We start from the raw sequence: 288,358 nt of genomic DNA on the forward strand, positions 1-288,358 counted from the left end.
TTTGTCAGACGAAGATGCTTCCGTACATAGTTTTAGATATTGCTAACTTGTGCCATTAACATTTTCAACCCGTGTGTCGTATTTTCTCTTTTTAAAAATGACATTAGTATTCTCAAGCTAGCTATAAATATCAATTTTACCCCATGGGTAGGATTTTAATTGTTAAATGCCATAATAAAAGCACACTAATTTTGACACTTACAAATGGAAGTAAGAACCAAAAACAAGGAACATCCACAATATTCACTAAGACAAATTATCTTCTGTTTTGATATTTGCATGCTCCAACATGGACTGGCTGTGGCAATGTAATGCCTGTATAATGTTTTCAAATAATAAAAAAGATAATCCTTTATATAAGCCAAGACTGTTTTTGTTCTGAATTAAAATCAAGTGAACATTCTCCATCCCAAAGCCCACTTGATTCTGGGGACAGATGTTTATAATATATAAGGTCACAGTTTTTCTTTAGGTAGCCCATACCTTTGTCATATTAACCCAGAAGCAATGCACATTCATGTTGATGTTGGACACTTGATTGTTTTGTGTTATTTAATTCTTTCTGAACTTTCCTTACACTTAAAAAATCTTAACAACACCATTAATATTTTCCTGTACTTTGCTAGAATGTCTTGAGAGATTAAACATAGAGATACCCAGCCCATAATCAAGTAATATATTCACACTTTACCTTTTTGCCTGACCTTTGCAGGGACATTTTCTTTCAGTTTCTAATCCCATAAAATTATGGAAATTGAAACTGAAAAACAGCTGTCATAAAAAAAACACCAAACCTTGGGTTGTATCCAATGGTGGCAGGGTATTAATGAAAAGTCTTAAGAAAAGACATTCCCCTGTTTTTACAGCCATCTCAGTCTATTACAACCTTCCCCAGTGTCTCTCTGGAAGGCCCCCCAACCGTCACTGAACGCTTTGACAAATGTTCAGGGATGATGTGGGGGAAAAACAATGTCAGACATTGGATAGTTCAACACGAACAAGAACACTTCCCAGTGATTCAGTGTCTAGAAGGGAGAAGACAAAGGAAGAATCAATCTCTTCTTTTAGGAAATTCTTCGAGAAGGAAGCAAAAAAAGACAACATTCAGTTAGCTGAATTACATTTACAACCAATGTGTAAAAGTTTAGTCACCTGTACTTGTATTACTGCTCCTTTTCTTACGTATTGCAATTTATTAAAGAGCTGCTACTCTATTTTCTATCATGGAAGATTAAAAAAAATACACTGTCACCAGAGTCTAGTATGACTTGAAAGAGTCACATAATAGATGGATGGGCAGATGGATAGGATATTTAAAATACCAATGAAGTCACATCTAGATTTAGTCATGCATAGAGCAGACCCATTCAAAGCAGTGGAACTTACATTAATCACATAAATTAGGCAACGGGTGTTTGGTTTCATCCCTCCTGCCTTTCAATGGCGTATGAAACCATTGTTTTTGTCCAAGGTCAATACAGAGCTTGCAAAAATATCTCCTTCTCGAAGATGCAATGAGTGTTCCCAAAGTCTGGAAACAGTGTAGAAAAAAGTCTTGCATTATTATACTGTGCTAGTGCTACACCATCAAATTTAACTAACAACATTAGTTTGTAGCAGTTTATGATACAATGCCTCAGAGTTGTTCTACCATAGTTGATATCATAGTTGAAGATATGACATTTTGAACTATGAAAAGTCCCCTTAATTTTAGTAGCATTACTAATTTGTGGGGGTCTGACATTGAATAATTTGAACCTTGGAGTATATTTATACATTGCCATGGCTGCGTGCCATGGATTTATTTTAGTATATCCATTGCCATGGCTGGGTGGATTTATAACAGATGAAATATATTTTTCCTTTCACGTAGAGTTTTATAAATAAAGGTGTTTTATTGAACACTGCAAGTGGATTTGAAACTCTTGATACAGCATTGCAGAAGGACCACAGCTCTTCACTCCCTCCAATCACCAGTTTCCTGGACATGCTTCTAGCCCATTTTGTTTGTCCTACAGTAGGTAGTGCTAAGTTGGAGAAAATTTCTTACAGGAAACTCCCACTCAATCCCTTCTATTTAAAGCTCTTCAACCAGGCCTGCTGCTAATTCACCAACAGATGCACTAAGGGACATCCCCCTGTCCCTAGATACAGTAAGACCCAACAACAACTGCTTGTTATGAGTAGCCAATTTTATTATTTGTATGGAATCCAGTTCTACTTTAATGTCTTGCATAATGACTTAAACACAAGTTTAACAGTAACTTTTGAACTCATAGGACTGCAATTATCTGCTTCACCCATTCCAACAGATACCTTACAAGAACATTTTTCCTGCATGGTACACACCCAAACACATAGTACGTACACTCCGTAGCCTAACTTGTTTCTTAACAAGGATACTCAACTAAAGCTGCCTTGCAAAAATCGGTCTTACTTCTGACAACTTGCACTCCCTTGGACCTTCTCCTTGCTGCTTCACATGCATTCAATTCCTTGTTGGTTCTTTGGCTCTTCCCAATCCATCCAACTCTCAGCTATCAGATTTGAGTGGTCCTTGCCCTTAATCCTCTCTCTTGCTGAGCTGTTGCCATGTTGAGCTGGTTGAGCTGGTGCCATGTAAATAAGAAACTCGCCAGCCAACCCACCTTTTTTAAGCCCAGTTTTCAGGCAGCCGCACCAGTGAGAAGTCTTCTATGTTCTCCCTTTTTTCAGCATCCCTCATAACATTGACTGGTCCACCAAGTGACTGGTTGTTAAATCAAAAATTACCTGTGCAATTATAAATATATCTCTTGATCCCTTTTTTCTATTATCCAAAGAGGTTTTTTTCCAAAATCATCAAAACCACAAATCATAATTTTTTTCTCTTTAATGTAAAAAAAGCAAAGCAACATGAGAAGCTTACTGTGGGATTTAATGAGCTGGATCACTACAGGTTTCAATATGGAGTTACTACCCATACTAAAGAATGATCAGCAAAAAGAATTGACTTAAAAGAAGAAAAGAAGTTTTATTTCTTCAGGGAGAGTTTAACAAGGTTAAAACATATATCCAAAAAGTAAAATAGTGAGATACCACAAAGAATTGATATTAATATTTTAATGCCACATAATCCTTTTGCTTTTAAATATAACCACTACTAATATGTATATGAGCACATATGTATATGAGTACAACCATGGAATTCTAGAGAGAACAGCTGCCTGTACCCCTCTGTTGTCCTTCCTAGTGTGTCTGTGTGTGCCTACACAGGAATTCTTTTTGGTGCTCTCTGAGCTTTGTTATTTTCTTGCAGACATTTCATTACCCAAACCTGGTGACATCACCATGTGATCTTTTTATTTTTATTTTTTTGAGCTTGTTTAACAGATATCATTAGAAAGTTCTCCATGCAGAGATAGCAAGGGTAAGATGCCTTCTGCTAGGCAATTTATCCCTAACAGTTTCAGGGTTGTGAGTCTGTCTTTCTTTCTTTCTTTCTTTCTTTCTTTCTTTCTTTCTTTCTTTCTTTCTTTCTTTCTTTCTTTCTTTCTTTCTTTCTTTCTTTCTTTCTTTCTTTCTTTCTTTCTTTCTTTCTTCCTTCCTTCCTTCTTTATTTATTTATATTAAATTAATACACCACCTTCTTGCTGTCATGCCTACCTTAGGAAGCATGTAAGACTTCTAATTTGTAAAAAAAGGGTGCAAAGACATATGGTTTCATCCAAGACATGGTGACATCTCAGCTCTGACTGGGGCAACCAAGTTGGCTTTTGCATTGCTCTTTTAGCATGCCTTGTGTCTAACCCAACTTGAAAGGTCTATTGAGTTGACTTAATTTAATATCTATCCTGACACCCCCACCCAAAAGAGGGATGAGAGTTATTATGGACTGCCAGACTCACTTAGTGTTCCCAGACAGTTGACTGGCCACTCTCAACTTCCTCAGCTGGATAGTTTAGCCACACCGGGCCTTTTCAAGGACATATCAATATCCATAACCCGTCAGGTTATCCCATCTTGACCCAACCATACTCTCAGCTTAGAAAAGTCAAAGACAACCAAGTAATTAGGAGAATAATGAGGAGGATAAGAGAACAAGAGAACGCTTGAATCAGAAACAGGCAATAAACAAGGCTGACATCTATCTACCACAGGGGTCTTCAAACTTGGCCCTTTTATGTGGACTTCAACTCCCAGAATTCCTCAGCCAGGCAGCTGAGTCATAAAAGTCATAAAAGGGCCAAGTTTGAAGACCCCTGATCAACCAGGACTAAAAGCCATGGTAAGTGATTACACTTAAACCCTTGCTGGAGCTTGGCTTGGGAGCTCAGCTTGATATTCAATAACCACTTCGCTTAGAATTCAACTTTGGCAGCCACTCCATCTTGCAATGTGAGGCTGCAGAAGTAATTCCACAGAGAGGCAAGGGCTCCATGCCACTTGAACTCTGAGAGTTTAAAGAGGCAGAGTAAACCAAAAGCCTCGTTACTGGTTAGGTCAGTTCATTATAATTGGGAATGTAAGGTTAACCTTCTACTACAGCCAAGACACATGCAATAATAAAAAAAGGGTTTCATCACACATAAAAGAACCCCACACTAACTAGGAATCAAATGAATCAGTTCATAAAATCGCTACTTTCTTGAATGAAATTATTAAGACAAGGGGATCCCAAACACCTTCTAGGTGTTTGACTACCCACAGTCAATATTTGTTTTAATTAACTCATGTAACTTTTGGCATTAAATAGATTGTTAGAAGCTGAAATAGATCATGGATAACCTAATGGACTCAATATCTCTTTTATGTCTCAGAGGTTGCTGAAGTTTGTCTATATTAATTAAAAACAGGGAGAAGGAAAGACAACTTGCAAAACACAGTGACAACAATTCTGATTAATTGCCCTTTCCCAATGTTCAATATTCAATTAAATATATACAGAAAATCTTTCAAGGAAGAAAGATGTTTTCCTTCTACACCCAGAAGCATTTCCATTTTGTTCACATCAGAGTAATTGCACAGAGTAATTGTGCATAGTTTGAACCTCCTACTAGGAGGAATAGCACTATATACATGTGCACCAAGCCCAGCTACTGTCACAGTAGTAGAGTTATGAGAATGCCAGAAAAAAATGAAAGTTTACTTTGCCCTGCTTGATTCACTCTGAGGAAATAGCTTTGACCTTTGACTGTAATTCACACATAATAATTCTACTAAATATTGCAAAGAAACTGCAACATTTTTAATTGGGGCTTATTGTCAATGAAATAGAGAAGACTCAAGGTGGATTGATTTTGTATATGGTGACTGCAGCAAGACTATTATGTGCTCAACAAAGGAAGAAGAATGAAATTCCCACAGGGGAGGAATGGATGGATTGTGAAAATGTCAGAACTAGCCAAGGTGGAAAAGCTGTAGTAAACTCAGTATGACCAAAAAGATTTATCTTTTTTGATAGCTGTATAATTCCATAATATACCGTAGCTGTCTTCTTTTCTAAAAATACTTTTCTCCTTAGGAAAATATTTTATATATATTTTATACCGAGAAAGCATTTTATTTCTGTCAATTCTTTGCAGGAAGTTATAATTGCATTCATAGAAGTAACAAAAGATTATTTAATTGTTTAAGGAAATCGATTTGCATCAGAAATGGTCTCTGTTCCCTCTGGATTACATATCTGGCTAAGACTACATTGTGCTCCACTTTCTTAAAATTGAGCTTATTAGCACAGGCTCTTCAATAGAAATGAAAATACCAAGCAATGTAGGGGGGCTTTTTTGTTTTTAATTTGAGATTATTCAAGCACAGCACTTATCTTTTAAGAAGCTTGAGAATAGAATTAAGGGTTGTCCCATAGCCATTATAGTTTTAGTAGATATGATCAAATGAATAACAATAACATTCTAAATGAGAGTTATCACCCTGAAAACTCTTAAATATAATGCTGAATTTTAAATTTGATTTATTACAACTGATTAAACATAATTCCATTATGTAGTAGTTTATTTATCTTTATTTGAAAATAGAAATAATATTGCCACAGCAATTGATGGAAGTACATGTCAAGAAATCAATCCTTGATTGCTATTCAAATATAGCAACATTGATGAAATGTTAACTAAAAGCTGGCTTGTCTTGATTTTACAAATCTTCCAGCTTCATTGTGAAAGAGAAATTCATATTCTGGAAACTAGCTGTCCAATTACAACAGCATTACAATAACTGGAATTCATATTCAGGTAGCCCTTCCTTAGTAACCACAGCTAGGATCAGCAATTTTGTCACTAAGTGCCAGGGTTCCTAAGCAAAAAAAGCATGTGACCATGATGGTCACATCACTTACATCAGGGGTCCCCAACCCCCATCTGTGGACCGGCACCGGGCTGCAGCATGCCAGAAACCGGGCCATGCAAATAAGCAAAGCCTCATCTACAGGATGCAGACTTAACATGAAGTCATGCTCCCTCCGGTCTGCGAAATAACTTCTCTCCACGGAACCAGTTCCTGGTGCCCAAAAGGTTGGGGGTTGCTGACTTACATCACTTCACATTTGGTTGTAAGTGAATCACCATAGCTGTTAAGTGAAACATCATGCGACTTACAATTTTTCTTCCGCAGTCTTCAATAACTCTGCTTGTGGCAGGCCAGTTGGGAAGCACGCAAATGGCAGTCATGTTACCATGGCAGTGGTCATAAATGCAAGGAGTTGTCACAAAGCTGTTTTTTTTTACACCACTGTAATTTCAAACGGTTGCTAATCAAGGAGTCAGTCTGCAAGGACTACCTGGAGTGCCTTTCAAGATAAGATGTCAAGTTTATTTGGGCAGGAGCCTTGAGAAGAGAAACAAAATGGAATCTCCACGGTGGTGTTACCTTTGCTTTGCTTCTTGCTGTTCATACCCCTGAGCAGTGTTTTTCAACTTTGGCAAGTTTAAAATGTGTGGACTTCAACTCCCGGAAGCCCCAAGGTAGAGAGTGGCTGAGAGAGGAAGACATCTCAGGGCACAGAGGTTGTTCCTATAATTAGAGCTTGGTTCTACATAGCTGTTAGTGAGGGATCTTGTGAATGGAGAACGGGCCAGCTTTGGAGTTTTGCTTAATGAAACAAACACATGCATAGGAATCTAAAAACAGCGGACAAAGCAGCCTCTTGATCCCACTTAAAAAGATGCATCTGTTTTTCTGAATGAAAGAAAGGGGCTTCACAAACATGTTGCAAATTACCTGTTTGGGAGGTTTTGCACAGCCCTGATCATGCGCGCGCTGAAGAAGTGGTTCTGATTTTTCTAATACCAACTTGACAAGTTATACGTGTGAGAATGTGAATATTGATGCTTTCAGTTCTTTCTTTTTTTGGCAGAATCTGCTCGGTAAGGTGATCAACTAGAGAAAGATTCTGTTCAAGTATAGAAAAAAACTAAATATTATCTAATCCAACTAGAATTCACGCAAATGATACAAAGTCTGCATGGATTACTTGTTTTAAGCAAGATTTTTTAAAAATGGTTTTACTTCAATCTTCTTCCTAGGGTTGAGAGTAAGTTGCCCAAAGTCACCCAACTGGCTTTGTACCTAAGGCAGGACTAGTACTCAAGAGTTTCCTTGTTTCTAACCTGGTAACTTAAACCTCTGTATGAATGTGGCTCTTCTGTAACATACACAGGTAGTCCTTGACCACAATTGAGCCCAAAATTTCTGTTGCTAAGCAAAACATTTGTTAGGTGAATTTTGCCCCATTTTATGATCTTCCTTGCCACAGTTGTTAAGTGAATCACTGGAGTTGTTAAGTCAGTAACATGGTTGTTAAGCGAATCTGGCTTCCTCATTGACTTTGCTTGTCAGAAGGTTATAAAAGGTGATTTTGCATGTCCCCAGAGCACTGCAACGATCATAAATATGACTCACTTGTCAAGCGCTTTTGATCACGTGACCAGAGGGCAGCTGCAACACTTGTAAGAGTGAAAAAAGATCGCAGCTCACTTTTTTTCTAGTGCTATTTGTAACTTTGAACATCACTAAATGAATTGTTGTAAGTCAAGGACTACTCCAACCAATGCAGGATTTCTAGGAGAAAGCTTTGTTGAAACAGCACAACAATATCTTTGTGATATCTGGGAGATAAAAGTTGTAGCAAAATCATGTGCAAATGAAAAGATGTGGCATCGTTGCTTATACGGCAGAGTAGAAGTAGCAAAGTTTCATATTTATAGAACTTTCCTCACATTAGGAACAGGTTGAGAGAAGCTGTTGTGATCACAGTTGGTGGTAAATGGAATTCATAGCTGGAGTTCTGTTGTTTAAGCCGCTTTACAGAATTCATATCATATAAAGGCATGTCACTATTTGCCTTATTCTTATGTAAATGAAAATCCTTTCCCCCCCCTGAGAATCCATTACATAAGCCACCGTGATGGGCCATGTTGCAGATGTTGCTCAAAAAAAGTTTTCAATTCCTGCGTTTTCATCTGAAGGTAAAATCTGAAGGTGTTTCTCCCTTCTTTTAATCTCTATGAAGCTGTTCAAATACTAATTATCAATGATGTATCTAAGAGTTGTGCAGTAGTACCCTGGCTTGGAAAAGAAAACAAAATTAAATCTATTAAATCTGCAGAGGACATGCAATTATCTAACAGTTTAAGAAGATGAAAATAAAATTCAGAAAGGTTGTAGAAGGTTAATAAATTGGTCACCGCATAATGAAGCAGTTTGGAACAGAGATAAATATCAAGTTGTTAATTTAGCGAATCAAAGGCACAGGCAAATTCAGCAATGCAGAAGAAGCTGCAAGGAAGGGAAATACCATTTTTAGCCCAGCTCTAGGCTCTCACATCACAGGAAATAATTGGAATATTATTCCAGTGCATGTCTGTACTGTTTAGCTGCTCCGCTCAGAGCCTGAACATGGTGACTATGGCTCCTGCACCCAGTCGGCAGGCTTTAAGGATTCGGATCATTGGAACAAGTTCAAAGGAAGGAACCAACAGTGATCAGGGGAATTGTGGGAATTGTGCATGTACAGCCATGACAAGACAAGATTAAAGAGAGATGAAATCCGCACTTCAACTATCAAAAAATAAAATAAAATACAGAAAACTTTGGCCTCTTCTTTGTCATTCCAAAGGATTGGATTCAGCATCAGTAAAATGATAGCACATTTTAGAAATAAGAGAAATAGGAGCATATGTTGTGTAGAAACAGTAATGATGCCTTGAGGACTATTTCACATAATATTGATCTTTCATAAATTTCTTACATGCGGTGAAAATGAATGAACATAGTTGTTTCCACTGATGGTTAATATTTATTAATTAGTGTCCCAAAGGTGCTTTTTCAAAAGGCAACTGGACTTTGTTTTTCCTTGAAGACCTTTCGCTTCTCATCCAAGAAGCTTCTTCAGAATTTCAGCAAAATATTTTCAAGGAAAAACGAAGAAAGTCCAGCTGCCTTTTGAAAAGGTTCTTTGGAACAACCATGATCTGGATGACTGAGAATCTCCATAGACATTGGACTGTGATTTTTCTGTGACCACAACAGTGTCACCATGGAAGGGAGAGAACTTATAGATCAAAGTGTACCAGTTTTACTCTACCATACAGTATATATGTAACATGAACGCAAATATAACATTTTATATGAATTCACCATTATTTTTATACTTTCAAAGAACATTTATGACGGATTAAAAAGTGCTAATGGTGAAATGAATATGCAACCAGAGGATCTGTATTCTCAATTTAAGCAGAAAATGTAATCTTCAGCTTGTAGTGAAATTAAACAAGAATATCAGTAGCCGTGAGTTAATATGGCTCAGAAATTAAGTTATACTAAATAAATGAGGTGTGAATAGCACAGAACAGGTGTGAAGAATTAATACCTCTGTCAGACACATTTCTATAAAACATGCAGATTTGTGACTGGAGGCCTTTAGGACTGGAGTCATACTATGATGAAATCTAGCCTTCTCATATTTTAAATAGCAGCATGTTTTGTGGAATAAAGCAGAGAAAGGTACATTTTTAAAGTGAGGTGCAGATCAGAAATGTTCAAAACTTCATCCACTTGTCCCTGTTATTCAAACAGCCTCCCATGCATTATGTACAGTAGAGTATCTCAACCACTTTAAGATGTGTGGATTTCAACAGTTAACTGGGAAATTCTGGGAGTTGAAATCCACACTCTTAAAGTGGCCAGGGTTGAGAAACACTGACATAGAAGAATTTAAGAAGGAATATGCAGAAATGAGCTTTTCTTCTCTGTGTTCAGCAGTCCATTGAGGGAGAAGAAATAATTGGACTCTGACAATTATTTTGAAGTTAGGCTGTACCTCTCAGGCTAGTCTTTAAAACTTAAAAAAAAACCCCTCTCTTTTCGTTATTGATTTCAGTGGGAATATAATTTTGTATCCTCAGTCTTTCAGATAGTCAATTGCTTCTGTCCAATAATTATCTCCAACTATGAAGAACAGGCAGTCTTCCCGATCTACACAATTTAATTAGTAACATATTACGATTCTGTAACATATTACGATTCGTTCTAAATAAGTTTTTACATAAATACTGTAACATATCTCACATTCTCTTCTCACTTTTATACACCCATTCTCTAAAAATCCCTTCCAACAAATTTCACTGCAGTAATATCAATTAGTGTTTTTAGTGACATCTTCTGGATGAAATTATTGTTGAACAGGACCAGTGGAGGTTTGTTTAGTCTCCTCCAACTTTCTCTGGCCCTCATATAATAATCTGGATGTAAATGTACTGAGCTGCCTTGGAAAGTATGACAATGCTATTTGAATTAGCAAATTGGGTAAAATTTTAGTCAAAAATTCAATTTTGTATCTTGGTTAAGTGCAAATGGTCTGTTGCAATCTGGCCAGTAAAAGCCCAATTGGACCTCTGTACTGTATTGGATTTCTCCTCTTTTTGATTTTGTACTGGCTCTTGGTCAGTGCTGAATGCTACCTTTTCAGCATTATTCTGTATTTGCACCATATACAGAATGCTTCATCTACAATTCTACAGCATCCCACTATCCCTCATCAGTGTAGTTGCCTAAAGGTGAGCAACAGTGCTTTAGCCAAGGTTGAATAATAGTACCAACAACCTTGAATCTGTGGCTTTACAACTAGAAATTGAGTATATCTACCTTCCATGTTCTCATATAAAAACAGACCTTGATCAGTTCTACAGCTGAAAAGACTGATAAGTTACACCTTCAAGGCCCTGCCCTCCATTACTACCCGTCTTCTGAAGCTTTTACTTGCATCAAGACGACTTTTTTTTACTGTAATTTATTGTAGCTTTGCTTATACAGTAAACGCAAGTAGATACAATTTTTATTAGAACCAGAGCAATGGTGGATGAGATTGAAATTCTCAACTGCAGCAGCTTTTATCATTCTTAATCAGTGATTACTTGCTATCTTTTAAAAGCTAGAAAGCAGATTGCAAACCTGTATTTAATATCCTGTCTAGTTTCATCGTTGGAAGGTGAGGATTTCCCATTAACTTTGACAGTAAGTTTGGCATAGTACAAAAACAAAATTGCCATCAAAACTCCTTCTTGCTAAACTTTTAAATATGAGACACATGGGACATTGAAATATGGCATTCAAAACTATCTTTTTAAAGTTATGACTGAGAAGTAGAGATTGTTTATTCTATTCTCAAATATTACTCTTCCATTCTGAAAAAAAAGCTGAAAGCAAGAAATATTTTCATAATTGCATGGAAGGTGACAGGGTGTACTTTTCACTATGGTGCTAGATATTTGGAAACCATTCTTTCAAAATTCACGATTTTCACTTTTTCAATGGCTATTTTTTTTAAAAATGGAGAGTGTTACTGTTTCAGGGGATATGTTTCCTTCTATGGTCATGATTTATTTTATAATTTAACTTAATTTTTGATTTGTTACCATTAGTCATTCAGAAGTGTAATTTTTTTGAGCAATTTTAATAAAGAAGCAAATGGTATTTTTAAGATATGCAGAGGCTACAGCCAAAACTACTAAACTGTTTAAATTATTTAAATTTGGTCAATGAGACAGAGGGAATGCATGCAAAAAAAAACCTATCTTGGAAGTGTCAAAAGTAGAAGCATTTTAGAGTTCTGAGTAATAGATCTAATTTAACTATCAGTTTTTTTCTTTTACTGTTTCATTGTGGAGATTCTTGCTCTATTTGCCAATGATACCTTTGATTTATTTTTCATAGAAATTCAGCTCCATGAGAGATACTCTAAAAATCTAGTCCAAAGTAGCTAAAGGAAGTTACTAAAGTAAATCGGTATTGGACAGATATGCATACTATACTACTCTCTCCAGAAGCATTTTTCTCAGCCTCTAGAAACAGTGAAACTGAACTATGTATAAAACTCTTGTTGTAGGGCTATTTACACTTTTATATTTGTTTTTTAAATGTAATCTTAATTGCTGTGAGCTGTCAAGAGTATATTTGAAATGAGCAGTGTAGCACTGATGACACATGAGCATAACAACATTATGCCGTTACTGCCTATGCTGCTGCATTTTGGAACAGTTGTAGCTTTCTGATGGTCTCCAAGGGCAGCCCCACCTAGAGTTCACTGAATAGTCTAGTCAGAAGTTGACTATGGCACAATTAACCATCTGAAGGGCCTCCTGGTTGAGGAATGGTGCAACTGATGGGCTTGTCGTAGAGAAGCAGCTGCAAGTCCAGGAGGGCCCACAGGTGCCAATTTAAAGGGGAAGTGCAATCCTAGTCAAAACATTGAAAATGTCTCTAACTTGGGGGGAAGAAAGTAAAAGCCATAGCCAATGCGGATTGAGCCAAAGCCTGTTCCTTCTCATCCAGATCCAAGCAGCTTCCGGCCCAACACCAAGTGGAGACTACCACTGAGGAAGTGTGCAAATGACTACAATAGCCCTCACTTCACAGTCCATGAAGATACTATGGTCAACAGCATGAACAGCTGCTGAGAGATCAAGGAGTACTAGGATAGGATGCAGCATCCCCATAGTGGTTCCATTAAAAATTGTAGTTAAGTGTGACCCCAGCACTGTCTCCATACTATGCTTCAAAGCTGAGTGAGTGCAAGGGAACTTATGTTCTTAGCTTGTTATATCACAGCATTCTCTAATGAGGCAACCGCAACATGAATTCACAGAGGACCCAGTATTTCTTGCTGGATAACTTCTAGTGAGCAGCTCTATTAAATAATAATAATAATAATAATTGCAAAAGACCTGCCTGGATCTGCACATATACTATGCTGATACATTATGACATCCTAGGTACTTGAGAAAAACTCAATGAATATGAAGGGCAACACAGGTTAAAGAACTGGCAACTGACTTCACAGTTGTGAACAGATAAAAATAATTAAATTTGTATGCCACCTGACCGTATTTCATTTTAGATTTCATGTCCATTCATTGACAATATTCTTTTGTGCTATCAGCAAGCAAAGATGATATATAACATTTATCCCAGTGATACCATATTATTTAAAATTAGAAACAACAAAGAAAGTGTCCAGCTTTTGTTAACAAAATTTATTTTTGTTCTGCAGATACAAATTCAAACATCCAACAAACATATTGAGTGGAAAAATACTAGTATAATCAACAATGAAAATTTTATCATTTAATAAATAGAACTTTGGCATTCAAAATTCTAGCTGTAAATGCTACTTTAAAAAAAGTTACAAAAAGAGGGTAGGCAACAATGACAGGCCTAACAAGATGAGCCAGCCAGTGGCTCTTTAAAAATTAAAATTAAAAACAGCAACAATACTGAATGCATTTCGATTTAAGTCATGACAACTCTATATGTACACATGAGGTATTCTGAGTGGCTCAAAAACTGAACCAACATTGAAGAGCTACCAGCATTAGAAAACTGATCCAGTTTAAGTCTGCTGTGCTTTGAAGGAGAGCCCTCTTTTCCCTTGCCTAGCCACTGATTAACAATGCTATACCTAATATATACAAAAGGACACTCTGACTGAATTTCCTGCATATTCTCTACCATATACAGAATAGCTGGTAAAAACAGACCAGATTAAGTTTCAAAGGTGACCTACAACTTTTTAAAAATATTTCTATTTACGAAAAGTTTCTCACACATTTACAAGCTAAAAAGACTCAAAAATCAGAGGAAACAAAGTGCAAATTTTGATAACTTTCATAGCTATTAAAATGTTACTTTTAAGCCATGAACAAAAATAAAAGGCACAGAGTTACAAAGAGATGGAAATAATACTCCAAAGACTATTGGTTTATTGACTGATTCACCAAATTTTTAATATCCATTGTCTTTCTACAGAATAGTAATTTTGCCTTCAATTTTGTTTGAAATCCAAATCTAGAATATGTCAAATCTCTTTTATGTTTAGAGTTATTTTTAAATATACACAGATTTACAGAAGCATTACTAAATAATAAATTTGGGGGCTAGGTGAATTTAACCCCAGTTTAAGTTTTAGGCAGAGTAAAACTGATGCACACCGCATCTTGCATTTATCTTTTAGCTTTTTATTCTCATTCTGGAATCTAACAAATAATTTTTCACAATTTTCCTAAAAGAGGGTAGGGTGGGAATAAATAACTAAAAAACTAATTCAAATAGTAAGAAAAAAGTTAAAAATAATTTTGGTTCATTTATATTACTTTTTTAAAAAAATATCTATATCCAGGATGACTGATTATGGCAAACCTACTAAAAATGATCTGTGCTCATAACTTACATTCCAAAAACCTAAATATTTATTTAACAACTAAGTCTACCCTTATATAATGAGGAAGTATTACTGATTTGGGCATTACTATCAGAGCTAAGTCAATTTTCCAAATAGGATCACTGCCATGCTTTACAAAAAATAAAATCAAATTAAGTTTATACTACAGTACTAAATTTGAATACTGTACATACAAAGGGCATATAAATAACTGCATTGGCCATGTATGAAAGTCATTTTCTAAATTCCTTTTTGGGATACATTCTTAAATTATATTAGTTACTATAGAATGCCATCTACACTTCTGTAAAATTGCAACCTCAACATACGAAATGTGTAATTTTTGCCTTCATCTTTGCTGACAAACCTATCTACATTTTATTTATTAGTAATATTTTTTCAGCTCTTTGGATGATCTCCTGTATCTGCGGGGAAAGGTTGTCATGACTAAATCAACTTAGTAATACCATTATGAACCATTTTTTTTAAAAAGCTATTGTTAGTTAACCACTTTTTACAACATGTGTTGAATGAGGCCACACACATATTCAATGAAAAAAACTCATGCATTTCTTATGCAAAATTTAAACTACTAAATAGTCATTGTAAACTGGTAGTTCTTCAGATTCCAAGACTGCTACGTTATTATTAAAAAAATAATACTGTGCATTTATGGCTCATTTAATTTTGTCCTCCTACTTTTTTGTCTCTGGTTACCACCTTTGACTGTTTTCATTTCACTAAGACACATTAAACTAATTACCAGGACATAGAGCCTTTATTTGAGAAATAAATCTCTTTCTGTATTCTAACTAACCTACATACAAAGCAGTTGCAGATGCCTTCTCCCTGTTTATCTAGCATCTGAGGATAAATATAGGTTCCTCCTTGTTTAACACAGGAACAACCACTTAGCAGTCTCTGTGAAATTGCTTGAATAGATTTGTGATCCACAGCATACTATTTTTTTACTGGCCAGTTTGACAGGCCAAAATGTCAGAAACCACAACCTCTTTTTAGTTGTTCAATGAATGTGTAAGAAGAAAAGAGGGGTCGTACTAATAGCCCTAATTCCCAACACTCTGTGTTTGCTGGTAGTATAAAGAAGGCCAGACAGATGTACAGTCTCAGGCCTTCTCTAAAAGACTGGATATCCTTATCCACACACACCCATTAGGAATCTCCTCTATTCAATCAATGAATTGCAGTCACTGAGGGATGTTGACAACAGAAATGCAGCTGGAATGCATGCTACACCTTCATATTTTCACTGAATATGAGAGGAAGGATGGGGTAAACACTAAAGCAAGTCCCCCAAAGCGTTATGGAACACTGGCTTTATTTTCTAACAAATGGCCTAGTGAAGTTTTGTCTATGTATTCACAAGGATACATATATGCATGTTAAACTGAAATAATTATATTACTATTGTTAAACAAATTACCCATTTATTTTCATTGATGTCTTAATTACAAGTGTTTTTGAAACCTGGCAACTCGGTATGTGGACAGCATGCTGGCTGGACAATTCTAGGAGTTGAAGTCCTGATTAAAGTTGCCAGGTTTGAAAAATACTGCTCTACAGCATATTAGGAGGCATTTCTTGCGACACAATTCTTATTTCTAGAACAAAAATATCTTTTAAAAATAAGATTTGTAAAACAATTTGTCAAACCTTTTTTAAAAAAAAAGGTTCATAAACATGCATAGTGTGTGAATATGTTTGAAACAGTTAAACTACAGAAGCTAAATAACTGGGCAAGGATCAAAGTTATCAGGTATCTGGGATAATCTCTTGAAAATTAGCTCTTCCATGAGTGCTATATGATTGTCTATTCAAAGTAAAAGTGGTGATATGACTTCATGATGCCATAATGTAGACAAATATGTTGGTTGTTAAAGGTAAAAAGCTAAATAATCCAGCTAACTAGTTAATTAAAATCAGTTATTTGCAGCCCATGCAAAAATGAAATTTCTTGACAATTTGGTGTCAAAAATCTACTTCCACAAACTGCTTCAATCTTTACTGTGGAAGATTCTTAACAATAACATAATGCTGCAGTTCCAAATTATTTGTAAGATACAGAGTCCAGTAGAATATAAAATGCAAACATTTAGAATAAAAAATGACATTTGTGCTTCTTAATAGCACAGTATAGTAAGAAAGTCAGGCTTGCACTCATTGTTCATTGGTGAGAAAGTGAATCAGCTAATTAGTTCTTATCATTCACTCCTTTATCTGCATAGATATGAATTTAAAGTTACAATTATAAGTACTGCCCAATTTTATTTCTAGTAACACTTTTGGGATTATGACCATAATATTTTAAATTCAGGCCTCAATCAGCAGGATTAAGCATCTTTTATTCCCTTACTAGCTGCTTCTATTTAATATTTACAAATGTGCATTTAAAATGACTAAGCGTCAGTTAAGTTCAATATTAAAATAAATTTCCACAGAGAATATAGCCATCACAGAGTAGAAATAAACTCCTATTAAAACAAGTAGAATTTTAAAAAGGCCAATTTTTTAAACTGCATCATATACAAATAAAATATAAATTTGGTTCATACAAATGTGAAAATATCAATCTAAAATCAATGTCCAAAAATTGCTTAGGGAAAAATATTAATGTAAGAAATTGAAAATGGTAATCCATTTCTTGCTCTTTAAGTATCAACTTTTGACAAGACTGAAATTATTTAGCCTCATGGCATCTATGAGCATCATGCATTGTATTTAGCCTCCTTTTTTTCCAAAGGTGCTTTTTGTAACTTGTAGAATAGATTGTCAGAATAAAGTGGTATCAGCCTTGTCATGACAAACGGTGTACAAAGACTAACACAGCAAAATACATAAACCTGGATTAAACCTGTAATTCAGGCATTTTAACACTGCATCTATGAAGGTTGGCACTGCTCGGTTCATTCTAGTCCTCTTTTGGCAAGAAGAGAAACTGAAGCATATTTGTATGAATAGTCAAAAACCCTTGTTTTCACATAAGGTTTTTATGCCAGTTGTGATATAATTTTGGAGCAAATATATTAATTATTCATCAAGATCTCCTGTTTCAGATTGCCAGAAGAAATTGGGTTTCTTCCAAGGCTTTTTATTTTTCTGTGTGCTGGAATTACAACATTCAGACAACACTACTTTGCCAAATTTCAAACAAAGTGCAAATCCCTTCCTGAAATGTGAATGTTTTCCCCCCCTTGCATTACACAAGAATTGCAGAATAAAACTGGGGATGCAACCCTTAAAGAGCATATAATTTTAACCTAATGCGGCCCAAACTATCAGTACTCTCTTCATCCAAAAAAAAAAAAAAATCTTTGTTAGGACTCTATATCTTCATCCACAGTTCTAACACCTGATGTTCAAATAACCAAGCACATCCAACTGCCTGTGGATCTTCTATCCTAAAAGCTTGCTGAACCACTGTTATAGCGCCCTCTTCTGGTAATTCCATCTTTACTCCAGAAAACATTGTATTCTTTTTTATCAGCAAAAGGAAAGAAATAAAAACCATTTTCAAAAGAACAACATTATTCACAGCTTTGACCTATATTCAGTAGTTTTAAAGAAATCAGGTTTTTCCCCGCAGCACAAAATCTCTTCGATAGAGGATCGTATTACTGCATGAGCTGTGCACAAACGTATGAAACCTTTTCAGCTGGCACAGCATTTGCTTTTCAGTATTGTTTGTAACAGAAATGTGAGCAACTAAAACCAGAGCAGCATTTAATAACTTAGTTGCTAGTATGAGGCCAAGGTGTCATCACTGTGTAATGCAATTTTCTCCCATGTCCTGAGCATAGCAGTCTGAAATTATAGTCCTCAGTTCATCAATATCTTTCCGCAACTGACAAACCTCTGAGAGCTTCTTCGAGAGACTTTCTGTGCTATGGTGCTTCTCATCTTCAGAGGAACAGTTCATTGCTGTGAAAGAAGAACCAGGGCTAGAAGTTAAACAAGTCACTAGTTCAAAACATACAATTGTAAATGACCTAATGACCTAATTCTGCTGTGCTCTAGAAAAAAAAATGTGAACGTTTCACTTTCTTTTTCTTTGCATTTTTTTAAATTTGTGAACAAGCAAACATTTAAGTCAATAGCGGTCTACATCACATTGCGAAGAGGAGATAAAATTGTCCCATTACATGTAAGAAAATAGCCACAAAGAAAGAAGAAATTCTTATATATAACATGTAATAAAGTTCAATTAACAACTCTTTTTGACATCCAATTGTACCATTGACTCCAAGATAGATAATATTCTGTGTCCCCTCTTCCCCTTAACATCATAGTGAGCCGATCTGATTCCGCACAGTTCATTATTTTCTGAATTATTATTTGGTCGGGTGGGCTAACATCCCTCTTCCAATACTGGGCCCACACCAATCTTGCAGCAGTGGTTATACGTAACAACAGGTACCATGCAGTTCTATTTATATTTTGTGGTCTTATCCCCAATAAAAATACCTCAGGACACAATTGTATATGGTATCCCAACATCTCAATTAGCCATTTCTGAATTTTCTTCCAGAATTTCATAGCCTCTCGACAGGTCCACCATTGGTGGAAATATGTGCCTTCTTTGACCCCACATTTCAAACAAGTTGGGGTTGTTCCTGGAAACATTTTGGCGAGCCTGGCTGGCGGTAAATGCCAACGATATACCATTTTATATATATTTTCTTTATATGCTATTGACCGTGTTAACTTAATATTCTTAGTCCAAATTGAATGTTTCACTTTCTTGACAAAATGCGTGTTGTTATGATCACTTTAAAATTACCCATGGTACAGAGAAGAAAGTCAGCATCTTGGTCTTATATTTTATGCCTACTAAAAATAGAATGTGGATAGAAGAGAGGAGTTCTTAGGGAAGCAATTTTGGTCAAAGAATATTCTCTAGTAGAGGTTGTTTTTATTTTCTGCCAGAATTAGAAGTTAACTTGAGAAAAACTGACAATACCACCCAGTTCAGGCAGTCACCAGAACATATGAGATCCAAACCAGCATAAAGAAATGGGGTCCTAATGAAGTTTATTTTGGGGGAATTGGAGTGTTCTACTTATTCAACTGAAATTACTAAAACGTCTTGCTCCTCGGGCTTTTAAAGGAACTAAAATGACAGCATGATACTCTTGAGGTAAAAAATCTAGCAGTAGTGCCACAGGCTGCCTGTTTCAAAGAACCAATTTTCAGCATGACTTCATGCTGAAATGTATTATTTTAAAAAAAAAAACACAGATGCAGATGGAACTTACTACATGGCTGCTTGGAGACCACAAACATCATACAACTATGCTATAGAAAAGCTGCAGGGAGCCCAACATTGTAAGAAGATTAAATTTAATTCTCAAAATAACTGTACATTTCTGAATTACAGTTGTGAAAAATAAGGCTTTCACATATACTATATGCCTGTTTTTCCTATTGCAGGTTCATTAGTAGTTTATGTATTTATTGGTAGTTTACCTAAGTCAGAAATGTACATCAATCTGGAGCCTTCCATTCCTCTCTTAATAACATCCCCTAGATTTTCCTTTCCCAGCTCTACCCAGTGCCAAAAGGAGGCATTTCTGTCCACATTACTTACACTGGATTCCGAGCAGCAAGGACAGGTTAGGCTCTTTGCCCTGAGCTCTGTGAGTAAGAATACTGCAAAGTGCTTTCAAGTCGAACAGACAGTGAGACATCTCTATGAATAACTGATCTGCCACAGGTAACTTTTCGGCCACTGGTTGTCTGGACTGCTCCATCAGATGAATCTGTTCTCTTAAACTTTCGTTTTCTTCCATAAATCTTTGGTTCTTCATTAAAACAAGATGAAAAACGAGAGAACAGAAATTACTTTATTCGCTTGGTTTATTTTCAGAAAAATTCTAACGGAAGAGAAGGCATCTGAAAAAGAGTTTGCTTATATTTTATTTCAAAGAAACTCTGCATTCGGGGGCATGAACCAGATGTTTGGCATCTGATAAGAAAACTGTGGGGAAATGGAAGGCCAGAGTGGTGGACATCACATGTTAACATGCTATGATAGAACAAATACCCACATTGTTATACATTAGGCATAATGTCGGAAAGTAAACCGTAGTCGGTTGATGATCTAAGTAACATGTTTTTATTATCTCAGATAATCAATCAAACTACAGATAGACCTTTTCTAATGACAACTTGCTCAGAGATTGTTCAAAGTGACGACATGTTGAACAAGGAGATTTTTTGACCAGTCCTTGCAGTTGTGGCCATTGAAGTATTCCCATGGTCATGTCATCACAATCCAAGCACCTGACAACAGGCTTGTAATTACAACGGCTGCACCATCCTGCAGACCCACGATCACCAATTGTAACCTTCACTGCTGGCTTCCAACGAGCAAAGTCAATCGGGAAACTGGCAGGAGGTTGCAAATGCCAATCATGTGACGTCACATCTAACATTTCAGTTTCCCCTTAAGAATGGTATCTGGAACTGATGCAACTGAGGCTGTATATCAGTGCAGTCATGTGGCATCATACTTTACAACTGTTTGCTTAGTGATGAAGTTGGCAATCCCAATTACCATTGTTTATATGAACACTACCTGTACATCCTTCTCTTTCTGCACCAACTGGAGAAGAGAGGCTAAAAAAAAACCTGGGCTACATTTTAGGATCCTGAAAACAAAAGCCTCTTTGAGTATGTAAGCTTAGCAGGGTAGTACTTTAGATCCTAGTCTATAAATGAAAAAAAAAAAGTTCTGCTGCACAAAGTAAGTTTCAATACTTGGCATTTATTATAAGCAAGAGGAGCTCCTACACTATCAAATGATAACTGAACGATAACTGAAGCAAACAATTATTAATAAAACTGTCCAAATCTCTCTTCCGACTGAAAATGTGAGGACTGAAACCATGCAGTTTTTTGTCTGTTTATTTGAGATAGCAAATCAATCTGTCACCACTAGCTACTGGTCCATCAGAGACTTTCCCAATTATAGTAAGAGGTTCATTAATGTAGTTGGTTCCTGTCTAGTTCTGAGGTTTTCAAAAAAAGCACTTGAACTTAATTGCAAGTTGGGAAATTATTTCACAGTCCACTCACAATACATGAAAAGGGTAGACGGGTAAATCTGATTCAGAGGATAATCTCCGAAACTTACTTTAAGAAGTACCTTCTTTAACTCTTGTACACTCTTTTCCTTTTCTTCAAGTTCATTTTTCTGTTTCTGAATTGTCAGATTTCCTTCTAAAAGCTTTTCTTGCATAGACTGGGGGAAAATGGAAAAAATTACCTTTACGTATGTTGTTTAAATAAATCAACAATTCAAAATTTTCAGTATTGTATATTCCTTGTTGATTAGTATTTGATGATGAAAATACTCAAAACTCCAGTGAAAAAGCTGCTTATGACTCTCTTCCCTGCAACAACTCTACTGCAGGAATGGTGGCTACTTAGGTTCAGCCTCTGCTCAGCAATGAACTTTACCGTCAACAAGGAGGATAATCTCTTTCCTTAGATTCTCCTCCTTGAAGGAAAAATAAACAGAACTCAGCAACCACACCACCATGCATTCCAGAGTTTGTCTGCTAACTAAATATGTCATTTCTTATGGGTCTACTGATGTTTTCTTTTGCCCATCTAACAAACATCTAACAAACATCTAACAAAAACATTCAGAGAAAAAAACAGAGAAAGTAATATAAAAAGTCACTATTTGAATTTGCTATTGCCAAGTAATTATGAGTCAATCCAATGAAATGGTTGACCTGATGGGGAAGCCTTACAGTACTGGCCAAACTAGAAAATTGGCATCTCAGTGATTTTGATTTAATCCTTTGTCTAGCTTTCAATGCAAAAAAAAAGCAAAAATAAAAATATCCAATATTCCAATATACGACTGAACTGCCGGCTGTATGTTTTGCTAAAGTTCTTCTAAAGAGCAACTTTTTCAGAATCTTTTAAAAGCAAACTTGGGGCCGACTTCTCTTAATCTCAAGGCAGCCGATATTAAACGATGGACTGAACTACGCCCATAGCATCTGACATGCTGACCAGGGGAAAATAAATACTTTTTTTTTAGAATTTGAGGAAACAAGAATCAGTGTATCTGCAGCCATCTCAAGATTACCAGATCTCCTAATATGTGCATTTTAATCTATTACTTTCAGGTTATAAAGGACTGGAGGGAGAAGAGAGACATTCCTTGAACAACAGTTGGATGATTATACTATAAGAATAGATTCGGAAAGTATTTCTCCACTGGATCAGTGTATACTATGCTTGTCAGAGTTCCAGTGAATTAAAAAGCCCCTTCTTAGTCTGATCTTGACAGTAAGAGATTTAGAGGAATTCTGCATTAAGTTTGCCAAAGCATCCATCTCCCTTTATAGGGAAAGACAAAAAATGTTTAGAGAAGATATCTATCCTCTGGGGCTTCAAAGGCTGTTAGCTAACAAAACTGTCAATTCCAGTGAATTCATGTTCAGTCATCATTTGTCATTTGTCTGCTCTCTAGTTTTTGAGGGGGGAAACTACTGCTGCCTGACCACTGATTGCTTAGGATAGGAGAATATATCTGCAATAGACCAAAAGGAGCACTTTCTTGTGCTGAACTGTTTCACATATCAAAAAAAGTGCTGAATTCAAAGGAATGCAATGATATGTAACAGTTGATTTTCTTTAGATCACATCCTTATTTTGACGTGAAGGTAGACCTCATTCGAAGTACAGCTTTGTAATCCCCATCTGCACTTCAACTATATATAGGTTACACTTCAACATTCCAACATATAACCATCAACAAAGCTATAGGTAACAAGACATGGAGCCTACGAGAATAAGCATATAGCTTCTATAGCCCCTGGAATATTTATTTATTTATTTATTTAATTAGATTTGTATACCGCCCTTTCCCGAAGGACTCAGGGCGGTTTACAGGGTAATTAAAACAAGAAATACAAAAGTTAAAAACGATTAAAAAAATTACAACAGTCCCTGAAAAAGTAAAAGCCCCCAATTAAAATTAAAATTAAAATTAAAATTCTCAGCCTGGGCCAGAGAGCTCGAAGAGCCAGGTCTTCAGGTCCCGGCGGAATGAATGATGCCAAATAAAAGAAATTACAGAATTAAAGGTAACATATCTTCTATTCCTCCAGTCTTTATTTTGAATAAAGAACAATAAGTCAAAATATTATTAAAAAAATATTTTATTCAAAATAAATAAAGAGTAAAAAAAAAGCAGTGGATTTCCTTCGCTCTAATGTTGGAGTTAACAGAACTACAACTCCCTTTGGCCTCTGGCAAAATATCAAAATAATAAAAAAAAACACTGAAGATTCATCAATTACCTCCTCTTAAAAGCTATGGGAACATGTTGGTGTTGCTGTCTCATAACTCTTTCTTGTGATGGGAATAGTTACCTTTGCAATGCTGGTGTTTCCTTGGTTAGCAGCTTGACTGTTCAACTTGCTAACTTTACCTTCATGCTCAACAGCAATATTTTGTGCGAACAATTACTACTTCTCTCAGCAGAACCCTCATTTTCAAGGTGGAGAAGGTAACAATGCAAGAAGGTGACCATATGAGGTCAGAACCCGGCAGGTCACTGGCAAATTAATTTGGGGGCAGGGGAGAGAGCTCAATGCTTACTTCTGCATTGTAGAAAACAGCAAATGGATCAGAGCCATGCACAAACATTTATAGATATACAAAGTTGTTCACCACAAATAATAAATTCTGGAGTGAGTAACTGATTTTATTTATTTACCTATATAAGTTTGCCCAACTCAACACAGGTACTGGGAAGTGTACAGATTAAAAATTATAGATAATGCTTGAAAACAGGTGCTGACTTTCAAGATTCTGTTACCCCTTAGAACAATAAAGTTGCATAGCTAGAATCTTTTGGAATCTGGTACCTGTTTCAAACCTGGCTTACTTGAACCTTGTAAGCTTTTCCAGCCTTTTATTTATCATACCTTATCCTAAAGGTATGGGATTGCCTATTCCCACGACGGTAGGTTTTATAAATCGGTTTTAACTTTTAATTATGTACTAATTTATTACGGGCATTGTTGTTTAATTACTTTTTAATCTTTGTATCCTGTTTTTTATTATGTATTGCCCTGTTCACTGCCCTGAGTCCTTTGGGAGAAGGGCGGTATACAAATTAAATTATTAAATTATTATTAAATATTATTAAAGAAGCTCAAGGCAAGGTTAAGTTTCTCCCTCACACTTACTTCAGTCTCCAGATTGTATAACTGCTCGTCCATGCCCATCTTTAGGAGCTCTTGAATAGCTTCATTTCTAAGTTCTCTTATAGAAATTGAAATATACTGCTCAAAAAAATAAAGGGAACACTTAAACAACACAATGTACTGTATTTAATAGTAGGATGTCTTATCTTGTGTTCCCTTTATTTTTTTGAGCAGTATAGTTGAAACTGAAACAGACACTGCATCTCAGATGGCCAGACCTATTATCCCAGAGCTTCAGGACAAAAATCAGGTTTTCAGAGATTGTTTAAAGGCTTGCAGGTTAAGGGCAGTCCAATCCTCTGGTAGGATGCTATTCCAGGCACCATAACAGAGAAGGTATACTTCCTATGTCCAATCAAATGACGTTGCTTAATATATGGGACTCAAAGTGTGCCAACTGGATAGAATACATTGGGCAGTCGTTACAAGAGCCAGAATATCTCTCTGATAGATATCCCCTAAATCCATGAAGGCCTTTGTAAGTGATAACCAGCACCCTCAAGTTGCATAAGAAAACTCACTAGAAGCCATTTCGGCGCATGTAACAGAGTTGTTACATAGTCATACTCATAACGGCTCCTATTGTTATAGTCTGACCCAGTTTTAGCTTCTGAGTGGGTTTCAAAGGCAGTCCTGAATGAAGAGCATTGAATAATCAACATGAGTGACCTTGGGAAAGGACTCCCAGTCCTGGAAAGAGTGCAACTGGTGCAACAAATAGACCTATATAAAGGATGTTCTGATCACAGATGCCACCCACCTTTCCAGCAGGAATGCTGTGTAAAGGAGGATTCCCAAATTGTACTCCAGTTTTGTTAAGAGTAGCTTAACTTCATTCAAAGCCAAATATGAAGAATCATCAGCAGTGGAAGAATCTGTACCCATATCTAGTCAGTCTTGTCAGTTTAAGCCTGATCCTATGCATCCATACCTGACACCCTTCCAATCATTGGGACAAGACTTTAACCGCATCACTTGATTGATCAAAGGTCAAAATGTACACTGTGTGTCATCAACATACTGATGATACCTGATGCCATGTTGACGGATGACCTCAGCTAGCAATTCCATGTAGATGTTAAAACTGGAGAGGCGAGAACATAAAGGAGCTTTGGACTCCCCCCCCCCACCTGTCAGCAGTTAGAACTGGCCATGGAGAAACAAGATTTATTCATTTTATTTATCAACTGCAGATACACAGAATTGTAGATAAGAAGGTCCAGCTGTACTGTGAATGAAAGAGGGCTAAATTCCTTTCCACCTAGTATGTTGCCTTAATACAACTCTGCAACAGCCTTGTCAGAACAGAGCTGACCCCTTTCCCTGTATGTTTAGTGCGTTATTGATCATCTCTGAAAAATATGATTACTGGATTTGAGGGACAGATCCTCATCCGTTCAGACTGTACTTCTGACAAAAGGATAAAATTAGTTGCAAAATATAATGACTAAGAACTTACAACAGAATTCTACTGCCCTGCAACTAAAATTAATGATCAACAAACTCTGTTCCATACATTCTATTTTTAATAATAACCAGTATGAATTTTATATAAATATAATCTAATCTAGTAGTCTAATAGCTACACCTATAGCTATTTCATGTCAAAGATTTTTTCTGGCTTTGAAAGCATCAAATTTGGCATCCATCCTTGTATATGAATTGCTTATCATTCCCGCACAGCTGAACAACAAATAGCCTGGACTGCACAAGGATTGTCAAGTACAGCCAACATTTTTTCCCATCCCTGCATAGTGCCCAGCAACAAGGCAGAGTTTGAACTGGGGGAAATCTCAAGAGTCCAGCTTTCAACGCTCCTCAAAAAGAGAAAGGAAAATGAAATATCTGCCTCCTATAAAACATTACTTCCTTTCTTCTTCTTTTTTTTTGATAGTTGTTTTTAACAAGGTCCATCCTTCTTTGCTCTTGGTATATCTGCAGTTGGATATAAAATCTACTTCCTAATTTCTTCTAGTTCCTAATTTCTTTATTTATCCAAGTTATATGGCCACCCATCTCAAAAGAAGTGATTCTGGGAGGAGTACAAAAAAATAATAACCAGTATGAAAAATGCTCTAAACTCATTTATATTCAGCTGACCCTATTCTTCATAAATATTTATCCTCCTGTGAAGAATAGGTACTAGATTCATATGATTTTGCTATGAGAGAATTTCAGCACTATGTTGTGGATTCTTTAACTGCAGTTTCCAGTTAACTAAAGCTTATATCCTTGTTATCAAATTGAAATCCAGTCACAATTCTGTTAAAACATAATGTGGAACAAAAATTGAAAGAAATGGCAATAGAAGTATACAAGAAGTTTGATGAACTAAGAGCTATTAGCTTACGTAAGGCTAATTTTCTGCTTAATATTATGACATAGAGAACTAGAAATCATATTCAAACTGTATAAAATCTTAGTAAAATAATTTAAAATCTCAAAGTCTAGATATCACTATTATCATCATGTCAATCAATATTCAAGTTTTAATGCAGAAAAGCAATAACCCATGTCTTCAATTTGCATAAGTGTCATCAATTTCAACCACTTCAATACCATATTCATAAAGTCATGATGCTCCTACATGACAATTCTATGCACGTAACAGTTGATCAAAAAATTTCACTGGTACTAGATAAGTTGTGGTGGTTTTTCATTTTATATAATATATGACCACTGTTAATAAGCTAAGTAATCCAATTTTTTGACAGCAAGTAAACAATTTCTCACATTCAAAAATGATAAATTCTCACAAACCCCTTTTGCCAGAAAAAAAACACTTTATGATCAGAGTATTTTTCCTGCCTGTGAATATACCCAAAGTTTAAAGTATTTTTTTTTAAAAAAACTACTTTAGTTTTCTTTTCTTGTTTCTTTTTAAAGAACAAACTAACACATATTTTTGTAGAGAGCAAGCTAAAGGCATGAAAATGCAGAGAAAATTGTAGGGAAACTAATATGGAAATACCAGCAAAAATATACTGTTAAGGCATCAGTTATAAGTGTATTTGTTTTACTGTTGTGTGGGAGGTTTTTATTACTGAAAATGAACAGAGTAAAACTGGCAACTATCATCCTGCTCTCTTCCAGCAAAAACTCTACCCCCAGTATCATAAAGCATTCTAGGCAAGTCAGCTAGTCATAAATCAGCAGTCAGGTACACACCGTTAGTCAATAAATTTCAGCCTCACTTCACTGACACAACAGAAGTCCTGCTGAAGGGGGGAATAACTGGTCTGTAAGGATAAGGTTACCCTTTTCTAATGAAGCTGGCCAAGTTATAGCATTTATTCCTTTGTATGATTTATTTTTAGACTTGCAGTTCAGAAAGTTAAATGACTGAAGCAAAATAAATGATTATTTAAATATCACTAACTAACATAATGCTAGTTTATGAAGTGCATTCACAGCTTCCTTTTATGAGAATGCTTTCTTTTGATGCAGAAGGTAAACATGAAACCTGTGAAAATCACATTGCATTACCTGTATCTCTAAAGATATTTCAGCGATCCGATTTTGTTGATTGTCTATGACCTGTTGAGGAAAAGAAGGTAATAATATTCTTATTTGTGTTTCTGGTTTCCTGTATCTTTTTGAAGGACATATACTTCTAAAAGATATTGCAACATCACGTTTGGAATTAACAATGCAGAGAGATTGATGGAGTGCTTAGAAGTGTTAATGTTCTGAAGGGCATTTACAGGAGGCTGGAATGAAAGCAATACTAGTCTTTAAAGGGACACAGGGGAGTTCCAGTCAGTTTAATATATGCACCTGGAAAATTGGTAGAAATGATAACTAGAAAAGAACTAAAGAATGTTGCTGAATAAAATCGGCATGGATTTCACAAGGTATCCAACCGTCTGGAGCTTTTGAGAATACTAATAATCAGGTTGGTTACTTTGCTGACATTCCTGGCTTTGAAGATGTCTTTGACAAAATACATCAACAGCTTTTCAGTAAACTTTTCCAGAGGTCATGAGAAAGAAGGACCCATCCATCATGAATTGCTAACCAGTTAAAGCCAGAAAGCAAAGAGTAGGAATCCCATGGACAACTGTAAGCATGGAGGGAAAGCTGGATGAAGATGGTGCCTGGCTCAATCCCAATGAGTTATTCTTAAGTTCTTAGGAAAATATATCTATAAATGTTAAGATAGCAATGGTTGGAATAAAATATCTTCCATTCAATATTATATAAATACATAAATGCTAACAGCAGCAAGTTGGTAGCAACAGGCTTGCGTCGATTTGCCTCCACTCTCAATCTCTGTCTCCCTATCTGAGCACACAGTAATCCTGAGTAAAAGCATTTGCTGGTACTTCTTTTCTTGTGAACGGTAACAGAGAGGAAAAACTAATATGGGAGCAATATAGATCAAAACTGAATCCGCTTGATACCATATGACCATTTTAATGTACTGACCTTGTAAGCCTTCTCATTTTTCTCTCTGAGGCTTTCATTTTCATTCTGAAGTTGTTTTGCGTCCAACATAGGAAGGCGGACACCATCTTCCAGACATTTTTCTACTTTCTGTTGCAAGCTGTCGTTTACATTTCGGTCAGCAAAACAAACAAGCGGACAAGTCAGGGCAAGTTTCCATTCAAAGACAAGAAAAATGACATGGATCATTCACACAGCTTCTTCCCATATTGGTTAAATATTATGCCCTCCCCAAAAACAGACCTGTCCACGTAATAGCCCTAAGGCATACAAATGTTCCAGAGCAGGTAAGCAACTTACTTTTACTTACCATCATTTTTCATGGATGAAAATATTATCACGATGAAAATCGTGGTTTAAAATAGAAACAAGACTCTGCTTCAAATATGTATAAACTTTCAGGAGAACACAAAACCACCACGGTGGATTATACTCTCACAAACACAAGAGGTACCAAATGTAAGATGGAAACAATGCACTCAGAGATTTGGCTAACTATCCTTAAATATTTAACCTTTCATCATCTGAACAAGCTGTTTGTTTGTTGCTTCTACCTTTTAGGGTCATGAACTCAAGTGGCCCATACTTTAGGATATTCAAAATGACATACTAAGATAAATTTTTGTTACTATTCGTACTGGAGAATTACCAATTTTTCTTTTAATTTCTGTAACAGTTTTTTTCTCTCAAAAAACCTTATAAAACAAGGATTCCAATTGCCTTATTTTAAGTTCCATTTGCAATTGTTTCCAAATGACATCTAAATGATACCACATGAAACCTGGTAGTTTCAGCCTTTAAAGATGCCACATATTGTTAATTTTGTTACCGGAAGTTAAAATAGCTAATCTTTTGGATTTTGATAGTTTCTTTCAGGAAACTAAACTAATAAACATACAACTTTCCAAACTGACTTTTATCATCTGTAGAGATTAGGTACAGAAGGGAAATTAGAAGAAATTCTTGATGGTTTCATGGCATTTTTCAGACTCTTCCTAATATTTTTTTGCTAATTTTTAAGATGTTAGGCAGAGATAAATACTTTCATGCTGCCATGAGCCAAACTGTCCCTCCAATATCATCAGCACACTAGGTAAAAGAAGTGAGTGGAACATCATAGAGGAGAAACATGTCCCATGAAGACTTGCCCCAAACCCCTTCATTTTATAACAATTTTTTTCTAGGAAGCTTACCACTCTTAATTTCTTTTCTCTGTAGAGAAAATGATCCCATTTCACTGCAGTGGGAGGGAACATTTTTTTTCTTGTCCAGAGGGAAGCATGTTCTTTTTTTTTTTTTTTGCAGACAGTGAAGTTGAATTTTTATGTCTAAACAAAGAACTGCTTTGCTTTATTCAAAACAGGGAATAATCTTCCAGTCACGTGTACAGAGAAAAGCAGCCCTATTCCCTACAGAAGAAGCCTAGGAAGAGTTCTTCCTGGGTTTGATGCCTTTCATCTCTGGGTGAAAGTTTACCAATTTCTACAGGATAGATCTTTTCGATTGTTACCCCACTGTGTGTGAACGCTAAAGTTTTGCAACCTATACTAAGCTGGAAAATTAGCATCAGATAGCCACATATCCTGTCATTGATGGAGGACATATTATAAAATATTAAAAGGACAACAGGTTGGAGAAGCAGTTTTAAACCGGAAGCCAATCATGAATAATCATTTAACTAATGAATTAAATAATTCATTTAATAGAGCTTTTCCGCACCTTCCTCCCTAAAAGCACAATACATAAGCAATCAGAATAGAGCTGGAACGGACGTTGGAGGTCTTCTAATCCAGCCCCCTGCTCAAGGAGACCCTATATCATTTCAGACAAGTAACTGTCCAATCTTTTCTTAGAAACCTCGAGTGATGAAGCACCCACAGCGTCTGAAGGCAAGCTGTTCCACTGGTTAATTGTCCTCACTGTTAGGAAGTTTCTCCTTAACTCCAGGTCGCTTCTCTCCTTTATTAGTTTCTATCCGTTGTTTCTTGTCTTGCCTTCTGGTGCTTTGGAAAATAAATTGACTCCCTCCTCATTGTGACAGCGTCTCATATACTAGAATAGTGCTATCATGTCACCCCTAGTCCTTCTTTTCTCTAGACTGGCCATATCCAATTCCTGCAGCCATTTTTCATAGGCTTTTGTCTCCAGGCCCTTAATCATCTTAGTTGCTCTTCTTTGCACTTTTTAACGAAGTCTTAACATCTTTTTTGTAATGTGGTGACCAAAACTGGATGCAGTATTCCAGATGTGGCCTTACTAAAGCTTTGTAAAGCAGTACTAATAATTCACGTGATTTTGATTCTATGCCTCTGTTTATACAACCAAGGATTGTATTAGCTTTTTTGTCTGCTGCTGCACACTGCTGACATGTTTAAGTGATCGTCCACTAGGACTCCAAGGTCCCTCTCCCAGTTATTGTTTTTGAGCCAGGTCTCGCCTAATCTGTACTTATATTTTTGATTTTTCCTGCCCAGGTGTAAAACCTTGTTTTTCTCCACATTAAATATCATTTTGTTGGATAGGGACTATTGTTCAAGTCTGTCAAGAACGTTTTGGATTCTGAGCTTGTCTTCTGGGATGTTGGCTATTCCTGCCAGCTTAGTGTCATCTGCAAATTTGATGAGATCCCTTTCTATTCCCTCATCTAAGTCATTTATGAAGATACTGAATAGTACTGGGCCTAAGGCAGAACCTTGTGGTACCCCACTGCTTACTCAATGCATAAAGCACTAATATGTGGCTGCCCTGCCTTCTGTGTGATACAGAAAAGTTTATTTCTACCAACTCCACTAAAGAATTGAATCAGCAGACCACTAGATGGAAATACCTTTTATGTAGCAACACACCCAGAAGGTGACCAATTACGTTACCCGTACCTTTGGACTGCAATTATCAACTCTTTTTCTTTCTTCTTCTGGCACACAAGCTGCAATTCTTTTTCTTTACATTGTGTCTTAGATTCTTCCAATTCCTTTTCTAGGTTAACCATAGTAGCTTTCAGTTGCTTATTTTTTTCTTCAAGGCCCTGTAGCTGTAAAATAGGAAGTTTAAGGGCATCAGACAAAAATCAAAGAAGCTGTGAATTCTAGTCCTGCCTTAGACACGTCTTGGGTCATTTGGAGACCATAGCACTCTCTCAGGCCTAGAAAGAAGCCAAGAAGCCAAACCACTTCCCAAAAAAGATTGCCAAAAAATTCAGCAAGGACTTGGAAGGGGAGGGAGGGAGGGAGGGAGGGAGGGAGGGAGGGAGGGAGGAAGGAAGGAAGGAAGGAAGGAAGGAAGGTTGGTTTTCCCATAGACTTGCAAGAATGAAATCTGTTCTCTTGGCACAATTCAAAAAGACAAATGCAAAGTAAAAGAAAATAATTTGCAGAGGCTATCAAAGTAAAGGAGCATGGCCATGCACTGACTTTTAATATTGTCTAGAAATCATCATTTTTACAAATAATAAAGATCTCAAAGGATAATACAGAACTGGTGAAGCTTCATGGGTGAGAAATGAAATGTCTTAAAAGAAAAATCAAAAAGTCCAGTTTCCTTTTTAAAAAAAGCACTTTTAGGACAAGGAATAAGGCACACAACTTCCAGTATTGCTGATTCTTTCTGAAGTTTCTAAAATGCAACATAATTCTTTTTAATTTCTTCTTTTCTGAGCCATTTATAAATCCAAAAGATCCAACTAAAATTTTGTCTGGCAAAAGTAAAATGTTTCAGGTCTGCTGTTTTTTCTAATATAATAATCCTTAAGGCATTTTATCATATCTAATTGAAAAATGTTTCATTTTAAGGATAGGGGGAAATCTCATTTTCAACAATGTTTATAATGTAAATTTGTAATGTAAAAAACTAATTATTTTGTATTATCCTGACAGATTATCTTGGGCTTTTCTTGAAAATTAATTCTGTAATTATGAAAACCCCACACCTATTAATTTTCTTAAATCCAGGAGTACAAGATGTTAAAGATAATATATGTACTGCAACAACTAGATTATTATAAAATTGAAGATTAATATTGTTTTTCATAATTAGTTTTTCCTTAAACACAATCATGTGCGTGCACACATACTCATTCCCCCCCCCCCCACACACACACAAAGTGATGTATCTGTCAATTTAAAATCTTACAGGCTAAACAAAAATTTTAGACAAGCATTTTTTATTTGTGCATTACGATTTTCTCTTTCTTCCTTCTGGAGAAACTCTTACATAACTTCTGGAAAGCAGAACCGGGAGGCTGCAGGAGAGACTAGGAACTGATGCCCCAACAGTGGGCTATTGCACTGGTATAGGAATTGTCAGAATCCATTTATATCATATTCATAAATGGAATGTTTCAAACATTATTCCATGGATTCTGCCATCTCCCGAAGAGAAGAGAATAGATGTGTATTGAACCGGTATTAGGCATTTCAAAGGAAAGGAGAAGCCTTTTGAACTGGGGAAACAAAAGGGGGGGCTAGCATCTGGCTTTTGTCACGGAAGAGAGCAATAAACATGAAGGGTCCTAAATTCCTTTTTCCCACGAGATGGATGATACGAGAGAAAGGATGGGGGACTGACCAAATGGGGTTAAGGGGGGTTAAACCGGGAACTCTTTATAAGGGTTTACTTCGTGGGATAATATTAAGTCCTGTCTCGTTCCCTACAACCAAGCATGTCATAGTAAAGATTCTTTTTGGAATAGATTTGACTCCAAGAATTTTGTCTTCCTAAGACGTGGTTTGGGGTGGGTCCTGACAGGAACACTGTTGGATTTATGCCTGTATAGTCAATAATTCTGAACACAATTGATTGTTAAAGGGATATATGTTAAAAGTGTGGAAACTGTATAGAGTACATTGTGGGCAGGTAGGAAGCACTAAAATGTATCATTCAGCAAAACCTTCGAAGGAGCTGCTTTTAAAGCAAAACAACACATCAATTACCTCTTTACTTTGCCTCTCAATATCATCCAGTGTTGGCAAATCAGCTAGGTATTTTTCAAGTGTTTCAATTCGTCTCTGTTTCTCTTTATTTTGTTCCAATTCTTTCTGGCATTTCTTTTTTAGGCTACTTATGTACCTGTCTCGGGTTTTGAGCTAGAAAAAAGGTAAGGTTAGATGTAAAAGGCAAAGTAAGAAACCAATTAAAAAAAAGAATAGGTTGATTTATTCTTCAAGCTCAATCACCATTATTTTCAGTGTTATCTATTTATATATTACTAAAAATGTAACCTTGAATTAGTAAGTGCATCATAGGACAATAATTTTTGAACCAAGATACTTCAAATGGGCTAACTTACAGAATGTGTCCAAAAACTGGGGGTTAGGACTCCCATGGAATTGAAATTTGGCAAATCTATATACTGTAAAGCATTTTATGATATAAAAATAATCATAAAACAGTTTTAAGATATGGTACTTCAGGTCACAAAATATTTCATGGGCTCATGTTTGACTGTGCTATACAGTTCAACGTGGGCTATTTTCAAGGCAGATACATTTCTGAATCTATCTTAACTTTTCCCATTAAGGCAGTGTATTATAAGTTCTGTCATTGTAGAAGGCATTGAGGAATCTGATAAGGAAATATCACTGAAACGATAAACCCAATAGGGCAAGGGTTGCTTAGTATTTTAATAAAAATAATGTCAGTGAAAAGATAAACAGGATGTAATATAACGCTGATTTTTTTCCAAAGACTGCACACTTTTGCTTAGTGTAATATTTCCATAATTAAACATTTTTACAGGATTTACCTACATGTCTATCCAAGCTATGTCTTGTTTTATTAATGCCAGCACTCTAGAGACCAATTAAATTCTGCTTCCTGAGATTACCTGCCTCAACAGGAAAAAAAAGTCTTCAAAGTAGCATAATTTTTATTCCTGCTGGTACAGTATGTCTAAAATATTAAAAAAACCTGCATAAATAGCTTTGATGCTTAGTGGTTTTCTGAATGATGTATTCACTTCAAATAAATACAAAACATTTTTACAAACACAAAAGCTACTTATATTTAGTATCTATTACCACCTATTACATACCTTATTATTTAAGTTCACTAATCACATTAAAAATTACATACCACTTGTATTAGTTTTGATTATCATAAAACCTAGTAGAGATTACTAGTTAAAATGCATTAAAAGAACAAAGATAAACTAGAAACAGAATAACTGAATGTCATGCTAACAGGAGTGATCAGCAAGCTAGTGGAAAAAATATTATGGGTTTTATCAAAAGCTATTTTAAAATTTTATTTATTTATTCAATTTGTGTAACTGCTGACATCACTAATATGACTGTGACTCACAACAGCATCAAAAGTGAAAGAAAACTTTTTACTTGATATCCTTTAGTTGATTTATTTTTATCTATATTGAAAAACATCATATATATTGAAGTTTTGTGTTTTAACATTTTTATTGATAGCTCTGTATGTTTCAATGTTTATACTGATTTGTTTCAGGATATATTGATACAAAGCTATCAATAAAACATTAAAATACAAAACCGTTCAATGCTAAAGGCCATAGCCTGCACAATTTGATTCGTAAGATTGGACAATACTATTTTGCATATTTTTATCCATTTTCATAACTAGCAGAAGCTTAGCAAATGTTTTCTTCATTGTCACATTGTGCAGAGCTGTAGAGTTTTGCTGAAATATATGATTTTATGGTGAATTTTATAATTTCTCTTTAAGTATTTCTATCTCTGGTGGCTATAATCTGAAACAAAACAAAATCTGACGGTAACATTAATAAAGGACAGAAAAAACAATGGTGAAACTGATTTAACTATGCAAATTAGGGGAGGGGTCCCCAAACCCCCAAGGCTGCAAACCAGCACCAGTCTGCGCCGTGCCGGATATCGGACAGAACAAATGAGCAAAGCCCTCTCCGGTCCAAAGAAAAGTGTCTCTCCATGGAACATGTTCCTGGTGGCGAAAAGGTTGGGGGCCTCTGCACTAGGGTAATAACATGAAGTATATATACATTTTATCCTACAAGGGAATGAGTTGGATGTAGAGTAGTCATTTCAACTTAACTCTCACTTAAATCAATGAGACTTGTTGTCACAAGCAATTTGCCCAGCTGATTTCAACAAAACTAATATTCCATTATCTTTATCTGGAAATATAGGGCACTATAAAGCAATCTAGAAGAAACATTTTTCTCCATTATACAAAATGGGAAAATTACCCTAACGAATGATCTAAAAATCTAGTAAATAAATCTGCCGGCTACAATGCAGCATACATGACTAAGCAATGTATGTATGCTTGTATTATAGAGATCAAATGATTCAATAACATCAGTATGAGACTCACCTTCTCTTCCATTTTCTTTTTATCTTCATTGGATCTGTTTACTATTTCCTTCAAAAACTCACTGAGCTGTAGCTCCTTATTTTGTACTGATACAAGTTTAACTTGCTCCCTTTCACACTGGGTCAAAGATCTCTCTGCAATTTGAGCTGGCATTGATGCTTTCTCATACTGAGGCTGGTTTAGGAAAAGAAGAAGATTAGAAAAAGGATTCCTTGAAGAAACTGTTACTAACCACCTCACGCAGAGCTGAAGGAAAGCTCGTTCAAAAAGGTTCTCCTACTGGAATTTTTGACTCAAGTTAACTGCTGGCAAGATAGGGATGGTTGTGAGGTGCCAGCAGTTGACAGATGAGCCTTCTTTCTTCCTGAATGAGACCTTGGGGATACGCTGGGGTGGGGAGCAGGGATACTGTTTTCCTTGCAGCCCACAGCTTCCATTGTGCCTCTTTACCCAGCAAAGTGGCAGACAGTTCCGCGGGTCAGCCAAGGAGGAATGAAGGAATGATTTCTAACCCTCCCTGCCAGTTTTCCACAAGCAAAATCAATGAGAAAGCCAGCAGGAATTTGGAAGTTATTCCCGATTTTTCCCCCTGTCTGTCGTCTGTTTCTTTGTTTAGGTAAGGAAATATCTATCAAAGGATGACTCCACAAGTCATAGGTTTTCTAGTATACAAAAGCATATCAATGAGAAAAGTAAAGGAAAAGCACCTATATGATCAAAAGTCTGTATTCTAAAGTCACACTGTTACTCAAACCTCTAATGATACAATAATAAATAATATTAGTGATATGTATATAATGAAACTTTAGATGTTTAAATGTCAAAGCATTTAAATGTAATATGTGTCAATTTGAATCCCGTGTAAGGAAATAATAACGCATATACTGAACTGATTTCAAATGATATTCAAGTGCGTCAGTGCTCCTTTACACTACGCATCAAATTTCTTTCATACTTCAAACTGTGGAAAGTGGGATGTTTCATTATAATGTTAATATAAATTTGTCCTTAAGGATGTTGAATTATTCAGGATTTTCGCTAGACTAATAATAACAAGTACAGATCAAAAACCTCATCTTACCTGGAAGCTATTCATGTATGATTCTTCACAATTTACAATGTGCCCTAATCTTGCTTGTTGAGCTCGTAGTTCATTCTCTCTTATTTTCTGATACAGAAGGTTAATTTGCTGATTTTGCCTGGAAGTTATAAGAAAGGAAAAAGTCAAGTTACTGGCAGGATTTCCTGCTGGCTGTGGGCAAAAGCAGCTGAATGTCTTACTAGGGTTGACTTGTTACACTAAAAAAACCCAAGGATCAATGCTAATATTTTCATTAATTTTTAAGCAATTAGCTAGAACAACTTTAATTTTCATAATCTGAACCTTAAAAAGAGAATGTAAAAGATGGTGGCTATTCAAAAAGCATATCAAAACAAACTCTACAGGAATATCTTCAGTTCTGCACATAATCCTCTAAGTCTCTGGAGTTATCTGACAATAAAAGTCTCATGACTTGTGCATTTCATTGTTGATAATGTGGCTATAATCCTTTGGTACCTCGACAGCTGTTACTAGTAATCTACTATGTAACTCCATGTTGATAAGGCTTTACTAAAAAAAAATGCAGCATGCACTTCACACTATGATCCCAGAAATCTACCCAACATGTGACAACTGAAATAATATGACAACAGTGGTAGTCTAGAAATAATACTAGCATCTTTTAGATTCTTAAATTTAACTTGTTAAAGGTCCTCAAGTTTCTGCTATAAAGAAATCCAAATTCACATACCAAAATGAAATGATTTGCTCTCAAAGTCAATCATGGTTTTTTAAAAAAAAAAACAGGTATACTTTAGTTAAGCTGTTTAAAATCCTTAAAAAAAATAACTTGGATCCATTATTTCTTTCCAAGGTGCTTTTAATTTCTCCCTTGCTGAAAGCCCCTATTCATTTGAGCACATTTTGCAAAGTAAGTTGCAGTTATCACACAGTAAAATATCGATCATTTTGATATTTGATAAGTTGCACTTATCAGAGTAAAATATCAATCACAATCATTTGTTCTCAATGATAAAATAAGCTGCACCTACATGACAGACTCCTGTACATATTGAGTGCTGCTTAATTGTGATTCATTAATTAATTAGGCAGCTTACCTGTCTTCTTGCCCTGTGAACCGCCCTGAGTCCTCAGGGAGAAGGGCGGTATAGAAATATTATTAAATTAAATTAAATTAAAATTAATTCTTTCTTTAGTGGATAGAAACAGAAGCAATAACTCTCTGTAACTACCAAAGAGAAGCAGAGTGATCCAAACAATTAATATCTTTTCCACTAAACCTAATTAAGAAGAAATTAGCCTGGACAGCCGCAGAGGTGGTGATTGCACGATGTTCCAGGAGGATATGTCTGGGGAAATGGTATCCTAGAAACTGAAGATCCTTCCTTACAAGATATGCAGAATCATATAATCATAAGAGTTGGAATCAGGCATTTAAGCCATTGAGCCCACCTCCCATCTTGGGGCAAGAATTCAAATTAAAGCATCCATGACAGATGGTTATCCAGCTTCTGCTTTAACATATTTAGTGACCAAAGAGCCCGTAGTTAGACTGCCAAATAGCTCTGAGTATCAGGAAGCCTTTTCTAAGAATCAATAAGAACCTACTTTCCTGCAACTTCAATCTATTATTTCATGTCCTTGCTATGGAGCAATGGAGAACATGTCTTGATCTTCAGTCTGACATATTTCAAATATTTAAAGAATTCTATTGTATTCCCAGTCTGATGATTGAGAATGATTAAGCATTCTCCATTCCTTTAAACTCTCTTCTTTTTAGTCCTTGGTTATTCTAACTCCTCTTTCTCTGAATGTTCCAGGTTATTTGAATCCTCTTAATATGAAATACCAGTGCTGGACACAATACTGGAGATGAGGTCTACCAATCCACAGTTATAGTGAACCTATTACTTTCTGTGACTTCCTATCAAAATGATGTATACGATCCACCTTCTTTTAACCTCTCAGAGAAGAGATAGACAGATAATATGTTATGTCATACCCCCATGGACAGGTTTTACATGACTTCAATGTGGATTTTATTTATTTAAGAAAATTTATATGGCTGCCCAATTTACTCTCAGCTTACAAAGATAAAAAAACCAATATAAAAAATAATAAAAAAGCAATAACGCTCCCCACCCCTCTGGCGACAACTATCAAATAAGCCACTTCATGGTATATAAATGACGGTATATAAATCTAAATAAATAAATAAATAAATTAAATAAACTTCATGTGTTCCATTCCACTGTGGGGTCCCCAGGCCTGGTCTTGCAAAAAAGTGTCAAGGTGGGAGCCAATCTTAGCTCCACAAATATGATTTTCAGGGAAAGAGCCACCAGGAAGAAGGTTCTTCTTCTAGGTCCCACTAGATGGGCCTCCTTAGGAGGGGATCTGTAGAATTCCCTGCCTCCACACTCTGGTGGGTTGGGTAGAGTGACATGATCTGGATAGTTCCAAAAGCCATTGCACTGTATATAGTCATATAAAACGTGAAAATCTGTTAGTTCAACGGTAGAGGGTTTGAACCATATAAAAGAACATCTAGGTATCCATGTCTTAAAAGTCCCATTAAGGATGAAACTAGTCATGGGGTACCTCGTTAGTCAATATTCCTATGATATGAAAAGTATACCTCAGTTTATGAATTCTAAAACTACCTTGGCAACCCCGTCATATTACTGATTCATATTCAATTTGCAATGAAATAATATTGATAGGTTTTTCCCCCCTCATCCTAGAATGCCCCATCCAGAGTAATCCACTGTATTCTCCAACCAACGCATTTCATAACAGCTCTACTACCTTCCTAAAGGAGAGAAGATTGTTTCTTAATTCATGGATTTTATTATTATGCAAATCTATTTATCGCATTTCTATCCTGCCAATCAGGATACAAATTCTGGGCAATTTTGTTATGCAAAGAATAGAGTTTATCCATTAAAGATGTAGTTTTGTATGTTACAGATATATGTCTCCTAATATATATGCCATATGCCAACACACTGTTTTATTATCAAGGCAGCCGCAACTGAAAGGAAATTTATTAGGCCTGTATAAACAACTGTCAATTTGTCAGTGTTGATCTCTTACAAAATACTGAGCATATTTCTCGACTGAACTTTTCTGAGCTGGTCACTCTTTTCACATCTTTTGTTCAAATTTCCCTTTCTGAATAAAGCCAAACATCAATTTTTTAAGATTAGTGAACACCTTCTAATTTTGATAGCAACCTTGAATAAAAATCAGTAACATGCTGTTTCCACGTTACACAATTGGACTGATATAACACTGATGATATGCAAAGTTCTGTTTACAGCAACAGGCATTCCATAACAGGATTGTGCTTCATGAGGATGATTAGCCGTCCAAGTGGACACATATAGACAATATACTGACGGCTCTACAGCTGATATTGCATTCTATGATTCATTATAGGTTATTCTTCTTTATCACTTCCATTTTTTCCCTTTCACACAAAACTGTATCTTTTGTTTTGAAAATATTTTATTAATTTCAAGTTTTACAATCATAAGTAGTTAATAAACAACTCGGTGTCTGGGTTCCTTTATCATTCAGTGGTATATATTAACTTTCATTCAAAAAAATCCAATTCTACACCATCCAATATTTCCCCGGTCCTCTCTTCTTCTAATAATAATCATTTTTCCACACTATGCAAGTATAATTCTTAGTGCTACTAACACCTATACAATTAAACATACAATATAAACATCTTCATCATGTTTCTAATACTATACAGTGTCAATAATATCAGTTTATAATGTCTTCTCTAGCCAAAACATATCTCAAATGTATTTGCAATCAGAGTTCCCTTATTCAATCTGTATCCTGTTTTTTCTTTTTTTTTCAATTTTAATTTCCCATCAATATTCAAAATAACTTTATCAATTATCATTTTTCTCATAATTAATTACATTTGGGTAACTAAAAGCTTTCCTTATACCAACCTTCTTAGTATTTTTATATTTCCCATCTTATAAAAAATTATTATCCTAGCTACAAATCACATCCTTCTAATTTATAATGGTCCTTTTATTTCTAACAATTGTCTATTCTTTTAATCATATTCAAACTCCATTAGATGGTATAATATCTCATCTAATTAGTCAGGATCTCTTATTTCTTCAGTCTTACTCTAGCTTTCTTCCTTTGCCAAATAACTTTACAGGTCAGGTCCCCAAGTATTTCTTCCTCTGTTTCTGTATATATTATTTGGAATATAAAGACAATGTAATTAAAGTGTTTTTGTAAAAACGCTTAATCCATTTATAGTCGTTAAACAGCCTCCATTTTCTTTCTCCTTCAGTTTCTCGTTTAGTTTCTTGTTCCCCAGTTTTCAATTATGCTTCCTAGTCCTCAAATATGTTGTTCTCAAATATGTTCTGATGTCTTAAAAAGTGAAATGTCTTTCCCATTTCCGGTGTTATATCTGGTCTTCCAAATTTTTATTTATCTGTGCCTGTCTGTTGGTTTTTTCTTTTGAATCCTCTTATCTTTATGTCAGTTTCCTCTATTTTTTCTTCTGGTTTCTGAGTTGCTAGTTCATTCTTTGGTCATTTTCTGAACGTTTTTTGCTTGTAAGTTTAAGTTGGAGAGTTGCTCACTTATGTTATTTAAATTATTTTTAGTCTCCTCATAATTTAAAACAATTGTCTCTTGAATTGATTTCAACATGGAAACAATTTCTTTCCGAAGCCCATTTACATTTTCTTGTTGATTATCCATGTTTCTTCCAAAGAGAAATAGTCCAGAAGCAACTTTCCCACTGTTTCTTAATATTTCTTGATAATTCTTGAAACTAAGTCAGTCAATATTTGTAATCCAGGCTGGCCAATTTAGAATGGTTTCTTGTCTCCTTCATACAGATAAAACAGCCCAAAGATTTTTTCCCCTTTTCCCAGCTGCAATCTGCAAAAGTGAAAGTTTCCACAAATAACAAAGAGACTTATCTAAGTCCAGGCTTCGTGCCAAATTTTCTTTAAGTATAATAAATTGTAATGCCAAGGTTTACCACTAGATGTCGTAAACATCCATCTTCCAGCTTTTAAGTCCAAAGCTATTTCACTAACTTTCCAAATATCTTCAAAAAGAAATTCTTAAAAATACTTTTAGCTCCCAAATTTGTCAAAGCTATGTCTCTATATTAAATCCAAATTAATCTTGTAGTTTTCTCTAATTTCCCCCCAAAGAAAAGTTATTCACCGCTTCTCTTTTCCTGAGAGAATGGGGCAGAAATTCCCCTTCTCTCTATCATCTGGTGTATTCTTTGATTTGGGAATTCTTTTTTCCAGGAAGAGGTTTTAAAATGATAAAGAGAGGGTTGTTCTCACCCAGTTCCATCCGTGTTGTTCAGAGGTTGCTAGTTAGTGCTTATTTTGGGGTTGTCAGTGGCTTCTGGCTGGCCTCATAAATGTGGCCAGTCTTTCTTCTCCCAGTTTGAAGGGCTTCCTCGGATCAAACGGAAGGGCCACTGCCCCTCTGCAATCGACAAGGGTCCCCTTCTTCTTCGTTGCCTCTCTGGGATGACTTTAGACCGTTTTCAGGGTCCCCAGCAAAGCGAAATCAGACGTGAAAAACATCCCACACAAAACTGTGTCTTATTGGAGAGGTATAAATCTTCCCTTGAGAAGCCTGGAAAATATGCTGATGTTTATTTTCTTTGTACAAGTCCTCCAACTGTTTTATTGGAACACAGAGGCCACTTTGTTCTCCGCCCTTTCTTCTTGTTAATATAAATGCTGATTAAATTTTTACCTAATTTCTTCCTATTGAGTTTAATAAAACCTGAAATTGGCTATTTCAAAATCCAGTTCCAAGATTCTTCTTTCTTTTCTCCTCTACATATATTTTAAACATACTGCATATAATTGGCAGGCGGTGGCACATAAACAGGTGCTAAGAGGCAATAGGTATTCAGTTATACACTTAATCTTCACATGTATAATATTTATTTATAAATGCTGACTGAAACTGTGTGGCTTCTATCACTCGTCCAATGAATATAACTTAAATATGGACAAACCTGAAATATTGGAGGGGGGTGTTTCTTCTTGTTTTATGTACAGCTTTCAAATTCAGAATAATATGTGTTCAATAAGATAAAACATGGTATTTTATATATGTATGGGTTTATTTTAAAATTTACAATAAGTCTGAAAATAACTTTTTAGACTAACAGAGAAACCATTCCAATTCCACCGCCTTTGCTTTTTGAGGGAGGAGGGAATCTGATTTTGATATAAACCAAGGGCTAAACAGTTAATTCAGGTGAAATAATATCTTCAGCTACTATATTTGATTCCAGGCCTGCATTATCTTTTTCTTTAAAAGTTCAATAACCAAGTCAATTATTCTGAAGTCAATTTTATATACAGTTTATTCAGAAATATTTTATACAATTTTGTTTGAAAAACTCTTGGCATAACACAGGTACATAAATACCAGCTATATGTTTAAGTGAGAAAAGTTTCTTGGCAAGATTTCAGAAGTGATTTGCCATTGTCTGCTTCCTAGAGATGAGACAGAATGACTGGACCAATATCACCCAGTTGGCTTTGTGCCTCACAATCTCCTGGTTTCTATCCTGGTGCCTTAATTACTACATCAAACTGGACCTCTTATTGCCTTTGCTTTAGTGAAATTCTTGTCATATTCTTGTCCAAGCATAAGATAAGAATAGAAAAAAAATATTTTAAATTATTCTGGATATTAATTCTTGTTTTTTTCAAATGAAAAACAGCATGTATATATTTCATTGATATAAATCTATGGTGAAGCCAGATTTAGAGCAGTGGAAGAAGTCCAACTATGTGTGAGTGGATATCTACTCATGCAATGGAACTTTCCTTTGCTCTCTTTCAATCCGATGCCAATTCTCTGGTACATAACTGAGAAGTCATGGGCTTTTCAAGAAGGTGAGAGGATCTGTTATGCTATCAGATGCTCTTCCATTATTGCACGCCTTTGCTACCAATGATGCCTAGTTTTATTACTCTGCTCTGAAAAGCATATTCCAAAGCTCAAAACAAGAAAATAATCTTCAGCCATCCCACAAATTTCTTCAGAATTATTTTTATTCTGTTCAAAAAGGATTACTTTTAAGTAAGCGTGCCTACGTTTTCAGCTATAAAAGAACAAAAGGGTTGAAGCATTGTTTCTACAAACCAGGCTTATAAAATGAATAGCTCTATAGCACTCATAGAGAGCATTCCCTCTCCATTATAGCATTAGAACTTGGCATTAGAACTGAAGCTGATTAACAGTAACATTCCTTCCAAAAGGGCATAGCTTAGTGGAATCCTAAGAAATTACATTAGCTACTTGTTAGATGGTTTTTAGAAAGAACAAGTGGGACCCTGTAACCCATGTTGGAATGCATTCCCAATATATATTAGGCAGTGTAAAAAAAAAGAGCAATCACAGAAAAAGAGCAAGAACAGCTCAACTGTGCAAAATTGAACTTGTTTCTGAATATTTAAAAGTACATCCAAACAGCACGCAATTCAATAGAGTATGAGGCAACTGAATTCACATGAACAGTGGACTTGCTAGGAGGAATTCTAAGGTAGAATTTAATCGTATTAAATTTAAGACCAATTCTTTGATATAACTCAATTATGCATCAAGCAATATCAATATGGCTTTGTTCTGCCACTGATAAAGTCAAAGCAAATACAACAGTACATGGAACAAAAAACATGTATTTAATCAACAGACTCACAATGTTAACCATATTTCTATTAATGATAATCAGTGATCATCATATTTCTATTATGATGATCAGCTTCAGAATTTCAAGTATTATTGTATTACTCCTCCAAATCTTAACCTTTGAGTTTATCTTTCCCAAAAAAAGCCTTTTAAACACCACAGTGCTTGTTTAACAGAGAACACACCTATTATTTCCAGGGACTTATGTCATGTGCCTAGCATCTGGAATTTATTCACACTACCATTCTAGGTAATCCTTGCCAATAAACAGTGCCAGTATTAGCACGAACACTTCAGTAATAGTATGCCATGGGCCAATCAAGGTCAAAACAATTTAAAATATTGTAAAGCAGTAGTTGCATAGTGTAGGTTATTTTCAAGAGAGCCACGTCAAGGCACAAATGTAATACTATGCAAAATCTTATAAGAAAATACTGTACTACTCCCTCTAGTGTTAAAATGTAGTGTTTAATAATTGCAAAATAATGAACATAATGAGGCAATATAAAAAATAAAGCAAAACTAATTCATATGGCAGTCAGGAAGAAGGGAATAAGAAAGTTCTCATGCCTTCACACCTTTATTATATTCATCTAATGTGATGCACCATAAACTACAATTTCAATTAAACTGTTTCTGGAATGAAACTCTCAAAATTTCTTAATGAATTATCTTCAAAGAGTCATGAACTCTTTTTATCTTTCAGTCAATCCATGTGATCAGAAGTAATGCTGAGAATGAGAACATGTATTTCCTTATGGACCAAGTGGTTATCTTTTTGTATCAAGGAAATGTCAATCATAGCCCAAAACATATATAAGAGTATACCTTTACCATAACGATTTCAGTATGGATGTCACTTTTTTTATATAATCATATCCTTTTGTTTTTATTATATGCTTTTCTTCATGCAAGTATGATGGGCTGAAAAGCAAAGAACCCTAGGCACACCGAAAGGAAGACTACTGGTCCCATAAAAATGTGACTAGACAGGGCCCCATAACTGATGAAATATGGATGTAGACAACCATATGCATCAAATGCTGTACATCAGGGCTTTTCAACCAGTGGTACGGGTACCACCTGTGGTACATTGGAACCTGGCAGGTGGTACGCGACCATCCTAGAAAAGTGGTAGCAGGGGAGGGGAATGAGCTGAACTAGTGGCAGCACCGCACAAGCCTGAGCGAGAGATGGCTGGAGCTGCAGGGCTGTCAGGGCTCAGCGGAAGTGCCAGGATCAGCGCCAGGCTCCAGCTGGAGCTCGGTGCTGAGCCCAGAAGAAGCGCCGATCAGCTGGAATGTTGCAGCATCCCCAGGGTCTTGTGATTTACAAATGCTTCGCAACTGATTCATATTTATGATGGTCAGTGTCCTAGGGTCATGTGAAGTGACCAAAACCTGCTGCAACCACCCAGCAGATGGGGGAAATAAAAACCAACCCCCCACTGCCAATCCTCAACAGAAATGCTCACAACAATGAAAACCTCAGACAGGAGGAAGAGCACCGCCGGGCGGGCAGGCAGGCAGGTGTCTTGCTCGGCTCTGGCTTGGGGGGGCACTTTTTTCAGTGCCATTGTAACTTCAAACAGTCACTAAGTGAACTGTTGTAAGTTGATGACTACCTGTACTTAATCACTTTTTTCCTTTTTTTTGTCATCAAGTTTTTGACACCTTGCTAGGCGACTGGTGGTACTTGGATGTTGCCATATCCTAAAAGTGGTACAACGGGTGAAAAGGTTGAAAAGCCCTGCTGTACATAAATCTTCAGGAACAACACTTTGCAAAATGTTTACTGGTTTAAAGTGAAATGGAGCAATTCCATAGTATTGTTCAATTTTAATTGCATCTTGTTTAATGACATTACATTTTATATATCAGTGTTGTTTAATACAGAACCTTGTCACCAGAGATCAAATATTCAGCATTATCCTATAATAGTATATTTTATTTATTTATTTTATTAAATTTTTATGCTGTCCATCTCTCCTATAAGGCAATTCTGGGGGCTTACAAGTATAAAGACAAATAGAAAAATTATTAAGAAAAATTATTAAAATATATTAAAGCATTACAACTATACAAATTAAAATTTTTAAAGTATACAAAATTGTGCATACATTATATTCACAAGATAATATGCAGGAACCACTATATTTAGATTTAGATTTTATTAGATTTATATACCGCCCTTTTCCCGTAGGACTCAGAGCGGTTTACAAGGTGTTTAAAATATCAATACAAAAATTAAAAACAATTAAAAATGATTAAATTCAGTCCCTGAAGTAGAAATATAAAAACCCCAATTAAAACTCTCCGCCTGGGATGGAAAGCTCAAAGAGCCAGGTCTTCAGGTCCCGGCGAAATGAGCGAAGGTCGGGGGCAGTCCTAAGCTCCACGGGCAGCTGGTTCCAAAGGGCAGGCGCACCCACAGAGAAGGCCCTCCCCCTGGGTGTTATCCGCTGGCAGTCTTTTACCGGTGGCACCCTGAGAAGGCCCTCCCTGTGGGAGCACACAGGACGAAGGGAACTTGATGCCGGCAGCAGGTGTTCCATCAAATATCCCGGACCCAAGCCATTTAGGGCTTTATAGGTCATCACCAGCACCTTGAATCTCACCCAGAGGGCAACCGGAAGCCAATGCAGCTCGCGGAATAGAGGTGTTACATGGGAGTATCGGGAACCCCCCATCACAACTCGCGCAGCTGCATTCTGCACCAGCTGAAGCCTCCGAATGGTCCTCAAGGGCAGCCCCATGTAGAGAGCGTTGCAGTAGTCTAACCGGGAGGTCACGAGTGCATGAGTGACTGTGCGTAGGGCATCTTGGTCCAGGTAGGGTCGCAACTGGCGCACCAGGCGAACCTGGGCAAAAGCCCCCCTGGTCACGGCTATGTGATTTTCAAAACTGAGCCGTGAATCCAGGAGGACGCCCAAGTTGCGAGCCCTATCAACGGGGGGGGGGTAACACCCCCCCCATTTTTAATGATGGAATAGATTCGCTAACCCGAGATGCTGGTATGCACAGCTACTCAGTCTTGGCAGGATTGAGACAAAGCCTGTTTCTCCCCATCCAGACCCGGGCCGCCTCCAGGCAATGGGACATCACGGCGAGGGCATCACTGGGTTGGTTCGGAGTGGAGAAAAAAAGTTGGGTATCATCAGCATACTGATGGTACCCCATCCCGAAACCATGAATGATCTTGCCCAGCGGCTTCATATAGATGTTGAACAGGAGAGGAGAGAGAACCGACCCCTGAGGAACTCCACAAACAAGAGGCCTCGGGGCGGATCTCTGCCCTCCCATCAACACTGACTGTGAGCGGCCCAGGAGATAGGAGGAGAACCACTGTAAAACAGTGCCTCCCACTCCCAACCCCCTGAGCCGCCGCAGTAGGATACCATGGTCGATGGTATCAAAAGCCACTGAGAGATCTAATAGGACTAGGACAGAGGAACAACCCCTGTCCCGAGCCTGCCAGAGATCATTCTCCAGTGCGACCAATGCCGTCTCCATGCTGTACCCGGGCCTGAAACCCGACTGGTATGGGTCAAGATAATCAGTTTCCTCCAGGAACAAAGGAAGGTGATGTGCCACCACACTCTCAACAACCTTCGCCAAAAAGCGAAGGTTGGAGACCGGACGATAGTTGTTCAAAATCGCTGGGTCCAGGGCAGGCTTCTTGAGAATGGGCCTCACCACCGCCTCCTTCAAGGCGGCGGGGAAAACACCCTCCCTCAAGGAGGCAGTTATTATTGCCTGGAACCAGCTTCGTGTCTCCTCCCGAGCTGCATAAATCAGCCAGGAGGGACACAGGTCCAATAAACAGGTGGTGGAGCTCAGCCTCCCCATAATCCTGTCCACATCATCAGGGGAAACAGGATCGAACTCCGTCCAGATAACATGCTCAAGACTGTCTGATTCCTCGACGTCAGACTCTGCCCAGTCAGAGTCCAAACCAGCCCGGATTTGAGCGATTTTGTCCGTCAGATGGTGACTAAACTCCTCGGCCCAACCCTGTAAGGGGTCCTCCCTCACCTCCTGGTTAAGAAGGGAGTGCGTCACCCTAAACAGGGTGGCCGGGCCATTATCTGCGGACGCGATGAGGGCAGCGAAGTAATTAGCCTTCGCCGTCCTCATCGCCGCGAGATAAGACCTTATAAAGGTTCTTAACTGCAATCGGTCAGATTCGGATCGGCTGGACCTCCAACCGCTCTCTAGACCCCGTCTCCGTCTACATAGAGGTACACAGTTACACACCATAAACTCTAAATATGTTTCTATTACCTAAAACAACCCCAGTGCTCACTACTCAAAGAGGACAAAATAAGAGACTGCCTTGCTTTGCAAGGCAAGTGAGAAGCAAATTGAGGCCACAATAGATTTACTTACCGATCAATCACAATTTCTTTTTGCCTTAACAGCCCTTCTTTAATTTTCATCAGGGACTCCCAATTATTATAGTCCTGAAAGTTTGTAGCTGGATAACTCTGATGATATGATCCACCCAGAACCTGCACAAAAATATGCATAAAAACACCATTAATAAATCAGAAAATGAGAAAACTCTATCTTCCCCTTATATTTACACATTTATAACATGTATCAAGGTGCTTAGCCATTGATAAACAGCCAATTGCCAATATACTTCATGAATGTATTTTGGAAACTATAAATATCCATGTTTCTTCTTTCTTTAAGGTATCAGTTTCACATTTTATAGAAGCTTTAATCTGCAGTATTTCTATCTATGTTTTCTTTTAAGGAAGTGAAATCTATCTGAAGAATTAAGACAGATTTTATTTTCTGCATTGTCATCATCCTGGGATCCATTGGTTATATTTTGGAGGCAATAAATATCTCATATTGAGAAGCTGGGCCACTGACAGTTTCTGCAACATTTCAATGAAGATTGTAGATAATAAAACTATATAAACAAAAAATGTATTCTTTATTTTTTCTTTACAATGACTTATGAAATTCAACTGTATGTAGGGCTCAGGAGTGGTTTCATAAATTAGCCAGATATTAAAAAAAAAAGCTAAGCACAGTTGGATTGTTTATGCATACAAGACAGACTGCCAATAAATCCCAGAATTGTAGGGCTGCACTGGAAGTTGAAAAATTTCCGAAGGAAGGCAATGGTTAAACCAACTTTGTGCTGTTGCCAAAAACTTACACAGATATGTCTGTGTAACCACTAGTTAAGCTTGACCAGAGGACATTTTTTCCTATCGAGCAGGGGGACTGGATCTGATGATTAAATGCCACTTCCTACTCTACAATTGTCTTCTGAATATCGGTATGACATTTTAAAAGAAACATATTCAGCACAGTAGGCATGTATGAGAGCCTGTCTGGTGTAGTGGTTAAAGCCATTAGGCTAAAAACCAGGAGACAGTGTGTCTACTCCTAGCTGAATGACTTTGGGCCACTCATTTTCTTCCTCAGCCCTAGAAGACGACAATGGCAAACCAATTCCAAAAACGTTGCTTAAAAAGCTGCAAGGAAAAAAACAACAACATACATGCCTAAGAAAATATAGGTAGTCCTCGACATACAAAGTGTCACTTAGTGACCATTCAAAGTTACAATAGACCCTGATAAAGGGAGCTATGACCCAGTTTTGAAGTTCTGACCAGCACACACACACACATACAAGGTTACATGACAATATTCTGGGCCCTTGGCAAAGTTGCATATGACTGCAACTTATGACATTTTTGCCGGGGCTCAATAATGGTTTTAATCCAAGGACTAGCTGTACTGTTCTACAACCAGAAGAATGTTTTCTAGACCATCTGTACTACTATAGTACTGGTTCCTTTCTCAAAGCTTCCTATGAGTTTGTTTTATTGCAGCATGTAAGGGCATATGCCAGATACACACTGTGTATCCTTTTTCTTAAAATGTATAGATACCAGACTTGAAAAATTTAAGACACTGTATTTGCATTAACATATCAGTATAAGCTAATTTATTTAATTGTCATTTATCTCAACTATTTTTCCTACTTAAATCAACTTTTAAATAATTTCGTAAAAGAAATGCTGATTCAATCAGATCAATCTGGGTAGTTTACAGTACACTATTTTACCAGTACCAGTAACATAACTTATTTGACCAACAGGTATTCAGAACAGATGAACTTTTGATTCTATAGAGTACATAGTACTGAATTCTCACATCAAGTTCTGAATCAGAAAAAAAAATCCTGCATGACTAAAAGACCGATTATGTGATATTTCTAAATATTAAAAGGTAGTGTCCTAAAAGAGTCAGTAAGTCAATTTAATTAATCAGTAATTAACTAACTTGGAAGAATCAAAAAGATTAAGAATAAACTATTTTATAACTATAGCTGAATTGCTTCTGAAGCCCAATACAACAGTTTTGTAATAAGACATGTTTTACTTTCAGTATATACCAGAAATACTCTATAGACCAATGAAGGTTACATAAAAGTAAGCTTGGATTTGGCTTCTATATTTTAGTATTGTAAACATTAGGATGAATAAATTGTAAAGAAAAAAATACAATATTTAGAACATGCAATGTGAATATACTGGTTAAAATAAAGAACTTTGCGTGCTTAGAATTTCCTAAAATCTTAGCCTTTGGACTTTGTATTTGGGAAAGATTCTTTTATTACAAAACATACAAATCTTTTATGTATGTTTATAGCTTTTTCCTCCAAAAATTATACTAATGGACTCTGCATATATGTATATTCTTACTACTGTATAATGTGACAGAAGATTTGATCAACACAAGCAACCACCTAAGAAATGCAGAAACCTTATATTCTGAATTCAGTGGGTCAAATCACATACGATCACCTATACTATTCTCAGCTTCTGAGTAACAATTTAGTGCAGATTCATTTAGCAATTTTACATCTAGGCAGGAAATATTTCATGGAGCTTAAATGAGCTATTTTACCTACTCTTTTTCTCTGGTTACTATATTAATATTTGATGTGAGGAAAAACATTTCTCTGTCTAATATGTAATGTTCTAATTCATCTCTTTCTTTTGCAACACTTTTACAATCAACACATTTCATTGAGAGAAATACTTGCAAAGAGTTTACATACTCATGGATCAGTTACAAAAATTTAATACAGAAAATATTTAATACATTAGCAAATTCTGCGAAGATCTACACTAAAGTTAGTCACACATTTTCAGAAATTTTCAACTTATATTCTGGCCAATGTTATGGACAACACTTTTAGGTGCACTTCAAATGACATTCAGAGCAAGTGTGTCTGGAATTTTCCAGAGATAACAGTACGTCTCTCCTAAGTATAGAAACACTTGTTTTAATAAGTGTTTATATTATCTTCTCATTACAGTGAAATTTACTAAAGATCATTACACTCCTTCACCTTCTTTGAAGCTCTTAGAGCCCTATTAATTTTTAAAGGCCTATCAATTTTTAAATTATGGAATAAAAAGTATAACATTATTCCAATTTATTACTATATGATTGAATGAAACCATACATTTAAGAAGTTAAAACAATGCCAAATATTTGGGCTAAATAACTGATTGATATAACTGTGGCTAATATTCATTGGCACCTTAATTGCTCACCAAACTGGCTCTATGAAACTAACTATGAAATGAAGTACTCTAAGCTACCAAAAAATTAAATATTTTTTCCAAAGGTTGTACGAAAAGATTCAGCAGATGGGTTTCCTAAGATGAAGACTGCTTCCACTGCATGAAAGAAGACTCTTCCAATTTCAATTAACAATCAATCTGGAATAACCAGGAAAACTTAGCTGAATACTAAAACCAAGTGAAATATAGATTCTATCTTATGAAGAGGTATAGTCCAGTGACAGGTAGAAAAACAAGCCTTTCACAAGGGAAAAAAGCTATCTTGTCATATTTATCATCTAGAAAAGTAGCTAACTTCTGACAAGATTTATACTTGCTGAAAGTGCAATTAGTCCATTAAGAAAAATGAAAATATATAGTGAGAAAAAGGTAAAAAGCTTAACCTTTTGTTTCATTCCAGAAAGTTGACCTCTGCCACTCGACACTATAAGGATCTTTCAAAAATTAGCAGCTTGATGAAAACCATCTGAGGAAAACATGTATCTATTGTCTTTATAAAAATTCTAAATGATAATCGCTGGAATTTGACTTCATGGATAACATGGAAAGATCATTGTGAATGTAAGAAAATACAGTATATGTTTACTGCCAAGAACCCTTAAAAGCAGATAAGGACATGCTATCCATACATCTTGTAAAGCTAATTGACTGTATTGCTATTCTCCCGTGTGCTTTTATTTCTAAACATGAATATGTTTACGGTAGTTAATGTGTGAATGTTTTCCTATAAAGAGGCAATGTATATTTTAGAGCAAAAAAAAGAGAAGAATGTTAGTAAACAAAGGTAAAGTGAATAAAAGTATAGAATAAAATAATACAGGATATTAATTAACATTCATTCCTCAATATGCTGTCATGTTGCCAAAATGTACATTCATAATAAAAAGAAAAAAAATACAATATTGATTTTACAGAGTATTTTCAATACAAGTCATACTCATGGGATTGTTGTGATGGGGGAAAAATGGAGCCCAGAATGCTACTATAGCTCCTTGAATTGTTTGAGCAAAGACAGGAAATACATTGAACAAATTTTCAAAAATGTATTCCTATGCGTTACTAAATTAATGCACAAAATCACTTGTGAATAAACCAGAATTCAGCTGCGCAAAATGCCATGTATTAAGTAAATCATTTTTTCAAGGGAAAAGACTTAAGATCTCCCACAAAAATCACTGAAACCAATTGAATGCCTTGAGCATACAATAAGTGCATCTCCACATGACTGCTATTAATTAATGAAAAAAATGTGTATCACTGTGCTGCAGTTAGGAGGGATGATGATGATGATGGTGATGATTTAAATTTATTATGGTCATCCATTCCCAAACTCTTAATTCTGGGTGGCTTACAACATATGTACCGTATATACTTGAGTATAAGCCGACTCGAGTATAAGCCGAGACCCCCAATTTCACCCCCAAAAACTGGAAAAAGTTGGTGACTTGAGTATAAGCCGATCCGCCGTTCTGCAAGCCTCCGCCGCCGGCTGCTTCGTTCCGCAGCGGAAAGAAGCAGGCAGGCTGCTTCGTTCCGCAGTGGAAAGAAGCAGCCTGCTTCGTTCAGGCTGCTTCGTTCCACAGCGGAAAGAAGCAGGCAGGCAGGGGGCGGAGGAACGGAGACCCGGCGACGTTTGGGGAGGTTTGGGCGCCTCTCCAAATATCCCCAAACGTCGCCGGGTCTCCGTTCCTCTGTGCCCTGCCTGCCTGCTTCTTTCCACAGCAGAAAGAAGCAGGGAGGCAGGGGGCGGAGGAACGGAGACCCGGCGACGTTTGGGGAGGTTTGGGCGCCTCTCCAAATATCCCCAAACGTCGCCGGGTCTCCGTTCCTCTGTGCCCTGCCTGCCTGCTTCTTTCCACAGCAGAAAGAAGCAGGGAGGCAGGGGGCGGAGGAACGGAGACCCGGCGACGTTTGGGGAGGTTTGGGCGCCTCTCCAAATATCCCCAAACGTCGCCGGGTCTCCGTTCCTCTGTGCCCTGCCTGCCTGCTTCTTTCCACAGCAGAAAGAAGCAGGGAGGCAGGGGGCGGAGGAACGGAGACCCGGCGACGTTTGGGGAGGTTTGGGCGCCTCTCCAAATATCCCCAAACGTCGCCGGGTCTCCGTTCCTCTGTGCCCTGCCTGCCTGCTTCTTTCCACAGCAGAAAGAAGCAGGGAGGCAGGGGGCGGAGGAACGGAGACCCGGCGACGTTTGGGGAGGTTTGGGCGCCTCTCCAAATATCCCCAAACGTCGCCGGGTCTCCGTTCCTCTGTGCCCTGCCTGCCTGCTTCTTTCCACAGCAGAAAGAAGCAGGGAGGCAGGGGGCGGAGGAACGGAGACCCGGCGACGTTTGGGGAGGTTTGGGCGCCTCTCCAAATATCCCCAAACGTCGCCGGGTCTCCGTTCCTCTGTGCCCTGCCTGCCTGCTTCTTTCCACAGCAGAAAGAAGCAGGGAGGCAGGGGGCGGAGGAACGGAGACCCGGCGACGTTTGGGGAGGTTTGGGCGCCTCTCCAAATATCCCCAAACGTCGCCGGGTCTCCGTTCCTCTGTGCCCTGCCTGCCTGCTTCTTTCCACAGCAGAAAGAAGCAGGGAGGCAGGGGGCGGAGGAACGGAGACCCGGCGACGTTTGGGGATATTTGGAGAGGCGCCCAAACCTCCCCAAACGTCGCCGGGTCTCCGTTCCTCCGCCCCCTGCCTCCCTGCTTCTTTCTGCTGTGGAAAGAAGCAGGCAGGCAGGGCACAGAGGAACGGAGACCCGGCGACGTTTGGGGATATTTGGAGAGGCGCCCAAACCTCCCCAAACGTCGCCGGGTCTCCGTTCCTCCGCCCCCTGCCTCCCTGCTTCTTTCCGCTGTGGAAAGAAGCAGGCAGGCAGGGCACAGAGGAACGGAGACCCGGCGACGTTTGGGGATATTTGGAGAGGCGCCCAAACCTCCCCAAACGTCGCCGGGTCTCCGTTCCTCCGCCCCCTGCCTGCCTGCTTCTTTCTGCTGTGGAAAGAAGCAGGCAGGCAGGGCACAGAGGAACGGAGACCCGGCGACGTTTGGGGATATTTGGAGAGGCGCCCAAACCTCCCCAAACGTCGCCGGGTCTCCGTTCCTCCGCCCCCTGCCTCCCTGCTTCTTTCTGCTGTGGAAAGAAGCAGGCAGGCAGGGCACAGAGGAACGGAGACCCGGCGACGTTTGGGGATATTTGGAGAGGCGCCCAAACCTCCCCAAACGTCGCCGGGTCTCCGTTCCTCCGCCCCCTGCCTCCCTGCTTCTTTCCGCTGTGGAAAGAAGCAGGCAGGCAGGGCACAGAGGAACGGAGACCCGGCGACGTTTGGGGATATTTGGAGAGGCGCCCAAACCTCCCCAAACGTCGCCGGGTCTCCGTTCCTCCGCCCCCTGCCTGCCTGCTTCTTTCTGCTGTGGAAAGAAGCAGGCAGGCAGGGCACAGAGGAACGGAGACCCGGCGACGTTTGGGGATATTTGGAGAGGCGCCCAAACCTCCCCAAACGTCGCCGGGTCTCCGTTCCTCCGCCCCCTGCCTCCCTGCTTCTTTCTGCTGTGGAAAGAAGCAGGCAGGCAGGGCACAGAGGAACGGAGACCCGGCGACGTTTGGGGATATTTGGAGAGGCGCCCAAACCTCCCCAAACGTCGCCGGGTCTCCGTTCCTCCGCCCCCTGCCTCCCTGCTTCTTTCTGCTGTGGAAAGAAGCAGGCAGGCAGGGCACAGAGGAACGGAGACCCGGCGACGTTTGGGGATATTTGGAGAGGCGCCCAAACCTCCCCAAACGTCGCCGGGTCTCCGTTCCTCCGCCCCCTGCCTGCCTGCTTCTTTCCGCTGTGGAAAGAAGCAGGCAGGCAGGGCACAGAGGAACGGAGACCCGGCGACGTTTGGGGATATTTGGAGAGGCGCCCAAACCTCCCCAAACGTCGCCGGGTCTCCGTTCCTCCGCCCCCTGCCTGCCTGCTTCTTTCCGCTGTGGAAAGAAGCAGGCAGGCAGGGCACAGAGGAACGGAGACCCGGCGACGTTTGGGGATATTTGGAGAGGCGCCCAAACCTCCCCAAATGTCGCCGGGTCTCCGTTCCTCCGCCCCCTGCCTGCCTGCTTCTTTCCGCTGTGGAAAGAAGCAGGCAGGCAGGGCGCAGAGGAACGGAGACCCGGCTTCGTTTGGGGACTTTTGGGGAGGTGCGCGCGCACCTCCCCAAACCTCCCCAAACTTCGGCAGGTCTCCGGACGGCGGTGGCTTGGGAGAGGTGAGCGCGATCCCGGAAGCTCCAAAGCCTCGGCCGCGCACAAGTCCTCAGTAAGTTTTTTTGTTGACTGGAGTATAAGCCGAAGTGGAATTTTTCAGCCCAAAAAGTGGGCTGAAAAATTCGGCTTATACTCAAGTATATACGGTAACTGAAACAATAACAAACATAATAACAAAACACTGTAGCCCAAATAAATTAACAGCCATTACAGTCAAAAACATGTCAGGGTCTCCTCAAACAGATTAACCCCAACTCTGGGAACTGAGCCAGGTCTTAAAGGACTTTCCAGAACCCTAAGAGACTGCCACCATCCATACATCTACGGGAATGCTATTTCAGAGGAAAGAGATGCAACACACTTCCTTGGTCCCATGAGAAGACATCTGAATGAAGGGACCTTGAGTGTGTCCAATCTACTCAACCATAGCAAGTAGGTAGAAAGTATTGCAGACAGGCAGTCCCAAAAATAACCAGGGTGTATGTCATGAAGGTTTTATAGGTGATCATCATTTATAGGTGGTAAAGTCCTTAGAGATGCTGCATCCTATCCTTCGACACAAGCCACATTATTAAATGTTCCTTGCCATCACTCGGTACAGTATAACAACATTTCTCTATGTTAGCTCTTCTCCCTCTCAGCATTTCTTTGGCATATGCAGTACCCTAATTCTGCCAGGACTTATGTTTTAAATTTTCTATGGATACAAGTTAAGAAAAGCTAATGGTAAACTCTAGACGGCGTATACTAATAATTAATCAGAAAGTATGATGCTGAGAATTTATTTTATTATTTATTTTATTTATTTTATTAAATTTATATACCGCCCTTTCCCGAAGGACTCAGGGCGGTTTACAGGGTATTTAAAACAACCAGTACAAAAGTTAAAAACAAATTAAAAAAAGATTAAATCATCCCTAAAATTAAAAACCCCAGTTAAAAATTCTCAGCCTGGGCTGGAGAGCTCAAAGAGCCAGGTCTTCAGGTCCCGGCGAAATGTGCGAAGGTCGGGGGCAGTCCTAAGCTCCACGGGCAGCTGGTTCCAGAGGGCAGGCGCACCCACAGAGAAGGCCCTTCCCCTGGGTGTTATCCGTCGACAGTCTTTTATAGGCAGCACCCTGAGAAGACCCTCCCTGTGGGAGCGCACTGGACGAAGGGAGCTTGATGCCGGCAGCAGGTGTTCCCTCAGATATCCCGGACCCAAGCCATTCAGGGCTTTATAGGTTATCACCAGCACCTTGAATCTCACCCGGAGGACATGAATGAATGAATGAACATCTAAAATTTGAAAGTGATTGTTCTTAATTCTTTCAGTAAATTCTAATACGTTATTCAAAGCTGGAATGTTCCTTTGTATAAAACACAGTTGAAAAACCACAACAAATACAATCTCTGGCCTCTAGTTAATAATTGCTGCTAAAATGGAAATAATCCAGCTCCAAAATTATTTGTAACTGAACAGTACCTCAATTGGCATTACAGCCTTTTATCTCTCCTTCATTTGTCTTTGCCTCTGTGTTCATCCAGCACTCAAAACATGTCAAAGAACACAACTAATCACGCTGTTTCCTGGAACAGTTTATCAGGAAAACACTCAACACAGTTCCAAAGTTACAAGTCTCTTAGCACATTTTTTTTTGCCAGACATGTAACATTTTCTGATGCAAAATGGTATGCAAGATGAAGGAGGAATTCACACTGTAAAAATCTTATTTGCTTACTTGAGCTTTCATTCAAGAAGCCTTCCAAACGGACTACAGGGCAAAGTAGTAGTTTTACTGCTAAAATGCTATGAATTCTTGTGCAAGCTGGATCTACATTTATAATTATCAAATACATGATGAATTTAGTCTGGTTAATGTTAGGGTTTTATAACTCTGAGAACAAACACAAGTTAATTTATGTTTTCTGCATATGGGTGTCCTGCATCATCGGTAATCTAAACTATGAACTGCACACTGAGATGCTGACTGCTAGAAACAAGTATAGCAAGTTTAATAAGAGAAAAATGGAAGGAGAGCCAGTTTGTTCTAATGGGTTAAGCTAGAAACCAGAACCCTCTGAGCTGTAGTCCCAATTAGGCTTGTAAACTAGCTGGATGATTTTAGGCCAGTCATTCTCTCTCAGACCATTGGTCGATTCTTGTTACAACTAATGGATCAACACTTGGTTGGACTGAAAAAAGCAGACCCCGCACTTGTGGGAGAGCACTAGGAAGAAGGGGGAAAAAAGAAATACATTGTGATAAATCATGACTGCAGAGCAGGAAAAGAAAGCATACCAAGTTCTCATGATGTTCTTCAGTAACACATACTTTCAAAAACTCTCAAAATAATTTGGGAACTTATAAACAAAGAACATTAATGAAAAGTTAATGTAAAAAACCTACACGAAAGAATATAAAGTAATAGAAATAATTGTACATACTGTAATAACAACAGATAGCCATATAAACTAAATACAATCTTTAAGCTTATCATGAAATTTAGTTTTTATAGAAACTTATTTGCATCATATTTTCATTTTTACAATGTAGAGGCTTCTCAAAATAGTTTTCACATATACAGTCAGGTCCAGAAATATTGGGACATCGACACAATTCTAACATCTTTGGCTCTATACACCACCACAATGGATTTGGAATGAAACAAACACAATGTGCTTTAACTGCAGACTGTCAGCTTTAATGTGAGGGTATTTACATCCAACTCAGGTGAACGGTGTAGGAATTACAACAGTTGGCATATGTGCCTCCCACTTGGTAAGGGACCAATAGTAATGGGACAGAATAATAATCATAAATCAAACTTTCCCTTTTTAATACTTGGTTGCAAATCCTTTGCAGACAATCACAGCCTGAAGTCTGGAACGCATAGACATCACCAGACGCTGGGTTTCATCCCTGGTGATGCTCTGCCAGGCATCTACTGCAACTATCTTCAGTTCCTGCTTGTTCTTGGGGCATTTTCCCTTCAGTTTTGTCTTCAGCAAGTGAAATGCATGCTCAATGGGATTCAGGTCAGGTGATTGACTTGGCCATTGCATAACATTCCACTTCTGTCCCTTCATAAACTCTTTGGTTGCTTTTGCAGTATGCTTTGGGTCATTGTCCATCTGCACTGTGAAGCACCGTCCAATGAGTTCTGCAGCATTTGGCTGAATGTGAGCAGATAATATTGCCCGAAACACGTCAGACTTCATCCTGCTGCTTTTGTCAGCAGTCACATCATCAATAGATACAAGAGAACCAGTTCCATTGGCAGCCATACATGCCCACGCCATGACACTACCACCACGCTTCACTGATGAGGTGGTATGCTTAGGATCATGAGCAGTTCCTTTCCTTCTCCATACTCTTCTCTTCCCATCACTCTAGTACAAGTTGATCTTGGTCTCATCTGTCCATAGGATGTTGTTCCAGAACTGTGAAGGCTTTTTTAGATGTTGTTTGGCAAACTCTAATCTGGCCTTCCTGTTTTTGAGGCTCACCAATGGTTTACATCTTGTGGTGAACCCTCTGTATTCACTCTGGTGAAGTCTTCTCTTGATTGTTGACTTTGACACACATACACCTACCTCCTGGAGAGTGTTCTTGATCTGGCCAACTGTTGTGAAGGGTGTTTTCTTCACCAGGGAAAGAATTCTTCGGTCATCCACCATAGTTGTTTTCCGTGGTCTCCCGGGTCTTTTGGTGTTGCTGAGCTCACCGGTGCGTTCCTTCTTTTTGAGAATGTTCCAAACAGTTGTTTTGGCCACGCCTAATGTTCTTGCTATCTCTCTGATGGGTTTGTTTTGTTTCTTCAGCCTAATGATGGCTTGCTTCACTGATAGTGACAGCTCTTTGGATCTCATCTTGAGAGTTGACAGCAACAGATTCCAAATGCAAATAGCACACTTGAAATGAACTCTGGGCCTTTTATCTGCACATTGTAATTGGGGTAATGAGGGAATATCACACACCTGGCCATGGAACAGCTGAGAAGCCAATTGTCCCATTACTATTGGTCCCTTACCAAGTGGGAGGCACAGATGCAAACTGTTGTAATTCCTACACCGTTCACCCGGGTTGGATGTAAATACCCTCACATTAAAGCTGACAGTCTGCAGTTAAAGCACATTGTGTTTGTTTCATTCCAAATCCATTGTGGTGGTGTATAGAACCAAAGATGTTAGAATTGTGTCGATGTCCCAATATTTCTGGACCTGACTGTATATGCTGGAACTATTCCTTAACGCAGAGAATAAGTCACTTTACAATCATTTTGGGAAATTGCTTATTAACTACTCTTAAGCTATTAAAGAACCTTGAATAAAGAAGTTTGAAAACACTGGGGGAGTTTACCTTCAATCATAAGCTTAAAAATTTAAAGAATTTGAAATAAACAGCAAAACGCTAAATAAGATTTTGATCTTGGAAAGTTATGAATGGATTTGTTGTTGTTAGTTGCGTCGTGTCCGACCCATCGCGACCCTATGGACAACGTTCCTCCAGGTCTTCCTGTCCTCTACCATCTTCTGGAGTCCATTTAGGCTCACGCCTACTGCTTCAGTGACTCCATCCAGCCACCTCATTCTCTGTCATCCCCTTCTTCTCTTGCCCTCAACCTTTCCCAAAATTAGGCTCTTCTCCAGTGAGCCCTTCCTTCTCATTAGGTGGCCAAAGTATTTCAGTTTCAACTTCAGGATCTGGCCTTCTATAGAGCAGTCATGGTTGATCTCTAGGACTGACCGGTTTGATCGCCTTGCAGTCCAAGGGACTCACAGGAGTCTTTCTCCAGCACCACAGTTCAAAGGCTTCAGTTCTTTGGCGCTCAGCCTTTCTTATGGTCCAACTCTCACAGCCATATGAATGGATTAAGGGTATTCATTTGAAAGATATAAACTTTTACAATAGTATTTTGGAATTAATTATAAAGAACAAGCAACTTCCTGTGGGAAATAGATGTGTTTTGGCTTTTTTAAAATAAAACAAACATAAGTAATTCTATGATTTTAAAACTGGACATTAGAAGGGAGTAAAGATTTTAGTCAGAGGAGAAAAAACACAAGCTCATATTTTGGGTTATTTAACTGGAACCTAAAATGAAAATATTACAACACTAAAAATATTAAGAATGGAGCCAGAAATCATTAGCCAAAATATCAAGTGTCAGGCATGATGCTTGCCTCTATAGATTATGTCCAAAAGAAGTTATGGTGGAAATAATAAATGTGGAACAATTTTTTATCTGACAAGATAGAGATGGTACTGAAAGTGCATTTTTGAAAAACAGGCCAACATTAACTTGGAAAAAGATGTGTCGCCAGATATACCAAAAACAACAAAACCCCGCCAATGGATAATATTTTAAAAATCAAAAATCAAAAGAAATGGTAAATTTAAAAAATAATATGGATATCTTTTTCTTATTGGATTCACAAAATAGACTTATTAAAGACCCAAAGAACTTTGTGTGGTAGGATAAAGAAAAAATGAAGAGAAATCAAATCCTACAAAATATTTGAGCTATAAATTAAAACTGTTAGAAATAAAAAGACAGAATATACTGTTGGTTTATATAAATAATAATAATAAAAACAACAATAGAGGTCTTCTAGTCCAACCGCCTGCTCAGGCAGGAAACCCTATACCATTTCATACAAATGGTTATCCAGTCTCTTCTTAAAAACTTCCAGTTTTGGAGCATTCACAACTTCTGGAGGCAAGGTCAAAACAGATACAATATGTTGTTACTTGGATGAACTTTCTGCTGATACCAGGACTGAAAAGACAATGTTTTATGGATTAAGCATCTTTTGACAGGCCCAATAAATACAAAACAATATTATCTGATGAATTAACTTCATTTTTTAATTCATAAGAAATATATTTTTCAATTCATAGCCTACTGATCCTCCAAAATTAGACACCCCAATTCTTCATTCCATTCCATAGTTCAAATACTCCAATACTACCTTTCATTCTACTTTTCTTTATAAAATTTAATTATTGGTTTCCACTGAAGCAATGCATCGCTTAAGGATCCTAGAACTGCAGATAACTGGGAGTCTGCTAGCATAACTGGTTCGTACTATTTAAGCAATATATGATTCCTCATATTCACATATCTTAATGTTTTTAAAACTGCCTTTATAATTAATTGGTTTAAAGCGATGACCCCTTATTTAATCTAAACATCCTAGTAAAATACCTTCTCCACTATTTTCAAATTAAGGTTGTTCCACTGTATAAGTTTCTTATGTGAGTTGGGATCAAAATAAAATCATTTATTATTATGAAAGCATATGAAATATGCTTAGCAGCTTTCAAAGACTTCTATTTATTACAGGTGGAATCTAAAACTTTCCAAGATTTCAAAGGTTTACACATTTATTTTCTAAATAGGCCCCAAGATTGAAATATCATTAAAAAAAACCTCTGACCCCACCCTCTTAAAATATACATTACTCTCATGGTAACATTAATGTTAACATTAAATTTGCCCCAAAGACTTAAATAAATTTTTCCACCATCGTTATATCTACCGAAACTGAATTTATACATTACCGGTAAGTTAAATTGAATTCAGCAGATTGTGATATATTTCAAGATATAAAATCCAATATTTAATTGAGTCTTTACAGACTATAAATCCCAATCACTTACAATAATCTATAGACAAAATATATTCCAAAGGCAACAAATTAAATTTGTTCCACTATCCTCAAAGGATAAACAATTTAATAAGACTGTGTGATGACAATGCATAATTACCAAAGATAGCTATTATATCATCAGCATGTGAATAATTGATATTCAATGTTGGTTGCTACTGTACCTTAAATATATTGCAATTAACTAATGGAAGAACCAATAGTTCTTCCTACTAAACTGCATACCAAGGAAAAGTCATTCCTTTCAGGTGCCACAATATAATTTGATAGGTTGAGGCACAATCCTATCTGTAATGCTTTTAGTCACTTGATGAAGATATCAAATTGTAACCTAATAAATAAAAGATTGTGCACATTCAAATAAGACATTAATACACAATATTTTGTATTCTTTCAAACCTGGTCAAGAGTACAGAAGAAGAGAAGGAACATTTTAAGGAGAATTAATAGCATTTTCATGTTCTGTGTTAACATTCTAAATCTGGTCTTCTTCGCTATTATTCAGACAAGCTTTTTGGTTATGTTCCCAGTGAATACTTTCCTTTTTATAAAAAAATGGTTTTTTTTAAAAAAAGAAAAAACAATTTTAACACATGGGTGTCATCAAGAGGTCAAAGGAAAAAAATGGCATAGCATTAAAAAAAACCATCTACCTAAAAGTCCAGTTGGAAGTAAAGCTTTAAAATTACCACTGTCATTGAAAAATGATTATACCCAGAAATTCAACTTTAGGACAATTTTCAGTGTCCATATATTAGCTCTTTCTGCATCATTAATGTCAAAAACATCTTTCCTACCATATTGTATGTGACTATCATCATAGCAAATCAAAACATACAAAACTGCATTATACTGTTTCATCATACTAGTGTTCACTTGTCTTACCAATGGGCTGTGATAATATTTCTGTTGTCTCAGAAATAATGCTAGTTCTCAACTTATGACCATTCATCTAATAATGGTTTAAAGTTATTACAGCCTCAGAAAATATTTTTAAGACCCATCCTCACACTTATGACCACTGGACCACCTCTGCAATCATGTGATTGCTGCATCCTGCAGTCACGTTATTGTGTTTTGCGACCTTCCCAAGCTGGTATCTGACAATTGTTGTAAAATCAGCTTCAGTCACCTGGAGACTCGCTTAATGACTGCATCCCATAGTGACCTAAAGTCTAGTCCCAATTTTGGTCATAAATTGAGGACTACCTGTATTAGTAATCTTGTAAAATTAAGATGCCAATGATTAAATCTGCAGGAAGATTTAATTATGTCCTTTACAAACATAATTTGGTATTAACAGTGATACTTGAAGTATAATTTAGCATTTTTGCTGTTCTATGTATGGCAGTTTCTAGATGTATAACTATGTACAAGAAACAACATTTTGAATCAATAAATAATACCAGTGTGCACTATCAAGATCATGAGGCTTTAAGTTTCTACCTTCTAAGCATGCATTTGGAGATGTTTGAAATATGTATCAACCTGCACAGTGTACTTCAACATACAGTGAATATAAAATGCCAATATGTGTATCAAATGCATAGATAACGATGCTGTTTGTAAAATTCTACTAGAAAATATAGAAGTCTTCCTCCGTAAATGTAATTCCAGGATCTAGAGAATCTAATCAAAAGAGAGAGAAGGAAGGAAAGAAGAGAAGAGAAGAGAAGAGAAGAGAAGAGAAGGGAAGGGAAGGGAAGGGAAGGGAAGGGAAGGGAAGGGAAGGGAAGGGAAGGGAAGAGAAGAGAAGAGAAGAGAAGAGAAGAGAAGAGAAGAGAAGAGAAGAGAAGAGAAGAGAAGAGAAGAGAAGAGAAGAGAAGAGAAGAGAAGAGAAGAGAAAAAGCTCTACTGGTAGATTCTTAATCCCTCTGAAGAAAGCCCAGATTATTTCCATTTAAGGTCATGTAAGCAGCAGCTGCATATTTTTGTCCCTTGAAGCAAATTAAAAAAACAAAACACCAAGCATGCTGTTTTTAAGTGTGCTAATATTCCAAATCATTCAACATTCTCATATTTTCTAATATTTCTCAGGAATTTTCTGTATTTGACTGGTTTAATTTCAAAGAGCATTTCAAAGTATTTTCTCTTCCTCTACAAATATCCTGCACACCCAAGTACAAGGTTGCCTAAAATTTGCAAATATTAAATTCAAGAAAGAATGGGTCAGATTTACTTTACTCTATTTAAAAAATTCTGTTTGGAGAAAGTATAACACTAAGTATGATTTTTTGATACACGTCCTAGAGAATGACTGACCAAGTGATTTTACAGATTATTACAAAAATTCCAAATCTGTGAGGAACAAAGCAACATGTTTTATAAGGTCTACTGTAAAGAGGAACAGAAAATTGTACAAGGATGAGATTAAAATGTTCCATAAAACCCAATAACTGATGAAATGGAATTGGTCTAAATGGTATTTAAGACATATGAAAAGATACGGTACAAGTCATCCGTGTGTAGGGGTCCTAAGCAAAGGGACCTCAAGATCATAGAAGAATGATTTGCTTTACTACTACAGGCAGGAATAGAGATAGAAACACAGATTTTGGGATGTTAAAGGTTTTGAAAAGAGAGATCTAAATCTATAGTATTGTTTCCTATTGGAATTAAAAGAATTCAAGGATCTCTGCTCAGAAGATTAACCAACAATGACATGCACAGTAAATTACATTAGGTCTAACTCAAGATTTCTAATGTACTGATGCCAAGGGGTGAGAAGGTGAAATGTGCAGCATAACAGCATATATCCAACTCATTTGTATAACAGAAGCCAACATACCCAATGCAGCTAGATTACAACCTTCCCATAGCTGAGGTCCTCCAGATGAGTTGGGATGGTAACTTTCAAAATTCTTAAGCAGCATCTTCAGAATTAGGAAGATTGACTTAATCTAGAGTAGACTGTCAAATATCCATAAATACATAGTTGATTTCCAAAGGAGCTGCCAGGTTTAGTTGTATTTTGCAGTAAACACAACTAAAAACTCATGGGAACTTAAGACTAACAAATGTATTATCACTTAAATGTTTTGTGGATCACAGTATGCTTAATATATTATTCCTTTCCTAATATATTGCCCCAATTAACATTTACTGGTAGCTGTCAACTTTAAATAAACAATGCAAACAAAACTAAATTAGGGAGCTATTTATGTAAGTCCACACCATTTTTTTCACTTAAATATATGCATATAGAATACTAGCCATGCACATTGTAAACCAATATGTATAAACCAAATATACTAGATGAAACACAATACATCTTTTCCAATAGTTTGGCTAACGTTGGTGAAATATGTATGTTAAACAAAAGAAAACGTTATCTTAAGAAGATTCTTTTTGAAAGGGCAAATACCATTCTCTTAAAAGTCTATGTAGTTTCAACAATGACAAGGAACAATAACTGTTACTTAAAAGGCTGCCGCTTATATCACCCTCAAAAGCTTATCTTAGCTAAAAGACAGGCCAAAATCACCTGTCACCTAAAGCTATATATCTTATATTGCTGCCAATGTTGCAAATTCATCTGACAATATGACTCTTGAACTGCTTAAGCAAGAAGTATACATAGTAACAAGACTGCATGTTGATTCAATGTCCAAATTATCTGGACTATAAATCCAAATGCTAATTTAAGCACACAATAACAGACTGCCATGTCCTTCCCCCACCAATGAATAACAAATGTCCTTTCAGTAGACTTGAGGGTCTCCTGATTACAAAGCAGCACTGAAATATTTTAAAGAATTTAAAAATGAACAGTATAAAACTCTTCTTCAACCCCCAAATTTAAGAACATGTGGAAGTTTCAAGTATCTGTGGTATACAGATTTGTTAACTGAACAATGGTTTGAATATTATTGTGTTGGGCTATCACAATTCAGTTCAAAAAATCTGGATGACCACTAAACGTTGGAGTCTGGAGTATATCTTTGCTGCTATCTAGAGATCATCCACATTTTTGCAGTCCAAGTATATGTAAATTGTATATCCAATATCATGGGTTGTTTTTTTTAACATCTAGTAGTTTTATGTGTGTATAAAGGTAAGTGCTATCATTCAAGCTGAATGGAAGGAAATGAACAAGCACTATCTAAATATTAACAGAACTATCATTTGTTTGTTTGGATTTCTTGAATTATGGACATGCTATCTCATTTTCTATCTTTTCTTTTTTCCCTGTGAAAAGAAATACTAAACATCCTTGCCCTAAACAAGGCTAGCTCTTCCATCTCCCTGTTCTTGCAATCTGTTGTGTAACCAATCACCGGAGTTAAATTCCAGAATGACATCATGAACCCAGCCTATGAAACTTTTGTTATTTTTTTTCCCTTCAGTGAACTTCAGTTGCTCCCATAAATCTGATGACAGAGAACGTCTTTTAGTTTCCCACAGCACATCTTCATATAATTCAGTAACCATCAGTCATTAAGGTAAGGGACTCTACTTTTATTATAATAGTACTTTTTATTTTCCAATTAACCACCCTAATTCCCGTAACCAAAAAACAGTCTATACTTTTGTTGAACATTAGAAGGATACAGAAATCAAGTGTAAGCTACCTTCTGTGTTTATTTTTGTTTTATAACAGGAGCAAACAGGTCAAGGATTCTGTATGCATGTTAGAGCCAAAGAGGGAGAGAGAAGTGAGAGAAAGAAAAAGAGAAAATAAGTGGGGAAGTGAAGTAGAAAGGAACATCAAATCTAGTATGTCAGCTCTTTCTGCAAAAAAAAAGATCTAGAATTGATATATTGATACTACAAATGATTGTTTTAAAGGAAAATTGTTCATGCATCTAACAAAAGTTAAACTAGAGAGGAGAGGAATGCTAATTTTCCTTTAAAACAATCATTTGTAGTATCAATATATCAATTCTGGTGTCAACAATGTGTATTTTGTGTATGTGTATATTTACTGCTGCCCAGCAAACGAATCATATATATTTAAGAAAATATTGGATCAAAAAGCAAAATCAGAGAAGTCTCAAAAGAGTAATATATATAGGCAAGACCTTAATGTTTAGCAGAAGTCCCTTTTTGGACAAACTGGCTTTAAAATGCCTTCAATTTTAATACTATTATTTTTGGACTAGAATGAGAGATCTGATGGTCAAGAAATACATGCACAAAAAATTGTTGGGCAAGCAGATCCAGTATTCCTCTGGATCCTAGTCAACAGTTCTGATCCAACTATTCCTGCCTAAACTACTTAAATTCTCTTATAGATATTTTGAATTTAGAAATCAAATAGAGATTGACAAATTTACAAGTTTGCTATAATCAACATTTTTGGATTTTAGGATGTAACATGCCTAGTCCAAACTCGCGTTAAAAAAAAATCTTTTGAGGCTAATTCCATTATTTCTTCTGAGAAAACATTTACCAATGTGATTCTTGGATTACAATGGAGGCAGAGTGTCATATTAAGTTATCCACTTTTCAACAATCTTTAATTTTTTCTTAATATTCAATATTAATATTTCTTTTCACTTATTGCCTCTTTTCAACTTTCTTAACCCGCTTATGTTTAATCTCCATTCCCTCAGTTTTCTGGGCATTTTCCTATTATTTATCTCTTAATAAATTATTCCTTATTATATTAAATTATTAATTTCTATCTTTAATTAACAATATATTGCAGTATTTTCTGAAATATATTTTACTTTATATCCATCACTGACCACATAATTTAGATTCCCAACTAATACAACTGAGATCATGAAGAAAACCCAGCTACCTGTATGTAAATTATTAACTGACACCTGCCAAAATTTCAATTAAATGATGCACTGTGGAAGAAGTATCTTACAGTTTAAATTGGGGAACCAACAAAGCAGTTTTGTTAATATAGGGCTGAGAAATATAATTACTGGGTTCCACCATCAGCTCCAATCTATTTTCTCTTGCGTATCTTTTCAGCAGGAGAAATCAGCAGGAGACTCATGACCGCCAATGGAAAAACAATCTCACTATTTAGTTGTTTGTAAGAGACAAGACATAAATTTTAACAAAATGTAACATCTAAACAATACTGAAACCGTAACATTAAAAATCTACATTTAAATCAGGAAGAGTAAAAATTGAAGCAATTAAAAGACTATCATTGGGGTCCTCAAAAACCAATAAAGCACTTAGTAAGTTTTCAGTCTTCCAGAAACATAGCCAGCCAGCCTTTCACTGCACAATACAGAAAACAAATCCTATTCATTATCATTTTATTTTTTATTAATTGCTACTTACATGTATACTAGGCTTCAGCTTATAACATGGTTTTTTTTAAAAAAAATCTACACAGTATAATTATGGATGGATTCACATTAGTAACTTTTTGTTCCACAAGTTAACATCTGTTGTATTATATCACACTGTAAACACCCACACGCAATCCAATATTGATTTGGGACATTTTAAACCTATGTTTAACATGTGGACTAACCTACTTTTGGGAAGTCTAACTGCCCCACACAGCCAGTATGTGTTTTTAACAACTGCTGAATAAAATTGTTGCGAAAACTATGCAGTCCCACATTTATGCCACATTGAAAATAACTGCTTCTGGGGAGAATCAGTCAGGATGGAAAACCTCAGTCAAAGCAACTCCTGCTAAGTGATGATGAAAACAGACATTTTAACATGTTGACCCTAAAACAACCTTTCACTAAGAAAAATCACTGTAAAATATAAATATCCCTATCCCATATTTCATAGGGATAATCCGTCTCTGTGTGTGTGTGTGTGTATCACATTTTACTTAACGTAACTTACTAAGTCTGCAGCCAATAGAGAATAAAAATCATTTTAAAAAAGATTCAATTTTTTTAAAAAATGAAAAGGATTGTTTGCTGTCCAATAGTTATAACAATTGGATATTTAAAACAGTTCTGTACAACATAAACAGAATAGAAAGCTATTAACAGAATTTCTATTGAGTTTTGTCAACTGGAACTTGCATTGGATGGGACATGAGAAAATTAAGTATAACATGTGAATGAATTTTGTTTATTTATTAAAATAAAAAAGTACTTGCTCATCTTTCAAGATAGCTTTTCTACACAGGGACACCCTAATATACTGATTTATAATTTCAGTTAAACTGATTTGAGGAATTCAAGTGTCAATAAAACTCCAAATAAGATGGAAAAATATTCAAATGTAAATATCAGTAAAACACAGAAAACACTATTACAGCATAATTACAAGAATTCAGTTTTTAGGCACAAGAAAAAAAGTTCTATACTGTCAGTATTATTAATATTAATTTCAAATAGTAACCTTTTCAGAACAAAAACTGAATTGCAGTCCCAAATGATCTAAAAAAGTTGCAGATTTCCATTTTCTTCAAAGTACTTCTGATATTATCACCAGATATAAAGAACTCTAAATGCTTCCAAAGTCAAATACTTGTAAGCAAAGTGATAGTATTAAATCAAGTTAATGTCAGCTGACTTTGTTGCATATTGACATAAAATGAACACTAGTATATGAGGATTAATCATTAATTCTTTCAATTTTCATTTTCCAATTTTTAAATATTGAAATAGCAACTGCTAACCTTGTCAGAAACAGAACTATATTATATCACCAAGTAAACGGCTGATCCTTCCAAATAGCATGGAAAATTCCACAAAATAAATGTCATGACAATGTGAAATTCAACAGAGTGATATCTATGCTTTTACACAACATGTCAATAAAATAAATATTTCTATCATCAATTTAAGAGGTATATCTGTCAAGTGTTAAGTTAACAAATGTGTTTAATCTGTAAGTATTTGATTCATGATAGTCTGCTTGGAGCAGGATAAACATTTTAGAATAAATGTGTCCATATTTGGCCAGAAGAGTGATACCATTTTTACCGAGTTCCTTGAGAATACAGTTTTGTTATTACAGTATCAACCCTTGACAAATGTAAGCCAAAAAAAGAAACTGGACATAGCGTCAGGCAAATATTTTTGATGGCGAATAGACTATTGCCCTTAATTTCTCCAGAATCACAACAGGGCTGAAAATAATGTAGGGGAAAACAAGGACTGTGAAGCATATTTATTATGCTTCCAGCAAAAATCACGGTTCAGACTGAATGCAGCCCACCAACTCCGGTGTTTTTTTGGATTGTCAGGTGCTTGACAGCTTTTTTTGTTTTGGTGGGCATCAGAGAGGAAGCTTAATGAGCCCTCTGAGTCACCACCATACATGGTCGGTAGACTGCACTCAGTGCAGTGAGTCACAAATCACAACCACTGTGTCAAACATCTACTGTCTCTCAAGACTGCTTTCCTATGCAGGTTATTTTACACAACAGAACATGGTTTCAGCCAGCAGGGCTAAAATTATTCACAAATTCTGTGTACAGTCGTAGTTACCCAATTTATATACACCATTAAGGCACAAAAATATACTTAATGCAATCTGTATTTAGAATACTGGTATAGAGTTGCTACATATTTTGTTTCTCATTAAGACTTTGTTTCACTATACAATGTGTTACATTCTGTCACCTTGAAATAATCTACCCTTGCTGATTAAACCACTGTTTGCTGTAATTCTAACTTCACTTTCCTACTTTCCCTAGCTCCACAAAGATTCTTAAAACTTCTCAAACCGAAGATATTAAGCACATTGTACTCTGCTTCTTAGAAATCCATTCTTTCTTAAATTTCTGCTTTCCTGTTGCCATGGAGAAGGTCCAGTACATAACTCGCTCTGCTCTGAGGAGAGCCTCAACTATTGAGGTGCATCCACAAACACGGCAAAGGCTTCAGGAGCTTTTTGTAAACTTCTGTCTTATCTTAATATGTCTGTTGCTTATATGCATCATTGTGATGCTTCTTTGAAGTCCAGCTTTCTTTTGATTGATCTTCACTATGGGAAATGTACCAGAAGGAGAAAAGAACCAAACATCCAGCACAAGGAAATCTATGCAAGAAAGTCCAGCACTCAGTCTAAAAAATTTCTCACCATCTCCACTCTTACTCACTGTAACCATTAAAAGCACCTGTACTGAACAGTGATGTGAAAACTACTATCACAAGGCGATGCATGAGCTAATCTGCCTGCTTTATTTTGAAAGGAAGACTTCTGTGGATGTTGATGATTAGTGTTTATAATTACTTGCGTTATGTGTAAAATGTCCAACTATAAAGTTTTAAACAGCAGCCTCAAAATTTTGGTTCCAGATTATATGTTTGTTATTACTAATCAGCTATAAGTGTTTACTTTCATGAATAAAGAATGGGCTGAATGCACTATTATTAAATGCACAATTAAATCATTATATATTCTAGGAAATATGCATATCTTGAGTACTTGGATTTTTAACTGAAGCAATTATTAACTTCTTTTCCCCTACCTATTCATCATATGTTTGAAAAAGACAATGAAGCATTGCATATTTATTGCCTCGTTCTACTAAAATGCAAATATAAATATACAGTCTGTTTGTAACCTTCAATTGGGTGAAATGATATATCATATAGGGCAACAATTTTTGAATCAAAGTACCTGAAATGGGATAACTTAAAGAAGGCATCCAAAATCTGGGACCCATTTACTTTTGTGGAATTGAAATTTTGCAAGATGATGATGATCCTTTCCAATGCTCCCTATGAGCCTTCTTCCTGTGGCCAGCAGGAAGCCAGGAGCTGCTTCTGCTCACACTGCTTGTTTGCCTGCCCGTAGTCATTCTGTTTTTCTGATTAGTTAAGGAAATATCCTGAAAATGATCTCACGGATTGTCTTGTTTGATATATTTATAAATATTGAATATATTCTCTTCCGTAACACAAGTGATATCTTCTAGGTAACACTTTCATTATGCAGTTGCTTTTCAGTCATATAATTTAGCAAGAGGTCTAGATGGTGAATTCTTGCAAGTTTGATCTTTTCCTGTTTTTGTTCCACAAAGAATCATCTATCACAGCCAAAATAAATAAATCTGTACAACAGCCTCTTTATTGGTTGCAGTAGAAGTTCACCTGTTGTCAGACTGCATATAACAAATAGCATTTGTTCTTTTAGCACATCTAAAAAAAGTGAAGAATTAAATCTGATTTCAAAATTTTTCCAATATGACATTTAGTGAACTATGGATAAAAATTATTTTGGTAATGTGAAACCTCTTTTATAGAATGGTCCTTCTTATCACTTCTATGAAGTTTATAGGCTGTCACTTTAACTACATATGTATGTGTATATGATATCACTATATCTGAAGTGGTAAGAAACAAATGTTGAATGATTTATTACAATATTAGAATAATTCCACTCACTGAGAATGAGAATGTATTCTTCATATCATAATTATGTAACATATGAATTTATTTTCCCTAGTGAGAAACAACCAGTTCTTCTAAACTTTCCTAAAATAAAATGAAGGCTAACTGTTTAACAAGGTATTAATTTTAATTTTCACTGTTTAATACATTAAAATTAGTTCAATCATTATTGTCAACACTAAGGATTATCTGACCATAAATAAAGCATGTCAAAATCGGATCATGTCAAATTCAGATCATTATTGCCTTCTCTCACCTCTTCAATTTTGGATTCTGCAATGTTGGCTCTGTTTATATAAAATAACAAATAACTATATAATGAACAATTTCAACTACGAGATATCAATACTGGTTTCAAGGCACAAGTGGTTTCCGGAAGTTGGGAAGTATCTACATAGGAAATCTTCTGAAGGCAGCATTTCCAAGGGAGGCAAGGAAATGTGAGACTGATGTCAACAGTGCTGTGGTATTGCCTACATGCCTCAAAAAGACAGAGCTTGTGTACAATTTCACTCTAATTATTATACTAAAAGCTGCATGTGCCCATATGTTTACCTGAATTCTAAGATAAAAACAGATTACTAATTGTAGAAAATAATTATTAATGTAGAAAACAAATTCATTTTATTCCCAACTGTTTCAACATTAAGACTTAATTTCAAAATTTTGCTCCCCTCCCCCTATATCCAGTTATAGTATTTTGTTCTTGCATCAGAAATTTGAAAATGTATAGCTAGATAATTAACTAGTAACCCCTCCTTACTTTCTGATGAATATTTTTTATTAAAATAAATTTTTATGAAGATTTCAAAAACTACAGAAGGACAGAAAAAGAAATAGAGATTATAAAAGAAAAAAGAAAAATATATCTAAACAAATAACTTCTCATTTCTTTTCAGCAGTAATAAACCTAGCACGGCCATCCTCACATACTGCATACCAGAGTTCCATTCTTCCCTTAAAAACATTTTAATCAATAAATCCCAAAATCACCAGCTCATTTTTATCCATTTTCAGCAGTCTCTATAAAACGTTTATAAGGGTAGCTGTAGTTCCCTTTTTTAAGCAAACAAGTCAATTTAGCCATTTCTGCAAGCTCAACCAACAATCCTTTCTTCCATTATTGCTGTTTCTGTATTTTCCATCTTTTTACATAGCCTCACTGCAACCGTTCTTTACTTTTGAAGGTTCCATAAACACTGCTCAGTTGCACCACCTCACACTCACAAATAGGTGAAAGAGTTGCTTACCAAATGCCATTCTTTTTCTATATATGATTTTGCCCGTGGTATATTATTTGCTGATCTCAAATTTAATAACATAATTATCCCAAATGATGTTCAAAGGCTGTCCCTGGAATATTTAAAAAGCATGCAAGCTTAAAACAAATGCTACTATACAAAAAGCAATACTAATTGTAATAAAGTCTCCTGTTTTCATACCCAAAGTCTATGTAAATCTGTCATAGCATATCATGGAAATCCAGGACATTACAAATCTTCCCATTTTTTTTAAAAAAAAGACACAATTATGTAATTTCTGAAGAACCACAGTGAGAATGACTAAGTCTAATCAGAAAGATTATATTTTATAGAATTTGAACTTTTTTGATTAAAAAGAAAAACATCCTGTGCCAGAGGTTAAAATACACGCTTATAACATTCTAACTGAAACCAAACAAAAATGAAAATAATGGTAGGATGATGCCTAGGAAAGAGATCAGTTTATAAGAAACCCATTTCTTGTAGACCAAATTACAATCCTTCATATAGTAACTCTATTAGCCTTAATAATTAAGCAAAAAATTATGGATTTTACAGCTCTAGTGCCTCCATCGAAGTATATTCACTGAATTAACTCAAAAGTAAATTCCATTCTATCCAACAGTTAATTCAAAATAAATCAAACAGAACTACTGGTCTGTAACAAAATCCTTATTTTTTGATTTTCAGTTTGCCTTTGCAGGAGTTCAATTGTATTAAGCTCCATTTATTTATTTATTTATTTATTACTGTAAAGAGGTGGGCATGTCTGCGGATGGGGTATATCTTACATATCCTTCACACTGCAGTTAAATATAGCTAGAATGACTCTTTCCTGTTTCCCAAAAGAGAAACTGGCCCTTCTTTTGGTAGAAAGTAATCCAATCTTTCCATATGCCTCTTCCTAATGATTCAAAGAGCTTATGCCTCAGGTATCTAATTGTCCATCTCACTCTTCAGTCTGGAACTTGAGGGAAAATTGGATTTGACTCGCTGAGACTTTATTCAAGTTCAGTTTAAATATGAAGGTAGTAAAAAGGTAAAAGAGTCCCTGCTCCGCCAGGTTAACCCTAGAGATCAAAAAATAAGAACGAAACGGAGTATTATGAAATTTGGCAAAATTTGTACAATTGGTTAGAATTAAGGAGGATCGCTGAGATGAACATTGTTTGACCGGTTGATAATGTAAGAACCTTTTATTAGCATCTATATAATGGACATAACTGAAAGATACGTAAATATAACGCTGAGGACTGAATGACAGTTTACTAAAAAAAAATGACAGATCTTATATGCACTTTTTTATATATTTTGTCCTGTTATAGACTGTATTTTAGGTTTTTGTTATTTGTTTTCTGTAACATAAGATAATACTAATAGTAGCGTTATAGCTAGGGAAGTTGAATCATGTCCACTTTTGTTTTTAAATGTATATTTAATAAAATTTTCTTTAAAAAAAGAGAGAGAGAGTCCCTGCTCCGCTAATGATTGCTGACTCTAGTTAATAGTAATACCAGCCCCTTAACTGGCCTCCAGATCAGAGAAGAGAGGTGAGGCAGGATGGAAACGAACATGTGGATAGCTGATTATAATCGAAAATGTGCTTTGAAGAGTAAACTTTAATCATATAAACTATTTTTATATTAAATTCTTTTATAAACAATGTTAACAACATTTAGAACAAGAGCAGAGAATTAACAATGCTGCTGCATCTTGAATCATTTAATATTAAATACAATTCATCAAACGATGACATATGTTGAATGGGAGAAGGTTTTATTCCTACTTGGCTTGAAAAAATAATGCCAATATAGAATTTCCGGCAATTTGTAGCTTGTTAGATCACTGACCTAGATTTAACATGAGCTTGGGGAGGACGCGTAAGTACGGTACTCACATTAGCTGTGACTCACTATCATTTTTTTTCAGGTTATTGGACAAAAAAAAGCTCTTATGAGTCAAGAAATGGTCACAACAAGAGTACTGCAACCCACACATGTCAACTGTAACTCACTGTCACTGAACTGAACCTGCTTATAACAACAATCAATTATTTCTACCGCAAGGAAAATAAATGCAGTTTGCCACAATGGATTTTGCTGCAAATAGAGGTCTCAACCTGTTACTCAATTTTCTACTTATTTTTTTGGTTCTTGTTCTTATGTACATCCTTGTAAAGCTCATGTGAGGGTTGTTTTTTTTTAACTCTTCATTTATGCCATCATGGTAACTTGAACCTTCAAAACTGTATGAATATGAAAAACGAAATGAACAAGACAAAACAAATCCCTAGACTTAACACCCTGCATATCAGGGAAGCTTTCACTGTATTAGAGAAATGGAAAAAAATACTATTTTTACAACAGAACAGATCAGATCTACAGCGCAATCTGAAATCTGAAGTAGAGAAAAGGAAAAAAACAAACATGAAATTTTCTACAGGAAGAAAATAAAGGTGCGAACATGGAATCATCTGTGATTTTTATGTTGAAGATGAGAGCAAATAGCCATTTAGAGGAACTAGAGAAACCACATGAAGACAAATGCTTATTCAGAGTAAATTTCTGCATATTTGATGGTGATACATATACATACACATAGGAATAAAAATAAGCATAATGAGACTTTGTTATGAACTACCTTGCGTAAGATTATGCTGTTTTTTATTGGTAATATTAAAACAGGACATTTATATTCTATTATAAAGTGCTATAATAGAGTATTATATAGAATAGAGTATTATTGTAATAACACCTTTAGCAAACCATAGAATACTCTTTCCACTAAAAGCATATTAACCTTCCCATAGTTTATCTAAGTTACTTCCAAGCCTGTTTGTCTCTATTGTGAGGGGTTTTTGTTGTTGTTGTTGTTTTTGGGGAGGGGGGTCTGCCTCTCAAACTCACTACGGTTAGAAGGTTTCAGACTAACTCCAATTCAATTACTCACTCCATATGCCTTTCATGCCAGATGAGAAGAATCTAAAAGACAATTAGAACATATTACCGGTACTTTTAAGAATTTTTTTATGTATTGATTTTTGTTGTGATGAGGTTGTATATTATCACTTCAAGCAGATTTAAGGAACTAAGAATGCACAATTTCTTTGTAAGCAAAATTGCCATTTGCCACTTTTTCTCTTCTTACCTATATTTCACAAAGAAATGAAACACCCAGTGAAGTTATACTCTAGGTGTGATTGAAACTGTCCTCTGCCAGTTTCCCACAATCAAAGTCAATGAAAACCCCACAGGAATGTGGAAGTCACAGTTTCTAGAGGTCCTCGTTTAACAATTCATGCAGTCCTTAATGACAGCATCTGGGACTGGTGGAACTGTCATCACTAAGTGACATGGTCATGTGACATCACGCTTTACGAATGCATTGCTTAGGGATGGCAATTCTGATCCAAATTGTTATCGTAACCCAAGGACTACCTGTATTGGTAGGAAATTACCGTATGTGCCTATGTGCCCATCTTAGGACAAGAGTCACTTTCAAAAACTTGAGAATTCTGGCAATGTAATAAGTGTTACAAGATGAACTAAGTTTTATACCATATGTATAAAACAGCTACAAAATTTTGTAATCTTTTTAAAAATACAAATAATTATAACAAAAAACTACTGATAATCTAGAAACATGGTAGAATGTCTGAGTATACACTTTTATGGACATCTTTATGCACATTTGAGTAACTCATCTATACTTTAGTTATTTTAAAATTTCAGATTTACTTTAGCAGATTACACCTCTCCATTCTCAACATTACTTACGCCACTAGCCTTGGTTTCTGGAGCCTGGAGTGTTGCCATTGAAAACACAAATATATTGTTCTATTTGGGGGGGGGAGGGGGCTCTTATTTAAATATGACATGAAATACAGTAAAATTTGACATTTTGAGGAATTTCAAGAACAACCAACAAGCAATTGCTACACCTTGTTGAGATTTATAGGAAGGCTACAATTAGTAAAAAAAAAAAAATCCTACACACATACAGACTTACAACTATTTGTTTAGTGACTATTTGAAGTTACAGTGGCACTGGAAAAAGTGACTTACGAATAGTTGTCACACTTGTCACATGATCAAAATTTTGGTGTTTGGCAATAGCATGTATTTATGACAGTTGCACTGTCCTGGAATCATGTGATCAACATTTACAATGTTCCCAGATGACTTCTGACAAGCAAAGTCAAGGGGGGTAGCCAGATTTGCATAACATGATTCATTTAACAACTGCAGTGATTCACTTAACAACCACAGCAAAAGGGTCCTAAAATGGGGTGTGACTCACTTAACAACTGCCTTGCTTAGCAATAGAAACGTTGAGCTCAATTGTAGTCAAAAGTCGAACTCTATCTGCATGCAAAAGTCAGTACCAATACTTTAATAAATACATTGCATTACTGATTCATTATGTCATTTATTTTATTGTATCAACATTGTCATTTTTACTGAGTAATGAAAAAGAAGATAACATGTTCCATCTCTAAAAATATATGACAATATCAATTATTTTAATTTCCTCACTAACTCAGCAGCAGCAATATCACAAGGGTGGGAAAAAAGCCCAAAGGAGAGGAAAACTCAAATTATATGACTTGATTGGATTACCACTTCCTCTATTTCGCAGTATAAAATTATTTTCACAACACACAATAAAATTTAGGCATATAAATGAATCTTCACCATTATAGAATTTGTAAAGTTATTAAAGAAAAAAAACACCTTATTAAAGCGTTCTAAATGACAGAAAACCAAACATTTTCCTCTTTTATTATTTTAAATATATTATATTATTAACAGCTAGCAAAGGATCCTGGTCATATTAGAATTATGACACAGAAGTAGAAAACGTGCGTGTATCTGTATCCAAGTAGTGTTACAATTATTATTTTCATATCATTTATTACTGTTCTGTGTCACGTTGGGAAATGTTAAATGAAACTGTTACATAATTATTCTTCCTAATTATGACATACCTGACAAATCAACTATTATAGTCAAGAGGCTAAGAAACAACAAAGACTTTACTTTTAATCTTGCTTCTACTCTAAACCCACTAAAGGACTATCACTATACCTAAAACACTACTCCTTCCTTCAGTCTTAGCCCTCTACCATACGGCAAAAGAAAACAGCCTACCTAATAGGGTTCTACTAACTATTAAATACTGTTAAGTAAATAAATTGAAGTCTATAAATGCTAGTTATATCTAATAAATTTTTAGACCACGTACATGCCAAATAAATCTAAGTACTCCTTTCTTACTGGCAGGGCAAAAAACACTGCCAAGGCTCCATACTGGTGCCTCTTCTCTCTCTCCTTTATAGTTCTGCAACAATATAGAAGGAGCAGCTTCTAATTCTTTTTGAATTACCCAGAGTTCTACATCAAATTATGTGGATGTCATCTTATCCACCAGCACCTTGATTTATTAGGTGTAATACAGAATCACGAGGTGACTGAGGTGCGCTTGCTGAATAAGTGATGTCTAGCCACAAAATGTCAGTGTTCGCAATTAACAAGTTAAGCTAAATATATAGGTAAATGGGAGAAGATGGATGTGTTTCTCTGTCACCTGAACCATTCATGCTATGCAAAAACAGTGAAAACCCTCAGAGCCTTTTTAGAATTGAGAAGCATTTAAATTGCAGCAATAAACGAACTAAAAAAGAAACACTTGATATGCTAATTTGGTGTACTGGTTAAGGTACCAGGCTAGAATGCAGGAGATCACTGAAATAAAATTTCATCCTCATCCTTCTCCTCGCCATCACCACCACCATCATCATCGAGTTCCTAGTCCCACTGAGGCAAAAAGCCAACTGAATGTCCTTGGGCCAGTCATTCCCTCTTAAGCAGCAGGCACACCACTTCTGAAAAACCTTCCCTATAAAGCTACAGGAACTAGACCAGATTCCAGAAATCAATGCTGACTTGAAGGTATCAAAAAAAAAAAAAAAGCTTCAACTATGTTTCCTGATCTTGCACATGCCCCTTTGATATTTCTAGAAGCAGCCCACCATTTTCCAGACATCTGTGTAAGCCTGGAGAAAAAAAATGCTGCTGTCTTAAAGAGTGTTTACAATACTTTGGGCATTGTCCCTCTTTCTTTGTATGGCCACATGTGGCCATCAGATGAAAAGTGATCTGTAACGGTAATGTAAGAACTCTCTGCTTTAATATGTGTGTTCTAAAGGAAAAGCGGTGGGTCAGTGGGTTAGGACGCTGAGCTTGTCGATCAGAAGGTCGGCAGTTTGGCGGGTCGAATCCCGAGTGCCGCGTAACAGAGTGAGCGCCTGTTACTCGTCCCAGCTTCTGCCAACCTAGCAGTTCGAAAGCACGTAAAAATGCAAGTAGAAAAATAGGGACCACTACGGTGGGAAGGTAACAGCGTTCCGTGCGCCTTTGGCGTCTAGTCATGCTGGCCACATGACCACGGAGACATCCTTGGACAAGCGCTGGCTCTTCGGCTTTGAAACGGAGATGAGCACCGGCCCCTAGAGCCGGAAACGACTAGCACGCATGTGCGGGGGAACCTTTACCTTTACCTTTTAAAGGAAAAGCAGTCCAGTTGCTCAGGTTTCTGCAACTTTATTCCATTTCTTTTCAAATAAATTTTGTTACAAGGAAATGCTTTGGGTTGAATTAGGCTGCCAAGAGCTTAATATGACTATATTTGTGTGATAACTGACACAAGTATGTAAGTTGCAGCATTGATGTGATAATAGCATAATGCATGTGTTACCACTGTCTCTCTGTGGATGCCTGCTCAAGCTACATATTCATATTTAATGCACCTTCCAATATTTACATTTGGAGAAAGAAAGAAAAATCTGAGACAAATTAAGTGAAATATGTTAGCACCATTTTATAACAACTGCTATCTCATTTGGTTTCAATGAAAGCATTTATAATAAAAACAGAAGAGTAGATACAAGCTTATTCATTGAACAGAAAGACGTCTGATATTATTTTTCTCATTATCCACTTGGTGGCAGCAAACACTGAAGTTTGATTCTTACCTGCAGATGTTCACTTCCTGTTCTAAGTCCTTCAAGTTGCTGTAACTGCCAAGGAGATAAGCTGTATGACTCCTCAGAAGGCCTGGATTCTGGAGGATTTGTACGAAATTGTTCTGTAAGCCACCTCTGAGTCCTCTCAGAAGATTGAATGGAAACTGCAGCCTGTGGTTCCAAAGTTATATATTCTTGATGAAAAGCTTCAGAGTTTAATGAAGCAGGCTTGCTTTCAGGTAAGGCACTGTAGGTCATATCTAAGGCATGTCTCCTGTTTGAGGCATCAGGAAGCCCCCAACTGTCTTTGCTGCAACTTTCAAATTTGTATTTGCAGTTCAAAGTAGAATCCTTTTTCTTCCCATTTTCTCTGTCCTCAGACTTTAATAGTTCCATACTATTGTACAAGCAATTTGACCCACTTTTTCTTAATTGTGGTGAAACAGTCTTGTCTCTTCCATTTGTATCCAAGTTGGTCCTGCATTCTGCTGAATAAACATCCCCATCCTGGTTACAACTAAGAGGTGTGCTGAGTTTAGACAACGATGACCACTTCCTTACAGGCCTCAAATCTTTCATATCAAGAGAGCTGTCCAACATGCCCTGATGCCTGCTTTGAGCAGATCTCAAAAGGCTTGTGCTCCACTTTGTAGAGTTGGACTTGAGAGGATCCCTATGTTTTGAAAGCGAAGTGTTGATATGAGATGGCATTACATGGGCAGTGGGAATTGAGACCAACGAGCGGCTGGGCTTAAACGTGGAAGTACCACTTGATGTGGAATGATCTGGGAAGAAAGATTTTCATCACGTGAGTTCTTGTGAAATAGCCAGTGTTAATGGGAATAACACAAAGAAATTAGTTTAATTTATTTAAAATATACATTTAATATATCCGTGAACATCGACAGATGTAGTGGCAAGAGACGTTGCATGGTATCATGGCACAAATGACTCAAATGATCTATTAAAGTTCTTTTGCATCATAATATAAAATTAGGCAAGCATTTTATTCAAATCATTTGCATCATGGAACATAATTCTGATATCACCATGACTTTTAAGACTATATGTTTAAGACTTTTTTCTACAAAGATATATATGGACATTTGGCAATAACTGCTATGAATTCTACCCTATCACTAGTAAGCAACCATGCTGAAATACACTGTTGTATATGAACTCTGAACGGGTTCCTCCTACAGAGAGTTATAGTAATCGAATGTTTACCAAGAAAGCTTTTCTCCTCTAACAAGCCATTCTCAGACTAGAATTTTGTAATTAACAAATAATTTGACTTGCTAAGAAAATAATTGCATGCAGATACACACACACACACAGCTAAGTTTTTAATAATAATACCTGGATGCAGTTATGTGATTCTCTTTGCAAAAAGAGCTGAACTAAAGCAAATAGATTCTGTATATTGTTCGTTTTGTATGAACATGGCCTATGAGAACTGTTATTTTTTTATTGAATTAATCCTTTTACTTCTTGTTATTCAATTTTTGGAGAATGGTTTTGGGTTTTTTTTTCTTTAAAAGCAAGTACAAATGCAGAAAGTTTAAGACTTACTGCGTACAATTTACACAATTATAAAGTGTATTCATAATTCCTTATAAGAAATCCATTTATTTAGCAGGTCTTACAGCTGACAGATAAATACAAGATTAAGGCCTAACAGAATTTGCAGCAGAGATGTGGAAAAGAAAAGCAATTATATACACCAAACTATGGAGGTCAATAACACGCCAGGAAATAAAAACTACATCAATTATTTTGTTGATTGGTTGGTTTATGAAATTTGATAATGAGAAACTAGAAAACTTTTAAAAAACCACTGTTGCTTTTTAGTAATAACTTCTAAAAATAATTTTAAGTACCTAAAACAGAAGTTGCACTTGGTAAGTAGAACCTAAACATTAGGTGACATGTAAATGCTATTGTTCCTCTTTTTACGTATGATATTCAAAAATTAAAGGCTAATATCATTATAAGAAACGTTCAGACAGACAATACAGATGCGCAATAAACTGGAGCCAAAAAGGTAAGGAAGCTTCCAAGGTTTGGCATGTCCCCTTTTTTTGCAACAATCCCTACAATATGATACGAATTTTCCCAACTCTCAGAAAGAGGCCTCTATTATGAATGAACCTTTATTGTCAAAGTACAACCATGTATACATTGAGATTGGCTGAGCCTCCCTTCGTGCCCCCACCCTCAACTTACAGTGACACAAACCCTCCATCTCATTACACCATGTGAGCTAATTGCACAACACACCGGCCTTGCAAGTCAATCATGCATAAAGTTTATAAAATTATATCCCGTTCAAAAGCCTAACAGCCCAGGGATAAAAGCTGTTCTTCAGCCTGTTGGTGCGGCTGGCTATACTCCTATATCTCCTACCCGATGGAGATGTAAAGAGGAGGCTGCAGAAGAAAGGAGAATGTGAAAAGTTTCTACTGCGTTCATAAAACAGGAGGCCAAATCAAAGGCCATACCTGGAAAAACACAGAATGTTGCAATGGTATGACACCTGTCTCAGTTCCCTCATTCTGGCTCCATTCTCAATCTGAAATATCAGAAGGTTTACAGAAAATCCCAATGTGCCAATGTTCCTAGACAAATAGGCAAGTTAAAATTAACATAGGTGAGGCAGAGGCAGCTCTCCCATGACAAGCAACTGCTGCTTTGCATCAAAGTCTGCAGAGATGCAAAAATAAACAGCTAATCCTGGTATTAGAACCTCCTACGTTACACAGCTCAACCTCCCCCCCCCCTCCACGCTGCTGATACTCCTCACGTTGCTGTTACACAGCAGGCTTTTTAAAAGTTGTATCATTTATTCTTATCATCACATTTCTGGTTTTCTGAAATAGAGAAACAACTGAAACTTTCATGTTAACTGCAATTTCTCTACAACTTTAACTGTTTGCAGAATTCAAGAAATAAGTACTGTACATAAATCTATTTAATGGTATTCAACTCTTTGGGTAAAGAATCAGCCACAGAAATCCCTGGAAGACACAGAGATGTGATAGGTAGGGATCCCCCAAAGATCAGGCTTGAATTCCATTATATATGATACTTCTCATATTGCATTTCATGGATATATATCTATTAATCAATGTAGCCAAAGACATCGTTAATTATCAAATACTTGAATCTAATTCAAGTAGTGTATACAAACTTAAATGTTACACTAAATGTTAACCATTCTGAAGCACCTGGATATAAACAATGGGTGAGGCTGGCAACAATGAAAATTTACTCATATTTGGATATGCAATCTTTCCCATATGGGCCTGACACCTCTGATTTTAACTGATGGTGGTGTTTCTTCTTAGGGTAGGAAAGTAAATCTTCTCTGAAACAGCACACACAGAGTTTGAAGACCAATCATTCCAAAAGACTGACTCTTGGGCTCATCTTCTTTCAAGCCTGGTAGTTAAGGTAAAGGTTCCACCACACATGCATACTAATCGTTTCCAACTCTAGGGGCCGGTAGTTATTTAAGCCAAATAACACTAATGGAACTCAGAAGAGGCCCTAACCCTGGCAAGATGTAATGGGTCATTAAGCAAGGGCCTCATGTGGCTGTGACTTACCGCCAGCTTCTCCATTGACTTTGTATGTTGGCATCTGGAAAGGAAGCCAGATTTGTGATCAGAGAGGCCTTGTGAAGGGTCAGCAACTGGGTGTGCTTCTTCAGCAATGGGAGAAAGATGGTGGCCATGGTTGGCTGGGGGCAATGGGGAACAGCAACGATAGGGAGCAGCAGAGTGTTGGATGGCCAAAAGGGCAGAGATGGGGGAGGGATAGGTGAGTAGTGGAATTTGAAGTTTACCTGGCATTTGTAAATGTAGGCAGGTTCTAAGCACCCAGATTTTTATCAGGTAACTGTGGGGACACCGCAATGCCTGCAACTTTGGGGATCCGCCATAAGTACCATTTGGTCAGCGTCGTCGTAACTTTGAAAGTCGCTGAACAAATGGTTATTAAGTGAGGATTAATTTAAAATACCACTTACTGGAAGAAGAGGCACTATTTAATATTCCTGCTCATCTAATCTGAGCATTTTAAATTTGAATAATATATTAGAAACATCTTTCACATCCCAGTTGCATTACATAGAACAGAAGATTAACTGACCAATATATGTATATTTAATCAGCTATAAACTCACTGGGGAATATACTTAGGTAACTGTGTAATAGGATTAAGTGGAAATAAACAGATGGGTAGAATTTGGCATGAGTTTGTCTGGACTCAGAAAGACAAGGGCAGGACATCATCAAGGAATACAAGAGTTGTACACTACATATGGAAGACAACAAAAATAACTTAGAACATGGCAGTGGCAGACTACCGTATTTTCCGGCGTATAAGACGACCCCCCAACTTTTGAGGTGATTTTAAAGACTTTTCGTCTTATACGCCGGAAAATCGCAGGGCAGGCTGGCGGGAGCCGGCAGGGCAGTCCTGCGCACGCGCGCACTCCCCGGCTGCTCCTTAGCAGCTGGGGAGTGCGCGCGTGTGCAGGACTGCCCTGCCGGCTCCCGCCAAACGCCCTTCCCTCTGAGGCAGCATCGCTCCCTGGCTCCTAAGGAGTCCTCGGGGATGCTGCCTCAAGAGGGAAAAGCGTCGGACGGGAGCCGGCAGGGAAGTCCTGCGAGGGTTTGCGAGACAACCAGCAGCTGCCGACCCGAATTATTTCCTGATGAAGACAGAACAAACCCCCGAAGCGGCAACAATGGGCGTTTCTCTTGAAATGACCATAATACAACGGCCAATACCAAGTATGCACGGGGGAAGGAGAGGAGAGGAGAGATAAAAAACGGAAGCCGAGCGTTTGTCTAGAGCTTAAAGCTTCTTAGGAAAAGAGGGGAGAGCCTCTCGCCGAGGACACGACGGCAGTGCCCTCTCACCTTCCAGCGTACAGGCATGACTCTTCGCCTGCCTGGAACTAGACGTGGACAGCGAAAACGTGCAAGTCTTCTAAGGGGAGAGAAAAGAAGGCGGTTGCGGTGGAAGCAGAGAAGGACGCAACAACTGTAAACAGAGGCGTTTCCTTGACAAAAAGCCCCGCGGCCTACTTGGCTCCGGCCTTCGGGCGCCTGCGCGAGAAGTCACCAATCAGAGCCTGCACGCGCATTTGCCTTCGACGCCCCTCTGACTCTTCCCTTTCCAACTGCCAGCGGGCTTACTTGAGCAGGAGCGCTTTCTTTGCTAGCGGGGGAAGAGTAGTCGCGCGTCCGAGGAGAGAGGGAGGGAGGGGTTAATGTTGCTCTCTTCCCTCTTGGAGAGATCTCTATAATCGTTGTTGAATTCCTCCTTTGGGTGCTTGTAACTGCTGTAGGAATGTTAGAATTCTACTCACATTCAACCCCCCCCCTGCCCCCACAATGGACTTCTTTGATCCATCTGGGGAGATGGTTCTGGGGAGATGGGCACAGCTCTTTCTCCCCACTCTTTCCTAAATTTTAGAGGCACACCACCCCCCCATGAAGGGAAAGGGAAAAAGCGCCTCTCCGCCGCGGCTCCGGGTCCGCGGGCGTGCAGAGGGCGCCGCTCCCTAGCCCCCGCCCCAGGCCAGGCTCCGGGAGAACCTTCAGCACAGGCACGCCCCTCTCGCCTTTGTCCGCCAGCCCGCCTCGCTCCCTGGCCTCTCCCAGCGCCTCTGCTGAGCCACTCGCGCGGGAAGCGCCGCTCGGCTTCACGCGGCCCACCCAGCAGTCCCTGGAGAGGCGCACACCACCCCCCCCATGAAGGGAAAGGGAAAAAGCGCCTCTCCACCGCGGCTCCGGGTCCGCGGGCGTGCAGAGGGCGCCGCTCCCTAGCCCCCGCCCCAGGCCAGGCTCCGGGAGAACCTTCAGCACAGGCACGCCCCTCTCGCCTTTGTCCGCCAGCCTGCCTCGCTCCCCGGCCTCTCCCAGCGCCTCTGCCGAGCCACTCACGCGGGAAGCGCCGCTCGGCTTCACGCGGCCCACCCAGCAGTCCCTGGAGAGGCGCACACCACCCCCCCATGAAGGGAAAGGGAAAAAGCGCCTCTCCACCGTGGCTCCGGGTCCGCGGGCGTGCAGAGGGCGCCGCTCCCTAGCCCGCGAGTTACCTGCAAAGCTTCGCGTGGGGAGAGCCGCCCGACGCTCCCACCCAGCCGGGTCCCGGAGCCGCGCCGGCTTTGCAAGAAAGTACGCTCGACTGATTTGTGTGTTTTTTTTTCGGCGTATAAGACGACCCGGCGTATAAGACGACCCCCCAACTTTTGAGAAGATTTTCAGGGGTTCAAAAGTCGTCTTATACGCCGGAAAATGCGGTACTGTATTTCTGTATTACCATGAAGAAAACTACATAGACTTGTGAAGCTACTAGGAATCAAGCTCAAGGTTTTTACCAATGCTTAATAGCAACTGTATTCAGTTTCCTGTGGATATTGTTAGAGCAGGGGTGCCAAACTGCCAATCCGCAGGCCAGACACGTCACCAGGAAACCGCACCCACCCCATTGCCGGCAATGGAGAAAAAGCTCTGATACGTCGCGTGACATCACATGACATCACGAGTTTGACATGTCTGTGTTAGAGGAATAGTCACGGTAGGTTTACTCTGAATACCAAGTAACTCCCCCCCCCCCGCCTTAAATTTTTCTTCTTTAACTGAGACTCAATGAAAAGGCAGCTTGCATTCTGATGGGTTCTGCACAGCATTCAGCTCTTCCAAAGTCTCATATTTTGAAGTCTGTATTGATTGCTGGTTCCAAGTAGAGTGGAAGTAGAGTGAAAAAAACAGTTAATCTAATTAAACAGAGACAATAATTTCCAACCAGGAATCATATGATAATCACTGGAACACATATAATTTTGTCAAGTCATTTGCATAGTTCAGGTGTTCAGTTACCATTTTTAATCCACAGTTAAATGAATGTGCACAATGGGTGTTTTCACCATCAATAACAAAAAAAGGTGCTAAAAGTGTTTCTATTCAAGGAGTTGTGTATCAACAACATGACTTAATGATACCTCTGCGGTTTTTTTTATTTAAAATAAATGTTAGTTACAGAATTTTATTTCACTGTAGAGTAATTTCTTGGGAACAAAGTAAGCAAAAGAAATGCCACTATAAAGTGTTACATTTTTTTTCTTTTTCATGAGGTTACAAGGCAGCATAGTGGGGGGTGGCTTACAAAACAAGTTATTCAGGCCAATCCTTTCTTCTTCTTTCATAGCATTACAGTCTGCACCCAAAAGCATAATATTGCATTTTTCTAACCACCAACCACACACAATATCTTAATGTTCTACTGTAGAGCTATACTGAAAAATGTAAGGAGGTCTCTTTTTTCACTGAACAAGCCAACAATAGGTTCAATTGCATTAAGATGCAACTGCTTTGCTGTGTTCCTGGCTAAAAAAGAGAGACTAACACAACAGAAGTTGCCATAGTACTGCAAATACAAAGCCAAGATAGATGTAGTTTGCTAGCAACCTACTTAATCGGTTAAACTGGCTATTTGCATAAAAGCTGCCTTACCAAATCAGGTCACAGCCCCATCAAATTCACCATTCAGTTTTCAACAGAGAAGAAGCCAGATGTCATCAAGAAGCCCAACACTACAGCCCTCTAGGACTAGAAATACATTGTTTCCATTACATGAAAATGGAGAACCATTAGAAGCTTATATGGTCAATGGATTTCTCCACTGACCTTTAAAATCAATAGCTATCATCACTGGATATCAATTATAAACCAATTCAAGACTTACCCCAGAGAACTAAATAAATGATAAATGGTATTTAAAAAATATACACCAAGAACACCACACATATTATCATAACTATTGTTACAGCTGTAAATTTAATAAAAGTCATTGCAAGAACAATCCTAGAAATATAGTGTTACCATCTGTATTATTTGAGGTACCCCATTTACAGATAGTTCCTTCTATATTAGAAGGCAGATCTTCTAATGCTTTATTTCTGCCTGTAGAATGTACATTGATGCAATGCCTATGACTGCAAATTAATCAGGTTAAATAGAAAACACAAGCTTGGACTTCCAGTTTTGCACAGTAGCGACCGGTTGCGGGCTTGCGGATTCTCCACACACACACCCGGCTGATTTCGCCCTGCCTGAGAACCCTAAATGGGTCTAAGTCGCCCTGGAGAGGCAATGAAAAAAGAAGGGTGCTCCAGCGATTCTGGAATGGCGGCGGCTGTTCTATTCGACTTTGGGAAAGTCTTCTAACCTGACAGGAGAAAGGCTGGCTGTATTGCATCAACCAGCTCAAGCTACTAGCAACCAAAGTCCAAAAGCACTAACCAGCACAATTGTGAACAGCGTGCTTGAAACTGCGTAAGAAATTTGATCTTCTCTTTTCTATTCTACATCTAATTTCCTGGAAAAGATCCCCAAGAAGGCAAAATACCTCCGAAAGGGAAGGAGGGGGATTTCTGCCCCACCCTTTTACTAACGGAAGTAGCAAATTAATCTTTTTATGGAGGATCAAAATATATGGAAGTGAAATAAATATAAAACCTGAAATTTAAAACTTAAATCTGGATAAATCTAAGTTTGTTTGAATGGTTAAGACTCTCATTTTAAAGATAATTCAATTTGGAAATTGAAAAGCAAATAGTTGCTGACACCTAGTGTGGATGAAAACTATGACAGCTATGACTTTAATATAAGACTTGGCAAAACCTGGGAAAAACTAATCTGTGTTTGTGATCTTCACAGTTTTAACAACAAAGAACAGTTGTGACAAAAAAAGACAATCTGGACTGTAGACAAAGAGGAAAAAAACCCATAAATCACAGTGATGCGACTATGGGACACTGCAAATGGCTGTAAATGCAGTTGCCAAGCATCAAAAATGCAGTCATGTGACTGTGGGAAGGGAACACACTGTAACTTGAAAAATGAATCATATGTAGCTGGGGGGGAATCTGTTGTAACATCGAATGGTTGCTAAATGATCAGTCATAAGTTAAGGGCTTTCTGTATTCCTATAAGCCTAAAAGTACAACATAAGACTTATCAGAAACTTATTGGGGTAGAAACCAATGTATTTTGGGACCAGCAAAGATTCTAAAGGTCATTGAATAATAGAATCAAAGGACTGAAAGGGACTTGGGAGGTCTTCTAGTCCAACCACCTGCCCAATACAGGAGACTTTATTCAATCCAGGACAAATGGCTGTCTTTTCTTGAAGACCTCCATGGATGGAGCATCCAAGCAAGAGGCAAGCTGTTCCACTGAGTAATTTTTCTCACTGTCAGGAAATGTCTCCTCAGATCTGGTTTAGATCTCTCTTTAATGAGCTTCTACCTATTACTTCTTGTCCTGCCCTTAGGTGGTTTGGAGAAGAGGTCAATCCCCTCTTCTCCAATGACAGCACTTCAAGTTCTGAAGACTGTTATCATATCACCCCTAATCCTTTTGCCATACCTCATACGGTTTAGCCTCCAGACCCCTTATCATCTTTGTTGCTCTTCTCTGCACTCTGTATTTTGGCGACCAGAACTGGATGCAGTATTCCAAGTGTGTTCTCACGAGTGTAGTATAGAGCAATACTTTCACTTCTCATGATCTTGACGCTATCCCTCTATTGAGGCAGCCTAGGACTGCATTGGCTTCTTTGACTGCTGAAGCACACTGCTGACTCATACTTAAAGTGGTGGTCCACTACACCACCAGGATCCTTCTCACGGTCACTATTATTGAGTCTGATATTGGCTATTCTATGCATTTAGTTTTTCCTGCCTAAGTGCAGGATCTGACTTTTCTCACCGCTGAACTGCATCTTGTTATAGTCCAACCATATATTTCATAACCAGCAGTACCAAATGTTTATTATATATAAACACATATTCTTTTACTCTGCTATATAGCTATAAACCTTTTTATAGCACAGCCTATATCAATGGATGGAGATACAGTTTCAGCTACAACCAAATCCTAACAACCCCCACAATACTGGATTTTGGTAACAATTATTTTAAATGCAAAATGTAATAATGTTTTACACTGTGAGATATCTACAGTAACTATTTAAGCAAGCATAGCTTAGGCAAAAGAGAACTGATTATAATTACCATGACCAATACAGGAAGGGTTTTTTCCTCCAGCTTTGATTTCCAAACTAAAAGAAAAACTACCTTGGAGTACTACTTTTTCAATCAAGGTAAGATGCTCTCAATACAAATCTGAAACTACCTTACTGTTAAGTTTCCTGGCACATTTTCATTCTGTCTTCATTGACCTTCTCTCTTGCTATAAATCACAATTAATCCAAGACCTTGGGTCCTGTGACTGGCTCATCAGCAATGTGGAATTCAGGTTGGCAAGCACAGAGGTTCATTCAGTTTTATCCTTGATTTTTTTCCACTTACTACATCGTCTAATTTAAGTAAATGTAAAAAGGCCATATATAAAAAAAATGTCTGGTCACCTGAAATGAAGGTCAAAGCTAAGCAAAAGGATTTTATTTTTAATCATACTCGATGCTAACTGCTCATCCCTCTGCCAATATTCCTCCACAAGATTTAAAATGAATTTGCCCTTGTTTTGTTATCATAGTGTACTATATTTTATTTTAAAACAGTTATTTTGACTCTGCTACTTGTACTGATCTTACAGAAAAAAATACAATTACAAATTTATTAATGGCATGAATTATTGCAGATTTTCCCCATTTATCTGAAAGAAAATTGCCGTTAATTAGTCCCGACGGATTAAAGAGAAACTCAGAAAAGCTACTGTTATAATTTGTATCGGACATTTTCACTTACCTATTCATACCAAGCCAGCCTATTAAAAGAATTTGTTTGTAATAGCTTTCAACAAGCTGCAGAGCAAATAGATTTCTAATGGAGATGCTCCTTGCTAGAAATGGTTGATAGGATAAAAAGATCTCATCCCCATGCCTTCTGTCCCCTTGGTCTTGGTTCCTATGTAACACTTTTTATTTTAATTGTTTTTATATTTATCCTTTTTGTCATTTGTAAGCTGCCCAGAGTCGCCTTCTGGATGGGATGGGTAGCATAAAAATGTAATAAATAAATAAAATGGAGAAAAAACAAGCAGGATTATTCCTGCTGCCTCCACTTAAAAACAAACAGGTCCTTTGTTCATCCATAATAGTCAGCTAGTGGAAATCTATTACTTATCAAATCTGAAGGGGTTCTCCCCGCTGTTTTTTTAAAACAGGAAGAATTACCTGATGCCTCTTCAATCCCATTTTCTTGTATATCATATCTTTTAAAATGTAATTTTGGAGGGTAAGACTGTCATCCTACTGAATTTTATAAAATATTACAGTAAATTACTTTTGGATATGTGGCTGAAAAAAAGTATTACAGTGGATATAAAAAGTCTACAAACCCTTTATTTTTCCCCTTAAAGAATTTCAGTTTGTTTTTCAATTGAATTGTACAGTGTACATGTTCTATTAAAGGTGAAAATAATTCTGAAGTGATTTATCTCTGGCATTTTAACAGGAGTGTTCAATGTATCTACTTTGAATAAATAAAACCAAAAAAAAATAAAAACCTATTTTAACTATATAAAGAATTCAAACCAAGGATAATGGATATTTTTTTCAATATAAAATGCAGAGTCAAATCTAATAACAAAATATGGTTATGTACACAAAATACAATAAATGATCACATGGAAATTTTCTGTAGAAATCATGCTTAATTCACAAACCTAGATATCACATCTATTTTGACTTGTTCCAACTGCAGTTTCCATCAGATAATATTTGGACATAGCTACAGATAAATTGGAAGCAACTGTTCTAAGTTCTAATTTCATTAGATGGCAAAAGGGCATTTAAAATTATTTAGACCGAATAAGATCTATTTTAAGAACATATGTGCTTCCGTTATCTTCTGTTCACTGGAACATAACTTGATGTTTTCATCATGCAGCATTACTTTGAGGCATTCAAGAAGGATATACCTTTCTTTTAATTTTCAATTTGATTTTCAAACCATGGCTTATTCAATTAGATAGGATTCAAATATTAAAGGTGGGATGGAGATTGATAATGAATATTGTATTTTTCTATATGCTGATGATATTACAAGCTTATGACAGCTATGTCATTACTAAAGGTTGTTGAAGTAATACAGCAATATGGTTTATATTCTGGCTATACTTAGCTAATTTAAAGGAACTGAAATCCCCAGGACCAATGAATTATACTTTAGAATTCTGAAAGAATTAGAGGAAGTGGTTACACAGCCACTAACTGGAATCCTGGAGAACAGATGAATGTCATAGAAGACTAGAAGACAGCAAATTTAGGGAATATGGAGGGCTCTAGAAATTACAGACCTACTAATCTGTTGCCTAAAGTGGCAAGGTCCTTGTTGTTTAAATCATTAAACAACATTTTTGTGAGCATAAAGGGGTTGAAGAAATGATTATACAATCTGCAGAGTACTCAACATTATTCAACTTCCTAATCTCTAAACTTTACTGATGATTTCCCATCTAAGTGCTCTGCCTTCTATTCTCTACCACTCAGTCAGAACTGAAGAAGCTTCAGTGAAGTGAAACATCTTCAAAGAAAAATAAAGTCCACCTGCCTTTTGAAAAAGCACCTTTGGGATATTTGTGATGATATGTGCACCTAGAGAAGCAGGGTAGAGGAGAGTTTTGGCAACACAGAATTTTCCCAGAGAGAGACCAGATTAATAGACTGCACAATTCTGAACTGAAGGGAGGAGGGAAGAAGATCAGGGTAGCCACACCCTATAATGCCTCATATATCTAGCAGGTTAGAAGGTTATAGCTTACGTTTGGCAAGATTCTGTCCTTAAGCAAATAAAGGATTAGACTCGATTGGATTTCGCTGGATCATCTCTGGGCTTGGGCCTGACACTGTATCAGGCACAAGCAAACATAGCCACTTGTAAATAGTTAAAGTAAGGAACTTTATTGTCTACTATCTATGTTACAAGAATCTCTCCAGACTGCTTGCCTGTCCCTGGGAATGACCAAATAAGGTTTCATGGATCTTGGGGGGAGGTTAAGCTTATGCCACTTGGGGATATGCAACGATGGCATTCAACAAAAGCTGGCTCCTCCATCCTTCCAATCTAGCTGGCAGTTTCCCAACAGATTATTTTAGCATGCAAATTTTATGCTACTGAAAAAATAAGCAACTTTCATTTATGTTAATTAAAAATTATCATATTTGCATACAGTAATAAACTTTGTGCTCCATTCTTTAAAATCTCCATATCCAATTCAGTAAACTAGAATGATTTAGTGTTGTTAAATTATTCAAACTCATTCTCCTCCCCCTCATCCTTAAAAAGAAGCTATTTTGCGCAGTGGAGTTTCTAATGTCTTTTGTATCATCCCACTCTAATAGCAAATCCAGCCCCAACAAAGCCACTAGGCTGAACTGTGACACTCAACAATTGTACCTGCATACATACTCTTGCACAACAGAATGGTAAATGTTCAAAAGCTTGGGAAAACAGTATTTTTATCATCATTCAAGTATATGACCTTTTTGCACCACAACAACAAAATAAATCTCCTGGATAAGCTAAAACCAATTAAAATATTTAAGACTGGGCGCATACACTCATTAAAAGTTAACTAGATTAGTAGAAGAACCCATAAGCTGTTAAGATTCTTTTCTCACTAAATATTTCAGATGATATAGAAGAACAGCAGAACATAGCAAAATATCTATGCCATTAGAATGCGTCATAACATTTTCTTAATCCTTAGGGTCACTGAAGAAAACATGCTTAGAATTGCTTAATTTTGGCAAGTAACTGCAACACATACAGAGACTATAAATTAAAAACTTGATTTTTAACACATGTATTGGAAGAACATGAACTGTTACTGAGTCTCTTTTTTTCAAAATAAAAGTAATATTCTCATGTGCTCTTTAAACAACAAAGGAAATATACCATGTGAAAATATCCAGATTTAGTCTAGGACGTCTTTTATAGGTAGGTAGACCTAGAGTTACAATCATTTATTTAGTGACTATTCAATGGTCCAATGCCACTGAAAAAGTGACTTGGGACTGGTCATCGCACTTATGACAATTAAAGCATCCCCACAGTCGTGTGATCAAAATTCAGGTGCTTAGTAACCAGTGTGCATTTACAAAATTGCAGCATCCTGGGGTCGTGTGATCATCACTGGTGACCTTCTGACAAGCCAACTCAGTGGGAGAAGTGGGATTTGCTTAACAACCATGGCAAAAAAAAGGTCTTAAAAGTCAGGCATGACTCACTTAACAACCATCTTGCTTTTAGCCTTGGCCTTGTGGTTCAGAGTTGAGGTCTACCTATAGTTCCAAGTTGGACCAATGAAAATGAGGAGCAACAATTTATACTGTAGTGCAGCAGTCCTCAACCTTGGCAACTTTAAGACTTGTGGACTTCAACTTCCAGAATTCCTCAGCCAGCAAAGCTTGAAGTCCACAAGTCTTAAAGTTGCCAAGGTTGAAGACCTCTGCTGTAGTGATTTTCAACTACATGCTGGTGAGGAGTTTAGCAAAGGAACAAACCGCCAGCATTTTTACAAAATACTGTAACCATCATGTTTATTTTCATTTTACAAACAGATATAATACATAACCACTGGAGGTTTGAACATTTATATATACTAACGCAGAAGAGGAAAAAACCAATAGCAGTTTTGCCAATCCTTTATATAAATGTATTATAGTAATCCAGGTTCCATTTAAGCTATATTAGATTACTACAAAGATGATGTTAAAACATTAAAAATCTGTTTTTATATATAGTTCAGTGAGAGAGTGGATTTAATCCAGAGACAATCAGTGATAATTTGCCATGCTTTCAATTCCATAATGAACTTGTTCTATAAGGTACCGGATAAACTGTTTTTCCCCCCCTCAAAGGATTAAACTCTATAAAGTATGTAACTTACATATAAAATCATTAATATTCTACCTACTTGTTAAAGGGTGATTGCTTTAATCCAGTGTTTTTCAACCACTGTTCCGCGGCACACTAGTGAGATGTTGCCTGGTGTGCCGTGGGAAAAATTGAAAAAACACTGACCTAGGAGACAGCGGTGAGAGGAGGAGGAGGAGGAGGAGGAGGAGGAACAGTCGCGGGCGGAGCAGCGCTGCAAGACTCTCTGGCGGGGAGCACTGGGCACCGGAGCCTTGGCTAAGCTGACGGCCCTACTTCGCTGGAAGCAAAAGCCCGGGAAAAGAAGTGGGCTCGACCTCTCTAGGCACCAGGGCTCCACGGCAGCATAGCTCCGCCCCCTTCTCTGGCTTCGGAGGGTCTCTTGCTGAAGAGAGAGAAGCTGGGGAGAGGCGACCGGCTCGCTTATCGGAAGAGGACGGACGGGCGGCTAGCCCGGCTCGCCTGAGCTGTCGTGTGGTTGGTTGCCTGCAACGTTCGAAAAAGCTCTTCTTCCCCAGCACGCGCCGCTTACTCCTTACTCCCCGCGCGGCTGAGGATGCGAGACTCCCGCCTGGTCGGCTGCCTGGCTCCGCTTTCTTTGCTCGCCGCGACCCCTTACCCCAGCCTGAAATAGAGGGATCTGACCGCTTGGCTCTTGGAGGCTTCGCTTGCGTCTGAAAAATTACATGGCTGATTTTTTTTTAACCTGTCCTTTTGATACGTTGCATAATAAAATGTCCTTTGGACCAAAGCAATTAAAAACCTTTGGGGTTCCCCTCCCCCTCTGGAGTGAAGTGCTTTTGATGGTAAAGGTGAGAAAGAAAAAAGGAAGGGAAAAAAGGAGAAAGGGGAAAAGGGAGGGAGAAAGAAAAAAAGGAGAATAGAAAAGAAAGAGAGAGAGGGGGGAAGGGAGGAAGGAAGGAAGGAAGGAAAAAAAGCAGGAAGAAAAATTAAAAAGAAATGCAAGTAGCTTCCAGTTTCCACAACAAGTAGAAAGCAAGAAATTGAGAGAGGGAGGGAAAGAAAGTGGGAGAGAGAAAGGCAGGAAAGAAAGGAAGAAAGAAAGAAAGAAAGAGAAAAGAAAGAGAAAGAAAGAAAAAGAAAGAAAGAAAGAAAGAAAGAAAGAAAGAAAGAAAGAAAGAAAGAAAGAAAGAAAGAAAAAGAGAAAGAGAAAGAGAAAGAGAAAGAGAAATAAATGAAGGAGAAAAATGCAGAAAGAAAAATTAAAAAGAAATGCAAGTAGCTTCCAATTTCCACAACAAGTAGAAAGCAAGAAATTGAGAGAGGGAGGGAAAGAAAGTGGGAGAGAGAAAGGAAGGAAGGAAGATAAAGAAAGAAAAGAGAGGGAGGGAAGAGAGGGAAGGAAGGAAGGAAGAAAGAAAAGAAGAGAAAAAAAGAAAATACAGAAAGATAAATTAAAAAGAAATGCAAGCTTTCCTTTTCCTTCACAGCAAAAACAAACAAACAAAAGCCCCAAAATAAAATAAAATAAAAACGCTAATAATAATAATAATATTAATAATATTAATAATATTAATAATAATAATAATAATAATAATAATAATAATAATAATAAGAAGAAGAAGAAGAAGAAGAAGAAGAAGAAGAAGAAGAAGAAGAAGAAGAAGTTGGAAGGGACCTTGGAAGTCATATAAATGCAAATAATAAATAATAAATAAATAAATATAGTCCAACCCCTTGAGAACACAGGCCATCCTCGACTTACGACCGTTCGTGTAGCGACCATGGGGAGGTCCAACGGTGCGGAAAACGGTGGAGTGCCTCGTGATTTTTTTCATGAAACAAGTGTGCCTTTGCCCAAAAAAGGTTGAAAAACACTGCTTTAATCAAGCCCCTTTGAAGCACTAAGACTACTGGTAGTCCTCGACTTATGACCACAACTGAGCTCAAAAATTCTGTTGCTAAGCAAGGCAGTTGTTATTGCATCATGCCCCATTTTATGACCTTTTCCCATGGTTGTTAAGCAAATCAATGCAGCTGTTAAGTGAATCATGCGGTTGTTAAAGCAAATCTGGCTTCCCCCAATTGACTCTGCTTGTCAGAAGCTCCCTAGAAAGGTGGCAAAGGCTGATTCCAGGACTCCGGAATGCTGCAACCCTTATAAATACATGCCCAGTTGCAAAGGGCCCAAAGTTGGATCATGTGACTATGGGGATGCTGCAACATTCAGAAGTTTGAGAACTGGTCATAAGTGACTCTGAACAGTCATTAAATGAAAGGCTGTAAGTCGAGGACTACTTGTAACAAAAATATCAAAACTTATAAAAGGATAACTACATCTTATTAAAAATACACAGCTTTGGATTCAATTGAAATCTTTCAATCTACAGGCCCCCGTGGTAGGGGGGAAAGCTTGGTATCAGTGCAAAGGGGAGGCCTTGGGTAGTTAGAAACACTAGCCCACCCCCATGGTGTTCCCCACCCTGAGCTGCCTCATGTGCATTTAACCACCTGTGCATTCGATTAACAAATTCATTGGGTAAAGCAAGGAGGGATCAAGTTCATTTAACATGATACAATTAATGAATTCTCGTGTTATGAAAGTAATTGGCAGGACTGCTTGTATGTGATATTGATTGGTTGCTTAGGTGTACTTGGACATTTTAATATCATTTTAGGTGTTTTGTTTTAGACCTTACCATGAATTTTGTTGTTGTTTGTTTTATCATATCTAACTGTAGTTTGAATGTAGGGATTTTTTGTAAGCTGCCTGGCAACAAATAAATTCAATAAACAAACATTCAAGCATTCCATCTGCTAACTTGATACAGGTGTTTAAAATTCCACATTGTACCTCTGAGCTCCGACAATGATTTCGGATTTTTGGTGGAATTTCTGAAACATACAGATTGTTTCACTTAAGATTTAAATATGTCCAGTTGTAAATCATATTAATCACTATCCATATGGACAGCACAGCTCTTTTTCTCTAAGTATAAGGTTGGGGAGAACCAAATTGCACAATTGAAACACTGAGAGAAAGAATTAAAAGCAGACTGTGAAAAATATAAGAATACAATAGGGTGGGCAATTCCAGCACCTGCTTCATCCTCCTTATATCTGACAGGTATTAACTCGGGTAGAGAACCAACTTGAAACATTAAGCCTAGTGACAGTTGAAGAGTTTTGTGACCACTCACAGTAATGTATATCCTGGGAGAAAGCCAAAAGGGAAAATCCCTTTCCCATGAACCATAATCCTTGGAGTCACAGCTTTAATTTTTACAAGATTTCTCTTACAGAATGAACAATACAGAGCAAATATGCAGGCATTATTCTGTCCATATGCTTCTCAACAAACAATCAGCATTCACATTGCTTTTTAAACAATGAATGATACTGAAAGAATTACTTTGCTTCCTATAATTTGATTAGTGTAGCATGGTATGCCTTCTATCTTGTGTTGGTTGATTATTATTGTTTCAGAGGCAACCTCTACTCTTTCTGTGACCTTACAATTTTTTTCAGGTTTTAATGTAATTCTACTCCCTCTCCCCATGTGGCATTGAGCCTCCTAAAGTACAATGAGTGAGATTCATAGCCAAACATTTTACTAAAAAAACTTCAAGCTTTTATTTTAAGAGTTTGATATTGTTTATTGCTTCTTTTTTGTCTTTTATAGTAAAGTAATTTACAGAACACTTATTAAAATTTTGTATTATCAATCTTATGTGCAAAAATATAAATCCAATTTATTAGGCATTTTGAATTACGGTACATGAATTTCAGTGACAGAATTAAACCAACAATCTTTCCACTTAAGTGGCTCATGAAACTTAATGATGCCTGAATTTGACCTGGATCCCAGAGCTATTTTTATGAGGAGAGGAAGAGGAAACGTGCTTGACACACGTTTTACAAATATGGAGAACAAATATGTTTATATCCATATTTTAAATTTAGATAAAAAATAAAAGACTTTCAGTAGACACAAATAGTTGTTAGATAACATTTCTGATATCTATGCTTCTCAAAATCGCAATATTTCAATATCTCATTAGTCAACTATTAAAGCTATGTAATAGCACTTTTTTATATTGAAAAATATTATGTTAATATTCATATAATTCCTTTTAATGGTGATTGCTTAGCAATAGTTAAAAAACCAATAGAAAAATGAGAGGCATATTTAACTCCAGTTCAATACAAAATGAGCAGGTTGGTCTACAAAACCATTTTTGATTTACAGCCAATTTGACTTTTCAAGTAATTATAGTCTACTGTTACAGATTCTTAGAGACTTTCAGTCTCCAACTTAAAAATCAATACAACATGCTGCCAAGACAGTTGCTTCCTCTAGTAAGTACATTTCTTAGAAAGGGGGAAAAATCTGGATGTAAGCTTTTTGCTTTTCTCCATGGAATTCCACCATGTTGAAAGATATCTACATTTTCAACTCTTTTCGTTCCTCTTCCTTCCTAACATTAAATATTACCTTACTATCACTTGAATATTTCCTTTTAGTTGGAGCACATGTCACAAAATGCATATTATTAATATTACTAATTATTTATGTTAAATGAATCCTTTAAAGATAACTTAGCTTTTAATAGAGAGTCTGTTCCTATGTTCTTGCAACAATTACTTTGGGAAGCCCTGAAACTAACAGCTACCTTGAGAAACTAATGTTTTCCACAATTACTTTTCCTGGTTTACAAAGTGATCGCCTTATTATATTTATTTTCAATTAATCTCCAACTAATTTCCTTCATTTTTATAGACACAAAATGTCTAAGAAGCAATGGTTTGGAACAAGACTGGACCTCTAAGAAGGACTCCCCCTTTTCACAGAAGCAATGGGGATCCAAGCAAAGATTTTCTGATGGAAAAAGGGGGGTTAGCTTTCTAGTTGTTGTTTCTGCTACTGCTTTTAAGCCTATGGCAGACATGTCAAACACAAGGCCCGGGGGCCGGATTCGGCCCGCAAAGTGGTTTCATGTGGCCCGCGAAGCCATCCTGGAAACAGTGAGGGAACGGCCCCCACTGCCTTGGCTCTGGCCCAGAGACCCTCCTTCTGCCGGAGACCCTCAGATCTGTCCCACTCCTGCCCAGGCCCCCATAGGCACCCTTGATGCGAACAATGTAGAGCTGGACATGCCCACCCAGTAGGCCATACGCACTCTAGCCACGCCCACCCAGTAGGCCACGCCTACCCTGGCCATTCTCACGCAGCCCCCTGAGGGCAACCGCAGTGCTGATGCGGCCCTCAATGAAATTGAGTTTGACACCCCTGGCCTATGGCATTCCTTCCTTTCCTTCTTCAGAGGGTCCCCCAACTTTGTAGACCATATTTCTGTATTCACAGGGATCTGAGGTGGATGGAGAATGAAGGGCGAAGGCTGCCTACATTCAAAGGGAGATTAAGTTCAAAACTTCTGTTCTTCCCAATTCTGAATCTAAACCAATTACATCAAGGGTGTCAAGCTGCCGGCTCACGGGCCGGTTTCATCATACCAAAACCACGCCCACCCCATTGCCGACAATGCAAAAAGTCACGATACATCACGTCACGTGACATGGCGAGTTTGACACCTGTGAATTACAGTATCTTCAAAAAAAAACTGCAGGATTCCTCCCATTTCTTTTGCATGCAATGTAACATGGTAGAACAACAAGAACTCTATCTTTGCATCTAAAATAAGGAGAAAGCAAGTAGATAGGTGCAATATATTACAATTAATTCTTAGATGCCCACTTACAGATCATTGTTAATTTTTTCAAAGCTATACTCTGCACACAGTCCTCAACTTAATTTCTAAATACAGAAGCTACAGAATTAAACCTATATGAAACTCAAACTCTCTCCCTTGGGACTTTAAAATCAAGCTCCGACAGTAAAGTCTGCATTCCATAAGGTTAAGGAACATCACAATTATAGTTAACAAGCAAGAAGGTTCTGCCACTAGAGGTTGCTAGGCCCTCTTTCTAAGCAGCACTTGCAACAGATCCATGGAGGATGAATGGATTTTCAGATTGGTGACATAATGGGGAATATCTTCCCATAGGTAGCTGGGACCCAAGCTTTAAAGGATTTATATGTTTAAACAAGCAATCTGAGTCTGACTTAGAAATCAATATTAAGCTGGTAAAATTGAAACTAGGTAGGTAACACAAGCTCTTCAGAGGTGATACCAGACAAAAGCCTAGACCCAGCATTATGAACCTGTTATCATTTCCAGGTTTACTTCAAAGGCATATCAGATTAAAGTACATTATAATAGAGGTAAAGTCCTCGACTCACTGCCATTCATTTAGTAACCAAAGTTACAACGGCACTGAAAAAAGTGACAATTTTTCAAACTTACTATCACTGCAGCATTCTAGAGCAGGGCTTTTCAACCAGTGGGACGGGTACCACCTGTGGTACATTGGCACCTGGCAGGTGGTATGTGACCATCCTAGAAAAGTGGTAGCGGGGGAGGGGAATGAGCTGAACCGGTGGCAGCACCGCACAAGCCCGGCTGGAGCTGCAGGGCTGTTAGGACTCAGCGGAAGCGCCAGGATCAGCGCTTCTTCGGGTCTGTCAGGGCTCAGTGGAAGCGCCAGGATCAGCTTGTATTTCCTGATAACTTCATTGACACCTTCATACAAATATTGAAAAATGTAGTAGAATAAATCATGAGGCAATATGTACTCCAAAAATTTTGGGGAGGTATCAGTAACCTGCCATACAGATAAAACCATGTTTGCAAAGCATACTCCTTATATGCTGCTTTGCACAAAAAAAAGAGACTGTCATGGGCAATATATTTAGCTGACACAGAAAAGACAGAACGTTCATCTAATAAAATATATATGATAATTCTCTATTTTTCAACCAAAATAATCCTTACTAAACTCTGAAGCATTACTCATAGAATGTCATACCATTCAAAGAAATGGAGCACATAACAATATTAGTTCATAGTCTTTTCATAAAAATCAGTGAGTCTGAATAAACATTATGACTTCTTTGTCTCATATAAAATAATCAGGCTTTTTTAAAAAAAAAATCCTTGTCTTCCATCTACTATTATTTCTTTTAAAAAAAACTGAAATACATTCAGCTGAACGTTTGTTTCCTCTGCAGTTCAGATATAAAGAAGAAGTAAAGTGAAGCAGCCACTGAGTATAAGATTCTCATTCAATTGTTAACCACTGTTCACTGCAATGCTATCCGCTCTATAGCTGGCTTTTTTTATCTCCTTCACCTCTTTTCATCGCATTGGACCTCTGAATTTTAACGCCTAAGGTATTTTCAACATATTGTATTTAAGAGCATGAAAACTTTTGTACTTCAGTTTATTTTCAAGCAGCACAATATTTTTGAAAGAAAAAACAAATCTGAAACAATATGTTTAGCTGAGGCTTTTACCACAGCGCCCACAATTGCTTATCTTTTTGGCAGTCATTGTGATATTCCTTAGCATTTCTTCTAGGAACAAGAAATGCAGGCATTTAGAAAAAGGAAAAAAGGAGACTCGACAAGTACAGGAAAAGAAGATATTAAAATCAATATTCTTTGTCTGGCAAAAACAATCAGGAAAAAGAAAGAACATGCTGAGGTTACTTTTGAAATGGGCAACAACCAGATGGAAGTTTCTTAAAATCAAGCTACAATAGTGGCCAAAATTGTGGAAACCTTTTGGGAAAAGTGTACATTTGAGGTTTGATGGCTAATAACACCACTTTTTTGCAGTAGTACCATAAAATTATATATCAATGGAAAGAAAATTTAATCAAGACTGTAATGCAACAAAGTTTGTTCAATTATCTGTATTCTATGAAAAGTTATAGCCAAATAACCAGAAAAAGGAAGCACAACTTGCTTAGGTTGATATCAGATAGCTTTCCTTCATTTGACTGTAGCCAATGAGCATGAGTGTTTAGAGAGCCAATTAGGAGTCATCTTGTCTTGGCAATGAGCCAATCAGACCACAGCAGGATTCAGTTATTGATGTTATGTACTGAAGCTGAGAGGAGGACAGTTTGTCAGTGTGTTATGTGATCGCTATCAAGTTGGTTGAGGTTTTTTGTGTTCTTTCATTTAGTGAGCTTGTAAAACATAATAAAATTAAAGTAATGGTGCAATGAGTTGACTGGTCACCCAGAAAGCGATGTAAAATTGTATTCTTAAGTGAACAAGGCTACAGTTATAAAGAAATTAGAAGACAAATTGGTGGAAACTTAACCAAAGTTTTTGAAGAGGTATAAGGAGACTCAGTCACTACAAAACCACCCTGGTAAAGGCAGGAAAAGGTGCACAACAGCAAGTGATGATAGAAGAATTAAGAAACTGTGCCTACGTGACAGAAGAAAATCATCTGGGTATATACAAGATGAAATGGCACAATGCAATGTGAAGTTGAGTGCAAGGACTGTTCGGCGCAGACTGCAGGAATTTGGCCTAAAATCTAGAATTCAACAGAAAAAAAACTCTTTTATCTCTCAAAGGTTGAAAAGACTAAACTGGGCTAAAACCCATGTTACCTGGACAGAGGAACAATGGGACAGTGTTATTTAGAGTGATGAGACCAAGATCTCCCTGTTTGGTAGTGATGGCAACTGAGGATCCAGCAATAATTTTATACCCTATTCTTTAATTAGACTTAGAATAGCTTAAATTAATATCTTCCTGTTTAAGAAGGCAATCCTTTACAGACAAGTGTGAATTTTTTAATATTTAGTGGCATCTCAACAAATGTTGAAGAATTTGTATGGATCTTTGGTAACTGTAGCTTTTTAAAAATTGATTTTACAGCTTTAATAATTGTCAGCCTAAAATCCTGAAAAAAGTGAATATCCATTAGAAGGAAAAGCCATTTAAATCTTCAAACTGCAGACTTATCAAAGATTTATAAATACCATCAAAATAGTTTCTAATCTTGTTTTTTTTTAAAAAAAAATTCATGAATGTTTAATATAATCATGCCCAGTAAAGAAAGAGGTAGTGTTACATACAGAATCTGATGAGACTAACTACAGCCCATAAAAACCATAGGCGAACTTTACTGCTTATAATCCACTTTTTGGTTAGAGTGTTTACTTATTCTATCCCCAACTTCTATTTTTCTAATCTACATTCTTATTTTCACAATTCTGTATGAAAGCCTATAAAAACACACTTAGTTGAAGAAAGTAGAACCCTTACTCAGCATTTATGCACGTGCTTCCAAGAAATTTTGAAAAATAAGGACTATAAAGGCAAGTATTGTGGTAATTGCAATATGCTATGTTTCAATGGTTTTAATATTTCATGATCATCAAGTTACATTATTATTATTTATTTGTAGCATTTATAATCCAACCCAATCTCAACTGACTTTCAACAGCTATCTTTAACCCTAATCATAGCCCAAGATAAATAGAAACAATGTAGGCTACCTCTGCCCCCAAACCCATAACAGAGCAGCAATATTTCCATGGCTGACAAAATGTTGGAACAATATTGATTTTAATTGGTTTCTAACATTAAAGAACACTGAGGTTTTACAAAACTTTGTGAAATTTCACAGAATCTGGGTTGCTAAAATAATTTTGTCAAGAGATTGCCTTATGAATCCCAGTGCTGTGCTCATTAACCAGCATGCTGAACTGGGTCTAGAAGCCTGTTGGTAACTCAATACAGTGATTTTTAGACTGGTGTTGTATCTTCTCTATGAATTTTATCAGCAGAGGCTCACTGTGGACCCTGTCAGCCAAGGAATTATAGCTGTCAGGGTCTAGAGAAGAGCCTTTTCTGCCAGATCCCCCACCCATTGAAACATGCTGCCGCTGGAGGTGAGGTCCACCCCAGTTCAACATGAGTTCCTTGGTTTTAGTTAGAATAGAGTAGATAGAGTAGAGTAGGGCAGAGCAGAGCAGAGCAGAACAGAATAACAGAGTTGGAAGGGATCTTAGGTCATCTAGTCCTACCTCCTGCCCAAGCAGGAGTCCTTACACCATTTCTGACAGATGGCAGTCCAGTCTCTTCTTGAAAGCCTCCAGTGATAAAGCACCAAGAACATCTGAAGGCAATCTGTTCCACTGGTTGATTGTTCTCACTGTCAGGAAATTTCTCATTTCCAGGTTCCATTTATTTCTTGTAATATTGTTAATATATTTATAATTGTTTTTATTCTTCTATTTTTATTGCATTTTAAGCCACTCACATTTGATCTGGATCCTGAGATGGGAGGCATATACATTTAACAGATAATTAATTCTACTAATTACTCTCATATAGGACATAATAATTTAACAATACTAATATCACTAATAAATTAAGAATACAGAACTAATAAGAACTAGCATCATGCTCTGCCTAGTCAGCCACAAATAGGAAATAAATACATTAGCGGCTTCTGAACCTTTAGTTTTAGCATTTTCATGGACTTCTCAAAACTGAGTGCTTTCTTCTTTCTGACATATATATATATTTCTTTACATCTTAGTGTCATGGTTATTTCTTAATTTGTTTTATATACAAATATAAATTATTTTTTTTCACATTAACTACAGATGTTGAGATAGTTCTGTCACATCTTTTCCCTTTTTGAGGAAGTAGGGTTCTCTAAGGGCAGAAAACTAAAAAAATAATACAGAATTAAAAGCATGAGATTAAAAAGGGAAATAGGTATTCCTCAACTTACAGCCATAATCAAGTCCCAAATTTCTGTTGCTAAGAAAGATATAGTGAGTTTTGCCCCATGTCATGACCTTTCTTTGACACAGTTGTTAAGTGAATCACAGTTGTTAAGTAAATTAAGGAAAGTGTACAGAGAAGAACAACAAAACTGATTAGGGGTCTGGAGGCTAAAACGTACAAAGAACTGTTATAGAAATTGGGTATGTCTTGTCTAATGAAAAGAAGGACAAGGAGTGCTTGATAGCGCTGGGGCTCCTACAAGGACAAGGCGGTCAAACTATTTTCCAAAGCACCAAAAGGCAAGACAAGAAACAATGACTGGAAACTAACCAAGGAGAGAAGCAACCTAGAACTAAAAAGAAATTTCCTAATGGTGAGAGCAATCAACCAATGGAATAGCTTGCCTTCAGAAGTTGTGTATGGTCCAAAACAGGAGAGTTTCTAGAAGAGACTGGACAGTCACTTGTCTGGAATGGTATAGGGTCTCCTGTTCAAGCATGGGGTTGGATTAGAAGACCTCTGAAGACCCTTCCAACTCTGTTGTTCTATGTTCTATGAATATCTGCAGTTGTTAAGTTACTAATAGTTGTTAAGTGAATCTGGCTTACCCACTGACTTTGCTTGTCAGAAGGTGGCAAAAATGAAGACATGACCCCAGGACACTGCAATCGTCATACATGCCAGTTGCCAAGTGTCTGAATTTTGATCATGTGAATGTTGCAACAGTTGTGTGAAAAACAATCATTAAGTCACTTTCACTTTGCCTTTGTTAACTTCAAATAGTCATCAAATGAATAGTTGTAAGTTGAGGCCTACCTGTATAGCTAAAGATAGTTTATATATCAAGAGCATTCATAACATCTCACCAGGACCTCCGTATTTATAAACCATCATTGCTTATAACTTATATGGATGGCTAAAAAGAATAAAGAGAAAAAGCAACGGTACACAATGTTAAGCGAAGAGTTTAAGCAATTGGAGCTAGAACTTCAAAGTCAGCCACAAAACAAAACTCTTAAAAGACAAATGGAGATAATTAAACATAAATTAAACCTGATCAAGTCAGAAAAATTGGCTCAACAAATCAAAAGGGCAAAACAAAACTTTTCCGAAAATGCAAATAAACTGGGAATATGGCTGGCTTATAAACTGAAAAAAGACAGAGAGAAAAAGTTGATAAATAAACTGCAAGGTGAGAAGGGAGACTCCAAAATGAGGCAATAAAAAAACAGTCAAAGAATATTATAAAAAAACTACATGATATAGAAAAAATTTCTCTGGAAAAAACAACACAATATATGGAAAAAGCCAATTTACCAAAAATTCCAAAAAACTTTAAAAATACCAAGAGCATTCTAATACCTCTCCAGGACCTCCATATTTATAAACTATCATTGCTTCCACAATGTTCACACGCCCTTTAAACACATTCCTTTTAGAACTTCTCTGTTCTTTTTTTTTTCACGTTCTCATCCATTCCATCCAAACCACTTTGTAGGTCTTCCCCTTCCTTTCAATGCACTTTTATATTCTTTACATTGGTTACCCACTTTTTTATTCAATCTACATCCATTTGTCTGCCCTAGACCATAACCAGAAGCCAAAAACAGATCATGCCAGATGAATCACTCATTATTTTTTCTCTTATTTTACCATATATAAAATTTTGACTTGAAAATCAACAAGGCAAGTGTAGCTGTTAAGTCTTGTGAATCAACAAAGCAAGGACTTTTCAGAGATAAAGGGTGTTTTAAGCCTACCCAGTCTTTGGTTCCAGACTTGTTTTGTGGTTACTTTAAATTCACTGTATCTCTGTATATTCTAAAGAACCTGTTGTGCTTCAATGTTCAGTTGAAAGTGATTTGAGTGTGTCCCTATTTCCCAACTGTTCATCAGGGCTGTGAGTATGCGTGAGAGACCTTAAATCAAAACTGGGAGTACATTTAACACATACATGTTGTTGCAACATACAGTCTATATAGTTTCATGAAAATCTTTCAAATTCCCAGTAAGCAACTAAGCTTCAACTGCATACACATGTACCGTATATACTTGAGTATAAGCCGACTCGAGTATAAGCCGAGACCCCCAATTTCACCCCCAAAAACTGGGAAAAGTTGTTGACTCGAGTATAAGCCGATCCGCCGTTCTGCAAGCCTCCGCCGCCGGCGGAGGCTGGATCCGCGCTCTGCAAGCCTCTGCCGCCAGCAGAGGCTCGATCCGCCATTTTGCAAGCCTGAATACACAGGAATACCCTGTGTGGCCGCGGCTCTCGGGGAAGCCCTGGCTGTCCGCTTCCTCGCTCCACGCTGCCATTCGGGGCCCGCGCGTTCCCCGGGCAAATCGCGGCGCCCAGCAGGCGAGGAAACACGCCCGCTCCAGTCGCCCCCCCTTCCCTCAGGAGACGCGAAGCAAGTGACCGCCCGGAGCTTACCGAGGACTTGCCGAGGCTTCGGTGCTTCCAGGATCGCGCGCACCTCTCCCAAGCCGCTGCCGTCCGGAGACCTGCCGAAGTTTGGGGAGGTGCGCACGCACCTCCCCAAACCTCCCCAAACGTCGGCAGGTCTCCGTTCCTCCGCGCAGACCTGCCGACGTTTGGGGAGGTTTGGGCGCCTCCCCAAACCTCCCCAAACGTCGGCAGGTCTCCGTTCCTCCTGCCGACGTTTGGGGAGGTTTGGGCGCCTCCCCAAACCTCCCCAGGTCTCCGTTCCTCCGCGCAGACCTGCCGACGTTTGGGGAGGTTTGGGCGCCTCCCCAAACCTCCCCAAACGTCGGCAGGTCTCCGTTCCTCCTGCCAACGTTTGGGGAGGTTTGGGCACCTCCCCAAACCTCCCCAGGTCTCCATTCCTCCGCGCAGACCTGCCGACGTTTGGGGAGGTTTGGGCGCCTCCCCAAACCTCCCCAAACGTCGGCAGGTCTCCGTTCCTCCTGCCGACGTTTGGGGAGGTTTGGGCGCCTCCCCAAACCTCCCCAGGTCTCCGTTCCTCCGCGCAGACCTGCCGACGTTTGGGGAGGTTTGGGCGCCTCCCCAAACCTCCCCAGGTCTCCGTTCCTCCGCGCAGACCTGCCGACGTTTGGGGAGGTTTGGGCGCCTCCCCAAACCTCCCCAGGTCTCCGTTCCTCCTGCCGACGTTTGGGGAGGTTTGGGCACCTCCCCAAACCTCCCCAGGTCTCCGTTCCTCCGCGCAGACCTGCCGACGTTTGGGGAGGTTTGGGCGCCTCCCCAAACCTCCCCAAACGTCGGCAGGTCTCCGTTCCTCCTGCCGACGTTTGGGGAGGTTTGGGCGCCTCCCCAAACCTCCCCAGGTCTCCGTTCCTCCGCACAGACCTGCCGACGTTTGGGGAGGTTTGGGCGCCTCCCCAAACCTCCCCAAACGTCGGCAGGTCTCCGTTCCTCCTGCCGACGTTTGGGGAGGTTTGGGCGCCTCCCCAAACCTCCCCAGGTCTCCGTTCCTCCGCACAGACCTGCCGACGTTTGGGGAGGTTTGGGCGCCTCCCCAAACCTCCCCAGGTCTCCGTTCCTCCGCGCAGACCTGCCGACGTTTGGGGAGGTTTGGGCGCTTCCCCAAACCTCCCCAGGTCTCCGTTCCTCCGCGCAGACCTGCCAACGTTTGGGGAGGTTTGGGCGCCTCCCCAAACGTCGGCAGGTCTCCGTTCCTCCTGCCGACGTTTGGGGAGGTTTGGGCACCTCCCCAAACCTCCCCAGGTTTCCGTTCCTCCGCGCAGACCTGCCGACGTTTGGGGAGGTTTGGGAGCCTCCCCAAACCTCCCCAAATGTCGGCAGGTCTCCGTTCCTCCTGCCGACGTTTGGGGAGGTTTGGGCGCCTCCCCAAACCTCCCCAGGTCTCCGTTCCTCCGCGCAGACCTGCCGACGTTTGGGGAGGTTTGGGCGCCTCCCCAAACCTCCCCAGGTCTCCGCTCCTCCGCGCAGACCTGCCGACGTTTTGGGAGGTTTGGGCGCCTCCCCAAACCTCCCCAGGTCTCCGTTCCTCCGCGCAGACCTGCCGACGTTTGGGAAGGTTTGGGCGCCTCCCCAAACGTCGGCAGGTCTGCGCGACGTTTGGGGAGGTTTGGGCGCCTCCCCAAACCTCCCCAGGTCTCCGTTCCTCCTGCCGACGTTTGGGGAGGTTTGGGCACCTCCCCAAACCTCCCCAGGTCTCCGTTCCTCCGCGCAGACCTGCCAACGTTTGGGAAGGTTTGGGCGCCTCCCCAAACCTCCCCAAACGTCGCGCAGACCTGCCGACGTTTGGGGAGGCGCCCAAACCTTCCCAAACGTCGGCAGGTCTGCGCGGAGGAACGGAGACCTGGGGAGGTTTGGGGAGGCGCCCAAACCTCCCAAAACGTCGGCAGGTCTGCGCGGAGGAGCGGAGACCTGGGGAGGTTTGGGGAGGCGCCCAAACCTCCCCAAACGTCGGCAGGTCTGCGCGGAGGAACGGAGACCTGGGGAGGTTTGGGGAGGTGCCCAAACCTCCCCAAACGTCGGCAGGAGGAACGGAGACCTGGGGAGGTTTGGGGAGGCGCCCAAACCTCCCCAAACGTCGGCAGGTCTGCGCGGAGGAACGGAGACCTGGGGAGGTTTGGGGAGGCGCCCAAACCTCCCCAAACGTCGGCAGGAGGAACGGAGACCTGCCGACGTTTGGGGAGGTTTGGGGAGGCTCCCAAACCTCCCCAAACGTCGGCAGGTCTGCGCGGAGGAACGGAGACCTGGGGAGGTTTGGGGAGGTGCCCAAACCTCCCCAAACGTCGGCAGGAGGAACGGAGACCTGCCGACGTTTGGGGAGGTTTGGGGAGGCGCCCAAACCTCCCCAAACGTCGGCAGGTCTGCGCGGAGGAACGGAGACCTGGGGAGGTTTGGGGAGGTGCCCAAACCTCCCCAAACGTCGGCAGGAGGAACGGAGACCTGCCAACGTTTGGGGAGGCGCCCAAACCTCCCCAAACGTCGGCAGGTCTGCGCGGAGGAACGGAGACCTGGGGAGGTTTGGGGAGGCGCCCAAACCTCCCCAAACGTCGGCAGGAGGAACGGAGACCTGGGGAGGTTTGGGGAGGCGCCCAAACCTCCCCAAACGTCGGCAGGTCTGCGCGGAGGAACGGAGACCTGGGGAGGTTTGGGGAGGCGCCCAAACCTCCCCAAACGTCGGCAGGAGGAACGGAGACCTGGGGAGGTTTGGGGAGGCGCCCAAACCTCCCCAAACGTCGGCAGGTCTGCGCAGAGGAACGGAGACCTGGGGAGGTTTTGGGAGGTTTGGGCGCCTCCCCAAACGTCGGCAGGAGGAACGGAGACCTGCCGACGTTTGGGGAGGCGCCCAAACCTCCCCAAACGTCGGCAGGTCTGCGCGGAGGAACGGAGACCTGGGGAGGTTTGGGGAGGCGCCCAAACCTCCCCAAACGTCGGCAGGAGGAACGGAGACCTGCCGACGTTTGGGGAGGTTTGGGGAGGCGCCCAAACCTCCCCAAACGTCGGCAGGTCTGCGCGGAGGAACGGAGACCTGGGGAGGTTTGGGGAGGCGCCCAAACCTCCCCAAACGTCGGCAGGAGGAACGGAGACCTGCCGACGTTTGGGGAGGCGCCCAAACCTCCCCAAACGTCGGCAGGTCTGCGTGGAGGAACGGAGACCTGGGGAGGTTTGGGGAGGTGCCCAAACCTCCCCAAACGTCGGCAGGAGGAACGGAGACCTGCCGACGTTTGGGGAGGTTTGGGGAGGCGCCCAAACCTCCCCAAACGTCGGCAGGTCTGCGCGGAGGAACGGAGACCTGGGGAGGTTTGGGGAGGCGCCCAAACCTCCCCAAACGTCGGCAGGAGGAACGGAGACCTGCCGAGGTTTGGGGAGGCGCCCAAACCTCCCCAAACGTCGGCAGGTCTCCGTTCCTCCGCGCCCTGCCTGCCTGCTTCTTTCCGCTGCGGAAAGAAGCAGGCAGGCAGGGCGCGGAGGAACGGAAACCTGCCGTTTGGGGAGGTGCGCGCGCACCTCCCCAAACCTCCCCAAACTTCGGCAGGTCTTGGACGGCGGTGGCTTGGGAGAGGTGCACGCGATCCCGGAAGCACCAAAGCCTCGGCCGCGCACAAGTCCTCGGTAAGTTTTTTTGTTGACTGGAGTATAAGCTGAAGTGGAATTTTTCAGCCCAAAAAGTGGGCTGAAAAATTCAGCTTATACTCAAGTATATACGGTATGTTATATCCTTAACATATATTTAATATATTAAACAGCCAACAGGATAGCAAATGACCCTACAAAGTGTTGAAGATTAATTAAACAGTTCATTTATTCTTATGTATGTTTTATTTCCATCATATACCCCTCTAACTGTGTTCAATGACCAGACTTCTATATCATATTCTTACAAAATATTCAATAATCTAATTTTATTTGCTTTATCATACATTTTCTCTACATCAACCACAGTACAGTACTTTTTCCACAATAATTTATTTCTTAATGATTTATTGAACAGCAAAATTTGATCTGCATGCTTCCTGATGATATACCTGCATTGTGTAGTGTATTATGAATATGTTAAATCTTTGCCTGTTTTCTGTTATGTATATGGATGAGAATGCTTTGACTAAATAACATGCATTTCATATTATTTTATATCATTCACAAGGTATGTTTCCCCCTTTATTTTTCTTTAATTGTTAATTTATTTTAATTGCTCCTATAGTTACAAAATATTTACAGCAGTGCTCCTTTAAAAAGTTAAGCATGATATATTACACTGTTTTGCGGAATGCTTATCAATAATATACTTAGAGCAGAGGTCCCCAATCTTTTGGGTACCAGGGACCAGTTCCATGGAGAGAGGTTTTTCCACAGACCGGAGGATGCACGGTTTTGTGTGCTGCCTGCATCCTGAGGATGGGGCTTTGCTTGTTTGTGAGGATCGGTTGCTGGCATGTTGCGGCCTAGTACTTGGTCCACGGACCAGGGGGTTGGGGACCCCTGCCTTATGAGTATTTTAAAGGTAACACTAGGGGAAAAACTAATTTATCCCACCATCTTCAATTAGGAAAACATGTAAACAAGGATAAAGTATATGCATTCTTCTTTCTCTCCTCTCTCTCTCTCTCTCTCTCTCTCTCTCTGTGTGTGTGTGTGTCTCTGTGTGTGTGTGTGTGTGTAGTATATTATTACTTTTTTTAAATAGAAGGAAAACAAAAATATGAATGCAATCCTATACTTTATTTAAATCTAAACTTAAATTTAAAAAACATAATGGGTTTTAATTCCAAAGTAAATCATCCTTAAGATCATATTGCATCTTTTAGTCTTTAAAAAGGTCACCTTAAGTCTCTGTATCTTTCTCTGCTTTTTAATTATTCAAACAACAATTATTCCTGATTTTCTACTAGATGTCCTCGGGTTTAAGCATATCTACTGACCTTCCACACTATCTGAACAGGAAGTTCCAACACCTGTATCACCACTGTCAGAAGCTATGCTGTGTCTTCTGATATGGATACTTTGACGGCTGGGTGGATCTGCTGTGGCTTGCCACAGAGAATCAGTGCCCGAAAACCATCCTGATGAAGAACATTCTGGACCTGCATAGGAAAAAAAAGCGTTTAAATACAAAATTAACTTAAGATGGGTTAAATGTAAACTCAGTTATGTAGAAACTACTTGCATATAAAATTAAGACAAGAACTTTATAGCAAGCAGTTTTGTAGTTTACTTCTTAATGCGTGAATTTTTAATATGAACAAAAAACCTCTTGTATCTTGGAACAAGGCTATCAGCATTAACCATTTTTTTGTTCTGTTCAATGTGAATTTGCTTGGGATTTAGACTAGACTTCAAAATTCAGTTTACAAAATTTAAATTTCCTTTAATAGCATTTGAGAAGTAAGCAGGAAATTTTAGGTTTTGGACACATGAAGAATTATACTCAGTGTTATAAAAGTTTGATTCTGCCAAATTATATTTGCTGAAATAATGGATAAGTACAATCCATTTTATATGGTATTCATGTATTAAATGCCAATGCATTTCTTTACCACAGATTTCCATTTATATTAAACACAGAAAACCTCTGATCACAAAGCTAATTTCATCAACCATTATATTTAATGGAAGAATTTACAATATACAATCATAAGCAATCTAACTTGGCAGTATACAGCACAAAACTCTGAAGGTTAGGAAAAAAATAAAGATTCTATGACCTATGGCATTATTTATTACAAACAAGATGTATTTCACTATTCCAGTAAGTCAAAAATATATCAGATTTAAAAGAGCTTTAAAAAGAATAACTATGAAACAATTACCTAATGAGGAAAACTGCATTGTTCATAGTTATACAAAGATCACTTTATAACTAATCAAAACCAAACAGAAACCATTCTTTTATACAGTCATTCAACCTCATTTAATTATGCAGTTGCCAAGAATTTTAAAAAGCTGCCTTTTTTTGTAATTGTTCCACATTTTTTGAGATTTTTTATTCTTTTCTACACAGAAAGAGGAACATTCAAGCAACTTACACTTTGTGTTCTAACTACTCAGCCAGAATCTACTTTCTGTAATTCATACTACCAGCAGCTATTTAATTCTTTCTCTTTCTTCATTGTTGGCACAACAGAAAGCAGAACATTGTAATTTTTGCCCCAAATTGTTCTATCTTCCATCATATTGCTACAAAACTCACTGATCAACTTGCCTTGTTTTTGGCTAGAATTATGTATCCTCCTACAAAGTCTGCATGGTTATAAGACAATGACATTCAGAGAAGAAACTTAGGAACTGGGAGGTTAAAAATGGAAGCAGGAGATCTGTACCTTTAAAGTTGCACGGTTGATATTATAAGCCCTTCCAGTAAACCAGACAGGAAACACTACTAGAAAACTTCATTATACCTTATTGTAAGACTATATTAATATAATATTGCATGTCTGAAGGTACAAACCTACTGCCACCACTTTTAGCCTCCTGATCAATTAGAGCAGTTTTTTCCTAAATTTCTTCAGTAGTCAGAGAGGGTCCCTCCCTCTCTTGTCTGATTGTTTCCTAAGCAGCATCACTTCCCCTTCTTCCCCAAGGTCATCCAAACATTCCAATAGATCTGCTTTCATCGTTTTCATGATAGTGACAGATCTTGCGGATACTTTTAATACTGACAATTGGTTGAGTATTAATAAACTATGATTTAAAGGCAAATATACAGTGGTGGTATGTGTGTGAGAGATCTTCTCATTTAAAATATGAGGGCAATTTGGAAATAAACCTCCATTTGGTTATCAATGACAGACACTCCCAGATACAGAACTTTTATTATACACATTAGAAAAACACATTGCATTATTGTTTGACATAATTGCCACTCAAATTGAGGCACTTGTCATAATGTCTTACAAGGTTTGAAATTCCTTAGTAGTTGTCAGAATCCATGTATATCACATTCATAAATGTATGTTTAAAACATTATCCCTGCCCCTGGATTCTGCCATCTCCCGAGGAAGGAGGAGCGCATGTGGATTCAGCCTGCCTTAGGTTGTTTCAAAGACCAAGGTAAACCTTTTGAACTGGGGGAACAAAGGGGAGGGTTAGGGAAGAAGGCATCTGGCCTGTGTCTCCATTTGAATCTGTAAAGGAAGAAGGCAATAACCGTAAAGATCCGAAGTTCCCTTTTTCCCGAAAGGGATGACACGAAGTAAATGATGGGGGGCTGACCAAATGGGGTTGAGGGAAGGGGGGTTGAACCAGGAACTAAAGTTTCAATTTGTAAAACAATACCAGGTCCTGTCTTGTATTTCCACAACCAAACATGTCCTAGTAAAAATTCCTTTTGGACTAGAACTGACTCCAAGAGTTTTTGTTTTCCTAAGACGTGGATTGGGGTGGGTCCTGACAGTAGTAGTCACTCGGTGCCAAATCTGGGCTATTGGGGGGGGGTGATCAAAAACATCCCAAAGGAACTGCTTCAAAAGTTCTTGGGTGCGTCTAGAGGTGTGTGGGCGAGCATCATTGTGAACCAACACCACACCGGAAGTGGTGTCATAGAAAATCCCGCCAAATGTGAAGATACCAAAGGAGTACTGCTAGTGAAGTTCATGGAGTGTGGTTCAACCATCAATACAGAAGTCTACTGTGAAACGTTATGAAAATTCAGATGAGCCATCCATAACAAGCATCAGGGCATGCTGACTTCTGGTGTGGTGTGGGTTCACGATGATGCTCGCCCACACACTGCTAGACGGACCCAAGAACTTTTGAAGCCGTTCATAGCCCAGATTTGGCGTCAAGCAACTACTACTAAGGAATTTCAAAGTTTGTAAGACATTATGACAAATGCCTCAATTTGAATGACGATTATGTCAAAAAGTAATGTAATCAATGTTGTAGTTTTCTAATGCGTATAATAAAAGCTTTGTCTCTGTCTGTCATTCTTAACCAAACGGAGGTTTACTTCTGAATTGCCTTCGTATATTGACTATAGGAAGCTGCACTGAATATTAGATAAAATATATAATATAGGTAGTCCTCAAGTTATGACCACAACTGAACCCAAAATTTATGTTGCAAAGTGAAACATTTGTTAAGTGAGTTTTGCCCTATTTTACAACTTTTCTTGTTGTTAAGTGAATCACTGCATTTAAGTTGATAACATGGTAAGTGAATCTGGTGTCTCCATTGACTGCTTGTCAGAAGGTCTCAAAAGCTGATCACATGACCCAGGACATGGAACCGTCATAAATATGAACCTGTTGGTAAGTATCTGCATTTTGATCATGTCACCATGGGAATGTTACAATGGTCTTAAGTGTGAAAAACAATCATAAGTCACCTTTTTAGTGCCACTGTAACTTTAAACGGTCACTAAATGAAATGTTGTAAGACAAGGACTACCTGTATATTAATCTAACTGATTAATATACACCTGGATCTATGATTGCCACTAGAAATACAAGGGGATCAGATTACTAAATCTGCTACAATCATATCTGCACAGAGTTATCTTTGCAACAGTTTTTTCACGATCCAGTAATTATCCAGTTGAATTACTGTATAACGATATACTGCACACGGGGTTTCCTTTGAAAATTATTCAGAAACTTCAATGAGTTCAAACCAGAGCCGACTTGTATGATATATATAAGTGCTTTGCTATATGCACTGGTGGTCAGGACATTTTTCAAGGTGTAATTTGAAATAGTATTACTCTACAAAGCCTAAATAGCTTTCAGTCATGTAACCTGAAGAAGTGTTCCTTCTCATTTTCCTATTAGGACACTAAGATCTCCAATGGAGACCATTATCAAATTTCTCTCACATACTGAAAGGGCTTTTTCAATAATGATGACCTGAAGGAAGTAATTTAGGGCATCATTTTTACAGACAGATTAGGGAGTATTTGCAGACAGTTTAGGGAGCAATGACTTTAGTAAAGCTTTCTCTGCAATTCTGCCTTTTACTACTGAAGGGGCTTTCACATCTCAATGACACTATATAACTGAAAGTAGATTCTCAGTAAGCTTAAGCATGAAAGGCAGATCGTAAGTAAGGAATCAGAGCAAATAGGATTCACTGAAAAAGAAAACAACAAGCCAACTCTAGGTTTCTGATAAGAAATACCCCCCCCCAAAAAAAACCCAACAACACATAAATTACAGGAGATTGAAATGCTTAACTTGAAAATAAAATATTATATGTCAAATAACAGAAAGGTTGCACCTTGGAAAGGAGGAAACAAATTAATAAAAGTTCTGGCAAGAAAATTCAAACTTTATGGCAAATACTTTTTCAACAATCTAAATGAAACTACATGTAGACATCATCAGATTGACATCAAAATCAAACTGATTATATACTCTCCATACAAATAAGGCAGTCCTCAACTTATAACCATTCATTTAGCAAACATTTGAAATTACAATGGCACTGAATGGCTGTTATGACTGGTCTTTGGCATTTCCTTCCGGACCAAAACCTCTCAGGGACAGAAATTCTGGTCTCAATTCCCTGTAAGCATGTTGGATGTGTATTCTTTTTAATTAGCAAAATTAAGACCTAGTGCTGATTAAAGCTCAGTTTACAAACTCCTTTTTGCAAAATTGCAACTTACGCTAATAAAAACAAAATCATCAGACCAACAAGGTACAACTTCAGCAGTACTCTATATGATTATGAAATTACTATGAAGAATAGATTTAATGGATTAGGTTGGATAACTAGAATAAATTGGATTTAAGTTCATGACATCATTAAGATGAGGCAAACAAAAATATGCCAAAATGCAAACAACAGCAGAAGGTGAATTGGTGTTTGCTGATACAGCAGGAAACAAAAGGCATCAGAGACAGAGGGATTTAAGTTCTGGAGAAAATTAAGAGACAAGCAGTTACATCTAAATAAGTAATGCAAAAAAACTGAATTTAACAACAATTGGAAAGAAAAAAGATTTATTTAGGATACTTACAGAATAAGTCAAACTTTTATGCAAAGACAGACATGATTAAAGACAAAGAAGGCAAAGAACTGCTAGGCAAAAAAGTTAAAAGGTCTGATCATTGTGAAGTTAATTGGACTCTAGAACTTAAGAGCTGACAATAAAGCTGAAGAAGCTCTTTTAAACCAACCAAACCTAAAACCTTTCAGGATGACAGAGTTACAGCACTACTTATAACTTGTAGGCTGATATGGAAAGCAGTGGCTAGAGGCCTGGAAAAGAGCAATTCTTATTTTAATACCATAAAAAAGGCAGAAAGAATGCTCAGCTTACTGAACTGCACTTATCCCTCAGGTTGGTTAAGAGAATTCAAGGTTTGCAATTCAGAGTTTAACAATATCTGCAACTAAGAACTGCCAGATGTACAAATCAGCCTCTACAGAGGTAGAAGCTCCAATCACCTTGTATACTGTTACCTTATTTACCTTCTATGCAAAGAGAGCCAGTTTGTTGTGGTGGTGAAGGCACCCAGCTAGAAACTGAAAGAATGACCTTGGGGCAGTCATTCTCTCTCAGCCCTAGGAAGAAGGCATCAGCAAACCATTTCCACAATTTTGCCAAGAAAACTGCAGACTTGTCTAGGCAGTTGCCAGGAGTCAACACCAACTCCAAGGCACCAAGAAACGAAAACATAGTATCATGAGAAATGGCAGACTGAAAGAAATAGAAATTGGAATTAAAATAGCTTGGAGAAAAATTAGTCACCTGAGATATAATGATGATACTAGTCTTATGGCTGGAACTGAGGAAAACTTAAGGAATTCCTTGTTGAAGGGTAAAGATGAGAGTGCAAAGCCAGTCTGATGCTCACATTTTTTTTAAAAGAAGTAAACTGACTATGTCAATGGGCAATACCAATCCAATTTTTAAAGTAGTAACAAACTTTATTTTCCCAAGTTCAAAAATTCACATGGATGACTGTAGAGATTTTATACAGAAAAACAGAAGAATGCAAAAATACCCACAATGGAGGAATAATCTGTGAAAACAGAGCTTACAAAAATACTTAAAATTGATTTGTTTTATGAGGGAGGGTACAACATCATTTATAAAATACTGGAAATTCTTTATGGAATTTTTGCTGAAAATGGCTAAGAATAAACTAGAGATTTCTGGATTAGTGGTTAAAGAGCTGTACATGAGAGAAAGGAGCTATGTTATGAAATTTTGAAGGGAGATATAAATAGAACAACTATAAAGAAAATCAGAAGTTGCTTCTTTAAGTAACTTTGTTCCTGTTTTTCTCTCTATTGTTTTCAACACTTTTTTCTTTACATTTCTTATTTACTTTTTAAAAATATTTTTATGTTTACATATTAACTTTGTAAAAAATATTTAATAAAAATTTTATTTAAAAAAGAATGTAGTAATTAATATGTGCTACTATAAGCCCTTACAAATATTAAAGCACAGATGTATATTAACAGTGTGTGTGTGTGTGTGTGTGTGTGTGTGTATTCAATACTATGGTTCTTCTACTACAATATATGAGCATGAAAAGTGCATTGTCTAAATGAATAACAAACAAATCGCTTTGATTCATGGAGTTGGAGAAATTATTTATTTATATAAATTTGTTATATTGTTAAAAATACCTTCAACCACAAAACAACAAATTATTCACAAATGTATGAAATAAAGCCAGACTATTCCCTGGAAGATCTGACAGTAATACTAAAGCTTAAATATTTTGCACACGTACCCTAAAGGCAAAAGTCACTGGAGAAGTTCCAGATGCTTGAAATAATCAAAGGCAATTTAAAAAGAGGCTAAGAAAAGACAAGTGTACTATCCCAGATGACATAAGCATGAGTTGAAAAGTGCATAAAGAATGCTGATAAAACTATGCTCAATGGATAATGAAAAGTAGGTGGTGACTAAATGATTGAATAGTATTTTGAATACTGTATCTTAGAGCTGCAGTATTAAAATACATAATACTGGGAACAATTGGGCAAATTATGCCATAGATTGAGTTGGCCAATCAATAATTTAACTTAAAATTCATGTAATATTTTGAAGGTAGAATGATGAATGTGAGATTTCTACTAATTCAATTTCTTACCATGATGAATTTTAAAAAGATTGCCTTGTTTGCATATTTATTTGTTTAAAGTAATATTTTCTAAAATTCTAAAAACAAAATAAAACTATAATATTGATGTATATAAAATGAATTTAATTTACGCCTGACCTATCTGGTAACACGTGCATTTTCCCCAACTTGCACAAACGAAATAGAAAAATATACTATATTACCCAATATTTACTGAAGCAAATATTACACACATTTCCATTTCTACCTCAAAAATAATCATTAATGCTTCAGACAGAGGAAGCCAGGCTACAGCTACATATGATATTTGAAATGATGACATTAAAAAAATAATTCAATTAACGTAACAGAGAACTTTTAACTTTCTAACTTATATTTTTATTAATATTAAAAGCTTTTAACTACAATAATAAAAAACACAAACTGAAAAAAGGAAAAATAAAGATAATAAAAGGTGCAAGAATGTAAAAAAGAAATTAAAAAAAAGAAAAGAAAAACCTAAGAAAGCTACTTTCCACGTTCATTACAACTATAAACAGTTTCACTATCTCTTCACCTCCTCTTATTAAAAGGTATAAAACTCCTCAACCCGTAACTCAACATATAACTATGGGTAGTCCTCAACTTATAATCATAAATGAGGGAGGAAGTAGGTAGGTAGACAGGTAGACAATTTATGCTAAACATTTATCATAAACATTTATGATAAAACAAATTTTCCTTGTAATATTCAGCGTAGCCACTTAATATAACATTACAGATTCCAGGAGGAAAATGCCTTCACAAACACAATACAGAAAATAATGAATTAAACGAACTGTTCAGTTTATGTAAATCAAATCTTATTTGCCTAAGATTCTTTCCAGAATCACTTTTCTTATTAAAATAGTGTGCAGTTTTACAGCAAAATTACTTCTTATTTTTCTCTTACTTTATTCTCATCAATCCATTAATTTATTACAGAAACAGAAACCTGAGCTACAGATGTTTCTTATTTCTACTTTAGCTCATAAAAATAATTCATTAGTTCATTCTTGCTATGAGGGCTCACCACTTCATCTTCCTGCACTCTTCACCCCAGTTTTTTATTATTTGATTATCAGTCACTCAAAATTTTATTATTGCATGAGGAAATTCGTTTCTATTTTACCTGGACTTAGACATTGCCTGCCACCATCTTCTAATACCTTTTAACTTAGATATCTTTTTCTGGGATGACATCAGCTATTGTTAAAGCCTAAATGGTTTCTTTATGATAAGCCAAGAGGTGCAACAAGAGTGACCATATGAAGCCCTTTTCCAATTTGGATCCAAATAGCTGCACATCCCTACGTTGTGTTACATTTTACACACATACACACTGAGGGAGGGAGGGAGAGGGGGAGGCGGGGAGGGAGAGAACACCACTGCTTCTTCATTATTATTTCTGCATCACATAATTGCCAATTCACACTAAAATAGCAAGACCAGGACAAATGTATGTGACCTAATCTTTTATGTATTATTAAAGAGCTAAAACAGGAAGAAGCCATTTTCCAGCAGCAATTACACTATGTAATAATTACACGTAAAACAGTAGGTTATTAAGCTGACATTAGAGGTAAATGTATACATCATCTTCATGTAGCCCATTACTTTAATAATGAAAGAAACTTAAGTGAGGGAGAATGGGTTTATACACCACTCTATAAGAGTAAGACCTTGCTGTTATAGACATAAAAACAGTGATGGGAGGTAGTTGAAGTGTTCCCCCCCCCCTTTTAAGGCCTTCTTCTGATGACATAAATTCTGTTTATGAAAATGCAATTCAAATTCAGACAACTATTATATCTAACATGTCATTTATAGCAAAAATCAGATTTGTAATAGTAGTGCAAAGAGGATCCCATTACAAAGGACACTTCAAAGAATAGTTATATTGTTGGAATAGAAGCAAGCTATAAGTTATGTACTCCCTAGGTTGCTAGTTGTTCTTGTCTTATCATTATGTTATCTAATTATGATAAACACCGAGACAGTTTTTCCTTTATTAAAGATGACCTTGCATACTCCCCATTATTTACTTGCATATCAAATTACATCAACCTTCTATCTCGTAGAAATCTAGTTTGGGAGAAAAATAAAGGTAAACATTAGCTTGGGCAATCTCTCTTTTAGCAAATGTATAATTCTGTCAGATTTATTTGGCCAGTATCAACCGCTAGTAATTATCACAAAACTTTGGTAATCTTTGTTTAAGGACCACTTAAACATGTGATCCTGCTGACCCTGCTGAATGAGATGTATCGCTGGACCGCATGGCATTGTAACCACAATTCTGGCACTTGGCAACTGACTCTCAAGTGGGATGGTTGCAGTATCAGTGCAATCACATGACATGGCACTTTACAATTAACGTACATCACTTAGCAATAAAGTTACTGGTCCCAAATACCATCATTAAATGAGGACTACCCGTATCTTTCTAGTCACTAGACCACAAGACCTGATTTCATTCTTCAGATGAAAATGCAGGACCAAGATGAATTTCCTTTTAGGAAGGTAACCTCCTTTTTCAGCCATGTTTGTGGGTGAACAATATATTCTTTACTGAATCAAATATTACAAATTTCATATCATCACAAAGTTCAAGGCATATGCCTGTTTTCTTCCTTAACTTACTTAATAAAGAACTATCTCCCCTTATGTTAAATGGACCAGACTAGAAGCCTTCATCATACTAATTCACTTTATTCTCAGGCATAAATTCAAAAAACTAAACATATTTTAGCAGTTTTATCGATTTAACCTCTTCTGACAGGCTTAGGAATTTGATACAGCACTCTCTGCAGCACAGTGATTGAATGCAGGTGTTCATGTAAGTGGAAGGACTGGATCACGTAGTGCAGTGTTAACGTTTATAGATGGAATTACCCTTTCTAGACTATTCTATAGCAGTTTCCCATACTGTGTAGGGGGATTTATTTAGAGATTTGTACCAATGCAACAGATTCCTTTACCCAGTAACTAGTAGTAAAGTGTTGCTTGTCCTCTTCTAGGGTATAAATAGTCTGGTTGGTTATCATATTTCTAGTATATCTAATTTTAGGAAAACAAGGTATGACCAGCTTGTTCCAAACAACACTCCCAAGTTTAAGACAGTTTTAGATAGAAATTAGGCAGCATGTTTTCTTGTGACCCCTCTGGAAATTCAAAGAATGCATCCATTCATAAAACCATCTTATCTATACAAAACACAAATAGACTAGCACTTACTGATAATACCAACAACTATTTCCAGGTGTAGAGTTGGATGCATTCCAGGCCCAGCTATCTTATGATACGTATAGGTACCTCAACATGTGCAAAAGAAACCCCTTGCACGTTGCTTTCAAACTGGAGAACTAAGGTCCCCACAGATATTATAATGCTATTAGCATGGCTCTCATTTATTTTATTTTGCAAGCTACCATCAATAACATTGGGATAGGTGGAAACATGTACAGCACATGAAAGGGGGAGGGAGATAGGGCAGAACTACAGTGAACCATTTGTTTCTCTGCCTTTTACTATTAAAACCAGAAGAATTGTGGCATTTGTTGTTCATATTAAAGGCTACATGTCAACCTGGAATAACTCCTGTTACCGTTATCTATTGGAAAAGTTCTTCCAAAATATATGTGTTTCTATGTTTCTACATTAAACAAGCAACAGAGCATTACACACACTTCTTTTACTTCAGGCTCAATGCTAACCATTTGTTAAACTTTCCCTTCCCATTCATGCCTTATTTTCATCACATACCACTCTTACCAAATGCAAAACAGCCACCTTCTGTATATTTATCCAAAACATTACAGGTAGTCCTCTACTTACAACCACAGTTGAGCTGAAAAGTTATGTTTCTAAGCGAGACATTTGTTGAGTTTTGCCCCAATTTACAACCTTTCTTGTCACAGTTGTTAAGTGAATAAGTGCAGTGGTTAAGTGAATCTGGCTTCCCCATTGACTTTGCCTGTCAGAAGGTCATAAATGTGATCGTGTAACCCAGGGACACTCACAGCCATCATAAATGAGTTAGTTGCCAAGTGTCTGAATTTTGATCACGTGACTATGGGGATGCTGCAGTGGTCGTAAGTGTGAAAAATGGTGATAAGTCACTTTTTTTCAGTGCCATTGTAACTTTGAATGGTCACTAAATGAACTGTTTTAAGTCAAGGACTACCTGTACATAATTCAAGCCTATTCATTTTATACCTTTTCTCTAAATCAACAAATACACTTTTTTACTCACATTCATAGATTTCTCAGCAATTTGCTAAAGAAAAATCTGACCAATGCATATTCTGCATGGGATAAAATCATATTGAGCTTCCCAAATGTTGTTGCTTCAGGTAACTGTTTGATAAGAATTGTGGCAAACATCTTCCTAAGCACAACTAACAAATTAATCCAATATAGTTTTTGCATTCATTACTTGTATTTTTTTTCTTTGTAATAGGGTTATAATTAATGGATTTTTTTTGATCAGGTACAGTTGCAGACTTCACATGTATTAACTAAATCACACATAAATGAGTCCATAAGCCACATCCATACTTTAACATGTCACCAATTACGCTACCTATACTTTCTTTTCATAGACGTTAACATTCATTGTATTCATTTCAATCTGACTCTTCAACATATCACTATCATTCCCACACAAAACTCTAAATACACCTTCCTGTATTCTCTTAATGAAGTTTCCCCCAAAATTATTCTATCACTTTCATTTGTAATTCCACTTACTCTACTGGAGGCTCTTTGCTAAACTCTCTTCACCTATTTCCAAAACAAATATTTGTGCGATTACAATTGCTCTGCATATTGTTTTCTTTAATCTTAAACTATTTTATCCTTTGACTACGTTCTTCGAATCTATCCTCCCCTCTATGAATATCTATGTGTATGCATGTATGTGCATGTGTTTGTGTACAAAATACAATAACTTTTTGTCATCCTTGACTTTTGAGCAACAATTATCTTTTACGTGTATTTTTTATACCCAAAGCTTCTTCAACTTCATTCCAGAAAGCAACTTTTTCTGTCCTGCTCATTACTTTTTCATAGTTCTTATTAGCATAATGCCACACACATCTGCAGCACTTTGTAATCTAAATATTTTATTTCAAGCAGCTTCCACATCACTTTTCTTTCTCATACTTTCCATCATTCTTTTGGGAAATGAATGTATCTTGCTAACATTTTTTATTTTCAGCTACAATCAGATCTCAGAAAAATGCGTTTAATTTAAAGAGTTGCTGACAAGCACTATTTTGCCCTCAAATTCAAAGCACTGTATAGCTCCATCTGATATGCACATCCAATTTTCTCTTATGCATGTATTGTGAGATCAGAATACAGCTGGAAGAGACCTTGGAGTTCTAGTCCAACCTTTGTTCCCAAGGCTCGTGGCCTTGGGAACAAAGAAACATGTTGTGCAATCTTTCTAATCTAACAATTTCCTCAACATTTAATGTCAGGTTCACAATACAACATGAGAACTGTTTTAGTTACGATGGCTCTTCCAAACTTTTCCAATAAACTAGCCTTAAATAAAGACTTGTTCTTAGAGAAACAACTATAATGTAGTCTTTCTTGCATCTGTATTCTGTCATGTATTTTATAAGCATGTATCAATGGATACCTCCTGTAGTACCTGTTAGGTTCCTTTCCCTTCTTATTTTAACTTTTTTAAAAAATTGGGATATGATGGAAAACAAAGACTGAACTCAAGCATGTTCCTTTCCTTCTCAGATTGTTTCTGGTTCCTATCCCATAAGAGCCCTAGAAATGTTAAAATGACAAGTGGCTGGATCCCTTCACTTCCTTTTGAAATGTTCACAGCTATCAAGTAATAAAAAAATGATTACTTTTTAAAATAATGTCTTACTTTACTGATATTTTGTGCCAAAATCATCCACACAATCCGCTTTAAATTTATATAGCTATACTTTAAAATGTAAATAGTGTAAATGTATAAGAAGCCAATTTATGCTTGGTAATCCAGTATTTCTTAAATTGTATCCCAAAGAATATCAGTATTCCCCAAACAATTTGGTATTGTTCCATGGGCACCTTCAAAGATACTAAAGCTATTACTATTTGTTCTTTCAAATTCATTTTCATGAAAGTGGATTTTTTTGTACTCAGAACAATGAAATTAAAATATTGACTGAATGAACAATTCTATCTTATACTGTCACTTGACAGATGAAATTGTAAGTTCATGTATCCTATGAAGATATATAATCTTTCCAAAATAAATATTGAAGAGGGCTAAAAAAATTTAAACTAGGATGAAGAAGAGTGTTATTATCACTGGCCTGTGACGTATATATTTTTATTATACTACATATAATCTACCTTACCTTAAAACAGAAAACAAATTCAAATACCTTCAGTATTACAGTCTTCTGATACCTTTTGAAGAACAGTCACTATTACTCCCATTTTACAATTAGGAACCTGAAGCTGCAAGATAGTGATTCTCTTAGGGCCACCATGCTCAGCCATAGACTTAACAGGGAATTGAACCCTATGGTCCAGGGTTCTGAAACAAAAATAACATTGAAAATGTGATATTCTCTTTTTTGCTGCATACTTTTTATTGGCATAAAACATTACCATTTAAAAAAGAAATTTTGCAATGAGATTTAAAGGAATAACATACCTATTATTCACAAAAACTAATTGTGTCTTAGCTTGACTTTTAAATCAAAAAGTCAAATTGTATCTGGCAGTGCCAGTTAGCAAAAAAAATACTGAGTCCTCAAATTAGACAAAAAAATTAGTGAGAGAAAAATTCAAAACAAAGTGCATATCCTTCATAAACTACAGTATGTGAGGGCATGGTAAATATATATATATATATATATATATATATGTTAATCAGGTATGTCCATTTCATTTATATTTTATTTTTCTTATTTACTAAGCTTCAGCCATTTCTACTCAATTGACAGAGTCATCTAAAATGAAAATGTGTATCTATTGTTGTAAATTTTTTTTCTCCAAATGTACTCTTTGTATGTTTTTTTCCAGTTGAGCCACACTTTTGGAATATATTTTCCACTGATGTTTTTGTCTGCATACTTTCTGCCAATAAATAAATTCCCTCATAAACAGGTACTATTTTTTGAGTTGCAAAATACACTGAAAACTTCTTAAAAAGCTTGGCTTGCACACTATTTTCGTTATCATTAAACGAACCAGGAGAATAAATCAATCAGGATATGACCATCACTTAAAAAAAACTAAAGTTGTGTCAGATCTTTTTCTGAATTTCTTTCAGTACCCATCTTATGTGGGACCAAAAATTGTTGTACACTTAGTATAGTCAATAAGAGCATTTGGTAGCTAGCTCTAATTCTGTGCTACTTGAACCATGGGATTATACTGGGATCCAAGTCAATGATAGTTCACTTCCAAAAACCAATAAATTGTAGTGTTGTTGTTGTTAGCTGCGAAGTCGGGTCCAACCCATCGCGACCCTATGGACAACGTTCCTCCAGGCCTTCCTGTCCTCTACCATCTTCTGGAGTCCATTTAGGCTCACGCCTACTGCTTCAGTGACTCCATCCAGCCACCTCATTCTCTGTCGTCCCCTTCTTCTATTGCCCTCAACCTTTCCCAGCATTAAGCTCTTCTCCAGTGAGTCCTTCCTTCTCATTAGGTGGCCAAAGTATTTCAGTTTTAGCTTCAGGATCTGGCCTTCTAAAGAGCAGTCAAGGTTGATCTCCTCTAGGACTGACCGGTTTGATCGCCTTGCAGTCCAAGGGACTCGCAGGAGTCTTCTCCAGCACCATAGCTCAAAGGCCTCAATTCTTTGACACTCGGCCTTTCTTATGGTCCAACTTTCACTGCCATACATTGCAACTGGGAAGACCATAGCCTTGACTATACGCACTTTTGTTGACAGGGTGATGTCTCTGCTTTTTAGTGTGCTGTCTAGATTTGTCATGGCTTTCCTCCCAAGGAGCAAGCATCTTTTAATTTCTTGGCTACAGTCCCCATCTGCAGTGATCTTGGAGCCCAGGAAAATAAAATCTGTCACTACCTCCATTTCTTCCCCATCTATTTGCCAGGAATTGAGAGGGCCGGATGCCATGATCTTGGTTTTCTTAATGTTAAGTTTCAACCCAGGTTTTGCACTCTACTTCTTCACATGCAACAAGAAGCTCTTTAGTTCTTCTTCACTTTCTGCCATTAGAGTGGTATCATCTGCATATCTTAGGTTGTTGATATTTCTTCCGGCAATCTTAATTCCAACTTTTGATTCATCTAGCCCTGCTTTTCTCATGATGTGCTCTGCATATATGTTAAATAGGCAGGGCGACAGTATACAGCCTTGCCGGACTCCTTTCCCAATTTTGAACCAATCAGTGGTTCCGTGTCCAGTTCTCACTGTTGCTTCTTGGCCCACATATAGGTTTCTCAAGAGACAAATAAGATGGTCTGGTACGCCCATCTCTTTAAGAACTTGCCACAGTTTGTTATGATCCACACAATCAAAGGCTTTAGCATAGTCAATGAAGCAGAAGTAGATGTTTTTCTGGAACTCCCTAGCTTTCTCCATGATCCAGCGTATGTTGGCAATTTGATCTCTAGTTCCTCTGCCTCTTCGAAATCCTGCCTGTACTTCTGGTAGTTCTCGATCCACATACTGCTGGAGTCTAGCTTGTAGGATTTTAAGCATAACTTTACTAGCATGAGAAATGAGTGCAATGGTGCGATAGTTTGAACATTCTTTGGCACTACCTTTCTTTGGAATTGGAATGTAAACTGATCTTTTCCAATCCTGTGGAAACGTTTTCCAGATTTGCTGGCAAATTGAGTGTAGCACTTTTACTGCATCGTCTTTTAAGATTTTGAATAGCTCAGCTGGAATACTGTCACCTCCACTAGCTTTGTTGTTGCTCAGCTTTTCTAAAGCCAACTTCACATTCTAGGATGTCTGGCTCGAGGTCAGTGACCACCTCATTGTGATTATCAGGGACGTTAAGCTCATTCTTGTACAGTTATTCTGTGTAATATTGCCACCTCTTCTTAATCTCTTCTGCCTCTGTTAGGTCCCTGCCATTTTAGTCCTTTATCATGCCCATTTTTGCATTAAATGTTCCCTTCATCTCTCCAATTTTCTTTAAAAAAAAGATCTCTAGTCCTCCCTATTCTATTGTTTTCTTCTATTTCTTTGCATTGTTCATTTAAGAAGGTATTCTTATCTCTTCTAGCTATTCTCTGGAATTCTGCATTCAATTGGGCGTATCTTTCTTTGTCTCCCTTGCCTTTCGCTTCCCTCCTTTCCTCAGCTATTTGCAAGGCTTCCTCAGAGACAGCCATTTTGCTTTCTTGCATTTCTTTTTCTTTGGAATGGTTTTGGTTGCTACCTGTTGTACAATGTTGTGAACCTCTGTCCACAGTTCTTCAGGCACTCTATCAGATCTAATTCCTTAAATCTATTTGTCACCTCTACTGTATATTCAACAGGGATATGATTTAATTCATACCTGAGTGGCCTAGTGCTTTTCCCTACTTTCTTCAGTTTAAGCCTAAACTTTCTTTCAGTTTAAGCCTAAACAAGAAGCTCATGGTCTGAGCCACAGTCAGCTCCTGACTGTATAGAGCTTCTCCATCTTTGGCAGCAGAGCACATAGTCAATTTGATTTCTGTGTTGACCGTCTGGTGATGTCCATGTGTAGAGCCGTCTCTTGGGTTGTTGGAAAAGAGTGTTTGATATGACCATTGTATTCTCTTGACAAAATTCTATCAGCCTGTGCCCTGCTTCATTTTGTATTCCAAGGCCAAACTTGCCTGTTATTCCGGTTATCTTTTGGCTTCCTACTTTAGCATTCCAATCCCCCATGATGATAAGGACATCATTTTTGGGTGTTAGTTCTATAAGGTGCTGTAGGGCTTCATAGAACTGGTCAATTTCATCCTCTTCAGCAGTGGTAGTTGGGGCATAGACTTGGACTACTGTGATATTGAATGGTTTGCCTTGGATTCGAACTGAGATCGAATTTTGAGGATTGTATCCCAGTATTGCTTTTCCTACTTTTATTGACTATGAAGGCTACTCCATTTCTTCTGAGGGATTCTTGCCCACAGTAGTATACCTGATGGTCATCTCTTGTTTGACCACGTCCAGCTTTCCTTGATTCATGGATCTTACATTCCAGGTTTCTATGGAGAAAAAATCTTTACAGCATCGGACTTTCCTTTCACCACCAGACACATCCACAGCTGAGCGTCCTTTCGGCTTTGGCCCAGTCGCTTCATTCTTTCTGGCGCTACTAGTACTAGCCCTCTGCTCTTCCCCAGTAGCATATTGGACGCCTTCCGACCTGAGGGGCTCATCTTCCAGCATCGTATCATTTTGCCTTTTGGTACTGTCCATAGGGTTTTCATGGCAAAGATACTAGAGTGGTTTGCCATTTCCTTCTCCAGTGGATCACGTTTTGTCAGAACTCTCTTCTATGACCTGTCCGTCTTGGGTGGCCCTGCACGGCATAGCTCATAGCTTCATTGAATTACACAAGCCCCTTCGCCACGACAAGGCAGTAATCCATGAAGGGGGCAGTAATCCATGAAGGGGTTGTAGTGTGTTATTTCTTACCAAATCAATGCAATTTGAAATATAGTTTTCACTGTTATTACAGTTGATTTTAAATCTACAAATCAATCTTCCATAAAAGTAGACAACAAAAACTGGCAAGAGAGTTTGTGAAAATACAAATGTATTAAAGGTCTACATATAATTATGTGAAGGGAAATCACTGAATTTAACTTACTCTGCTCAAGAAGAAAAGGTTAACAGAAAAAATTAGGAAGCGGTTGAATGCAGAACAGTATTAGCCGTTGATAAAAGTGACAAAAGTGCTATTGAAATTTCTATAAGCATGGTTTGTAGTAAAGGACACCATTGGAATGAAAATATAAGCTTGTATGCTTATATGTTTGACTCCTGAACCTCAGGTTACAAACCAAAGATAGGATTTTAAAGTTATGCGGAAAACAGAACAGTTGACACTGGAGACAAGTGCAGAAGCAGCCTTCCTCCTATTATAGACTATTAGTAACAAATGGGTTTTTCTTCAACAATGGATATGAGACATCTGCTCCCCTATACAATAAATAAATGGATTCCCAAGCAATTAGAAATATTTCTCATCATGTTAAACTGGATTGCTAACATACACAGAAGTGATACAAAGGAGAAGCATTTCAAATTGTATAGATTGTATTTAATAAATAAGCTACTTAAAAGATGTCCGTTCTGATACGATTTGGAGCCAGCATTAGCTTCCAAGACCAAACCATGACAGTGACATGTAATGAAGAAAAGTGTCTTTGTTACTCTATATTGCATAATAAATGGAGCTTTTATTCATTACTGATTCATAACAATACTGATTTTATTTTATAATATTTTTATAAGATTTATTATTTATAATCTCTATTTTACATGCATCTAAATGGCGGAATATTTTTTGACCTTGGATATTCAACTTCTTACTGAAAGTAAATAAAAAAGTAACGAAAGTCATAACTGAACATTAACAATTGTTCAATATGAACTGATTTCTTATTCCTTTCTTTTTGGTTAGTTCTTAAAACATCATGTTCTATGTTAAGATTGTCTGCTTTGAGGTTTATTTTCTTTTTGCTTGTACATTATGCAATTTTACACCTACCTTCCAGATTTTATTTCTGCTAAACTATGGCAAATGTGAAACAGTGTAACATATTAGGTTCAAAACTAGATCTATTTTGTGTGCACTTCTGCTGCACTGTAATCTAAACACTCTACCAATAACAATGCTACTATAAAGAATTAAAAACTCACTATCCGTTTCTGTTCTTGCAAGGACACATCAGCATTCTTACAAGCCAGCATCACCACTGCATTCTTATCTGCATCATATCCTCCTCTCCCGCATCCATTCCACCCCCATAAAACAAAGAGGGCTCTAGTTATACTATCCCGGTATCTTCATCTATAAAGTACATATTCAGCAGTTTTATGTTTTAAATACAGTCATCCAATCCACAAAACCCCACAGAGCTCATAACAGATTGTGAACTCACCATGCTATTGAAATTTACATTATGACATTGTCAGTGAGGTTGCCACTTTCATTACAAATTACCTGTTGCTAAGAAATGTTATTGTTCAAGAAGCAGCAATTATTACATGTTACCAAGGAACAGATTCAATTTATAATTTCAGTAGGAAACAGTAATTGATAAAAATGATAATATTTCTGGGAAACTTTGAGTCAAGGAGATCTATTGGGGGCTAGCAGCTGTACTTAAAACTCACAGCACTCTTTATGTTTGAAAAAAGAGGCACGTTCCTCATCCCAATCATTTAATGTATTATGGCAGATTGGCTCAGAGGAAGACTACTAAACTGTTTTAATATCTAATTTTTTCCCCTCAAATAAAAGCCTTTTAAAATCAATCACATATATTGTGCCTTCTATAAATAGTCGTTAATTCACATATCTCATTATTTGGATGATAAAAATGTGCACTGGCTTTCACTACGGAATGAATAGTAAATTTATAATCTCAGCAAAAAAAAAAATCTGTATTATGAAAACTTAAGAAAGATGACAAAAAATAATTCCCTATGGCATTTCTCACTTGAGGCACAATGACCAGGCTCAAATTGTATTTTGGACCTAAAACTGGCACTGGTGCTCAAAATGTTGGAAGGAAAAAGAGGACAACTAATGGCAAGGCATATGTGGACTCAGTTAAATGGCGAGTGATTCATTCGTAGACCTAAAGGGTCAAGTTAGGGATAGTGCGTGGAGAAAATCTACATGCTCATTAACAATCAACAACGATCAAGAACAATCGATATAATTCATCAAAAATCAATGCTACTATATTATTGTAAGTAATTTTCCTACAAAGGCCAGCTAAAATATTTTAAGCAAAGAAATTATACATATACATTTCCCTCCCACAAACATATGTATTCATTATTTTGTATTCTTTCCCAAGCTTAAATGATGCAGCAAGCTTTTACATAGATTGCCATGTTTTTCTCATTCAAGTTGAAGGCTTTGTAAAAAAAATATTGCTTCAGATTAAAAACACTTTATTATTCAAATTTTCAAAAATGTCATTAAGCCACATTATATGGAATAATACATATGCAAATAAACATATAGTCCTCCACCAAATGAAGTCAGCCCATTCTGAAAAAAGCCTCATTATATTCAAGCACTCCTGAAAACTATTTTCAGTCTCTATTGGGACTATAATATTAATCAAGGTAATTAAATTAGTATAAGACCCATCAAAAGCTGAATTAGCATCCTCATTAAAAACAATTATGTTATTTACAAACAACATCTTATCTGCGGTATTGCTTCTCTGCATTTAAACAGAGTAAGAGTCTTTGGCTTCTAGAGAAAAGAAATAATTAAGGATTTTTAAAATAGCACAAACAGAGAGCAGTTGTGTCATTCATGCATACTGATGTCATACGTAACTTGATAGTCACGTACCTCACACTACTGTATCAGCCCTGCATGTTTAGTTGGGTAAAAGGAATATATTCTGAAATTTTCAAATGCTAGAAAAGCAACAGAAGCAATTTCATCTTGAAAAGAGAACTGGGAATATTGTTCAATACTATATTTTTCATGTGAAAAAAATCATCTGAATCTGGAATGAATTATGTAATGCTTCACATAGTCAATTCATATTGCTTCACGGAGGATGGTCACATCTCTGAACAGTGAGATCTAAAATATAATGAAATAAAAACTGAGTACATCTATTTAGGCTCACACCTAGCAAATTATCAGTCTTATCTTCGCAACTACTATCTCCTTCAAAAGAGTTCAGAAATTTTCTTCAAAAACAATGAGGTGATTGATCCCTGTTAATAACTCAGCCAAAGGAGAAATTCAAAAAAGCATATGCTACTATAATTCATGAGTTTTTAAAATATTTGGATATATACCTCTGCCTAGATTATCAAACTTCTGCCAACCTAGCAGTTCGAAAGCACGAAAAAATGCAAGTAGAAAAATAGGGACCACTACGGTGGGAAGGTAACAGCGTTCCGTGCGCCTTTGGTGTCTAATCATGCTGGCCACATGACCACGGAGATGTCCTCGGACAAGTGCTGGCTCTTCGGCTTTGAAACGGAGATGAGCACCGGCCCCTAGAGTTGGAAACGACTAGCACGCATGTGCGGGGGAACCTTTACCTTTACCTAGATTATCAAAGCAAGTTTAGATCCTTAACAAGTACAATGATCAGTGGATTCATACACTGTGCTCAGGGAAAAGATTGCACCCCATAAATATTGTTATTTTAACTAACAGCCTGCAAATAGAGCCTTGGTGGAGCAGTGGGCTAATGCCTCCTTAAGTAACACCAGCTGCCTGCAATTAGTGCAGGTTCGCATCCCACCAGGCTCAAGGTTGACTCAGCCTTCCATCCTTCCGAGGTAGGTAAAATGAGGACCCAGATTGTTGGGGGCAATAAGCTGACTTTGTAATAATGCCGCTTGGGGTGTGTGTGAAAGCCCTAACAAGCAGGCATATACATAGAATGAAGGCTACTGCTAAGCTTGTAAGCCGCCCTGAGTCTTCGGAGAAGGGCGGGATATAAATGTAATAAAAATAAAATAAATAAATAAATAAAATAGAATCTGTGTTTGGACAGATCATCATTTTTAGAATCAAGGCTACCCATTAAGCAATCTACAAATAGAATAAACTGGAAACAATTAGGCTTGATATTTCTGTTTGGCATTGGTCAACACAGATATTTGGAGTGGGCAGCCATAATAAAATTAAGTAATAATAATACATAACATTTTTCTTTACATGCTTTTTACTGCCTCTGGTACTCACATATTTCTGAATCACAGAATAATGTAAAGAGGTCCAACTGATAAGAATCTTTATACCATCATAGTTAAACTAATCTGATTGGTTGAAGCACTGTAACAAACAGTAATTTGCACCAATCAAAGAGTTAGTAATAATATACTCAGCAAGTAGCTCTTTTATATCTCAGCAATTAAAATTATTGCCTACCCGATTGTACATATATTTTAACAAATAAATCACACTGAACTTCTAGCTTTTACAATTAAAAGCATCACTTCCTGTTAATTTCCCACTATCATTAATCTCAATCAATCCATTTTATTTCTCATTTCAGTATTTTCTAAACAAAATATGAACAGGCAAAAATACTGAAATCATATAATATTGAGAGGATGTGCATTTTTGCAACACTGCATTTTTCATAAACCTATGTATCTCTTCTTCAACAGTATGTTTATAGAAAGATCTGCTAATTGCACTTACAAACTTTTATTGTCACCATTTAGACATTTGGTTGATGAATAAAAACTATGATATTTGATTTAATCTTTCATTTCCTGTATCTCATGAAAACTTCATAACACTGAATATCACCAAAATATTAAAATATGACATAGTACAGTATAATTCTCAACTAGCCTGTACACCTGATTGCCGATTGTCAAACATAACTGTTTTGAAGTATAGAAAGTTGAGTCTCCAGATCACAGATGCTATAGTCCCATGTTTTTGCGCTATATGCTTTGGCTTTGGTTTTCTATTTTAAATTAATTTATTTGGATCCAAATAAATTTGGATTTGGATTCTAAAATGCAAAACAGGCTTTCCTTTAATGTCTAATTTCCCCTATAGTATAAATACAGTATTAAGTAACATAAACTGCAAGAAATCAGTAATGTAGAACTAAATATACCTGACAAATTATTTATTTACTTCTGATTTTTTTTTAAAAAAATCATAAGCCAGATTTCTAAGTAAACTTTTTCAAACTTGTAAGAATATTAAAATCAAAGTAATAGATTTAAACAATTTTAAGAAATCAAATAAAAATATATCAGATGTATTATATGCAAAAATAATTCCTAACTCAAGTAAAAGACAAGGTGAATAGATAAATTTTCAGAGCCCATCTAATAATAAAGGGGCCTGGTAAAGGTCAACTAAATAAAATTCTGCAAGTACATGGGTCAGTTTGCCTTTGGGAGGCTTGCATAGTGCAGAGAAATTATAATGAATGAACATAATAAAAACATATATTTCACTTTAGAATGAAATAATATCCAGAATGACATAAGGAAGCATTTGTACCGAACCATTTCATGATACAGAAAATCACCATGACATTGATCCAAAAGATAAAAATAGATAAAATATATTCTAGTGCAGTGGTTTTCAACTTTTTTATAAATACAAGTCACTCTGTCAAAGATATTGAGTTCTCCCATGACAGAAGCAAAAGTCCACTTTTTCCAATACTTACCAATATATGTTTATAGGCATTCTGTGATTATTTTTATCATTTACAGTAAATTTAAAGATTTGATTAACCTTTTCAGAATTTACGATGGTTTTCATCTGTACTACTTTTGCCCCAACTATGACACATGAATGATCACTGAAGTACTGTACCACTATTTTAATAAATTGACAAGGAAAACATTATTTCAATATATTATAGCAAATAAATTTACAGTGAACCAGTCAAATTCTACAACTTATTTTTAAGATTGATTCTTCTGTAAGCCAAATGTAACTTAATACATTTAACTGTAAAACAAATTCAAATGTTACAGTATAAGGGGCTCTGATTATTAATGAAAATATGAGAAAATGGGAGTAGTTAACAATTGCATCTTTATGAGGTATAATAATTCTTCTCCTCTAGAACAGCTGACAGTTTCAAGCAACACATTCTGTTCCTAAAAAATACAGAACAGTACAGTAATTCATACCAAATAATTGTTATTTATCTTAAAAGCTATGCAAAAAAGTACAGCTTGTTCTCAACCAGTGCAAACTCACTGTTCCACTATCAGTATAAACGTAGGGCTTTCACAGTGAAAACAAAGCTTTTATCACCAGTGCAATATTCCACACAATGTTATCTTGGGATGGTTTAATAAGACAAATTGCTTGCCTGTTTGTCAGTAACTGAGATACTGATGTGTGAACTGGGCAGGACATACTGGGTATCAGTCCAAATGCTACAACTATACTACCTCCTGAGGAGTATCACTCAGTCCCATAAAAAGGGATGCAGCTTTAGGTCTACGGTGAAGTCCTACACCCAAGTTGGCCCTACTTTCTGGAACAAGGCCGCTTGCATCTCTGCCTGGCAGCTTAAGCACCAAGAGCGTGGAGCACATTTCATTTATTCCTTTTTTTAAAAAGGCAAATTCTCTCCTGTCTTCAAACTCATCTCCGGAGCTTCCGGAAAACAAAAACAAAAAAGCAGAGAATTTTAGAAGGAAGCCTGCTGACTGGGGCTGGCTGTCATTTCTCAAATCAAGCCCAGATTTAAAGAGGATTGCGGAGAAAAGCTCTAAATATAGCCCCGAGCGGCTTCTATTGCTTTACACAGCCTCAACGGCTCCTCTCCCTCCCTCCCTCCCTCCCTCTCTTCCTTCCTTCCTTCCTTCCTTCCTTCCTCCCACCCGGGCTGGTTGCAATCCGCCCCGCCGCGCAGATTGCCGTCGCCTCCAACCCCGCGTGCCGACGCGCCTCTCTCCCCTCCGCAACTCTCACTTCGCTCCGCTCCAGATTCCCCGAGCCCGATGGCGGCGTGCGTTAACGAACTCCTTTCGGAGACGAGAACCAACCGGGCACGCTCGGGAGGGAGTCTGGTCGGAAACGGGGCAAGCGAGAGAGCGCAGCCCAGAAACTGAAGCGTCGAGTCCTCTTCCCTCCCCCCAAACCCAGTTCGGGGTCGCTCGCTCGCTCGCTCTCGCGTTTGCCCCACCAACCTCGCTCCGACGCCGCCGGCCAGGCAGGCACCGAGCGGGACAAGTTGCCTTTCCCCACCGCCACCCCCCAATAGCGACGCCGTGCCACGCGCAAGTTGGCCCGCTCCCCTCGCCTTACCTATTCGGTAGTCCCCGTTGTGCCCGACGTCGGAGAGAAGCCTCCCCCACATGGTGGTGCTGGTCCCGCCTCGGCTGCCGAGGGGAAAGCGAGGGGCGACGGCCAGGCGGAGCGGCGCCCCCTCGGCGCGACGCCGGAGGACGCGGCCTGGACGAGGGAGAGAGAAGGAGGCTGGTCACTGCTGGGCGTTTGCTCCTCCTGCCGCCGCCGCCGCTGCCTTTCGCGCTTCGCAGCCCGCCTTCGGCCCGAGGCAAGCAGCGGCCATGGTTGGTGGCTTGCTCAGAGGCCGGGCGCGCCACCGGCAGCAGCAGCAGCAGCAGCAGCGAGGACAAAACTCCCTTTCTTTCGCTGCGGCTCCCCTCGCCGCAGCGCCGCTTCTCTGCTCTTCTCTTTCCTCCGCCTCCCCTCGGCTTGGTGCCGGGCGGAGACAGAGGCGGGAACTCAGCAGATGCTGCCGCTCCTCTGAAGAGGAAGGAGAGGGAGCTGAGACAGCGGGATGCGCAGTGATGGGGCGGGGGGGGGGAGGCGGTTGGCGTGGCAGGCGAGTCACGCCGCCTCTGTCCGCGGGCGGCGTTGGAAGTCGTAGTGGGGGGGGGGGGACTGGAGAATCGGGGAAAGAAAAGGAGAGGCGCCGTTGCAAAGTATTAGGGCCGATTGGCAATCCTGTATTGATGACATGAGGATAACTTTATTGTCACTTTGAATGTACACCAATCGGCATACATCAAAATGAAATTTCGTTGCATACAGCTCTCAAAGGGTCACCACCTCCGATATATACTCCTTGTTTGGGGCCCGCTCAAATTTCACATTGTCCATTTTAGTCTCTAGGGCAGGGGTCTTCAAACTCCGCCCTTTTATGATTCATGGACTTCAACTCCCAGAATTCCTCAGCCAGCATGCCTGGCTGAGGAATTCTGGGAGTTGAAGTCCATGAGTCATAAAAGGGCCGAGTTTGAAGACCCCTGCTCTAGGGAGTGAACGATGGCAAACAGGACAGATGGAAATGGGGCTCCATGTGGATTAGCCCTCAAATTTGCTTGTATTCTGACAACCTCGCCTTCTTTCCTTTTTCTGATCCTGACTCTTCCACCTTTTCCTTTAAGAAGCCTTGCTTCTTTTCACCCCTGGAGCACGCTGCTGCTGCCACCAACTCCTCCAAAAGCCTCTCTCTCTCTCTCTTCCTCTGGGCCTTGGAGAGGAATACGGACCGAAAGGCGCCCTTGACCGCTTGCAGAGTGGCCAAAGCCATTTAAACAGTTCCAGCATTGGAAGAGAGGAAATACTGAAGTAGACGCTTTAGGTCCGTCATCCTCTAGTCTTTAAACAGTGCCTGAGAGAGATTTTCGGCAGTAACTTTCCACCACATGAACAGTGTATCAATAATGGATTGCTGTTGAAAGAAGAAACCTGTGGATGCTTTCTGCTTGATAAGGGAGCTTTGTGAAAAGCTAATCATTATTTTTTTAGTTAGGCAGGTTTAATCACGTTAAAATAATCGCCCCAAAAAGTTGATGGAAAATATGCTACAGCAGGGGTGTCAAACTCAATTTCATTGAGGGCCGCATCAGAAAAAGGAAAGAAGGCGAGGTTGTCAGAATACAAGCTAACTTGAGGGCTAATCCACATGGAGCCCCATTTCCATCTGTCCTGTTTGCCATGTTCACTCCCTAGAGACTAAAATGGACAATGTGAAATTTGAGCGGGCCCCGAACAAGGAGTATATATCGGAGGTGGTGACCCTTTGAGAGCTGTATGAAACGAAATTTCATTTTGATGTATGCCGATTGGTGTACATTCAAAGTGACAATAAAGTTATCATCATCAGCAGCATTGCGGTTGTCCTCAAGGGGCCAGGTGGGCGTGGCCTACTGGGTGGGCGTGGCTAGACTGTATATGGCCTACTGGGTGGTCTTGGCCAGCTCTACATTGTTCACATCAAGGGTGCCTATGGGGGCCTGGGCAGGAGTGGGACAGATCTGAGGGTCTCTGGCAGGCGGAGGGTCTCTGGGCCAGGGCCAAGGCAGTGGGGGCCGTTCCCTCACTGTTTCCAGGATGGCTTCACAGGCCACATGAAACCACTTCGCGGGCCGGATCTGGCCCCCGGGCCTTGTGTTTGACATGTCTGTGCTACAGTATTTCATTTAGGAGGACCGTTGAATTTCTCCAAGCATCATAACTCTCCATTCTATACCATTAAAGGATGTGGCTCCAGATAGAATCAATGATGTTGAAATTAGAGTGGAAAAATGATAAAAACTGGGCCACCAATGGCTTCCCACTTAGAAAAGTTTCCACACAAGGTTTATGTAGTAACATCTGCCAGAACGACAAGAAAAAAAAGCAGAACTAACATGTGCAGTTTCCTCTTGTATTTATTTTTATCTTACAACTATACACCTCAGCAAGCCTATGTTCATACCATAATATATATCAGTCTCAAAAAGCATGATGTGTATATGTCCTAATTTTAGTGGAACCTGCCCGAAAACAAGTGTGATCTGTTATTTGTCCATAAAATGCATACAGACAGATAAGTGTCCTCCTCAAAAAGTTTGGCAAACTTCTTAATCATTTGCATTTGTCATATACAGTATTAAGTAAACCCTTCGTCCCTCAAACAAAATCTTGATTAAAAACATATTTACAATATTCAGTTTTGCACTTTAACCCCTCTACCAATCTGTTGGATATGTTTTCCTGCGAAAACCTATTTGTTGTAGATCAGTGTTTCTAAACTTTTTGTTCTTGGAAAACCTTCCCATTTTTAAAAATTATAGAGCTATTTGTTTGTTTTTGTTTCAGTTATACTTTATATGAATCGTGTAAAAATAACATTAAACCCATTAACTATTAATATAAGTAAAATATTTCTCATGAAAACTATTTTTTAACAAGTACTCATAATGAGAAGATTGACAAATTCTACCGGGAAACCACTTCAGTTTCTTGCGAGAAACTGAAAGAAATGAAAAGATGATTTGAGGATTAATATTGTGCAGAGTTATCAAGATGTTGCAGAGTTATGGTAACCTTAGAAAGTCAGAAGTCATTTATTTTCTACTTTACTTACTTTTTTCTTCTTTTTTCCTTTTTTCCCTTTTATTGTTTTCGGAGGCTTTTTCTTTTTTTCTAATTTTCTATTTCTATTTATCTTTTAATTTTGTATTTTTTGCATATATTTTGTGTTGTGCGTTGTTTATGAGTTTTTGCAAATTTCTTCAATATCTGGTAAATGTGATTTTTTTTCAGCCCCTGAGATGGTCTCGAGCAGGGCTTTTTTTCTCATAGAACGCTCAGAACGGAGTTCCGGCACCTTTTTTGGATGGAACCTTGTAGAGTAGGCAAGGCGGGTTGTATGACACGTGTGAGTTCCGGCACCTTTTTCTTTTACAAAAAAAGCACTGGTCTCGAGGGTCCCCACGGTCCTCAAACCACATTTTAATAAAAACTGTTGTACACTGCTCTCTTAACATAAATATTAAGTGTAAAAAAATAGGCAGTACTCCCTGGAGACCAACGTTAGATCTAAACGCCATGCTTCCCAAGCTTCACAAGATCTGCTTACACTGCCTTCAGTGCCCATCACTCTTACTATTCAAATACTTGGAAAATATTTTCAGAAAATAAACTGTTTGGAAAACTGTTATTCTTCTATTCTGAAAATATCTTAACAGAAAATGTAGTTTCAATTAATGAGGAAGGGTTTGATTTTTCTGAATCTGCAGCTCTGTCATCAAGCTTACCTACAGTCAAATATTAAATACCGAAAGTGAATAGTTGGTGCCAATTTTCCAGTTTCGGTTTGAAATACACATATAGAAATAACCATTTGTTTACTGAATGTTCAGAGTTGCAATGGCACTGAAAAAAGTGACTTACAACCAGTCTTTGCACTTACAGCATCCCCACAGTCAAATGATCAAAATTCAGATGCTTGGCAACCGGCATACTGTTTGCAGTGTCCCGGGGTTACGTGATCACTATTTGCATGTTGCCTAGCCAGCTTCCAACAAGTAAGCAAAGTCAAGGGAAGAGCCCAGATTTACTTAAAAACCTAACGTAGTGGTGGAGATTCACTTAATGACCATAGCAAAATTGTAAAATTGGGCATGACTCACTTAACAACCAAACTGTTTAGCGATATAAGTTACGGTCCCAATTGTGATTGTAAGTTAAGGACTAACTGTATAGCATCTTTGGCTGGATGGACAGAATTTGGATCTAAATACAATTGAACTCTTGTATCTCTGGAAATAATTATATCAGATAGAAAAAGGCAACTCTAACAGGGTCAGGTAGAGCTAAATAGTTGGATCAGAAACTTGACACTATAAGATACAGTACCAGAAGATAATATGTAAGTTTAAATGTTGATCTAGACTCTAGAGTGACTTAGCAGGAATCTTGCCGTTCTCATTTTAAATAAACATGTCAGATAACACTCCAATTATTTCAGGGATGTGGAGATGGATAGGTTTCATAATTCACCAGGTCAGGGGTAGGCAACCTCGGCTCTTTTATGACTCATGGACTTCAACTCCCAGAATTCCTGAGTCAGCTGACAGTCAGCTGACTCAGGAATTCTGGGAGTTGAAGTTCATGAGTCATAAAAGAGCCGAGGTTGCCTACCCCTGCACTAGGTGAAAATGTCTAACTTCTCATTTGTTAATAGCATGAAAGAAATTCTGCGAAGTCTTTAGCTTAGCAATGTTCAAATTGTGAAATAACATTTGGAGGAGTAATCATATGGCTGACATCTCAATCTTTCTCATTTGCTTTTTCATATCTACTAAATCATACTTTATATACTCCATATATTACATTTGAAGGATATATTACTTTTTACTTTTGTTTAGTTTCATATGTTAGGTCTGTAGGAAACTGTCTTAAGAATGTTGAATTTGGTTGATAGGGCCACAGGCTTATCTAGGCTAGGATTCTGTTCCATTAGTAGCCAAAAAGATGCTTAAACTAAGAAAGTATGGTGGCAGGATGTGCAAAAGTGCCTCAGAGCCGTCAGTTCTAATTATTACTAAGTTACATACTTCGGCAGAGTTCATACAATGCAGTAATAATATGGTTTTTCAGGTTTTGGATCAATGTGATGTGTAACACTAGCTATTTCAACCAGTCTGTTATTCAACAAACTGTTAAAAACAAGATTATTGCTTCATATGATTTTTGAATCAGCTGCCATGTAGTCAGTCTGTCTAATCTAGCAGCCACAATACCATAAGTGAGATTGGAAGGTCTCCATATACATCATTAGTCACATAGAAGAGAAAAACAGCAGAAATTCCCTTTTTGTCCTCTCAGATACAATTTTATTAAATTATAACATATTCAGTCCCCTGATTCATTAACTGCTTGTCTAACTAGAACATTTTCAGATGAAAATGATCACTTTTCTGGGCATTTTCCACTATTTGATGTGAATAACAATCAAAGGGCTTTCTATGATAAGTGAAGCATATTAACTTCTTTGGGGTACAGATATTCTTTAGCTTTCTGAATTATCCTGAGCAATAGTTTCTGTTCTATCATCTAGAAATCTATGCACCAAAAACATTTTATGCATTTATTAACAGTGTCAGAAAATTTTCCCTTAGCATCTATATAAAAATTGAGCTTGAATGCTGTAAAATATGATGTGCATCCTTATAACTCACCTCAAAGAGTTATTGTTGTGGAGAAAATAGGAAGAGGAAGGAATATTAGATCTGTTTGCCCCCTTGAGTTGTTTATAAAAATAATAAAGGCAGAATATAAATAAATAACAAAAGGTAGCTAGAGGAAAAATTTCTGAATCTTGTATACTAACAACTGCATATTCATTTTCTGATAAACAGATAATAGGATTTATTTTTTTACTGCAGTATGTGATAGTCATAGTTTGGGAAGAGACTCCTAGTATAAGATACTTCTGCTAAATACTTAATGTAAGATAAATTGTGTATAGAATATTCAATAAGCATTAAAATTCAGAATCAAAGTGACTCTTAAGGTATTTATGAAACAGAAATACATGTGGAGAATATCTAGATATTAGTTAATATTTCAGTACACAATATTTGCTGAAATATTACCCAGAACTGCAGCTGCAGTACAAACACATACATGTTCATAAGGTTGCAATTTTGAAAACAAAAATATATTATTGATAATATAACAAATGAAATGGGATACTAATGTATTTCTGACTAATAATTGTTGAATTGGACCAATTCAAACTGTTTCAATTACAATTCAATTTAAGGTTGATTTAGTTAGATGGAAAGTTTCAATGAGGCCTTACTTCTAAGCAGGTGTAGGTAGTCCTCGACTTAGGACCACAACTGAGCAACAAAATTTCCAGCGCTTAGCAGACAGTTGTTAAAGTGAATCACTGCAGTTGTTAAGTCAGTAATACGGCTATTAAGTGAATCTGGTTTTCCCATTGGCTTTGCTTGTCAGAAGGCTGCAAAAGGCAATGACATGATCCCAGGGGATTGCAACTATCATAAATACATACCAGTTGCCAAGCCTCCAAATTTTGATTATGTGACCATGGGAATGTTGCAACAGTCGTTAAGTGTGAAAAATGGTCATGTGTCACTTTTTCCAGTGCCGTTGAAACTTTAAATGAATGATTGTAAGTCGAAGACTACAATCTATATTAGGACCACATGACTCCCATGAGAATTGCACTTTCTGCTTGCTAGAAAACAGAAGGCCTTGCTCTCCTTCAAAGAAGAAAAGAGCACATGATGTATCAGATTTATCATCCCATTAGTTAGTTTAGGGTGCAATGTTGCCATGTAATCTGAAGAGAATATAATCCTGTGGTGGCGAACCTATGGCACGCGTGCCACAGGTGGCACGCAGAGCCCTCTCTGTGGGCACGCGCGCCATCACCCCGGCCCTGGGCATTCAGCTGGGTTTTATAAAATGTTTTTGCTTTAGGCCTCTGCTGCCGTGTGCAAAAAAAAAAGTTCAATCAATCAATTTCAACTCACGGGGGGAAAAAAGATCTCGCAAAGTTGGAATTGATTGATTGAACTTTTTACTCCCATCCAGACTGCCATTACCACCGCAGCCACGCCCACCCAATGGGCCACGCCCACCCAATGAGCCACACCCACTTGGCACCCGACAATGCATAAGTGGGTTTTGGGTTGCAGTTTGGGCACTCGGTCTCTAAAAGGTTCGCCATCACTGATATAATCATTAAGACAGAGTTCATGCCTCTAAAACTGTACATTGACAAAAATGTCACTGAAGAGTAACACTAGGTCGGGAAATAAAATTGCAAGACAATTTTATGTTTTTAGGGCAACCTTCTGGGAACATCTTTAAAATTTGATTTGATTTGTAGGCTATACAGGAGAGGTCCCCAACTTTATGGGCACCAGGCACCGGTTCCATGGAGAGAGGTTTTTCTGTGGACCAGAGGGTGCATGGTTTTGTGTGCTGCCTGCATCCCGCAGATGGGGCTTTGCTTGTTTGTGCGGCCCGGTTTGCTGGCATGCTGCGGCCCGGTACTGGTCCATGAACTGGTCCAGACCCCTGCTATACAGTATATTCCACTGGATTTTTTCATTAGAAGTTTTTCCATAAATTATCCTCTTTTTTAAACTTCATGATTAGAGTATACCTGCAGCCTAAATGTCCTTGCTTTTAATGCCAGATCATTTGCCAATAAAACATCCATTATCCTTGGTGTAATGCTGAAAGTGCTGACCTGGCATATATTACAGATACCTGGCTAAGAGAGAAGTCAATCATTTCCAGTTCTGTCTGCTACTCTGTGATACAGCAGCCTAGGGCTAGGTGTGCATGTGAAATTTTATATGTGTGTCTGTGCAGTTTATCAAAACTTCATCTCAGTAATCAGAATGGCAGTGTGTCAATGTTGAATGTTTGCTGCTGCATTTGAAGAGCTGAAAGAGTGCAAGAATACTTTACAATATAACCCTCTGCACAATAGGCTCTCTTTCTTATCTTGCTGGAATGATCTCTGATTGGCATTGGACTATCCTTTCCTTGGCAAATTTCAATGTTCATTCTAGGGCTAAAACTTTGCAATTCTTCCAATTCTCCTGTGAATATTTTGTATTCTAAATCAACAATGATGTGCTAGTCTCTGTTCTGTTATGTATGATTCTGGATTTTGCTGTTTCCAGAATTGGTACATTTGTTTCAAATATCCTCTTCTTGTTGGACTTGATGTGTACAAAGATCATTATTTCTTTGCAATGGTAAATATCTTTTCTTCCAGTAGTTCTTTAGCTGCTGGCCCTTGTTACTCAGCTAGCAATCCTGAGTCCTGTAGCCCATTTTTCACCAGATGTCCAGGAACTCGAAAACGTAGCATGGTTCCTGTAACCTGGGTGACGACTGAGTCCTTATGGGTTTCTGTAATTTATGTCTCACCATATTTTTTATGGAAAAGACACTCTTTGTCTGATCTCTCTGATAAGACCTGTTGGTATGTACACAAGCCCCACAAGAACATCAAAATAGTTATTACGTATTATGATTCATTGCACAGTCAGCCAGACATTCAGACTGGATTTGGCATTATCCACCTATCAAATTTTGCCACACTTTTTCTATTTCTGTTGGCCGGTCTTTCTGTTTTGTTACCTTCTCCAGTCTTTCTCTTCTCTTCTACTGTCTCCAGGTATTGCCACATCCACTATCCAGACTTTTTTGTCTTTATCAACAATTGGCTTGTTATGTGGCAGGTGCCTGTCTGTTTGAATTCTAAAGTCCCAGAACACTTTAGCTTCTTCATTTTTATGCCTTTATTTTATGGTCCCATCAGTTCTTCCTTGCAGGCAAATGGTATTTCTTGCAGACTTTGCAATGCACATGTGTTGCCACTTTGTCATGCCAATGTTTGTAATCAGTTTGTGAAATCTTGCAGCAGCTAACCAGGTGTTCCACTGTTTCTTCAGCTTCTTTAAAACTTGCTGTCTGTTCTTTTCTTGTCAATTTTGGCTTCGTATGCATTTGTTCTTGTGTCTTGGTTTTGTGTAGCTAGAATCAGCCCCTCGGTCTTTTCCTTCAACTTTCCTGGTGTTGGCCATTGCCAGGTCTTTTTATTATCTGCTTTGCTATTTTTTTAAAATGTGCTGATCATGTAATACTTTGTCTTTCCATATATCATTTCTGTTCTTCATTTGGTCATTCTTATAGGGCAGTTTGGTCTCCCCAGCACTCAATAAGCCTTCCTGGTACACTAGCTTCAGTGCATCTTCTTCACTCCCTTTCAGATAGTCTTACAATGCCCTTTTTCTTCTTCTACCATCTGATGTACTTGCAACATTCCACGCCCATCTATTTTCCTTGATCAATGTCACTGTGATGATGAAGGGCATGATTCATTGTCATTATTTTTCTTATCTTCCTATTCATGGCCTTTAGTTCTGCTTGAGTCCAGTCTGCTATTCCATTTGTGTATCTAATGACCGGAATTGCCCAAATGTTAATTTCCTTGGTGGTATTTCCTCCAGTGACTTTGGACTTTAAGGTCTTCTTCACTCTCTTGATATATTCATTTCTTACCCTTTTCTTGACTTCAGTATGCTTGATGTTGTTAGTCTGAAGGGTGCCCAATAGTGATCATCTTCATCCAGACTCTTGATAATATTTCCATAGGGTCTCTTGATTCATTCAGTGTCACTATTTTTCCTCAGTTGATGGTGAGGGTGGCACATGTGTCCAGTCCAAATTTTACTGCAATATCTTGACTATATGTACAGACAGTGTTGACCAGCAATTCTATTTCAGATGGTGTCTTTCCATACAGCTTCAGCTCATCCATTTAAAGGAAGTGGAATAGTCTGGCAGATGTTTTTGAACTTTGATAGCCATGGCCTAAATTATTCAGCAGTGTTGACAGAGGAATTAGTGCAATGACAAACAATAGAAGCAATAGTGAATTAGCGTGGAAGATTCCTCTCCTGATATTCTCCCAATCTTTCACCATTGACCAGAAACTGTGTTTTCCATTGTGCCATTGATCTTGGACAAAGCTTTTGCTGTTTCTATTGACTCATCTTATTTCTAGGCACTTGATTATCTAATCATGTGGCATGGACTCAAACGCTTTTTTGTAATCAATCCACGCTACATTCAAGTTGGTCTTGCTTTTCTTGCAGTTTCCCAAAATCATCTTGTCAGTAGTTGAACTTTGGTTCCTCTGCTGCAGGACAATTTTCTTTCTGCTCTGGTGAAAAGAGCAGAAGTGGGTCAGGATTTCATATCTGCTACAGTAAATACGGATCCCAGTTGTCATCTGGCGTAAACATGCAGAGCAGCACATGATGGATTTCATATTCTGTTTGGCTGCTGATTTTATGCTCTAAAGCAGAGAAATTTTCTGTAATGCCTATTGTTATGGACCATTCATTGATCATTCATTGTTTCCCAACACCACCTTGTTGTTCTGCCCTCCCAGAGTCAGAAAGAAAATCCTGGTCTAATGTAGGTATACTCTTCTTCCCACTGACCTGGAAGCCAAACTATTATGGACAGAAGTCTATTGATCTTCTGGAAGACTTATCCCTAAATACTACTCACGCAGGCAACCTGTTATGCTAAATTCATCCAGTTTTTTCTTGCCACTTTTGAAAAATGGGAATTGATGACACTTTGCTTACCAGCTGGGGACACCGGGTAGGAGGGGAAATGAAGCCAAGGAAATTCACTAGTCACCCTTAAACTGTCCTGTAGGAAAGTTGTAAGGACAGAAACATTGGCTAGTTTTATTACTAAGGCAAATCAGATCTCAGCCATGAGGCAGCACAAATTATGTTAACATATTTTTCTGATGACTCCTAGACTGGAGAAATGCCCATTAACTGTTGCAAGGAAGAGCCTTACTCCAGAAAACACTTAAGTATTCCAGATTGGTAAAGAAAGTAATATTCAGTCTATTTTGAATGGAATAACTCTTTGTTAAAGAACAGGCTGCAGTCTAGAAATGCCTTTCACATCTGGATGACTACATGATATCTGTGCTAAAATATATGTTTAATTAGCTAAGGCTGATAAATCCGTTCCATTCCCCTTAGGATATGAAATTTGTAAAATGGTTTAGTTATACCCAGACTTGTAACAAATCTTTAGATATTATTTTGATCTAAACGTTAGATGAAATAATATTTTAAATACTTACTATGGGATCATTATATCAAATACTGTAGGTTATTATCTGTTCCAAGCCCAATTTGGTTTGCAAGTAATCTAAACTGGAATATGATTTTCCAGTCAGTATTTTTTCCTCTCATTTTTTTTATTGAAGAATAATAGAAAACAATGGAAGGAATTTACAGATAAGAATTATAGCTTTCAGTACATTTTAAATATTATAAAACAAAATGTATTACAAAATTATAATAAAAACATATCCTGCCTATTATGCAAGATCAAAAGGACTAGCCCTCTTTGCCACACGCACACCCTGAGTGGGAACAAGGTTTGGTGAAAGAATCGAGTGGGTCTTCTGCATGGTTGCCTCCAAATATTGCTATGGAATAATATTCCCCCTCAGAGGTACACTTTGTTGTCATTCTGATAATGTTCTAGTAGACTTCAAAAATCCCACAAGCCTTGGTATGTAGTATTTTAATGTGCATTTGTCCAGATGTTTAGATATTTTGTTTTTTCTCTTTTAAACATAGCTGCCTAAAATCATTCTTAGTTGGGCAGATTCTAAACTTAATAAATAAAAAAATAAACAAGTAACTATGATATTTTGTTTAGTAAAAGCAATTGACCTCCTTTATGGTTCTGCTATCATGTGTGGCAGATTATGTTTGTATTTTAATAACTTGACTTTTTATTCTACATTCTTGCTTTTACGATATTACAATATTTAAATTGATTTACCTAATTTAGATCCCACCCAGCTCCAGGTGGCTGGCACATACACACACACTATCATCTACCTATCTGTCTGTCTGTCCACCCAGTGGTGGGATTCAAATAATTTAACAACTGGTTCTCTGCAGGGGGAGAGGCAGGGGGCAGGTGGGGGGGCGCGCTGCTGCCACAAGGCAGGTGGGGGAGAGGGGAGCTGCCCCATGCACTCCGTAACCGCTTATCATGCCGAAGGGCCCCCACAGCCAGGTCTAGCAAGCTCTGACACCTGTTGCACCTCACCTGTTGAGTAGTGACTTCTCCCACTTTTTCCTTCTCCTTTGAACAGCCCTTCACTCCCGTTGCTGCTTTTTCAGTCCCAGAGTTTTGTCTGGAGCCTGTGCAGAGGGTCTTTGGAAACGAAGCCCTACAGTGATCGGGTGAGGTGGAAATGATTCCTTTTGCTTTTGGACCAGCTCCGAAATGGGCTGGAAGGAGCGGCCCGAGGACTCCAATCTGGCTTTGCAGCAAGCAAGGGGATTGGAGGCACATGAATGCACGCTAGTATGGTGTCTCAAAAAACTGGGGTTCCCCCCCCCCATGCTGGATTTTCGCTGCAATAATGTTTAACTTTCTTTAAAGTTTACTTGATGCAGAATGCGGATCCATCCCATTCTGCATCAAGTAAACTTTAAAGAAAGTTAAACAGTCTGGCAGCGAAAATCCAGGAGCGGGGAAAAACCCCCATTTTTTTGAGATGCCATACTAGTGTGCATTCATGTGCCTCCAACCCCCTTGCTTGTTGCAAAGCCAGATTGCAGCAAGCAAGGGATTGGAGGTACGTGAATGCATGCTAGTCTGGCTATTTTGGAGCCGGTTCCCTGAATTCAAGAAAAAAATAGGTATCTGTCTGTCTGTCTGTATGTCTGTCTGTCTATCTATCTATCTATCTATCTATCTATCTATCTATCTATCTATCTATCTATCTATCGTCATCCCTGGGTGATTCTAACAAGATAGAAAGGCAATATTTCTATGTTTTTATAAATAAATAGAAGGAGATTGAATCTAGACTTTGCTTTAATTAGAATAGGTTCATTGAAATCAAGTTAATTTGATAGTTTAAAGTTAATTTGATCTTGATTAACTTGTGCCTTTATTTAATAGAGCTACTTTAAAATATAATTAAGACTTGGTGTAATATAATCTGTACCTGTTCCTGGATAAGAGGTTAGTCAAAACATAATACACTTCTCATTTTTTGTTAAGAATTGTTGTAGATTGAAGCCTGAATTGAGAGACATAAGTAAACTATAGCAATTTTTCTGTTTAAGCACCATACACACACTGGAAATTGGAAAAATGTTTTTAACAGCTAGTATGCAGAATTTTTCATATGGTTTACTGAAAATTCAGCTGTCCATTGCATTCAAACATGTTTCTTGGTTTGTCAAAGCTCTGTAGTTTTTCTCTTGGTTTATCCCTTAGAGAAAAACACTTAATTTTTAGACACAATAAAGAGGTTCAAATCTGCAGAAAGGACAACAGCTGACACTCATCATTGGCTGCAACATATGTGTCTCAGACACTGGAGGAACAATGAAGGACTCTGATTCACAAGTCCCGCCCGCCCTGTCCCCTGCTTTTGCCTTCATCTGATAGATATTATTAATTACAGGTTGTGAAATATGGAACAATAGAAAGCAACTGTGACATATACTAGAGATTTTCTTTGGGGTATTGTTATTCTAATAGCATCTACTTTTGTTACTCCACTCCAAGATACGATTGGCACCAAGTGCATTATAAGCTCATTTCCGGACATTTACTGCTCTCTAGACCATAATGTCTGAAACATCAAATCTTAGCTAATATGTATATCATTTATTTATTAGAAACGAGAGAGGGTCATCATCTATTATGTGTTGAAGAGTTAGAAAGAGAAACCTATAGTGAGCATAGCTGTTATCCTCATCTGAAAGCATGCCCTCTATATGTGTATAATTAATTTATTACGGTCAAGTCTCTGATGTAGTGGTTCAAATACAGGAGTAATTGGAAGTAAGTAGGGTGATCTTCCTATGGAAAAAATGGATGGGTCAGTTTTCATTTTTCTGGATCTATTCAAATGCTATCCATTGGCTCCAAATCTATTTCTGTATTTGAAGGTGGTAGATATGCAAAATGCTGATTGTCCATGCAGAGGGTTCAAATGTAAACGGAGACTGGGAGTTGGATTTTTAATTCAGGCAACATTGTTCTCCATCTTTTTTTAAAGCTATATTAACTTTTGTACCCCAAAAAAATGTTTCCCACCCAAAATGTATTGCCAGAGCATGCACAGTCTTATTGTGCTGAGATAACCCAAGAATAAACACAGTAAACAGTGGTTTGTATTAAATGGTGGTTTATCTTACACTATCTACAATATCATACACCAGGAACAATATACATACATGTGCTAATACAGCAGGATCCAACAAACCACAATTACAGCAGGAAACAGAAGACAGAGAACACATCAGCAGAGCCTTCCCTTTATACAAATGCTCTTAAAGAGACACAGACCCTGCTGAGTCATTCCCATCATTACATTACACCTTACCTCTTACATTACATAAGCTGGTTAGCTGTTAAATCAATACCTTGACATGTATCCCAAATTTTTAGACTAGTTTTGTATCATTTTGATCCATCAAGGTTAGATGTTGTTCCATTGTACGTAAAGGAGTTCAGACATTTTGAACTGGGCATCAGAATTCACATCTAAGAAAACTGCAATTCATTCAAAATTTGTTATTATTTGATGCTGTAAGTTTGGATATTTTACCACACCTAACTCATTACTCATAGTTATTTGACACAGTCTAGCGAGTTGTTCTTCAGCCCTTTCTTACTGTGCCCCAATAAACATCATTTTAGCATGAGTGCCTGTCAGTAATGCCTTCTCTAATATAGGGGTCCCCAACCTTGGCAACTTTAAGACTGTGGACTGCAACTCCCAGAATTCCCCAGCCCATGAAGTCCATAGGTTTTAAAGTTGCCAAGGTTGGGGCCCCCAGATCTAATATCTTGTACCCTCCTGCTTTTGGTTTCAGTGGTAGAATCTAGCTATTTTAACTTGTGTCAGCAATGTTCTTGGTTGTTTTTAATTTTTATGCAAGCATCTTGTTTTTCTCCAGTAACTCTTTTGTTTACTTTGTAAATGTAAGATAGATATATACACATGTGCACACACATATGCACATATAAACTTCTCTCAGTACTTCTAAAGATAGATGTCTGGATAGAGAAGTGAGTCAGAAAGAAAAAAAAAGTTTTGTAATATCATCCCAGAAACAGCAAAGTCCATTTATTACAAACTAATACCAATGCTTCCGATTAATGTTGCATCTTTTTCTTCAACCTAGTTTAGGTTGCATTAATCAATACTGCAGCATATAGTAACTAAGGGGAGTGGGGTTGAATGTGATTGAAAATGTCTATTCCCCCTTATACATAAGTTATAAAACTGAAGCTTGATAACAAGAAGAGCTATTAGTTAGGAGTGGAAACCACATTTTCTGTGTCAACGGTTGACACAAGTATTTGTTTCGTTTTGTACGGTTGACACAAGTATTTGTTTTGTTTTCGTAAGCAAAGCAGGAAACAGATCTTTGACAAAATGACTGAACATCCTTTTCAGTGCAACAATCAAGCTGTATCCGGCTGTATTCTGGGACCTTAGGTAGAAGCTGCTTTTTACTATCTGATTTTTATTCTTTCATAAAGGTAAATTTGTCAAAAGTTAAATATATGACTTTCTGAATGGAACACCTAGTCTTCTACAATTGAATTCAGGCTTCTGTTTCCCACCGATTGCTTGAGCTGTCATTTTTACCGAAGAAGGATGAATCATTGCTAAAGTCCACATATATATTCCTGGAAAGGCAGCAGTGTTAATCTTGTGGCTTCCTTAAAAAATTACAATGCCAGATTAACTTTGCAAACTGAATTATGTACAAATCACTGTTCTCAGTTATTCAGTGGGAAAGTATTACAGGTATTCTAATGTTGATTAATATTTTATTTTTTTTTAAAAAAACATGAATTTTGTTGATTTTCTAAAAATGAATTTATTTGTGAAATAGTGTAATAGGTGTCAGGTTTCTGACGTATGGGCTTTTCAAGTGACTGAGGCATTGTTTACCTTAAAAGTCCTTTATTTAGCCTAATACACTGGCAAATGCTTGCTTGAAGGAAGCTGGAATCTGAAATCTTCACCCCCTTGCACAATATATTAAAACACAATTCTCCACCTTTCCAATTTTGTCATTAATCATATTCTCCCATTAATTTAAAGAATCAGTTTCTCTTCCGTTAGAAAACCCACCAATTTTCTTATCTTCTTTAATTTCATGACCTTGAAGTACAATCCTCCTTCTCCCTCCTCCCAGCCTTAACCCTATCTCTTAAAGCAATACACATGTTCAACATATGAAATGGCTGCTTCTTCATCACTTGTCAAGCAAGAACATTCGATGTTAGCAGCGTTGACATCAGGCTAGCCTGCTACAGGTGTTCTGGTGTTGATATGTTGAAAATGCTGAAAGCAATATTTTAAAACATCACAAGAACTATTTGCTTACAGAAACCTACTGTATAAGGTTTTTTTTTTTTAAAATGCAAGAACTAAAATAGTTAATGCTTTATTTAAATATATATTTCTATACAGTAGTGTCCAACAATTATTCCATTTAAGAAAAAAGTTATAACCTGTAGTAACTTAAGTGTTTAAGTGTGTGTACCATTTTGAAATTTATACTTATTAAGTCAATTTTTATGTTAATACTTATTATTTTAACACTCTAGTGTTTTATCTTGAGGCTTTTACCTGGTTATAAGTTGACAAGAGTCGCCTCTAAGTAAGATGGGCTGCACATTAATTAATTAAATCTGTCACACTTCATGATCTCATAAGGGGCAGGGTTGTTTTCTGTCAAACAGGAAAAATAATAATTAATTAGTTAATAGCAATCAATAGGAACCACAATTAATTCAATTATTGGCAGAATTGAATCATATGAATCAAGAAGCTTCTCAATTAGTTTGACAGTTGTTCAGGATTTTCACTCCTTGGAGACTGAATGGACCATATTGCATGATATTTGCATATTCATTTGAGTAACTATAAATTTAAGTATGTATTAATTGGACATCCTAGAAATCTATATATGCTTATTGCTGAATAGATCACATCTCTGTGTAGACCTGTATAGAATCAGCTGTCAGTATGAAAATGAAATGGACTATTAAGTAAAAGATGAGAGAGAGAAAGAAAACCCATAGTACTTGAATTACAAGAAAGGAAATGTATGCATCCCCACGTTCCTGTCTCTCATTACTCTCTCTCTCATTATCTCTCCTTAAGTAACCAATAAGAGGCTATTAGCTGAATGAAAAGGAATCAGAAGAGGGATTGTAGCATTAAGCCCTTGACCCTGATATTTGTCCCTTTCCTGACCTAAAAGCGAGAGTTTTAATGACATACAGAGAAGTTACACATATACAACATGTCAGGTATCTGTTATGTGAACTCTTGTACAGGTCAGTGCAGACCTGCCTGCCACAAATCTCCTTTCATCTCTTGTATATTCTATTAACGTTATTGGGTTGCTTATACCCAAGATAATGTACAGAAGCTCTTTCTATCACTGTTTTTCTTTCATTGTCTCTTTCCAGTCACCCTTAATTACATTATTGGATGGTCCATCTGCTTCCCTGACTTGAATTCCACAGAAGTTTCCCCACTGCTTTACATGGCATGGCTAGATAAGAATATGGATTATATTCTTATACAGTGGCACCACTTTAATCAATTGATTGCCCTCTGTCAACAGAAGAGTGTTATTCCTGCTTACTGTTAAGAATGAAGCTGGTGAGGCAGGAGACCACGGGCACCGCCCAGCAAGCTTTCATAAATATTGGCTAAGGGGAGTGTCACAAAAAAACTAGTAGAGGCACATCCTTCTCTTATCATTTTATGGACTGTTTATGTATGCACTTTTCAGGAATGATTGGGTCTGGCTTGTTAATTACAGATTATTTTTTTTACCTTGTACTGAATTTGTTATATGATTTCATGTTATTGTGCCAGGAGTTACAATAGCCAAACACAGCAGTAGTAGAAGGGAGAGATTGAGGGTTTATTAAATTATCTGGACATAGATTACATCATTTCAGGGCAGCTTTAGAAGCACATGTTCCACGAGGTTCAAAGTCTTTTCTGATACGGGATATTGTGGGGATCATTTTATTAACATTCCAAGATGCAATGGGTGGTCACTTGAAAATGAGACAAGGCAGGGAAAGGATCTCTGTGCTTCCATTCCTCCTGCCCCCTCTCTTTATTTTTCTCATGAAAAGGAGCTCACGTTACATCCTGTTCAGGATTGCATCTACGCACGGCATGTTCTGTAACATGTGCTTTCAAATGTTGTTCCACATGACTTCTACTGAAAATCAACACCCAAGAATATATAAATAGGAGCAAAAGACAGTAAACAACTTTCTAATTATACTGAGTTTATAGGAAGACATGCTCAAGGTGGAATTTTTCCCCCCCTTCCACCTCCTTGTACTATTTGTAATGTGGTGCACAGGAAGATAAAAGTAAGAGAGAGCCTAGAAAGGCCCCTCCCGGTCTTCCAGACAGATTGCAAAGTATTCCAGCCTACCAGACCTCAGGCACTTAGAAAAAATACTCTGTTTATTTATTTAAAACATCTGACTTCCATCAGATGCAGTATATATGTGATGGAGGGCAACACTAGGAGCTAACTCTGGACTAGTAGAGGTAACAGAAAGAAAAAAAACAGTTCACTACAGAGAAGAAAATAGGAATTACAGCTATGACTACAGTTAGGGAAGGAGTTGGGAAGAAGTCTGAAAGCCGTCCTCGTGTGTTCTTCTTGTGTGTACAATCATGAAGCTCTACCTTACGTATCGTGGTTTTCAAACTGCACTTCAATCATAGAAGTAAGGTGTGCGTTGTATTTTTATTCTGCAGTGAACAGGACTAATAATATTACCACAATCCCCAAAAATGAAAAGACATTACCTACACCAAATAATGATGCAATTTTGATAATCAAGAGGTGAATTCATTTGCAACTTAATACACAAAGCAGCAGCATGAGAAAGCTTTCTTCTACTTTTCTTAAACTATTTATTTATTTATTTATTTATTTATTTATTTATTTATTTATTTATTTGTTTGTTTGTTTGTTTGTTTGTTTACAGTGTATCTCAAATTTCTGAACCACCCGTTATATTTTTCATTCATGGCCTAATTTTTGTTTGCATCTCCTTTGCTACATTATATGGACTTCACAAGACAATTTTATAAAGTTTACTCTTGAATACAATAGCCTCTTCTACTGTATAATTTCACATACTGAAATATATTGTTAAAACTGTTACCCATTAAGATACAGAAGATAATATCTTTAAAATCAGCTATTGCCTTTTTCCCCCCAGAGATTAACCTGTGTTGAAATGTGGTGAAAATTAAGGAAGATTAGATCTCTCATTCTAAAATATAATGGACATAAATATAATTTAAATGGTATTATTTGCAAAAATAGATGGGAGTACAGATTAGAGGTAAGGACATTCTCACCATGACTGGTTTGGGTTTTATAAATTATGAAGAATAAATAACAAGGGTTTGGGGTTTTTTTAAGAAAAAAATCACTTTAATACTGCAAAAGTACACTCCTGCAAACTAAAGCTCTCTGATAAATCCACAAATTGCATGTATAATATGCTTATTTACGTATTATTGTAATAGTTTTTAAAAAAAGTTTTAGAGAAGGATAATACCATGCTGTTCAGCATTATACTTGTTTCCACTGGTTTTTATTTTATTCTAGTCATAATCTTTTGTTTCAAAATAAACAACTTTGGTTAATAATCCAAATTGCATCCAAAGTTTTCCTTTCATCAACAAACAGGCACCACTGTTGGATCAATTCTTTTGCCGCTGAAAACTCCTGCATTCTGCAAAATCCTTTGGATTAGGGGACCTTCCAAAGCAGAGATGGGGTGCAGAGGAGATGTAACAGAGGAAAGAGGAAGATGAATTTTTGTGTCAGCTGAAGACTGTCCATGTTATAATGGAAATAGCCTTCTACCATTTCATCCCCTTCCAGTTTGTTTCATCACTACTTTTAACCAATTGGCTTCTTACAAGGAAAAAAGAGATCCTGAAATGAAGCTTTCCCATCTTGGTGCTCTCAGAGCTTGGCTGTTTGCCTGCAGATATTTCATAACTGGACTAGGTAACATTGTCAGGCACTAAACACCAGGCAGTCAGAGAGCACCAAGTTATATAGATAATGAAACATCTGCAAGGAAACAACCAAGCTCAGAGAGCATCAGGGACTCCACAGTTCACCTCTGAGCTGCATATGTATATTATTTTCTGTTGGAGACTACCTGTTCAGTTACAGCTGTTCATGGAAGAAAATGTATGATAAATGCTAAATTGGAAGCTTCTGATTAGTGACTATAAAATGAATATAGAGGACAAAAGCCATATATAGAGTAGAATTTTTTTTAATCTTGTGCATATTTACCGGTAGTTTTTCTCACATCGGGGCACTTTGAAAATCATTCCTGAAATAGTTTTCATGACCCTAAAACTAATTCTTTCACCAGTTTCTTCCCAATAATGGTTTAAAAAGACAACAGGCAACATAGAAGCATATTTGTTGGCCCCTTTGGAATGGATTCTCCATTTAGTTGAGGGAAAGCTTTGAATATTCATAATCACAATGTGAAGTGAATTTCAGTAAGCACAGCTTTTCATAGAAAACTGAGACAAAATCCTCAACTAAATGGAGAATCCGTTAAATGTAGAAGACTAAGCCTAATTTGCATTTTATTTCTTCTAAATATCTGTTATTTTTATAATCAAATCAAATTAGCAGTGATGAGAATGATAAATACACTGGCCTTAAGGCTGTGAATATATTGTGTTGTAGTCTCCTGTCTTTGGATCAATGTTTTAAAAGTGCAGTTGAGCATACATAGCATCAGAATTCTTCGCCTTGGTGGCAAAATTCCAAATTCCATATTCCATATTAGATCTTGGTGTTCTTTACAATGTTAGAATGATTAAAACACAATGGAAGCAGCAGGCCAGTTCATGCCAACCATATTGCTAGTAGCCAGGTGGTCTGCCATTGATTTCCAATGCTATCCCCTCAAACCTTTCTCTAGGTTTGTGGAGTTCAGGGGTCTGGGACAAGCCAATCATTGATGACAGGGTAACAGCTGTGTGAGGAAAAGGAGTGGAGGACATTTGTTTCTTTAAACAGGTTGCTCTCATTTTTTTTTTATTTTTTCTACACTGCCACTGTTTCTGTCCCCAAACTCTCTAAAGCAGTCTGAAGTTTATCTCCAGTGATCTTCAGTTTTGCTGAGAATGAGTAAAACAAAAAAATCACTCTACCACAATGAGCTGACATGGGTTTTGCAACAAGATAAAACTTCATTTTATCCCACACTATTCAAAAGGGGAAATCTCTTTCCCCCACACATACACAGTGTATGTCCTTAATGTAAATGACATCTACGGTATTTCTTTAGCTGACTGGTTATTCCTGTAGAGAAAAAGTGAAAAAGCCATCAAGATATCTTTCTCCTGAAAGATGTGTTGATGGAGCTGCAGCCAAAGAGCTGGCAAAGAGCTGATCCTGGAATAGCATGAATGCTGCATGTCTACACGTTTAGACTATGAAAGACTGTCATAGAAAGATAACGATCTTATGTTATATGTTCAACAAGAAACTCAACGAAATCAGTGTTGATAGTTTACAATGCAGCCAGCATGAATCAGCCTAGTGCTCCCCAGTAGCCATGCCTGTTGAATAATATTATGAATGAATCATTATTATTATTAAATTTTAGGAAATATTAATAGGATGTGAACAGAGACTTAGATTACAATATAACATGTTCTTACATCAAAATGACAATACTCCTTACAGGGCTGATAATGAAATGAGTCAATCCTTCCTGTGTCTATAGAATAAATGGGCTTATGGCTTACAGCATTTCTTTTTTATATTTTATAAGCTCAGTTGTCATAATGCAGCAAAAATAAAATCCCATCACTTAGAGCTTTTTCAAAAGGAAATATGAGAAGTGTGAGTTAGTAATATTATATGAAGATTGCCTTTTATAAACTCTACTACACGCAATGGGTTTCCCAGTATTACCACCACCAGACAGTTTTAATTTGAAAAGAATTGTGCTGTTCTAATAGCTTTTTCTTTAAGAAGATGTAATTGTGTGTTGGATTATAATCAAAATTGCTGGGAATTCAATTTAAGTGTGGGTTGAGCTGTATCTTGGGAATAATCTAGCCACCTTTTAAAATTTATGTAATGCAACTCCAGTTTTTGCAGTAATTGTTTATTTTCTTTTTTTCCAAACAGCTTCACCCAAAATCCAGTTGTTTCTCAGAAAGTCTACATATAGAAGACTACCATATGTAGTGCTTTCAAGCAGCATGGAAATCAAAACGTGCATTTCCTATATATGTGTAATTTGACTGTAAAACCAAACTTCTTATTAAGTAAAATATCTTTCCCCCACTTTTTATCCTCAATTAGCAGCTTGCTAAAATTATGGAGGAGACATCAGTTGCTGGAGAATTTAGGAAGGTCTTACACACAAGCATTTGAACATCACTTTTGAACTTCAAATTGCATCCTGTGCCTCATATCTGATTACTACTGTTACATTTTAAGGAAACTATTATTTGCAAGGCTCCCTGAAATTATACAGTCTAGATGGATAACTTTGAACACTAATTCACATTATAATTATCAAACTGATGAATGAATAATCCATAGAAAATTGGAATTTGGGGGCTATATATACTACCTGTAGATGCATAGTAAAGGTAAAGGTTCCCCCGCACATGTGTGCTAGTCGTTTCTGACTCTAGGGGCCGATGCTCATCTCCGTTTCAAAGCCGAAGAGCCAGCACTTGTCCGAGGACGTCTCCATGGTCATGTGGCCAGCATGACTAGATGCCAAAGGTGCACGGAACGCTGTTACCTTCCCACCGTAGTGGTCCCTATTTTTCTACTTGCATTTTTACGTGCTTTCGAACTGCTAGGTTGACAGAAGCTGGGACGAGTAATAGGCGCTCACTCTGTTACACGGCACTCGGGATTCGACCCGCCAAACCGCCGATCTTCTGATCGACAAGCTCAGCGTCCTAACCCACTGAGCCACCGCATCCCTTGTAGATGTGTGTGTGTGTGTGTGTGTGTGTGTGTATATATATATATGTGTGTGTGTGTGTGTGTGTGTGTGTGTGTGTGTGTGTGTGTGTGTATGTAAATGCTTGTTAACTATTTAGATTACCTTGCTAGGCCCCAAACATGGGACAAATCTTTATTTCCTGTTTCAGCCTTACCGAAGGCCATCGACAGGCAGTAGTCACACCAGTGACAGCTCATATTTGTGTAAATTTTAGATTGCTAACAAGAATTAAAGGGAGACTGATATGCATTTCAAACTTATTTGTTTTCATCGGTCAGCCATACCCTTCTGAGATTCGAACCTGGGCTGATTGCACATTAGGCAGTTGTTTTAACCTCTAGGCCACAAGCTCTATCTCACTTTGTTAGCTGAGAAGCAAGGGAGACATGTGTAAATGCTTGTTAACTATTTAGATTACCTTGCTAGGCCCCAAACATGGAACAAATCTTTATTTCCTGTTTCAGCCCTACCGAAGGCCATCGACAGGCAGTAGTCACACCAGTGACAGCTCATATTTGTGTAAATAGAGCTTGCGGCTTAGAGGTTAAAACATATATATGTGGATCTTTGGTCATTCGGGGGTTTTCCCCACGTAGTATTGAAGGTGTAAGAGCAACGTTTCGACGGAATCCCATCCGTCATCCTCAGGCTGGTGGCTTCAGCTTCCTTCTTCTGGGAGAAGCATATATATATATATATATATATATATATATATATATATATATATATATATATATATATATATATATATATATATATATATATATATATATATATATATATATATATATATATATGTTTTCTGAGGTTTTCGCGGGTGCCTGTATGTGGATCCTTGCTTTTTCGGGTTTTTCCCGGGTAGAACTAGAGGTGTAGGCGCAACGTTTCGACGGAATCCCATCCGTCATCATCAGGCTTTAGCTTCCTTCTTCTGGGAGAAGCATGTGGCTGTTTGTTCCTCTTTTTTAAACTGCCAGAGGGGGTGTGTTCTGTGGAGGTGTGCTCTGATTGGGTAGGGGACCAAGTGTGTTCTGATTGGGTGGGAGTGTGTTTTGAATGGTGGGTGTGTTCTGATTGGGTGGGGGGGTGTTCTGAGTGGATGGGCTGGTCTCAGCTGCCATATATATATGAATATATATATATATATATATATGAATATGAGACCAAAAAAAGCCTGGTTGAAATAACAACAGAAAGTTGGTCTCTGGTTTGTCTTTTTTGCCCTCTTTCTCATTCATAACTCTATAACTCTAATGAGAATTTCTTCCAATCCTTGCCAAGGTTGCTTTCCAGTTTCCATCTCATAACACCCTGGTAGATTAAGAATAGCCAGCCAATCCTTGCAGCCTGAAAGTGTATCCAGTGCCGAACCAGCTTTGAAAGTCACACCTGCCAGTAAGCATTAAGCAACACAGATACATGAACCTCACACTTCCATTACCTCCTCCTTTGAGAGAATTGTGTGACTGTGTGATTTGGTGTCCAATTGTGTATGAATGCAAGTGTGGTGGTCATATATGTATGCATATTTTGTTTGTTGTTTATGTGATGCATGTTCAGTGGCAACCATTCTTGGAAAGGCCAAAGCTGCACTGAAGGTACATTCATCCCCCCCAAAGATGTCTCCTCTCTAGAGCAGGGGTCCTCGACCTTGGCAATTTTAAGACTTGTGGACTTCAACTCCCAGAATTCCTCAGCCTTTACAGGTTCAGCAGAACATCAGGACCAGCTAGAGAGGCACACAGGAGGCTTCCGTGGAAGGAAATGCTCACTTGGCCAAGAAGGATTACATTTAGATACTCCAATCCAGCCCCATGTTTCTAAAAGTAGTTGCTGATTGGAAAGTTTTTTTTTCTTCAAATACCCATCCATTATAAAAAGCCACTTTCAAGATTCCGTTAATGTTCTTAAACTTGTGATCAAGGTTAATTTCCCAGTTCAGTGACAAAGAATATTTTGCTTTACAGCTTACTGAACTGCAGCAGCGTTTTACCACTAACTGTATTTTTAATTTCAGCATTTAACTCAGAAATGGAAGGCACTTTCGACTGAAGTGCTTTTGCCATTACATTATGGAATAATACAGACTACCAGGGCTTTTTTTGTCATAGAATGCACCGGAACAGAGTTCCGGCACCTTTTTTCAACAGATTTGTGAATGGTAACATTAATAGTATTAACTTACCTTGAACAAAATCCTATCCTTTTAGATACACTAAAAACTGAAGGTTGTTTTTTTTTTCAGCTACAAAGGTAAACCTTGCAGGATAGGCAAGGCGGGTTGTATGACGTGTGTGAGTTCCGGACCCTTTTTCTTTACAAAAAAAGCACTGCAGACTACCCATAATTTGAGTTTCAAAAACTATGTGAGACTGTTCTCTTAAAAAGCATATTGACAGTAGTGTTGATCTTTTGGAATGTCATGGTAGTTTCCATGTGGCATTCCTGTAATTCCATTTTAAGAGGACCAAACCACATCATAGGGTTTTTCTACATTTCATTTAACCACAGTCAAAACATGCCCGGGCTACATTTGTTTGTTTGTTTGTTTTGCCATGCCCCCTTAGTAATACATTTATGCCCAGCGCATGGATGAAATAGACTTATATCATCCTTTGCTGTAACAATGTTCCATTTAAGTTGTTTTTATTAATTAAATACAAAAGAAAAAGCGCACAAAATTAAAAAAAAAGCATCTGAGGCAGAGCTGCAAAATCTTGTAAGAAGTATTTTTACAGACATAAGCGTATCAATAAATTGAGCCCATGATTTGTTTTACTCATCCAAGGTTGATCTTTATTAATCAGTTTTGTAAAACACTGAATGGTTGGAGTCATAGGTTTATATTTTTGATGTTGAACAATAAGTTTTGATTGTATGCCAATTTTCTTTGTCTGAAGTCAACTCCCATTTGCTAGAGAATATGAACATCTGAAAATATAATATCTGATTTGAGTTAATACACAGAATTGGTTCTTACTAAAATAGAACAATATACAGTGTTTAAATAAAATCTCAATTTCAACATTAATTACATGTCCAACAATATATACCATATTAATTGAACAATATCTAAAACATAATTTCTTGTTGAAAAGGAAGTAATCTAAAAATGTATTGAAGTTTTAGGAACTTTTTTACTTCTTTTTTTTATTGATGAAGTAAAACATGCAAGCAAATACATATATAAAGGTAATTCCTTGATGTATCACTAGAACTGAGCTCAAGATTTCTGTTGCTAAGTGCCCCATTTTATAACCTTCCTTGCTACAGTTATTAAGTGAATCATTGTGTTGCTAAGTTAGTAACATGGTTGTTAAATGAATCTGGCTTCCCCATTGACTTTGCTTGTCAGAAGGTTGCAAAAGGGGATCACATGACCCCATTACTGCAACTGTCATAAATATGAACCAGTTGCCAAGCATCTGAATTTTGATCACGTGACCATGGAGATGCTGCAACAGTCGTAAGTGTGAAAAACAGTCCCTTTTTCAGTGCTATTGTAACTTCAAATGGTCACTAAGTGAATGGTTTAAGTCAAGGACTACCTATAATTCCATCTATCTATCATGTCACAGGTATAGCCCAAGTACTACTATTATTATTACCATTACTATTAGTATTAATTTCCCCATTTTCTTTCAAAACCACATTCTAGGTGTCTTAGCTTGCCTTGCTGGCACAACACTGTGCAGTGTGAAAGTAGTATTCTCCCCCTTAAGCTCACAGCATCCAATGACAGCCTCAAGGGGTGTAAAATTTGATATACTGGTAGTTTATAACCCATTACATCAGAGGTGAAATCAGAGTGGATAGAATCAGAGGACTGTGGGGCTTGGGGTCTGTTTGAGGTATGTTCCTGCCATCTCTACAGTGCTTAGCCAGCCTCATCTCAGATTCTGTAGCTGTTTGTCTAAAGAGCTGGACACCACCGTGTGAAATGAAAACTACTTGCCAGAGCTTGAAATAGGGCTAAGAGTATCAGTGAAAGAGTATAACAGTCTGAAATAGCACGATAGTAAAGTCAGAGGATCATTCTCCCTACTGCCTCCTGAACAGAGCAGACTGAAGTTGGCATTTATTTCTTGCATGACGAGAAGTATTATAACGGCTGGCTATGATTCAGCTCCCTTCAATATTCTGATCTCTCTCTCTCTCTCTCTCTCTCTCTCTCTCTCTCTCTCTCTCTCTCTCTCTCTCTCTCTCTCTCTCTCTCTCTCTTTCCCCCTCCCCTCCCAAACTCAGCTTGGGTTATGCAGAAATGTGTGTAGGAGGAAGTCCATAGGAAAGAATCTAAAAATGATGGGCATAATCCTGAGCCAAACTCATCCCATGCCTTCTGCAGTTGTCATGCTTTGGTGAGTGTTTTTCACAACAGCTTGTAGTAGGCTGAGGAGAGATGGCAGAGGAGCCAAGGAGCTGATTAATCATTTTACCCCTCACCAGCTACACATGCACAATGAGGACAGCCTCATCTGCTCCTCTGCCTTAACCGATTATCAAAGCATAATATTTTAACAAAGCAAATATTGTCAGCTAAGACAAGTGGCACCTTTGTGCTGATAGGGCAGCAGATCTGGGCTGCCAAAATCCAGATACTTACTAGAGGGCAGCATTGTTTTATTACCATCTTTCTTGTCATCTAGTGGTTATCCCTATTTATGCAGTCCGCATCTGATAGCCTTAAGTAACTTAGGAAGATAGTATCAACTCTAGCATCTGTCGAGAAAAAGTCAACCGTGTGCAGACATGCACGTTAGAGAATGTGGAGCAGTCAGCTCTTCTTAGGACCTTGTGTGGTTCCTGAAGCCGATACAAACAGCTTTAATATCTCATTCTTTTTGGCTCATTCTCCATGTTGCCCTGGAAACAACTACAAAATAATCCTTGTTTTTTTTCCACAATATTTCCTCAGACTGGAAAAAATGTTGTACAAAATTCTGCTAGTCTTCTTTTTCGTTCTGAAAAATAATTGAAATGTATGTGCGTTTATGAAATTGAACTGCAGAGGCGGTGAGATCTGCCTCTAAGTGGATTTGTATCGATAGTGTCTCCCCTGAAGAGCATCATAATTCAATGTATGAGAATGGGTTATCTGAACAGGTCAGGCAGGCAGTCTGCTGTTTTTCCTCTCCACCCCATTTCCTGTTACAAAGCCAGGAAGCCACTGCCATTAAGCAAAAGGTACAAATAATATTCTTTAGACTAAATGAACTGGCTTAATACCAACATTAGAAGAGACCTGCACTCAGCAGTGCAGAAAGATATAAATCATTCTTGGCAGTGGTGGGATTCAAATATGTGAACAACCGGTTCTCTGTGTGGATGCCACTTCTGGAAGTCCATTCTGGGCCTGGGCAACAAAAAATTAGCTACTAGTTCTGCCAAAGTGTTGTGAACCGGCTGAATCTCATCACTAATTCTTGGGCATTATTTGTAACACATAGTTTTTCAACTTTTGAAGAAATTGTTGCTGCCTGAGCTACATCCATAGCAAATGCAGTTGTAAAATCTTGAAAGGATAGAGTGACTTATATTCTTAAGATAATGATGCAAAGAGAGAGAATTTTTATAAAATGTTTTATAGATGGCATTTAGATCCCAAAAAATTAGCATGTATGTGTCCAAATTATCAACCTAAATGTTGGAGGTGCGGTTGTGACGATGCAACGTACTATCATATATGGTGGACTTGCAAAAAAGTTAAAGCTTTTTGGATTAAAATTTGGTGGAATATGCAGAAGATATTTAAGAAAAAGATAAGGTTTTCTCCGCAGTTATTTCTGTTGGGTATTATTACAGATTGTACTGTTATAGAAACTAAATTGATGTTGAATTTAATAACGGCAGCGAGACTTTTGGTATCGCAATATTGGAAGAAGGAGGATCTGCCTACTATAGAAGAGTGGACTCTAAAAGTTTCAAACCTAGCAGAAATGGCAAAAATTTCAGCATATTTGAAAGATCAATCGCAACAAAGATACATTTCGGAATTGAGAATATGGATTGATTACATTCAGAATAAATATGGGACTAAAAAGTTTCATTTAGCATATGAATGAGTATTAGAATTTAATAAGATGCATTATTATTTAGCTATGTCTAATGGGAGTCAAAGTGCGATAGGATTTAAAGTGTATTCATAGATAGTTAGCATATTCTAGTTCAAGTTTGTTAGAGGCAATACCCTGTATTCAGCTCTGGGAAGTCGGGGGGCGGGGGCGGGGGAGGGAAGAGTGGGCTTTATGGGGAGGGGGGAAGTCAGGGGGGAGGGGGGAGGGGGAGGGAAGGGCGGGTTTTTGGTGGGGTCAATTTATGTTTAAAATGTACTGTAAAACTTTTCAATTAAAAAAAAAGATAATGATGCAAAAATTGCTATCCTTCCTCTCCGTCTGTCCTATATAGTCACAGGGCAATCCACAGGGGATCCAGTAGATTACATTAGAAGTAGCTTTTTTACCCCTTCAGTTCTCTCCTGAAAATGTTTCAAATGGGATCCTGACCCACCTCTTTTTAACTATTGCCCATTGTATGTTCACAAATTATGATGCAGTTGCATGCTTTTGCCTTAAAGCAGGGGCGTCAAACTGCTGGCCCACAGGCCGGATGTGTCATGCCGAAACCACGCCCACCCCAGCTCCGGCAATGGGGAAAAAGTCACGATACATCACGACACATCATGTGACATGGTGAGTTTGACACCCCTGTATTAAAGAAATGTAGGGGGTGTTTGTATCTTCTTGTATTGCTCCCCCCCTCCCCCATACCAGTTGCTTCTGCTTTAGCAAGCTGGGGTGGGTCCCTGCTGGTAGATTTTCTGATTTATATCCAGAAACACAATTCTAACCAATCTGAAACCGTATGATCTAATAATCTATGTACCACTTCATTCTGAAATATGTGAACAGTAGCAGTTCTTTGTCTTGTGGGAGAAAGAAATCAGTTTACTCATCTTGTTTCCATGGCATCTTAACATTTTAAAGCCAGTATTTGAAAAGCTGTTTCATTATTTTCAGACCTACAGTACTAAATCAAGCAATTTCCTGAATCAAATGCAACCGTATGCCTGGAGAAAGGGATTACTTTACAAATATAAATTACATATATAAGTATTTATTTGCCTATTCATTCATAGGATTCATAGAAATGAGAAGAAGTGAGAAGAAAAACTTCAACTTTCAAATAAAGGCAACGTGGTATTTAATAACTTCCTTTGGAGCAACTTTAGATGACAGGAAATCGTGGTTTTCTGATGCAAAGTATAAGCGAGAATGTACATTTCAACTGTAATTTGCAAGAGAAATAAGCACTAACCTGCTGAATTGCCCCATACCATATCTTTTTTGCATGTTACATAGAAAATTTAAATTAACAAATTAAATACAGGCTGAGTATGTAAAGGTATGCTTCATAGTCCAGAGAAAATGAGTTCTGTTAATGAAATATATTCAGAATGACCTAAGTTACATGTGAAAACTATAGGTATATCAAGTGATAAGCATAATACTTTTTTCTTTCTTATCTGAAAGCTAACACAGGAATCTTCCTAATCTTCAGTGTGTGTGTGTGTGTGTGTGTGTGTGTGTGTTTGTGTGTGTGTGTGTGTGTGTGTGTGTGTGTGTGTGTTTTCAAGCCAGGTGGAAACTAATACCGGATGGGAAAGAGAACAGAAACTAAAGCATTGGTATAGTTAGGCCTAAAATATTATATTATGACAACAAATCTCCAGATCTTAAGTTCATCTCTCTGATATGAAACATCCTTCACTAGGAGGCAGTAGTACAAAAACACAAACTACTTTGTGCTTAGAAAACCTGCACACTACCAAAGTGAAATTATGGGCCAGACTATTATCATGAAGATGGTTCATCAACTCACATTCTCAAATGTTCATTTGGATCTTGGAGCTAAATGCCAAGAAATCCTTACATTTATTATAGTGTATCCCATGAGGAAGAATAAATGGGAAGTTGTAACTGAAGCACAATTTGAACAGCAGAAGACAAAAACATGTCATCTTCCCTATTTGGAGATTTACTCAGAAGCTTAAAGCAATGTTTGGTGGAAGGTAAATTGACCTCAGTGGATTCATCTCAGAGGAATTTGATCTTTCTGTATCATCCCAGGGTAATATGCAGGTGTGCAATGTCTGGGATGCAGTAACTAAGGTTCTGCTCTTGGGGTAGCCAGCAATACCATCTGATTGCAGCTGGCAACATGCAGGATTCTACTAAGAAATAACAATGATTTTGCAAACCTGAAAATTGCTCTATTTGGGATTAAAGTATGGCAGTAGGCTTAACAATTCCCCAATATTGATGGATGAAATGTTTCCAAACAGCATTCCTATTAGCTGATAATATTCATTTATAAACAGGTGTAGAAACAGACAATAGTTAACTAAATGTCATATGTGGCTTTCTAAGAATATTCTAGTCAACGAAGGAAAATGAATGGCAAGACAAAATTCCATCTCAGAAATAGCTATACTTTGGATTCAATATGGAGTCATAGCATTTCACATTTGTTTGTTACTCTAAAAACCCTATGGCTTGGTCTTTTTTCCCAAAGCAAGAGGAAACATGCACATAAAAGTTTTTAAATGAATTGTGGATGCTTGGACTGTTGGCATTCTGAATAATATCACATTAAAGACTACACAGGATAAAGTTATTGAGGCTGTATTCCTAAATACCCCTTCATAGATTACTGCCTTGTCGTGGCAAAGGGGCTTGCATAATTCAATGAAGCTATTAGCTATGCCGTGCAGGGCTACGCAAAATGGACAGGTCATAGCAGAGAGTTCTGAGAAAATGTGATCCCCTGGAGAAAGAAATGGCAACCCACTCCAGTATCTTTGCCATGAAAACCTCAAGGAAAGTACCAAAAGGCAAAAAGATATGACACTGGAAGATGAGCCCGGAAGGCGTCCAATATGCTACTGGGGAAGAGCAGAGGGCTAGTGCTAGTAGCGCCAGAAAGAATGAAGCGACTGGGCCAAAGCCGAAAGGACGCTCACCTATGGATGTATCTGGTGGTGAAAGGAAAATCCGATGCTGTAAAGATTTTCTCTCCATAGGAACCTGGAATGTAAGATCCATGAATCAAGGAAAGCTTGATTCAAACAAGAGATGACAAGACTGAACATCGACATCTTAGGAATCAGCAAACTAAAATGGACAGGAATGGGTGAATTTAATTCAGATGACCATCAGGTATACTAATGCGGGCAAGAATCCCTCAGAAGAAATGGAGTAGCCTTCATAGTCAATAAAAGAGTAGGAAAAGCAATACGGGGATACAATCCTCAAAATGACAGAATGATCTCAGTTCGAATCCAAGGCAAACCATTCAATATCACAGTAGTCCAAGTCTATGCCCCAACCACCAGTGCTGAAGAGAATGAAACTGACCAGTTCTATGAAGCCCTACAGCACCTTATAGAACTAACACCAAAAAATGATGTCCTTATCATCATGGGGATTGGAATGCTAAAGTAGGAAGCCAAAAGATAACCGGAATAACAGGCAAGTTTGGCCTTGGAGTACAAAATGAAGCAGGGTACAGGCTGATAGAATTTTGTCAAGAGAATACGATGGTCATAGCAAACACTCTTTTCCAACAACCCAAGAGATGGGTCTACACATGGACATTACCAGACGGTCAACACAGAAATCAGATTGACTATGTGCTCTGCAGCCAAAGATGGAGAAGCTCTATACAGTCAGTAAAAACAAGACCAGGAGCTGACTGTGGCTCAGACAATGAGCTTCTTGTTGCAAAATTTAGGCTTAAACTGAAGAAAGTAGGGAAAAACACTAGGCCACTCAGGCATGAACTAAATCATATCCCTGATGAATATACAGTAGAGGTGACAAATAGATTTAAGGAATTAGATCTGATACATAGAGTGCCTGAAGAACTATGGATGGAGGTTCGCAACATTGTACATGAAGTAGCAACTAAAACCATTCCAAAGAAAAAGAAATACAAGAAAGCAAAATGGCTGTCTAAGGAGGCTTTGCAAAAAGCTGAGGATAGGAGGGAAGTGAAAGGCAAAGGAGAAAAAGAAAGATACACCCAATTGAATTTAAGAATTCCAGAGAATAGCTAGAAGAGATAAGAATGCCTTCTTAAATGAACAGTGCAAAGAAATAGAAGAAAACAATAGAATAGGGAGGACTAGAGATCTCTTCAAGAAAATTGGAGAGATGAAGGGAACATTTAATGCAAAAATGGGCATGATAAAGGACTAAAATGGCAGGGACCTAACAGGCAGAAGAGATTAAGAAGAGGTGGCAAAATTATACAGAAGAACTATACAAGAATGAGCTTAACGTCCCTGATAACCACGATAAGGTGGTCACTGACCTTCAGCCAGACATCCTAGAATGTGAAGTGAAGTGGGCCTTAGGAAAGCTGAGCAACAACAAAGCTAGTGGAGGTGACAGTATTCTAGCTGAGCTATTCAAAATCTTAAAAGACGATGCACTAAAAGTGCTACACTCAATTTTCCAGCAAATTTGGAAAACTCAACAGTGGCCACAGGATTGGAAAAGATCAGTTTAGATTCCAATTCCAAAGAAAAGCACTGCCAAAGAATGTTCAAAATATCACACCATTGCACTCATTGCACATGCTAGTAAAGTTATGCTTAAAATCCTACAAGCTAGGCTCCAGCAGTATGTGGATCGAGAACTACCAGAAGTACAGGCAGGATTTCGAAGAGGCAGAGGAACTAGAGATCAAATTGCCAACATACGCTGAATCATGGAGAAAGCTAGAGAGTTCCAGAAAAACATCTACTTCTGCTTCATTGACTATGCTAAAGCCTTTGATTGTGTGGATCATAACAAATTGTGGCAAGTTCTTAAAGAGATGGTGTCAACAAACGTCCACGCCGGAAAACGCAGCCAGAAGAAAGACGACGTGGCACGGTTGACTGCAAGAAGTTCTTTACTGAGTAGATACCATGCAAATACAAAGTCAGCATTAGGAGTTACTCACCCCCAACATGCCTTTTAACCTTTGCCTGAGATTGGGCATCAGCCCCACCCATTAGCCCCACCCGTCCCCTGCGCAGACCAGCATCCGCCCGAGCCGCATAAAACCCCACCCCCCTTACCCGTCTTCCCACACCCTGCTTCCTCCCCTGGCGCCGAGGTCCATACAGCGTGGAGGTAAGTATACGCCCAGCACCCCCTATTCCCATGCCCCAATGACCCAGACGTGCTCCCCTCCACCATCCTAACACCCCGCGCCACAACCGTAGGCCCCTGGCAGCCCCCGTTGTCCCAGCGCGGCTGTAGAGCGCCCGGCGCTGCCGCCACCGTGCAAGCCGGTAAAACGCGCCTCCGGCGGCTCTGGTGACACGGCCGCTGTGCGTCCACCCGTTTCGTGAGGCTGCAGCCATGTGTTCTGCGCGGCCGCCCGTGGCCCTTCCCGGCTGCTGCACAGCTGATGGGGCGGGCGTGTGTCTCGGACGGCCGCCCGAGGCCCCTCCCGGCCGCTGCATAGCTGATGGGGCAGCCGTGCGTCTTGCACGGCCGCCCGAGGCTCTTCCCGGCCGCTGCTCAGCTGATGGGGCGGCCGTGTGTCTTGCGCGGCCGCCCGTAGTTGCTCGCAGCCGCTGCTCAGCTGATGGCGCGGGCGTGATGAAGCCTCCGCCCGTCTCGCGCGGCCGCTGCTCGTCGTGCTCCCCCGTGTCCCCTTGTGCTGTCGAGCCCGAAGGGCTTGACAGATGGGCGTACCAGACCATCTTATTTGTCTCTTGAAAAACCTATATGCAGGTCAAGAAGCAACAGTGAGAACTGGACACTGACCCACTGATTGGTTCAAAATTGGGAAAAGAGTCCGGCAAGGCTGAATACTGTCACCCTGCCTATTTAACTTATATGCAGAGCACATCATGAGAAAGGCAGGACTAGATGAATGAAAAGTTGGAATTAAGATTGCCCGGAGAAATATCAACAACCTAAGATATGCAGATGATACCACTCTAATGGTAGAAAGTGAAGAGGAACTAAAGAGCCTCTTGTTGCGAGTGAAGAAGGAGAGTGCAAAAGTTGGGTTGAAACTAAACATTAAGAAAACCAAGATCATGACATCTGGCCCTCTCAGTTCCTGGCAAATAGATGGGGAAGAAATGGAGGTAGTGACAGATTTTATTTTCCTGGGCTCCAAGATCACCGCAGATGGGGACTGCAACCAAGAAATTAAAAGACACCTGCTCCTGTGGAGGAAAGCCATGGCAAATCTAGACAGCACATTAAAAAGCAAAGACATCACCCTGCCAACAAAAGTGCATATAGTCAATGCTATGGTCTTCCCAGTTGCAATGTATGGCAGTGAAAGTTGGAACATAAGAAAGGCTGAGCGCCAAAGAATTGAGGCCTTTGAACTATGGTGCTGGAGAAGACTCCTGCGAGTCCCTTGGACTGCAAGGTGATCAAACCGGTCAATCCTGGAGGAGATCAACCCTGACTGCTCTTTAGAAGGCCAGATCCTGAAGTTGAAACTCAAATACTTTGGCCACCGAATGAGAAGGAAGGACTCACTGAAGAAGAGCCTAATGCTGGGAAAGATTGAGGGCAAGAGAAGAAGGAGACGACAGAGAATAAGGTGGCTGGATGAAGTCACTGAAGCAGTAGGTGTGAGCCTAAATGGACTCCAGAAGATGGTAGAGGACAGGAAGGCCTGGAGGAACGTTGTCCATGGGGTCGCAATGGGTCAGACATGACTTCGCAACTAATAACAAAAACACAAAAACCTCCTAAATATTCTTCCAAGGATCAATCTCCCCCTTGGAACTCACTCAAGTATACCTTGGAGCAGGGGTCCCCAATCCCTGGTCTGTGGACCGGTACCGGGCTGCAACATGCCAGCAACTGGGTTGCACAAACAAACAAAGCCCCATCCGTGGAATGCAGTCAGCAAACAAAACCATGGCCTCTCTGGTCCGCGGAAAAACCTCTCTCCAAGTAACTAGTCCCTGGTGCCCAAAAGGTTGGGGACTTCTGCCTTGGAGTACACATATGCATTCTAAAGCATAACATTTTTGTTTTTGCTGTAAAGCACTTATTAACTGCCTTTAAAAGCCACAAATATAACTATACAGTGATTGAATTAAATAAGCAACAGAGAGCAACAGATTTACAACTTCCAGTTCAAGAAAATAATTGGGGGACTTCAAGACAAAGCAATGGTTTTAATACGATTCTCTCCTATATTTACTTTATTAGATTTTTATCCTAAGCACCTCCTGTATGAAATATGCCACAAATGAGTTCTAGATTAGAAAACACTTATTAGTTTAACAGTTTGCATACCCAGGGTAAAGACTTAATGATATTTTTTATTATATCACATACTATACAAATAACATAAACTATTGTGACTTTCCAAAAACACCCCAGCAAAATAGAAGTTCTTCTCATTACATTTCTTGGAGTTTTAAAAAACAAGTGTTCATTTGGACAACAGATGGTCATCATAGTTTTTTTTAAAAAAATAGATGTTTATTGAGCCAATATTATTCCCTGATCTTTCTTGTCCATTTAGCTGAAAAACTCTATCTTAAGAATAATTAAGCAGGCCTAAAGGAATTGCTGGATTACCTAGCTCGGCCAAGAGTTCTTTTGGACCTGAAACATGATGACTTCACTATAAAGGCAGGAAAAACAGGAATATGTACAGATGCTGGAAATTTCAGCATCCCATTCCTTTCAAATTGTTATTTTCTGTGATGATCTGTGGGGAACTGTGTTGGACCTGGCTCACAGTTAGGACAGATGGAGCTCTGTACTACACTGTGTGTATCCTACACACTGTGAAAATTCTTCTGAATTCCTGCCAGCTGTACTTAAAGCAGCCATAAACTGCAGAGAGTGCCAGATAAACTACCACATAAAAGCTGGGCTGATTCTTGAAATTAATCTGTGGTAAACTATAATAACACAATTTGCCATAGAGTCTTCATTGGGTGGCATTCAACTTTTGTAAAAGACAAACTGCTTAAAATTAAGAAGTCATTGAACCTCTGGCAAACTAGCTATTAAAATACTTTTTTGTTCCTTTCCTTGTCTCTACTGGTAGATTAGAAAAAATGATATTTGAACAGAACATTGTGAAAAACATTCTTGCAGGAGGGACTGTGGAATGAATCTGTAAGGAGCTACATTTCACTAGATCAGGGGTAGGCAACCTCGGCTCTTTTATGACTCATGGACTTCAACTCCCAGAATTCCTGAGCCAGCCAGGCAGGCTCAGGAATTCTGAGAGTTGAAGTCCCTGAGTCATAAAAGAGCCGAGGTTGCCTACCCCTGCACTAGATGAAGATGTTCGTTAAGAGAATATTATTTGGAAAAAGGAAGCTGCTCTCGTTATCTTGACTTTAATCACTTGCTGAATATAAACCCAGCTAGGCAGCATCTAGTTGACCTTGGCTGATCTTGACAAGCAAAACTAGGCCAGGTTCATCTCAGGTTTATACAGGAACAAAGAAGATAGAGAAGGAGATAGAGAAGGGGACACAGTTTAGGAGGAGACCAAGAATAGCAATATGCTCATTTAGGGAGGGATAAATCTGCCTATCAATCTTTAGATTGATTTAATTTGTCAAGAAAAGCTAAAGAAAACAGCCAATAGTGACAGTCTTACTATAAATAAAGGTAAAGTTTCCCCTGCACATGCGTGCTAGTCGTTTCCAACTCTAGGGGCCAGTGCTCATCTCTGTTTCAAAGCTGAAGAGCCAGCGCTTGTCCGAGGACGTCTCCATGGTCATGTGGCCGGCATGACTAGACACCAAAGGTGCACAGAACGCTGTTACCTTCCCACCGTAGTGGTCCCTATTTTTCTACTTGCATTTTTACGTGCTTTCGAACTGCTAGGTTGGCAGAAGCTGGGATGAGTAACAGGCGCTCACTTTGTTACGGGGCACTCAGGATTTGACCCACCAAACTGCCAACCTTCTGATCGACAAGCTCAGCGTCCTAACCCACTGAGCCACCGCGTCCCTTTTACTATAAATGACAGCTATTAAAAAGAAAGGAATCTCAAGATAAGATACCTATGGTTAGAGTTCCTGTAATCTCAGTATTTTTCTGGAAAATTGCTTTATGTATAGTGGACTACTGTTTAAGACTAGAAAAGGCCATTACTATATGTTGCTCATTTGTGACTATGTAACTAACACATTCCAAGGGCCCACAAGAACTGGGAAATTAAAGGGATTACTGATCCCCAACCACTTATATAGTTTCCACAAATGAAAACTGGTAATATAAAACTGCTTTTCCACCTATCCTCAAGCTGGAAAAATATATTTTCAGAGTTTCTATCATGCTATGCAAAAGATTCGGAACCCCAGGAACTTTGTCCCTAACCAGAAATTAAGATTACACCAAGAAAAGGGGCTAAAGTAACCCTCAAAAACCAACCCAAAGACAATTCTTTCAAGGCTTTTTTGCTTTGTGTTATAATCCCTCTGTTCTTCTTTATCTCCTTTATCTGTTACTTCTTTCTTCTTGTATAACTCCATGACTTTTTTTATAAACAACCTTAACAAAAGAATCACAAGACAAAAACACTGCATCTGGATAATAACTTTCAAATAAAGCACATTAATCCAAAATAAGCAGATTGATCATGTCTGTGACATTGCACAATTCATTGGGAGCATGTCACTCTCCATAAATGCAGGCTTGCTGCAAAACAACAAGTTAAGAGAAATGTAAGAAAATGTGCTTGTGAATGCAAGCTTGTGAATGCAAGCACAAAAGTAGTGTCATCTTATACTGAGAATGACTGCCACTCACCACTTTTTAGGAAGTGCACTGCATTACAGCCAAAGTTGTCATGATCCTTAGTGAGAGCCTCTCCCTTGACAGCCATAAAACAACTCCTGTAAGTGGGAGAAGCCATTAATTGTTCATAATGAGGTTCCTTGCTACTTAATTCAATTCCGATTGTAGCTTATTGAACCAAAAGGAAGGAAGGTTAAATTGTGTAATGGCTTACGTCCAGTTTTCTCTTTTATGATATGTATTTTATGATGTACAGCAAAATGAAAGCCATTAGCTGAGAAATGAGGCATGTAAAGCAGAGAGAAACAAAAGGAATTTGAGAATTGGCACTTGGCTGCATGATGTTTGAGTTGTTTGATAGATGCCACTGAATAAGGTCTTCTATTCAGATGCAAGGAAGACAAAGGCAGGCAGGCACACCTTGTGTATTTTCAGCACATTGAATATTTAAGACGAAGCATATAATCTAAAAGGGATGTGGTGGCTCAGTGGGTTAGGACGCTGAACTTGTCGATCAGAAGGTTGGCAGTTTGGCGGGTCAAATCCCGAGTGCCGCGTAACAGAGTGGGCGCCTCTTACTCGTCCCAGCTTCTGCCAATCTAGCAGTTCGAAAGCACGTAAAAATGCAAGTAGAAAAATAGGGACCACTACGGTGGGAAGGTAACAGCGTTCCGTGTGCCTTTGGCATCTAGTCATGCCAGCCACATGACCACGGAGACGTCCTCGGACAAACACTGGCTCTTTGGTTTTGAAACGGAGATGAGCACCGGCCCCTAGAGTTGGAAACGACTAGCACGCATGTGCAGGGAAAACTTTCCCTTTCCGTTTATATAATCTAAGGCTGGGTTTCTCAACCTTGGCAGCTTGAAGATATGTGGATTTCATTTCCTAGAATTCCTGGCTGGGGGAATCCTGGGAACTGAAGTCCACCCAGCTTTAAGAGTTTCTCTTCACAGTCTGCTTGTCCCATCACCAGAATTGGCAAGCAACTGTTCTTAGAGCAGTGTTTCCCAACCATAGTAACTTTAAGTTGTATGGACTTCAACTTCCCAGAATTTCCCAGCTGAATTGAACTGAGTGTCAATTCACAGAATTCTCAATAAAGCCTAGAGCAGAGGTAGGCAACCTTGGCTCTTTTATGACTCGTGGACTTCAACTCCCAGAATTCCTGGGCCAGCCATGCTGAGGAGAAAGGGAGAGGTTTCCAAGCTGAGCCATGCTGGCTCAGGAATTCTGGGAGTTGAAGTCCACAAGTCATAAAAGAGCCAAGGTTGCCTACCCCTGGTCTAGAGGGACCTGGAGGATTGGAGACAATTACCCAAACGACATAAGCAAAGTTGTGCTGTCAGATTACAAACATGGGCCCTTCCAAGCATGTGTGGAATGTCATAGGACACACTTTTACAAGGGGCCAAGGTTTTCACTGAGATGGCGTGATCCTGCTTTCATCGTTTGCCATCTTGCAGCTGCCCCACCGATGGCCATACTCCCTAGCTATTCCAGGAGTTGAGCTCCTCCTGAAGGACATTGAGACTGGGAGAAGCTGGGAAGCTTTCCTCTGCCAGTCTGGGTTGAAAGCTTTGGCTGCTTCTAATCTTTCTCAGCTCCAGTTCTACCTTCTTTACTGCTAAAAAAAAAATACAGGATATGGGTACATTTTTCAAAAAAAGCACTCCCAAACTATTGTGGATGCTGTGTTAGTTATGAGTCACCCGTTCAGAAAGTCCTCCTTTAGAAGTCATTTGAACTGTCAGAATATGTCACTTTATATTCACAGCTCCAATTCCAGATTCTAGGTTGTTTTGTTTCATTTGGCTATTGTTTTGTCCTCAGTTTAGAAGGGCTATTGGAAAAAAGAAAAAGAAACATTTGCAAGATTTGATTTTTCAGAACCAGAGGGTTCCTCAAGGAGAATAGAAACTGCAGAAATTAGACTGCCCTCAAGCTTGCTCAGGGCTTCTGTTACGTAAATGACCCTGAAGGATAGAATTTCCGTGTATGTTTACTCATCACTTTTATCTTTCAAGGAAAGCGGTGTTATGTGGAGTTCAGAAAACAAATGAAAGAAAAGTAACCCAAAGTAATTAAAAGCATGAGATAAGCAGCAGAGATAGCAAAAGCCAGCTTACATTGCTCCTAATCTTCTAGTTTTGCAATCCATCCTTATGTCCATCCCAGCTACCGCATTGCTTTATATGGTGAGTTTTGTTCTGTCACTTCACTTCTGTTCAGGGTTTCATGAACTCCAACCAATACCAGCTTCTCAGTCTTCCTGTTGCTCTCAGCCCTTTCTCAGTTCTTTTAAATATTTCTTTTACAATGGCATCCTTAATTATTGCCTCAATAAAATGCAGCCACACCAAGGTATGTACTTTCTTTATACATGTCAGTTTTGTATTGTCCTTATTTCATACAGTATTTTAAGTGCCCGTCTCCCTGTGGAGTTTTAACTTTAAAATTTAACTTTTGGGTCTCTTGTCTTTGATATGTGCAACTCTCAGTTCCAGATAACAAAAACCACACTCTTACAAGTCATTTTTGCTCATTTAAATATTTATTCCTGGCAACGGTCTGCATGTTACATACTACCTTTCTATCAGCTTTTCCATATCTTAAAATTTCTCCATTTGCCCTCCCATCTTTAGTAAGCATTCTAGCAAGGTATACAGATTATTTGTTTCCCTTGATTGCGATTTATAGATAACTTGCAATCCAGTCCATTTGCTCTGTCCAAAAGAACTACCTTGGTTTTTTTATGATTGATATTCTTCATCGCAACACACCATCTCTCTGACATTTATTGCAAATAATTTGGCATCCCAGCCGTGAACTTCGTATCATCTATATAAAAATATGCCACCTTCATTCTGCAGACAACCCAGTTACAGCAATATTACAAGCATTTATGATACTCTAGTCCATAAATATATGAAACAACTATTGAGACATCAGATCCTTTTTATGTATTTGCTAGTGATTCATTTGCTACTTATGCCATTTATTTTCATGCCTATTTACTTCTACCATATATTGCTCTTATATTTAGCAGCCAACCACTTAATGCCATACTAGTGCAAAATATTCCATAATTTCAGCCTATTCACTTTATCAATGCCTTTTCTTTAAATCAACCAATAAATAATCTTTATCTTGCTTTTTGAATGATTGGCTAAAGAGGAACTTCTGGTCTGCATATTCCCTGCCCCAAATAAACCAACCCTGGATTTCTCATTGTTATCTCTTGTACCATTTTGATTACAATTCTCCTAAAGTGCCTTTCAGTCATTCTTTATAAGCTAATTATAATCATTTTCATCTTTAATTCCACTCACTCTATTGGAGGCTTCTAGTTTAGCTTCCACAACTTATTTTCCTTGCATTTCATTTGTCTTCTGGAAGATTAATCCATCTTCTAGCACTTTTTTTTAATACAGAAATCGTACCTTCCCCTCCCCTTTACAATTAATCTATTTTCAATGTAGTTTATCTCACTTATTGTCTTTTCTTAAAAGTCACTTTTTTCTGAAGAACCATTCCAAATGACAGTTTTATCCCTATCAAATAAAGGACTTATGCTTTCATTCTATTGTATTCTTCACTAATTCTCTCAATCAAATTAAATTTATTATATAATTATAATTAGCCACAAATTATTTTCTCAAAAGTTCTTGCCATAAGACTACTATAACCACAGAGATTATGTTTCTTAGTTAGGCTAAGTACCATATATACTATATACTGTAGGCATTTACTATGAAGTCTTAAATTCATTAAAGTAATAACATATGCCTACAGGCCACTCTATTACTGTAGTTCTGAAACAGTAATCTTCCTGTTTCCATGCTGAATATATTACAGCCCTCACAAAGAGCACATCTCTACAATCCTGTTCCACATTAACTATGATTACATGGACCCAATTTCACATGTTTGTTTGATGTCCATCTGTTTTCATGGATGTGCTCCTTCATACATATGTTTAGAATTAAAAGGTACAGTTTCTGTCTCAAATCATACTTAGTTTTGGGTGACTTTATGGATATCACCACGTAGTTTTCTTGGCAGCAACATGGAAGTGATTTGCCATAGCAAGTTTCTGTTTTGTTCTTGTTCGTTTGACCTTCCAATCTAATCTACAGTGCCTGTGTTTCTTAGTGGCCTCCCATGCAAGCGTGCCCTGTCTGATCTCACTTAAAGTTTACAAAATCAGCCATGGTTAGAATTCCAGCCTACCCTTATTGTTGTGTATGCCACATTAACACCAGGTGGCATCGGTCAGGCGACCTGATTGGTCATCCTGTCAGGCGGGAAATATAGGACATCGGGTTGGATGTCTCCTGGCTGGCGGGAGATTAGAGCAAATGGGTTGGTCAACTGTGGGGTTTTGGGCAATCTATAAGAGGGCACCTGGGGGGGAAAGTTCACTCAGTTCCATGCAGTTAACAATAAAGGTATAAACTCTATGTGTCGTCTCCTGGTCATTACACGTGGTACCCACACGATACAACACTTATAGACTTTTTCTTGCTTGAAAATGAACACGCAGCTTAAGGCAGATTGCCTCCTTTACAGGGTACCTAAAGTGGAGCCATCAAAAGAAAGATGCAGTTTCTTTTTGGAATGCAGCCAGACTTTCTAGCTAATCCAATCTGACAAATCCTGTGAAATGCTACATCCCAGAAAAAGAAATGGAGAATGAAATAATACAAAGAAAGTGGAACTGTTATCCGTAGATTCATAATGGGGTAGGTGCAGAGAAGAAACAATAACACAGTTAACCACCGGCACCATAAACCAGAAAACTCCCCTTGGCCTTCTAACCAAAAGGCAGTTATTTTTCTTCCATTTCAAAGGCTGTCCTTGAGCTCTGTGCCCTGGGGAAGATTTCTTTTGAAGAATAGTAACAATGAATGAGGAATAAATTTCATTTGAATATTTGAAAGATTATTTTGAAGTCAGTGAATCCCCTGACAGAACCATAACTCTGTTTCTCTTTCAGGCAGCAATTCTCTTGGGGTGAGAACTCTCTTCAGTCAAAACAGGGAGATCTTTCCAGATGGACTTGGTTGGATTGAGACATGAGCCTACCCAGAGAGATAATTTCACTCTCAGAAGAGAAGAAATTAAGATCTTTCTTTCTTTCTCTCTCTGACTCACTCTCTCTCTCTCTCTCTCTGAGAGAGAGAGAGAGAGAGAAAGAGAGAGCCAAGAGTTCTGGGTGATTTTTCATGGATTTTGTATGAAGTAATGACAGGTTTCTCAGCCACCTGATCCCCATTATCCTCTGGCGAGAGATTAATCCATGATACACAAGCATCTACAAAAGAAAGCTGGCTGGCTAATTTGATATTCCATCAATTTTAATCTTTTCACTCAAGTGACAGCAAATGTGACCTGTCATATCTTACTTTACTTTCTATTTGGAAAAGCAGCATTGAAATGGCAGCTTCTGTAGATGTTGTTCACAAATGACTGCCATAATTCTTGGAAAGAGTCTTGCTAAATCTTAACAAATGAAAAGAGAAAAGCCAGGGAGCATTTGGCCTCTCTCTCTCTCTTCTGTGACTTCCTTGAGAGTTCCTTCTTGTTAGCCAGTTTTATTTTAAAGACAATGAAACACAGTGCAAAGTGCGGAAAGTTGATGAAATAACCCAGACATTTGCTTTCTGAAGTGGCATCCAGGAGGTACTACTGAAGCCATCTCGATAGTGATTTACAACCAAAAGTGAATTCCCTGTGCATTTTGCTTGAACGCTGAAGAGCTTCACATCAAGGACCAAATAAGTGGATTCAAAATGCAAATTGCCTTTGCATAGAACACTTTGATTATGGAGACATTGCTATTTATATTTCAGGGACATATGGCCACAAGCAGACTGGAACTGTTAGAAAACTTGACACATGCCTATTAAAGGAACCCAAAAGCATGTGGAGAGCCTTTAATTGGAAGCCCTATTATCAGTTGAACCTACCACAACACAACCTTTGGGATCGGCCTGAGAAATATATTCTCTGGTGGACAACCTTCACACTCAAGAGCAACTGTTGAGTTGATACGAGTGGGTTGACACTATTCCAAACATATTGGAGAATCTATATAGCAACACGTCTAACTTCTCACAATGCCAACATTAACAAGGTGGCTTGAGTCATCTGTTTATTTCATATTTTCCCTGGAAGTCAAACACCTTTGATCTAGTAGACTTTAAGGGACTAAGAAAGCTCTAAGCTTGACCAAGAAGGCTTTCGAAAGTAGTCTGAAATATGAGGATCACTTACCTGGTGCAGAAGCTTTCATTTTGATCCTTAAGTGTGCTATTAAGGAGATTCTGGCCATTTTCTTGCTCAGGAATTCCTGTTAAAGGCTCAGAAAAGGGTATTTTGAGGAGTGAGAGAAAATGGAAGCTTCTGGAGGTAGATCTGACATCATTTATTTTTAACAGATTTTTTTTTTAAAAAAGCTTTGGTTTGCTTTGTATTAATAAAAATCCAAGCAAACAAACTCTAACCTCTGAATTCCAAAAAAAGGATAAGAGATTATGTGGGGCCTAAATGCTAAGATCTATGAAAGACCAAAGTAAAATGAAATGTCTTAACGTAAGCACCAAAAGGAGCAGAAAAGATACTGGGGAAGATCGAGGATTTCTGCCACTCAAGATACCTTGCTAAGGCACTGTGTTTAAAGCTGTCCTGTCGTCAAGGTAATAGAAAATGCCTACATCTCTCTGCAGGCAAATTCTATGCCTGAGTCATAAGTAAGCATCCTTGATTTATTTTTATCCCAGTGAGCAGAAAATGGAACCAGAGATTATCTTTGTGTTTGCTATGTTTATGATTAGCTAGCAAGAGTTAGTTCATTTGGGAGTCTCTAGCTGAATTATTTACAGCAAGGAGGAAAATGAATTTAGCCTGTGCTAAATGTTTTTCTAAAGGAAAAAGGCCTTTTTTTACTTTATACAAAATGAAATAATGAAAAAAAGATTAAATGGGGAGCGTTCTGCAATCAACTGGGGAAAGAATATTTAATAAGTGAATCAAAATTTTTATTCAGCTTGTCAGATTATATATATACATATGCATATTTATTCATTTTATTTATTTTTTATTTTTAATCCCATTTATATCCCGCCCTTCTGTATATATATATATACTGTGTGTATATATATATATATATATATATATATATATATATATATATATATATGTATATATATATATATATATTGTATATATATATATATATATATATATATATATATATATATATATATATATATATATATATATATATATATATGTTTTCGTAGATTCTCGCGGGTGTCTGTATGTGTAGATCTAGAGTCTCGGGTTTCTTCCCGCGTTCCTTTCATCTTCAGAAAGTTGTGGCGATGTTTCGACGAAATCCCATCCGTCATCATCAGGCCGGAGTGTTCCTCCTGCTGCTTCCAGGAGCAATGCGTGGTCTGGCTGTTCCTTTCCTTCCAACTGCCGGTGGGGCTGTGTTCTGACTGGGAGGAGGCGTGGCTGCTTTCTGATTGGGTGGGGGTGTCCTCCGACTGGGTGGAGGCGTGGTTGTCTTCTGATTGAGTGGAGGCGTGGCTGTCTTCTGATTGGGTGGATATATACTGTATATATATATATATATATATATATATATATATATATATATATATATATATATATACTGTGTGTGTATATATATATATATATACTGTGTATATATATATATATACTGTATATATATATATATATATATATATATATATATATATATATATATATATATATATATATATATATATATATATATATATATATATATATACATATATATATATATATGGATCTTTGGTTATTCGGGTTTTTCCCCGCGTAGAACTAAAGGTGTAGGCGCAACGTTTCGACGGAATCCCATTCGTCATCATCAGGCTGGTGGCTTTAGCTTCCTTCTTCTGGGAGAAGCATGTGGCTGTTTGTTCCTCTTTTTTAAACTGCCAGAGGGGGTGTGTTCTGTGGGTGGAGGTGTGCTCTGATTGGGTGGGGGACCAAGTGTGTTCTGATTGGGTGGGAGTGTGTTTTGAATGGTGGGTGTGTTCTGATTGGGTGGGGGTGTGTTCTGAGTGGATGGGCTGGTCTCAGCTGCCAGCCCCAGACCTGAGCTGGTGAGTTGTGCTGCTTTTGTTCGGCTTCGTGTTTGTGGTGGTGCCATGTTTTTATAGTGGGTGTCAGTTTGCTTATTGTGTGGTTTGGAGGGGTTTAAAGTGGCTGATGTTGCAGCTGTAGTTAGGTTTCTGTTTTGTGGTTGTGCCTCGTTGTGCCTATATATATGTTTTCTGAGGTTTTCGCGGGTGTTAGTATGTGGATCTTTGGTCATTCGGGTTTTTCCCCGCGTAGAACTAAAAGTGTAGGAGCGACGTTTCGACGGAATCCCATCCGTCATCATCAGGCTGGTGGCTTCAGCTTCCTTCTTCTGGGAGAAGCATGTGGTAGTGGCTGTTTGTTCCTCTTTTTTAAACTGCCAGAGGGGGTGTGTTCTGTGGGTGGAGGTGTGCTCTGATTGGGTGGGGGATTAAGTGTGTTCTGATTGGGTGGGAGTGTGTTTTGACATATATATATATGTCAGGGTATATTTAATAAATTCACCTTCAAAAAGAAAAAAAAATATCTGGAAAAGAATTAGACATAGTAGACTACTACATATACCTTGGCCAATGGATCTCAAAGGAAGGTGAAACAATAAAGGAAATTGAATGGTGTGTTAAATGTAGTTGGCAGGCATTTATCTAGCTAAGCATAACTCCCAAGAACAATGCCTTCCCCTATGCCTGAAGAGAAAAGTTTTTGATCAATGTGTGATACCTGCTCCAACATATGCCAGTGAATCATGCACACGAACTTCACAATCTATACAAGAGCTAAGAGTGGCACAAAGAGCCATGGAAAGTTACATGCTCGGCATTACAAGACATGGATTAGGGAACAAACAAAAGTATACAATATCATCAAGAGAGTAAAAGAATTGAAATGGAGATGGGCTGGTCACATAGTAAGAAGAACTGATGACAGGTGGACCAAGGCAGATATAGAATGTATCCCACTTGATAAAAAGTATCCACAAAAAGACTTAAAACAAGATCGATTCGCAACGTCAGCAAGTATTGCAGGCCCAATTGGTAAAAGAAAGTCCAGGACCTTATTGGTTGGAAACATCCAGCAGAGGCCTTCATCCTGCAATGGGTAGACAATGGCTAAAAATGAATGAATAAATGCATGTATGTGTGTGTATATGTATATGTACGTGTACACACACACACACACACACACACACACACACACACACACACACATATATATATATATATGTGTGTGTGTGTGTGTGTGTGTGTGTGTGTGTGTGTATAACATCCAGCCGTCCAACTTATAGCAATAGCTCTTCATATTGTTTTACAGCCCTCACTAAGTGGTTGGCAGTTGCTCCCAACAAACTGGGTCCTCATTTTATTGACTTCGGAAGGATGGAAGGTTGACTCAACCTTGAGGTAGTCAGGATTGAACTCCAGGCTATGAGCACAGTTAGCCTGCAATGCTGCATTTTAACCACTGGGCCACCACAGTTCTTGTCCTCAGAATGGGTGACTGTCATGATTTTAGTCGTGTTTTCATTTAGGTGTAACTGCTCCCAGGTCATACACATCCATTCACTCTTGCCAAGCCCCCTCCTTCTTTCTGAACTGAAACTAATCTCAGATGGTGATTTTCCTAAAAGTTAGAAGTAAGCTCATGTGTTGGTTTGACTGAACCTTACAGGCAAATCTATGTAGACTACATTGGTAAGAAGAAGGTCTTTTGTACTATAGTACACTGAAACTAATTTACTGGGTGATTGTTTTGAGAAGAACATTTGTTTCACATAACGTTTGGGGGTTTTGAGGGGGAAGAATGTGTTCAATTACAACAAACTTCATAGCTCCAGGGCACTATCCCAATCATGAGCATACTGTTATAGCAAGGCACAGAAATGTGATAAAGGTTCCTACTGTTTGAAAGGCCTTGACCTAAAATATAATTACCGTATATACTTGAGTATAAGCCGAATTTTTCAGCCCACTTTTTGGGCTGAAAAATTCCACTTCGGCTTATACTCCAGTCAACAAAAAAACTTACCGAGGACTTGTGCGCGGCCGAGGCTTTGGTGCTTCCGGGATCGCGCGCACCTCTCCCAAGCCACCGCCGTCCGAGACCTGCTGAAGTTTGGGGAGGTTTGGGGAGGTGCGCGCGCACCTCCCCAAACCTCCCCAAACGTCGGCAGGTCTCCGTTCCTCCGCGCCCTGCCTGCCTGCTTCTTTCCGCAGCGGAAAGAAGCAGGCAGGCAGGGCGCGGAGGAACGGAGACCTGCCGACGTTTGGGGAGGTTTGGGCGCCTCCCCAAACCTCCCCAAACGTCGGCAGGTCTCCGTTCCTCCTGCCGACGTTTGGGGAGGTTTGGGCGCCTCCCCAAACCTCCCCAGGTCTCCGTTCCTCCGCGCAGACCTGCCGACGTTTGGGGAGGTTTGGGCGCCTCCCCAAACCTCCCCAAACGTCGGCAGGTCTCCGTTCCTCCTGCTGACGTTTGGGGAGGTTTGGGCACCTCCCCAAACCTCCCCAGGTCTCCGTTCCTCCGCGCAGACCTGCCGACGTTTGGGGAGGTTTGGGCGCCTCCCCAAACCTTGGCAGGTCTCCGTTCCTCCGCGCAGACCTGCCGACGTTTGGGGAGGTTTGGGCGCCTCCCCAAACCTCCCCAGGTCTCCGTTCCTCCTGCCGACGTTTGGGGAGGTTTGGGCGCCTCCCCAAACCTCCCCAGGTCTCCGTTCCTCCGCGCAGACCTGCCGACGTTTGGGGAGGTTTGGGCGCCTCCCCAAACCTCCCCAAACGTCGGCAGGTCTCCGTTCCTCCTGCCGACGTTTGGGGAGGTTTGGGCGCCTCCCCAAACCTCCCCAGGTCTCCGTTCCTCCGCGCAGACCTGCCGACGTTTGGGGAGGTTTGGGCGCCTCCCCAAACGTCGGCAGGTCTCCGTTCCTCCTGCCGACGTTTGGGGAGGTTTGGGCACCTCCCCAAACCTCCCCAGGTCTCCGTTCCTCTGCGCAGACCTGCCGACGTTTGGGGAGGTTTGGGCGCCTCCCCAAACCTCGGCAGGTCTCCGTTCCTACTCGCAGACCTGCCGACGTTTGGGGAGGCGCCCAAACCTCCCCAAACGTCGGCAGGAGGAACGGAGACCTGCCGACGTTTGGGGAGGTTTGGGGAGGCGCCCAAACCTCCCCAAACGTCGGCAGGTCTGTGCGGAGGAACGGAGACCTGGGGAGGTTTGGGGAGGCGCCCAAACCTCCCCAAACGTCGGCAGGAGGAACGGAGACCTGCCGACGTTTGGGGAGGTTTGGGGAGGCGCCCAAACCTCCCCAAACGTCGGCAGGTCTGCGCAGAGGAACGGAGACCTGGGGAGGTTTGGGGAGGCGCCCAAACCTCCCCAAACGTCGGCAGGAGGAACGGAGACCTGGGGAGGTTTGGGGAGGCGCCCAAACCTCCCCAAACGTCGGCAGGTCTGCGCGGAGGAACGGAGACCTGGGGAGGTTTGGGGAGGCGCCCAAACCTCCCCAAACGTCGGCAGGAGGAACGGAGACCTGGGGAGGTTTGGGGAGGCGCCCAAACCTCCCCAAACGTCGGCAGGTCTGCGCGGAGGAACGGAGACCTGGGGAGGTTTGGGGAGGTGCCCAAACCTCCCCAAACGTCGGCAGGAGGAACGGAGACCTGCCGACGTTTGGGGAGGCGCCCAAACCTCCCCAAACGTCGGCAGGTCTGCGCGGAGGAACGGAGACCTGGGGAGGTTTGGGGAGGCGCCCAAACCTCCCCAAACGTCGGCAGGAGGAACGGAGACCTGCCGACGTTTGGGGAGGTTTGGGGAGGCGCCCAAACCTCCCCAAACGTCGGCAGGTCTGCGCGGAGGAACGGAGACCTGCCGATGTTTGGGGAGGTTTGGGGAGGCGCCCAAACCTCCCCAAACGTCGGCAGGAGGAACGGAGACCTGCCGACGTTTGGGGAGGTTTGGGGAGGCGCCCAAACCTCCCCAAACGTCGGCAGGTCTGCGCGGAGGAACGGAGACCTGCCGACATTTGGGGAGGTTTGGGGAGGTGCGCGCGCACCTCCCCAAACCTCCCCAAACTTCGGCAGGTCTCCGGACGGCGGCGGCTTGGGAGAGGTGCGCGCGATCCTGGAAGCACCGAAGCCTCGGCCGCGCGCAAGTCCTCGGTAAGCTCCGGGCGGTCACTTGCTTCGCGTCTCCTGAGGGAAGGGGGGGCGACTGGAGCGGGCGTGTTTCCTCGCCTGCTGGGCGCCGCGATTTGCCCGGGGAACGCGCGGGCCCCGAATGGCAGCGTGGAGTGAGGAAGCGGACAGCCAGGGCTTCCCCGAGAGCCGCGGCCACACAGGGTATTCCTGTGTATTCAGGCTTGCAAAATGGCGGATCGAGCCTTTGCTGGCGGCAGAGGCTTGCAGAGCGTGGATCCAGCCTCCGCCGGCGGCAGAGGCTTGCAGAGCGTGGATCCAGCCTCCGCCGGCGGCGGAGGCTTGCAGAGCGCGGATCCAGCCTCCGCCGGCGGCGGAGGCTTGCAGAACGGCGGATCGGCTTATACTCGAGTCAACAACGTTTCCCAGTTTTGGGGGGTAAAATTGGGGGTCTCGACTTATACTCGAGTCGGCTTATACTCAAGTATATACGGTATTTTATTAAGTAGATAAATGACTAAATAGTAGTATAACACATTGTTGCAGTCATGGGGGACTTTTCTTTTTACACAAGAAAGAACTTGCAGTCCCTGGAACACGCTCCAAAGGCCTCCATTTTTGAACGTCTTTTATGGCAATGGGTAATTTTTCTTTTTTCAGAGAATGTAAATCTCAGCAGCATCTATCGTTTTGTTGTTGATCAATGTGTTCCGATATTTCAGACCTCAAAGGACACACTTTACATATTTTAAAATAATCTAATTATATTAAGTCTTAGCTGTCTAGATCAGGGGTCTTCAAACTCGGCCCTTTTATGACTCATGGACTTCAACTCCCAGAATTCCTCAGCCAGCATGCCTGGCTGAGAAATTCTGGGAGTTGAAGTCCATGAGTCATAAAAGGGCCGAGTTTGAAGACCTCTGGTCTAGATTAACTAGAAACTGCTTTGAAGTCTCAGCTTTCCCCTATAAGGTCTATGTATTGCATACCTAAATATTTCTCTGAACTTTCTCCATTCTTTGAGCCTATTTTGCAGGCTTGCTGGAAGGGGAAAGCCAAAGAACTGTCAAATGCAGAAAGAGAAAAATGGAGCAGTGACAGGTTTTGCTGAAGTCCACCTGCAAGATGCTGCCATGAAGCTGAGATTTTTTCCAGTTGACTGATAACTTAAAATTCAGTGAAAATATACTTTTTGTCCTGGAATGTTTAAGAGAATTGTTCTTAGAATAGTCATAGAGTGTATTCATTTTCAAATGTTATTTAGTACTTCCCATGTTATCTGCTGACCTACATTACAATACCAACAAGTCTATAGTGCCAAGTAGAGAATTTGAGCTTTACTGTGTAAGAAAGCTGAATCAAGTTGCAAATTGATGCAATATTTGTAATAGCAATGATATATGGTATTTTGGGTTTTTTTCAATGGAACAAAAGAGGCTAAAATTGATTCCTAGCAAGATGGGATTATAGTCTGTTCATCATGGCTCACGGTTAGCATCAGTCATGTATCTTGAGGGGATGGCACTGTCCCTCACAGAGAAGGTCCTTCAGATGGGGGGTCCATTTAGATCAGGGGTCTTCAAACTTTGCAACTTTAAGACTTGTGGAATTTAACTCCCAGAATTCTGGGAGTTGAAGTCCACAAGTCTAAGTTGCCAAGTTTGAAAACCCCTGATTTAGACTCATACCAACTGCTGAATGGGCAAGTGGAATCTGTGACTAAAAGGTCCTTGTTCAAGTATGGCTAATGTGTCAGTTGCAACCTTTTCTGGCACAAGTAGCAAGTTTCCCCACACAATTAAAATTCTGTGCTATTTATTCTCTATAGAGGGGCCCAAATAAAGCAGCCCTGTGTATTGACTGACACTAATGGTTTTTCAGACCCCCAGTTGGTTCCCAATGTTGTTTTGAATTATACAGCCTTGTATGGATTGGCATTTTGGTATTTATTATTAGGGCAGCCTACTTTATCTAAAGTCTAACAGGCATTTGAGGAACATGCAAGCATGCTCAATAACAGTGATATGAGTTTAAGCAGTTAATTTCTTTGGAGTTTCTCTCCCATAGGTCAGAAACTGATAAAGAAACATGTGGTCAGGCTTTACTTCTGAAGCTCAACTTTTATCTCAGGGCTCATTTTTACATCAAGGTTGACTGATTTCTTATCTTATCTCTACGTCTCTCTCTCTCTCTCTCACACACACACACACACATTTGAATGTGTCCATAAATAATGGAATGTTTGTTGGACAATGACTCCTTCACCCATGCAAATCACCATCTGAGGTCATTGGCCTTAAATGTGAGTTTTCAATGTAAAAGAAAATCTGCTTTTCCTCCAGGTAGCACAAAAGAGATTTTCAAAGCAAGACATTTTTTTATACATAAATGTAATTGTACTAGTTGATTGATTTGTCCTGTGGTATTTAGGGAATTTTGAACTGATAGTTCAAGGCTTGCAGTGTTGGGTTTGGGAAGCCGAGGTATGAAAATCTATGTCCTGAAATGTCCTCAAGACATGATTCCCTATTGAAAGGACACCTTAATGGTAGAAGGATTGCAGAAGACTAAGCTGTTCTTTCATCAACAATAGGAAAAATCCAAAGGTTTTATATACCTTGGCAGTTGTGAATTTGTTTTTTGCAAATCTGATTTTCTCTGGAGTCAGTAGAGTATCATGTAACCAAAGATATATATCCACAACTGCTATGATTTTCTGTTCATACAGATAAATATTATGCATAGCTGTACTGATCTCTATATTACTCTTTTTACAGCAGCTGGATGTGTACATGTTAAAAGTCAAAATGTGTGTAATCTGTAATAAAATGTTCTACAAAATATTATAGAGTATATATATTCAGGGAGCCAAATAGTTAGAAGTCTGTTCCAAAATAACTTTTCCCCACCTTTTAATTTTCCATCTTCTCATTTCCTAACCAAACAGCATCCATGTTCACTCAGCATGAACACAAGGTCCTTTTTCTCCCTGGATAAGTGTTCTTATCATGAGTTCTTGTGCGTGTACATGTTTGTGTGCTTGCATGGATTTTTTTTTCTAACTTAGATTTTTTTGGGATACATTTTGTGTCGAATGGTGTTGGTTTGACTGTATTTGAAACATGAATTTGTTTTATAATATAAAGCAGTGTTTTTCAGACTTGGGAAACCTAAGATGTATGGACATCAGCTCCTACCTTTCTTCAGCCAGCGTGGGTCATTTTGGAGTGCTTTAGCAACTAACCTGTCAGTATCTTCAGATTAGCAATTAGAAGATTCTCCTCCAGTGAAGATGTTATTTCTCATGAACCAGCTACTATCAAACCTTTCAAACGTTACAGCTTTTGGTTCTTCAGCTGCCAATCAATAAGAGGTGTTTCTGCCCAAATGGATAAAGCACTTCCAAAAGCCAACGTCAACAATCAACGAGAAGCCTTGTGTCCTTGGATTAGGGCCAAATCAGCTAAAATGCCCTCATTTAGTTTCCGTAAGAGTGAACTAAAGTGCAGCTAGGTGCCAGTGGAAATTTTAGACTTCCTTTTATTGTGCATAATAGATTATGCAGCCTCCTGATTTCTCTGGACTTAATATGTCAGTCGGAGATGCACTGGTAAAATCAGATGAAGCAAGAATTAGATTGTCTCAGAACTCTGAAGCTTTCCCAGAGCATTCTAGCGGGGAGGCCTTTAAGCCCCGTGGACTGCTGGCTGCTAATAGCACTTGAATGCAAAACAAAACAAAATTCCTAAATTAAAAAAAAAGCTTGATGTACTTTAAAAGTGCTGGCCACAAAAAGGAAGAATTGGTTAAGCCCACAAGGCTCTCTGGTGTAGAGACTAACAAAGTTTAAATCCATTCTTATTGGGGTCAGTAGGGAAACTATTATTGAATGTGTTACACATACTACATATGTGTACATACATATATATATACATACATACACACACACACACACACACACACACACACACACACACACACACACACACATATATATATATAATAAATTTAAAAACTGGAATCCCGGTTGTAGACGTTTGAAGTTAGTAAAAATAAAAACGATGAACTCTGGGATATAAGAGAAAATCCTTCTTTATTGCTGAGCTTTTGTCAACAAGCTGTTGACATCATGAGAGCAAGGGCTGAATGATAAGGGAGTCAGTACATACACGTGGGTCAGGCTAATGGTGATCTAGGATGCACCTATGGTTGCCATGGTGGCCATCAGATTCTAGGTCATCTCAGTCCCCAGAGAGAAGAGTGTGACAACTCAGAACAACTAGCCTGGGCAAATTTACTATCACCATCTCTTTTATTATTAAGCCTGATCTCAGTTCTCTCAGTACAAATACTTATGTAGAGAGAAGGAACGTGGGACATATGCAAAGAAATACCGCAAGAAAAAATACTAAAATAAAATAAAATAAAATAATAAAATAAAATAAAATAATAAAATAATAAAATAAAATAAAATAAAATAAAATAAAATAAAATAAATAAAATAAAATAATAAAATAAAATAAAATAAAATAAAATAATAAAATAAAATAAAATAATAAAATAAAATAATAAAATAAAATAAAATAAAATAAAATAATAAAATAATGAAACAAACACAACAAAACCTAAGGGAGAGAAACAGGAGCATCTGTTTTGCATGTATCTGGTGGACATGAAATGCTGACACAAAGTTGATTGGGCATTTTTTTAAAAAGGAGAGGGGAGAGAACAGAAGCATTGTAGTGAAAATGTTCAGCGCTGCAACATTTGATACAGATTTTGCTTATACTGGGTATACTAATTGGAAAGTCAAGCATTTGCTTACAGTTTGGCGGTTCAGTTATATGTAACTACTAGCAGAGAAGTAGGCACAACAAAACACAGAGGTGGAAGGACAATGATGAGCAGAAATAAATAAATAGAAGAAAAAAATATTTAGGAGGTAAGAGATGCAAAGAAACAAAGGACCAAACTATCCAGTGGAAGATGGACACTTATTCACCACACAGACAAGGAAGAGAAGGTTGGTTTATATTTATTTATTTATTTATTTATTTATTTATTTATTTATTTAATTAGTTTTCTATACCGCCCTATTCCCGAAGGACTCAGGGTGGTTTACAGGGCAATATTTAAAAGACAATATAAATTAAGATAAAAATAGAATTAAAAAGAATTAAATTAATAATAGCCCAACAATAAAACAATGTTAAAACTTAAAACTAAACTGCTGCTTGACCAGATATTGATGCAAAACTGGGGTGGGGGAGTGTAATTGGGGGAAAGAAAGCTTCTCTCTCTCTCTCTCTCAAAAGTGTTGCAATATGGAGATATTAAAAGTGTACTGTCCAGCCAAGCACTAAGGTCAACTCAGAGCTATTGTTTAAATAGCCTGCCTGAAAACTGTATTACTTTGCCTGTCTGGTGAATGCTTCTCCTTGTCTTCTCTCTGATCCTGCAGTTTCCTCCTCTCCCCCCCCCCACCCGGGAAACTGCCAATTGCTCAGAGAGGTGAAAGTGAGGAGATGCGGGTGAAAGCTCCTTACTTCAGCAGTTCCTTCTCTTTGGCAGGCAGGATCTTTTTACATGAGCACAAGCCAAGTCGGTATTGATCAATGTCACCCCCTCCTTTTGACAAAGTCTCCAGAGACTGGAAAGAAGATCTTTTGTCCTTCAAAACCCCCTGTGAAAGAATTGCTGTAGAGGTGAATTCAGCAGAAGCCCTTGTTAAAAGATGTGCTCCGTAGCCTATGCAGAGGACTCCAAGAACACCAACTAAGGAAGTTGCATCAGGTCCCATTTCAAAAGAGTAATGTGTGGGTACTGTAATAGAACTGTCTGGGCGATTGAGTTTGAGCTGAGGTCAGCTATTAGTGAATGCTAGCGGACATTCATTACTTCTGAAGGACAAGACAGATTTATTAAGAAGCACACAGAACAACCACACTGCTTGAAGAAGGGAAGGGAAGGGAAATTCCTTTCCTCCCCCCATCTGTTTCTGTCTCCCCATCCCCTGGCCACAACTGTGATCAAGTCCTGTCCTTTTTCATGTGTGCTGCCAAATAGACTTTTGTGGGCAGCATCTAGGATTTTTTTGACCTCATCCCTGCTGACAGTTCTGCTTTCCCCATTTGAGAAGGTAGAATCTCTCCCAAGAAGCCCAGTTTAGCTAATTATGATGCTTAATCATTAATCATGAAGGCAGAAGCACTAGAATTCATTCTGGATTTGCTAGGGACCTGACAAATGCTGGGTGGACCGATTCATCTGAGAAGAGTAGTAAGTTGCTTTTCAGAAGATATGTTTCTTAGGTGGCGTATAACATATGATTAAAATTTAAAAAGATCAATACCAATATGAAGTTAAGAAACAAGAATGTCATAATGTACGTGAAAGCAGTACATTTGATGATTGCTCATGTTAGCCAGATGTTCTTCCATAACTTGTAAACTTATTAATTAAAAGTGAAATAGAAGTGATTTATGGCCCATCTGAAGCACTATATGGGCTACGTCACCAACAAAACAGGGTCCCTCTGCCAAGTTTAATTCCCCCTTCAGCTTGCTCTATGAGCAAGGCCTCTGTAATCAACCTCAAAGCTTAAACAAGAATTTTTTCCCCACTTGTTTCTCAGTATAATTTGACTATCGGCAGCTCCCATAGTCCTAGATGTCATATGTTCTAAATAAAAAAAATACATTGAGAAGATTGGATGCATTTCAAGTCTGTGTTTTGGGTATACTCATCTTGTTCCAGAAAAGTGTCTCCATTTTTCTCACTGACAAACTTAAGTTATGAGATAACACATATCATGCAGTAAATGCAGAAGACAAAGGCCACACCTGGAATACTGCATCCAGTTTTGGTCACCACGATGTAAAAAACATGTTGAGACTCTAGAAAGGGTACAGAGAAGAGCAACAAAGATGACTGGGGGACTGGAGGCTAAAACATATAGGGAACAGTTGCTGGAATTGGGTATGTCTAGTTTAACGAAGAGAAGGGTGAGGGGTGACATGATAGCAGTGTTCCAATATCTCAGGGGCCGCCACAAAGAAGAGGGAGTCAAGCTATTCTCCAAAGCACCTGAAAGCAGGACAAGAAGCAACGGATGGAAACTAGTCAAGGAGAGAAGCAACCTAGAACTAAGGAGAAATTTCCTGAGTTAGAACAATTAATCAGTGGAACAACCTGCCTCTAGAAGCGATGAATGCTCCAACACTGGAAGTTTTTAAGAAGAGACTGGACAGCCATTTGCCTGAAATGGTATAGGGTATCCTGCCTGAGCAGGGGGTTGGACTAGATAACCTCCAAGGTCCCTTCCACCACCACCTCCTCCTCCTCCTCTCTTCTTCTTCTTCTTCTTCTTCTTCTTCTTCTTCTTCTTCTTCTTCTTCTTCTTCTTCTTCTTCTTCTTCTTCTTCTTCTTCTTCTTCTTGTTTCATAGATTAAGCTTCTTTTAATCACTTTTACATATAGAGATAATGAACACGTCCACAGTATTTTGACAGCTACTGTACTCCAACATGTTACCACCAGATATGTTGGACTAGTTTCCATCAACCCAAACCAAATGAGCCAACAGTAAGATTTGATTGCTGTTGTGCCAGTAGATTGTTGTCTTAAAGATGTTCACTATGCCTGAAGAGATCCAGTTTCTAATCCACCTTCACCCAGAGAAGCTCACTTTGACCAGTCACTCTGCCTAACCTAATCCAGAGCTGTTATGGTGAGAGCTGGATCTCTCTCTCTCTCTCCCCCCCCCCCCGCCACACACACAGACACCCCCCCCCACCCAAACGTTCCAGGACTCTGTGATACTGCTGGTATGTTGCCACAAAAGCAGTACAACACTCTTGCAATACTTTAAACAACAAAATACATTCATTATTACAATAGAACAATTCATTGTATGCATGGAATAGAGTCACAAGAAAGGAGTATTAAAGACTGTACAGTTTGAGAGAAAGAAAGCAGAGAAATATATAAAGGCAGAGTGTTAAATGCCTACTGCAATAGTTAGAGCACCTCCTGGTGGTTAGAAAATATCTCTGAAAAACACAATACAGATGCTGTTATGTGTGTGTCACTGTTCCATCCCTGAGTGACAAAGCTTAATACAAAAACTTCAGGGAATCTGGGGTATATTTGCAGGGCTTTGAAAGATAAATCTTGCATTAAGAAAGTCTTGCCTAGCACACAGAGAGTAAGAGATTTCAAAACTGCTGAAATCTATTTTAATTTTGCATAGCTCAAGGACATAAAAGTCCCTTCTAGATGGTTTGAAAGCCAAAGTTCACCTATCTCACCTCTCTTTTTCTTAAAAAACTGCAACATGCTTCAGAATCCATTGGATTGGCCTTAGAAATTATATGATACTGAACTCATCTAAAGCCTCACTTTGCTTTCGGTTTTGGATATTGCCAATAAAGGAGAATATTTGCTGCTCAGGGTTTAAGTGAGAGTTGCTGACTTTGGTTGTTTTCTTGCAGACTTACCTAGGTAACACAATCAGTGCTAGTAAGGAATGGGGTTTGTGCTCAGTTTAAGTGGATATTACTGAGTCGGCCTAAAGGTAAAGGTAAAGGTTCCCCGGCACATGCGTGCTAGTCGTTTCCGACTCTAGGGGCCGGTGCTCATCTCCCTTTCAAAGCCGAAGAGCCAGTGCTTGTCCGAGGACGTCTCCGTGGTCATGTGGCCGGCATGACTAGACGCCAAAGGCGCACGGAACACTGTTACCTTCCCACTGTAGTGGTCCCTATTTTTCTACTTGCATTTTTACGTGCTTTTGAACTGCTAGGTTGGCAGAAGCTGGGACGAGTAACAGGCACTCACTCTGCTACGCGGCACTTGGGATTCGACCCGCCAAACTGCCGACCTTCTGATCGACAAGCTCAGCGTCCTAACCCACTGAGCCACCGCGTCCCTTTTTGAGTTGGCCTAGAGATGGATAAAAAAATAGTCTTGGCAAAGATTGGATAATTATGATGAACACACTTGAGATTCTGATTCATAAACTGCATCCTTGCTTGTGGTCAATTAATCAGCTATTTTAGAAGAACCCTGATCTGTGACAGGACAGCCAAATGGAACACCCTTCTGAGTTTATACAACAGTAGCTGGAATGGTGTTTTCTACTTTCCCTATTTGGTGAATCTCGCATCCACCCTTTCCATGAATCCAGAAATGATTGCGCTATGTGTTTCTACCTAACACTAGTCTGATCACAGCACACATCCAGAAGCCATGGACAATCAGTTCATAATCACAATGATGCCAAAAGTCAAACCAAGGTAAGCCATCACATGAATCCTGACCTCTCATACTTGCATTGCAAAATTGCACACAAGGACTTGGGGGAAGAGTTTGCATCATGTTACTGCAACACATTTGGCCATTTCCTGCCCTTCTCCTCCACAAAGACCTAGGCTGGAGTGTTTGTTTGTTTGTAACATTTGTATAGCTGCCCATCTTAAAGCCAATCACCAGGTGGCTTACAATTCTCCTGTGCAAGTGGAGAAGCCATACTTCCAAAGACTTGCTATTTCTAATTGCAGGTAACTACAGGAGTGGACTGGTCTGCACACAGTGAGGAAAGATCTGCCTGGTGAGAACTTTCTCTCTAATGCAAAGAAGGGATGAGAAACTTGAGACTGATTCCCAGTGACTGAAGAAGTCTGTCATAATCTCAGAAGATACAGAACATGCCATTAGAAGCTGAACAATGAGGAGAAATCAATATTAAGTATTTACTATAACTTAAATCTCCACCAGCATGCACAAGTATACATAAAACAAAATTCTAGGGCAGAAAAAGTCAATGAAAAAAAATATGTTTAAGGACTTCCTTGCATTAAATTCCCATCAAGAAAAAGTATCATTTGAAGCAGAATTTCCTCAATTCTCCTAAATAACAGGAAGTTCTGGTAATTTATAATACAGCTACTATTAAGTTTCCATTAATATTGGCTGTGATATTAGTGGATAATGTGTTAGATTTATTATTAATGACATCAGTGAATTAAAGGACAAACATTTAACACCCCAACTTTCATCAATACATATCGGATATCCAATACTCTTCCAACATCACTTGGGAGTTTTGTTTGATGTTTTATTAATTCCCTTAATACTATTACTTTTCAGGTGACTTTGAAATGTTATCTTTTTGCGGATGATTCATCTGTAGTCAAAGACCTTATATAGACAAGGAACTTTAAGAATGAGTCCATGACACTGACATCTTAACTTGTGTCTAAATCAGCAAGAGATGAGTGTTCTACATTAAATTTCACAAAACTATATGAAATTTCAGATCAGATCCAACAATACAAGGAAAGCAAAAGCAGTTACTATATGATTTTGTTCAATATACAATCAAAACATTTACTACAATTTCACTAGATTATTGAATTAGGGAAAGGAAGTCTCAGAGCATTTTTATACATCAGGGGTCTTCAAACTTGGCCCTTTTATGACTTGTGTACTTCAACTCCCATAATTCCTCAGCCAGGCAGCTGAAGTCCACAAGTCATAAAAGGGCCATGTTTGAAGACCCCCTGTTATACATCCTCTGTAAAGCAAAGAATGGCACTCAATTTCTCATACAAATACAACACATTATTTTCTAAGAAAATGGACTGAGGACAGATATCAGCTGACATTTTATTGGAGAAAAGGAGTGAAAAATCATACGTATTGAAGCAAATTGCCATATCAATCATTTTAATAGCGACATTGGCTTACAAACTTTACCAGGAAAACTGTCCTGTTGAGCAAAGAATTCAAGCTCATTACTGAGCCAAATATAATGTTATCCATTACCTAATTAAAGTCACAGATCAGTACTCATTATGAAATGGAGCAGGACAAAAATATGGTAAGCCAAACAGAAGTTGAAGAGGGGAGGGCCCCTCCCAATTTTCAAGGATTTTGGAGTTCATTTTACTTGAATCAAAAATAATTGAAATCACACATTTCTATAGGATGCTAAGAAGAAAACTAAAAATAATTTTAAAAACCTTAATGTGCTTCTTCACTAGGGATTCTTCATCTCATAATTCACCAAAATATGCTGATTGAATAGTCTATGGATTTATATCTTAGGGAAACATCCAAATAAAATAAGTGTCTCATTCATTGCTTTCCAATCTCTTTATCCGTACTAGTTCTGCGGATTTGACTACCGCTGTAGTTTTATAAATCTCCTCTGTCCTGATCATGGAAAAGCACCCCCAGTGCACATGAACCTTAGCCCCTCCCTGAAGAATGTCCTCTCACAATCTGAAGCTTGCTGTCGGAAAGGTCTTAGTATTACAGGGTATCTGCAGGAAAGAGGACAAGTGACGCTGTGCATGTCACGAGACAAAATGATGCAAAAATGTGACATCGTAACACCACAATTTGACATGATCTGCCCTCTATCAAATGCATGTGCTTAAAACAGGCATAAAAAAAGAGAAGCATTCCCAATCTACTACAGGATTTCCCAGTACTGCAGATTTTAGACTAGCTCTCAATGAAGAGAAAACCCAGGAAGGTGGTTTATTTTTCAGGCCTGCTGCCTGCACCTGGAGAGCACTGAGTTTATTTCACTTTGAACATAATACTCCGATAGCATCAGATTTTACCTGGTATGTAAAAGTATGCTCTTTTTTTTAGAACCCGGTTCAATTTTTAAAGACCGTGTTAGGTTGCTTATTATTTGCAGCATTATTCCCACATGAAAAATTAAACCACTTATAAAAGTACCAACAATATACAGTATGGCTGAGAAGGTATAGCAGACATTAAAGTTTAAGTTTTAGCACTTTTCTGAATCTCTTCATCCCAGTCAAAGTCTAGCACTGCATCGTCCAGGTCAGTTAGTGAGAACAATGATTTCCCTGGAATCCTGTGTGTGTTTCCTAATTCAAAGCACTTCCGGGTGGGTTCTGCATAATCTTTCTGAGTCTTCAATGGCTGCCTTTCTCTCACCTTTTCATTAGTGGCGACATTCGAGGAAACTGGAGATTCGTCTGATGGCGTAAAAGCAAACTTTGCTAGCCTTGCTAAAGTGCTCGGGCACACTTTTCTTGAATCTTGACCGTCCAATTTTTCTGATCTTGCCCCCGACATTTTTGTGAAAGAAATGGCTGCGGCTTTATTTGGCTTTGGCTTGTCTTCCTCTTTCTTGTTTTTACGGGCTTGTTTATCCTGGCGTGTGTTTCCTGTGTCAAGACTGTAGCTTTCCTGGTGTTTATCAGGATCTTCTTCCCTCAGATTTTCTCCTTTCGATGTACTTTGGGTAAAAAGGTCAGGGCTGTAAACAGTCTCTGATTTGTGATGTTCCCCATTTTCAGGAGACAGGCCAAGCTTAGGCTTTTGTTGAAAGGAAAATTTAGCGAACTTAGCGGGGGCAGCTTCTGAATTCTCAGGGACCCCAGGCTCATTGCAACTTCTTACTTGGTTGGTTTGGTTTCTATTTCGCTTCCGATTTAAAGTTGTTGATGTCAAATGCCTTGAAGGCACATTGTGACACACAGAAGCCCCAGTATTTTTTTTAGGACCATCTGGGATAATTGCAGGATGAGAAGATAATGAAGGTAGATGATCCTCCGTCTTGGAATCTGCTATACTTGTACAAAATCTCTGGATGCTTTCAATATTTCTCTTCCGCCACTTCTTAGAGGCCCTTTGAGTAATGACTGAGGTAGGTGTGCTAGGCGTAGCATCTGAACCTTGATAAATTGCTCCTGAAGGGGAATTTAGAGGCTTTTCCATCTTCTCAAGGGCAAAAATAGTCTGTGTACAAGATTCACCCTGGTCTTTTTTTGTCATTGATATCCTCTTCTTGGTTTGCTCAGCTTCTCTTAAAGAATTTGTCTTTTTAGAAGATCTACTATTCATCGTTTCCACAGCCAGATTTTCCTGAGATGTTACTGCAACTGGAAAATTACAAGTGACCTTCTCAGCTTCCATGTTACTTTCTGATATACTATCAAACCAGTTCAAGGTGTTATCACTGTTACTCTCCTTGAGACTCTTCAATTTTTCTCTAACTTGGACATCGTTAGATACGTGTCTGGTTGGGAATCCCAGATGCGTATCAGCATCAGAACTTATTTTGGCTGACAAAGGTTGTGACTGAATATTATTTTCTTCTTTTTGTAAATGTTGGGAATGAATCTTCTGCTCTAATTTCCCAAACGTGTCATTGCTTAAAGATACTCCTTTGCACTCCAGAGACGGGCTTAAATTTCCATTCTGTAAAAACCTACAAAATTAAAAAGAAAATATTTTTTGCCAAAATAAAATGCATTTTTAGAAGCTTTGAAATATAGAAGTGATGTTTTTTAAGGGTGCAAACATTAGTAAATACATAACTTTAGGATTTTGAGTTAAAACAGAGTAGAAGATTTGCTTTTTGTGAATACATGTAGTCCTCAATTTACAATTATAACTGGGCTCAGATCTATGGTTGTAAGTCATTGTATAAGTAACATGACCTGACCCTTTTTAAAAACTTTTTTTTGTAGTGGTTGTTAAGCAAATGCTGTGGTTGTTAAATGAGTCCATTTCCCCAATGGGTGTTCACATGACTGCAGAATACTGAAAACAGCCATTAAAATGACCTGGTTGCCAAGTACCTAAAATGAAATCATGTGACTTTGTGGGTGGCAGTGAGGCCATTGTAATTTTAAAAATGGATCATAAGTAGCTGTGGGGAGGTCAATTGTAACTTCAAAAGTCATTAAGCAACCGGTCGTAAATTGATGACTACCTGTAAGTAATACTCAAGCAAATCATTCCTCTACAATAAAATTCTGTCTTTATTTACTCAAGAATAAATGGAGTTTTTTCTATCATGTGTTTAGGACTGCAATCCTGATTACTGATATTGGTTTTGCATATAAATAAGCAAGTAACAGAATGATTCTGTCTGATATTGTTAATTATTTCCACCCATATGCCTTCAAGACCATAGCCTACAGGAAAATATTATTATTCATCACTTCACACATTGTCATAGCAGCTGATGTGTAATTTGATTTAAAGCTGAGGTTTTTCTTCCCAAATGTAAATATTTTGCACCTGTCAAGCCTTCTTAATTCTTCCTGCAGAAGGTGTTGCAACTCCAGCTTCTTCAAGATTAGTTCACACTGCATTCTATATTGTTCCACCGGATTTTCAGGAAATGAAGTGTGGAGGGCATTAGCGCCACCAAGAAGTGCACCTCCCTAAAGCAAGACAAGAATTGTGATGCAAAAACTGTTTTTGTGAAAACTTCTTAAATTAAACATGGTAATAAAAACTTGATAAAGTTTGCAAGCACGGAGCAAAATTATTTATTCAAAAAAGCCTCAGAATTTCGGCTCATGCTTTCTCTGTATCCTGGGCTTAAATATGCTTTCAATTCTACCTTGCTACTCCAAGCTCATTTCTTTGCCTCGCTACAAATAGTACTCTGATTACATAAATATCACACAGTAATGTCTTGAAAAGTCATTTAAAACAGAACAATATTGTGTATGCAGAAAAAAATATTGTCAAGGTACATGGATGTGACCCATTCCAATTTCCATAACTGACTATGAACAAGAATGGACTTTTATGCAAAGTGACAAGATCTGGAAAGTGGGGAACATGTTTGTTTGTTTGTTTGTTTAAAAAGTATGTGTCTACAGTTTGTGATCCCTTATATCATAAGCAATTGTTTTTGTTACCTATAGTATATAAGCAAACTTACCTGCATGGAGGATTCCATTACTGAAACCACAGTTATTGCATCTTCTATAGTTACCATTTCCCTGAACATCAATCGAGCATGTGCTGAAAGACAAGTTTTAATGAAAATCTATAAAAGCTGATGAGTAAATTGTTACATGGAATAAATGCTCATACGCCTAAGTTTTATTAGCAACACCCAATACATACCTCTATCCTATTTTATCTAATCCAACGTACCTGGAATGTATTTACTAGCTTGCTGAAGTCACAGGTATTTAATATTGTACTGCTGTTTCAGCTGCTTTTTAGAGTTAAGTGATCAATGAAAGGGCAATTTACTGATGTAGTTAAAATCTTGTTCTCCTTTGGAATTGTTCTGTTATCCTGTTTTATTTTGTTTAATTTCTGCTGTTTTGCCTTTGCTGTGCATGTAAGGTTTCAAAATGGGGTATATCATAAACATAAGTATCTAATACAGGTACATATCTTGTCACTTTATTTCTTTACCTATTATAATCATCCTATTTAATCAGAATAGAGCTGGAAGGAACCTTGGAGGTCTTCTAGTCCAACCCCCTGCTCAAGCAGGAGATCCTATACCATTTCAGATAAGTGGCTGTCCAGTCCTTTCTTAAAAACCTTGAGTGATGAAGCACCTGCAACGTCTGAAAACAAGCTGTTCCATTGGTTAGTTGTCCTCACTGTTAGGAAGTTTCTCCTTAGTTCTAGGTTGCTTCTCTCCTTGATTAGTTTCCATCCATTGTTTTTTGTCTTGCCTTCTGGTGCTTTGGAAAATAAGTTGATCCCCTCTTCTTTGCGGCAGCCCCTCAAATACTGGAGTACTGCTATCACGTCTCTCCTAGTCTTTCTTTTCTCTAGACTGGCCATACCCAATCCCTGCAACCATTCTTCATGTTTTTGTCTTCATATGTTTTTGTCTTCTAGTTATTAGAAGCATCTCTATTTCACATAGACATCTTTTAATGCTTATACCTCAAAACCTCTGAGTCCACACTAGATGAAAAAAAGAGCCAAGGTGGCACAGTGGTTAGAATGCAGCATTGCAGGATAATTCTGCCGACTGCCAGCAGTTCGATTCTCACTGGCTCAAAGTTGACTCAGCCTTCCATCCTTCCAGGGTTGGTAAAATGAGGACCCAGATTGTTGGGAGCAACGTGCTGACCCGGTAAACCATTTAGAGAGGGCTGTAAAGCACTTTGAAGGTGGTATATAAGGTTAAGTGCTATTACTATATTCTGTCTTTTGATCAGGTAATCTACACAACATTCTCTCCTTCCATTCTTCCCAGCGAGAACTAGCCACCAACTAAGACAAGGAGCAATGGATAGAAGCTTAAAAAAGAGAGAAGCAACCTAAAATGAAGGAGCAATTTCCTGTCAGTGAGAACAATTAACCAGTGGAACAGCTTGCCTCCAGAAATTGTGGGTGCTTCATCATTGGAGGATTTCAAAAGATTGGACAGTCATTTGTCCAGTATGCTATAGGGTCTTGTGATTGAGTAGGGGATTGGACTAGAAAATCTCCAAGGTCCCTTCCAATTCTGCTATTCTGTATTTTGTAAACTTAAGCAAGTCCAAATTATTAATATCCCTAATTGCTTACAACTTCCAGGAAAAAAATCAGCCACAATTTCTAAGCTAGGATCATTTCAGAGTATAAGTAAGAGCACATACCCAGTAGAAGAAGCAAAACAGTGATTTTTGTCACTGATAACTACTGAAGGTTGATGGTGAAAATCCCTCAGTTATATTCTGGGGAAATGCAGGTAACTCTAATTCTGTTCCAAATTGCTGTATGGTAACCCATTCCCGAAGTAACAAAAAACTTTATGTAAGATCATGGAATACTTGTGACCAGGTGTCTTTCAATGTACAACACTGAAAGTTGCTCATACTATTTTCCTTTTTGCTTCTCTTTTGTTGCCCTTCACCTTTTCTTTTATTCTACTAATATACCTTTTTTCTACTTTTCTTTTTGTTTCTATAGTTTTTGATCTTATGTAAAATCTTTTTTTAATAAAATACCTTACACACACATACGCAGCTACTGAGAAGTCTGCTTCTGTGATAAACAAAGTGGAATGCTTGATAAACAAAGCACAAAGCATAATATCTCCTTATTCTGTCTTTCAGCTCATACATGAGTAAGCTGGAGAATTCTTCCTGGATCATATTATGCATGCATAAAGAAGCTTTACATTTATAAGCAATTTATATAGGGCAAGAATCTTTTGACATCTTGGCCCATGAAACATAGTGCCGAAACAAAGATGGCTATTTTGGTGGCCTCAGGAGGTAGACAATAGCATTTGATTTTACAAGGCAAATCTACCAAACTGGGTAAAATATTGACTGCAGATTTTTTTTAATGTGTGTTTATTAATCAATTCTGTAGGATGCAGCTATTAAAAAAGCGAATGGGGAAGAAAGAGGCATCACCTTCAGCGAGCCGAATCAAGCTCTCTAATAAGCGGATCGTGGTTCGGGCTGCGTTCCGGCAGTCACTCTGCCGCTGCATCTGATAGTAGCGGACAAGGATCAGGTGGCTTTCATCAGTCAGTATAGGCTGGAGATGCTTGATAAGGCAGAAGTAAGTTTTCATTTTTTCCATAGACCAGAGCTTTTCAGATGTGCTTGGGCAGCCTGAAAAAAGAATTAAATAATAAAGCAACAACAATACTATATGCATGATATCGTTGAAATTTTTTTTCTAGGCTAAGTCTCACAGAAGTGGTTTTCTGAGGAATCCAAAACCTAAGCAGCATTCAGTAATCACATTTCATAAACTTGAAGTGCATATAGTCAAGGCCATGGTTTTCCCAGTTGCAATGTATGGCTGTAAAAATTGGACCATAAGAAAGGCTGAGCGGCAAAGAATTGAGGCCTTTGAACTATGGTGTTGGAGAAGACTCCTGCGAGTCCCTTGGACTGCAAGGCGATCAAACCGGTCAGTCCTAGAGATCAACCATGACTGCTCTTTAGAAGGCCAGATCCTGAAGTTGAAACTCAAATACTTTGGCCACCTAATAAGAAGGAAGGACTCACTGGAGAAGAGCCTAATGCTGGGAAAGGTTGAGGGCAAGAGAAGAATGGGACAACAGAGAATGAGGTGGCTGAATGGAGCCACTGAAGCAGTAGGCGTGAGCCTAAATGGACTCCAGAAGATGGTAGAGGACAGGAAGGCCTGGAGAAACATTGTCCATGAGGTCATGATGGGTTGGACATGACTTCACAACCAACAACAACAAAATTTGAATTTCTTTCTTCAATATAATCTGCTTGGGTGGTTAAATTTATCTCGCTGGCTGAACTCTGACCTTTCCTATGCCTTTGCTTACTTAATTGTGCTTCAATGTATGAGCCACATTGGTTGGGTTCATATCTATCACTATGTCCAATAGGTAGCTTACAAATGACAATGCTGGATCCACATACCACAGTGTCAAAACCCTACTATTTGAAAATTTGAAAAAAGAAAGTATTACTTAGAATAACAAGTCATCTTGGCTATTATAACGGTCCCATGTTCTTTGTAGTATAATTGATCATACAATCAGCCAGATATTTAGACTGGATTTGGCATTTGTATCCCCTTATTGAGTCCTTCCCAAGGACATAGGAGAGGCAGATATTATATAATACTATTAAAGGTATCATCACGGGATGTAAAGCAGTTCCAAGTAAAACTGTCTTTTACAATTGACCAATGGTGATTTTTGTTAATGCTGATGGTGTTGCAGTGGTGCTCCAGATGTTTTGGGATTGCACCAAGAAGCCTATTACGATTTGTACTATCTTTGCTTTCTTTTCCACAGCCTTTCTTCAATTTGCAAGTCTTCGTATTTTGTGGAGTTTTTCCCCAGTTCTTTCTCTTCTGTTCTGTTGTCTCCAGGTGAGCAAGTCCACCATCCAAACCTTTTTGTCTTTCTTATCAACAATACTTAAGTATGGAGTATGGCAGATACTTGTCTGTTTGAATTCTAAAGTCCCAGAGTATTTTAACTTCTTTATTTCCTATTACTTGTCTATTTTGTGGTCCTACCAATTCTTGCTTGCTGGCAAATGGCATTTCTTCCAGATATTCCAATAGCGCCATTGTTGCTATTTATTATTATCTACTGTGTTTCATTATATTTTATAGAAGAACACAAAAAAATAAAGAGAATGTAACAATACAAAACTAAAATGTTGAAAGAAATAATAAAATAGTAAAAACTGTTTTTTCCCTACAATCCCCCAAACAGAATATAAAAAGGAGGGAAAACAGGAAAACATTTAAAAATACTAAACACTAAATACTAAACAACTAAATATATATAAAACATATAGAGAACACTAGCTTATGGAAAATACCTTACAGTATAATATTATCAAACAGAAAAGGAAAAAAATTATTAGCATTCTTTGCTCTGTTGCACACAGTAGCATCACTCTGATTAAAAGCTTGACCTATAACTGAAGATCCTTCATCAGCTTGGTGTGAACAATAAGTCCAAGGTTTAATGTTGGAGAAGTCCTTCTTTTCATTTTGTATAAGGGGATTGGGCAAAATATTGGCAGCCATTTTGAGCACTGAGTAATAATACATTACTGATATGAAACAAAGTGGAAACTAGGATGCACAACTAGAACAACTGCACATGATAGTAAATGTGTGAGTGAAGTAGAAAGAGGTTTTGGTAGGAAAATGTTTAAGCAATTTTAGTGGGAAGAAGTCTTGCATATTTCCAGATGTTGTTGGCACAAATAACGTAACATTGATTTCTTTTTTCTTTTTGCATAACATTAACTTTTAGAGAAATTCACAATAGTGACTTTACATAAAGTGAATTCACACAAAGCAAGGGAATCCTTTAGTGTGTATAAAACTTTACAATGACCAGTGACAAACTGATCCACATAATTCCGTAAAAAGGAATATAAAAAGGTTACCTTTATTTTCCAGTATGAAGGATGAAATTATATGATCCCATTCTTCGTTTTTGGTATCCAACAATACCAAGACAAGATCAAACCTGCTAAGAAGAGGGCTTCCAAGGGCTATGTTTACAGAGATGGATTCATTAGTGTCATATTGGCCCTTTGGATTGGTTGCTGCCAAAATTGTGGTCCTTGTATTCAGTTTGCACACTAAGCTGAAGGAAAAAAGAGGGTGGCATTAAGTATTAAACAGAACTGAACTCTGTTAGAAACGATTTTTAAAAGTTACTAGTAGAACATCGTTCATTCCAAATTTTCATTATGGGATCCCAAAGCTTTCCATTTATTTCATGTGAGCTGAATAGTTCAGATGGTAGTACAAGTCACTGGAAAAAGCTTATGGATTATAACAAAGTACAATCTGCGTGGGTGTGGCAAGCCAAACATAGGTGATGGATGGCAACAGTCCTATTCTGACTAGAAGCAACAACACTGCACATTTCAAAATAGCATCGGGTTGCAAACGCTTTCTGATCTAATTAATAAAACAGTTTCTACAGCGAGAAGAAGAATGAACTATTTGCAAAACTAATACTGAATTTGAAAACTCGAAATTTTGCCAGGTCCCAACAACAATTAATTGAATTCTTCTCTTGCTTTGCTTCAATCTACACAGATACTCTCTGACAGCCTCACCATCTAATCTTCCCAAGGAGGCCTTCTTTGTTTAATCAGAACCAAATTATACTAATCCTTGAAAACCTATGACTCACATCCAAACTTTCATTTCCACTCTGATATATGCCACTTATACATATAGCTACTGCATGCTTTTTTGATGCACTGTAAATACTTATGCCTCTTAAATAATTATGCACCTTCTCAAAGAATCAACAAACAATCCGACTTGTAGTAAGTTTCTATGACAGCTCTTGAATACAGTACGTTTTTTGCCTTCCTTAATTTGTTTGACCTTGACCCCAGATCTGTTTTCAAAGAACCAGAAGGATATTTTTCTCCTAGTAGTCATAGCATAACCCTTGTTGCAGGCAGCCAGGCAGCTGTTCTAAATCTGACTTAGGTTTGATCTATTTCTAGTTGGTGCCGCTTAGACCTTACCTCACATATTGAATGGGAACAAATACAGCACCAATCATCTTAGCTTTCACATTTGTAACAGTGCGCAACATGGGAAAAGCATTTTGACTTGAAGCCAGTATCAACAGAGATTCAAAAAGGAAATGAGATTTGACCCCTTTGCATAATGCCATAAGGATTGCTAAATATGGAAGGGAAAATTTGGAACTCCAGAACATATTCTTGGAATGGAAAAAGGTTCTAAAATTCCATCAGCAGCACCAAACGAGTTTCATTGCGCTCCTGACTAAAAATGGATTTCCACTTTTACTGAAAATAGCATGCAGTAATGGTTATTTCAAGACCGTGTTTATGATCAGACTTACATTGGTACAAGGGTGATGTAAACATAAAACCAAAGTACATTATTTTCTCATGCATCCAGCTTTTATACACATCTAGAAAGCTTTGCTGCCAATTTTAACAATTCATTGTGATATCTCAAACAGGAGATGGGGGAAAAAAAGAGAGCTAATAGCTAATCAAAACCTGCTACTTCTTCACCTGGTAATTTTTAAAAATGTTGGAAGGATGTTAAAATGCAGTTGTATGCTCAAAATATCAGGGGCTGTGAAAGAGCTTTGGAGCTGCAGAATGCCCACTGTAATCTCTGGGTTATTGTTGAACGGGCTGGGTCGCAGCAATCTATAACAACCTATGCAACCCATCTATGTGGGTCCTGATTTATAACATCCTATAGAGCACACTGGTTTTTTTTTTAAATGGAAGTTATATTGTGCTGTCTCCGATCTCAGTAATAAAACTGAATATTGAAATATGTTTCATTACATCTATAGTGCACCGTTCCTCCAAGACATGTTTCTTCTTCCACCCTGTCCCTATTTTATCCTCTGTGAAGGCTGGTGAGATGGAGAGCTTCATAATTAAATGGGGAGTGGAGTCTGGATCTTTCAGGCTTAATTTGTACCCTCAAACCACTTTATCACATAGGCAATCCTACAACATCAGCACAAGGGTCAATTAAAAAGGTACAGCAGCAATCTTAACATTTTAAACATAGTTACCCAGCCTTGGCAACACTGATGGTTTGCTGCTCCATGGCCTCGTGGATGCTTGTTCTGTCATGTTCCTTGATGCTGTTAAATTCATCTATGCAGCAGAGGCCTCCATCGGCCAGGACCAGTGCACCAGCCTCCAAATTCCATTCTCCAGAGTCTTTCACAGCAGTCACAGTCAAACCTTGAGAACAAAACATTCCCTGTAAAAACTTGATAGCAGTACAAGCAGCTGTTTTAAAAATGCACTTGAAAGCAGAGTATTCTTGCTCTGAGGATCATCTATCAGCGAGACTTTCCAAAGCCCAGGCTTAAACCATACGAACATAAATGCTTTACTGCCATGTTTTCCCCAAAATAAGACCCACCCAGAAAATAAGTCCTAGCCTGATTTTTTAGCGTGCTCCTAATATAAGTCCTACCCCAAAAATAAGCCCGGCGGCGGCCGTGGCCAACACAGGAGGAGGTGAGCGTATGGGGGTCAACGGTGTCTGGCAGCAGCCGCAGCCCACACAGCACAGGTAAGTCCAAGCGCGGAGGCAGAGGCAGGAGATCCAGATATTCTGTGCGGCTGTAGGAGCCTCGCGCACCAGCACCAGAAGCAGGCAGAGCATGGGGGGGGAGGCAAGCGATCCCAATGCGCCACCCACTCTGTCACACCGTCTCTCGGCTGCATTCGTGTGATCACCCTGATACTGTGTTTCCCCTAAAATAAGCCCTAATGCATCCTTTGGTGCAAAAATAAATAAAAAAAATGACCAGGTTTTATTTTGGAGGAAATACAGTAATTCTAAGTGAACAGAAATTTGACACTGTTGACATCTGCATTGTTAACCAAGGAGTTTTCTCACTGGTCCTCATGAAAATTCCGCATTTTAAAGCAGACAAAAATTAATGAGACTATAATAAAAGCTAGCTAGATATGCATTCTTTAGAAATGTAGGGAATTTGCTTGAAATATAAACAAGAAACAAATTAAAGCAAAATTACAATATTTATTTTGTACATTTACCATTTCAAACATGAAGCCACTCTGCTGGGTATTAGAAGGTCCTACTCCTTTTTAAATATATCATTGACAGTTCATCTCATGCAAACTATCACCACATTGATAGTTCATCGCATGGAAAATAAGACTCTTTCATTTCTTAAAGGGGATTAACATTTGATTTTAACTAGAACAGAAAAAATATTTTTATATTCACACTCCTCTGGCAATTAGTTTTTCAATCTGCTGATTTAAAAGTACAGTTTTAGTGTTGTTGCATTTGTTTGGTTGCAGTAGTAAAATTGTCCCAAAGATGGTTTTTTCATGAGGCAACTGGACTTCCTTGTTTTTCTTTGAAGATGTTTTGCTTCTCATCCAAGAAGCTTGGATGAGAAGCGAAACATCTTCAAAGAAAAACAAGAAAGTCTAGTTGCCTCATGAAAAAAACATCTTTGGGACAACTACGACCTGGATGACTGAGAATCTCCATAGACATTCAGTGGTAAAATTGTATTATATTTCCAATATTGTATTGAAGAAGTACTATTTCTCCACTTCAGCATTCTTCCAAATCTGCAGACTTCATCTTCTAGAATTTGACAGCCAGCATGGCTATTCGCTGAAAATTTTGGGAGTTGAAGTTCATATAGCTGGTGTGTACCCAAACTTGAAAAAGCTAAAAAATTGAAAATATTAATCTATAACTTTACTATACTTAAATACTTAAAACTTATACTTATAAGTTTTCCTTTGCAGCAAAAGAAAACTCAAACTCAGCCACATTGGTAAGACCACGATTCATTCCTAACAATGGAACAATACTACCAGAAAAAACTGATAATTTAAAGCCACAAGCCACAGCATAAAGATTTTCTCCAGAAATGTATGAACAAGAGTGGCTTTTGATCTACACAGTACTGGTGCAGTTCAATGGCTAGAACCAATCAATGATAAAACACTAGAATACTGAAATAGTTACAATTTCTGGATGTTTCTGAAAGGCAGCATCACAATGACGTTTGCTGCAACAGTTTGAAATGTGACCAAGCCATCGATCATATGCATAGGATTATGAAAGAAAGGCTACAAGGAAAACATTATAAGCTGCAAAAATGTTTTGAATAGAATGAGTTGGAAGGGACCTTGGAGGTCTTCTAGTCCAACCCCCTGCTCAGGCAGGAAATCCTATACCATTTCAGACAAATGGTTATCCAATCTCTTCTTAAAAACTTCCAGTGTTGTAGCACTCACAAATTCTGGAGGCAGGTTGTTCCAATGGTTAGTTATTCTGTCAGGAAATTTCTCCTTAGTTCTAGGTTGCTTCTCTGCTTGATTAGTTCCATCCATTGCTTCTTGTCCTGACCTTTGGTGCTTTGAAAAATAGCTTGACTCCCTCTTTTTTGTGGGAATCCCCGAGATATTGGAACACTGCTATCCTGTCACCCCTCGTCCTTCTCTTCATTAAACTAGACATACCCAATTACAGCAACTGTTCTTTATGTTTTAGCCTCCAGTCCCGATCATCTCTGTTGCTCTTCTCTGCACTTTTCTAGAGTCTCAACACTTTTTACATTGTGGTGACCAAAACTGGATGCAGTATTCCAAGTGTAGCCTTACCAAAGCATTGTAAAGTGGTATTAACACTTCACATGATCCTGAGTCTATCCCTCTGTTAATGCAGCCTAGCACTGTGTTGGCTTTTTTGGCAGCTGCAGCACACTGCTGGCTCATATTGAAGTGACTGTCCACTAGGACTCCAAGATCCCTCTCAAGCTACTACTATTGAGTGAGGCAACACCTATGCATTTGGTACCTGTGCATTTCGGGGTTTTTTTGCCTATGTAGAACCTTACTTTTTTCAGCATTGAATTTCATTTTGTTAGATAGCACCCAATGTTCAAGTCTGCCAAGATCCTTCTGTATCTTAAGCCTATCTTCTGGAGTGTTGGCTATTCCTACCAGCATGGTGTCGTCTGCAAATTTGATGAGTTCCCCATCTATCTCCTCATCCAAATCTTTGATGAAGAAGTTGAAGAGTACTGGGCCTCAAAGAATGCAATAAGATTTGTATGGCATGATCTGTTTTTGACAACTCAGTGTTGGCTTTTGGTAATGACTTTGTTTGCCTCTAGGTGTTCGCTGATTCGTTGTTTATCTTTTCAGGAATCTTCCCAGGTATTGAGGTCAGGCTGATAGGGTCTGTAGTTCCTGGATCCACTTTTTTCCCTTTTTTGAAGATGGGAACTACATCCGCTCTTTTCCAGTCCTCTGGTAATTTCCTGGTGCTCCGGGACCTTTGAAAGATATAGTTCAGTGGTTCTGAGATCACATCTGCCAGTTCCTTCAGAACCTTGGGGTGTAATCCAACTGGTCCTGATGATTTGACCTTGTCTAGGGTTTCTTGGTTATGTTTCATACTCGGAGGTCCATTGATCCAGAAGCAGTATTAAACTCAAGCCTTAAAAAAATGCAATGCACGTAACAGAGGCTGAAATCTAATCCCAAACATGTTTCCAATACATCTTGCCTAAATTTCAGTGTGCTGGTTTTTTATCCACTACTAGACCTACCCATGCAATCAGTGGGCAGATCTAGCAGCAGATTAAAAAAAAGCACACCTAAATGCTGGAGGTGTGGTGGCGAAGATGCAACGTATTTTCATATATGGTGGACCTGCAAAAAGGTTAAGGCTTTTTGGATAAAAATTTGGTGGAATATGCAGAAGATCTTTAAGCAAAGGATAAAGTTTTGTCCACAATTGTTTTTATTGGGCATAATTACAGATGCTACTGTTGTGGACATTAAGTTGATGTTGAACTTAATCACAGCAGCAAGACTCTTAATAGGTCAATATTGGAAGGAGGAGGAACTGCTGACTATAGAAGAATGGACACTAAAAGTTTCTGACCTGGCGGAAATGGCAAAGATTTCGGCTTACTTGAAAGATCATTCGCAAGAACGTTATATTATGGAGTGGAAAAAGTGGATTGATTATATCCAGAACAAATATGGGACTAAAAAGTTTCATTTAGCATTTGAATAAGTCTTCTTTTCTTTTTTTTTATATGTAATATTAGTATTGCTTGTAGTCATTTCATATGAGCTAGAGTGCGATAGAATTAATAGTTTATTGTTGTTAGCATATGGATGTTTATGATTGTTCTTTGTTTTTATACCTTGTACTTAGCTCTGGGAAGTCGGGGGGGGGAGGGGGGAATGGGGGGGAGGAATAGGGAGGGTTAAGTAGGGGTGGGTGGAGGGAGGGGGGGATTGTTAAAGATAAAATGTACTGTAAAACTTTTCAATTAAAAAAAGCACAGGTTTCAGAACATTATATTATTATTATTATTATTATTATTATTATTATTATTATTATTATTATTATTATTATTATTATTATTATTAATTCGGTTTATATACCGCCCTACTCCCGAAGGACTCAGGGCGGTTTACAAGGCAACATTTAAAAACAGTACAATATAAAATAAAAATTAAATTAAATTAAGTCTAACCCCCCAAAATTAAAATCACAATTTAAAAACATTAAAACCCCCTCAGTCCAGACCAGATAGCTCAAAGAGCCAGGTTTTTAGGTCCCGGCGAAATGAACGAAGGTCGGGGGCAGTCCAGAGTTCCATTGGCAGTTGATTCCATAGGGCAGGCGCGCCCACAGAGAACGCCCTCCCCCTGGGGATCGCCCGTCGGCAATCCTTGACCAGCGGTATCCTGAGGAGGCCCTCCCTGTGGGAGCGCACAGGACGATGGGAAATTGACGCTGGCAGCAGGTGCTCCCTCAGATAATCCAGGTCCATGCCATTTAGGGCTTTATAGGTCATCACCAGCACCTTGAATCTCATCCGGAGGCCAACTGGAAGCCAATGCAGCTCGCGGAGAAGAGGTGTTACATGGGAATATCGGGAGAATCCCATCACAACTCGCATGGCTGCATTCTGCACCAGCTGAAGCCTCTGAGTGGTCCTCAGGGGCAGCCCCATGTAGAGCATTGCAGTAGTCTAGCCAGGAGGTCACGAGCGCATGGGTGACTGTGCATAGGGCATCTTGGTCCAGATAGGGCCGTAACTGGCGCACCAGGCGAACCTGGGCAAAAGCCCCCCTGGCCACGGCTCCTATATGATCTTCCAAACTGAGCCATGAATCCAGGATTCCCTATCTAGTAGCTGGTGAGAAAAGGAAATGAAGGCCAGGGCCACCAACACATTGCCAATACTGTATCCCATAGATATAGCATAAAACATATTCAATATGTATTGAATATTCTCTCCATTGGCAACTGACAATCCCAATAAGGAAAACAATGGTTTCCCCAGTTTATTAGAATCACTGGCATCTATAGCACATAACTAGGCCAAAACAGGATGCGTATACAACATCATGCAAATGACATTGCATACTGTAGTTGCATCCTGACTTCTGATGTAAGTGCACAATTGCAGAATTTGCCTTCGGGGTCTGTGATCAGAATGCCCTAAGAAACAGCCACCCTCCACAAGCATCCCCACCACACTCTTTAATCGTTAAGCGGAAAAATGAAAAAGCTTCTTGAACAAAGGCCAGAGGTTTGGGTTTAATCCAGCGTTCCTCAAATTTAGCAACTTTAAAACACGTGGACTTCAAACTCCCCAAATTCCTCAGCTGATACTGGCTTAAGCTAAGGAAGCCGCCTAGTTGCTATTGTGAATAAGCCACTAGGCAACATCACTCAGCATGGATACGTGTATGTATATATCACGTATATTCTTTTCATTGCAATCCAACGCCATCACGTCCCCTGCACTAGAGTGGAAAAAGCTGCTTTTACTATCAACCAAGTCTCAATCAAAAGCGGGTAACTTTTTAGGCAAAATAAAGGCCCGAAAGGGGGAAAAGGAGGGGAGAGTTCTGGTCTGAGGCGGGAGGGAGGCATCTCGGCCGGGCCAAGCGCACGCCCCATTCCTCCAAGCCAGGGGTAGGCAACCTCGGCTCTTTTATGACTCATGGACTTCAACTCCCAGAATTCCTGAGTCAGCTACGCTGACTCAGGAATTCTGGGAGTTGAAGTCCATGAGTCATAAAAGAGCCGAGGTTGCCTACCCCTGCTCCAAGCGAAGCCCCGCGGGCGCTTCCGCTGCGAAAGCCGGCGCCGAGCCCGGCAGGTGGAGCGCCAGCGAAGCTCCGGCACTCGGCTCCAGCCACGGAGCCCTTCTTGCTCTCAGGGAAACCTCGGCAGCGGGAGGAGGGTCACGGCTCCGCCCGTAGCCAATCCGCGCCCGCGCTGCCACTTAACCGAGGAGAATGGGCTGTAGTTTCGTGGAGTAGCAAAAGCTGCAAAACGGTGTGGAGCGCTCTCCGGGGTGCGAGGCGACAAGGCGCGCCCGGCCGATGCCTCCGCCAAAGGCGCCAGGAGCAGAAGGCAGGGCCGGCCGCGAAGTTGCCTAAACTCGCCTCTCCATCCCTAGCCGGCGTCTGCCTTCCGCGCGAGGCGAGCCCCCCCTGGACTTTTCTCGAGCGGCGAGAAAAAAAGGTCCGACTATTGTTTGCGGGTCCTCTCCCCGCTTCCTCCCCCCCTCCCCGCCCGCCCGCCCAATATGGCAAAGGTTCAGGTGAACAACGTCGTGGTGCTGGATAACCCCTCGCCTTTCTACAACCCCTTCCAGTTCGAAATCACCTTCGAGTGCATAGAGGACCTCTCGGAAGGTGAGTCCCGCGGAGCCGCCGCCGCCGCCTTCTCCCCGGCCGCCGCCAGCCTCTTCGGGCTTGCAGGCTTAAACTTTGCAAAGGCCTCGGCGGCGGGAGCGTCTCTCTCTCTCTCTGGGTCTCTGCCAGGGCTTCGCCGGGCGGTCTGCCTGGAGGAGGCGAGCCGGCAGCGCTGGGCTTCCCCCCCGCCGCGCGGCTTGGGGCGAGGCGCGAGCGCCGGCGAGAAGGGGAAGCCTCAAGTTGCTGGGAAGTTGCTCGGGCGCAGGGAGCAGCCATGTTGCCGCCGTCGTGACGGAGCGGCTCGTCGGGCGCATAGGCGGGAGGAGGGCTTTAAGCGAGCCCCGCTCGCATGCTCGGAGCCGGACGCCGAGCCGGGAAAGGGCAAGGCAGGGCACGGCTCTGCCCGCAGTGGCCTAGCTTTGGGTGGGCATGGATACCCCTTAGCAACCCGGAGCACGGTTGGCTTTTCCCGAGGGACTCGCCATTGCAAAGCGTGCAAGTACTCGTCGAAGTAACCGGGGCGCTACTTTGGTTCCGTAACTCCTCGTACGCGCCTCTTTTGGACGAGCGCTTGGTTTATCGGACCTCGCAGGTCGGGAGTAGTGAGCAATTCCGGTTTTCGCTCCCTTATTGAGCGAAACGGAATCACCCAGCGCCCTGTCAACTCCAGCCTTACAAACAGGGACTTAATAGGCGGGCAAAGGGCCCGTTGCCTTTTCTCATCCCCACTGGGCAGAGGAGATGGCGTCGGAGAAGGGCGCTGTTAAAATTTGAAATTGAAAATGAAACTTCAGTTAGGCACCCCACCCGACTAATTTTCAGTAAGTGCCCTTTGACTTCAGTGTTTGGTTGTTCGGGGCTTGATTGAAGCTCTAAGTTAGATTGCGGTTTCTTATTTTTGTTTTCAAGTTTTAAGAGTTCAAAGAGATGGCAGTTTGGAAGGGGTTTTGTTACTGTTGGGGGCGAGGGTTTTGTGTTTTTTTTCAAATAAAACTAAAATTTTGAATGTTTTATTTAAAAGTCTTTTTCTCTAATGTAGATTTGGAATGGAAAATCATTTATGTGGGCTCAGCAGAAAGTGAGGAATATGATCAAGTTTTAGATTCAGTTTTAGTAGGCCCCGTTCCTGCAGGAAGACACATGTTTGTATTTCAGGTAAGCCAGTTCTTAAATACTGAGCAATAGTTGCTCCTCTAAATTGTTTGGAGGTAAATAGGAGGCAGGAATAATTACTTAAGTTCACTGGGTTAACACATATCAGGATAAAAGTATAATAATAGAAATAACTTTTTCATGACCAAATGTCACCAATTCATTGGTTAAATGTAACTGAAATTTGGAGTTATTTATTTAAAGCAGTTTCCAAACTTAAAGAGTTTAAGCCAAGGCTAGATAACCATCTTTACCCGATGTCTAATTTAAAACCTGTGTTGGACATAACCACTTTCTTGTTCACATGAACAATAAGTGATCCAGAGCAAAAATAATTGCTAAGGAACAGAAGAGTCCATAAGTGGAGTAGAATGGATGTTTTCATAAATCACACTTAAAAGAACAAATTCAAACCTGATCCTTGGATGCAGTTGGCCTAACCTGTACTGAGGCTTAATAATACCAATTACTTGAAGTAACATTCTTAATTACGTTCAAACCTAGAGGAAAGTATTTATTTGAAGATAAGAAGCAGTGGATGGAAATTAATCGAGAGAATCATCCTAGAACTAAGGAAAAATTTTCTGTCAGAACAATTAAATCAGTGGAACGACTTGTTCCCAGAAGTTGTGGGTGTTTCATCACTAGAGGTTTTTATGAAGAGATCGGACAACCATTTTTCTGAAATGATATAGGATTTCCTGCTTGAGTAGGGGGTTGGACTAGAAGGCCTTCAAGTCCCTTTCCAACTCTTGGTTCTGTTAAATATTTCTGTTAAGATAATCCTTTTGTCTGATCTCCAGAGATAAGAGAATGGTAAATCTCCCAAAATGGGTTATTCCATTTAAAAAAAACACCTTGTTTTACAACTAGGGTGGGCAAAGCTAATCCTCCCACTTGCTTTACCTTGCTCTGACCTTAAGTGAACCACTTCATTTATTGAACATGAGATGTACGACAAGGAATAGTTGCAAAAGTAGCCAAGTTATCACTGGATCTCAAATGAATTGGGGCTGCCTAGATTTTCTACAATTATATATACAGTATGTATACAATACCCCCCCACACACAGTATATATGTGTATACTGTATATATACTGTATATATAACACACACAGAAATATGAAATTTAGTTGGAGTCAGTCAAATTTGTAGAAGTTGCCTTTTGAGATAAGGGATTAATGTAGATAACTTCTTAATTAAATGGTCTAGTTGTTGTCATATAAGTCTGCTTACTTGGTGGTGGTATTCAAAAAATTCCAAGGTAAAAGAAGGCTAGTAATACATTTAAGTCTTTTAAAAATTAACTGAATATCATCTGACCCCAGGAAATGAAATAATAATAGTGCTTGAAATCTAAATTATGTAACTTGATAATTAATCCTGTTTCCTTTTATTTTTTACTATAGGCAGATGCGCCTAATCCAGGGCTTATTCCTGATGCAGATGCTGTAGGTGTAACAGTTGTCTTAATTACTTGCACTTACAGAGGTCAAGAATTTATCAGAGTTGGGTATTATGTAAACAATGAATATACTGAAACAGAATTGAGAGAAAACCCTCCAGTAAAGCCAGACTTTTCTAAGGTAGGATATAATATATTGTGTAAATCCATCCAAATCCATTTTTTAAACTACGCTAAACTAAAATAGAATTTGTTAGTCAACGTTGCTTAAAAATAAGCAACAGTTAATAGGTAAAAATAAGCAGTTTTTTGTTATCAGTGATAATGCTGAATTTTGTACCTCCGGGGTTATTCCTTCCTCTAGGATGGGCTGAGGGAATGTTGGTAGAGGATAGCCCCTCCCACAAAATTTGCCCTAAGTCCTTCATATTATATTGTGACAAAAAGAAAAGGATTACTTGAGAAAGTGTTCCTCCAAACTAGAGACTTACAAACTCTTCTAGGCACTGAGCATTCTGTAAGCTGAATTCATCATTCAGTGAGCATCAGGCAGTATTAGCACTCTGCGCATGGGCCCTAAGTTAGCAGGGAAAAGGCAGGCTGGTGGTGTACAGCTGTCAAAGGTGGGTGCTGGTACGGACTGAAATTAAGATTCTAAATCCATTAGCCACAAATCCATCCATGTCGGTTTAGTGTACAAGCGCACATCAGAGGGAAAGGTCATTGGTGCAAAATAATCGAAAGAACATAAAGGGAACAAAGCTGCTGCACGGCTAGGAGATGGATTTGTGGCAAATGGATTTAGAATCTTAATTCTGGTCCCAATTCACAACTTCCAAACTTGAGCATATGTTGCTCAGAGAAATATCATTACTTCATCTTTAGTGTATAGGTAGTCCTCAACTTAATGACTTCGATGAGTTTAACAATGTCTCAAAGTTATGATGGTTAAAGTTAGATATCAAGCCCTAGAACATAAATTAACTCTGAGTTAGTCTAGGAATGCATGTATATATGTGTATGTTCCTTTATAAATATATCCTTAGTCTAGTGACAGATGCTGCTTTTTAATACTTTATAGCAGAAAGCAAGATAATGGAGTAGGTTATAAGCCCGGCCATATGATTTCTGGATAGGCTTAAAGGGTCTTCATTTTTGGGGGGTGATTTTTTTTGTTCTTTGTTCACAAAGTCTTTTACCTAGACTTTGTTGTAAATTTAGTATTTATTTTTCAGAACAAAAATATCCCAAATCTGTTTGTTACCTTCTTTGTTGAAAGGAGGAGTGTATTGGATGTACTATTTGGTATTACTAAGTGATCCTCACTTAGTGACCACTAGTTCAGCAACTGCTTGAATTTACAGTGGCACTGAACAAGTGGTACTCAAGACCAGTCCAGTCACTGCAACAGTTCCAAAGTCTTTTGATCGCCATTAGTGACCTTCTTTGCCAGCTTCCTACAAACAGTGTTAATGGGGAAGCTTGCAAGAGGCCCCACAAATGATTATGTGACATCCTTACTTAACTACCAATTTTAATTTACTTCAAGTTCCATTATAACGTTCTTTCATCATTCATTGAACTTATATAGGGAATGTGAATTCCCACTGTGAAAAAAAGTTGACCTATTTATAGTATATAGATCTGAATCAAAAATTTAACCTTCAGTGAAAATATAAGGGGCACAAAGAGGGAATTAGCATTGTCTTCAGAGCAAAAAAGGAAGTTGTTTCTCTACTACCCACATTTGCACCAATTGATTTACTATTTTATCCAAGAGCAGAATGGAGAGAAATAAGCCAGTTCTGAATTGTCTCCCTTTTGATGTTTAAACAGCTGTATTATTTTTCTCAACTTCTTGACCTTTCCTTTCCTTATGTTGTGCTCATCATCCAATAGGAAAGTAAGTCTTTTCTTATGAATCTAAATCTTCTAAAACATTCATCTGTTTTCTAGCTCCAGAGGAATATTTTGGCATCTAATCCCAGAGTCACAAGATTCCATATTAATTGGGAGGACAACACTGAAAAACTGACAGATGCCGAGAGCAGTAATCCAAACCTCCAATCACTCCTTTCTACAGATGCCCTGCCTTCTGCCTCAAAAGGGTGGCCAACATCTGAAAACTCTCTAAATGTTATGTTGGAATCTCATATGGACTGCATGTGACCTTCTGCGCTATGTTATACGGTCGAGCTCTAAACACACACAGTACACGGAACACAACCATCACAGAAACTTTTTTTTTGGAATTACATATTAAACAAATGTGAAAAATTGTTTAAAGAACACATACCCTGTAGAAAGTTTATAAGGAAAAGTATTTGAGTGGATGTATAAATAAAACTATTTTTAAGTAACTCCCTGAGATTTTATTTAATCTAGTGTTAAAGCTTATCACCCATATGTATAAAGATAGGCAAACGGGGAGGTAGGCAGTGATGATAAAACATTTACATGTTATTCATTGTAAATTATAGATGGGCTTTAGTGAAGTCTATATAAGCTTAGCTTGAATGAAATGATCTTTTTTATGCTTTGGAAGCTTTTGAGTGGCAACTACTTGTAAAGTGTACAGATGTTAACTTTAAAACACTAAGATTCATACAAGACCAGTCTAATGTAACCTAATATCACTCTATCAGTGACAACAGTGTTATAAGCAGGCTGCCAAAGGGGTCTTGTCTGGGCAGAAGCCATTGCACACTTGCCAAATTATGCCTACTGCAGGCAAAAGGAAACGAGTAATGTGTAGTAAAACTTCAAAGTCTTGACAAGCTTTACGCTTCAGCACAGCTGCTACTGGAATTGTACCTCAAACCAGAAATGGAGGATTTTAAATTTCTTTAGTTAGCCATAGTACTCCAGACTTTTTTCCTAATAAGGTGGCAATACTGTTATAGGAATTTAAGGTTTAAGAGACAAAAGCCCCAAATTTTTATAAATATAGTACAATTATCCACAAGGGTGCTGTAACTATTGGCCTCTTCTCTCATTCAGGGCAGCTAAATGTAGTGCATTATAAATTATGATTCCCAAATGTCAAGGCAGCTTTGTTGTTGGCTTTGGGATGAAAGATGTACTTAATACTTGATAGACTGTAGGGCTAGCAAAGAGCAAAGGTGTGAAAATAATCGATGTGACTCCTCTAGATGATGCCATTCATATCTATGAGTATATTTGTGTGTATGTATAGATATATTGAGGGACGCAGTGGCTCAGTGGGTTAGGACGCTGAGCTTCTCGATCTGAAGTTCAGCAGTTTGGTGGGTTGAATCCCGAGTGCCGCGTAACAGTGAGCGCCTGTTACTCGTCCCAGCTTCTGCCAACCTAGCAGTTCGAAAGCACATAAAAATGCAAGTAGAAAAATAGGGACCACTACGGTGGGAAGGTAACAGCGTTCTGTGCGCCTTTGGCGTCTAGTCATGCCGGCCACATGACCACGGAGACGCCCTCAGACAAGCGCTGGCTCTTCGGCTTTGAAATGGAGATGAGCACCGGCCCCTAGAGTTGGAAACGATCAGCACGCATGTGTGGGGGAACCTTTACCTTTTTATAGATATATTATTACATTGGTTGGTTGAGATTAGTGGTTAGCAATATGGGGCATACCAAATATTGTGCATGTCTGACTGTGTATGTGGACTGACAGGAGTATGGAGATGGCCAGATATGTGGGGCTCACTTTTTTGTCCTTTTTAGCTTTTTATTGTTACCTAATATTCAGAAAAAGGTTGCAATGCATGTTATAGGTTTTCTAGATGAATACTCTTAGAGGTGACATGGCCAAAGGAAAGTTAAGTTCCAAAATGGCTACCTCTAATTTGATATGAATTGCTGTATCTGAAGCTCAGGATTCAGTATGTATCATTGGGTCTGCCATACATCTCATGATTTTCCATGTGGCTCACTCTAAAGTTTAGCAATGTGAAAAAAGAAGAGCCGTATAACTTCTCATGCCACTATCAGAATTCAGTGAGCAGCTACTAAGAGTAAAATTGATATACGAAGGTGGCTGTGCAAAGTACTTTACAGGTGATGGGAAGAGAATGAATTTTGGTTTTAATGCGGAAATAAGATTAACGATTTAAGTAGGAATTTTAAAGATCTGAAAATGGTGGTATGAATGAATGAACAGTTTGAATTATATATATATATATATATATATATATATATATATATATATATATATATATATATATATATATATATATATATATATATATATATATATATATATATATATATATATATATATATATATATATATATATATGAATTTCTTATCCATAAGCATATTTTGAGTGTGTGTGTGTGTGTGTATATATATATATGAATTTCTTATCCATAAGCATATTTTGAGTGTGTGTGTGTGTGTGTGTATACATATATACATACATACATACATACATATATATATATATATATGAATTTCTTATCCATAAGCACATCCGAACATTTTTCCTAAGACTCAAATATGGTCTATGATCTAAGAATTTGGCAATAGAAAGCTGCCATAAAATAATTCCATTTTAAAAATAACTGCCATTGAAATTCTCCCTTAATGTCAGTTCTGGTGGCCATTGTTTTCAAATATTGCCATTGTTAGTGGCTGCTAAATATTATTTCTATAGAATCTGTATCAGAAAAGTTAGTATCCCCTATAATATAAAGAAAAATGTTTGGGAAGAGGCTGATTGTCAAGAATTATGATTTAGTAATCAGCTCAAGAATTGGTCAGTTGACATCGAAAACTCTGAAAGAAGTCCAGGCTAACATCACTTCTGACAGTTGCACATGCTATTATTCTGTAGGCATCTGTGGTGCTTGTTGAACTAGGACAGGGGTAGGCAATCTTGGCTCTTTTATGACTTGTGGACTTCAACTCCCAGACATGCTGGCTCAGGAATTCTGGGAGTTGAAATCCACGAGTCATAAAAGAGCCAAGGTTGCCTACCCCTGAACTAGGAGCTTGCATTCCTGGAAAGCCTCATAGGTTTATTCAGTTTCAATAGGTTTATCCTTTCAAATAACTATCTATTAAGAGGTCTGCTAGTGAGCTTTAGGGGACATTTAGGATTTTGCATGACCCACGCCTAACACATTAGCGATTCAGACAATTTTAGCAATGTTTCTTTTGAAACATATCCTAAATTACACTGTCCCTTTCCTGAGCCTCCTTCATTTTCAAGTAGCAGGATCTTTCCCTACTTTTTGGCACCAAGGGAGAACCACTTTTAACATAAGTGGGCCTTAGCAACTATATACCTAACTGTTGATCTATCTGTCCATATCTCTTAAGGTTACGTTTTGGGTACAAAGAGCCTTGCCTGCAAGGCAGCCAACAATCCCTGCATTGGATTTCATTTCACCTTCATTCTTTGTTGTTTGACTATATGAAGACCACACCCATTCCTCTAGAGGAAAACGGAGAATAGGGCTTAGCCATTTGCCCCAAAGACATCTGGATGATAGTAAAAAAAGAGGGGAGTTGTGAACCACTTTTTCAAGAGGCAACTGGACTTAGTTTTTTTTAAAGATGTTTCACTTCTTCAGCTTTGAGGTCGTTGTTGTTGAAAGAGCACCTTTGGGACAATCATGACCTGGATGACTGAGAATCTCCGTAGGCTTAGCATTTCTTCTGTTCACATGTTAACTATTAGACACTCCCAAGTGAGACTAACTTTCACAATAAAAATACCACCATTTACCTTTTATTATCCCCAGATTATCCTTCCCCAATCCGAATATTGCTACCGTAGTCAAATGGAAGAGAATGGAAGGATTTCCACAATGGAACAGATCATTTAATGATGCTTATAAAATCTATTGGGAAGACTACCACCTCTTAGGCATAACTTCTGATTTATAACGAAATCAGGTTAGTGTGTTCTGAGCAGCAGTGCATTTCTAGTGTCTCCTAATTTCCGCTGCCTGAATTTTTTTCCTTTTACTCTGGAGAACTTGGCCTTGGATATCTACCAGCATTCTGCTCCTGAGGCCTGATGGTGCTTTGATAGGTTTCTCACATTGTTTTTGTATTTTGGGTTTTTAAATACTATATGTTAAAACATGTGAATACATTTATCAGAGAAAAACTGTGCCATTGTTAACTAAGGGTTGCTGAACTGGAAAGTTGAAGGAACTGCAAAAAAGAGGCTAAAATTCATGGGTTGTTCTCCCTTGCTTAAAAATGAAAGTTCTCTTCCTGAGCTACCCAATAGTGCTGTACTGATTATGCACAGACTCACTCCTTAGTTACAAGCTAACCTGAAGATGCATTATTGGAATAGGTACATCTGCCATGCATTACAATTCAAATATAATTCAAGGAGCATCCTTTGTCTAACATCTGCCTCCCCAAACATAAATCACTAAAATAGGAACAGTTTTTTTTCTGCATGGGGAAAAAACTGCCTAGAGCTGCACTTTTGCCTGCCATCAACACCGGCCTCTTTCTCTATCACAGCACTTGCAGCCAACCGCGGAATAAGAGATGACATATTAGATCACAGGAATATCTGGGATTGCTGAATGTGGAGGAAGCTAGGCAAGGATTTTGAAAATCTAGCAACGACATCTGGGTGATAGTACAAAAACAGGGGAGTTGTGAACCACCTGTGAGGACACGAACCACCGCAGGAAAAAATGTGATCAGGGACAACAACTGGTTGTCAATAGTGAGACAAGCAGATTGCCAGAAAAACTTGTACTAGCATCACTGTGTACAAATTTCAGCAGAGCCTACATATTAGTGGAGAATATGGGCACTTTGTCTCTTAACTCTTTTTCTAAAAGTTGATATCCATGCAGCATTATTTACCTGCACTTGTAGATCCAATTCCGGCTGTAAGTACAGATCGTGGAGTAATCTTTGCTGCATATTTCAGAAATTGAGATTTACCAGTACCGGGATCTCCAACCAGCAGAAGATGTGATTCACCTGGAGGTAGAGTAAAGATGCCCAAATTTTCTACAGACCATATTTTAGAAGAAAATGGTATTGAAGAAATATAAAAAGCAGAAATTTAAGCTCATCTCTAATCTATACTCCATAGGGAAAGCATGAATCACATTTTTTCCTTCATACTCAGATTGCTGCATGGCCTTACTGATCACTAATACATGCATTTTTAATTTAATTGTAATATGGGAAAAGGTAAACGTGAAACTGTGATTAAAAATTACAAATTGTCCATCATTTTGATATTTTGCAAAAACATTTACTGACAATCATTTCTAAATGGACAGGTCCAAAAACAAACAAAAGAGTTGACAAAAACCACTCTTATTTAGAACAGAACAGATTATCTTAATTTCCAAAAGGCCTTTCTGGGTATTCTACACTAATACAGAAATGATACCATTATTTCAAAGGGACTTTTAAAATTTCAATGGGTAACCATAAGACTCATAGGCATATAAACAAAACCCTTTGAAGATCATGCCCACAGTCAAGAGGCAGATAATGTAGCTTCTTGTAAGCATTAATTCAGGCATTCAACTTCAAAATAACTGGCTGAAAGTTTATCATAACCAATTTAAACACACTCTAGTTAGAGATTAAAAGGCTGTTCCTTGGAATACAGATGATTGAAATTGATTGTTTTTTGTTTAAGTATTATTTGAATATATTATTAACGTTAAACTAGTGATAAAAATGTATACTCTTACTCTTTAGCAGCTAAATACTCTAAGTTTTCAATCAAATGGGATATAATGTATTTAAAATTCAAATCTCTGTTGTGTACTTTCTGTGTTTCAGATCTTTCTAACCTCTTGTATTATTTAAATATGTCTGCAATGCATATCACAAGGTCATCATTCTTTTGTCAATTTAAGAGAAACGTATGTACTAAGACATCACAAAGAGGAGGGTATTTTTAAGATCTAAAGATATTTTGGATTTCATTATAAATGAAATTCAGACTGGCATTAACTAGGCCTAAAATATTGTTCACCTTAAGCATAACAATAACAATTTTTATGATATTTATGGCTATTAATTTCAAATGTAAAAATTTGCTTTAGGTAAAGTAAGGTGCAATATTAAATAAGAAATGCAAAAAAGGGCAAAAAAGGAAGGAAACATGCATTTTGTGTGTGTGCGTATATATACACACAGACACATACCGTATATACTTGAGTATAAGCCGACTCGAGTATAAGCCGAGACCCCCAATTTTACCCCCAAAAACTGGTAAAAGTTATTGACTCGAGTATAAGCCGAGGCTGGGAAATGCAGCAGCTGGAGGCTGGATCCCCCGAAAGACGTCTCTGCTGAGATGAGAGAACGGGGTGGCAAGCCGCCGAGAGAATGGGGCGGTGGAGTGCTCTGCCGAGAGAATGGGGCGGCTTGCTGTTCTCTCGGTGCAGCACGGCAGAGGCTGGATCTCGCGAAAGAAGTCTCCGCTGAGCGAGAGAATGAGGCGTCTCAGCGCCCATTTTCTCGGCGAAGACTTCTTTCGGGGGATGCAGCTTCTGCCGCCCCTTTCTCTCAGCTGCCCAGTGGAACAGCTTGCCACCAGAAATCAAGAGTGCTCCATCACTGGAGGTTTTTAAGAAGAGACTGGACATTCACCTGTCTGAGATGGTATCGGTCAGTGGTGGCGAAACTTTTAGAGACCGAGTGCCCAAACCGCAAGCCAAAACCCACTTGTTTATCACAAAGTGCCAAGGCAGCATCGGCATTCTGGTGCCCTCGGGGGAGGGGACAGGGAGGCGCCTCTGAGTGCCGCCTCTGGCACGAAAAAAAGGGGGAGCAAAAAATGGGCCACCGTACCGCAAGGCACAAAAATGCCAACCGCCGCGCCGCAGGGTGCAGATACAAGGCACCGCACCACGTGAGAACGGGGCTGGGCTAGTGAGTATCACGCAGGCACTAGCCCCGCCCCCTTTGCAGCATGTGCCTGCTCGTGGCCCCGTGCGCGCATGCACGCATGTAAAATGCTTCCCCCTCCCTTTTCTTCCAGTCCACCAACCGACAAGGACCTGCTGCTGGCAGCGGTGGTGGCGCACGTGCCAACAGAGAGGGCTCTGAGTGCCACCTCTGGCAGGCGTGCCATAGGTTCACCACCACTGGTATAGGTCCTCCTGCTTGAGCAAGGGGCTAGACTAGAAGACCTCCAAGGTCCCTTCCAGCTCTATTCTATTCTATTCTATTCTATTCTATTCTATTCTATTCTATTCACTTTCTATATTTCTATTCTATTCTATTCTATTCCATTCACTTTCTATAATTCTATTCTATTCTATTCTATTCACTTTCTATATTTCTATTCTATTCTATTCTATTCTATTCTATTCTATTCTATTCTATTCTATTCTATTCTATTCACTTTCTATATTTCTATTCTATTCTATTCTATTCCATTCACTTTCTATATTTCTATTCTATTCTATTCTATTCTATTCTATTCTATTCTATTCTATTCTATTCTATTCTATTCTATTCTATTCTATTCTATTCACTTTCTATATTTCTATTCTATTCTATTCTATTCCATTCACTTTCTATATTTCTATTCTATTCTATTCTATTCTATTCTATTCTATTCCATTCACTTTCTATATTTCTATTCTATTCTATTCTATTCTATTCTATTCTATTCTATTCTATTCTATTCTATTCTATTCCATTCCATTCACTTTCTATATTTCTATTCTATTCTATTCTATTCTATTCTATTCTATTCTATTCTATTCTATTCTATTCTATTCTATTCTATTCTATTCTATTCTATTCCATTCACTTTCTATATTTCTATTCTATTCTATTCTATTCTATTCTATTCTATTCTATTCTATTCTATTCTATTCTATTCACTTTCTATATTTCTATTCTATTCTATTCTATTCCATTCACTTTCTATATTTCTTTTCTATTCTATTCTATTCTATTCTATTCTATTCTATTCTATTCTATTCTATTCTATTCTATTCTATTCTATTCTATTCTGTTCTGTTCTGTTCTACGTTCTGTTCCATTCCATTCCATATTTTCTATTCCATTCTGTTCCACTGTCAGAGCCCATCGGAGGCAACCCAGTCAGCCCAAACAGGAGTTACACTAAGGCTACGCAGCCTCTCCTCTCAACCTGAACCCCTCCTTACCTTTCCTTTTATCTGCATCCTATTTTTAACTGCCGGCTCTGCCCTGCCCTATTTTGTCCTTGAGCACTCGTGAGCTCATCAAGAACAGAAGGTAACCGTGGGGTGAAAGGCAGGGCAAGATCTGCAAGATCCCCATTTGCATTTGACTTTGCCATCCCATCTGAGATAACACACCACACACACACACACACAGAGAGAGAGAGAGAGAGAGAGAGAGAGGATGAGGATGAGGATGAACGAATTTTGCAGCTGCTTCTTTAAAAGCTCTCTTCTCTCAGGGATGCCCGAGATAGTGAATTGCAAGCAGAAATGAATTTCTCCTTCCGTTTCTGATCCGCGCAAACACCCAAGCGTGAACGCCATCACCTGATAGCTTGGGTGCCTGTTCAATTCGTTAGAGAGAGAGAGAGAGAGAGGGGGGGGGGCTTTCTGTTTGTTTGTTTTACCACGAGTTGACAGTTGGGCAGAAACCAGAGGGGGGAAAAAAGAATTTCGGGCTTCGTGGGAACCGAGGAAGCAAAACAAGATGCAAAGTCTAAAATCTATAGGCTCATAAACCACCCCGGTTTCTTGAAACAAACCGGGATTTCTCTACCCCAACCTTGAAACCATGGATCGAGTGAATCTCTTTACCGAAGAATGTGATGAACGGGAGAAGGTGAGTCTTCGCCGAGAAAATCTCAGCGCCCATTTTCTCGGCGAAGACTTCTTTCGGGGGATGCAGCTTCTGCCGCCCCTTTCTGTCAGCTGCCCAGCTGAGAGAAGGGGGTGACAGAGGCTGGATCCCCCGAAACAAGTCTCCGCTGAGACGAGAGAACAAGGTGTTTCTCCCCCCCCCCGCTTTTGCCGCTTTTGTGTGTGCGTGTGTGTGTGTGTGTGTCCCATCTGCAAAGCTTCCGAGGAAGGAGAAGCAGGATACTGGTTGGGGGGGAGCGGCAAAAGCGGGGGGGGGGGGGGGGAGAGAGAAACGGCTCCGCCTTTGGTTCCCCCTCCTAAAGCACAGGGGCGCTAGAGAAAGTTTGGAGTTGGGTAAGGAAGGGCAAAATTCAGGAAGAAAAGCGGGGCGGCGGGCGAACGGGAGACCTGTACAAGGGGGAAGGGGAACTCTCTGCTGTGTGTGTGTGTGTGTGTGTGTGTGTGTGTGTGTGTGTCCCATCTGCAAAGCTGCCGAGGAAGGAGAAGCGGGATACTGGTTGGGTGGAGGAGGCAGTGGCGGCGGCGGAGGCGGCCGCAGCACCGGCAGTCTTCCGCTTTTGCCGCTTTTGTGTGTGCGTGTGTGTGTGTGGCCCATCTGCAAAGCTGCCGAGGAAGGAGAAATGGAGGAGGCAGTGGCGGCGGCGGCCGCAGCACCGGCAGCCTTCCGCTTTTGCCGCTTTTGTGTGTCTTTGTGTGTCTCCTTCCTCGGCAGCTTTGCAGATGGGACACACACACACGCACACACAAAAGCGGCAAAAGCGGAAGGCTGCCGGTGCTGCGGCCGCCTCCGCCGCCACTGCCTCCTCCACTTCTCCTTCCTCGGCAGCTTTGCAGATGGGCCACACACACACACACACACACACACACACACACACACACACACAAAGCAGAGAGTTCCCCTTCCCCCTTGTACAGGTCTCCCGTTTGCCTGCCGCCCCGCTTTTCTTCCTGAATTTTGCGCTTCCTTACCCAACTCCAAACTTTCTCTAGCGCCCCTGTGCTTTAGGAGGGGGAACCAAAGGCGGAGCTGTTTCTCTTCCCCCCCCCCCGCTTTTGCCGCTCCCCCCCCAACCAGTATCCTGCTTCTCCTTCCTCGGCAGCTTTGCAGATGGGCCACACACACACACACACACACACACAAAGCAGAGTTCCCCTTCCCCCTTGTACAGGTCTCCCGTTTGCCTGCCGCCCCGCTTTTCTTCCTGAATTTTGCGCTTCCTTACCCAACTCCAAACTTTCTCTAGCGCCCCTGTGCTTTAGGAGGGGGAACCAAAGGCGGAGCCGTTTCTCTTCCCCCCCCCCGCTTTTGCCGCTCCCCGACCCAACCAGTATCCCACTTCTCCTTCCTCGGCAGCTTTGCAGATGGGACACACACACACACACGCACGCACGCACGCACAAAAGCAGAGAGTTCCCCTTCCCCCTTGTACAGGTCTCCCGTTCGCCCGCCGCCCCGCTTTTCTTCCTGAATTTTGCGCTTCCTTACCCAACTCCAAACTTTCTCTAGCGCCCCTGTGCTTTAGGAGGGGGAACCAAAGGCGGAGCCGTTTCTCTCTCCCCCCCCCGCTTTTGCCGCTCCCCCCCCAACCAGTATCCCGCTTCTCCTTCCTCGGAAGCTTTGCAGATGGGACACACACACACACACAAGCCCAGCGGCCAGACTGCGCTGCCTCCCCAAGGGCTCCTAATGGCTTGCTGCCCCGCGTGACACCGCTGGCTGACGCTAGCTCGTCTCTCTCTCTCTCTTCTTTCCTCCCTCCCTCGGTCTCCCCCTCCCCCTTTTCCGGCTCAGCCCCACGTCACCAGGAGACCAAAACGGGAACATCATGGCAGAGCAGAGGAGACACAGGAAGCGGATCCAGGTACCGGGCTGGCTTATCTCCTCCCTCTTTTCGCAACCGCTCTGCGGGATGACTTTCCCTTTTCCTTCTGGCTCACCCCCCCTCCCCCGCCCGTCACCCTTCCCTCCCTCCTCCCCCTCCGCCTCCTCCGAGGCCGCCGCCAGTCAGCATCTCTCCTACCGTTTTTGCGGCTTTTCCGTCGCCCCCGCCGCCGCTCCCCCTTCCCCGCAGAGCCGGCTGCATCCAGCGCCTTCTTCCTCTGGAGGGAAGCACCGAAGCCTCGGCCGCGCGCAAGTCCTCGGTAAAATTTTTTTGTTGACTGGAGTATAAGCCGAAGTGGAGTTTTTCAGCCCAAAAAGTGGGCTGAAAAATTCGGCTTATACTCAAGTATATACGGTATATACACACACATACATATATATACATATACACACATACATACATATATATAAGAGCAAGAAATCCGAACACTGGAATAAGATAGAAAACTAAAGCAGTTTTATTAAAAATCAAGCTTTCGTTGGCTAACTACCAGCGTCGTCAGGATAAAATCATTGGAGTGGGGAAATATCATCAGCGTTTCTGCACTCCACTCATGGAACGCGTCACTAGTCTGTTCGTTTCAACTGGCCGTATTCTTTTGAGCCGTCTTGCGTTTGTTCCTGTGGGGTGTGATTTTGAGTGTCTGCTGTGGGAGAGGATTACTGTCAGTCCCATTAACTATAGCCATTGCTCTTGTCATTACCCGTGTTCTCATGCCAGAGGCACTAAGTGGTTGTTCTTCCTCTTTTTTGCATTCTGCGATGGGGGGGGTGATAGTGTAACTATGCAGTTCTGATCTTGGTTTGAGGGAGCGCTCTGTGAGTGCTCGCGTTGTCTGCATTTGCGTTGTACGCGCTGCTCCTCTTCCCAACTCCTGAGGGCTTGATACACAGGGGGGAGATCAATATGCCGATTGATCGAGGAGTGGTCAGAGAACCAAGCTTCCTTGAATAATCGTCCACCCTTGGTGTTATCACAGGCGATCGCCTCAACCGTCAGATTGAAGGTGTGATTGTGTGTGGCCATGTGTGCCCACACCTGTGAATGTTGTTCTTGTTCTTGTCTTGATGGCAAGCATGTGTTTGTGTACCCTAGTCCTCAGTTGTTTTGCAGTCTCCCCAATATAATTACAGCGGCAGTTTTCACATGCCATCCTGTATATGACTGAGGACTTCTCTTCCTTGGGGAGTGGATCCTTAGGGCGCATGATAGGAGCTCGCAAAGTCTGATCGGATTTCTTGCTCTGATTTAAATATGCCTGGGATTCGTGTTTTTAGTTTGATTAAGGAGTACACACACACACACACACACACACACACACACACACACACACATTCATTTTATATTAAAGGATAGTTTAGTTCTAGAAATTGGGAGACATGGTATGGTTCATCTTTTTAATGTTGATTCTGTCCGTAAGCATTATTATGTTGAGTTGTCCTTTTTATGCTTTGTAAAAACTATGAAATAGAATCCTTAACCTGTTTAGTTCTCCAAGAATGTACAGAAAAAAGAAAACTAATCTAATCTAAATTTAAAAATATTTTTCAGGTCAATGTCTAACAAGTAGAGAGATGAAGAAGAGAGTTCTATTACAGTGTAGGAATAAGAGGTAAGAGAATATTGTATACCAACCTCTAACCCGGGTGCCAGTACTATCTGTTCTCTGTACCCCTCCTGCAAGCACCATAGCTACAGCCAATTTCACAACATATAATCCAAAAATCTGAGGACACAAGCTTGCTAAAATTTCATTCCTCCCTGCAAAGTATGAAAAGAGTAATAGATTAATATACTTTGATCTCTTTCTCTGAGAGCCTTGGTGGAGCAGTGGGCTAATGCCTCCTTAAGTAACACCAGCTGCCTGCAATTAGTGCAGGTTCGCATCCCACCAGGCTCAAGGTTGACTCAGCCTTCCATCCTTCCGAGGTAGGTAAAATGAGGACCCAGATTGTTGGGGGCAATTAAGCTGACTTTGTAATAATGCCGCTTGGGGGTGTGTCTGAAAGCCCTAATAAGCAGGCATATACATAGAATGAAGGCTACTGCTAAGCTTGTAAGCCGCCCTGAGTCTTCGGAGAAGGGCGGGATATAAATGGAATTAAAAAAAATATGTACAATCCCACCTATGCCTCTATTTATTATGCTGTCCTTGGTTTAAACTGAAAAATGATCAGTAAAGTCTCTCTTGACTTTCAGTGATCTTGCCAACTTTTTGAACATCCATGTAATTTTCAAGACAACAATCCCACTGTTTGCTTCTACAACAGTTTTTTCATTTTTCTCAATCTAGACAATATTGTAATCTGGGATGTCCCATTCAAGCACTAACCATGTCTAATTCATCTTACCTTTTTATATAGGTGGTTTAGAAATCACTGTGATGTTTTCTTAATTTTCATTTTGATTTGGTTATAATAAAAATAAACTGCTAGATCCAATACTTTTTATTGGATAATTTGACAGAGATAACAGGGTGAAAGTGTTTTTTCTTTAGGTTAAATGTATTCATTGATTTAGTGAATCATTATTTCCAGATTTTAGAATGACAATTCCCATCATTCCTAATCACATTTTACCTTAACTGGGTCTAATGAACTGGGTCCTAGTGAGGTGGGCAGCATAAAAAAATTAATAAATAAAATAACGAAAACTAGTTCAAAACATCTGGCAGACAACACATTGGGTAAAGCTTTGATATTCTAAAAGGATAGAATCAAAGATTCTAAGAAAGATTCCACAGATTATTATTGGTCCTTAAGAGTTCTATTCCAGGTGCAAAATTCTTACATCAACAAAAGCTTCCTTCCTTCATTTAATTGGAAAAAGGCACATAATGGAATAGGTGTCTCCAGTGAAATAAACTGGAACTTCTACAACAGCTCTACATGCAACTTAGGAAGATACATGGAATTCTGGGTGGGAGAAATAGTATATAAAAATGTATTGATCATATGCACAAATGCCAGCATCTGTCTTCTGTTTCTTTGATCGTTAACTATGAAAAAGCAATAAACAAGCCTATTTGCATTCTATCTGTGCTCAAGCTACCATATCAATCCCACAACAGCAGTACAGGGTACAGCATCTTCCCCCAGTCTAAGGCATTCCAAGACTACAATCTCCATCATTGCTGGCTAGTACGACTAAGAAAGGGAGCTGCAGTTCAATGAAACTATAGCATATTAAATTGGAGAAGGCTGCTGTTTGATGTCTATATATCAACCAAACCAGACATAGCATGGTTAAAATTTAAGACGTGATGCTTTAAACTAGCAACCTACGATTCCTTTTGTTAAAAATATAATAACTATTTTATCCTTTTTCCCCATTTAATTATTATCTATGAAACTCTCCATCCAATTTTACAGAGCAGGGAATACAATTTGATTATGAAGGATAAAATTGGTGCATTTCAAAAGCAAGCTGTTGATACCATTTTTAAAAATGTTTTGCAAACCTGCTAAAGGGTCGTTCTTATGTCTTTCCCAAAAATCTTTAAATTCTTTGCGAACGTCCTCATCAATTGTGATGCCTATAATTTGCTCATTGTTGACTTGAATGTAATTGGCCTTCAAAACAATCTCTACATCACAGCGTGAATCCTGGTGAAAAGGCTTCCATCTTTGCATCACTACTCCATAAACTGTGATGTCATCACCTGAGACAAAAACAAATAAACACCAAGAACTGCCATAAAAATTTGGCACACATTAGTATAGAAGTCTTGAGTGTTTGTAATGTACATGTCATGTTGTTTCATTGGTATTATAATTATACTGGTCTTACAACATGAAATACCATTGTCTTAAGTCAAAACGTCAACTCATAATTATTGGCATTCGGGAATATAAAGTTTTCATATGTCATGCTAAGCCCTGTGTTAATTTAGCACATAATTGTTTATTCTAACTGACTATAGTTTTCTGGATGATGTCCAACCAGGATTCTAAAAGAATTCAAAAACCTTTTGACTAACAATGCTAGGCTGCTCACCATAAATGCTACTTCTCTCAAACAGGAATCCTTCCATAAGGGTTAGAAAAAAGGCCAGTGTAATTCAAATCTTTAAAAGGAGATGGAAAAGGAATTGAGGAATTCAGCTACTCTGAAACCTGTTTGGATAAACTGAAGGAGTGTCTTTTCTTGTATATACCTATCCATACCTTATTATCGTCTAATGAGTCTCTCCACACCAAAGGAGGTAAAGTAGATGTTTACAAGGCAGACAGCCTTTTTCTGTGGTGGCACCATTTATGGAACACTTCCCAGAGAGTCTCAATGGGTCCCACATTAGCATACTACCATCAGTCTTTTAATCATATTTTAATTATTTATTTATTAATTCATAGGTTTAGTTTGATGACCATCTTGCCTAGGTTGTGTAATGTCTTTATTTTGTATTTTATTTTATTGGTTATGCTTTAACTCAAATTATATTTTCTCTATTTGTGTGTGTGCTTATTGTAAATCCAGAGAGCTCTGCCTATTGAACTGTTTAAAAAATTAATTGCAGGAAAATGTTAACAAGTAAGCACACAGAAGAATCTACAATCCACCCCCCAACACACACATTTGCATGCAATTAACATTTTGTTGGCATTTAAAGCTGTATGAAAACATAGAAAATAAAGACCGTTAAATGAGAACAATATTTTGAACACATGGGTCCAAATTCTATGGAAAGGTGTTAGCATAGAAGAGTGCGTATTGCAATGCCTCTGTTATTGAAGAATAGTCTTCTGAGACTTGGAAATTTTAAATGCCAATCATCATATGATTTGATGTTGAACTTAAACAATGGCATTTCATGTTGTACAATCAATAAAATTGTAACACCAACCAAACAACATGATATATACATTACTATTAAACAAGAACTCATTTAAAATATTAATTTGAATTCTTCTTTAAGTATGAATACCTAAAACAAATTTTCCAAAAGAATCTATCACAGAACTCACCAGATTTGCAACTGTCAACTAAGTCATCTTCAAGGACCACCATCATAGAACGGGGAATATTTCCAACAGAAAGCCTTTGGACCTGGACAACATAAAATGTATTTATTTTATTGTAAGGTTAGCAAATACTTACAAGTTTCAAGGACTACCACTAAATTTATGTAAAGAAGCTATGGTCAACTAGAAATAAATACCGATCAACCAATGAGTACTCAGAGAAGCAACTGTTTAGAAATCTGCTTTCATTTGATCTATATTTTCATCAGAGTCTATCTTATGTAAGTTTCTTCAGAAGCAGATTCCAATGTTGGTCTGTGAGTGTAATAAAAATTGAACGATTGATTCAGAAGCAGATTGCCTTGCACTTTGGACTCGTTAGAAGCCTCTTGAGAGAATAACCAGAATGGGACCCTTTCACCCTGTACTCCCAGAAATCTGTTCTAAAAGCTTTGCCCCCCCACCCCCAAAAAAGTATATTTATGGGATACAAGGATATAGCAGAAGGGGAACAAAAAGAGCCCTGGATGTGACTCTACACTTCCTATGAAACATTTTTCACATAATGGAAAAGGTAACAGTGACACGAAGAAAGGCTCTTACATTCCTGCTACCATTTTACCCAGCCAATCCCTTAAGATACCTATAGCCAACCAAATCTGTGAGAACATTTTATTTTTACAACCTGCTCTTGAATCTTGATCTCTTGATAGTCTTTGCATCTACTGGGAACACAGGATGTTCCAGAGAGACAAGTGAACTTTGAGGAGGCGCAGCCTTCTTTCCCAGGGCAGGCTGATGGGCGGCAGAAAGCATAGTATTGTTCAAAGTCAGCCTTGACCACAAAGATGTGCTTGCATTTGTTGCACATATAATCCCGCTCAAATTCCAGGACTTTCACTAGGCTGGTCCGAATAACAGTGCCAGTGACTGACAAGAAATGCCCTACATCTACAGTCTTTGGGATGTGTTCTCTAGTTAGTTCTGGGCACACAGGTAAACCTGGTGAAACAAGAAGCAAAGAAAAAACAGAGATTATTTTATTGGCAGTTTCCACTAACTCTTAATTTTGTTTTAGCAACTTGGCGTGATGAATTCTTGGTTCACACATTTCTTTTAACTGTGGTTGGTCAAATATACTACCAGGGGACCAAGTACTTTTTTTTGGATAGCATGCTAAGGCTTAAATAATAATTTAAAACTAAAGAGGCTGGCTACACATAGCATGCTGAGCTAAAATCAAATTTGTATAATGTGTAAATTCAATGCCTAATCAGCAGTTGAAGAAATTTGCTGATCATTTTTAATGTGACCCTTATTTAAGGATATATTTGTCAAAAATTACAGAAACATCACCTAACGACGTTGTAGTTTTCCTACCCAAAACGTCAGCAACAAAGAGTAAAGAGACTCAGCAACAGAATGGAACTTGCTATCATAGGAAAACACAATATATATTTTTAGTGGGTTAATTCATCTGAAATTTCTTCATAAAACAGAATTTTTAAAACAAAAGTATTCTTCCATCAGAACCGCTGCTTCTTTTTAAAGACTACCTTATATCTCCATAGATTCAAATGAATTATATTCTTTATAAAATTAACAAGGGAGTTTTGTTTCTCCACTATTAACAGCCTTCCCCCACCCCCATTAACTGGCTTAAACTATGTGACCATTTTAAAGTACAAGTTAATCAAGAGCAAAAGAGATACAATGTTTCAAAGAACTATCAGACTTTCTTGTCAGAAAAAAGCATCAAACCAGCGTTCGGGATGTAGAAGTAAAATATCAGCAGTGAATATTTTTTATCTATCTATCTATCTATCTATCTATCTATCTATCTATCTATCTATCTATCTATCTATCTATCTACATACATTACACACACACACAGACACACACACACACTTACCAGTGATGGAAGGAAAGGAAGTTGTATGCATCAGGATAGAAATTCCACAAACCACCACAAACCTCTTGTGGAAGGAATAGGAAAAAAGAGTCTAGATCAGGGGTCTCCAACGCCCGGTCCATGGACCGGCACCGGGCTGCAGCATATCAACAACCGGGCTGCAGAAATAAGCAAAGCCCCATCCGTGGGATGCAGGCAGCACACAAAACCACACCCCCTCCGGTCCGCAGAATAACCTCTCTCCACGTAACCGGTCCCTGATGCCCAAAAGGTTGGGACATCCGCTCTAGATCCCTATTTTCAGGAGATCAGGGGAACAGGTCAGTAGTTGTTTTCCTGGATTGAAATTCTGTAAGCCAGTCTTTTCCTACTTAAAATTGTTCCTATTATCCTCAGCTACCAATACTATTTGGCAATTATGAAAGTTATTGTTCAAGTTTGGCAGGTGCAGGAAGACTATCTTAATCAAAAGCATAATCTTGTTATAAGAGAACTCTTACACTTGCTACATAATCCACAGGGACTTTTATAAAGCTAACCAAGATTTGTATGTATCACAAGATATGCCATTTACCTGATATTCTGGCATGAAGATTCTGTTTAATGATGAATTCCTGAGCTTCGGAAGCTGACTGACATGTCGTAGCTGCTCTACGCAATGCATTATCAAAAATAGGAAGCACTTCATTAGGGAAGGCGTTAAAATATTCACCAATTTCCATGTTGGTTTCAAAAAGTGTCAATGCATCAACAATAACTGGGTAATGGGCATCATCATCTTTTTCTTTTAAAATCTGCAAGATGTCATTGTGGTGATAAGCCAGAATGTATGATTCAAATACTTGTCCAATCAGGTTTATTTGCTCTGTAGTTAAAACCATCATGAATCCTATAATTGGAAGAGATACAAGACAATATTTAACTTAATTAAATTGTATTTCTAGCACATTGCATAAAACTAACTTGCTTCATAATTATGTTTTAGCTCGTCTCCGAATCTTTGTTCTCTTTAGCTTCCTTTCTTGAATTAAAAACTTTATTTTCTCCTGGCCAGCACATTTCAATGATAATATGTATGTATGTATGTATGTATGTAATCAATTTATATGGCTCACAAATTTGACTCAGAATAGCTAACAAATGGAAAAGCTGTACAAATCTAATAATAATCAAAGATAAACATACTATAGCAGCTGAGGAGTCAACTCATCTTGGGTTCAGTTGGTATATCAGTACTTTCAAACAATGTTTAATTGCATGTGGAAGGAGCAATACCAAGGCAGAACTTCATCTATCTTCTCTGAAGAAGGTGATCTTCTCTTTGAAAAAGGGTGCTTCCAGATGAATAATAGCTCCTGATGGTAGCCAATAGAAGGTCTTATAGTTTATCCTTCTTGCTGATTCTTTTTAGATAAGAGAAATAACAGAATTGGGGGAACTGTGAATGAATTATTACTAATAGCTGCATCTCCTGTAAAATTCTGTGAAGCAGATTGTTAGATTAACTGCAATTTCAGATCCAGGTTTTGTTTTATCTCTACCTCTGTGGTTTCCCTTTTCAATTATGGGATTAGCAACTTTATTTTTACTAAATGTACTCATCTTAGTGCTTTATAATTATCGATCAAACCAGGTACTTATATTATGCATGCATAAATAAATAAATAAATATTAAAAATCAAATAAAGATTTTACAGGAGATCCAGCTATTAACAATAATTCATTCGTAGTTCCCCCAATTCCGTTATTTCTTTTATCAAAAAGAAAAATTCAGCAAAGATAAATATAAGACCTTTTCTTGGTTACCATCAGGAGCTATTCATTTGGAAGCGCCCTTTTTCAAAGACAAGAACACCTTTCTTCTTTTTGTTTTTTGTTTTTTTGCTGTGACCCTGAGAAGACAGACAAAGTTCTGCCCTGGTATTGATCCTTCCATACATATTTAAAATCAAATAAAGAATATCAAATAAATTTTCCAGGAAATCCAGGAAAGGAGATCTACCAAACTGGCTAGCTAAAGGAACGAATGAATCTGTGATTGGTCCTGAAATACAGCAAAGTATGGAGCAACTAAATAACTAAGAATTTAATCTAAGCATTTCTAAAAGGTAAGAGGCAGCATCATGTCTCAAAAGATTGTTTTGGCTCCTCCCCAATAGTTCAATCTTCAGGTGAGTTTGGTCTGTCTGTGTGGGTGCGGGTCTGCGGTGCGTCCTGCAGCTAAGGCTGCAATTAGCCCAAGTGAGGCTAATTCGTTCCGCTCCTATCTAGCCTTCTTCTGAGCTCAAAGCCGTGTCCCCCCCCCACAAAAAACGCCCCCCGCCGGGACTTGAATTGTGGAACCCATTAGAGCAAGGGGTCTTCAAACTTGGCCCTTTTATGATTTGTGGACTTCAACTCCCAGAATTCCTCAGCCAGAGTGCCTGGCTGAGGAATTCTGGGAGTTGAAGTCCACAAGTCATAAAAGGGCCAAGTTTGAAGACCCCTGCATTAGAGAACCAGTCATGAGAAAGTCATGAGGGCGGGGCCGAAGGAGGGGCGGGCAAGCTCGGAGCGGCTCAATTAAGGGGCAGGCGAAGTCTGGCCCTCAAGTTTCTCGCCGGTGGGCTGCCGCTAAGGAGAAACGCGGAGCCGCGCTGCAAAAGAAAGAGCCGCGTGAACTTCCCCGGCGCGCGGCGCTTCCCTCTCGCGCCACGCGACTTACCATCCGCCTCGCGAAGCTTAAAAGAGCTGGCGGGAAAAGGGAAAAAAAATACAAATACAAATACAAACCTCACCGGTCTGGCGGCAAAAAGGAGCGGCAGGAATCAGTCGGCAGGAGGAGGAGGAAGAGGAGGCGGGCTCGGCGAAGATTGGCACTTCTCCTCCGGCTCCGCCGCCGCATGACAGGCGGGGGAAAAGGGCGGGCGACTTTCCTCGGGCCGCTGCAGCGCCGTCGTTCTGTCTCGGCTGACCCTGGGCGCGCGGGGGGGGTGCGGGTGCGCGACGATTGGTGGCCAGGCCTCGCTGCGTAAAAATGAAGCCCTTCGAAGAAAAAAGCGCCAGGCTGGACGGCTCGGTTCTCAAGCAGTAACTTATTTGGCTGGGTTATTACAAACTGCCGCTCCGTGACTAGGCGTGAGGTGGAGCAGGTGGGCTGCAGGATTGAACTTTAAAGTTGGCGAGTGGGAATCGAAGCCGGTTGGCGATGGGAAGCCACCGGAATTTTGCTGGGAGGGGGAGGAAAGCAGAACACTTGTTTCTCTTGCAGATCGGGAACGAAAAAGCAGAAATAAATGATTGGTGGCTGTTCCCCCCCCCCGCGGCTGTTCCTTATCATTAAAAAATAAAAAAATAAAAATATATTACTTCTGTAGAGTAAAATTTGACCATAAAAAAGGCTGAGCGACAAAGAATTGAGGCCTTTGAACTCTGGTGCTGGAGAAGACTCCTGCGAGTCCCTTGGACTGCAAGGTGATCAAACTGGTCAGTCCTAGAGGAGATCAACCCTGACTGCTCTTTAGAAGGCCAGATCCTGAAGCGGAAACTCAAATACTTTGGCCACCTAATGAGAAGGAAGGACTCACTGGAGAAGAGCCTAATGCTGGGAAAGGTTGTGGGCAATAGAAGAAGGGGACGACAGAGAATGAGGTGGCTGGATGGAGTCACTGAAGCAGTAGGCGTGAGCCTAAATGGACTCCAGAAGATGGTAGAGGACAGGAAGGCCTGGAGGAACGTTGTCCATAGGGTTGCGATGGGTCGGACACGACTTCGTTGCTAACAACAACAACAACAACAACAGTAGTAAAATTTGGTGTAGGCATTAAGGTAGCAAGCTAGCAACTGGGAGACCATGAGTTCTCATCTTTCCTTGAGTCATTCATTTTCAGCACTAGGAAAAAAGCAGGAAGGGGAAGCCACTCCTGAGATCTTGCCAAGGAAACTGCAGGGGCCTGTTCACGCAGTTGCCAGCAATCCATGTCTAGAGCAGTGATGGCAAGCCTTTTAGAGACCGAGTGCCCAAACTGCAACCCAAAACCCACTTATGTATCATCGGGTGTGGGGTGGGCGTGGCCCATTGGGTGGGCGTGGCTGCAGTGGTAACAGTAGAATGGGTGGGACTAAAAAGTTCAATCAATCAATTCTAACTGTGACAACTCCCCACCACCACCCCGCGAGTTGAAATTGATTCATTGAACCTTTTTTTTTTTGTACATGGTGGTGGAGGCCTAAAGTGAAAAGGTTTTATAAAACCCAGCTGAAGGCCTAGGCCTGGGGCGACAGCGTGTGTCCCCACAGAGAGGGCTCTGGGTGCCACCTGTGGCACCCTTGCCATAGGTTTGCTACCACGGATCTAGACGGAACAAACACACACCAAAAGTCTATAGAGTGAAGAGAGCTTTGCGGTCAGGAGTCAAATTGATTAAGGCACAAGGGGAAAAAAATGTGCTACGAAGCGGGATGTCGGGATCCCTCTGGAAGATTAAGACTTGAATCCTGTTTTGGAAGTATGAGCAATGAACCTCACGTCTCAGCATTTTACTTTTTTGTATCAACTGCCTTTAGGGTTCCTACTGAGTTGGTATCAGTTAATAAACATACATGTGGCCTTAGAATTAGAATAGTGAACTTTTAATCTCTCTCGGATTTTACATTGCTTTATACTTTGCTTCATTTAATTTATAAAATGAATTACTGGATTGTGCACACTTAAAAACCGCATATTTTTGAAGAGACAGTTCAATGGAAAAATTTACAGGATGTAACCAACATTTCTTCATGGGAATCAAGTCAGTCAGAGTAATAGGCTCATATGGAAGGTATTGGATGACTGCATGAACAAACAAAAAACCTTGCATATCTTTTTGGATCTTTTCTGTAGCATTGAATGATGGTAGTGCTGGTAGTGGTAAATGTCAGGTAGGGTAATTGTACAGTAAGAAATATCTAGAGGAAGCATTGGAGTAGATCCAAGATATAGGAATAGGAACATTGGAGAACACTCTTTGCCAAATTTTGTAAATGAAGTAGGGTGCTTGAATAATAAAACATACAGCAGTACCATTCCTCCAATATGGTAAGACAAGTTACGAGAAAAGAAGCAGATAAACCCCATCAGTTTATGGTGGTGTGAGATTCCTTGTGTAAAAAAGTTTGCAAAGTAAAATGGAAATACAGGTAAAATAGATTTCTCAATGTCTACCAGTATTTAAATTTGTAGAAATGAAGCTAAAGGTACAGTAATGATACCTATGCTTCTTTCTCATAATAAACCATATGTATGCTTTAAAATATAGACTCTGTTTTAGAAAGTGACATGTTGATGCCACACAATGTATGCTGTCTTGCAGGTGCTGTATATGGCTTCAAAATAAATTAAATTAAATTAAACTGCTCTTATAAATTTAAACTTCTAGAATAACCAGAGGTGCTTCCAGGACTTAACAGTTCTGGAGACTAATACTTCATTTTGCAGCATGTCACCCATTTTTTTGTAATTTAAAAAACTAAAAGGTAGCATAAAACCTGTTGCACAGGAAGAACACTAGTATTCCAAGTTGCCATATTGGAGATCACAGTATTTACAAAACGTTTACATGTATAGATTGAACATTATAAATTAATGAGAACAAATTGTATTGTTCAAGATTAAGAGGAAACTGAATTTTTGTAGCAAATTGTTGAAAAAAATGACTAGACTACAAGGAGATTAGTTCATTTATTTGCCATCTCATATTGAAATGACTGGGCTTTTTAAAGCTCACTTTCAGCATTTATATATAAATAAAATTATTATTATTATCCTACAAAATGTTGTTGTTGTTAGCTGCGAAGTCGTGTCCGACCCATCGCGACCCTATGGACAACATTCCTCCAGGCCTTCCTGTCCTCTACCATCTTCTGGAGTCCATTTAAGCTCACGCCTACTGCTTCAGTGACTCCATCCAGCCACCTCATTCTCTGTCGTCCCCTTCTTCTATTGCCCTCGATCTTTCCCAGCATTAGGCTCTTCTCCAGTGAGTCCTTCCTTCTCATTAGGTGGCCAAAGTATTTGAGTTTTAGCTTCAGGATCTGGCCTTCTAAAGAGCAGTCAGGATTGATCTCCTCTAGGACTGACCGGTTTGATCGCCTTGCAGTCCAAGGGACTCGCAGGAGTCTTCTCCAGCACCATAGTTCAAAGGCCTCAATTCTTTGGCGCTCAGCCTTTCTTATGGTCCAACTTTCACTCCCATACATTGCAACTGGGAAGACCATAGCCTTGACTATACGCACTTTTGTTGACAGGGTGATGTCTCTGCTTTTTAGTGTGCTGTCTAGATTTGCCATGGCTTTCCTCCCTAGGAGCAAGCGTCTTTTAATTTCTTGGCTACAGTCCCCATCTGCAGTGATCTTGGAGCCCAGGAAAACAAAATCTGTCACTACCTCCATTTCTTCCCCATCTATTTGCCAGGAATTGAGAGGGCCAGATGCCATGATCTTGGTTTTCTTAATGTTAAGTTTCAACCCAAGTTTTGCACTCTCCTTCTTCACCCGCAACAAGAGGCTCTTTAGTTCTTCTTCACTTTCTGCCATTAGAGTGGTATCATCTGCGTATCTTAGGTTGTTGATATTTCTTCCGGCAATCTTAATTCCAACTTTTGATTCATCTAGTCCTACAAAATAGGACTTGTGAAATCTTGAAAAAGGTGCCTTGCAGTGTGTTGGCATGGTGATGCATTCATCTTTGAGGTATTAAAGCAGCTGTACCCTTGGGGAAGCATGTAAACTGCTTTGAAGGTTGTCTCCTGTTGCCTGAGCCATATACAGTCACTTTGGTGCTATCACAGTTTAAGAGAAGTCTGTTCATTCTGGAAACAACTTTTGCAGTAGCTATGCAAACTTTCCAAAGGATGTGACTGTTTAATATATTGTGGAGAAGAGCTTTGCTTGTAGCAATTTGCTTTACAAAGCTGCTCTTTTGAATGCTTTTGATATATAATATGAAAGTTAAATTTCTGTGCATTAACAAACTGAATGAAGAATATTAGTTTGAGGGTTAGTTTATTAACTTGAGGACTGTATTTATAATTGGTATGGAAAAATGACTTGAGTTTTGTGATAAAGTTTCTGTCCTGTAGTAAGTTGCTGAGTCAGAGTAAAATATTATGCAAGTGAATGTCTTCTCCCATATTCTCAGTATAGAAGACAAGAGGTTGATTTCATTATTTCACTAGAAAAAAAATTGTGAACAAAAACACTAAAGTACTATTGCAGTTTTGAAGTTTATCATTTGACTTATATCATACCCCCACATCCCCAGGACCTAAGGTGATATATACGGTATCTTTCCTCCATTTCTTCTCCCACAACAACCATATGAGGTAAGTTGGGTGCAAAGAAGGCAACTAGATAAAAGTCACCAAATGAGTTTCCATGGTTGTGGATCTACTTCAGTTTGGGACTGCCTACTTCTAATTCAGCATGTTAACTACATCATTCTGGCATCCTCCACCTAATGACAATGAGGGTGCTTACCGCAAGGAGTTTAGGGTTTGGTGAACTGGTGTAAGGAAAACAGCCTAGTTTTAAACATTGGAAAAACCAGAGATCATTGTCGATTTCAGAAAAGGCAGGCGCAGCCACACTCCTCTGTGCATTAATGATTCACTTGTGGAGATGGTTACCAGCATCAAATTCCTGGGTGTGCAGTTAAATAGGCTGGCTTGGTCACTCAATAGCGAGACACTGTTGAAGCGGGCACAGCAGCGCCTGCATTTTCTGCATCGCATTAGAAAAGCACATCTTCCTTCCCCTGTTCTTACCACTTTCTACAGAGGGATGATCGAGAGCATCCTGTCATACAGCATCATAGTCTGGTTTGGAAGCATCAGTGCTTCAGACAGGAAGGCAGTGCAGTGTGTGGTGAGGAGGCTTAAAAGATCATTGGCAGTTCCCTCGCTTCCATCCAGGACATAGCACATAAGCGTTACTTGAGCAGGGTCCACAAGGTTGTCTGGGACACTACACATCCTCTTCATGACCTGTTTTCCTTGTTACCTTCTGGGAGGAGTCTTCGTGGTATCCGAAGCAGAACATCCAGATTCAGTCAGTTTTGTTCCATACAGTATCAACCTTGTGAACTCTAAAGTTTCCTCCTTCTGTTATGTATTCAAGATAGACAGTAATTAATATTTATATGTTACTTATATGTAAGGGTGTAGATCTATACATATGTTGTATATAGTATGTTTAAATGTGTGTTATGTATGTGTATCTTTTGAGAGCAAGCAACTAAATTTCATTTTTAATGTGAGCCATTGTACTGACAGTAAAAAATGACAAGGTCTATCCTATCTATCTATCTATCTATCTATCTATCTATCTATCTATCTATCTATCTATCTATCTATCTATCTATCTATGAATGATGAACAAATGATACAATTTTAAAGAAAAACATAACACAATAGTATTTTGGATCATTATTGCAAAATTATCCAGTATATTTTATTATAAGGAACAGCCAAGAAATCCAACTTTAACTTAATATGGCTTTCTTCTAATGTAAAGGATGTATATACCTTTACATAGACCATAGAATATCTGCCAAATACTGTTTTAGATTAGCAGGAAAGCATTAGAACATTGCTTCCAGTGAAGCATTCAGGATGAGTTTACAGGAGATACAATTTGAAAAGTTTGATTAGGACATTTTATATGAAAACATACAAATTTTTGTACATATGCTACATATAAAACTGATTATATTATTGGTGGTACTATTGGTTGATTATGCTGTTGCATAATGGGAAGACGCAGTCAGGCTTTAGCAGAAATAATGAAGAGCTATATTTTTGTATCTAAGAATAAAAACTGTTTTTAAAATAACCACACAATCTCCCTAACTCCCCCTTTATGCATACAAAGATCAGATCTTAAAAGTACATTCATAAAACAAAAGTTTCTCCCTGAGATTACCAGTGTTAGTTTTATTGTGGTAATCTTGGAAATAACAGCAATAGTATCAACAAAATATATAAAAACCAGATTTGCCAGTATATTACATCTTTTCTCTCAGAAAACCTGCACAATTATAAGACAGGTGTAATAGAGTGGAAAATCAGGCACATTCTCCAGTTTAAAAAGATTGCGTGGTCATGGCTTAATTTTGTAATGGAAGAGAAAAATGTTAACATTTATGCTGGAGCTCTAATGAAAGATTTGCATGCTTTATTATGCATAATTATTTTGTTTAGAACTATTTTTCATTAATGCCTGAGTTTTGTCCAAAGGATAATATCCTCAAATTGCAGCTTTCCATAAATTTCACTTTATTAATACAGCATTACATAATGTAGTAACCCAAAATGTTAAATGTCTAAAGAGCACTGTTTCTGCATGTATTTATAAAATATTTATGACAAAAGTTGATGAACTTCAACATTAAAATATTTGTCATTTTTCTTACTATAATCTTATTACCACCTAGCTTTATATATTATAATTTAGCAGTCTTCCCCACTTTTAGAATAAACCACAATTTTTAAAGTCAATTCTCTTAAGTTAATTAAAAATATATGGATTTAAACATATTTTGCCATTGCCTGATTTTTAAATTAACATTTTAATATATAATAATCATGCAATTAATTGCATTTGAGAGAGAAATGGGATGTGAAAACCTTCCCTGAAACTAAAGAAAATACATATTTATAGGAAAAGTGGAAGAAAGATTGCATTTCTTCTATGAAATTTTATTATGTAGTAATTACAAACTTTAAATACTTTTCAATTTTAAATAAAAATAAGTGTCAATAAGCACATTTATATAACTATGTCAAGTGATTCCAACAAGTATCACATAAAATAGAGTGCATTTTCAAATCAGAGAGACAAATACGTTCTCATTCACAGTGTTTGACATATTACAAGGAAGCTTATTTCACATAAGGGTTTATTTTAAGGTCATGCTATTATGAACAGTACAGTCCACACCATGCTGTGCCATTCAAAATAATCTCTTAGAATGTGAAGTAACGAGCAAACCATTCCTGACGTTGTGGATCTGGTGAAGCCATTGGGGAAGCTTCAGTCTGAGGAGGGCTAGATTCATAAAAAGAAAAGACAGATTTAACCCACAACCAAGAGTCAAGGTGCAAAATGCCTGGAAAAAGCATACAAAAACAATACACAGCACAGAATCAATTTTTATAATGTCAAAGTCACGTTAGTCTGTGAGGTAGTTTAATTCCCCATTTTCAACCTTCGGTCATCCACTCCATTGGAGAGCATCAGCAGCATAGACAAGTCACTAAGCCACACAACAGGGTAGAAAAATAGTGTTTTGGAAAAAAAAATTGGAGTTGCTGCTTCGGTTAAAAAAAAAAGCAAGGGAAAGTTTGTTTTTAAAGAGCATCCTCTTTTAGCATCCTTTTCTTCTGGTCAAGTTAGTTGTCAAATATGATGCAAGCATCATATTCTTTAGGACATGCTGAATTGTCTGGCACTGAACAATTACATACTTTAAATATTACACACCCAGAGTGATTTATTGAAATTGCATGCACATGGAATCAGATACAATAGAACAAGGGATTCAGTACAAAGCAAACTCATTTTTACTCACAAACAATTATCAAGTAAACCTGTATGATATAATCACTACATATACTTTATTGCTTTAGTAGAACTAAATTTTATAGCTAGAATGTTAAAATAATCCCTACCGTTTATAGGACAAATCAGGGAACACAATAATTTGTAAGGAAACTCCATCATCACAATTCATGAATTCATGCACATGCTTGTTAATGGCGTCTGAGCATACATGCATTTTACATGCAAAGGGAAAATAAGGAAGATTACATTTTAAAGGGTTCTTATTTCAAGTTAAGAAATAAAATGTTATTATAGTGCAAACTTCCGATTCTATTTTCTGCCCCAGCTCTATTTTGTAAGTTGCATTAAAACAGAACTACATCAGAATAAAGAAATATTTATTTTCCAGAATATCAAGCATTATATAATATTATTTCAGTTATATAATAAAACATATTCCAATTGTAATGCAAAGCGGAGCTTGATAATTTAATGCTGAAGCATAGCATTAAATGGTATGTAATACATGCACATACTATATTCACATATACTCAAAGCTTGTTTTCGGAAAATATTTTTTCTGCGGTGAGGAAAATCAATACAAATCTAATATGGTAAATATTTTTTGTCAGAACCACTGTTACAAAATACCATTTTGATTTGGGGGATTGTAACATATTCTAGGTGGGCAGGTAGAAATAAACATTTAAGACAATTGTTCATAAAGGTAAATAACTGAAAGCACACAATGCATTGGTAATAATACAACACTGAAATTTTAAGGGAAAAAGACTTATTGGGGGAATCACATTTCAACAAGCTTTACAATAAAAAGGGATACTATAAAGAGGTTTAAAATATAGTGCAAAAATTATGATTCTAAAATAATACCCCTACTCCAGTACTCTTAAACCAAGTGGGGGTTCAACTAAAAAGAAATCAATTTTTGTTTTCCAAGTTAGGAAAAAAAATAAAAATAAAAAACTGGTGAGGCTCTGCTCACCTCAAAACCATCTTGGGCTCTTTGGGTGGTATTGGCTGTGGAAGTGGTCTGCTGCTGTTGAACTCAATATCGTGGATGGATGAATTAGGAATAGGGTCCAGGCGGTTAGCATGTCCATTGCCCACTCCACTAGATTCCAAAGCACTTAGATTGGGGGCACTCACAAACCTGTTTGCTGATCTATCATTCTTCTTCTTTTGCTGCATTAAAAATAACACATGTAGGGAAGGGAGTGTACAAATCAGGAAATTACTAAGATGTTTTAAATTATTATTCTTTATTAATGGTTTGGGATTGCTGCAATACAATGCTTGACTTTTCAATAATTTTAGTAGATTTAGCTTATTTAGCTTCAATTCCCAAAGAACAGTGGAAACTGCTTTTCTGTTAAAACTAACTGTGTTGTTGTAATTCCGAATCTCCCAACCAAAAAAACAGAAAGTTTGAATTGCAGGAGAAAAACTGATTTTACTTTCTATTATATTTGCAGCCATTTCCTTATATAATCGTGGTTCCTGATTGCCATAAAATCAGTTAAATCCTGCTTCAAAATATTTTAATAGGAAGACAAATAAATAACTAGGATTATAAGCAAAGTTTGGCCCAGTAGATTTCATTTTTCAGAGAAAAAAGAACTTCCATTTGTATTTATTTTATTTTTCTGGCTTTGGCTAAGGAGAGAATATAGCAGATGTTGCCATTTTGGTACCAAATTCTTATATCCTGCCAGCTGAGTAAAAATAGGTAAGAGTTGAATAAAATGCTTCCAATCACACAGTGCCCCACTAAAGTGAACTATTCAATAAGATACTTCTTCAAAAATTACCAATCTTTTGATTGGATTAAGGATTTTAATACCACAACCTTCAGATTTTCACAGAAAAATCTTCTCCCTATTTTCAAAATCATTCAAGTATATCTTTCCTTAGTTATTAATCTGAATAATTCAAAACGTAATTACTATAGTCTACCAGGCACAACTAATTCATTTTTTATATTGTTGAATATCAAACAGATGGGAAAACCAATTTATCAATTAGCAGCAAGCCATGATAAACGGTTAATATATTGTAAGTGGCCCAGGAAGCACTTAAGATTTTCTTCATGACTTAGCTAAAGTGCTATCATTTTTAATTAATTAAAAAAAGTAAACTACACAATAGCCAGTTACATACTAAAATTACAAAATTACAAATTACAAATATATATATATATATATATATATAATAAATTGTAAAATAAAAGCACTACTTAAACCTGAGTTGACAGAAACATATTCCAGAAGACAATTTATTGAGTCTGCTGACAATTCCTATTTTATTATAGTAGACTGGCTTGTAAATAGGGCTCTCCTTAATTACTGTAGGCCAAGTTGAGGAAAGGGATTACTGAATTTCTCTATTTTTGTTTCCTTTCTTATCAAACATCACATGTTAATTGGAAAATAAAAACCAATTACCATCCCTTAACATGGTGATTTGGATAAACGTTTCATATAGTTGATTTAACTACCTGTCAAGTTGCCAGGGCATGTTTATATCAAAGTTAGGGTCAAGCAAAGAGGCCAAAAACTATTTAATTCTATTTAAAAGAAGTAGGGCCTGTTTATATACGTAATAGATTTTAATTAAATTAAATATACGTGCAGTGGCAAGAAGGAGTTAATTAAGCAAACCAGCTTCTTGTTAGAAGCAGAGGGAGAAAAACATACTAAAAGCAAATTATTAATACACAAATGAGATCTGAAACACTGCAACAGTGTTTTGTTATCTTTTCTGCTTCCAGCCAGTGCTTCACTATACAATCACCCTGCCTCATTTACATAATATTGTAGAAATGCAAATGATATTATTTGTGATCAATTGTAATCAACCTGTTTTTTTTTACTTTAAATATCTCTTAGCACAAAAATATATATTAAAAGAACATGAATTGTATTATTTTTTCCAGTGAGATGTTAAGGAAAAACACACTATTGAGTAAGCGATAATGCAGAGAGGATATTTTGTTTCCCTATAATCTGCCATGCATTTCTGATTGCAAACACATCTTGTATCACCCTTCCTCTCTGCTCAGACTTTATAAAACAGAAGACAAATCTTATTAAACCTAGCACAGATTACGTTTGAATAAACACACAGGATACAATTTTAATGTTACAATCCTTAAGCTACTCCTCAATTTACTTATTTTTCCTTTTTTGTTACATTTTGAAATGTATATTGGAATAGACTCATTCTACAATAATTCAAGAGCAGACCCATTTAATTATTTTTAATTGGGTACACACCCGTTTTAACTGCTTGCTTTCCTTCTTTTTGAATCAAAAGAACTGTTCAAATGGCTATAAAAGATGGTTTGAAGAATTAAATTACACAGAGGATGTAAAGGTATTTCCAGTGCCAAAACTGATAAAAATTTTTTTAACAATGATAAAGAGTTTCATTACAGGAAGATAGTATACACTTAATGAAGTATGAAATTTTAAAGAGATGTTCATTTTCTGCATTATAGCTAGTGCTATGAGAACGTCAACTGGAAATAATAATCATTGCAATCCTCTATAACATGTAAATGAAAAGTAGATGACCACTGTACAAAAAGGGAAGCAATGTGATCTATGAATAACTCAGCATCATATTAGGAAGTATAAAAATGATAATTCTTTCACTTGAAGGCACAAATATTTTTAGAAAGTGTACTATGTAGCAAAATCTTGAATTATTTTAGCAATAATTATTCAGATTTCCTAACATTAAATATTATTTACTTTATGTACCAAAACAGAATACTACACATAATTTCCATAGTTTCTGCTACTGTAAGTCAATCCAATAATGGTATTCTTAACTGTTTGGAGTTTTTCGTTTGGACTAACATGGATTCCATTGCTTTTTTTTCTGGGAGAAGCATTTGGTTCTTTTATAACCATTTACTAAAGAAAATACATTCCACTACTACATTGCAAAGGACTTAAAAGACAAAACTTCAAATCAGATAAAAGTCTGAAACCAGAATTGCTGCTATGTAACAAAGTATTTCTTCTTTTCAAGGAAGAGACTTTGTTACAACAGAAGCTCCAGAAAAAAAGGAAAAGAAGCAATCTTATACTGATACTTTTTACTACCTTTTCCTGTCTAATTCACTAAAGTGTTAGTAAATGCTAAAACCAAATATCAAAATTTGATTTTGAAAGAGGATACCGTATTAGCAATCAAAGTGCAGTTGCAAAAATGGGTAGAATGAGCAGCGTAGGTTGAGAAAATTGTCAGGGACAAATTGCTTCTGAGAAATAAAATATAAAACTCTTCTAAAGTACGCTTCTTGCGTAGATGATAGAACTGCCTCGGATACTAAACAAGCTCAAAATAAATCAGTGCTTGGATGGCTAACCAACAGACTGTAGGTCAGGAAGTAAAGATGGCAGCATGAAATAGTCTCTATGTGTATTACTGCTAAGAGAACTGAAGGATGGCAGGAAGTCACCAGGGATTGAGCATGACTCTTAAGGAAATGTTGCTCTTTTTAAAAAAAGATATCCTATGTTAAACAAATAAACTATAGAAGCACACTTACATATCATGTTTAAGACCTATTACCCCAAATTAAACGCATCCGAAAATCCCCCAACAGCCACAATTCTACTGTATAAAATCACACAGGAACTTTCACTGATTTTTCACTGAGAAGAAAAATTGAACATATTGTGAAAAACTTGCCTATTCCCAACCTGTGTTGTTGCCTGGTGTTTGTTAATGGATTTCTGTTATTTGCATTATTACCAACCCACATTTTCTATTTTTAAGTTATTAATTATGTTCCATACCTTTACTAGAGGATTAATAACACCAACATTAGGACTTGCATTAAACACTTTGTTGAAGTTAGTCTCCCTATTGACTAGTTCCAGTTGATAGAACTTTTTGTCATCCTAATAAAGAAAAGAATATGTTCATGTTGTTTTCAGTATACTCAATTGTGATTATTTAGCTAGTATGACCAGCCTTTGTTCACAAAAAAAATCTTGACTTCAAACATGAAACCATTGAAGCTGAACTAAGATTGGCAACATGGGTTCCATTTATGTAATAATTTGTGGCATTCCTATAATCCTCTACAGCAGCATTAGCATTCTCACTTTGCATTGAGTTCAAAGACTCTGTAAAACAAATTTTTTGCTGTCCCCTTATTGTGATACAGGAAGCCACAAGTGGTTCATATTAGCAAATTTCTTATCAGCAAAATTCAGAACATACTTATTAGAAATTATATTAAAACAGATATTGTTTATATAGATGCCACCCAGGAAGGAAAAAGTATCCACCCCCCCCCCCAATGTTTTAAAATTTCTCTAGCATTGTGATTTATCTATAGTACAAAAGATACAATTTTATAAGTAACATTTCCAGTACACATTTATTCCAAACAGAATAGAGATTATATAGAATTAAATTATTTTAAAGACTGAATTATGAACAACTGTTTAAGAGTACAAAAAGAGATATGGAATTGTGTGTGTGCAGCTTAGATAACTGAGATTAAAACTAATTAAAAGTCACTTTCATTAGATTGTTTTCTTTCTCATATAATAGGTGTTTGGAATATTTGACAAAAAATTATTAGTGTCTGACAGGCTCAAAACAAAGGCCACCAAATTATCTTACAATCAGCTTCTTTATCAGCTGATCCCTCTCAGCAATCAGGTCTTTCAGCTCTGCAATAAGCTGCAGGTCTTCTGGCCTTGGTTCCCTGTTTTGATATTTATCTTCCATTTCTTCTAAACTTTATAGAAGACAAAAGTATCACCAATGCATTAGTTATGCGTCAAAGTTAAAAGATAATACTGTAAATCCATATGATTAAACTGATTCAATAAATAAATTTATTATATATAAAAAGGTATATATACCAATAAACATCTTTTTGTTGGGTATGCTAAAGAAAATGCTGTCATAATTTACAGTTAAAGCAACACAACTTCTATAATAAAATTACAATAAATCAACTAATGTATGAGAAAGTATCATGCAAACAACTAAAACAACAAGTTAGTATAAGCAGTCAAAAACACCACAGAAAGAAAGCGGAAATTAAGATAATTGCAGAAAAGTTCTAAAAAGACAGTGAAGAAGCATTAAAGGAGTGAGTGGAAATAAATTAATTTAGAGAAAAATGCTGAAAGGCCAAGAAAACAGAGCCTTGTATTTGTAGAAAGGTTAATAACTTCTGAATTAACCTTTCAGATTGGTATCTAGTTTTGGACTTTTATATGGATTTTAACAGACAGGGGTAAACATTGAACAAACTGAAGCTATATGCTGATATGATGAATTCATATGGATTATTACGGTAGGTGCCTTGATCTGGATGCTGCTGAAGAACCAGTTTTCTGATGGGGGTTTCATATATATAAAGATCTGGCTTTTCCCCTCAAGTGTTGGGACACACATTAGAACTGATTGGCACCGAGTTGTTGTGGCTTTTAATGTTTTAATTGGCTGAGTTTTATAGTTTTAAAATGATTTTATATGTCTTTTCATTTTTAATTGGTAGCTGCTCAGAGTTGGTTGAAAGATAGGCGGCTATATAAATGAATAGGGTATATATTCTGAAAGCTGGATTTTATCCTATCAAATGACTTCAAAAGATGCAGACTTTTTGCCAAATTGCTCTGTGGTCCAATGGAAAGATAATTTATACTACAGTATCTGGCTAGATTACTGATGCATAGTTTTTGTGTAACTTCTTTTAATGTCAGTTTATGAATCCCAGTTGATGCAGAGTATGCAAAAGGTGTTCAGATTGTATTATGCTAAATACATACTAAGTACACCAATTGCCTTTTTCTTACTATACATAATTTAAAATTCTGCTTTGGTTTTAAAAGCCCTTCATAATTTTAATCAAGTTTTCTGAAGATTACCAGCATTCATAAAATTTGTTGGCACTATCCCCCCAAGCTTAATTCTAGAACATCTTAGGTTCACTACTACCTAGTGTATGTTCTATCAGCCAGGCTCAGACATTAACGGATCTCTTTTATCCTCTAAAGACAAATAGACTATATTTGGAAACTTTAAAAACTTTTATGAAATACTTTTGTACTTCATTAAAATCTGCAGCTTTTATATGCGGTCATGCCCCCAAAGTTACCGCTGTAAAATTGAGTTATTATATACTAAAACTACTTTTGATTTCATTATATTTTATGATAAATATTATTATATTGAACAGAATCTCTCTTGAACAGGCAGTTTAGACTGGGTTCCCCAACCCTTGGGACACGCAAGCGGCAAGCAAGTGCAAAAGTGCACGAAGCTCCATTTGCACAAGCGGCAGGCACACATAGAAAGCTATCCCCTCTTCTCCCACCTCCGCTGCTGCCAGTCCGCATAAGCGGAAAGGTTGGGGACAGCTGGTTTAGACTATTCTTCTGACTTACAGAAAAGCTCTATGCTTCTTTATTACAAGAAGCAAAAGTTAAATAGAAAAATGTATTATCAGGCAGTTTGTCAGTTCAAATTTCATTACAAATACAACATTACCATTTTAAAAGAAGCATACCTACACAGACAGCTATTTAACTTTGCTACTCTAAGTTTAAGACTCAGACGAATAAGAGCTGAGCAACAGTTTACAATTGATTATGTCCTTGTACTGCAAAGATGTCCAATAATTATTAGTCAGTAGCCATAACACTTGAGAATTTTAAAAGGCCCTTAGTTAGCATTTTTTCCAAAGACATGATATTTTTCTCCAATAATAAAAGTATCCAAAAAGCTATGAGAATATAGACTATTTTAAGATAAGACAGTGCTTAATAAATGCGAAACTGAACTGGAAACTTAATTAGAAGACATAGCTTCAGTGTCATGAAATTAAGATTACAAAGAGAAACATGAAACACAGAAATATAAGGATCATATGGTGGTATAGATGTTTGTGGGAAGACACAGTCAATTAAAACTATTAATATAAACATTATGTAATATGGGAGTTATTAGTTTTAAAAATATTGCATCACCTTAATCAGAGACACAAAAATAAAATAAGAGGCTTACCAAGCATCTTTAGTGTCATGTTCAGTCCTAATGAAAGCATGTATTAAATGGTGGTATTTATTTATTTTTTAAAAAATTATGACTGCCCAACTCATTTTCTGTGATTCTGGGCATCCTATAAGGATAAAATCTTAATACAAAAACAATACTGCCCCCCTCCCCCGGATGACAACAATCAGACAAGTCACTTAATTGGCTCTCTATTACTCTGGGGTCCCCAACCCATTGGCAGAAACATGTCTTCAGGGCCTTGTGAAAGACTCTACAAATGTGGGGCCAATCTTATTTCTGCAGGGATAAGGGAAGGAGACCCTTCTTGATCCTGCTAGATGGACCTCCTTAGGAGAGGGACCCATAGTATTCCCTGCCTCCCCATTCCAGGGGATTGAGTAGATACGACTGGGAAAAGACGTGACCCCAAGCCATGTAGGATTTTGAAGGTGACAACCAACATCTTGAATTGGACTCAGAAGCAAATCAGCAGCCCATGCTGTTCCTGCAGGAGAGGTGACATGTGCAAATCTAGGCTTGCACAAAACCACGCGGGCTGCTGCATTTTAGAAACCAATTGAAGTTTTCAAATACTTTTTAAGAGTGTGTAAAACTGTTTGAACTGCATCATCTAGCTGAGCTAAAAACTGATTGGTTTAATGAGCATGCCCAATGTCCTTTTATTTTGTACCAGCCTCCAACATTTAATATATTACAAGGGTTAAATGGAAGTATGAATTGGATGTTTTCTTACTGTTTCCCATGGTTTCACTTCTGCATGTTTGTTGAACTAGTTCTGTCAAAGTTAGTGGATACACTAAGCTTCTCAGTTGTATGTAGTTTTACAACCCTATGCCTCTCCAGTATCAATTGGAAACATAATGATTATATATTATTCCACTCAAACTCAGCCCGTATATGAAATTGTTCAAGGAAGTAAAACTTACGAAACTTGCAAAGCTGAATTAATTTCCTTGAGCAGCTGTTGGGTCTTATTAAAATCTGCCAGCATACTTTGTTTCTCTCTGATGTGGTCAGCTGTCATGACATCCAGCTCTTTCTCATGTTTCTTGCTTAAATCTTGTTCATGTAGCCTGTTTCATTTTATGTTAAAAACAGTTATTCTTATCAGTTGGGTTCATTAATTTTGATATTTGAAAAGGCTTTGTGAACAGTGATACTGATAATTGCAAAATTATTACAATTTCTCTAACCACTAGCTTATTTTTATAATTTTTGTCATCTCCTTTAATGCTTTAATAATGAAAAGCAAACAAAATCCGTCTAATTAAATGGTCAAAATAGCGTTTTCCAGTTGCTAATGTCTAGAATAATGTGCAATGCCATATAATAGGCAATCCTAGCCTAAATGCACTATTGCATTAATCAGTATTAGACTTTGATGAATATAGCAGTTTAAATTTGAGTACCTAAAATACTCCATGTAAATTAAAAAAAAGGTTATTCTTTATCAGCTTTAGGAACTGAATTAATTAGAACTTGTTACCTGACATCAGAAATACTCATACCTAATTTGCTGATTAGATTCGCTACGTATTCGTAGAATTTCCTTCCCTTTGAACTCCAATTCCTTAGTTAATGCACTTATGTTCTCATGCAAAGCAAGTATTTCCTTATCCAATTCTGATATATGGTAGTCTCGATGCCTCAGTTCATCCTGTACGTCTGATATTCGGCACATAAATTCTTTCTCCTAATAAACAAGTATTAATAATCAAAGAATACTTTGTAATAGTTCTACGTAGTATATTCATTTCTGCAGAATAAACACTCAGTTTTTCCCCTAAAATATTTCTATTTCCTTATTAGTAGTTTAGATGGTATTTAGAAACAGAATATTTAAATCATTGGTGTTCAACCTTTTGGCTTGCCTGAGTTGCACTGAGTGAAGAGAATTTGTCTTGGGCCACATATAATATATATATATATAAATAAAATAATGTTAGAAGTTTACAATCTTGTGGGGCTCCTTTACTAGCTGTCCAGGACCATATGCAGCCGGTGGGCCATGGGTTGTACACTACTGATTTAAATGAAAATGTATCCTCTTTAAATTAGGGGATTCTTGTCTTCTCTTTATTCCTCTTCATCTGTGAAAAATCAAATATAAAGTTAAAGGGAATATTGAATAAGAATTCTGAGATTACAACTGAGTTTTCAGACTGAGTTGTGCTTGCTTCTTTTCAGCCAACACAAGCTCCCTCCCCCCTGCCCCTCCCCCCAACTTAGAGAGACTAAGACTGATCTCCAATTCAGGTTTTCAATTATTTGTCCGAAAGGTTTGGTGGTGTCTTTAATTACTATATTTTCTTTGTTATACTAGCTTCACCTTTATTTAGCATCAAAACATATTTCAGTAAAGATGTTTAGATCCAGACTTGTTCTTCTGTGAATAAAATACTTTATTTGAACTAAAGTTCTCTTTAGTTTAGCAGACACTTTTACTGCCACAATGCCACATGCAGTTCCTAAAACTAACAAATTATACAAATTTCTGTTGCAACCCCCAATCTCTTTCACGGAAACGGAAGGAGTAGGGAAAAAATCCAGCCCTTCTCCCGTAGAAATATCCTGTGAGTGAAATTTCAGTCATAAAGAATCAGTCTTTAAGCCTAGAGTAGACATTAGTATAAAATATACAGAACATTCTGGAAGGTGCTGGTGCAAATTACTGTGGACTTGCTGCTGAAAGAGATGGATTATCTCCTCATTTTCTTCTTTATGCAACTATCTTATTTCTTTAACTCATCTACATCCTGTTTTAATCTTTACTGCTGAAGAGAGAGAATGGAATCTGAGTGGGTAGAATGTGAGAGTGAATGGTTGACATGTCCAAATGAAATATCAATTCATAGATTAATGGAGCACATTTTTCATGCAATTAATTTTAATTTGTTTTTCATTAATGTGTATTTTTTAACTTTATTATCTGAATATAATAGTTTTTCAGGTGAACAGATTTTTCTGTATGGAAGTGGATTGGAGTCAAATGGAATTGGGACCCCTAAATTGATAAAATAGGGAAGTTAGCGGTACATATTTTTATCTATTTATCTATCTGTCTGTCTATCATGTTTATCTATGTCTCTGTAATATTGTCAACCAGTGGGATCTACTGGTTAAGATGCCAGAGTGGGGAAATGCAGGTTCCCATCTTCTATTATGCTTGGAAGTTGGTAAGGGGCTGATAGATTTTATTTTGATGGGTGGATGGGTAGGTAGGTAGGTAGGTAGGTAGATATAGATAACCTGCAATTTTCAATTTTTATTGGCAAAATTTGGGAAAATTTTATTGCCAATCTTCTTCATTTTGATAATTTGCTGCTACCATTTAATTCTGTTACTTATCTTTGCAATAATAGTTACAATTATTTCAGTCAAAAATTACCATTGAGGTGATAGTGTAAGATAAATTCTGAATCAGACCAGACTAGATTAGTCTGGCTACAGTAGGTGGTTACAGCATGTGGACAATTTCATGCTTCATTCAAAACAGCCTTGGTGGAGCAGTGGGCTAATGCCTCCTTAAGTAACACCAGCTGCCTGCAATTAGTGCAGGTTCGCATCCCACCAGGCTCAAGGTTGACTCAGCCTTCCATCCTTCTGAGGTAGGTAAAATGAGGACCCAGATTGTTGGGGGCAATAAGCTGACTTTGTAATAATGCCGCTGGGGGGGGGGGGCGAAAGCCCTAAATAAGCAGGCATATACATAGAATGAAGGCTATTGCTAAGCACATTGGTTTGTGCTTAAAATTGTAAGCCGCCCTGAGTCTTCGGAGAAGGGTGGGATATAAATGGGATTAAAAAAAAAGCAACAAGGTAACCTGCTTAATGCTAATTTACAATTAGTGTATATTGCTACCGTATATGGTTGTAAAACCTGGACATCAAATGTAAAAGCAGCACAAGTTTAAAGTTACATACAGAAGCATGGAATGATAAATGCTAAACAAAACGTATGATAAATCAAATATATGGATCTGCCACTAGACAGGAGTGTAGGATATAATGAAATTCAAATGGCAATACACTGGCTACATTATATGACAACTAGATCAACAGTGGTGAACATCAATCCTTGCAAAATGCCAATGGACCTTAATAGAGTAGAAAATATCCCAAAGAAATGCTAGACAGATGATGTAACTCAATTCAAATGTGTTAACTAGGAAATGAATCAAATACCATATATTAATTTTTGATCAAACAGCTTTTTTTACTTTTTGATCAAAAAGATATATTAAAGGTCAAACACTTGTGCTATAGCTTTATAGCATTAATAATCTTTAGGGCATAGAATATATGTACCTGATGCCTGCTGAGTTCTATGCTTCTTTCAAGTTCCATTTTAGCTGCTGCTACTTCTTGTTGATGATTGTGCCTGAGCTGATCAATTGCTGCAGCATGTTGATGATTTAGTTCTGAGCGCAAAGAAGCTGAGAAATACAAATAAAGTATTTTAAAAAATACTTCACAAATAATATTTAAAAATTTTGATATGTATACATGTTATTATCATATAGTTACTGCATCATTTACTGATGTTTTTTCCAATGGCAGTTTGCCCATTGATTTTCTTACTATTTCCCAACCATTAGTGGGAAAACCTTTTACAATAAGTGTATCACACCGACATTCATTAAGAGTACCACAATTTGTGTCTTCCATATTTATAGTGTTTGCAACCCAGTTTCAATTTATTTCTGTTCTTCAAAATATTTGGTGTTACTCAAGCAAGAAAGTCATTTCAAAATGTGAAGTAAATTTGTTCATATCCAGGTATGTGTACTTCCTATAAAAGAATTGTGTAGAGCACTCATGAATTTGGAAGGAAACTCATAAAGGCAAAATACCAAAATAAAGGATGACATATTTTTACATTTCTGCTTTATTCTTATTATCTTAATATTATTAGACTGGAAATATAATTTCTATTTCCAAAAAGAGTGCTCCTTTTTCAGTATCAATCATAGTATTTCCTAGGATATATAACATGTATATATTTTAAGTATGTATGTTTAAAAGACTTACAACTCAATCTTTTGTACCATGCATATTCAAAACAGTAAGCAAATATTTTAAAAGCAAATCAGTAACACATTCCAAAAAGAGAAACAAAAACAATCCATAGAAGATAATGATGATGATAATTATAGCCAATAAAGGAGAATATTTGTACATCAGGGTTGAAATAAGGGGTCCTTGATGCTCTCTGACCTTGGTTGTTTTCGTACAGACGTTTCTGTGCTAGTCCTGATGATGTTACCTAGTTTGGATAATGAAACATCTGCAAGAAAACAGTCAAGCTCAGAGAAATAATAACAGCAACCAGATAAGCAAATCATACAAGGAAAGTATATTATATAACCTGTGAAAGGATCAAGGAAACAACTCCATTATCTTCCTTTTAAGCAAGTATTCTCTTTTCTTTTTCTAATATTCAATTTGATGATGTTGATCACCACTGCACTTCTTTTAGTGAATTGTTTCTTTGTAATTTTAAATACTACATTGTATTTTTTGTAAACTTTGAGTTTCTCCAATTATGTGGATACTTCCCTCTAATTTTCTATGATCTGATTTTATTCTATTTCTGTTGAAATGAGGCACTGATATTGATAGTGAAAAAAAGATAGATATAAAGGAAACACTAAAGAAACTGCTATTATCAAACTTGAAAAAGGAGAGACAGGACTATATCCCAGAATATGACAATAGAACACATCTACCTAAAATACCTATGGGAAGTTTTTATTTAGCCAGGCGGAATTTTTTATATAAAATCTCATAGCAGAGTCATCAACTTGATTTGAGAGATGATAAATCATAACAACTGTAAAGACTGAGTTATAGTATCACATTTATATTATAAATTGTGTGGTATTAATTACCCTTCAAGGAATACCTAAGGAAGACTGCTATTTTTCATGTTAAAAACCTATATGGTTTCAAGAAGAGATCCAATCTAAAACTAAGGACAAATTTCCTGATAGTTGGCTTCTGGTTGCCCTCTGGGTGCGATTCAAGGTGCTGATAATCACCTTTAAAGCCCTACATGGCTTAGGCCCGGGGTACTTGCGAGACCACCTGCTGCTAATGTCAACCTCCCATCGCCTGGTCCGATCCCACAGAGTCGGCCTCCTCAGGGTGCCGTCGGCCAGGCAATGCCGGCTGGCAACCCCCAGGGGGAGAGCCTTCTCTGTGGGTGCACCGACCCTCTGGAATGAACTGCCCCCAGAGCTGCGGATGGCCCCTGACCTTCGGTCCTTCTGCCGTGACCTAAAGACCTGGTTATTCCAACAAGCGGGCCTGGACTGATCACAGTTTTTAAATTTGGTTTTTTTAATTGGTTTAACTTGTTCTTATTTCTCATATTGTTTAATCCTCTTTTAATTTTTGTATTTATACCTTTTAACTTTTTATTGTTGTGAGCCACCCTGAGTCCTCAGGGAGAAGGGCGGCACATAAATTTAATAAACCAACCAACCAATAGTGAGAATGATTGACCAGTGGAACGGCCTGCCTCTAGAAGTTGTGGGTGCCCCATCACTGGAGATTTTAAAGAAGAGATTGAACAGGCATTTTTCCAGAATGGTATAGGGTCTCCTGCTTGTGCAGAAGGTTGGACTAGAAGACCTCCAAGGTCCCTTCCAACTCTGTTATTCTGTATGTAGGTCCTCCAAACACAGAAAGTTGCAGGTGACCTAGGGAAGGCTGGTCGATTTCAAAAAGCTTGACATTAAAAACCACCAAGAAACCCTAGAACTATAAACTAGTTTGAAAGTCAGAAAAACAACCCATAAGAAGACAAAGGCAAACCATTTCTATATTGTTAGTAAAACGAAAGCCAAATTCCTACATGGTTGTGTATCAGGCAGCAAATTATATCTGCCCTCTAAATCAAAGCTTACATTTTAAATTGTGACATGAAAGTACAGTACAGTACCAAGCATTGCTTTCCCTTCGTCTTCCAATTCAAAGCGAAGAGTCTGCACTTCCTGTTCCATTTCTATTTTGAAAACATCCATAGCTTGTCTGTGTGCATCTTTCAGTGCCTGAAGTTCTTCTGAATACTTTTGTTGCAAGCGTTCCTCAAGTTCCTATGGGAAGTAAATCAGAATGGGCAGTGCTTTTTTTGTAAGAAAAAAGGTGCCGGAACTCACATCTTGTTAATCTTTTATTTAAAAAATTATATATTCAGTTCTTAACATAAATTTAATTTATTGAATTTAAGGCAAATGTTCATAGTAAATTTTATACTAAAAATTAAAGGTTTTCAATTCACCAATTTTTTAAAATAAAGAATTTATTTATCGTTCGCACGTAGTCAATCACTGCACACACACCCACACCCACACACATCAGTTGTGTAATGAAACATAATGGTTACCACCCGCAGTAAGCACTTGGTGCACAACCACACGACCAGTCACAAGCCGAGCACTGCCACAAGCTGAGCAGCGCCATCACAACCAGCACAGGCGAAGTACGCGTGCACTGGACTCAACACACAAGCAGCCTGCATGAACCATTTTAATGATTTTGCTACGCTCAACAGGGCGATTCAAGTCCACGTGGACCAAATATCAAGTTTTCAAAAGTTACTTTTAAAACTTGGAAAATCCGTCAAAAAAAGATGCCGGAACTCTTTTCCGGTGCGTTCTATGACAAAAAAAGCACTGAGTATGGGAATATTCTTACAATGAAGTATATAAAATTATCTTTAAGTTTTTATCTTATGGAATCTTATCTGTAGCTTCCCTATCTTATGCAGTAAATCACTGCACTCAGAATGCCAGTTAGCAAAGTAGTTTGGTTCCAGACAATTGTAGACCAAAATGGGTAAGGGACTCTTGGATGTTCAAAATAAAAATTAAGTATTTAATTAAATTTGTGTTCATATTTGTTTTTTGTGGCCTTTCATTTGAAAATGTGTGATATTAACAACCCACACTGAACACACCTTTTGCTCTTGTTCTTTTGTTTCTTCCATGCTCTGAAAGGCAAGGATATGTGCTTCTTTCATGGACTTATGTCTCTGCTGATGTTCTTCCTCCAGTTCTTCAATTTCTTGGGTCAGTCTCTGCCGCTCTTGACTAAACTGTGCCTGCAACTGTTGCATTGTGTTCTGAGACTGTGAAAGCTGCATTTCTAGGTTTTGCTTTAGCAGAGTGATCTAATTCACAGAAAAGCAAAATGACATAGAAATATCAGAATTAAATTCAAATTAAATATATACATAAGATTTTTTTAAACTATAATTAATTTTTGAAAAGGTACAGAAACTTATAAACATATTACTGCTCCGCTGAACAACTACAATCCCAGTTGTATTTTGAGATATGAGAAGCAATGTACAGAAATTTTTTTAAACATCACATGCCTATCTTTTGGCATATGTTGTTCAGTAGCACATTTCTTTTAGCAAACGTTCAGGTATACATTATAACATGAAACAAACATGATACAAAAGATAGGAGAACTGGTACAAAGATTATTGCTTTGCATTCTCATAAACTGCCTTTCCCCCAATGTTTGTGACATTCTCAGATATCTAAAAGTCAAGTTCAAAGCACTCAGTTTCTTTTAATATCTAAAGCTTGTTAGTAAGAGTTACAGAAGTTCTTCTTAAAAGTAGAAAAAAAATGTTTCATAAAAACAATAGATGAAAAATCTTCAATACACCTAATGAACTCAGTTGGGTTTACAATGTTATTTTTGAATTCTGGAGTAAATTACTAATATTTTTTAAAGAAATTAAATATCAAGACTTTTAGATTACCTCTAGAATTGTTTAGGACATTGAAAAAGAATAATCATGTATTATATTTAACATTTCTACTGCTTACTGTGTTCAACTATGGACTCAGGACACCCAGTTTCAAACTACTACTTAAACATGTTGCTCAGTTCATGACTGTACATCTGGTACTATCTGATAATCAAACATACTTCACAAGCACATCGTACTATGTACATTGCCTTAAGATCTGGAAGGAAAGATGATATATAATCCCACTAATTTGTAATTCCTTGTTTTCATATTATGATTTTGTGGCTTAACTCGTATCTTTCTAGATAATTTCCTAGGAATTTCAGTATTAAATTGAGTGATGTGCTAGCCATGCAGAGTAATGTACAGGTCTTACATAGTATTTTCAGGATGGGCAGTTCATGTTAGAGATTGAGATTTCAAGAAAGTAATAGTACTGTGGTCAACATCAGATAGCAGAGCTATACTGCTTTTATATCCAATTGGCATTCTTTCTATTAAAACGTGAATATACACTATGATAGTGTATATTGTATGATATCATATCATATTGGTGTTATTGCTTCTCTCTGAATAAGTTCACATAAAGTAATATTAAAGACCACAGGGACTATCACTAGTTTCATTCGTGGTATATTAGCTTTCAAATAACTTAACTGTAGGACAAACTGATTAAATTTAATTCATATGATCTGTGCAAACTTTACTTCATTGGTGTATAAATATTTATTATGAAGATCAGAATGCCAAATAGTTACAAGAGTATTTTTTAACACAGATGAATTCACAAGTAATTCAGTGAAGGTACAGATATCCTATATATAGATGAAAGAATTAATATACAAGTTGATTCAGATTTAAGATTTCTACTGTGCTCATTTACAAGATAACATAAATGCTAAATGTATTATACCACTGTAAAGTTTTTGAAGGCACTTTGTCAGATGCAATAATGTGAACAAAGAATCTATCACTGAAATGTTGAGGTAGCAGTATTCTCAGGAGGTTATGGGTACTTCAAGGGCTTTGTCTTCATGTGTCTGTGCTTGCAGATCTGCTTTACTTTATCAGCAGTCCCCAAAGAAGTTTTGTCTGGACATACACATGCACAGATCATCTTCCTGAGAACACAGCTGCTTCAACACAACAGAGAGGCACATTGCTTAAGGCAATGTGGAATGCAAATTACCCACTTGACCTATTTGTGCAGTGGAAAAGCATTTGTAACAAATTCAGTACCTTTTGTTAAGATGTTGGATAAATGTTTGAGTTTTCTTCCACCAACCTTTTCTTGCTCATGGCCCAATTCTGAGCTTCATTTATCTCTCTGGCTCCCCCCCCCCCATTTCCACTATTAAGATACTTATTATAAACTGCAGTAATATTCAATATCTATATTGCTGAAATTAGCACAAATAATGAGATATAAGGATTATGACAAATTAATTACTGGTATATGCCCGGCAGTTAGATTTGGACGTCTCTAAATGTAATTATGACTCCCTAAAAATATGGCATGGCCCATAGTGAGAATCACTGCGCTAGAGCATTTCAGATAGAAGATCATCCAGTTTCTACAGCTGGAAACAATTTTGAGTTAATGGCTCCTCTAGGTTCTTGATTTTTTTTTAAAAAAAGCCTATCTAATAGCTACAATATATATTATTTAATCAACTACTGTAACATTTAGAGGAACAGAAAGCTATATAGTTTACATTGGTAGTCCATCACCATTAGTTAAGAAAACTGCATGGCAGAACTAGGTAGTTGTCTTGAAGCAAGGAGGAGGAACAAAATCTTTATGTAGCGAAAATTTTCCCAAGTCAAAAAACCTGCAGGATAAAAGGGCATTCTTTCACCAGTCTTGTTTCTCCTTTATTCCCTTGTCTATGCATCCTATTGTAAATCTCACTGTTGAACGAAAATGGAAACCGGGTTTTAACCACGAGGATTTCTCCTAAATTCTAGATTTTTGCTACGGAGGCCTTTGAGGAAATGGAATCTCTGGAAATTTTCAAGTTAATATCTCTTTAGTAAATGAATCAGGGGGAAAATGATATTGCTTTGTATCAGCAGTGGAGAATGTAAGTGAGCTTAGAAATCTTTATTGCTGACTAGTGTTTAAGAATAATAATAGTTTTTAAATTGATAGAAGAGTCTCTAGATTTGTTCAATGAAATAGTACCTAATTCTAAAGGGAAGCTTATTAGTTAGTACTGTTTCATGTAAATTGCACCAAGCTTTTATAGTCATAAGATTTCAAATTAATCCAATGGAAGTGATCGTAGAAAATATGGTCTTACACCTTTTACTGTCTCGTTGATGCCTCTTAAATGCAAACATGTATTTTCCTGGGAAATCACCTCCTAAAATCTAATACCTTGGGATGCATAGCTATCGTAGAAAAGGTATGGCTTTTAACAGTGGCAATGACAGCTACAGTAAAAGTATGCCCATGCCCTTTCCCCACTATTTGAGCACTGAATTTCTAAATACAATGAAATACTAAAATTCTTCACATTGTGTGGGAACGGCCAGAATTTGGTCTCTCAAGAATTTGGTTTCTCACCCTTCAGCCTTTCCAGACCCCCCTTAATGGGCCTTTCTGTTGGTTTCAGTGAGAGCACACTCTCCTGGCTTACAGGGAGGCTGGCATGTGGGAGGTTTGGGAAACGCTATGATAAAGCCTTCACATACATCTTATGGTACCTTGTTTTTGTGTGATCTCATAGGCACCTGAGTAGTCCAATTATTTCTATGTATCCTATGTTGTATGAGATTGATGTAGTTTTTGTAATATTGGAGGTGAATAAAAGTTCAGCGGGCAGTGCTCACGGTAGTTCTTTTTGGAGACAAGGCTACCTGGCTGGTTCAGGACAACTCTATCGACCCGGGTCTGAATTCCTTTCCTTTCGTCTGATTTTCTTTTCCCTTCAACATTGCTTAACAATGTTTACCCCAGGAGTGAATCTTTGCTGCATTTGCTCTGTTCCACTCTACTCAGCTTAGAACTGAATAAGGCTTTAATAGAAATCTAATCACACAAATGCCCCATTATTTCCCCTTTGAAAACGATCCATATTCACTTGGTCATTCCACAACACTAATCAGGATTATACATGAATCATGTTCTTCATAAAACCTCTAATAGCAATGTGCTACTAATGAAAACTACATACAGTATTACCATAAAAAGCAACATACCTTATACTTAATTAATGGTTTGGTGTAAACAGAAATCCCCCCCCAAAAATAATCACATTCAGCCCCTTTAAATGTAAGGATATATTTAATGTGAAATGCAAACATGCATGAAATAACCAAAGAAACAATTTTATAAATTTATTATTCCCTTTTGAAAAATGAACAGAAACAAGGATTACTTAATTTTGTGAAGCTACATGAAATATTGATGTTTGCCCAGAAATATTCCCAGTGGTACTTGTATATCTGTGAAAAATGCTTTACTCTCACAAGCTTGGCTGCCAAATGTTTGCCAATACCTTTAGCTCTGATATTTCTGTAGCTTTATATATCAGATCCTAATAAATTTCTCAAGGCCAGTTTTGGGGAGGTAATAGGGTCAAGCAGATTAAACAAATACGGGAGACTGACAAAAAATAGGTATGAAGCATGCAGTCTATCAAATTAATTCAACTGGATTAATCAGTGTTGATATTTTGAATACAGGTAGTCCTTGTCTTACAACAGTTCGTTTAGTGATCATTCAAAGTTGCAACGGCACTGAAAAAAGTGACTTATGACAGTTTTGCACACTTCTGAAGCATCCCCATGGTAATGTGGTCAAAATTCAGATGCTTGGCAACTGATGTATTTATGACGGTTGCAGTATCCCAGGGTCATATGATCACCTTTTGCAACCTTCTGACAAGTAAAGTCAATGGGGAAGCCAGATTCACTCAACAACCATATTACTAACTTAAGAACTGCAGTAATTCACTCAACAACCATAGCAAGAAAGGTCATAATATGGGGCAAAATTGTCTCATTTAGCAACATAAATTTTGGGTTGAAATGTGGTCATATGTTGAAGACTACCTGTACTGACTTTGGGGATAGAAATGCATATTTTAATCTTTTTCTTATATGTTTAACTTAACACTTTACTTTTTTTAAGGCAGAAGTGTAAATGTATTTAGTGGCTAAAATTACAAAACTGTAATATTTTGCCATGGTACTGGAATGTTTCTTCTGATTTTGGAACAGTACACTGAAAGTGCTATGGGTTTGAAATGGGCCAATTCCAATTCCAATTTCAATATTGTATTACTTTAAACAATCACTTAGAAGTTGGAACAATTGTTCCAAACTTTCAGCCACAATCTTTTTTGCCCCACTCTAGTCACAGACATAAACATTAACATAACATTAAGAAATACTATTTTTTTTCCAACCTGCAACCCAAACAGTTATTTACACCGCTTATTACACGCATACATGTATTGTAATATTTTTGAAATTTTTTACTGGAATTGAACATCCATATGACCCAATAGTTTGCTTAAAATTGGAAGTCTGCCAGAATAAAATTTCTTGATATGTGTATGCTACTTTTAAGCTATATAAAGTCATTATCTCAAAATGCAAGCCATGATTATAATCTTGTCAAAAATTATAGCCATGGAGATTACAATCTTATACCTCCTGACCACTGATCTCAAGTTTCTTATTTCTGAGAAAACATCTATAGGATTGCACCAAACAGAAAAAAATACCAGACAAATCTATGATACTATAGCTCAAAAGATATTTTGCATTATCAAACTGTGGCATATTAAAGGAAGTTGCCTGTAAAATATTTGCTACAATAACTGAATATCAGAAGTCCAAGATTTATAGTATTTCATCCATAGAGTTGCATTACTTCATGCTTTATAAAAAGGCTATGTAATATGCAAATATATTAGCTGCAAGCTTCTTTTCAGTATATAGAATGACTGATATATGATAGCAAATATGAATACAGACATAATGAATGCAAGTCACAGCTTTTTATGAAAATACGTAATCTCTTTCTAAAAATATTTTAATTATTTTATTTCAAAGGATTAGTTTTTAAAGCAACATTGCCCAGTATGCAAGCTGAAAAGTAGAGGCATGCCCTTGCGTACAAACTGTAAGTGCAACTCACTTACATTGCTGATAGATTTATGCAAAGCTTCACCAAGATAGTGCCGCTATGAAGAAAAGATCACAAGAATAAAGGAAATAATTCAGAAATAACTAAGAAGATGGAATAAAAAGGGGCAGTAAAAGACAACATTCATATTGATATGATAAAGGAAATATGTTGAGAAAAACTAATACAGAACAGTTTTGCTATGGTCTTATAAAGCTTCTGAACACTTAGAAATATCTAAATCATTTCAGAATTATATGCAGTTTCTAAATGAAATTATTTTATCTTTTAGCCCAAATAGTATTCTGCAAATTTAATAAATACATTCCTGAAAAACGGGCAAATATATTTGTTAGCATATCTGTTTATAAATTTGGAAAAAAAAGTTCAGCTATATTTTTCAGTACTGAACATATACATTTTTTTACTTCTTAAATAATTTTGCATCATAATTTACTATTACCAATCCCAACTCAATTCATTAAAAAAATTTCTTTTCTTCTTTAAATATGAAATTTTCTTTATAATATTTACTCCATAGCAAAATTATATTTGAAATTTATTATATACTGCCATTTATTAACAAGCTAAATATGTACTGTCAGCATGTATAAGTGGTACATTACCATATACATTAAATGCAACATGGGTATGAGGACCACACTTGTTAAAATTGAATGATGAATAATTTCACTGTTGGATACATGATTTATTCCCAGTCATTTGTTCTTTCAAACAAATTATTAAAAACCTTAAGATGCTTACTGATCTATGATATACTTCCTAAATTATTAATTAATGTTTTATTAAAATCACAATTTACAAAGAGAACAATTCACTATTGAAAGTATGTATTAATCAAACTATTATCTGTAGCTGTCTTGAATCAATCTCATAAGAGTAAATAGCTAATAATAAAATTAACTCAGAAAATCTCAGCCACAACAAAATATTCTAATCTAGAAAAACTATGAGATCTCTGCCAAATAGCAAAACTGTTTACTTTACTGAAAATGAAATAATTTTTGACACTATAAGAAGAAGAAACCACAACTCCTTGGTTATGCTGATATATTTCTAATACATACTGTATTTTTAAAGACTAAGTTCAAACTTTATTCAGTATGGCTGCTCATTTTACTGGACATTATATAGTCTACAACAAAGTTTTTTTCTTAGTGAGGAAAGCATGAACTCTTGTTATTATGCAATGATCTAACAATAGAATCTTACTTTTGTATTGTTGGAAGAATTTCCACTGAACTCAGTGGAAGAATCCTAGAAATTATTGTCAGAATTGTCCTAAAGGATTTCAGAATTAAAATTATGTTTTGCTACTACTTAATTTTAAAATGTGTAAGTTGAACACAGAAATGTACATCCCATATCCTATTTAATCTTAGGATATATGTGTATTTTTTGGCATTTTAATCTGTGTTCATCTATTGCTATTGTTTTCAATAACTAGCTGTAATGGTTCAAGTTAACTTACTTCAGAAAAAGAAACACAAAAGGCTTCAATTTGAAATTCTTACAACACTTGACAGAATAAAAGAAGATAAATGCTTCCTCCAGTGTCTATTAGCAGAAGAAATGTGTGCATCAGCTAAAAATTATACAGGTAGTCCTCGATTTACAATCATTCATAGTGACTGTTCAAAGTTCAGCATCGAAAAAAGTGACATGGATGTTTTTCACACTTACGACTGTTGCAGCATCCCTATGATCACAGGATCAAAATTCAGATGTTTGGTAACTGGCATGTATTTATGACAATTGTAGTGTCCCAGGATCATGTGAGCACCTTTTGTGACCTTTTGATAAACAAAGTAAATGGGGAAGCCAGATTCACTTAACAACCATGTTATTAACTTAACTACTACAGTGATTCACTTAATCACTGTGGCCAAAAAGATCATAAAATAGGGCAAAACTCATTTAATAACTGCCTTGCTTAGCAATGGAAATTTTGGGCTCAATTGTGGCTATAAGTCAAGGACTACCTATACTGGAATAAGCTTCCATAAATCCCTTCCTGTCCAGGTACTGTGATTTTTGCAATTCTCTAACTGAATATATTGATTTATTTCTCTAGAACTTATTAATCTATTTACTATAGAATATAGTATAGAATAGAACCCTGCCTGTTTTTTTTTAAAGTAGCATTATATATTGGATAGAACTGAATGATGCCATAACCTTTATAGGCAGCATTCTAGTGTGCTGGTTGTATGGCATGTTCCTATTTTTAATAATTTAAAAATATTGAGTCATATATACATACAAGGTCAGAGAAATCTACACATTTTTATCAAATTTAACAAGTATTCTTATCAATTTTTAAGAGGATTAATTTTGCAACAAAAAAAATCTCACTTCAATAATCTAAAAGTGAAATTAATTAATAATTTATTAATTATTCTGGTTACCTGATCCAAAAGTTCTTCCACTTTTTTCTGCCAGCTATCTCTTGCGGCATTTTTTTCTCTCTCCTTTAGCTGCAAGAGTTGTGTCAATGCTGACTTTTTATCTTCTTCATGCTGAAGTCTCAATTCCTCTCTAAGTTTTGTACATTCCTGCCTAAAAAAAAAAAGAAAAAAAGGCAAAGCTAAAACTTATTCTACTATTTAAAACATTGTAGAAGCCTTGTTCAAATGCACAGTCTTGGTCAAAATATTATTGTATTAAGCTATATATTTGTTCCTTTGAATCGGTTATTGACTCTTGGCGACTACCTGGACTAGTCCCTACAGTTTTCTTCACAAGATTTTCTAAAATGGTTTGCCATCACCTTTGGGTTAAGAGAAAGTGAATGACCCAAAGTCATTCAACAGGCTTCACGCCTAAGGCAGGAGTAGAACTCAGGGTCTCCTGGTATCTAGCCAGATGCCTTACCTACTGCATCAAATTGGCTCCTATTTATTAAGATACACATTTCTTTAAAAGAGAAAATAAGTGGAAAGAATACTTGCCGAAGATTTTCTGTCCATTTTATTTCCAGATCACGAGCCATTCTATCAAGTTTTAATTTTTCCTCTTCCCTCATGGTTACAATCATTGCTTCATGGTGTTGTCTCTCCTGGTTTAACTCCCCCTTAATATAAAAAAAATCTATAACAATATTATGCTAAGAAATAAAATTAATGCATTTCAAAATGCAGATTTTTAGTATTTTTACATTAACATGGAAATGCTTAGTGTGGCTGCCCCTTTCATACAAAGCAACTCTACATAGCATACAATTAAATAAAACAGCATATAAATAAAATAAAGCATGATAAAGGATAAAATGTAATTGTTAAAATGAGACCATTATAGAAAAAAATAAATATATAAATACCACAGAGAAGGGAAGAATATCAATCATGGTGGAGCTATCTAGGAATGTCTCCAGTTCCCAAAGATCCCCAGGCCTGGTACCATCCCAGATGGCATCCCACCCCAAATGCCAAAATGGCATAGCCCTTGAAAAAGTAGGACCCCAAAGCCTACTGTGCTCCATCCAGCCCTTCACAAACTCTGGACACTAAGATATTCACCACCTCACTTAATTTGCCAAGAGCAGAGATGTATAGTTGGGTATCAGCGTACTGATGATACCCCCCCCCCATGGTCTTGGATGAGCTCATCCATTGGCTTCATGTAGATATTAGAAGGGAGATCACCGAATCCTGTCTATGATTGTAACAACAGTTTGCAAAATATTGATACGTATATAAGACAGACCTTTACCCACAGCTCAACACTAGCTAAATGAAGCCTAGCTTGACCATCATCTTATGGTCAATTAGCAAAACCACAAGCAGAAGATGAAAGCAACACTTACATTTGCTCCTGCTAGCTGGTACAATGGTATACAGTATCTATTGTAAACCCTGAGGTTGCAAACAACTGTAGTAGCAAGCATTATTTAATAGACAATTTCCTTTAATTTATCTAGCACCCTTTTTAACAAGCTGAAAACCATTGTCATATTAAATAAACTAAATAAAAGATTTCTCCATATATTGTATAGAAGGTCATATGACCACCTGAATTTGCCTAATGGAATGGATACATATAATAGAATTCTGCATTTACCTCAACATTATACAAGGAGTCAGTGGTTTCTCTCAGTTTTGCCTGGGTTAATTCTAATTCTTTTTGCAATATTTCTTGGGTTTCCTGAAGGCTAGAAATGTGCCCTTCTGCAGTACTAAGGCCCTGCTCACTTTTTTTTAAGACATCCTGTAGATGCTCTACCTATAATACAGAAAGAAAATAATGTAAGTTTATTAAAAAAAAGAAAGAAATCAGATTTGTGTTTGATGAATGTATATTCAGATTCTCAGAAATTATCTTATGTTTTCAGTCATTTTAATATACTGAACCCAAAATTAATTAACTAATTGTTCTTAAAACACGTAAAACAAATGAAGAGATAATATATCTGTAACATTCATTTCCTTTATCCATTTAGAAGAACTAAACACATAAAACATTATGCATATGTTAAATGATGCTGGTAATAAATAACATATTTTTTACCAGCATCATATGTTCTGATAGAAAATACTGTGAAAAGTTGTACCAAGATCTGAGGGAAGAAATGAGGGAATAATCCACCCCAAAGGAATTCCAGTGATAATAGTGCCTAGCCAGAAAGCATATAATGTTGACCGTATTTGACAGCAGAAATTAATCTGTAATCTATATGCATGTGCATATATAACACTCAGAATCCAAATCAGTGGTTAATATTATCGCTTGTGGTATTGAATTCCATATGTAAAATAGTATTGAATGGGTAGCCTAATAGTTTTGTTAGTGATCTAAAATTCTAGCGCTAAAAGAACACATTTCTTTCAACGTAGTTTATAAAATATACACCATGAATAAAAAATATATAAAAAAATATTTACAGAATTGTTCTTTTAGCCAGAAAGAAGCAGAATAGAATGAATCCAAGTCTAAAATACCAATTAAGAAAAAAACATTAATAATTAAACATAGTTGAATGCATACAGCTTTTTGGTAATATGATTCTGTTGATTCTTACCTCCTGATTGGAGGAAGTCAATTTGGTTGTCAGTTCTTCCCTTAGGCTTGTCAACTGCTGTCGGAGCTGATTCTTCTCATCTTCAAAATGTTGTTTCTCTTTCTCAAATTGCTGCTCCAGCTCCTTAAAAAACAAAACAAAGCAGAAAAATGTTAAGTCTTCTGCTGTTTATTGATTATATTCTTCAAACATATTGTTTAATGACTTTTCCTACACAGTCTCCCATACAATCCAGAAATTGGTTTCAGAGAGCAAATGAATCTAAGGCAGTCCTCTCTAGATAACCTTAAAGCCTAGAAGGATTGGGATTGATAATTCATCAGTCAAGACCACATTACATCTCTGCTGCATGAAGTGCTCTGGCTTCTAGTTTCTTTCTGGATGCAATTCAAAATATTGGTTATCACCTTTAAGGCCCTGTATGGTACAAGACCAGGCTATAAGCAGGACTCGCTCTCTCCCTGGTGGTACATGCCTTTTCAACCAAGTCAAACAGGGGAGATGAGCTCCTTATCTCTTTCCTCAACTGTTGTCATCTGGTGGACGAGAAAGCACAACATCTCTGTAGAACCTCCTGCCCTGTGGAACATCCTCCCCCATAACCTCTAGCAGACCCCATCCTTCTCTCCTTCTAGAAAGCCTTGAAAAACGGACTCTTCCCTCAAAGGTGATGGTGGAGCCTGAGGAATTCTGGGAATTGAAGTCCATGAGTCATAAAAGGGCCGAGTTTGAAGACCCCTGGACTAAAATAATCTGTGAAGCTGGAAGTTTTCTTGCTGCAAAACATGTGGAACAACTTAAATCTGCTATTACAATTAAAAACAACTCAACATATGTTGTCATAGTAAAACAGGAACAATCATAGCAATTTATTTTTCTCTTACCATTTGCAGTTTCTTTTTTTCCTTGTTAGCATTGTTATGTGCTGCTTCAAGAGCAGTATTATGTTTCCATGCCAACTCCTCCAAAGCCTTGGAATGAACTTCTTTTAGCTGCGTAGTCTCTCCTTCTAGTTTAACTTGCAATTTCATTAGCTCCTTTTCATAATATTCTTGTTGTGTTTCCCTTGCTTCATTTACTCTCTTTAATTTAAACAATACAACTTAGAATCAAAATCAGATAAATGTCTTTTGAAAACCATATGCTCTTGAGTTCATTACACTTCAGGTGCCATTGTGGTTTTGTCCTATGCATGCAATATCTAAGCTATATCAGTTTAGATATTAATTATGTGGGAATGATAAGGCAATCAAGCCTTCAGATTCTCTCCTTCAGCTGACCTGAACACAGGAGCTCACTTAATATAGCAGAATTAGATATCTAGTTCTTTATTACACATTTAAGCAGCCCTCAGCTTAAATGAGGATGCAAGCCTTTTGTATTCTATAGTATAAATCTGGCACTTTTTTCCTGCCTTTTCCACATATTAATGAAACCTTATTTCTCTCATTTAGTGGAAGGTAGTGGTTATTGGCATATTTAACATCCTTGTCCTCATTAACTAGAACTCCCAAAATATTTTTAACAGCTTGTAGATTAATCAGTTATGCAATAGCAGTTGTATGTTATACCAGATATTGAGTATTAAGAAACTGGTAATGAACGCCTTGTACAACTAATGCTTACAATAATGAAATAGCTTGAATTGTATAATATGTTGTGCAAGCAGACTTCAGGATACTAGTTCTTATGATCAAAATGGTGTCCTTTCAAGCAATGCAGCTTTTATGCAATTGAAGTGACACTTTTGAATATTAAGGTTTTTTTTAAAAAAACCAACAACCATGGAGGCCATTCAAAGAGAGAGAACAATAGTTTTCATATTTACATAAAATCTACACAGTATGAGTTTTCATTTGTAACCCACCCATGAATATTTTACCTTCTCCAGTATAAGAAGCTGCTGCCTTTGTCTTTCATCTAGACTTTGTGTTTTACTGTGTAACACATTTCTTTCCTCTTCCAGCTGAGACAATTTCTCCTTTAATCTGGATTTTTCTGATTCCAAATCAGATATTGTAACTTCCTGAGTCATTTGAGTAGCTTGGAGCATTCCAACATGACCTGTAAGAATGAAGAATTAAGTATTTCTGGAATATTAATGTTTGTACTTGAATGGCTTCTCATACTGGCCTGGTTCACATTATGTACCAAGCTATATTGTGGCTGGTTTTAATTTACTTGGTTGTAAGAATATAAACCACAGATGATAACTAGGTATTTTATGAATCCAGGCATTAATTTATTCAGTAAACAATGGTTATACAGACTTTGGCATAATCCCACTCATTATGGGGACAAATTTGAAACAAGAGATATTCTGGAATGCCTCACTATAATATCATACAATGTTAGATTTGATTCATTGACCAGAAGTACAATACTAGGCAGGCTGAAATCTGGAGGAAGGATACTTTGCTCCTTTTTGTACATATTTTCATGATTTAGCTCCTGATCTCCTACTATGATGCTACTTGTTTCATTATAAGAGAATTAGTGAATAAAGCTTCTCATAAACACAGATGTTTTTAAAAAGAATTAATTCTAGTTACAATACCATATTATCTGAGACAAAATTGCAATCAGATACATGTAAAAGCAAAAAATATTTCAGTTCACCTTCCACCAGCACTATCCCAACTCCACAAAGTATTTCTATGATGTTATCACATTGACCCTCCATGATTTCAAGTTGAATTGCTTGTCTTAAATTAGACAAGAAATATATACAGACTGCCTGATTTTTTGTACCTTTAAAATGTTTGAATCATACTTATTTATAATATATGGATTTACATCTTTTATTATAGACATTTATTTTTTCTACAATGTTACTATTAAGCAGTTTTTCAACATATTAATAAATAAGTAACTGAAAGTAACTATATATATTGTGAAAAATATATATTTTGCTATTACTTGCTAAATAAAATTGTGTTAGCTGGATAGGAGATAGAAATGCTTATCTTTATAATATACTGCTTATTTATTAGTTTCCCCATACAATGCAAACCAAACTCTGCTCAAAAAATGTTGTAAAAGTAAGGTACTATCAGAAAGACATATTTCTCTGGTTTGTTATATACCACACTTTTTAAAAAAAATATCAATGTCTATATAATTAGAAACACATTAAGGCAGGGATGTCAAACTGCAGGCCTGTGTCATGCTGAAACCGTGCCCACCCCATTGTCGGCAATGGAAAAAAAGTCACAATACGTTGCAACATGTCACGTGACGTTGCGAGTTTGACATCCCTGCATTAAGGCATCAAGAGTTTTAGTTTCATTTTTAGAAAAATTGTGTCAAAATGACTATTTTTTCAGAATTTAAGTCTAATGAGGTAGCTATCTTAAGCAGCTGATCCTAGGAAACAGTGGTGAGATGCTGAAACACGGATCTATGGACAGTTTGCCGACATTATGCATCATCTGAATTCCCCTTGTTTCCTCAGTTGGGGTGGAATACAGTGTCTATTTCCAATATCTTCAACTGTCAAAACAAATAAAATAGAGAAATGCCCAATATAACAAATTAAGGGTAAAAAGGTAAAGGATACTTTACTCCAAGCATGTCAAACTTGCGATGTCATGTGACATATCACGACTTTTTCCCCATTGCCAGCAATGGGGTGGGCGCAGTTTCGTCATGACGCATCCAGCCCTCGGGCCAGCAGTTTGACATGCCTGCTTTACTCAATTACTTAAGACAACGGTTGAAAACCTGTGCTCCTTCGCATGTTAATAATACTCATAATCTGCCAGTTCTAGCTTTGTTAGCTGGAACAGATGAGAGCAGTATCCAACACCAACAATATTAGCTGAGTGATGTGCAGAGCTAATAAAGAACAAAACACTACGGTGTGTGACTACAGCAAAATTCATAATGAACCTTATAGTTTTTCACATAAGAAGTCAGATGTGGAATAATAATTTGAACAAAACACGATATATCATTTCATGTACAAAATAACAGGTATCCCAAATCCAAACAGTTTAAAAAAGAGAACTAGGCCATTGTAATAGTCAGATGATAGATACTAAGTCATAATTATTTTAGCTGGGATATTTTGTTCAAATGGACTCTTTAAATATTCATTTTTGCATGTTATATTTAAATCAACTACACTTAATTCTTAGTTCTTCATAACACATTTTATAAGTATTTTGTAAAATTCAAACTATAAAATATTTCCAGAAAAACATGAAAAACAATTCCATGGGCTTACAATTCATGAGATTTAACTGTCAGACCACGCTTCCCTAAATTAATATTGCCAACATTTCTGTAGGGAAGACATTGGCTAAGTAAGGCTTACGTCATAAGACTGCAATCATCTGCATATTTGTTAGCAGTTAGCCTTACTGAATAATGAACCCTACAGATTCTGCTGGATCTGATATTTTGCCTAAGCCAGGGGTGTCAAACTGCCGGCCCGCGGGCCAGATGCATTGCGACGAAACCGCGCCCACCCCATTGCCGGCAATGGGGAAAAAGCTCTGATACGTCGTGCGACGTCATGTGACGTTGCGAGTTTGACATGTCTGGCCTAAGCAATGAAAACACAGACTGAAAAAAATAAAATTATTTTTAATAAAAATAAGAAATAAAGATACTTTTGTATGAAAAAGTTAGGTAAAGGTAAAGGTAAAGTTTCCCCCGCACATGCGTGCTAGTCGTTTCCGACTCTAGGGGCCGGTGCTCATCTCCGTTTCAAGGCCGAAGAGCCAGTGCTTGTCCGAGGACATCTCCGTGGTCATGTGGCCGGCATGACTAGACGCCAAAGGCGCACGGAATGCTGTTACCTTCCCACCGTAGTGGTCCCTATTTTTCTACTTGCATTTTTACGTGCTTTCGAACTGCTAGGTTGGCAGAAGCTGGGACGAGTAACAGGCGCTCACTCTGTTACGCGGCACTCGGGATTCGACCCGCCAAACTGCCGACCTTCCGATCGACAAGCTCAGCGTCCTAACCCACTGAGCCACCGCGTCCCTGATATGAAAAAGTTAGCATTTGTCTTATGCATCAAATGTTCAAACATTCTAACAACAATAACTTAAAATGGATTATATACAAAGTAATAGAAACATACACACATACTAGCTTTTAGCACTAGGTCTGTGGCTTGTTGTTGTAAGCGCTCTCTTGCAGCTGCTAACTCAATTTCAACCTCCTTGTGTTTGCTTAACAATGACATTTCCTCCTCTTTGACATCATCTAGTTGTTTTTGAAGAGCCTAAGAGAACAGAGAAAATTATTAAAAATGTATTGTAAATCTAAAAGTTGAACATAGAGGGATATTACCAATATACAGAACAAATATTCTGTTAACCTCCTTGTTTATGTATATTTGCATTCATTTTGTCAGTTCTGAAATTTTCATAAGTTCTATATGACTTTTGTACAGAAGTCAGACAAACATATGCCTACACTTTCGCTTTTGGTAACAAAGATATTCTGGTAAATGTGCATGACTTACATTATTCACAATAGTACATAATCATCTGTGATTAATTAGTGAAGAATGAGTGCATATGTACTATATAGTGAATTGGACCTAAGAACTATGATTAAAAGTAAAACATTTAATAGCACTATTCTGCATCAAATTGAAAAATACATTATGTCAATTCTAAAGCAGTTGCTATGTTTAACGTTAGGCCAGAGATTATGCAAGATTTTATTTAAATGCTTATTCAAATAGAAGAAAAACTGGATTTATTTCATTTTTGTGATATTGCCTTTTAGAGGAATATTTTCTTCAAATCTGGGCTGTTCTAGTCATAAAAACCTGTAAGAGGGCCATTTAAAATAAAATATTGTGTGGAATATGATAAATGTCCCTCCACTAGCAAACTAATTTCATTTGCAAAAGAAGGGGAAAAAGTTTTTTAACAGTTTTCCACCTTTCTGTGTAGCCCTACTCAATCTCTTACACAGAATAATCTCATCCACTGCAAAGCAGATAGATACAAAGGGAGGATAAATTGCTGAAAATACAGCAATTTTATTCTACTGACAGAATAAAAAGTTGTATTACACTTTGTAATTGTAATATAAAATTTTATAATTTTATCATTATATTATAAAAGAAATACACTGAAAGAGTAAATTATAAAGAGATTAATTAATATCAAAATTCCAAAAGCTGTTGGATAAATCAAATAGGTTCATTAAAATAGAATTCCTTGAAACAGAATTCCACAGTCTTTGTGAAGTGTCAAAAAGGCCTCATATAATATAGTTACTAAGTAATGATATATTTAAAAAAATTCTAAGGATACCGTATTTTGACAAGTTATACTAAATATTCCAATAATATTGTAGATAGGTTAGCATCTGTAATTTTGCCCAAAGGAAAAACTGATTTAAAATTTGAAATAAATGTTAATTTGGATAGATATTAATGTCCATTAAAAATGAAAATCTATTAAAAGAACTCATGACAATTTAAAATGCAGCTTAGAAGCAAGATTGAAACCAATTAATAAATATGTTACTGGGTACAAATCAGTAACCAATCAGTCAAAATATTGTTTTGATCATTTCTTCAGGCTGTGTTAGATGACAACAAGGTAAAACTTGTAAGTGCTTAAAATGCAAGATGAGAGTGAAAATACCATTGGGCAAAAATTAACATTTAGCACAATATTCTTTCCCACATTTCTAAGTACAAAATACTTAAAATGGCTCAATATTGTAGAAAGAAAAGGAAACGAACTATGTAGATAAATAGCAAAAGGACTTAGACTTATATACTGCCTCATAATGCTTTACACACACACTGGGTGGTTTACAAAGTCAGCATATTGTCCCTAACAATCTGAGTCCTCATTTTACCAACCTCAAAAGGATAGAAGGCTTGAGCCCCATCAGGTTCAAACTCCAGGTTGTGGGCAGAGTTTGCCTGCAATACTGCATTCTAACCACTGCACTATCAGAACTCCTTATTTTAAAATAAACTATACAGGCAATTCTTGACTACGACCATTCATTTAACAATAGTTCAAAATTACAATGGTCTTGGAAAAAGTGACCTACACCCTGTCCTAGAAGTTATGACCATCGCACCACCCCTGTGGTCATGTAGCACAACCATTTACGATGGTTGCAGGTCTTGCTGTCATGTGATCACAATCTGCAATCTTCTCAACCTGGTTCCAACAAGCAAAGTCAATTGCTGAAGTTGGATTTACTTACTTGACTGTGTGACACAAAGAATCAGAACCATGCATTAAATTGCAGTTCAACCTTTATTGCTCAAGGCTACACACAAGAATCTAGCCAACAAAATTCAACACTAAATTGGCACCAGATAACAATCAGCACCAGATAACAATCAATGAATTCAAGAATGGCTATATATATACACACGCACACACATCTACTTGATATATTTTTATTTATATACAATTCACTATAGCTCTTTTTTTCCTATCAAATATAGCATCCTTGGTCTTTGATATACTGATTTTTACATGCATGCTATTTATTGCATTTTAAAATCTATTTAGCTTTTTAGATTTCAACCAACATGGAACAATCTGCATACCAAAATACAAATTCATATTTACACAATTAATAATCTCACCACATTCATTATATATTTTATCCACAAATCCATTAAATAAACAAAACACTAAACATCCTTGTCTTACTTTGTTGGCTAGTACTGAACCATTTGCAAAATATTATTTTTATACCTGTTATTTTTAGTGCATTCAGCAATCAATGGCTGATTCTGTATTCATGTAATATTGCCACAATTCAAGCCTATTGACTGCATCATATGCTTTCTCTAAATCAACAAATGTACATAAACTTTCTCTTATTCATGCATTTCTGAGTATCTTTCTAAAGAGCAAAAATCTAGTCTACACACACTGCCTACACATCACATTAGTCTACATATCCTAGACACAGTGTACTTCACAGCTTTTACCCATTGTCACATTTTGTAACTTTCAATCATAATTCTTCCAAGCATCTTTCCAGTTAGCCTTAATAAAATCTGCTGTTTTCCTTTGTATTAGTGAACTATGAACAGCCTTCCTCCAATTGTCAGGTACAGATACAAACTGTACATCTTTAGAAAAATCACAAGTCATTCCATAAACACAACACATCCATATTGTAACTTTTATCCAATTTGGTATTTAGTGTTTTTATTTGGTAAGCATTTTCAGTTCCATTCTTCAACATGCCATTATTATTTCCATAAAAAATATCTATTTCAAGAAAAATTAGGAAAAGATATGGATAATACAATTACAACCTTAATTTTAACAATAAAATAATATTTTGATCTGGGCAAATGTGCATATGTATG

The 288,358-nt window shown here is 38.2% G+C and overlaps 5 protein-coding genes across 6 annotated transcripts in view; 2 read left to right on the forward strand and 3 right to left on the reverse strand.

Annotated features, from left to right (window-relative positions):
- Positions 1–13,538: 13,538 nt before the first annotated feature.
- CEP85L (centrosomal protein 85L) lies at positions 13,539–140,900 on the reverse strand. Its single transcript, XM_081312991.1, has 13 exons — positions 140,611–140,900; positions 115,520–115,681; positions 82,602–83,377; positions 49,912–50,033; positions 37,805–37,922; positions 36,724–36,897; positions 34,335–34,487; positions 32,283–32,437; positions 29,389–29,506; positions 28,447–28,497; positions 21,861–21,968; positions 20,313–20,526; positions 13,539–18,646 (listed from the first exon to the last, which is right to left on the reverse strand). The coding sequence occupies exons 1-13, from the start codon at positions 140,660–140,662 to the stop codon at positions 18,486–18,488; spliced, it is 2,364 nt and encodes a 787-aa protein (XP_081169117.1). The 5' UTR covers positions 140,663–140,900; the 3' UTR covers positions 13,539–18,485.
- On the forward strand, positions 68,376–73,369 carry PLN (phospholamban). Its single transcript, XM_081312992.1, has 2 exons — positions 68,376–68,462; positions 72,605–73,369. The coding sequence occupies exon 2, from the start codon at positions 72,708–72,710 to the stop codon at positions 72,864–72,866; it is 159 nt and encodes a 52-aa protein (XP_081169118.1). The 5' UTR covers positions 68,376–68,462; positions 72,605–72,707; the 3' UTR covers positions 72,867–73,369.
- Positions 140,901–202,496: 61,596 nt separating the features above from the next.
- On the reverse strand, positions 202,497–243,329 carry MCM9 (minichromosome maintenance 9 homologous recombination repair factor; the record flags this gene model as incomplete). Its single annotated transcript, XM_081335342.1, has 12 exons — positions 202,497–205,094; positions 205,913–206,058; positions 206,568–206,650; positions 209,008–209,211; positions 211,501–211,703; positions 213,651–213,825; positions 229,704–229,823; positions 237,208–237,333; positions 239,033–239,233; positions 240,537–240,618; positions 241,219–241,535; positions 243,020–243,329. 12 exons carry the CDS (start codon positions 243,327–243,329, stop codon positions 203,636–203,638), a joined length of 3,426 nt encoding a protein of 1,141 aa, XP_081191468.1. The 3' UTR covers positions 202,497–203,635.
- On the forward strand, positions 219,813–225,240 carry ASF1A (anti-silencing function 1A histone chaperone). Of its 2 annotated transcripts, none has more exons than XM_081335438.1 (4): positions 219,813–220,323; positions 221,345–221,478; positions 222,885–223,061; positions 224,837–225,240. In XM_081335438.1, exons 1-4 carry the CDS (start codon positions 220,215–220,217, stop codon positions 225,047–225,049), a joined length of 633 nt encoding a protein of 210 aa, XP_081191564.1. In that variant the 5' UTR covers positions 219,813–220,214; the 3' UTR covers positions 225,050–225,240. The 2 variants fall into 2 exon arrangements, with proteins under 2 accessions (XP_081191564.1, XP_081191565.1); XM_081335439.1 differs by having other exon boundaries at positions 219,816–220,323; positions 221,363–221,478.
- An 8,665-nt stretch (positions 243,330–251,994) lies between the features above and the next one.
- FAM184A (family with sequence similarity 184 member A) overlaps positions 251,995–288,358 on the reverse strand; it is a 53,882-nt gene continuing 17,518 nt past the window's right edge. Inside the window, exons 3-18 of the mRNA XM_081314840.1 lie at positions 285,130–285,265; positions 281,912–282,093; positions 280,914–281,111; positions 280,030–280,152; positions 279,072–279,233; positions 277,960–278,085; positions 277,421–277,567; positions 269,042–269,254; positions 268,025–268,178; positions 265,387–265,514; positions 262,587–262,771; positions 262,005–262,151; positions 258,670–258,787; positions 257,832–257,936; positions 254,006–254,205; positions 251,995–252,507 (exon numbers count right to left, since the gene is read on the reverse strand). Coding sequence (XP_081170966.1) covers positions 252,426–252,507; positions 254,006–254,205; positions 257,832–257,936; positions 258,670–258,787; positions 262,005–262,151; positions 262,587–262,771; positions 265,387–265,514; positions 268,025–268,178; positions 269,042–269,254; positions 277,421–277,567; positions 277,960–278,085; positions 279,072–279,233; positions 280,030–280,152; positions 280,914–281,111; positions 281,912–282,093; positions 285,130–285,265 — 2,406 coding nt within the window. The 3' untranslated portion in view covers positions 251,995–252,425. The remainder of the gene's footprint in view (positions 252,508–254,005; positions 254,206–257,831; positions 257,937–258,669; positions 258,788–262,004; positions 262,152–262,586; positions 262,772–265,386; positions 265,515–268,024; positions 268,179–269,041; positions 269,255–277,420; positions 277,568–277,959; positions 278,086–279,071; positions 279,234–280,029; positions 280,153–280,913; positions 281,112–281,911; positions 282,094–285,129; positions 285,266–288,358) is intronic.

This window comes from Vipera berus (genome assembly GCF_964194415.1).
Source record: "Vipera berus genome assembly, chromosome: 1".
NCBI lineage: Eukaryota > Metazoa > Chordata > Lepidosauria > Squamata > Viperidae > Vipera > Vipera berus.

Excerpts from the sequence above, each read along its gene's own strand:
- PLN (XM_081312992.1), top strand. The coding sequence starts at position 72,708 with ATGGAGAAGGTCCAGTACATAACTCGCTCTGCTCTGAGGAGAGCCTCA.
- CEP85L (XM_081312991.1), bottom strand. The coding sequence starts at position 140,662 with ATGTGGGGGAGGCTTCTCTCCGACGTCGGGCACAACGGGGACTACCGA. Across the intron at positions 34,488-36,723 it reads AAAAGAAAATGGAAGAGAAG|CTCAAAACCCGAGACAGGTA; the intron begins GTGAGTCTCATA and ends CCTTTTTTCTAG. Across the intron at positions 18,647-20,312 it reads CTTGCTGCTCGGAATCCAGT|CAATGAACTGTTCCTCTGAA; the intron begins GTAAGTAATGTG and ends CTTCTTTCACAG.
- ASF1A (XM_081335438.1), top strand. The coding sequence starts at position 220,215 with ATGGCAAAGGTTCAGGTGAACAACGTCGTGGTGCTGGATAACCCCTCG. Across the intron at positions 220,324-221,344 it reads CATAGAGGACCTCTCGGAAG|TCTTTTTCTCTAATGTAGAT; the intron begins GTGAGTCCCGCG and ends TTTATTTAAAAG. Across the intron at positions 223,062-224,836 it reads TAAAGCCAGACTTTTCTAAG|CTCCAGAGGAATATTTTGGC; the intron begins GTAGGATATAAT and ends TCTGTTTTCTAG.